This window comes from Fringilla coelebs, assembly GCF_963513975.1.
Source record: "Fringilla coelebs genome assembly, chromosome: 6".
In the NCBI taxonomy this organism is placed as follows: Eukaryota; Metazoa; Chordata; class Aves; order Passeriformes; family Fringillidae; genus Fringilla; species Fringilla coelebs.
Genome location: NC_140034.1, coordinates 26,499,429 through 26,787,786, shown reverse-complemented (window position 1 = coordinate 26,787,786; position 288,358 = coordinate 26,499,429). Strand labels below are relative to the sequence as shown.

General features: G+C 36.4%; 1 protein-coding gene across 4 annotated transcripts; it reads left to right on the top strand.

Annotated features, from left to right (window-relative positions):
- Window positions 1–48,088: 48,088 nt before the first annotated feature.
- On the top strand, window positions 48,089–262,252 carry AKAP6 (A-kinase anchoring protein 6). 4 transcript variants are annotated; one of them, XM_084208619.1, is made up of 15 exons: window positions 48,089–48,390; window positions 50,514–50,871; window positions 82,251–82,502; window positions 86,133–87,914; window positions 108,640–108,762; window positions 124,276–124,372; window positions 125,638–125,801; window positions 179,166–179,314; window positions 185,170–185,290; window positions 213,911–214,057; window positions 217,500–217,724; window positions 234,443–234,658; window positions 252,812–255,869; window positions 255,984–256,278; window positions 261,368–262,252. In XM_084208619.1, exons 2-14 carry the CDS (start codon window positions 50,557–50,559, stop codon window positions 256,235–256,237), a joined length of 6,903 nt encoding a protein of 2,300 aa, XP_084064745.1. In that variant the 5' UTR covers window positions 48,089–48,390; window positions 50,514–50,556; the 3' UTR covers window positions 256,238–256,278; window positions 261,368–262,252. The 4 variants fall into 4 exon arrangements, with proteins under 4 accessions (XP_084064745.1, XP_084064744.1, XP_084064743.1 ...); XM_084208618.1 differs by having other exon boundaries at window positions 125,635–125,801; XM_084208617.1 differs by having other exon boundaries at window positions 252,812–256,278.
- The last annotated feature ends 26,106 nt before the right edge of the window (window positions 262,253–288,358 follow it).

Sequence of the window (288,358 nt, the reverse complement as noted above, 5' to 3'; positions counted from 1 at the left end):
TCATTTCCTTTGGTCCTTCACCATAACTCTCCTTTTTCTCTTGCCTGTTTGGGTAGGATAGCTGGCAAGTAGCAAGCAATTGCTTTCCTTCATTTCAAGGGGGAAACAACACAGAATAAAACACCTGGATTATGCAGAGAAAAGTTCTGCAATAACATTTTACTTTTTTTCCTGTGTTCCTGAGTTTACTCCTGACTCATTTTTTTGAATACAATTAAATGGAAAGTAAATCATGTCAAGGTCAGTCTCTGGCTTATTATTGGTCTTATTGAGGGGACATAAAACTTCTAAAAATTAAGGCCGTGCATACTTGAATGACCATGACTTGTTTACTGAAAACCTTGTGGATTGTGGAGATGTTAGCTGTGCATGTAAACTGACCAAGAGGGAAAGCAATGGCAGATGAAACACTTCCTTTTCAGTTCTTTCAAAACAACTGTTGGGGTTGCAATATGAAGAAAAGGAAAGACACAACATGTGTTGGAGAGCCAGAGTGTAATTAAAATAAAAATTTAAAACTCGTGATTTATGCCTATCATTAATCTGAGTTGCTATGATTGAAATTAGGATAAGTATTACTATTTTGATAGGAAAAAGTTATAGTCATAACCCTGCACTTTTGTCTTGGAATGACTTCAAAATGATCAGTGTATTTGTGAGGTAATAGGGTAGATTGGGCTCTCTCTCTGCACCTCTTCTTCCACTGATTTGTAAGGAATAGAAAGCAACTTTAAAGCTTAAATCTAGAAGATATGTCAGTCCTGGGTTGGGTGAGTAAAAAAAGCTTCATTTTTTTTCTTTCCTTATTTAAAAAAAAAAAAAAAAAAGGAACCAAAGCAGCTAGGTCCAGCTATCTTCCTCTAGACCTGCAGATTTGATTAGGAGGTTGCAAAGTTTGTGGGTGCTACCTTTTGTAGTCATAAGGCAGAAATTCCTTTTAGCTCCATGTACAGCCACTACAGTAACATTAGACCTGTGCAACAAACACTTTACACTCAGCCTGGGACATTCCTGTTGTAGCTGTCTTGCACCCAATCTGACATGTGCCTTGGCTCATGAGAAATAATTTTTGGGAAAAATTAACAACAGGCTGATATTTAAAAAATAGCAAAGTCAGGAAAAACATCATAATTTCGTCTTCATTTACATATAATTTGCATATGCGAATAAACAAACACATGCAGCCCATAGTTTACAATAAGTAGGCAGGAGTCTTTGTAAAAAATGGACTGATATTTTCCCTGTTCTTTCCTGACCTCCCTCCCTCTCCACTCTCCTCTGTGTCCATGTTAGCTGTGCTGCTGCTTCCCTCCTGCCAGAGAAAGTCCCACGCAGCCAGACGCCCTCTGCAGAGTCTGGAGCAGGAGCCTGGAAAAGGGTGTCTGGTGGGCACTGCCACCCCAGCGTGCTGGGGCTGGCCCTGGGTGTGCCTCCCGGATGTCCCCACCCCACCATTGACACTTCCAGTGTTTGGGAACAAAGGACAAGCAGCTGGGCATGAGGCAGAGCTCCGGTATCAACTAGATTATGACTCCTGGCTTGCCATAATGATGGGTCTGAATCTCCTCCTTTTCCTAAGAAAAAGCTTTCTGCCTCTTTTAAACTCCATTTCCATAGCAATAAAGGTAGTGGAAATCATATCAAATAGTAATTAACAAAATAGAAATAGTTCCTTTAAGGAAAACTTCAGGTACTCATGTTATTTGACCAGAATGGCACGCAGCACACCATAAACTTTGCTAACTTAAATGACATACCCTAGTTTTCATGTCAGTCTAACACAAATGAGGTTTCAATTGTGTTGTCCCCTTCTAAATTGTGAATTACATTCTCAGACACCTAAGGAAGTTTCAAACATTCAAAATTCTAGAGCTATGGCTGTTTTGTGAGTAACTCTTTATTATAGATCACTAGACTGGATTTGATACTGAGTCATTTGAGAGCTTTACTGTATTGTTTAGAGTGACATAGGATTAATATTAGAAGAGAGAAACTGTCAAAAATAAATGAGACCATACAAAGTCAAGCCAGCACTAATTAGGAAGTCTATGACATTTCTCAGATTTATGGAGAGACTTTATTTAATTCATTAATGTAGGCACACAGTTTGTGGTAATTGGGAGTGGGGCTGGGCCAGCCTGATCCCCAGTGGGCACAGCTGTGAGCAGCAGGTGAGCAGCACTGACAGCAATGAGCCAGGGAGTGCCCAGGGGCACTGACCAACCCCAAAGGGAGCAGAGGGCACACAGGTGCCATGCATCAACAGCAGGGTATAAAAGGCTGGGCTGAAGAACAAGAAGGGTGGATGCCTGCAGCCTTCTGGAGTGGTCTGGTGTTACTCTGTACGGGTTGAAGCTGTCTGAAATGTGTGATGCTGCTCTGTGTATTGTGGCTGTCCCAACTGTGATGTGTGCTGTGACGCATTAACCACAAGGTATCAAAGTCTCTTCTTTCTTTCAAAGGTGGGTGGTAGCTAAAAGATATTACTATTATTGTTATTATTTCCTGTGGTTTCTTTTGAAATCAATAATTAAAATTTTTACTCAGAGGCTGAAGTTTATTGGACTGAAGGGTTTCAGACAGTAGCACACACATTGGATGTTATTGGACATCTTCAGGGCATTGGGGTTTCTTTCTTCTAGTTGAGCTTGTTTTACTCTGGGCTTCAACATATCAAGTGTATAGGGTCCAGCCTTTTGTGTACTTTCTTTCCTACCGTGTAGAAAGGGATTTTCATGGCTAGGGCAAGCAGTTTTTGCCAGAAACTTTTCTCATCCAAATAGAACTGGCAAGTGGCCAAAAATGTGCTGGTGGTTCTTTAGTTGTGAATTTTAATTTCCAGGCAGTTCCTTTTAGTACTTGTTCACGTAACCTTTGCTTCTCTCACTGCTGCTCTGACCAGAGGATGTGAGCAGGTTCCTGGTGCAGAAGGTGATGGCTACAGGCTCAGCCTCCAGCCCCAGCCTTCACAAGGGTTTTGGGGAGGGGCTCTCTGCTCTGCCAGCCTTCCTGCTCTACCTGGAGGCTGGCAGCAGAGTGGCCCACTGGGCACAGCAACAGCTTGCCCACAGCTTTCAAAATCTTCACTCCTCTCTCTGTCTGATGGGCAGATGAAAACCAAGCTACTCAGCATGCAGAGGGCAGTGCAGTTTGTCCCACACTTGAAAAATGATAAGGAGATTTTTACTTGGTAGGCTAGAAACTTCTTACCCTCTCCTGAATAAAAGCCACCCCCCTGGCTTTTTTTTTTAAACTCATTGTCATTCATTCAACGGTGTTAAATCTGCTCATTTTGAAGTATCAAGTGTTTTTCCCTAGCAACAAGATTTTTCTGTTAGTGACAGATTGGATGTAGGAGCAGGGTGGGGCAGAGTGAAAATATATATTTCTTAAAATACTGTTCAGTAACTACTGCCTTTAGAGCCTTAGTGTTAAAATCATGCCACTGACTGTTTGTTTTAAGTAAGGTTCCCTTATGTGATAACCAAATTTGACTTATAAAATTTGTTCTTAAATTGCCACACACGATATTAGGTTTTAAATATAGAAATAATTTATAGCTCATACATCTCAATTCTGTATCATCATGTAGGAATAATTTAAAATATTCCTTAACAACAGGCATGTACTAACATGGGCTCTGAAATCTGTGGCACCATACTTTAAAAGCCTGTTTGCATTTTGTCTGTTTCTTTAAAGGGCTTCCGTATTGTCTCGGACTCCCCTGGAAATGCAGTAAGGATTCGTATCACATCTCGGTTGCCATAGCAACAGCAGTCTTTCCCATAATGAGCTGCATCATCTGAACTGATGTCACAGCATCATGCAGCAGGTCACACAAGGCACCTCCTAGTTTTGCATCTTACAGATGTGCCGTAAACATCAAAAGAGGATGATTTGAACAGGACGTGGTAAGTTGCAAAATATTGCGCCGCTCTTAATTGCAGGGTTATTTTTTCCTGTTTTATAAGGTTTTCCTAATGTAAGTGCGTGGGGTTTGCCTTGTAAAATCATTTTGAAGAAAGATGCTGCATGCCTAAGTGTTATTTTCAGGCAGACAGGCTAAGACAAAGGCCTACAGAAAATGCATTCAGTCTGAATGTTTAGACTTGCCTTTGCATTTGTGATAATAGCCTAAATATTTGAAGAGAGTATATTTAAATTTCACAATCCAATTAAAGTGGCTACTGTCTGATTTGCTTAAATGGAAAGAATATCTGTTTTCAATTCTAATCCCATAAACATAGCTTGTTCCTTTCCCCATCTCTTCATTTAAGCGTTCTTATTATATTTAGCTCCTCTTTGAACCTATTTTATCTCGGTAGCATGAATATCACCTATTTACTTTCATTGGCCTTCCACAGCATGATAGCACAGAAAATACTGTGCAAACCAGTGCTGAACGAGCAACTGGAACAGTATTGATTTTAGACGTGGTTCAGTACTGTCCTATTTCTACTGGTATTCTTAAAAAAAGCAAAACATAGATTTAATTGTCAAAAAACCCCCATGTATTTTGAAAGGACAGTAGCTTTTAGCTCTTCTACTGTTTTACTTTTTTTGACTCTGGTTTTTAAAATTATAATATGAATTTAGTGAATTTTTAGATCCATCCTTTTACTGGAAAGAAAACAACCTTTTTTTTTTCTGGTGCAACTGCAGTAAAAGGTGTAGCCAAAGATTCAAACGTTCTGAGGGGGTTTTCTATGAATAAAATAATAGGAGTAATTAAGAAGGTTTCCACCTCTATCTTGGGAAGAAAACACATGTATTTTATATTTAGAAAGCTGGTTAAAATAATGTCTACAGTATTTAGTAATTCTTTACAATGTCCAGTATTTGTTTATGTTGTTTTAAGGCTTTGCTTCTGGAGGCTAGGTTTATTTTGCTTAACTTCAAGTTAATCTTGCTGGATGGTATATAACAACATTATTGTTTGATTTTGCATGTTTGAAATATTGTCTTTCAGCTGCTTGCTATTAGAAGGAAAGAAAAGACCAGACACATGTCATTTTAATTGATCAATATGTCCACTAGGAATTAGGGAGTGGTCTCTGGCTCTGTTTCTCCCGGTGTAGTTTATATTTCAAAAGTGCAGCAAGAAAAAAAACAACCGCTAATTTTGTAGTGATATCAATACTTATTGTGGGGTTTGGTCCCTTCTAATTGATAAAATAATAAATGTGATGAGATCTGACTGCTCTTCATAGGGGTGTGTGTGATGGTCTTGTCTGGCACAGGCTGAAATAGAGCCCTTGTATCCCAATTAGTCTGTACAGAATCACAAATGCTTTTTCCAGCGTGGTCTGGGTACCTCTGTTGGGTTTTTTCCCTGCTGCAAAGCACTAAGCAAATGACTGTAAATTAATTATTAGAGTTATGTTTTATTTATTTGTGATACATTTTACAGTATGGAAGGGGTGGTCTCCTGCACTTGCTGTGTTCCCATCAGGCAAACTCGGAAGGGATGAGTTAGCAGGAGGGTGGGGGCAGGGCAGGACAGCTGATGTCTGCCTAGTGGCAGAATCAGGGGTGAGGAGAGCTGGTGAGCAATGCCTTCCATGTGCAACTTCAGGGATCATACAGGAACAGTCAATAAGACATGGATGTAAGAGATTTCTGGTTTAAATATTATGCTTTTAGTGTCATCAACAATAATAAATGCATTTTTGTAGATTTTTAAAGCGACTTAATTACAACTAGAATTTCTCAGATCAATGTAAAAGCTTAGGGGAAACATACTGGGTGAAAAAGAACAACTTTTGATGGTATTAATGGAGGCATGGCCTACTATGAAGTCCTCAGTGAAGAGTTTTTTCCCCCTAATAACAAGAATATAAACTATGTCATTTTTTAAACACTTTTTAAAAGTTCCTGTTACTCTCTATTCCTCACACTTATAGCATTGTTTGCCCTGGGAAACACCTGCTAATAATGGAGCTGTGATGGCACTACTTGATTCTTGCTAATTTTGGCTAATTCTGACTCCTGCTGAGTACTTCAGTTATAGAGTGCTTCCTGTTAATTTTTGTGTGGGCCCTGTGTTGCACTGAGATCTGTGTGTGAGGATATGGAAAAGGATGGAGTGATGAAGAGAGCCTCACTATGAAGGGCAAGCCTGATTGCCTGAAAGCATGACCCAATGTAAAAGCACTAAAGATATCACACAATTTTGCTTGTTGCTGAGGCAGATTCATAACTGGTACAAGTGAGACAGCATTTGACAGTATGAAAATTGTGCTGCTTTCAGCTTTGTTTCACAGCTGCCCTTATAGCACTGCTGAAGGCAGTATGTTTTGTAAATACATGTATTCTTCCCTGAAGTGGCTGCGTTTGGGCACTCACTCTGCAGGCCAGAGTTCTTCTGTATCTGCAGAATCATACTGACATGGGGCTGGAGATGGGTGTGTGCTAGTGAGCTGAAAGGATGTCACTGTTTAATCTTCACTTTGCTCTGAAGGGTTTTATTATATCACCAATTAAGTAGTTCTTACATAGCTTAGCGCTCAGTGCAGAGAGAAACAGAAGCTTGGTTCTTCCCAAAGCAGCTGGAGGAGCTGATGACAAAACCTGACCACAGCAATGGAAGTTGGTACAATTTTAACACTTTGTAGGGTGGGTTTTTTTTCACCATACAACAATGCAAAGCCTACCTGGAGGGGATCAGAGCATGTCCTCAATGGAAGGAAATTTTCTTTCTCCTCTAAAGAGGAGTGGAGGGAACCCTGTGCTCTGAGCTCTGTCTTTTGTAGGTCACGTTACAGTAGCACAGTGGGTGGGTGTCCTGTGCCTCCCTCCTCTGACAGCTCTGGAATGAAGCTGTGTTTAGAAACTCATCCCTTGGAAGTCCAGTCAAAGGAGATCTCTGGCAGAAGTACTCATGTGTTGATTAGACTTGATGGCATTTCCAAAATCCTGGTGAAATATTTACTATTTCCTTCAAAATAATTGAGGAATTAGAAATAATTAAAATATTCCCATGCCATCTCCTAGTCTACTTGCACCCTTCTGTAAAAGTAACTGCTGTGTCGTGAAAGAAATACTGACAAAAGTCTGGGCTTGATTTTTTTCCTGGTTTCTGCTGAGCACTCCTAGTGCAGGGAGGGGCAGAATGTCTGAAGTTCCAGAGTTACTTTCAAAAGAAAAAAAATCATGTGTATTAAAAGATACCATATTTCTCTCTTGAAATATTATATATATATTTTGTATTGTAAGTATGGCCCATGTTCTATAATGAAGTTTCTTTACATTTTGTAATGAGATATTATACTGGTGTTACTGGGACAAAATTAATAATAGATGAATGAAAAGATGACATCAAGAAATGATCTTGCAACTAATTTATGTCTGAATCCTAACATTTCTGTGGGCTGGACAGGGTAAAGGTGGCTTTTGCTTTTCTTTTCTATAAAAACAGACACTCATTAAAGCATATTCTAGCTGCAGAAAATGAAAGTTGTAAATGTTGCCCCTAAAATGAGTCACCCAGACTGGGCCAAGCCTTTCCTGCCACAGAAAAGGAAGGAATCAATGCAAAAGCTGAGCTGGATGGAGAGCCAAAAGGAGACCAGAGTAGTGAGGGATCAGGACAGAAGTGGGTGGAAGCAGCAATGGATGGGCATCATATCTGACATCACAGTCATGATCCCGAGTTCTCCTGCAAAGGCAGCTCTCATCCTGGGCTTCTCAGCCTGGGGAGACTTTGGCAGAGGGCAAGGCAGACCTCAGCTGTGCTTCTAGCCCTAACAAGCTGTTACTGTAGTCATTTTCTGTTTGGTCAGTGCTTAAAGGCTACCTGCACCTTGCTTGCTGCACAGGCATGTATGCTGTTTGATCCATGCTCCCGGACAAAGACCTGTGGAGTGTTGTCTTTCTCATATCCAGTCTTGTATTTTATATTTTTTGTAGGTTTAAAAGTACCTATCGCCACTTCATATCCATTTAAAAAAACCTGCCAAAAGTGTGTAATATAAATCCTTCAACTAGTTTGGTATCTTCATGTATGTGTGTATATATAATGTCAGAAGGGTCATCACAAGAATAGCTCTTTGAGTATTAAAATGGGCTTTCCAGAAGCAAAATTTCTCTTATTTTTACCAAGCCTTCAGAAATCTTTGGTTCTGAGGAAAAGAGGGGAATAAATTAAAAAAAAAAAATCCATCTAGCTCTTCCCTTCCTGTTTGGTGCATGAAAGACAGGTTTCAAATATCTGGACTCCTGAGTGCTATGAATCCCAGCAAGGCTGACTCAGCTTTTCATCCCTCCAAGGTCAAAAAAATTCAGCTCTGTGTACTTTACAGTGTCTGGCATTTTCAGACAGGATGTTTCAAGCCAGGAATACTCTCTGCTCTGCGTGAACTCTCAGTTCTCATGGCATGTGTCAGATGCAGGCTTGCCCTGGCAGACTTGGCCAAAATGCTCTTGCCTCCTGCTTGTCCAGAGTTCAGGCCCTGTGGCAGGCAAGGAGAGATTTTCCCTCAGCTGTGTCAACAATGTCTTCTAAGGTGCCTGAAAGTGGAGGTATCTTGTAAATATATGGCTTGTCCTGCAGCCTGGGGAATAGTCTTTGTGTCCTGTGGCGAGTATCAGCCTCAGAGTAAAGGGTGGAGAATGAGCACTGTGAATTGCATGGACACTTCCTTACCTTTGCCAGCCCAGTGGCTCCTGGAGCTGCTAAGAGCACTCAGGGCAAGCAGTTGGCTCTGGAAAACCGACTGCTCTGTAGGGTGAGGCAGCAGAAAGGCTCTGAGAAGGGGAAGCACCTGGCCCTGGGGCAGCAGGCGCAGGAATTACTGAGCCCCAGTGCTGCTGCTGCTCCACATCCAGCTGCTTTCTCAGAGACCCAAAGTATGCTAAGTATTGAGCTGGACTGTGCCTTCTCTCTTTGGCAAAGAGGTTTTTCAAGTGGTGGTGATTTCAATGAGGAAACAGCTCTATAAAGTACTTTTCTCAGCCTCCATGGTACCGTGTCTTATGGGAGCTGACACACTTAGACAGCCTTTGTTAGCGTGAGGTTGTACTAAAAGAACCCCTAGCATCTGACTGAGGAAGCACCCAGCTGCAGTCATTAGTTCTGCTTTCAGTCTCACTGTATTTCTATTACTTTTCTCTGTTTTCTGTCTTTCAAGAGCTGCCCTGTACTGATTGCCTTGTAAGTTCAGGGTTGTCACAGTTTCAGAATCAGGATGCAGACATGAAGTTGCTTCATGTGCTGTCAGAAATCAATATCAATATTTTGCTAGCTTGGTGTGTAGATAAAATGAAGAATGCTAGTATCTGAATCCAAGTTTGTTTGTTCTCTGTGTGATTTTTGCAGCATTTTTTCAGCTTATAGCTGAATCTCTACTTCAGTCTTAAAATGCCTCCTGTGTAACCTCCAGAAGTCCTCCTTGCAGGTTATCTTAGACTTGTATTTGTTTTCAGCTCCTCTCAATTCTGTCTTTGACTTCCTTTGTCTTATTTTCTCCTTCCAGCTTGCTGTTCCTGAATTGTATGACTGTAATTGCTCTCTTCTACAAAGTTGTCATTCTTTTCTTATTTAAACACCTTGGAAAAATGTTGCATTTCTTCTGGACAGTTTCTAAAAAGTGATTCATGAAAGTTTAGATGCAGAAAACTTGCGGGACTTCAGGCTTATTAATATGTTTTAAAATAACAAAATTCAGATCTCTCTACTGAAGCCTGGATAGAACCCTTACAGTGCCAGGGACTGTAATGATTTGCCTGAGAAACAGGCAAATCTTCTGACTTCTGTGCCTTGATTTTCAGCTTAACTTGAAGTAAATAAAACTTTTCCTTGCTTTTTTAAGTATTTCCTGATAAGGGATAAGTAATGTGCCCAGGTTTCTTGGAAAACCTCTGGCAGATGTGGGAGAAAAAGCTATTTTTCCTGTTGCTTGTATAGAACTTAAAAAAAATTATCTGTTATTGGCCTGTCTTTGTATTTTCCTGTTTGTTCTTCTAGTTTTTTTATGAGGCTGGTAATGGTTTTATTTTAGTGGAGATCCATCATGAACTTTCAAAGGATTTAAGGCAAAAGAAGTTTACCTGCTATAAACTAGGCTGCAAATTAACACAAGAAGTGTGGAACATTCTAGTTTTCAAAGGAGGAGTATCTGCTTATCACAGTGTTTTAGAGAAACTGACTGTATTGATTAAAATTAAACAAAAAGCTGCACCTTTATGCAACATAATATGCAACGAAATGAAAAAAAGTTCTATGCACTTCTTGGTTTAAAAAAGACCTCACAGCACAACAAAACTCCATATTTGTTTTGAGATTTTTAAACAAACATTTCCTTTATTGGCTAGATAAGTGTTCCCCCTTTGTTTAACAGACTGCTGTGACAGAATATTCTCTGCCAAGACAGTCAATACAACAAAACATATCAGCATAATAGGAAAAAAAAAAAGAATGTACCTACCAACTGAAATATTATGCTCATTAGGTAGAAAATTGGGAAGTAAGGACAGATGCCTTTTTTGCATTACATAGTACAACACTAGATGTTGGTAACCAAGCCCACCAGGACATGCTGTTGATTGTATTAATTTTTTTCCCTTACAATTTTATATATATTTTTTGACAGGTATTTATTTGAGAGGCTGATAGAACATGTACAATGAACAAAAAGCAAATAGAAAGGAGCCTGGTATTGTCAAGTATGAGGGCTGTATAAAATTGTTGTTCAGCTGATATTGCAAAATGAGCCTTAAACTCAGACAAAATACTAGTTAATGATGAAAAAAACTAATGAAGAATTTTTCTTGATGCTTAGTTTTTGTCCTGCAAAGCTGTACTTCAGAGCTGAGTGCTATTGATGGAATAACTGTAGTCTATTGAGAATGTTTTCAAATAAGGACATCTTTCAAAGCAGTTGCATGAAGCTACTCCAGGCTGCTTACAGTTTTCAAGTGTGTTAGATCATGTTTAGCTTTTCCTGCTGAAGAGGCTAATTCCCTGGCCAAGGCTGTACCAGCTAGTATGTGTCCTTCCTGTACTTTAAGCATCACTGCTAGTCTCCTAAAACATACCATTTCTTCAGAATAATAAATCAGATTCAGATTGCTGAAAAACCCTCCCCTTAAAGCCCACAGCTTCAGCTAGAAAAGGCTGCTATCTGCCACATCTCAGCATGTCTAGTCTGTTGCTAAGGCAATGACACAGCAGATATGTAAGTTGCCATTTTAAGGGTCAGCTATTAAACATGCAGAGTCTATTCTATAGATCCTTAATGTGCCATCTAGTCTTACTAGGATGAAATTTTGAGAAGGAATATCTTGCTAGGCCATTAACAGCAGCCAGCAGTTTTTTGATGTTAATATGCACAGATAACCTTTGAAAATAATTAGGGGATTTTGGGTTTTCTTGTATCTGGAGAAGGTGGAATCTAAATATTCTCTGTGCAGGATGGATAAACAGTGTGTCAGCAATAATGGTGCTAGCTCTTTCAGACGAAAAGAATTTTAACCCCTGAAGTGCTTTGCACCTGTATGCAATGCAATAGCTTTTTAAAATAAACTTTTAAATAAATGGAGAGGCTTGATTTTGTATTTCTGTGAATTACACTGAAAACTTCTTAATTATTCCTTCTGCTCTGCTTTGTTAGGTCATTTTGAATTGGATTGGAAGTTTGGTTTATTTTGCTGGTCCCACCTATGTGATCCCTTTTCTTTGCTGCAACTTGTAAAGTCACTTTAATGAAGAGAGAGAAATCTCCCTCAGATGTCTCTTGTTTCTGTTTAGCAATATAGGGAATTGTTTGTCAGCACCCTGAGGGCTTGAATAGTGAGTTCTATAGAGCACTGGTACTTGGTGTTTGTTTGAGTAAAGATCTACCTCCTGTGCTTGTCATGAAAATGTGCTGAAACTAGTATAAGGAATTCCTGGGTTTAAATGCTAGTGCAACAGGGTAGAGAATAAAAGCTGGTCAGAGAAGTGATAAGCTACAAGAAAGGCACTGAGTGGCCTGTGATACTTGAATCAAGGGGACTGGAAACTGCTTCTGGCTCTGACACTGGATGTGCCTCTGTACCTGTGCTCCTTGCTCATGCCCTGTGGAATGGACATAATGGCACTGGTTCCCTTTGCAGAGCACTGTGCAGGTGACACCCCTGCCAGTTTAACTTGACAGACAGACATACACATACAGGCAAGCAGCACACCAGAGAGAATGGTGCAAGGGAACATGGCTCAGTGGAAGAGATGTGGGTGATGGAAAATGCCATGTTAAACCTAAAGCAAGGAAACTAGATCTGGGGGTTTTTGGTCTTAGGTAAAAGATTGCACAGTAGAACATTCACGAAATATATTGAAAGCTCAGTGGTTTTGGCAGCACAAAATTGTGTTTATAAGTAGTGTATGCTCAGCTGTGTTGAGTCTGCTGAATTGAAAATATCAGCTGAATTCTACAATTAAGTTTCAAATGACCAGGCAAATATCTCTACTGTCTGAGTCAAAGTCATTTCCATATTCACAGAGAGGCAGCACTGCCTGGTCCGTAAAGCTGGATGCAATATGTGCGTGCCATTCTACTTCAAAAGAAATTACTGGTTTTTGTGAAAGGGGGACCTGCCTGCTTTTGCATGATCTCCAAGGGCTCCTTTCCAACATTAGAGATTGATAAGAATTGTTCTACAGGATGCTGTCTTTTCAGTCATTGCAGACTCATCAGGACACCAGTTGTTGACCTTCATGAAACTTTATTGCCTAGGTTTTGTTCAGAGAGCACACAACCCAAACCAGCTATTGACAGATGGATATGCATTAAAATGACATGTAAGATACATGGGACCAACATCTGCTCTGTATTAGGCAGTCCCCTGGGCTGTGGAGATATTGCTCTTTCCAGTCTAATTAATATTTATTTTTGAAACCAGAATAGCTGTGTCAAGTAAGCTAAGGGTGTATCATTCCAATTAATGTGCCAATAGCTCAGGGAAGAGGAACATGGCAAGAAAGGCACTTTGAGTGATAAAGAGCAAAAGTAGACCTCAAATTAACCTCTATTGTTTTCTGACTCCCAATATAATTTAGAATTCACTTCAGTTTTGTCTTAGTACTGTATACTGGAATGTAACTCTGATTCCTATTCCATCTTTTGAATTGTTAAAAATTAACTCTAGGGATGTGTTTAGTATGTAAATTAAATGAGCTAGTCCACTAAACCCAGCACCTAAAGCTACTGCTAGACATGTGAACTCCAACAGTGTATTTTATTGAACTTTATTGAATGGTTTAGAAATAGAATTGTGCATTTCCCTGTGTTCTTGCTGACTGTTAATTGTTGATGGATCCTTTTAATCTGAGTAATACCACATGGTTTTAACAAACAATAAATTCAGACTATGGACAGCCATTACTTAAGCAAAAGTATGAAGATAAAATAACTTTTTTTTTTATTTGTCAGGTGTTTTCATTGGTATGGGAGAACCACAGGGAAGGCAGAGGTTATAGAGAACCTCAATAAACCTTCAGCCTGTGAAATGATATTTCCCCCAGCTATATCCAGCCTGAAAATTATACGGTCTGAAAGTGAAATTTGATACTACTTGGAGCTAGGAAAAATGCCAGCTTGGCAAGGCTCATAGTTTTTTTTTTTTTAGCAATATTTTCCTAGACTGGAGGCGGCCTCAGGGATTATAATTAGCCTGTCTTGGACTGATTAGTGTTGGGTACTTGAAGATCCTTGATCAGCAGAATAACATGTCCTGACAGCCCAGTGGAAGAAAGTCCAGCATTTCACTTCTCCCTGAAGGCAGCTGAGAAAAGAATCTTTGCGTAGAATAAATCCCTTTATGAGAAAAATGGTGGATGTACTGAATACTCAGATGTGGTTATCTCCTGGGCCAGTGGTGTATTCCATCCTTTCAAGTCATTTTACTGAAAGTGAGGAAAATAAGATCTGTGCCATAAGACTCATTTAAGTGCTCATTTTCTGATTGATGGTTCATAACTGCCAGCTGGGCCACAAGCAGAAGGGTAGCTTTCTTCCTTCTTCTGAGATCTTCTAAGACATGACAGAATCAAAGCTAGATTCAAATGGAATGAAAAAAGTGATGTGATAAACCCCGAAATTCTGTGCTTTTGGAAACCTTTTGGAAAGCTGTTAAAGATTAAATATAGGGCAGGTCACCAGCCATTTGATTAAAAAAGTTATGGATCAATTAGCAACTCCATCATCTTGAGAGTCTGAAGAGTCCAATAACGTTATCAGAGTATTACACCTTTTGGGTGGTAATGCAATACCAATTGTACCCTTTTTCCATGTGAGGAAAAACATTGTTCTTTAAAGAGATTATAGGAATAGATGTACCAGGTAGGAAAGGAGAGTGGTATCTAATCGTTCACTTGACACTGATGTGTGCTCACCAGGGACGTTGAGTCCAAGTAACAAATCTAGAACATATTGACACACAGCATGGAAAACTTGATTAACTCTCTCCCCACCCCCACTAAAATCCAAGCTTCTGAGAGTGTTCTTTTTAATTTTAAAAGAGGAGCGAGGGAGCTAACAAGGCATAATGGTACTTTAATGGCTCCCAGTGAGATAATTCCTGCAGTGGTGATGAGGAGGAAGGCTGTCAGAGCTCCCTTGGGAGCTGTGCAGAGCATGGGAGGAGCAGGGTTTGCAGCACAGCAGCAGTGAGTGGGATTCCTTACCAATGATGATATTGCAGGCTGATAAATTATATTTTGGAGCTGCTCCAAAATATCAGCATTAGGTTATTCTGAAGCTACCTTAGCAACTCCTCTCACAGTTATTTCTCTGCTGCACCTCTTACAGGCATGCCAATCTTGCCTCAGGTGCTGCTCAGTTCTTGGTACAGATCTAACTCAACTCCTGCTGACTTCTCGTGTTTCACTTCTAATGGAAATATAAATCCATCCATCTTATTCAAGGCTTACTACCCTAGTATTAGGGTCATTATTAATTACCCTAATATCTTCCCCTGTTGTGTGTTTTTGGTTTTTTTTTGGTTTTCTTTTTTTCCCTGATTCTGTGATTTCCCCAAGGAAAGTGTCATGAAGTTGAACAAAGCCAAGCTGAGTTCTTGGAAGAAGTAAAAACATTAGAAATGTATGTGCCTCATTTGAGATTGAAAGGTTTGATAAAGGGTTGTGGGACTGCAAAGATCTGGGAATAATCTTGCTCCTCAATTTCTTGCCAAAAAATGAAAATATTATTGGTTTTGTCTGTGAAGTTCTTGTTGCTAATATAGTGCTGTGAAGCACTAAAGTGTTTTTTGTGTACTGGAAAGCTGATTATGATCTGAGTACCAGTAATACTATGCAGGTAGATTTTAACTAATTTTTCAAGAAGCTAACATAAGTATTCTGCCTCCTTGAGAGAAGATTGTTTAATCTTATCAAATTTTATCCTGGCTTCAATTTCTGAAATATAGCTTTAAAAAGGGTAAAGTAGCCAAAATCTTCAGGAATGCATCAAAAGCATTAAAGAAGTGTCTTTATTTTCTAAAAGGCCAATTAAGGGATCCATGGCTTGAAAGTAAGATTGAAAAAATTGCTAATTTTTATGTGGAGTGGGCTATAATGGTTGATAATGTCTTAGCATTTTCTTGATTTTTGTTTTGTTCTTATTTTAAATATAAAAAAATCCTAGTACTGAATCTGAAAATAAAAGGTCCTTGATGTATAGGAAACAAAGTTTAGCACGGTGTATTCTTGGGACTAAAGCGTGGTGGTAAACTTAAAATGTGAATTTATGGGAATTATTTATGGTAGCCCTAGGGAATGAAGTCCTATTTAATGACAAAGCAGGGATAACAGTGATGAAGTACGCAGGCAGTAAGAACATTAGGGTCAAAAATCACAGCTCCATCTGCTGATGTAATTCAACCTGATTTTGGAGAGGTCAGCAGTAGTTATGATAAATGCCAGGGTTTTTTTGTAGCTCCTAGAAACAAATAAGCCAAACACAGCAGTGTGATCCATTTTGGTTTTAGTTTTATACTTCTATGCCTGTTGTTATCATCAACACTGCCAGACAGAGTTGTGAAGTCATGTACAGGTGCACAAAAAAGTCCCAGGTATCTCCTCCCCAGCCCAAATCTCTGCTAGCACAGAGTCTGAGAGCAGGCCTGCAGAGTTACCCACCAGGAAGGTGGCAGGTATGTGAGAGGGTGTCCAAGATTTGTGCCACGACCCCCCTACATGACTTATGACAAGCTTTGCTTTTTGGGAAGTGATCCTTGCTGCTAGAAGATGTGGGGAGTGCTAAACAAGAGAGTCAACATCCTTTTTAGTATGCTTGGGCAGACAGGGAAAGGAAGAAAAGAATTGTGCCCAGGGTGTGTTTGTGGAATTAGGGCTTCCTGCTCCATGGGAAGGTGCAGAAAGGCAGCTGGGAACAGTCCTGGCTGCTGGGAGTCAGAGCCCGCACAAAGCCTCGCAGGAGGGGCACAGAGCAGGAAAAAAGACTTTGGCCAGAGCTACCCCGGGTAGAAGAGGGGGAAAAACTGGATTGCTGGCTACAAGAAGCTGAGGGAGAATAAGGTAACAGCTGAAATAAACAGGGCAGAACTGCTGTTTGATGACCCCACAGGCCTCGGCTCCTATTCAGCTCCTGTCAGAGTAACATGAACATTGCAAGCTCCTCTGTGGCCATTTAATGGGTATGATGCACTATTTCTAATCATATTTGGAATAAGGTTACAGAGTTAAAAAGTACAATATGCAAAAAATATATCTACTGGATTTATTCTGTATGGTTACAGCATGCAGAAAATGAATCAGCAGCAATTTAAGACCACAGTAATAATAAATTTAACTTCAGCTAAGCAAGCTCATTTTTTAAATCCTTGGGGACTCTGCAAGAGGTTTTAATGGGTCCTTTGTGATGTGGATATGTCCTCAGTTTAAAAACTGGACTAAATGGTTCCTTTTGCATAACTTAGGAAGAAGCTTTCATACGGTAATGATTTTAGGTCACTGCTAAACTAGACCAGATGTGGATGAACGGCTTCGCAGTGAAATGCTGCATATCCCATTACAAAGCTTTTTAGGTCTAGATCCTTACCCTCTTGGTAATAAGCCTGCAGTTATTGAGTAAGTCCTTAGTACACAGTAATATGTCAAAAGAGGCAATCATAGTTCCACCATAGTTTTTGATGATGTTGAAGAAGCTAGTCACTGACAAAATAAATTGACAGGGTGTTCTGTAATTAGGAAAAACTTTATTTTGCATATCATTGCTGCCCAGAAAGATACTGTCTCCCTCTGTGTTTTAGGGGTTAGAAGAGAAACATTGAAAACCATAAGCTAAACTTATTTTCTGGTGAAAAGAAGAAAACAGTGTAATGTAATGAGATGCTAGATAAGGAATGAACTTTCTGAAATACCAGCTGTAGTCTTTTAAACATGAGCAGTTTTTGTCTAAAAATAAGACACTATTGATTTGCAGAGGTTAAAAAAAATATCTTTCTCTTGTCTGAAATATCAAGAATAACAAAAGATAATTGATCAACCTTTCTACTTGTTGATATTTAATAATGTAGAATAAAATAGTTCAGTTGTCAAGAACCTGCAATGATCACCTTGTCCAATTGTCTGACTGCCAACCAGCCAGACAATGGACCAACCAGCCAACCAGCATGTTGTCCAAATGCCTCTTAAACTCTGACAGGCTTGTGGCATCAAACACCAACAGCTAAGAGGGCTGTTCCAGTGTTTGACCATCCTCTCAGTAAATAAATGCTCCTTCATGCCAAGTCTGGATCACCCTGGCACATCTTTGAACCATCAAAGAACCATTCATTTGTACCACCTGTCCTGCCACAGCATACCAGGGAGAAGAGCTCAGCACCTCCTGCCCCACCTTTCCCCTTCAGGAAGCTGTAGAGATCAACGAGGGGCTGCCTCTAAGCCTCCTTTTCTCCAGCTAGACAAGCCCCAAGTCCTCAGCTGCTCCTCCTAAGAAATACCTCCTGCTCCTTTCCCAGCTTTGGTGCTCCCTCTGCTTGCATTCCAGGACCTTCACTTCCCCCACTGTGGGACACAGACCTGCCCAGCACTCGAGGTGAGGCTCAGCCCTGAGTGCAGAGGGGCAGTGTCCCCTTCTGGCTGGCTGGAGGTGGGCTGGGGGCACCCCAGGATGGGGTTTGCCCCCCGGCACACGCGGCTGGCTCACCCCGAGCCGCTGCCAACCAGCATCCCTTCTGCAGGGCTGCTCTCCATCCCCTCCTCCCCTCATTTATACTTGTGCCCAGTGTGATCCAGATTTATGTTATATTTTAACATAATTAAAAATATTAAATTGATCAGGCTCACAAGCTCAGAGTGTTGAAATCTTGGTTGTGTTTGGTGCCAGTCCTATATTTGTAATACACTCTCAGTTGCCCTTTTATTTGTTTAGACAGGTATTTTGGGGTCATAAATGTTACATGAACCCTTTGCAAATGAAGAATCATCCACTAAATGTTATGGAGGTGTTCAGCCAATTAACTAATGAAGCCTTAGAGCATCTGTTTTCTTCTCCATTAATTTTGCCTGTGTGTCAATGCTTTATCATAGATGAGTAAAACATAATTTAAGGAAATAGAGAAGAATTTAATTAAAATCCATGTTCCTTTAGAACATCTGTCACAAGCAATAGATCTCTCCTATATATACTTTAGAATCAGTACCCATAAAAAAATCTTATGTGCTGTGATTTAAAAAAAAACTGTGTTTGCAAACCAAGTATTTTTACAGACTTAACATTTAATAGTTCAGATACTTCAAAGAATAGGCTGCTTGCCTCTGCAAAAGAACAGACAATACCAATAGATGTTCTACTTTCTGAAAATAATAGCTAGATCCTTCTAGCATGTACCTCAATTTAATTACTGCTGACTTGGACTTTTTTTTTCTCCCATGACTTAGATTACAATACTGAATTATGATCTCCTTAATAAATCCAAGCATAGTAAAACACCATCTTTAAAATAGCACTGAAGGACTTAAATTAAAATTCTCGTATAAGTTCTATTTTCCTCTTTGTGAAACTAAATGAGAGACACAATTTCATATTTTTTTACAGCTGGAGCACATATGTTAGGAATTCATTTTTAACCAGTTTGGTAGACAAGCTTAATAGTCAAATGGTTTTCTTTTCCCTGGGAAATTAAGCATTTTCTTCAGGAGATTGAAGATTGCTCAGGATTTTAAAAGTATTCAAAAGGACCTAGTACCATAGCTGGCAAGCAGAACTATCTATCCATAGACTGGAGGGACACCCAGGAAATTTTTTCAATACAATGACATGGGCCAGAATTTAAAATTTTTCATGGCTTCCCAGGCCAAAATAAAAAAAAAAATCCTGGAACAAGACTGAAAAAGCCACTTTGCTTCCCATAATTTACATTTTTAATTAATTTATGGTAGAGCTTTTCCTATTTTCAAAATTTAAAAATCTTTTAGAAACTAAAAGTTTTTAAAAAGTTTTAGAAACTTTTTAACGTTTTAAAATGTGAACTACTTTATTCTGAGAAATGTAGGTGCAAAGCTAATATAGCACTTTGATTGATTTTTAAGTCTTGTTTCCCAGTCAGGTGATTTTAGTTGAGGATTTACAAATAAACTCTAAAGAATAAGGAAAGAGAATTTGCAATTAAAGACACAGTTTTTGATGTTAATGAAAGAAATTTCTTATCAGTGCTGAAATGATTAAAAAATTATGACAAGTTTGAAATTAATGGATTAAGGGATATTAACATCAAAAAAGCAGCAAAAGCTCTAACACTGGCCATGCATTTAAAACCTCTTTCAAGTTTTTTAATATTTCAGAAAAAAATCTCCCTAATCACATTAATTCAGAATTCTATGTAGTTCTAGAATTGTGAAGTTTTCAGAATAAAAATTTTCAGATATAAAAATAAGTGAAATTTTAAGAATAAGGTTAATATTAAATCTGACAGCCATTCCAGTCTCTTTTGTTGACAGTTTCCTAAAGAAAAATGTATTATATGTAACAACACAGTTAGAAGCTAAGAAAGAAATTGAATTGCAGCTAAAAATAGGTAGGTTTGAAGACTGCAGCTTTAATGTGTAGGAAAAGATATTGGTCTTTTGGAGTTATTTGGTCTTGTCAAGCTCTTCAGGCTTTTCAGAAGGCAAAATAAACATTCCTGTGGCTAATATGTGGCTTAGCCTGAGTGCTTGCTTGGGCTTCAAAACAATTTGCGATGTGAATTTTTGGGACGTTTTGTCCTACTTTGCTCTGCAGTTTGAAATTGTGAAGTACTCTGGGAATGCATTCTTGTGGCTGTTCTGACATGACCCAAATGAAAAATTAAGTACTAGAAAACACTGTTATGCTTCTGGTGTCTGCTATCTACTGCCTGTAACACCACAACTTCCTTAAATCAGTGAAGCTCGTTACCTTAGGAAACATTGTGCTGGTTACCAAGCCTAAGAATGTGTTTCTGAATTTGTGAGCTCTCAAAGCTTTGATCAGACACTGAACTTCCATTCTCCTTAAATCAAAGTAGCAGACATAATTTCTGAATGATCAGAAGTTAACTTAGAGCTAAACATCTTTATTTTCATTTTCACAACTCTTACCTTTCATTGCTCTTTTTTAAATTCCCTAAATTAAGAAGTGATAGATACTGTCGAATGAATGAAGACAGGAACGACATAAACTGTTGTCTAGAATGAAAAGCAGTGGATAATTGAGTTAGCAGTCTAAATCTGGGAGTCATCTAGCACTTGATAACTTGTGTTACCATTAGGGGGACTAATACAAATTTAGGTGCAGTGCTTTTTATGAAAGTTTTATGAAGGGTGAAGCTCTTCAGAGATTTTGGAGAAAAGGATCAGCAGGAAGGGACTTTTAATAATTTGCTCCTAAATTGTACAAACACAGAGTTGGATTCCTTCAAAGCTGATATGATGGCAAACCTGAAAAGGTCTATACTCAACTATTCACTGGTTGTTGCTTGATAGATCTATACTGAAATAAAAATCTGCTCTGTGTTTCAGCTATTTTTAAAAGATGGACGTGAGTGACTACAAGCATATGAGGAATAATGCTTAAATCTCTTTTATCCTGGGGCAAGTCTGCTGCTGGCAATTTCATAATGAAGTGCACTGAGCAAGAGATATTTTTGTTTGACGACAATTTATTGTTGTCTCAGGATATAGAAATCCTGAGACAACAATAAATGAACTTGCTAGCTTTGCAGCATATAGCACGTTGATGCAGAGAACTCCAGCCACTGAAACAGAAAGGCTGCATTAGTGGATTGCTCCACTAAATAATCAATAAATATATTTATATAAAACCAAACAAATATAATAAATATATTTATCGACTTGAATTACTATTAGTGGAATCTGGTGACTTTTGGAGCTATCAAATTTACAAGCTTGAGAAGGCCCTCACTGCATCCTGCTGTGGGGTAGGAATGGCCAACAGTGTCTACCTCAGAATTATCCACGTGCAGTGTCTACAAGCAACTAAAATAATGATGAAATGGATCTCGAAGACTGACTAATAACTAAATAATTCAGCTGAATATTTGCTATGGATGAATTTGTATTATCATAGCATTGCTCATAAATTTATATGAAACCCTAATGTACTCATGCTAATGTATACCTGTACTTATTAATGAGTTCTGGTACACTAGAAAGCTTTCCTTTATTTCAACATCTTTGCATGATGAATCTGTCCATCTTAGTTTCAGGAGGTCTACTTCCATCTTCTCGTAGATGGGTGCTGATGCTGCATTTCACTGCCTCTAGTTTGGTCACTAGCAGATGGGAAATGGGTCAAACCCTCTCAGAAGCCATATGTTTGCTCCCAGTGGGGAGCTGAAGGAAGAAAGGATTGATTTAATCCTTATTACTGCAAGAGCAGCCGTGTGTAAGGTGGATTTCTCTTAGGACCTTAAAATATTAATTCTAATTAAGGCAGGAAGTGAATTGGAAGCAGAATACAATACAGTATAACTCCACATGCATTTCTCTTTCATTGTGATGGGTGCTTTCTGCTGCTGCCTGTTTGCTGTCCAGCAGCTGCTTCAGCATTTCCCTGGCTTGCAGTTTGCTTAGCTGTTAGCAGCACTGCCTTTCCCCCTCTCCCCATGGAAATAATGGGCAGTGCAGCCTCCTGCAGCACCTGCTCAGCTGCAGACAAGCTCTGGCTGCTGGGCTGGTCTAGGAGCTGGTTGGACTTGTTGGCAGGTCTCTCTGTAGCTCCTGCAGCAGCTTGCCTCCAACCACTTCTCTTTTCTTCAGGGTTTTTCGTTCCTTTTGCTGACACACTCACTCCTGTGGACAAACCTTGTTTTGACTGGAGGAGAGTTTGGTGAAAAGCAGTGTAACAGTATTTTATTATTCTGTCTGAAGGGGGAAAGAAATTTTTCCCTTTGGTGTTACTGAGCCCCAGAGTAGAGGAAATGCTGGTTCTTTATTTACTTGATGTATAGGCTTAGATTCTCTGCTCAGAAACTGCTCCAACTAGTTTAACCACAGGACAGGGTAAGAAGTGATAAACAGAAATTATGAACAATTAATCCAGAAGCAGGGCAGGGACCTTGCAGTAGCTATAAGGATCCTACCAATAAATGAGACATAAATTGCACTAGAATGTGGCCAAGGTGTCATATTCTTCAAGATCCAGGCTGAAAGAGGCTTTTCAGGCCTTTCATTTGAATTGTTCTGTATTTTCTGATGACTTATACACATTTTAAGTTCTAAGAAGTCTCATGAATAACAAGAGCATAAAATAAGTGCGGGTGAATCTTTCTGTCATGTCCTGTCAACATTTCGTGTGTTTTCAGACCTGCAATACCAGAAGATTTGAAAATGTTTTGATTTGAATAGTGGCATAGAAGATAGAGGCCTTAATACACTGACTTTTTCTTAAAATTACTCAGTACTGGTCTTGATGTCAGCAATTGCACATAGTGAAATCATATCTAGACAAGTGTGCCTTTATTTGTACATTCTGCTTAGCTTGTATTAATTTCTGCACTTGGTTCTGCCAAAAAGAATCTTCTGCTGTTTCTATACTTTTGCTCCCTGTCTCTCCTGAATATCTGGGATGTAAGAGTGGAAAACCCTAGCTCTTCAAGATTTAATGTCAACAGCAAAATGAGATTATAACACCTGTTTTTTCCCTTGCTATAGTAATTGATTTTTCTATCTGCCACTGTTTTCTTAAAAGACTCTGAGCCATGGATCTGTCAGCAGAGTGGGTGTGGGCACCAACCCCACATCTTTGCCTTCACTTGTTCTTGGAGCTGCTATTTCTCCACTACCTCTACTTTCTCATCTTAATGTAGCCAGTGAGAAAGGGAAAGGGTCAAGCTCCTCTTAGTGAGTCCTTATTGTATTCCTTTAACTTTACAAGCTATAGCTTTTCCATGTGCATTCCAAAAAAACTTTTTTTTTTTATTGTGCTCAAAGAGGCATCCTCTGATAACCATCTGCTGTTGCTTAAAATTTTTGTGTGGAACTTCTGCATATCCTAATGCCACTCCAAAGTCAAGAGCCCTGCTGTTAGTAATTTTGTGAAGTTGTCCAGAATCTTCATCTATTTTTTTTACTTTCTGCTGGTGGGCAGTATGTCAGAAGGAGGGCTTGCCAGGTCAGGCCTCTCAGTTGAAATGCCCTGTATGTAGAAATATGAGTAGAGTAGGATGTAAAAATCAAGCCAAGGCATTTCTAATAAAGAAGCACAGAAAGAGGAAACAGGAGAATGTAGCTGAGCTGGAGGGAAGCCTCAGAGAATGCACTGGAGGGCTGTCAGCTCCTGAATCCTTAACTTGTACTGAAGTAGACTGAGGCCAAATCTCTCTGTCAGACTTACCTAGGGCTTGGATCTGAGTGTTTTTATTGGCCAGCAGGTCAGTTAGGGAGAAGACTTGTGAAAACCATAATTAACTTGGAGTGAAGTTTTATTTTAAGGGCACCAGACATGTTCTTTATTTCAGTCTTTATTTATTTCACTCTTACTGTTTGCCTTGCTTTCATAGGAACATTGGTATAGAACAGCCACTAGCACTTGAATCAGAGATATGTACAACTTGCTCAAGTTGTACATATCTAGAAACCAAAGTGGTGAAAATGCTGACAGCATATCTATAGTTCTAATGATGTTTGATAGCTACATGTACCACGATGACAATCTAGGATGCTTTTTCTGTGCTTAAAACATGCTGTAATTTCATAATGTTCAAACTGCAGGCTGGATACCACCCAATGACCTCTGACTCATCCAAAGAGCCAAGTGCTGAGAAACCCCTGAAGGTGACTGTGCAGGATTAGATCTGAGCCAGAGCTGTGAGACAGAACTGAGATATGTGAATATAGTGTTGGGATTGGAAGGATTAAGAGAGCACCACGACTGAGACATTTGATCAGGGTGATTCACCACTGTACTGGGAGAAGTATCCAGAAGCATTCTAGGGACAGGACTGTGAGGCATGTTCTTCACTGTATATTCAGCTAGGAACAAGGTACAGCTGGAAGCAAGGCTCAGCTAGGAACAAGGTACAATCTGTCTCTCTTGCATCTCTGAACACACAGACTTGAACCACTTTTGCAACTGGAGCAAATCAGTGAAACTCCATTAACCTAATTGGGCCTGATGCTCAGCCTCAAGGGGCTCGTGTGCTTTGTTTTGAGATCCTTCCTTTTCCTCTGTATTTCTTCCCTTTCCCCCCTCCCCCCATTTACCTGGCAGGTTTGCAAAATTTAATATAATGGCTATTTAACTTTCCTTCATCCAGTGGCTATTTTCTGACTGTGAAGAATAGGAATAAGTAGGTCACAGCAAAATACTTAGGATGTGGAAACTACTGGAGCTTTGTAAACTGTGCTCATTCAGGGAAAAATATGATCTATCTAGTAGATAAGATACTGTGCTGAATGAGACCAGTTTCTTTGTGTCTGGAAGGTCACATAAAGAAACAAATGCATTTAAATTTATATGCAGGTGATTTTTTTCCCCTATATATCTGTGTAAAGTGGTGTGTAAAACCTTGATGAAAGAGTAACTTTTGACATGAAGTTTTCCAGATGGGTAAATACCTCAAACTGAGTTTTCTTTTGGGAGGGGGAGACAGCATTTTTGCAAAATATAAGACAAATATAGATTTGCTAGTGATACTAAAAAAAAAAAAAAAAAACAAAACAAAGCATGGGAATTTCTTTAAGGTGCTTTAATATCTCCCAAATAAGACTTTAAAAGCATACTGTAAGAGATGAACTTAATACTGGCAGGAGGTTTTGTGTCTTGCACGATTTTTTTGGTTCAACAGCCAGTCAGGAGAAAAATTCTTGTGGGTGAAATTTACAGTTGGTTGCAGTTTACCATGCATTGCTTTTGAAATTTCCAAGGGTAAATTTTGTATTCACCATGGAACATAGTTTTCCTCTGGTTTATTTTGATGATTTCTTTTCAGTTTTACAAGCACTGAAGAGATAAAGGGGATATACAAAAGGTTCACACAAAGTGCAACATTTCCCATGTCCCAAAACAGTGCTTTAGCTTCAGATTGCATGCATCATGACAGAACATTCAATTATCAAAAAATTTCTATTTATTTTTCAACCACTAAACAGGTTAAAAATTATTTGGAAATCATAGATTAAAACCCCTTATATTACAAGATTGCTTTATTTCCCTAAAAGCACCTTAAACAGAAAGTACAGCCCAAATTAGTTTTACATGCTGTATTTTATTGTCTACGTCCAACAAATTTTCAAAAATCATATCTGTTAAATATTAGTTAAGAATACATCTGGTGTTTTTTTAAGCACTGCTGTGTAGCCTGAGCTCTTTAGTTTCCTTGCCCTTGATCCTGTCCAAAACTAATGGTAGTTCATTTGGTTAATCATACTTACAGAATTGCTCCCATTTTTCAAATTATGCTGCGCCTAAGAAAAGCCATGGGGATCTGTTCCCTTCTTTGTACTATTGAAATGAATCAGAGAACTGCTTTGCCTACCAACTGTTATGTACCTAATTAACATTACAATGTAGTGTTGTAGTTCCAGTATTTATTACAGAAATCTTTCTCCCAAGACCCCAGATCAGTTCATTAGTCAGTTGTGATTGTTTGGTTTCTGCTTTTTATGATGCTCATAAAAAGAGCCATCCTCATTATTGCTGTAAGTGTAAGTTGTATGCATTCAGTCTTTGGTTTCTGTTGACTCTGGTTGCTGGAAGCTACTTGAACATAAATTATAAAGATAAGATGCAATTGCATCCAAGCATGCCTTATACATGCCTGAGTGAAGCGAAACATTGTTTGTTTGGGGGATTGTTTTTTCTTTCTTTGGCGTGTTCACCACGGGCTATTTGTGGCATGTCATCCTCTCTCATCTGAAAGGAGTGCAGTTCAAAGGAAGACAGCTGGGACTCCTAAGAGATCACGTGTTTTTGAGAGCATGGTGTGCCCAAAAATTACCAGCTATGCAAAGTCTTGTATGTTTTCTCCTAAAGATTTACTGCAAACATAGACCAGTGTTGCTGGTTTTCTCTGCATTCCAATGCACTTATCAAAAGTTCTGTCAAAACTATGTTAGTCAGTCTGCTGCTAATCTAAACAAACAGATTTATGTGTTTACTTGGAACAAACAAATCTGACGTATTTTAATGTGTTTTATATGAACAAGCATTAAGCTAATGCATGCAAAATATTTGCATAGATGGTTCCCTTCTATTTTCCTTCAGTTGCAATATATGCCATTGCTCTTATCACTTGTGTAAATCTGTTACACAGCAGCACTGTGTAACACTGCAGAGGGTGCTCCATCCTGATGCTCAGCCTGTATTTGTTTCTTCCATTAATTTAGCAAAAAAAGGATATGGAGATATAATTTGTATATTTGTAAGAGAACACCCCTAAATGAGGAAATGTGAGGAACACCAAGGCTCTTAACTGCTCTTCACAGCTGGGTCATAAGTTTAAGGACCAGCACCACATGTTATTACTTCAGAGATTTGCACTTGCAGGAAACAACTTCTAGCCATTTCCTCCCTGCAGCCCCTGCCTGCAGGCAGCCTGTCCCTGAGTGAGTGAGGGTCATGGAAAAGCAGTTAAACTATTCTCTGTGTGATTGGGATCTTTGTTCCTTCTCCCTGTGAAATCGTGGTCTCTCCCAAACAGCAGCTCCTATAATTCTCTATCTGAGAATTGACAGCTGGGTTTTATCCTTACAATAAAGGAGTTTGCTGCCCAATTCCCTGTTTCCAGGGTGCCTGCTATTACTGTTTCCTTTACAGATTTTCTGCCATAAACATCACCTATGCTTCCGTTATGCTATAGCCCATAGGAGAATGTTGACTGTACTTACTGTCACAGGGCAGCAATTTACCTTACATCACGTGTTACCTGCTGCAGGTTATAGGTGAAGCTGCAGAGCAATCTAGAGATGTAGACAAGGTATCAGCAGACAGTCTGTACTGGTGGATATTCCTCTTGTGAACAAGGAGTCAGTGATTTTAAAACAAGCCATTCCCCAGTCAGAAGCACGGTACTTATGCAGGATTAACAAGCAGTTAAGCAAGAAATGTCAGCTGAGCAAAGGTTATGAACAGACCCTTGCACTGTGTCAGAGAACAGCTCAAAGAGGGCAGTGCTTCACTTCAGGAAGGCTGCTGTGACTTGAACAGGCCACCTGTTTGGGTTACATTTTCTGGGCACTGAAGATGTCTTCCAGAAAAAAGGACTTGGAAAAATTCAAAGATAGTCTAAAGGTGCTTTTTAATTTTTGGTCCTCCTGAGATGAGTTCCTTTGTTTGTCTTGAGGACAGGCAGCTGATCACCATACAGCTCTACAAAGGAAGAAAGAAAATGGTTCTGGTAGTTTTTAGTTGTTCAGATGTACCTAAAGTGCTATCTTTGGAGCACTAGCTTATCTCACATTGTGCTTCTATTGATTTTCAATCTTTTCTTTTAAAAAAAGCAACCACCCTTCACCCCGCGCTTGCATAAATCCTGCACGTGTCATTTCTGTAGATGTAGGTGTATAAAATATGAAGAGCAGAAGTAAAAGATCACAAACTCCAAACAGCTTCTCATCAGACCATATCTCTGTCATGGTATGGATTTTGTTTCTGTGAGCAACCTGGGAAAAAATATAGGCCTGACTGCTTGAAAACAACCTGACAAGTGTCAGTGGAATCTTTTAAAGGAGCAAGAGATTGTTGGGAAGGCACATAGATGGAGAGATAGGCTACGGCTGCAGCTTTTGGAAAGGTATTGTGTCAGGATTTTTATGTTTTTCTTGCTGTGGACCAATAAATATTCTTTCCTTAAGATCTTATGAAATGTGCAATTCTTGCCTCAGCAGCATGCTCCTAATTAGGCTTGTCATCTGATCATATGAAATTTCTCAGTCGCATTCACACTTGTCATGAGTTATTAAAAGATGCTTCTGACTTGTGTCCTTGTCCGCCTGTGTTTAAAAAGTATTCTTTCATTTTATCTGTTTCACAGAAAACCCTGAGTTTTTTTTTTTCTCTGCATGCAAAGCATGCTAAGTGGTATAAATAGAGAAATTACTGGTTTAGTCCACACTTATAACCTGGAAGCATAAAGGAAAGCTTCTTAGTATCAGATTCTAGCTTTGGAGAACTTGATTAAATAAAAATGGCTAGCTCTGGCCTTAAAAATATGTTTTAAATATATGTTTTTCATCCTCCAACTTTCCCATTTGGTGCAAGGCTTGGAAATACTTATTCACAAATCATGCAGAGTTGTGGCAGGTACAAGCACAGTTGAGTATAACATGGAGGAGGTTTTGAAGAAGAAAAAAATCATATCTGCTTTTTTGCAAAAGTTAATAGCAAAACCATCCAGCATGTACCATCAAGAACCAGAAAAGGAGAAGGGTGGTATTGTTTGAATTCAACACATACCTTCTAAGGACTTTCTACACTGTAGAATTAATAACATCAAATTAAACTCCAACTACCTGGAGAAATAACATGGATTTGATGTAGCTCAACAAGGACCTTTTTAAAAACCCCCCAAATCTCCAAAACAAAACCAGCATGACATAAAGCTATGATTTGAACACGACCTCACATTCCTCCCCCTAGCTCAAATGCCTCTCTCCTCAGACACTTGTGGCTTTGCATTTCGCCAATTATTTTTTCTGCCTTGGAGTTAGAGATTATGACTTGACACCATGTACAGATAGTCTTAGTGGAGAAATAATTGGAGTCATCTTGCAGGAAAATGTATTAAGCATGAGGTGGACTCAAAATTTTCATGCTGCAATCTAGTCCTTTTTGTTTAAGATAGTTTTACCTTGGGAATGAGATCCATATCTTCATTCTCCTATATGAGTTGTTCAGACCTTTAGCTGGGGAGCAGTTCTTGTGCATTCTATGGTTTAGTGGGTATTTAATTATTGCAGCCAGGTGAAACAGCTTAAAAGATGAGTTCAGACCGCAAGCCCAGTAACTTAGAGGATAAACAATCTCTTGGGAAATTAAGAGATTTGCCTTCAAATCCCTTCTCCACTCTGGGAATTTATATTTGTCTCACTTTCCAAGAAAGCAACTTTGATCACGTTCTCCAAACTCAAGCTTTGATTAAAAGACCCCTCTGTTCAGTCTGTGAAAGTGACATATTTTGATCACATCCACTGGAGCAGTTTCCTATGGAGGACATTGGGGAATTGATGCATCCTGTTGGGGTCTTGGTATGAGATGACCAGTAAGTATTGAACAGATTTATGTGGCTGAATATATGCTCCAGAATGGGACTGGGCTCCTCAGAGATGTTGCTAGGTGCCAGGGATTGCACGCTTGTCTGAGTTAGTTTTGATGATGAAAATTGGCAGCTAGATGTTAGAACTGGATGCCTGAACAAACATCCAACTCTAAACTCATGCGAGCAAAGTACTTTGCTCCGAATCTCATGAACTTCCTAGGGATTTGAAATAGTCTTGGATGATGTTAATGACTGTGTGGCTTTCCTATAATTTTGCAGTCTCAGGCAATCCACAAGCTACTCATCAAAATGCTATTGCAGCCAGAAGCAAGTATGTTAGTCTCACATTGGTCTACTGATGTCCACTTTCTTGTCTATTTAGGTGATAGCTAAACACTGCTTATTTCTGCCTGGGGATGAAAGCTCTTGTAAGGACACAGTATTCACAATGTGCTATTGGTATTAAAGTAAGATTTGCTGATATTTCATCTAGTACTACAGCATGGCATCTTAGAATGTATTAACTTCCCTAAACTTACTGATGACTCTGTGTTTCGGTTTTGCCTCTGCACTTTGCATCCAATGTATTCATGAGTGACCATTTAAATATGTAGTGGCACATTGATCCTGAGCATTTCAATGTAGAGCTAGGTAGCCTGATAATTGACAGTTTCCTTTCAACTTTCAAAACAGCAGTTAAAATAAAAATAAGAAAAAGACAATACTTTATAAATATTTAGATCTGATTTTGCCACAATAGAAGTTCCTGAAATAAATGCATAAGCAGTGTTTTGCAGGTAAGAACACAAACCTTAGTCTGTCTTTAAAAAATATATTAAAAAATACCAACTGTCCTCCCCACCCCATCCCTTTGCTCTGAGTTTTCTTTATATTGCAACATAAGTTTTAAATCTTCAAGTTGACATGGGTGCTGAGATAAGCCACAAGAACAATGTATGAGTGATGGAATTGGCAGCTGACACAATTCACTTGGGAATATATGAGTTTAAACTGGCCACTCCTTTCCTGATGTAACATGTAATATTAGTTGTAAAGTAACTGCTAAAGAATTTTTCCCCCATTCTTGTTTATGGGGCAGAATGTCAGTGAACTTTTGAATGAAAGTTAAATTATTTCTTAATGCTACCCTTGTTTGGTTTACTCAGACTGTAGTATTTCTACATATATTTTTTGAAACAAAACAACATGGGGGAGGGAAAGCAATGATTTACATGTTTGAGGCCTTGAGGGCAGTTTTTAGTTCAACAGAATAAAAGTGGTTGTATTGTGCTAAAGAGGTATAATACATCATGAACTTTAAAATGGGCAAAGGAGGTGACAAAGAACTTGTGTTAATGGCCCATAACACAATGATCTAATAAAAGTGATAACTGAACACCTGACACCTGTAGTTATAAAGGCCCTCTGAAGAGAATGGTACTAATGCTGTAAAAAACTGGGCAAATCTGTTATGCCTCTTCAAAGTAGTGTGGTAAGAGGACAGATTTAGGGTTTTGTTGGCAGAATCTGCAGCAGCCATGCAGTCTCAACTGCCAGGGCTTGCACAGCTGGAAGTGTGATGGAGTTAGAGAAGCAGGGTGGCACTAGGGTCACATAGCCCATAACTTTGTAGCTTGGGGTTGCACTTTATGCATGATAAGACCAAACCACCCACAGTGCTCTTGTCAGGTCATGTTTGTGTGGCATATCACATACACAAATTATCATTATTTCCTAATTTGGACTAGGGGAGAGTATTGTGAAGTGTAGTGTAACAATCGATTGGTCTGTCTAGAAGAGAGGAAAAGTTCTCCTCTTTACTGTTTCTCTGTCCTGAAGGAAATGCTGGAGCAGGGTTTCCAGCTGTGGTCAGCTGTCCCCTGGCCCCACCAGCTGCCCTCTGTCTCCTTCCCTCTTGAAAGGACCTTAGACATGGGGGCACGGATTTTGTCACTTACACAGGCAACTGTCAGCATGGTCCTCAAGAGTCCATCAGGCATAGAGATCAGCTCTCAAGATTGTGAGGAATGTGTGTGCAGCCATCTGTGGCACTAGCAGAAGTTCAATGGCATGGTAGCACTCAGGTCTGCCCACCCAGCTATGTGGCAGGGGTGCCTGGGGCAGGCTGAGGCTCACTTCCCCCGGCAGGGTGAGCAGCTCATCTGTGAACTGACAATACGAGATGCAAAACTTAGGAGCTTGGAATGCAGAACCCGACAGGACTATTTATACCTCCTGTGAACAGTTAGCCACTGACAGCTCCATATCTCATACCATACAAACAAAAGCTGTGGTAATGGCAGCTGATGCAGATTCTGACTGTTTAGTCATGCCAGCCTTCCCTTGCGTGGCGTCAGCTCAGATCCTGTAGAGATTGCGTGTACTCTTCCCCCAAGAGGAAGGCATGGGTTTTTTCAAGGCTGTGAGTCATGCTCTGCTATTCTTTTATTCTGAAGCTTAACAGAGAAGATCTGATGTGCAGTTTGTGGAGTGTATAAGTGAGGTTATAAATCCCTCATTCTGGAAAGGGTTAGACTGGCTCTATAATGTATGTGACGGTTGTGGTTTGACAACAATCCCATGGCGTGTCACAGCAGTTTTACAGGCATTGCAGACAGACTTGCTGTTTAGAACCATATTTACATAAACAATTCTGCAGCTCTTCAAAGATGGAGCAGTTCTGTGAGTCAGTGAATTTCCAATTGCTTACGTGTCAAATGAAAAAAATATCTATTGGAATGAAACCATGAGTAATAGAGACTGAAGCAATGTAGAAGATTGCAGTAATTACAGAACGTATTGCAGCATTTTTGAAATGGTTGTGAATGTTAGTACAGAACATTCAGATTCTGCCTTGGTATTTTACAAATGAAACAGAATCCTTCCATGAAATAGGTGAAAAGTAATGAAAGAAGAGGTCTATATTCATCCTTCTGTCAGGCTGTGTTTTCAAGGGTTGCAGCAGACTGACTATTCCTGACTCTCTGACTATGTACTTTTGGAAACAGATCTATTCTTTGGCACTTACAGTAAACACCTCTTTTTGAAACTTATTTTCAGTGTCAGAAACTTCTATTACTAGTAGACTGAATTAAACCAGCATGATGCACTGAGTAATAAAATCTAAAGGAAGGCACCCAGAATAGGCTTGCTGCTTTTCCAGTCATGTTACTTCAGCTCTCCTTCAGGAAACATTTATTTAAAGACTGTCCTGAAGATTATGCTGATTGTCTATTTTCTGAAAAATATGGAAAAAAGTTAGTGGCCGAAAGTTTATTGGAATAATTTATTTAATGGATTGAAGAAAAATCCTTAATCCATTATTTTTGTAAAAATTGGACAGACTGAATTTTCTATAGAAATAAATTTTCTGTAGAAATATGGAAAGATACAGACTAAGAAAAAGCATCTCCAGAAATGTTGAAGTGTTCTTAATATAAAACTTCTTAAACTTGTCTCTTTTTTCCTTCAAAAGTGCTTTGAAATAAAATTTTCTTTTTGCCATACCAGAAAATTTATTAGAAATTCTAACAGATGGTAAAAGTCATTATTGGCAAAACAGTATGTTTTTACTAATACATCTCTTCATTCTGTGGCAGAAGAGAGGTTATAAGTAAAATAGATATTAGATAGTCCCAACAGTAATGACAACAAAACAAGAATTCTTTACAGCATGATCAGAAGAGTCAGATCCTTGTTTTTCTGGTCATTCAGCATTCTTTACTGTAGTGTTGTGAAATGTAATATGGCCCAAGGGTCCCAATTCTGACTGCAGAAATCCTCATTTATGTTCCAGCAACCTTTCTGACATTTTATTTTCCTGAACAGTCTCTAGCTTTTAAAATTGTTGATTTTTTGTATATGTTTGGGCCAAGTAACTTTCATTTGGCTGTTATCTTTCTTTCTTAGCAACAGGCAGAGAATCCACTCTTTTTTTTTCTCTGTAATTTGATTATCGTGATTAATTGCCCTTACTGCTGGAGACTTTTTCATAATTTGAACTTGTCTGGCTTCAGCTTTCATACTTGAATATCTTTTTAAACCTCTCTCTTTTTACTTCAATGACTTCTGTCATGCACATTCCAGTTTTTCAACATTTTTTTATAATGTGTATCCCACACCTCCATACAACATTCCATTCTCACAATTGCTTACAAGCAGAGGCAGTGCTATTTTTTTTCCTACTGTTCCCAGGATTCTCCCATATGTTGGATATTGATTGCATTCCTTGATCATTGCTGTCCAACCCTACATTTGTTTAGATTAAAATGCATTTTGTTTATTGTTCTAGTTTTCAGAAAGCATGACCTTAGCCACCAGTGTGACTCATCTGAAAAGCAGGGGGTCTTCTTGCTGTAGCCAGACTGATCATTCTTTAGCTTTCCACCAGTCTGTCTATCTGCAAGAATTATGAGCAGTGTTTTAATATTTGCCTCCAGATCACTGGTGTAAATGTCAAATAGCGTTGTGCCTCGCTAATCCCTGTGGGATCTCACTCAAAACAGCTTTGTCTGATTCCCCACTAATGCCGCTGGCTGGGCTACGGGGTGTACCCAGGAGCTGCATTAAAGCCGGATAGCTCAGCTCTGAGGGGGGCTTATCAGCCCAAGCTCTGGCAGTGCACCCAGCCTATGCCTTAGCTAGCCTTTAGTGATATACAGCTCAGTGATTATCAGCTCATGAGTGATTTCAGCTCTTTAGGCTAGCTAGGCTTGGCTGGGGCACCCAGCAGGCACTCGCAAGACCGGGAAAGAGAGGAGAGCGCTGTATGAGGTTCCAAGACGATGTCTTTATTGGTCTTCTTCGTAGCTCTTCCACGGAGTGTCTCGAAGGGTCTCAGGGACAGCGGCTCCAACGAGCCGGGCAGAAACAGGGGTTTATATAGGGTTAGGGAGGATTGAGAATTGTCCAATAGTAAGGGTTAAAGGAAAGTGACCTATAGCTTTACAGAGAGATAAGCCAGGGTCCGAGAGCGGGAGAGAGGGGCTCCTTTTGTTCAGTCATCCTGACTCAGCATCCTGTTTCTGAACGCCAAGGCAGGTCCACAGGGCCTGTGCCTACTACACCCCACCAAACACTTCTTCCCACGATCCCTTAGCTAGCAAGCCACATCTTTGTTCCTTTTGGTGTGTGCTTCATTTCTACTGAAAAAACACTCCATGGTTTATTGGTGTGTACCCCTCCTCACTGTAAGCATGACTTTGGGGTTAACACTCTTGCCACAGGAAACCTTGCCTATGGGTCTGAATAGAAGCAATCAGATCAGAAAGTGTTATGGGAAAACTTGCAGTATTTTACCTTGTTTCTCCTTTCCTTGCTGGAGAAGTGCATCTCCTGCCTCCAGGCCCATTTCAGTTGTGTCTGTTAAAGATGAGTACATTTTTTCAACCAGAAAGAGATTCAGGGAGCAGAGGGATGGCAAAGACTGTCACAGAATACTACTGTAGAGTTACTCTTTCAATTACCTTTTTAAGTTAATGTTCCATACTGCCCTCTTCTCTGTTCTCCGGCAGGCAAGGAGCTGGTTCCAATTCTGAGTAAAAGTGGGAACAAGATAAAACAGGGTCATTAGGGTTACAGAAGAGAATGCCAATTACCAGCATGCTGTGTTAATCCAAAAGGATTCTTTCAAAAACCAAAGATATTTGAAACAAAACATGCATTTGAACTTCCACAAAGAGCAACAGCAAATGTTGCCACTTTTGTGTCGTCCTCATTGCGAATATCTATTTATATTAAAAAAATTAAATTAAGGTGAAGTTCATGATGTAGTTACTGTTCATGCAGATACTTTTACACAATAAAACCATTTTACTAGTTCATGATATATTTCTATTTCATCTGTTTCTGTTATATAGTGGTGCATAAGCTAGCCAGGTAAATTTTACCAGATTTCAGAATATTCAGAGAGAATATTCACTCAAAAAGAATAGCATGTCTTGGCATTTAGGACTACCTTTTTGATGTATGGGATGACAGTTTCCTACTGATGAAGCAGTAGGTTGTGGGGTAACTGTTCAGCTGCATTCAGTAAATGTTGTTTCATGAATGAACAGGCAGAACACTTCTGGTGAGTCATGCAAGGCTTGATGCTGGCATACGCACCATTCATACTCGGTGGGAGAAGGGAAAGGTATTCCTAACACAGGTTTTAAAGGTCTGGTGGAGGGGGACTGTCACCAAGAGTAGGTTTGCACCATCCCAGAGTATTCTGCCTGGCCTATGTCTTGAAGATCAGTTTTCCTGTAGCTCCTATGTCACAGCGGAGATATTGAGTAGGCATGGCCTGGGCAATGGGGTTTGGACAAATGAGTGGAGCTCTCCCATTTCCAGTGGGTAGATACTGGTCAGGAAAATGGCTGCTAGTTAAGAATTACTGGGTATGAGGTTGTTTTGCAGATGAGTTTAAAAAGAACCTAACCTAATTTTAAGAATGAGATGTTAATTCAATTAGAAAGGAGTATGACAAGAGAAGGGGTAGAAAGCTGTTTAGTCATAGATGTTTAATGAGACTGCAGTCTAATCAAATTGTGGATGTCTCTGTTACCCAAACTTGCGTGAAATCACATTGAGAATTTTCAAAATAATTACAAACAAACAAAGTTTAACTATGTATGTGGCTATGAAAAATCTATCAAACAAAAACCTCTTTCTGAAGTGAATATTAGGGCTGCTTCTGAAATCCACTCATGTTTTTACTTTTTTTTTTCCGTGCAGCCATGACTGAACTTTTTTCCCAGTTATTTGTCTTACTCTTACAGACCTTCCCTTTACTTGGTAAGCAACTGCTTAGAATTATTTTGCATTGCAAAGTTACTGAATAGCAGATTATAATGATTTTTTAATTATGTACATTTTTATGGCCTGTATAAAGGGATGTTAAACAAGCAAGCATGTGATATCAGTATTTACCTGCATTACAGTATCAAGTGTGATCTCCTCTCAAGGAGGAGATCATAATGCCCTTACATGTGCTCCTAACAGAACAAAGGAAGATAAACATGCAGGATCATGGAATGGCTAAAAATGACAGGGCAGTGGACATGAGTGAATTACAGTATCAAGCAAATCTAGAAATTATTTTGCAGTTCTGGTACTTTCTTGGGACTACAGAAAAGGAAACACCTAAATTTACTTGCAAGAGACTTGAAAAAGGCCCCTGTGCTGTGTAAGGTTTGTATATCCACAGTGTATTTTATTTTGCTTTTCCCTTCATTCCAAGTTACTGTTTACAGCCTTTAATGCCTGAATTCCAAGATATCAATGTGGCTGCACTTTGTTGCCTCTGGTGAAAAGAGTTATTGGCCTGAGGAATTTGCTCATGCTGATGGAAACAGAGGTATAGGGAGGTGATTCACTTATTCAAGAAATGCAGAATGAGCAGTAGAGAGAAGGTGTCTGACATGGTTTGTTCTTCATCTACATGACAGAGAGCGTGAATGACAGCACTAGAGCAGGAAAATACTTCCCATGTAACTGTCTTCCTATAATATGTTCCACCTCATAATATGATTTTGTTCCTCTTAAAAGTGTTTATCAGTGAATGGAAGAGCAAGCTTGGGAAGGACAATTATCTTATTACATTATCCTATATAAATAATTGTTCAAAGCTCAGAGGAGTTTTTAAGCTATCATAGTTTGCATTCCAGAAAGAAGTATTTGTAATCCTTGCAAAATCAATTCTTCTGAACATAAAAGACCAACAGATCCACTCATCCATGGCTCTGTTTCCCTTTTGCTTTGCAAAACAACTTTAAGACAGAAGCATCTGTTTCTGTTTAAAACATTCAAGGGGTGTAGTTACCAATTAGAAGAGTGATGCAGAAAATATCCATGTCATCTTAACTGTGTTGGCAACTGCAGAGGAAATTATCTTCCCAGCAAACTGTTCACCCCTCCCTCCCTCTTAGCTTTTCACAGATTTCAAGATTTTTCTAGAAGAACATGTTATCATTTGTAGCTGGCTCTGTAAATTGCATTTAATTCCACAGCTGCTGGGAACACAGACATTTCTAGCATTTTCCACTGTTTCTCCTGACACTTTCTGAGAGCTGGAATATCCCAGTCCATCAATTCAGTCTAGGCTCTAGAATAACTGAAGCTCATCACCATCTTTTCTGAGTTTATGAGCTAGACCACTGTTGTTGTTTTTTTTTTTTTAGACTTATTTTTGAAGTCTGTTTCCTTACTACTTGTTTGCTTAAGCACTAACCAATGTTTGATGTGTTGGTTTTTTCTGCTTGAACATAGTCCTAAATGTGAAATTACCAACTTGAAGCCATTTTTATCAAAACAGACTTAAAACCAATCATAGAATCATAGAATAGCCTGAGTTAGAAGGGACAGCTATTGGTCATCTAGTTCCTGCCCTTGGACAGGGACACCTTCTACTAGACCAGGCTGCTCAGAGCCCCACCCAGCCTGGCCTTGAACACTTCCAGGGATGGGGCATCCACAGCTTCTCTGGGTGACCTGGCCAGTGCCTCACCCCCCTCACAGCAAAGAATTTCTTCCTAATATCTAGTTTAACCTGTTCTCTTTCACTTTGAAGCTATTCCCTTCTGTATCCCTACACAGCCTTGTAAAAAGTCCCTCTCCATTTCGTAGCTCCCCTCGGGCACTGGAGGGTTGCAGTTAGGTCACGCTGATGCCTTCTCTTCTGAAAATTCTCAAATTCTCTCAGCCTTTCATTGCAGGGGACATGCTCCATCCTTCTGATCATCTTGAGGCCTCCTCTGGAGCCACTCCAGCAGCTCCATGTCCTTCCTGGGCTGGGACCCCAGAGGTGGATGCAGCTCTGCAGTGGGGTCTTCCCAGAGCAGAGGAACAGAATAGACACCAATGTTGTTCACAGATTCTCTTTCCTTGTTAAACCTGTCAGGCTACTTTTGTACAACGTAGGAGACATGTTTTAGGGCAAAAAATACGTTCCAATCAGTGTTAAATGTTAGGTGTATTCAAATCAATAATTTTGACCATTACATTTTCATATTACAATGTCAATACATCAATATACGTATTTTATAATTTATGTTTCAGTGGGATCTTGCACTAACTTGTTGAAATGTAGTTATGGGGTATTTTTGAGTCATATTACTATTTCTCTGAATTCTTGTCACTATTTCTCAGAAGTGTAAATATCCAGGAGAAAAGAAAGATAAGAAAGTAAGTTAAAAAAGAAAGATCCAAAGAAATGCCACTCTCTGTGGAGTGGTTAAATTATGGGATGACTGAAATGTGCAAATCCAATGGTGTTTAGTAACATAATTTTCTCTATTGCTTTGGTTTTGTCTAGGTCTGTTTCTACAGACTTTTACACTACCTGTAATGCACTGTAATGAAAGAGGTATAGAAATAGGTACTGGTGTAATAATTTACAAACTATGTCTTTGAATAAGTGAAAGTGCACCTCTGTGCTGTTAGTTGTGAAGAAAGTGGATATTTCAGCAGAAGAAAAGATAAGGCTATTAATTCTGAGACCTTTTGCCATTTCATATGCTCTATGGCTGGTCAGAACTTCAAGCTAGTAATCACATGTGTGTATATCATAAAAGTAGAAAAATGCATGTAAATTGGAATTTAACAGGTAGTTAAACAGAGCAGAGATTGTGTCACTAAAATTTTTTGACAAAACACAATTTTTCCTGAATTAAATTTGGACATATATTGCGTTTTCTACCTGTTAAATCAGGTTCCTGAAGACCTATCCCTAACTGGGCTTTACAAAGCTGAAAGGAGAGAAATGGGTCTTTTATCTTATCCTAATAAGAACAGTCACACATGCTGTGCAATTCAGAATTCTGTGAAGGTTTTCCTCCAGTTCCATATGAAGAACAAGCAAGCAGAATAATGTTTCTCCTCTGTTTTCTGCGCAACTGAACAGTTTACTGAATACTTGACTACTTGCCACACAAAAATAAATCACATTTACTAAACATGAAGTGTCATGCCTGGATAAAACCACTTTGTATTTGGAAAGAAAAAGTGGTGGTGTAGTTCCTCCTCCATTCACAAATGGCTGCAGGTATTTTAAAGCAAGAGGTCGAATTCCTGCTACTTCTGGGAACTGGCATCCACTCTGAAAAAAAGCACCTTAAACAGAGCTTTATGAAGTGTTTCCAGTGAAGCTTGCGCAGTTGTTCCAGTCTAATTCTACTTTTTTAAACTTCTTTTAAAGTAGTTGTTGGAATTGAGGTCTGAGCATTCCCAAGTGATGATCCTGAAATTTCAAGTATCTGTAGGTTCAATAAAATCCCCTTTGTTTTTCTATCTGCCTGAACAAAAACTTGAGTTTTCAGGCAAAAATTCAGTATTTTTACTTATGCTGAAAACCTGTGTTCATTGTGTTACTGCAGTCACCCCAGCTGCAGGGTTTAGTGCGCCACAGGTTGGCAACAGCAAGTAACTAAATTGAAACTCTCCAAGAACTATTTCAGAATAGCCTTGAGAAAACAGTTTAATGTGTTTTGACCTTTTTAGTGGGTTCTTAAGCCTTTTAGTCACCTCCAAATTTGTTGTTTTAGTTCAGAAACAAGTAAGTGTCATGGAAAAAATGCTATTTTGTGAACATTTCAAAGCTAAAAAGCAGTGATATCTGGTGGGAGGAAGTCTCATGGAATTTCAATCTCAATTTCCAGACTAAAAGCCACCTAGAGCATAAAGAGTGCATAGAATTTTCAATACAGAATTTGCTATTTAAGGTTGGAAAGCACATAGAGAATGGCATGAATTTTTATAATTTCAATCATTTCATGCTTAAAAAATTATTATTGAAATTGCATCTGAGATTGCAACCATTACCATACATCTGCATGTACCACACATACAGTTCTAAAATGACTGTGCATTATTTTTCTACCTTTTAGTATTTTTCCATAATAACTTTTTTTCTGGAAGAATAAAATGTCCTTCATGCATGCACTTCACAGCTGCATGTTTAGACAGGTGTCTGAACAAATTTTGCCTATTTAACTTGCTTTTCCTGGGCAAAAATTATAACTAAAAAATACCCCATAAATTGAAGACTTGTAACAGCATGTTCAAAAAAATGACATGTATTTTTTGAACTAGGTGTTATTCTATCATAATGGACAATTTTTTAATGTACAAAATTTGAAGGTCAAACAGAACAAGAAAACAGAAGATAAAACTGTAAATAATAACATGGGCAACAATTGCTAGTACTTCTGGATAAGTGACTATTTCTCCGTTCAGCCCATTTTTAGTCTGCCTTTTTCATGCCCTTTGCACACAATTGGTAGTAGGATGGAAAAGTTGCAGAACTGGAAATAGCAGTAATTATATATATATACACACACACTGACTTGAAATGTAACCAAACAAAAACACCAGTTCATACAATTATTTCAGTTTTTCAGTAAGTGTTTGGATCCTATTGGTTTTTTAGGTGCTTGATCTAAAACGTAATTTGCATAGCAAATTAAGGGACCTCCTGTGGACTGTTTTATGGCATCTCTGTTAATTGGTTAATATTATTAACTTTTTCAGTACAATTCTGAAAATAATAAGAAAATCATGTGAGTTGTACAGATTGACTAAAAGTGTACACCATATATATATACATGGAGAAGGGGGAGTTTGCAGCTCTTTTATCCATAAAATGTGCTGGTGCAAATATCACCTGCTGGTGGCAGCAGATGGGGTAAGATCTGTCATTCTTGAGCTACTCTTATGAAGAAAGTGGTATCTTAAGATCCTATTTACAGAGTAAAATTATTTCTGATCCTGGAAAATTTAATATAAATCCCCTTTTACATTCCCAGGAGAATCTTCTGTGCTTGAAAGCATTCAGAGAAGTCTCAGAATATGATGATACATGTATTTTTATATCAGGAGAAAAAAACCAATAAACCAAAATGAACAACCATAGCTGTCTGCACATTCTCATCGTGCAGAAGGACATTGTGTAGCCCAGTCATGATGAGGCAGAAAATAAAGGCAATGTTTTCCAGGGAGTCAAGGATCTGAATATCCAAACCTGCTTATTCTCACATACAAGTAGCTTTTGTAGCTGTAGCCTGACATCTTTCTCTTCCATGCCAGCCCACAAATGACTGAAAATCAAGCTGCAGCCCACTGTGCAGGTGATCAGGTTCTGTGATATCTGTTCTCATGCTGCAGTTTGGTCAGGAGCCATTGTGCAAGGTCATCTTTGAAATGGTTTTTAGTACTCTAAGGTGATCTCTTCACCATCTATCTGTTGGGTCTTACAAAGAGGTTTCTGTATTTGGGTGTCTCTTTGTGCTGTTGTCATAGAATGAGAGTCAAAATCATTGAGGAAGGCAGGAAGAAAGAAAAAAGTTACCTGGAGTAGGTAGAATTCCTACTCAGAGTCTTTGTTCCCTGTAGTGACAGACTGAGCTTTAAATCCATATCCTTCCCCCTCATTCTAGCCATATTTTCTAGACTGTTTGTGTAATTTCTTAAGTACAGTTCTAATATCATCTAGTCCACCATGTAAAGCCTTAGAATGGAGACAGGTGCTTCCCATGATAACGAGACACTGTGTGCAAACAATGGAAACAACCTTATAAATTTATAGATTATGCTGAATAGTACTGACTTTTCCATCCTGTGCTTGCCTTTAGGAAGTAGAGATTTCTATCCTTAAAAATTTGTAATTGCAGGTATAGTTGATCTTTAAACCAGAAGTTTTACTCACAGCAGTTGGCAGTTTGGGGATTGTAAACTAATGTTAACATCTTTTAACTAGTTAAGCTTTTGAAGAAATAATTTTGCACCATGAATTTTCAGAACCATCAAAATTTTTACTCCTCTTCTAATTCAACCTAATTTTGGTGTACCTGATCAAGTTTATGGCAAAAGAAAGCAGTGTAATATATGAGAACTACTTAAAAGGGTAAAAATATTTGTGCCTTATTTTTGTGTGTTGTTGTCAATCAATTGATTACACAACAGGACTAGATATCTATTTTTAGCTGACTAGTAAATCAACATGAGGTGGCAGGATTTTATCCACATCATGGTTGAGGAGGATAGAATAGTTACTGAAGCCATGGGTCATCCTTGTAGTACAAGTATTTTAATGTATATTAAAAATTAATCCCCCAAATAAAGAAACCATTTTACACTGCACTATTACTGTGATAGCTGAATGTCTGAAACAATGGCATGCACACATTTGATAGTGTGTTGCTGACATGAGACACTACCATGGACCAAAACAATACACCAGAACCTTTCATGAGCATGACTCAGTACAAAAAAACCAGCTTCTGGTCCAAAGAACTTAGTCCATTTCTGTGAATCTCCAAATTGTGAAAAAAGGCAATTGCCTTGGTGCTCTTCTAAAGACCTGAGAGAATATTATACTGAACAGCTAAATTATTTATAGTTAAACTGTATATGATAGTGAGAATTTACAGGAGCAGTTAGTCACAGAGTATTGTCTCATATTACACAGAATACTGATTTTCATAAGGGCTCTCTGGTCTCAACAGCTGCCTTGTGCATCATTCTAGAAAGCAGCAATTTCTTCAAAATTCTACTTTTATTATGATAAAATTTTTAAAATTTAATTTGGTTTCAGAAATGATGGCATGCCTTGTGGCTATTTTGATCTATTTAATCATTAGGATTGGGGCAGGGGTAATTTAAATGCCTCAAGTTGCACTGCTGGGTCTGACATACTAATGTTGTGCCCTGAAGAATTCTGCAGGTAGATTGTTGTTGGTTTGGGTTTTTTTTTAATAACCTTTGTACTGATTGACAGAACATCCACTATTGCAGCACCTGTAAGATATTTAAAGAAGAAGCTGAAATTATGGTCTTCCTGCTAGAGAAAGATGTAAGACTTGCAAGGCAGCGAGACATTGGCCATGACTGACATACTTTGTACAATACATGTGAGAAAGTTCTTATCTGATCTGTTATGAGGTCATATTGCTCCTTGATACATGTAATTAATTTCTTATAATCAGCTTCCATAATTAAAATGATAAGCTCATTTAGCCCCTGGAAAATTTTCTCAGAAAAAAAGTTAAGATTTCTCTGAAGTGATTAGCATTTATTTGCAATGAAACTAGAGTGTGAAATTGAAGTGAAACATTATTTTTATTGCCCTAACTTTGAGCTGAGAGTTGCACCAATTTTTCATTTTGCTGTGACAGGAGAAACAGCTCAGAGTGTTCTCACTTATATCTCACTGCCTCTGTCTATATTGAACGACCATTTTAAATCCAGATTAATATTTGGCTAAGCCTAATCTTGATTTTGATATCTTCCAATTTAGAAGATGTTTCACACTATCTCTTTGGAGAAAAATTTTGGAACAAGACACCATCTTCTTGCTAGAGTAGTTATGCATCCTTCACCATCTGACTTTTGTAGCTGAAGGGGAAAATAATTTCATATTTGCAAGTATTTGCTCACTCTTAGCCACTAGAATGACAAGAATGGCTTTATCCAGGAAAGCTAAAACAACCTGCCCAAATGTGCAAATCAAAAAAAAAACAACAAAAAGCCACCCAAATGTGTGCTGAAAAATCAGTGTATCAAAGTTGCTTCTATGCACTGCTGGCTTTTTGGAGTGAGAATTAGGACAACAAAAGCCCAAGATGGTGTAGAGCAGTTAGCTAGTAAACGATGTTGAAGTAATGATGAGTTAAAATGAAGCAGCTAATTTGTCTTTGTCCATTTTAATGCTAATCTCTTTGTACCACATCATCTCCCAGAAAATGTTACTCACTGCAGGGCAAACCTGTACTGAGTTAGAAAGGACCAGGAAACACAACTGCTCATCATAATATGTTTGACTCTCTGAATACATTTCTCTGTCTGTATGAATCTGGCACTAATTGTTTTCAATGTCTGTATATGTTGTAGTGCAGAATTTTCTTCTGTTTTCTTGTGGAAACATTTCCAGCTAGCCTCCCAGCTTTTTTATAAGCGAGAACATAAAATTAGATGAGCTATGAGCAGATAAATTTAATGTACCGTTTCAGGCAAGACTTCACCTTTTTTGTGGTTGGATTGGTTTTTCTTTTTCATATACATAACTTAGTATTTGTCCATGTAAGTTTAGTCTTCTATGTTATTGCTCAATTTTTTTGCCTTGTGACAACTTTCATTTACTCAGAGTTTATATTTGTCCCAATACCTCCTACAAACCTTTTCCACTTGATTTTTCACCCATTTTTGAGGTCATTAATCTGTTTATTGAGAAGCATAGCGCTTAGCAGAGGTTTCTGTGAAACCCTGTTTGTGATTGCATTTGCTCTTCATTCCACTGTTTACTGTTTTCATTATTTGTCCACTCAAGCACCTTCCTTCTTATACCATGGCTATTTAGACTCATTTAGCCTTTGGCACTGGATTTTGTCAAAAGCATTTTGCTGGAAAACACCAGTACTATGCTTTTCAGGAACAGTAGGGGAGAGTCTTCCTCTAAAAAAATGGTGTTGCCTCATTCTGCTACAGTTTCTACAAGTGTTCATGACATAAACATCATGTGAAAGGATCTGCAGAACCTTTCTTTACAGTCTGATATCCTCAGAACCAAAGAAGTTCCAAATGGAAGGCCATGCCCACCACAACCAGCAATTTGCCTGTTTTACCCATGGCTTCTTGGAGATTGCCTGGGTATGAAATGTTGGTTTGTTTCATAGTCTCTCCTGCTAGGCCATCACTTTCACACTGATCCTTTGCTAAATCCTCCAGTAGAATTCCCACTTTCCCTGATTTGCCACAATAATTTCCAGTTTTTGGCTGAACACTTGCTTTTGAGTTCCACACTTTCCTTCACCTCGTATTAGACAAAGAAACCGTAAATAACAAAGATTATGTTGGGTCATTGCAGTGTCTTAAATTCTGATTTATTCACATGATCAGGAACTTGAATGTCCATGGTTGAATTTCCCCAGTTAAAAATTGATGGTCTGCCTTTGCTGCCATTAAAGCCTTGGGGGCAGACTTTTTAATGGACTTTAAATCAGTCACATTAAAAACTGTAATTGTGATTCATGTTAGTGTTCATGTTTAATATTGGAATTACTGTGCAAGCTTCTTTGGTCTGTATCCTGAAGGAATTGAGGCATCATCCTGTTCCCTGTCAGATATACTTTCTAAGACTGTCATATATGAAATAGGAGGCCAAGCAGTCCTAAATGAAAAACTGTCCAATTTGTTCAGAATTTTAAGTGTAATAGGATAATTGCAAAGGAGGTATTTCTGAAACACATTCACAAGGAATGATATGAAGAGAAAAACCTAAACTGAAGAATTAGAATTGTCCATTAGAATTCAGTTCTTTCAAAGCTTTTTGAAATAGTTTTATTTCTTAAATCATATAGGAAATCAGCAACAAGATCAGTGTAGCATGTGATATTAAACTCAATTTGCTCTATGTGTAATTGACATGATATATTTCAGGTTTTTTGTGCACTGTCATAATTTATCTTTGTAGTTGATACAGTTAATTATATTTTCAAGGAAAAGTATAATGAGCCTTATAACTTGGCAGAGAATTCCCGTGACTACTGAAATGGAAAAGACATTATAATATAACTTGTCTGTGTGAGACGATTGTTTTCGCTGTATCTATTCAAGAAAATTCAGCATGAATGAGCTCGTTAAATCTGATGTTAAAATTTACATCATTAGATTTCAAAGTCAGCAAGCAGACAAAATTATTTACTGATGGAGTTTTGGAGGCATTTTTTGAGATTGAAATAAATTATTTACGTGACAGTCAGGTGGCTGTATAGTGATTGCAGCAGATTTTAACAATATGTGACAGTAAGGGAAATTAGAGCTCATTAACATTCATTCGACCCAGTGTCTGCACCACTGATCAATGACTGGACTACTCCATGGCTTAAAATGCTTAATGATGCTCTGTTTGACCGGAGCTAACTGCTGTTGGAGGAAAAGGTGGATGATCCGATGCTGGCAGAGTGAATGTGGCCTGCAATTTATAAACAAGGGAGATGTGAACAACTGGGGAGCAGAATGAATGTGAGAAGCCTTCCAAGGCTCGTGGTGATTGATAAACTGTACTGTGGTTGACACAGACATGGTGTGTTTTGTGTAAGAGTGGTAGCATCTGACTGAGCAGAAAAGCAGGGGAAAGTGAGATTGTCTGTGTGATTAGTGGAAGGTAATCAGCCATCTGCTCGGCGTAATGCACTTACTGGAGATGAAGAAAGAAAGCATATGTGTGCATGTGCTTACACAGGATCTCTCACCTTTTATACAAGGATCCATGACAATGTAAAACTGTATATGAAGAATTAACACAAGGCAAAAAAATATGCTCATTTCATCTATTTTTTTTTTCTCCCACCAGAAGGAATGCAAGCTGGTAGCTGTGTTATATAGCTCTTAAATGTGCCCCTCAGCAGACTGAAACAGTAGCTTTGGAAGTGGCAGAAATAAATAATTGGAGAAGTATTTTTCAAAATAATGGTATCATAACTCTCAGTCTGATTGTGATGTTGAAAATAAGGTTATGCCCTGCACAGGTTGAAAGATTGAACCTTTTTATTGATCAGGACATGTGACATTGCATTTTCATCTGTTCACTTGCAAATTTAAAATCAGCTGGTTTGTATAACTCTTCTGGATACAGAAGAGGTTTGGCTTAGAAACAAGCTGGAATGTGATTTAGTATTGCCTACCTAGAACTGCCATTGATGCTACCAGGGTTTTGTGATGCAGAAAATGAGATTGAGCATAGCTTTTGAGTTCTATACAAAAATTTGGAGTTATAAGGTCCTGCTTAGAAGGAAAAAAAAATCCCTTCTTTACCTCATTTCCAAAAATATTTTTGCAAGGTATAAAGATCACCTCTAAAAAGATCTGTTCAATTTTGATGTGTTCTAACACTTATTGTAGCGGTTCACAATTCACTATTTGTACATTTTGTCACAAAATCCGGAAAAACAAAATACTCCAGAAATAGAACCAAACGTAAGGCCAGCATTTAAATCAGTTAATATATCAATACAGGATAGCAAATATGTTTATTTTTTCTAGCAGAACCTACTTCTGATCCCAGAGCCTTTCGGCAGTTTTATAACCCATGAACTGCATAAAATGGATATGTCTATAAGGTTGGCTGTTGCTGCTGGGCCTCGCTGTTTGCTATTTCGTCCCGCAGCACTAGAGTTTTGTAAAAGCCCCTCTGCGCGGGAGATGCTCCTGTTTTCGGGGGTGCCCCGGGCGGAGCTGCGCGCCGAGGGGCGGCGGGGCCGGGAAGCGTTCGCTCCCTCCGCCCGCTGCGGCAGCCCCAGCGCGGCCGCGCCCCTTCCGCCCTTGCGGGGCTCCTGAGAGCCCTGCGCACAGCTGGATGGTGATGCCTTTTCATTCTGCCGAGAATCAACGTAAAGAAATGTGTGTCCTAGTGTTTGGATTCAGTCATTTATAGCTGCGAGTTTCTCCTTTCAAGCATTTGTGAGCTTTTTAAAGCTTTCACAGACCTTGCTGATCAGTGTCCACAGTGTTTTATTACTTTCGTAGTTTGTTTTTATTTTTTTCAAGAAGACGAAAAGAGTTATTTATTTTAACATTTCTCCACATATTCTCAATTGAAGTGTCGCAACCTGTGGTCTGGCAGAAAGGAAAGAATGCAAAGGACTTGACTGTAAGGGCTGCTAGGATTAAGGAGGCATTAGCTGTAATGCTGGAGAGCCACTCTCAGAGAGTCAAGCGCACCGTAACAAAAACCAGGTCAGCAGGTTCCTAATGGTTGCTAATTGCCCACTCAGTGCATGAAAGCGAGAAGTGCGCTCTGCATGCAGCATGGAGCAGCTTTTGTTTGCTTCTGCAGGAGCATGTTTTCATTTCTGTTTGCTAATTGCTTTAATGTCCTTACTAGAGCTGAGTCATACTGAAAAACTCTGCAAGAGTGCCAGGATTGCTTTGTGGGTTTTTTTTCTTTCTTTTTTGTGAAAAAAAAAAAAAAAAACAAACAACAAAAAACTCGGAAGCAAGCACTGCTCTTCCTGTGCTTTGGTATCATTTAGTGATTCACAGCTGTTTCTCTGCTAGGCATTTTTAACAGTAAACTTGCAGAAATAAGGACCACACGTGTTTCAGCAAAATTTCACTTTCAGGAGGAAATGATGTGAAGAATATGTTTAAAATATTGAGATAGGTTCAGCTGTTAGGCGAATTCTATACTTTAGAGCTGGGGCTGTGATCAGCAATGTCTCAGACAAAAATGTTATTACACAGATTTTTTTTCTAACAATTTTTGTTCAGTACTTGTGGCAACAGAGTTTAAGCTGAAAAATAGGTAATGTAAAGAGATGAACTTAGAAAATACTCAGCGTCCTGAAATGTTGCTTTCACCTGCTGCAGAACTTTTTATCAAAATTTGCGTTAAAAGAGTTGGAAATTGTACAGCAGGCACTGAGAATATTTGGATTCTTTTTTCATTTCCTTTATTTGATTGCATTGATGGAAAATTTTTTTCTTAAGTGCCAAATTTATATTTAGTGTTAATATTTAGTATAACATTTTGTTTTGTGAGTGTGATAGATGTGTAAACACTGATTTACTAAGTAGTGGTGGGGTAGAAAATAAAATCAAGTTAACACAAAATATAATGGTTTTGTCCTTCCTGGCTATGACAAGTGAAATTGTGAGTGGATACTTCTTTGGTACTCTGGTTGCCTGCAGGAGTAGTCTCTGAATGCTGAGACTCTTCATGAAATATTTAGTAATATAACTCAGTAGTCACAGTGTTGATTTAACATTGAAAAGTCTGTTTTTCCACAGTCTTCTAGATTTTATGTTAAGTAAGTAAAGTTGTTTGGGGTTATTTTTTGGCTTGTTTGTTTTTGTGGGTTTTGGGGTTTTTTCTTTTTTTTTTATGCATAGGGTTTAGGGCAGCCTTCTTCATGTGTAGTACACAAGTAACTAGAACATACAGAGGCAGAGGTACAAAGCAAAATGTTTTATTTACTTTTTCAGTAGAATGTTTTATTTACTTTTTCAGTAGAATGTTTTATTTACTTTTTCAGTGAAATGTTTTATTTACTTTTTCAGTAAAATGTTTTATTTACTTTGATTTACTTTTTTTTAGTGGATCTCATGAGTGTATATTGATGACACAGCATTTGGCCTTTCATAAAGCCACTTTGTAAAATGGTCTTTTAACTTTAGGTACATATTTTGACCTTGGGAATTATTATATATATGTTTTGTTAGAGTTGTTGCTTATTGCAATAGTTCTTAATCTAACAAAACTACTATAATTTAAAGTTCAAAAGGAAAATCAATAAATCAACCAAGTGTCCTCAATAATTGCTTCAAGTTTGTGTGCAAATTTTTTGTTGTACATAATCAATAGTAGAGTGGACAGTAGGGAAATGTAATTAAATCTTGAAATACTCTGTGTTTAGTCTTAAATTTCAGGCCAGGGAATATGTTTCAATATGTACTAGTTTATGAATACCAGTATTAACTTGTGGAGTTAATGAAGTTCTGCTGACTTTGTCGATGTTCATTTATTGATGTTACGGTTGTAAAAATTCAGAACATATTTTTCATTAATGAAAACCCTAATTTCCAAGGCGATTGGAAATTAGATGAAAAGTTATAATTGGAAATTACAATGAGAGGAATGCAATATTCGTTACTTTTCTCATACAAAGATTTTTTCAAAATAACTTCGTTGATTTGAACATGATCTATTTGGTCTTGAACTTCAGTATAGATTTTTAGCGTGAAGAATTTATTTAGATGCGCAGTAAATCTCAGACATTATCATTTACTCCTCGTCTCTGAGCATTTTGTTGCTAAATTTGCTCTCAAAACAGCGTTGTGTTTTCTTTTTACCTTTGCAGCTGGCTTTGAAAGAAGTATGGTTTGGGCTTTGACGCGTTAGCCATGGATGTAGCACTTTCTCCCATGAGGACGCAGGAACTGGATCCCGTGCCGTCTGACGCCTCTCCCATGCTCATAAATATGACTCCTACCGTGGAACAAGAAGGGCAGGGGGATGTCATGAAGGACCTCGACTCTGGCCAGCAGTATGAGAAGCCCCCTCCCCTGCACACCGGGGCCGACTGGAAGATCGTCCTGCACTTGCCAGAGATTGAGACCTGGCTGCGGATGACGTCGGAGCGGGTCCGGGACCTGACCTACTCCGTGCAGCAGGACTCGGACAGCAAGCACGTGGATGTGCACCTGGTGCAGCTGAAGGTACGATGGGTTTTGTATCTCAGCCTTCTCAGGGAAGGTGTCTCGTCAAATCAACAAAAGGGTTTTTTCCTGACTGCCAAAGCACATCTGACAGCCTGTGTTAAAAAGTGAATAAATCCTTTTAAGGGAGATAATAGAAACCACTCAATTATCAGATTTTTTTCCATGTTATTTGCTCATCACTTAATTCAACAGTCATAACCGTATTCATGAACATGTTCACACCACAAAAGTAAGCAATAAAACGTTACCAGTAACCTGACTGGACATCTCACAAGTGCCCAGGAGTATTCCCACTGGTTTTAACGGGCTTCTGTACCTAAAGCTACCAAATAAAATTCCAACAAAATTCCTAACATTGCAGCAAATGGGGCCACTCCTTTGAAATTCAAGGCAAAATTCAAATAATTAGTGCCTGGGACTGTAAGTGTATATTCATTTGCATGGCCTGGTTTGCTGCAGTAGATGAAGCATGCTTTTGAGGGTAGCAGGCTCCAAAAATAGCACAAATGTTATCTCTTCAGAGTGAGCTGTCTTCAGAGTTGCATTCTGAAGCCTGTTTATGTGAACACAGTCTCCCTTCACACTCAGTGCATTGGTATTTTATTTGTGTTTATTTTAGGACTGTAGCTGTAAGCTGTCTTAAAATACAACACTGTATACTGACACCAACCGGAGTGATTGTACTGTAATCAGTCCTAACCAAGTAAAGAGCTGATCTTGATTTATTAAAGGTCCCAACATTTTTCTAAAAAAATTAGGATAGGCACTGCCAGCTTTTGACAAGAAGAAAGGACTAAATCCACAATCTACAGTAAGTTTTTAGCAGATACTGTGAAAAGATTTCTGCAGGCAGGCATGAGGAGTCTTGCTGGGCTTGGTGCTGGTTCTGATCTGGAATTGCTTGTGGCTGTATTAACGCAGCACTGAGCTGAAACTGGAGCTCTGTGGAGCTGGTGGGTGGTGTTTGCACGCAGCTTTGGGCTGGTTCAGAGCACAGGCAGAACTGATTTGTGCCTGCTTATGAAATGAGAATGTTCTGTACATACAGCTCACCCTAATACATTTTATTTATAAATGGAAGTCAGTGAATGAATAGCATTCTTCATGGTTTTTCTTCTTTGTAGAGTTTATTTGTGAAGTCACAGGAGTCAATGGGAGTTCATAAAATACTCTCCTAAGGGTTTTAGCTATGTAAACAAATGAAGGAAAGTTTTAACAAGCACATTAGGAATACAAAACTTCTGCCACTTGCTGACCTGTAGCACTGTATACAGACAAAAAGAAATATGACTGTAAAAACAGGTGTTGTGAAATTATCTTATATGGTATAATATAACACGGACTTTAGATTTGAGTAGTTTATCTACTATATAACAAAAACCAAGCAAAAGAGAAAACAAAACAAAAAAATCCAAACCAGACAAAAAAATCCAACTACAACTTGATATAGATATTGTTTTTCTTCTGTCCCCTGATAATATTCCTGAGGGGCTAATTCCCAGTGATGTGTGTCCTTCTGGAACTGTTGTGCCCTGGCTTGACATGGGCTCAGTGTGAAGCTTGACCATTGCTGAGTAGACTGGAAAAAGTGTTTCACATATCTCTCAGACAATACATACCATTTAATATTTTCTTGCTTTCCAAAACAGCAGGAGATTGTTGATTCAAGTTAAGCTTGTAGTTCACTGCAATTCCCGATCTCCTTTCCCACAATGTGCTGTTTTCTCCTCTCTCTTATCCAGGAAATTTTACATGTAGTATTTTACTTTTGTCTATTATTAAACTTTTTTTTCTTTTATCTCATTCCACAAGTATCTCCTCCAAGCACACTCATTGTTTTCATCTGCAAATTTAAGAAATCATCTTTCTTCCCCTTTGTCCAAATCATAATGAGAAAAATTAATTGTATAGACACTGGATAAAAGTCTGTAACATGATGGTTTTTGAATATAATTTTCAAAATGCAAATGTAGCTGTAAGACAAACAATTTCTCATTTTCTCATAGTTTGTTTTTGTCAGCCAGGAGATGTCTGATTCCATTTTCATGAATCTTTCTATTTGTTTTGGATGCTTAGAGTTGATATCTTTCCTCTGGCTGTCAGTTGGTTTGTGGTGATAAAGACTGGTTTGGGGATCCAGACCACAGCAGACTCTTTGCATCATTCCTTGGAAAAATTGCTCAGCACACAGATCATCTCTTTCTCTTGTGAAAACTTTCTCAATATCTGAGTTGCAGATCTGTCTGTGCTTCTGCTCTTTCTGTAATCAAGAGCATTGTTTCTTTATTGTGGCTTGTTCCCTGGGGATTTTGGTGTTTGCTGCTGGTCTCTTTTTGTGCTACATGACTTAGGGCTTTGCTAGCCACCACTGATCCTTTGAAAAGACTTGTTGGTCTCACTTTTGCAATGCCCTTTCTCAGAACTAGCCACATAGCATGAGTGGGAGGTTTTTCTTATATTGTCCCTTGAGAAATTTCCTGGAAAGCTCAGCTTCACACGAGTGCTTCAGGAAGATAGTTGGATGAACTGTAACTCCTCAGATTCCAGAATGCCCTATTTTAGTCATTCATCTGGCATCACACTTAACTCAAGTTGTTCTGTGATACTTTTACATTGCTCTAACACATTCACTGTAGCTGTTAGCAGTTGCAAATATTGTAAAAGAGATTTTTAAAAATTATGGTTTTGTTACAAGCAGATATAGAAGTGCTCTCTGTGTCCTTGTATTGTCTTAAAATGCTGAGATGCTTTCATGATCAATTCAGTTTTTATATTTTTAATAAAATAGATTTTGCTGTAAAAGCAAATATTTCTTGGAATCCTTCTGAGGTGTAACTTGGATTCAGCTCCTGTTCTGCTTTACTTTATATCCCTTAACTCTCACCAGGCAGGGTCTGCTGTTTCAAACTATTGATAGCTGCTTTGTATCTTTTGGAGAAAAAAAAAAGGCAATTTGGGATGATCTAGTGTAATATTCTGTATCTGAGAAGTCTGTAAATTTATAACCTATTTTAGAGTAAAGCACTCCCACCCCTGCTTGTAGTTTTAATATCTGAACCATATATCATATGTTGACATAGAAACAAACACAGTTTATGCTATGATAGTGTCTTTTTTGCAGACACTGCTATTGTCTCTTCCAAGTGGAGAGACTTCAGTCATCTTTTTCCAGGATGCCTGGGTCAGTCGCAAACATTTTTTGACTGAATCTCTCACCTTTTCCTCTTGACTCCTACCAGAAAATTTTCATGAACTTTGGATAGAGATCAAACATCCTGTAACCATTTCACTGTCTCTGTTTCTACTTTTTTGAGGGACAAAGACTTTTTAGTAGCTCTTTTTCCTTGAATTTAGATCCTGGCTGAGAGGACAGTGTGAGAAATTATCAAAACAAGTTCTTAAAGATATTAAAGCATATTAGAGTGTAATATATCTTTATTATTCCTTTCTCCATTACACTATGAGCATTTTGAAAAAATGTAAAAAATGGAAAACCCAGGGTACAGTACATATCTTTCTCATCCCCTCCTCTTTAATTAGCTTTTTAAAATTTTCTGAGTAGTTTAGTTTTAGTTTTAAAATTTTCAGTTTTCCCCTGTGGCCTGAGCATACTCCTTGATTTGGAAAAAAGTCAAGGAATAGCAGAAATAGATCAGTGTTTCTCAAATGTTATCTGGTCAAACAATCAGATTGCTTAGAAACCTTCCAACTTGTCTGGCAATTCTAAGGTCTTGCTCAGACTGAAATTTTTATGAAAAAAGATGTGACTTGTTTACCACATCTTAATGTGCTCTATTACAGTAACAGCACACCTGTAAAAGTCATCTTGGTTTTGTAGCTCTTAGGCTAACTTCTCTTCTGCCTAAGAGAGGAAAAACCACTTTCCCCACATCCCTCAAAAACTGTCCAAATCCCTTGCTATGTTTTATCAAGCATAAACAAAAGCTAATTCAGTGCAGAGGGCAATCCTGGGCTGTTCACTCGCCTACCAGGTCAGTGCCTCCAAGGATGAAAGTGATTATCAAGCCAATTTTCTAGGTACTAATTAAGTTTGCAAATTAGGTGCAAAGTTACTTGTCAGGATTTATGGCAGTCTGAGCTCAGAAAGGCAAAATTTTAGGCAGTGGAATACTTACACTGAAATGAGCACCAGAGGTGTTTTTGTGGTATTTAGACATCCATAAGCTAAATGACAGCTGAGCAGGATGTGCAGGACTGTGCTTTGTATGAACACAGGAAGAGCAGATGTATTTTACTGGAGACTCAGTTGCCTTCTAAAGAAAGCTGGATCAAATTAAGATAGAAAGCTGCTGGTTAGAATAAAATAAGAGGCTCAAAGAATTGGGAGCTAATGAAAAGTAGAAAAAATTGAGAAACAATAAGAGGTTACAATCTGTTTCTGAGTAGAGAAGTGAGTGCTGTTTGGTTAGTCTGCTGTTATCTATGCATCAAGGGAATAAAAATAGCTAAAAGCTGGAGAAGCCTTAACTGGTAGCCCCAGAGATAATGGAAGATCTGGCTTGCATAATTTATCAGGAGAAATGAATAATTAAAAAATGTTGCAGACAGCATTCTGGGCCCTTTTAAGCTTGGACTTTCTTTCTGAAGAGGCAGGAAAGGTGGCCAATAAAAATTGTTGGAATTAGTGTTCTTGTGACGAAGGGATTTGAATATTCTTTGGAGGGGTAGAACATCAGCACTGGATATTCCATCCAGACTTGGGCAAAAGAGATTAAAAAAAAAAAAAGAGGAAAGAAAATGCATAAGTTACTTGATACACTCACTTGAGGTGATAGACATGGCCTTTGGAAAGGAATTTTGAACAATGTGTGGAGTATCTAAGCCCTTCCCTTAAAGCAAGGGACAGTATGAATAGTTCCTTTAATCAGCAAAGCAAACCCCTAATGACACACTGAGCAAAAATTCTGCAATCTGTGATATTTTTTCCAAGGGTAGAGATGCATTCATTAGTTCTCAGTGACATATTTGGACAGTGAAGGGTGATGTGTAATTCAGGGAGTTTGTAGATATGAGTACAGCAGCATCTGCAGTGCTGTGGAGGTGTTGAGGTTGTCCTAAAATAGACATTTAGATTGTTCAGCAGTCAGGAGACTTGGAAGAGAAAGGTGAACATTTGCCTGTGATGAGGAAAAAAGTGGGTCTTCTTCCACTCGCAATTTCTTCTAGTTCTAAAATAAAAACTCTGTAAAATCTCATTTTCATTTAGATGTTTACACTTTTGAAACATACTCCAAAATTTCTGTTGTAGATTTCATCAAGACATGAATGCATCCAAGTGCACTTTGAACCAATACAATTATTATTTCTTCCTCTCCTCTCTTCATATTGCTCCTACATTAAAATATGTTAATACAGGCTGTAGAAAATGAGCTAATATGCTTTACCAATGGTCTCTGGAGAAATATTAAAGTGACTATCATATTCCAGCACAGATGTTACCTATTACAGTCTCCTCTAGCAATATCTTAGTCTGATTAAAGTATAAATATTTACTGGATGCAATGCTGTAATGATATAAATTTCATTATGATGAAAAAATTTTGTATGTCGAGCCATTGGGCAAATTCATTAACAAAAACATTTGCTGAGAGAATGTACTGTGTTGTTTAGTATTTGTGTATGTGTGATGGTTATAACACATACTGATGTTCAGATTTCCTGGAAAACCATAAATTAATACTATTTCAATGGTGTGAGTAAGATTTAGTACTATCAAATTTTAAAATGAGAGGTCATTGACAGTATATAATTATCTTTATTCAAAAGTAAGTGATTTGTTATGTAAAGTAAGGAATTTGTTATGATAGCTGTGACAGTTGCAAGAATTTTTAATGGATATCTATGCAAATATAGATGTGTGTGTAAGCAAAGGCAGAAAAGCAATGCCACATAAATCCTAGTGGGGATTTTTTTCTTGATGATTTGTGTGAATCTCTATGTCACAAGGTAGAATAATATTATGTATTATGACAGTCACCTATTTCTGATCTGCATTGTGAATGATGTTCACAGGTGTTTTCTTGTTTTGTGTTTTTCCCTAGTCTTTGTGGATGTATTTCTTATTGGCCATTATAGGGGCTGGGTTTGTTACTTTTTCAATTTATTATGATGTGTCACTTATAATAAATATCCAAAAACTCTAATATGGCATGGGGGAACAGTCACAGTCAGGCACAGAAAATTGCACAAAACGTAAGAAATTTTTTATTTTTTAGTTTTTTACATTATGTTTAAAATTTCCTTATGTGCTTTTATTATGGAGAGTTGACAGAAGAAATTTCAGGTTATGGGATGATTGCTGTCTGAATGCCAAAAATGCAACATGAATATCTCAATTACATAACAAACTTGCGTTTCAGTAAGAACAGGTTCTGAAAGTTAGTGATTTTTAAACATCCTTGGATATTTGCCTCTTGCATTATGTGAATTACTCCTCAGAATGAAATCCCTTTTTTAGTAGCTAAGTATTAGAAACCCTTCTGTGGATTGATGTGATTGCTTCGTAAGTCAGCAAAACAAGCAGGTTCTGTGTATTTTTTTGTGGAGAAGGCAAAAGGAGAACTAATACCTGCCAGTTTCTCCCTGTAAATTATTCCCTGGAGAAAGACAGCAGTTTTCATGTAGTCAGTTATGATTCTCACCCTTGCATTTCAAAAGATGGAATGCTTCTTTTTTTTTTTTTTGGACATGTTTCCATTTGTTTTTGGAAAACACGTGTAATTCAAAAGGCACAACGCAGGACTGCATTACAGTGCTACTACTACAGCAATCATAGCCCTCCAGAGTTCTGACAGAGCATTTGTAAGCTTTCACAAAATATAAATTCTACTAGTAGTACATTGCAATTTTCCTTTCCCACTGAGAAGTGTACTTCCTTTTCCTAATCTGTGTTAGCTGAGAAGAGGCATCACAGAAATGTCTGAGCCATCTTCTTTTATTCTCCTCAGCTGGCTCTGGAGCCATACATGCCCTTCACTGTGGTTCCATACTTCAAAAGGGCCTTGAAGCAAGCTTCAGGATACAGTCTTCTCTTTTGGTGTGGCTTTCATCTCTTTGTGTAGAGATGAATACATTTGCTTCTGATAAAAAACAATGCAGATATTCTACAGGCAAGAAAGCAAGTTTCTTCGTAATAGGTTCTGTAGATTTAATCATAGTTTGTCTGCTAATGTACAGGGAAAAGATGATTTTATACATGCATTTCCAGTGTGATTGTGATCTGAAATTATAAAATATATTATTTTTATAACTAACATACATATATGAGCATATATATGTGTATTTGTGCATATATGTTTGTAGTACCATAACAGAAATACAGTGCCACTACTACCTCAGTGTTTGCATATGCATTTATTCCTCATGCATTTCTGTTTTTTCTCAAAAATTCTTCTGAATCACCTATAATACTATAATACTAGAGAAACAATACTGCAGTTCACATTAGTGCACCATTAATGTGTGTAAGACCTCTGTGTTTGCAGTTCACCTTGGGCTTCATAGATATTGAGGGGTTACTCTGTGTCTGTATGTGTATTTATATATATACACTGACAGAATAAAATCTTCTGATGTGATGGAATATGGTTAGTACCCTTTGGGAAAAAGAAATTACAGTTGAGGAGAAATGTTTTATTTTAAATGGTCCCAAGTATCTGTACTTTTGGGTGCAGTAAACTATCCAAAAGACCCCACAAAATAAAGAAATAGAATTGTATTTTAAGACCATTAAGCTGTGTGGGATGAGCCAAGTGGCTGATACACCACACAGTCAGCTTGTATGGAAGGCATGGCTGGCATCTCTTTCTCCATCTCAGCACGGTCCAGCAGCCAAGCAGAGAAAATCATCAAACAGCAGTCTGCAAAATCATTAGCCAACTTGATTGGCTAACATTATAGAGCTAAGATTCTAAACTGAACATTCTTGCTCTTCCACGGGTATTTTGAGGAAGAAAGCAAGGCTAAAATCCTTTTAATTAAATCTAGGATTTTTAGGCCCTAAATGAATTTCCTAATCTGGACATTTAAGAATACTATCAGATACTGTAAGACTCACGATAAAACAAAGGGAAAGAAGACTATTTCCAAGGGCAATACAGTAGGAGTTGTACAGACATGGTGCCTCTGTAGCTAGCCTGTGCTTTCTTTGCTAAGGTCATTTGCACTTCTTCCATACAGTATTTATGGGGACTTCCCAATAGTTCAGATGCTTGGTATAACTGTTTAACTGAACACAAAACAGTTTAATACACAATTGTTTATCTGTTATCAGATACAGGATCCCTTTTTCACACTGGACTAGAATCTTAACTTGAAATAGGTAATTTTGTTACATTGGATTAAAATATCAAATTTTACACAGTAAAACGGGTAACCTCACATGTATTATTACATATACAACCTTTTCTTCAAAGTGTATTTTAAGTATCCACTTTGTTTAGGAACCTAGACCAGCAGTTCAGTATAAGGAATTAAAACAGAGGTAATACATGGGAATGGAGCCCACTCTCTTTTTTCCAAAGGAGCATTGCATTTCTGGTTACAAATAGGATTGTTTGCTTTCAAAGACCTCTCAAAATCCTGAATGCTGTATTATTTTCAAACTTCAGGTAGAATAAGAAGTGAAGACTTTTTTTTTAAAGCCACATTACAATTTAAGTGATATGCTTTTGATTTTCAGCTGAAATCTGCAAGAATAACTTCCCTGTCCCAAATCTGTTAAAGATTCAGTTTTGATCCTAAGTATGAATGAAATAGTTATAGTATCTCTCAATGTTGGTTTTATCTTTTTTAAGCTAATGAATAGCTAAATCACCAAACTGACCATTTGAGCTGCAAAGACTTCATGGTGACCTCCACTGCAACTTAAATTACTGTGCTCAGGCTTCTAGTTTACAGTATTTGGGTGTGATTTGTGAATTTTGATCAATTCTCAATTATTGGATGGATTTTCTTTTCTGTTGTTATCTGATACAGGAGACAGCAAATCAGAATCAAAGAGCCACACCTGTAAGTTATTAAAGAGGTTGCTTGAAAATGGCCAAGAAAAAACCCATGTTATATGGGTATCTTACAAAACATCTGAAAAAAGCATTTTCCTTTATTCACAAGACGTGTCAGATTCAGGTGCAGATTGGCTTGGGACTCTTGTTAGGTTGCAAATCGTGTTCTAGCTGTTGGTTGCTAGCTTTATTTTCCAGCCTCTCTTTCCTGTTTTATTTTCCTTTCAGCTGTTTCCAGTTTCTCTCTCAAAGTTTTTGTTTCCCAAAACTCCCATCTGATTCCTGTCCTTTTTAATTTTCTTCTTCCTGTTTGTCCTTGGCTGAAGCACAATGCTGAGTCATCTGCTGCTATGCTGAATGGCTGCCTCAAAAATCCCTGCTTCCTTCCTTAACCTGGACCAGCACCAGTTCTGGGGAAAGAGCAGGAGTCTGACAGAGCACATATTTAAGAATATTTGCTGCATTAGAAATGAAGGAGGGAAGTAGATGGCAGTACTACACATAGGTCTTACTTCTGTGTAGAGCATTTTTGTTTTAAAATCTGGTCTTGTGTAGTGTCTGTGATGAGAAAGGAGTGAAAAAAAATCAGTTTAAAGTGTTTTATATGTTTTCTAGTATGCTCAAATCAATGAATGCATAGGTTATTGGGGTGCAGGACTTGCTTTTACTTCAAAGAGTTTTGAGTATGGCCGTGGTATGTTCCTGCACCATCCTGGCTTTGTGTTGACTCTGTCCTGCATTACTAGAATCTGACCTTGCCAATTTTATTAGAGGATTTATGCTTAGTTTTGTTTCCCTATGGAAGATGACAATTCTGTTGTTATAATTGACTAATGATTTTGTTGCCTTGATGATTGAATAATTTGTCCTTGAATAGGAAGTACAGCTTTTATAGCGTTTATGGAAGGGAGGTGATTTGGTTTTGGTAGTGAAACACTGTGCATGAGAAGGAATTATAAATTAAAGAGCTACAAGAATTCCTGAGAATTCCTCATTAAACAGCAATTACTAGATGCTTCAAGTTGTCTTTGAAGGCCTCACTTGATCAAACTGTTCCCAGCAGATGGACTTTGCTCTCTTGCAGAACCAGTTGCAGTTGGCAAATTACCCAAGTGTGTGGAAGTCTACTTAGCAGGGCCAACTGAACAGAAATAATAATAACAACAACAGCAATAATAACAGCAACAATAAAAAACTTACAACAGTAATTGTAATAAATTAAAAAGAAATACACAAAGTCAACGTATTTGCATTTAGTAATATAAAGAAAGCCAGGAAACAAATAGGCATTTAAATATAGTTTTGCAAATGCACACATAGGACACTTTATACTCCTGGGAAGCTGTTGAACTGTATGGAAGTACAGAAATGTGGAGTTTAGTAACACGTTTGAATTACTTTTTAACGTGTAAATAACATATTTTTAATGTTGTGCTTTTTATTAGTTACTTCTGTGACTAATTTTTCATTGTATTTCTAGTAGAAAAATTTTCACAAGGTACAAGTTTTGTGTCATAGTATTGTAGGAATGTCTTTGCTATTTGTCTTCTTGGTTCACTGTCTAGATAGAGTTGTAAGTGATGACCTTAAAAAATTACTTTGTGTGTAATTAATTGCATTTATTATGTATATCAATTTTCTCCTCGTTCCTTATTTCTGTTCTTACAGCATGGGCAAGAAAATTACACAAAGCATAGGGTCCTAGAAAGCTAGAACTTATGTTAAAACAAAGGAAAAAACCCAGCAAAACACCGTGAAAACCTGGAGGCCCTGGGCAATGCTATTTATTTACACGTTTAGTAACTTCAGTATCAAAAAGATCAGTAAGACATTTCAGGTCCAGCAGACGTCAGAGGCAGCAGGTTCTGCTGCAGCTGTGCTGCAGCACCATCTAGTGCTGCAGGAGCTGCCTAGTGCTGCCGAGGAGGGAAAAAAGAAATAAGGAGGGATGGGAAAAGTTTGCTATCACATGCACAGAACTTTGGAGCATTACCAATAGTGGTTGGCAAGTTTTAAAAAATATCTTTCTGAAAAAAAAGTCTTTACTAATGTCTTTTTTAGCACTCTTGTGAAATCAAGTGTTTGATCTTGTAGTGGTAAAGATGACATAGAACCCTCAGAGAAATATGTGTACATTTCTGTACTTTTTTTTTTTTTGCTACATCGAACCATTCAATATCTATGTTGAATTTCTGCTATTTTTCTATGTCAGAAAAATACCAGCCTGGAAATACCACTAGCAGGAGACAGTGTTTAAATTAAGGGTGTCCCTGAAGATGGAGATAGCTATAACCCCAGCCCTTCCTGCTTGGATACAAAATTAAAGCTTCTTCAGGTTTACAGGGATCACTGGATAACTTAATATTTTAGTAGGTTTTCCTACTGTTTTGAAGTTGTTTATATGGCACCCTCACTGTATACTGGATGTAGTGCAGACCATACAGACAGTGGGGCTTGTAGGATGTCCAAAATAAACTGGCAGTGAAATCAGTGGTAAGAGCAAGTTAGGGCATTTCAACCCATCGGGAGACTACTGCTGTTACCACCCCTCACCCTCCCAGGCAGCCCCTAAGGCAAGCTCTCTCTCAGCAGATGGTTCTCTTACTGTTTTGCTTACAGTTCCAAATTTATTTAAATCAAAATGAGCGCTTAATGACCATTTTGTGGTAAGGGTTGTTACAAAATCAGTTTTCTGGAAGAGGTGTAGACATCAATTTAGCAACATCCTAGAAACGTAATGGACCCAGCATGATAAAATTTTAGCATGAGAAATGTCCTTATGTATTAAGGAGAATAATGAATTTTGTTTAACTTCCTTTGATAAGTTTAGGACCATCTAAATATCTATTATCTAAATATGTTTCTAAATGATCAACTCCTTTTATCCAAATGTACTCATCATTCTCTGAAAAAACCAAAACAATCCAAACAAAACCAGTGAAAAAGATGAAAGGCTAAATTTGAGGTAGCTGATTATGGGAGCTGGCATGGATCTTCAAAAGTTACCCGTGCTCTGTCTTAAAAATCCCTGTGTGAGTTTTCCGCTCCTTCCTTTCTGTCTGTGAAGTTCTGTAAGAATTATCCACACATAGCACATACAGCTGTGCACATCAAATGCTAATAAGAAGCAATGTGAAATATGCAAGAAAATACTGTGCTGATTTTGTGTGTGGGTTGAATAAGGGGCTTCCAGTCCACTGAAGCATTGATAAGACCAAGATTTTTGTAGGTTTTGTTTTCTTTCTGTTGCTTTGGAACAATACGGGCATTCATTTAACTCTGGAATTAAACGACTTGGTCTTCTGCACAGTTTCATTTCACTGCAACTCACATGGACTGAAAGAACAGCTGAATAACTTGATATGGAAAACTTACAGGTCATGAATATTGGATGTAACAGCTGTTTTCTTTAAAAAAAATTTGAATGATGTAATCCCACTGCTTAGAAATGTCTAGAATTTGACAATCAATTGCTTGGAATAGGAGAAGGAAAACCAGTTTTACCAGCCTTTCATTTCCTAGGAAATACCATGTTTAGAGTTTCTCATCATTAAATCCTTCAGAGCAAAATCGAAAACTGTTTTTGTGTTATGAACTCAATATTTTTTATATAAAAGACTAAAAGTGCAGTCCTTGTTCAACCTATTTATTCTATTTGTTCTCTGTGAAATTTTAGAAATGCAATTTAGAGAAAGTGTTCCTCTGCAGTAACCTTACTTATCTTTTGGTTTGTCAGGAGGATGATGAAATGTTATAACAGAAGTCTGACTCCACTTAGGGTCTTTGAATTGCAGTATATGTCTTCAAATATGTCAGCTCATACTTTGTAATGGTAATGCATTGAGGATTTTTTAATAGGATTCTAAGCTTGAATTGTGTGAGTGAAATCTGCTGCTCCAACTGTTTTCAAGTTCAGCTGTTTGCTGGAATAACAAGGGAGTCAATGTGTACACTCCGGGCAGGTCCATTTAATTCCTTGTTTCCTGAAAGAAAGAATTTGAAAGTGTAGGGAGGAAGAGATTAAACCTTCAGTCTGGCTGGGTACTAATGGAAGATGGGCTGCAGCCAAGGGGTACCCAAAAGGTATGCAGTGAAAAAAGTGATTCTCAACGATACTCCATTTAAATTACAGTAATGAAGGCGCCAAAGGTGGTATCACTGCTTCCTTTATCAAAAGGAGATGTTAGTGTCTGCTGCCTCTCTTTGTCTCACATAGGTGCTTTCTTCCTGTAGTTATTCCAAAGATATTAAATAAATGCAAATACAGACAATTGGACAAGCACTTAGGAGAGATTTGTTGTTGAACTTTAATTTTTATAATTTTGGAGGTAGATGGCAAAACCAGTGTTGTTAAAATTCATCTGCTTTGCTTTCAATCTATTTGTTGTTTGTAACTGAAATGTTTTCTTTCCATTTCTGCTTATAATGACTTGGTGGGGTGCTTAGGGAAAATTTTAGGTGGAATAATAAAACTATCTGTTAATTGAATCTTCATTAAGTTTGAACATTCCCACATCTGTATTTAGACTTGGTTATATTACCTGCAAGAGAATAAAACCATCCTATTCTGCTATTTTAAAATCCACAAATTGAATTTTATCTTAAATTTTTTATCTTTAATTTTATCTTAAAACTCTTAGAAGAAGAAAAGATCGTGCATCCAACACTTGTCTTGATACCCACCTTGAATTATTGTGTGCAGGTCTTTGATGTACTCCAAGGATAGCTGCACTTGTGTGAATCAGTAAATACCAAGTAGAAAAGAGATCTGAATTTTGGTCTCTTCTATTGCCATTGAGAATCACAGAAATGTAATAGAATGTTGTAAAACAATTTTTTAAAATCATACACATTTGAGTCACCTATACAAAGTGGATATCATGGAGAGAAAGCCTATTCTGCTTTTGAGAAGCTTTTCCAGTCGAAATTTCTTAGCAAAATTTTGATTTAAATCAATACTTTTTTTTTTTTCCTGGTGAAGATTTCTTTAACTGGAAAGTTTGAAACTAGCTTAACTCTTCTTATCCAGGTCAGTTGGCTATACTTATAAAAGATCAAGTTAGTTGCAAACAAGGACTGCATTTTTAGTCTTTTATATAAAAAAAAAGTTGAGTTCATGAAAGAAATTTTGTAGGCTGTCTGATTTATAAAGGTTAGTTCAAGGGGAAAAGCATAGGAATTAAACCTCAAGCAAAAGTATGTAATTGAAAAGAGTTCCAGTGATGTTACAAGTTTGAAATTAGAAGCCTTTGAGATGAGTTCAGAAATTGTTTTCCTCTAAAATAACCCCTCATTTTTAGCAAATGAATATATAAATCAATAATAATAATACACACATGCCCTCAGTAATTTCATTTAGACTGTATAAGTCAACACAAGTGATGAAATCGATTGTGGGTGTCGCTTCATTGAGCATTTTACCTAACCCTTCCCAAAGTGTGTTTGTATTTCAGGGAAAACACATGACTCATTCATTAATGCTAACCTCAGATGTTTTCCTTCTGGCCTTCTCTCTTTTCCATCTCCAGAATAACTCACTAAAAATGTGTCCCATTTTGCAGTTAGCAATCAAGATCTTTCAAAACACTTATGATGAAACCTTGCAGCTTTGCTGAATTGTCTTCCTACTATGCAGTGTTTCATTATTAACATAATGTATGTTATTCTGCTTGTATTTCTCTCACCACGGTATGATTTTATGATTTTTGTAGTTTTCCTTATTAAGATGGTCATCTATTTCCAACCCATCAGTAGTCTATGAGCCTTTCTCACCCAGCTTGACTCATCTACTGCTCCCTCTTGAAACAGGGATTGCAATCAACAAATAAAAACTACCTAGTAATGTAAATAACATTCTGAGATGTGTTTCTTGGAGTTACCTGGCATTCAAAAAAAATTGATTTCCTGCTATTAGGCAGGTATGAATCATGTTTCAAAGAGAGAACTGAGCAATTCGCCCTCAGTTATTCTTTCTCACTATTTTAAAATTTAAGCCCCAAACCAGAGGAAACCCTGGTAGAATCATAACATCTCAATGTGTCATGCTGTTGTTTTCCATAAATAAAATTACAGTTTTAACTAACTTAGAAAATCTGTTTCACATTGCTAAAAGGATACAATGTACTGTAGCCTATGTAGCTACCTGTTTAAATACTAGCAGCTGATGAAAGCTGAGGTTTTTCTGAGGAAAGATACAATATTTCTAAAGCCAGATTATTTAAACTGAAACTGAAGAAATTATTACCTGAATGATTTTAAATAATTTTGAGCAAAGATTTTTTTTTAAAATTTAGCCAGAAATTGTTCTAAACTTCCTTATAGTATTTACTGGCTGAGGCTATGCTTCAGTAGCAAGCCAAAGCTTTCATGATGTCTTCAAGTTATGTTATGGTATTTAATAAGAAACATTCTCTCCTAAAGTTACTCTTCTGAGGGAAGGCAGTCATGTAATAATGACAGTAATGTTTCTGTCTTTATGTTCAGATTTCAGCACTGTGTATGTGTTCAGGTGTTGTATACTATCTGGGGTGACTACAGTATCCTTCTGAGAGCTGACCATCTCAAAAGTATATGAATGGTCAGTTCATTCAAAAATTCCAGCTCTTCATCTTGTGATATATTTGAAGACTTTGCTGCCTATATTTTATTTTGAATTTTGCTATTTGGGATATCTCTTAATGGCTAGCTAGTTGCTAATTGTTTTGAGTGCCATCTCAAGTTTGTACGTATTGTTCGATATTTTAAAAGGACAGCAGGAGTTTGTTGTTTTCACCCTTGTTTTCTCATTGCTCTTAGTATTCTTAAAAGTGCATTTTGCCTATTTTGCCTCCAGTGAATTTTGCTACACCATCAAAGGAGCAGTTTCATTGTGATAAGTGATGTGTAGAGTTATGAAATAGTTTGCAGAAGCAGTAACCTTTCTTGGATTTTGTTTGGCTGGTTGGTTTTGTGGTTTGTTTTTTCTTCCCTTCATTTCATCTCCTTTAAATGAAACTCTCATTTAATAGCATTTCTGATTGTAGTGCCTTCAGAAAAGCTTCTCTTGGGGGTGTGTGCACACAGATGAACTGGCTGAGCAGTACAGCTCTGACCTACACCGTCAGATGAGCTGCTTGTCGTGGTTCCCTGTGTGAGGCTAGGTCTGCCACTACTGGAAGTATGAGGATGGGTGGGAACAGGAAAGCTGATCCATGAATTAGAAAAAAAGAAAGGAGGGGGGAAAGGGGAAGGAATGCGAATGAACAGTAAATGAGGGTGTGGAGGTATGACTGAGCCTTCAAACATGACTTAGAAATAGTTAGACAGCCAGAGAATTCCAAAGGAATCCAGGGTTACCGAAGGCCTGTACAGAAGAGGGAGCCCTTTTCAAAATAACCAAGGGGAAACTGAAAGGTATTGTGGTAGAGTCCAGCTGTAATAAGTTCAGCAACTCAAACTTATTTTCTTCTCACATTTAGAATGTAATAGTTAATAATTACAAATATGAACGTTGCAAAAGTAACAGTCTCTGTTTTGTAAGTAATGAATCTCTCCATTAGGGAAGTAATAACTTCCTATTAATACATTTGTTCCAAGCATATGATCTACCAGGTCCTAAAATAAGTTCTAAGCTTCCTAATATGAACCAAGTAGATATTTCCACTCTTTTCAAAGCTTAAAAACAAAAGCTGAAGTAAATGTGGGGTCAGTTATTCAGTTTTATGCTGTGAATTAGAGGGTCTCGTCTCCAAGATCAGCTTTACAGGGTTACCAAGTGACTGATATGACACTGGATTCCTTCCTGTCATAATGCCATAAACATTCTGCTGGAACTTAGGTCAGTGCCTAAAATAACCTTGCTAATTGCAAGTCTCCAAGTGTCGGCTGAAATTGCAGTGAGCTGCCACACAGCAGATCTGGATGTTGAGAAATCACTACTGTAGCTCAGAACGTGCAGGGGAAGAGCAGACAGGCCTAAACTTGATCTGCACAATAACACAGGTAGAGGCAGCAGACAATTCCCTACATTTAATGTACAACAAAAGCTGCTGACTCTGTGCTGAAGATGGACTGGGTTACAGATCATCTATGGCTTACTTGTCTGTCTTTTAAACAGACATCTGTTTTTTGAATTGCTGGTTGCATGTAACTCCTTTAGCTGAGGAAAGGAAATGGGACATTCCTTTTTTTTGCAAAGCTGATAACTGAAAACTCTCCTTCCAGTATAAATGAGGTAAGACACCGTTAAGCTGAAATATTTTACAAAATGTTAAAGAAGTGTGAAGCAATAAATTTTCTGATTGAATTTTTTTTATAAATCAGTTGGTTTTCAAATTCTACAGGGGTACTGCATGACCTAAGTGTGTTTGGTTTGAAAGAGTACTTTGTGTTTCCTGTGTACTGTGAATCTAACTTGCAAAATTGACAGATTTTTTTCTCTGCAGTTGTAGCTTTCTGAATTCTTCAGTCTATTTCACTCACTGTTCTACGCACTGTAAAGTTTCTGCAGTCACTATCTTAGGCTTGAACAATTAAAACCTTTCACTTCTGAAGGTAAAAAAATGTTTGTCATGTGTAAAGTTCTTGGTCTCCTGTTTCCATGTGGAGATTTTAGCTTTTTACTGGGTTGAGGTGAAACCTAATGCTCAGTCTTCTCTAGTCTCTTAGACATTACTCAGCTAACTTTTTATAGGTCACAGTATAATTAGAAATAGACACTTTAAGATTCTAATTGCATTACTTTGGCTACAATTTTGACCTATATTGTAGAAAGAAGTGTTTAGTAAAGGTTTAGGAAACCATCAGACTGAAAATAATGTAAGTAATAGGAAACAAGGAGCTTCATAATTATATGCAGATTTTACAAATTCTTTTAGAACCTTAATAAATTCTGTAGCTTTTCATAAGGAGACCAAATGTACTGAAAAATCTGTTGCTTATCACAATTGCACTTGTTTAGCAGACCATTTAAAAAGTATTCTGAGCATTGTATGCTTTCCAAATGCCCTTTGTTTTAGTTTTGTTCTCAGCTAACAAACTTCTGTGTGTGCCATATCCTGAGGAATATGCTCAGACTGCTCAAAAGCATCTGTTCTCTCTGCAAAATTATTCATTCTTTTGAAATTGTGTCTACAGGAAAAGTTCAAGAATTTTTTGTTTAGCCAAGGCTGTTTTCTTTAAAGGTTTGCATTGGCTTAAGATGATAAAGGTTTTTGACTTCTCTGAAGCAGAAGTTGGCACTGGATAGAGAATTGTTGACGTGTAGATTCTGCAAGGTGCCAGACGAATGGGAAATCAGCCCATAGATTATGGCAGCAGTTGCATCTGTTATTTGGATAGGAATTTTTCGTTGACTTTTAAAAGGTTTTTATTTTTGCTCTTCAGCTGCCCATGCATCAGTGGCCAATTGCTCTTGTTTAGACTCTGCTGGCTAAACAAGTTCGTACTTTTCATCTCTGTAATGGCAGTTGCCATATTCTTCTCCAAAGTGCTATTTGTGAAAGTTTCATTTAAAGCTCAGAAAGGAGTGGAAAATTCTGCTACAGCTTTATGTGCTTAAGACTAGGCTAAGAGTAGTAGGTGCCTATTATCACTCCATTTCATATCCTTTTCTCATTGCTGCTTCATCTGTTGAGATGTGTCAGTAAAGTAGGAGTCTGAATTAATTCTATTCCATATAAGTAAAACTAGAGAGGTGTTTTTGCTCTTCTGTAGGCATGTCCATATTACCATTTTATTTTGGATTGGGAGTGTGATTTTGAAGTGGATCTGCTGTTCATCCCTATTCAGCACTCCTGGGTTCATGCTGGAGAGCAGTCCCTCCATGTGCAAACTGCTTGCTATTGCTCACAGTCCTTGCCATGTAGAGGTTTCTCTTTAAAATTTGCTTACTCAATTCCCTTGTGTCTGCTTATGTTTCATGTATTGTCACATCTGTGGTGATATTTTATTTTGCCTTTCTTCTGACTTGATAACTTTTTGTGCAGTCAGATTTTGCATTTAATGTTGATGTGATTGCCTTGAATGAGATACATAGCTGGTATGGTAATTGCCTCTTCCATATCTGTTGTCTCTACTGAAAAGTGAAGAAACTTTTTCAGGAATGAATGCTTCTCCTGGTTTACTTTGTTTTTGCAGTATGCTTACCTCAGACACAGAGTAAGAAAGTGCAGAGTCAAGTTAAATTCTGATCATTACCTGAATTTCATTTTAAGTATACAAAACAATTTTCATATATTATAAACTTCTTCACCTGAAATTTATGAATTATTTTGATGATCCTGATTCCATCTGTCATTGTAAAAGACATAATTAAATATAAACAGTATTGGTAAATTATAGAAATTCTTCATACTTTGAAATTCAAAGGATGGTAGGATTAATGTTTTGGCAAAGGGTCATTACAATGAGCATCTGTAATGTTCTGCCATCCTTCATGCTTCAGTCTTGGAGTTTGATGCACCTCTGTTAAGAACTGTGGCCTCCCCTGACCCCTTATTAAAAGAGCTAAACAGTTGCTTTGGGTTTTAGTACCTCTTCTTGCTGGAAGTTAATTTATAGTAATGGCTGAGAGGAATCACAATGTTCTACATAACATATTAATATTTGATTAATGTAGGACATTTTTGATTAATATTGGGCAGGATACTGAATTACAGTCAGTGGTAGAATTTTAAGAGAATGGATGTAGAGAGGATATATAAATGTATTAGGTTTGACAGACTTATTGTTATCCCTATTATTTCAAGAATTTCTTAGCTTCCCATTAGCTCAGAGTGACTCAGTGTCTCACAAAATTCTTGATGAAGTGGTGAAAATGTGTCTGTGAAAAGGCCTCAATATTTAAGAGCTTTAAGAGGAATAGAAAAGATTGTTTCAGAATACCAATGCTCCTTTCATTTTACTCAAACTTGCCAATATTGGCTGATCTGACTGTGGCTTGTCAAGAAAAGGAAAATATTTTTTGTTTTTCTATAGCTTTATGGATTTCATGTTTTGGTGGAAGATGGCCTGCACAGAAATATGTTGTATTTTTGAAATGTGTTGAAAAGTCAAAATGTTCAAGATTGTTGTACAGTAAAACCGAGAAGATTGCTGTACAGTAAAACCTACCAGAATTAGACAGTCCCTCGGTGTCTGTGGGTGTTTTCCATGACCTGTGTGGAGGGGGAGGCAGTGCAGCTGGGCAGGGAGAGCAGGCTCTGGCAGGGCTGTTGGCTGGAGCAGTACTGAGCAGGGGTTACTGTATTTCCAGGCTCACGTCCAGCCCAGCCCAGCACGGCCCCTCCAGCTCAGAGCAAAGCTTGTGACCCAGCTCGGGCTCTGCAGAGCCAGCCCAGTCGTTACAAGAGGAATATGGAAATATGAGTACTTGCAATTTATGTGCCACTTAGCTTTTCTGTTCCCTGTCTATACTTCAGAATACCACAATTCAGGGATGCAGTGCCATTTATTGTGCATCTTGTTATCAGAGGAAGAGATGAGATTTGCCTTTGTCTAAATTTAGCATTCAGTTCAAGGCTAAATTGATGATGGCTATTTTTGTAGGAAATATAAATTTTTACACATGACTTAAAGGCACAAACACACATTAGAAGCTTGTAGCCACTTAGGTTCATTAACTTCTGCACAGACAAGTTTGACTATTGAATTTCAAAGGGTTGCTTTACAAGCCCAGGCATGGAAACAACCATTCTCTTTCTCATTGAGCCTGCACAGTGGCAAGAGTTACACTCATCACTGAAAGCTGCAGTCTAGACAAAGATAATTTATAACATATCTCTGTAGCTTGAAGAGAAAATGGCATATAAAGAAGCCTGTTCAGGGATAAAACTGTTTACTGTCAGCATAAGAAACAGTTTATCTCACAGACCATGCTGTCTTGCTTTCCCAAAGATGTAAATGACACTGACTATGAAGTGCTTTATAAATCAAGGATCCTATTCCAGTTAGCAACCTGCAATAAATATATTTTCCTATATATATACACACACATGTATACATAAAAATGAATAAATATTTAGATAAACACTGCTCATTTCCTCCTTCTTTCAAAGCACTCCAGTCCTACTGTGTAGTGCACAAGTACTTTCTCAAGCAGCAGCATCTTAAAAGCCATTAAGTTTGTTAGTGCTTTACACCAGAAAATTCCCTTGTAAAGCCCAAAATCAGCACCATTAGAATTATCCTAACAGAGCCCAAGCTGTATTCTCAGGACTGTCACACTGGAATATGCCTTGTAGGAATTTGTTTTTGGAATGTGTTCTACAGTGTTGTAACATGCTTCTAAATTACAAGTACAGTGTATTTTAATAGTTCAAACTAAAATATTATATCTAATTTAAATATTGAGACCCAATTCTACTATTAAAATGGTAATGTCTATCATGCTTATATTTATAAGCAGCCAGAACAAGCAACTATTATTGACAGAGAATTTTAGTTTCGTAAGAGACAATTTTTTTGTATCTGCTTTATGTTGCATATCTGCTTTATGTTGCAGATACGGCAATTTTACTAGCTTATCTTAGGAGTATTTCTGACCAATTTTCTGCAAATATGGTGCAAAAACTGAGGTTTTGATCATTTGCTACTTATACAGCACACTTTCCTTCATCTAAATCAAAAATTCAAGGGTACTATGGACATAATTTTTTTAAAAGATACTATACACAAAATTTTAAATATACATCTCTATTAACATTATAGCCATGCAGGAGGACAGTGAGATTTGGAAATAATCAGAGAGGATGAAATACTAGTTAATATTAGTTAGTTGCTTTTGTATGTAAAGTCCCATGTAAGCATGTGGTTTGAATGGTTCAGATAGCTTTGAATGTCATGCCAGTCCCATAAATACAGATTTCCAGTTTAATCTCCTTTATATTCCTTCTAAAAAAGCCTGCAAAACCCCCTACCCTATGCCTACCCTAGTTTTCCTTTTGTGAGTGTAAATTTGGGGGGTGGGATGGGGGGTGTAGTTTTGTCTTTATGGCATTTTAAAATGACAGGAATATTTTCTGTGACATATGTCACACATATCGGAGACTAATGAAGAACAATTTTTAATATATCATCTAATCAGGAATCATAAAAATCATAATCATCAGCAACTGGAGTGACAAGACAAGGGGAAATGGCTTCAAATTGGAAGAGAATGGGTTTAGGTTAGATCTTAGGAAGAGATATGATTGGGGAGGTGGTGGGGCTCTGGCACAGGTCACCCAGAGAAGCTGTGGCTGCCCCATCCCTGGAAGTGTTCAAGGCCAGGTTGGATGGGGCTCTGAGCAGCCTGGTCCAGTGGGAGGTGTCCCTGCCTGTGGCAGCAGAGTGGAATAAGGTGATCTTTACGGTCCCTTTCAACCCAAACCATTCTCTGATTCTGTGATGAGGGACTTGATTAGTCTGCCCAAAGAGTTCTTTCCATAATTAAATAATAAACTTCATATGCAATTACAGAATTGAAATTTGAAAAGAAGTCTTGTACATTTTAGATGTCTTTAAGACGTATTTTTTTCCTAAAATTAATTTCTTTATTTCTTCATTCACTTAAGACATTAAGTAGGTAAAATAGCTTTCTTCCAGTCATTTGAATATTTTTTCCTCAAAATAGCTAATTTAGTTTTTTTTTTTTTTTTGTTTGCTTGATTGCTTGGTTTGGGTTTTTTTTTTTTTTGGTGTGTGTTTTTTAATGTGGTATCTGGAGATTATTCCATTTATTTATTTATTTATTCTAGCACAGCTTTATACATTCTGACCCTGACTCTTACAATATAATAAGTGATATCCAGAATGGAAGCATCCTCCTGGTATGCTGGGTAGGTGGTAGCTGTTTCAGAGTACAGGAAGTGCCTCCAGATGCTCTAAGTGCTTTGTAATTGTCACTAACTCATTGGGAGATCTTCAGTGGCTTTCCAACTGACTTCAATATTTGTCATTCAGGAGAGAGGGCAGGAAGGTCACAAAAATCAAGCAGCATGCAAAATAGACTCCAAGGCTTCTTTTCCATGTTTCTAAACCGAGCAAAAAAATCCTCAGTAATTCCCATAAGATTGCATTAATTAAATACTAGCTTTTGGTCTTTTCCAATCAAAATGATTCTGTGATTCATTGAACAACATAAAAGTGGACCACAGTGCCAATAAAGTGAAGTCTGGTAATAAAGACCAAGAGAGATTCTGTCCCTCTTGCTGTCCTAAATAATGACTGGTGGAAAATAACTTCAAAGACATGTCACAGAAGCTCTTGGAGGCTTAGCTGCAGTGATATAAACAGCCACTTATCTTGAAAACTTCCTATCATGCTATCAATTTTCATTATAGAAGACCTGGCACAGATGGTAGTTCTTCACTTCTGACTCTTCATATCTCATTTGTGATGAGAGTAGAGTCTCACCATCCTTTATTAAATTCTGTTATAGTCACTAAGCGTCAGTCAAAGAGAGTGAATGGGGTTAGTATTCTTTGGCTTAAGCAAGTAAAAATATTTTGATAAAAATTTTTCTGTTGTATTCTGCATGCCTCTGTAGAAGGCCTGAGTTTTTCTGATGTGTGAACTTGAAGTTCCTTTCATTCAGCAGTTCAGTGTTGTGCAAAATACTTTCTGCTATTTGTGTAAGGATACATTTTGTTTGTAATTTAAAACTTCATTATTTCAAGAACAAGAATTTTTTCCAATAATTTTTTTTTTTACCTAGTCTTCTCTTGAGAGTAGCTGTTCTCAAAGACCCTAATTAAATCTAATGAATTTAATAAAAACCTGAGTCTTTCTAAAGAAATCTATAAACTGAAAAAATAAGATAGATGCACCTATTTTGATTGTCTGACCAGACAATAGAACAGACAATAAAGAACCTATGGCCCTGCAGAAAGCTTAAACAATTATTGAAACTTAGTTTATGGCAATTAATTCCAAATCTTTAAACTGAAAATTATGAGAGAACAAGAGTGGGACACACTCAAAGCTGAACTGTCAGGGTTAATAGTTTGCTAGCATAGATGTTTGAAGCTCACTGTTTAAAAAGGATAACCAGTTTTGCTGGAAAATTATTGAACTATTTGTGCAATAGCATTGAATTCTGCTAGCTACTTCATATTGTAGATAAAATTATAGAAGTTATGATCAAATAATAGTAGTGGTCTTCTTTCTGATTCTTCATATAGCTGACATGATTTTTTATAGCATTAAGTTTTTGTCTGTATTGCCTGGAATGGTAGTCGGGGTTTCCTCACAGCCAGGGAAATGTTCTCTCCATTTGGAGTTTGAAATCTGCCTTGTCCTGGCCAGGCTACCAGGAACTGGTTGGCTTAGCTACTGCAGAGTTTAAATTTTCACTTTGAGGAAAATGTACTTTCATTTGCATCCTCAATTTTTATTTCCGTGTGTTATTAAAAAGTTAGAAATGCTTTAAATTACACTTAGTATATATGGTATACAGAAAGCAAGAAAGTGCTGAGTAAAGAGAGTAAAAAAAGTAACAATCAAAGGTAGCTATCAAGAGAGTTGGAAAATATATCCTACATCTTTCTATTATAGTAGAAAAAGTAGAGTTATGTGAAGAGGATTACAAGGTATTTGAAGGATATTTTAATAAATCTCTCTTCCGTTTAATAAATATGAATAGATATTCCATTTAGAAATATGAATATATAACACATGATAAATGTGCTTAGTATAAAGCTAACTCAAAATTTTTCTTATTTCTTTGTAATCTTAAATAATCAGTGTAATTTAGAAATATGTATATATAATTACTATTATCCAATGAACAGGCATTTGAAGAATGCATTTTTTTCCCCACCTTGTCTCTACTACCAACCACTTGGTTTACTAGGTTTTCATAAGAGTTTGTATTTTTCCTTTTTCGTCAGAAGTAGCTGGAGACAAAACCTGCTACTCTATTGCACAGTTGAGCACCATTTATCTTCTCGTGTGAAGAACTGTTCTAGAGTACCTCTGCAATGATTCCTTCCAGGGTGTAGTACAAAACCAGACTTCATTCAGCATAAATATGGCATTTGATATCAAGTTTTAATTATTTTAAAAATTTCAAAGTTAGGCCTTGGTAAAAATCAGTTTGCTTTATCGCGACTAAGATAAATGAAAATTTGTACAGTTATGCATAGAAGGACTGTTGTACAGTGATAACTTTAATAGGAAAATTCTCCAAACACTGTGGGCACATTGCACAGTAGAACCAGTGGAAGTTCAGGAACGTGAAAACAATATTTAGTTGCAGAGGTTGCATCTTGTTCCCACAACAACTTTTTTGCTACATTCACCTTGGATTTGCAGTTTCTCTCACAAGTGTAATTCATGTGTCAGTGTTAACATTGTCAGGAATGTCTCAGAAGTGGCTAGCCGAGACCTGGCTGCACAATTCTCTTTCCATACAGTTCTGATGTGCCTCATTTTATTGCCATAACTACTCCTGTGACTCTCCAGTTCCACTGCTGGCCTTTAGAGTGATTTTGTGCCTCAGCTATTTGAAGATTCCTGGGTGATCCAAATGCTTCCTTGTAATTAAGAATCTGGCCTGTGGTGGAGGCTGTCTTCAGAAAGTCTTTTTCCATTAAATTACTGATTAAATTTAGTAGGGGAAATAAACATTTGATAGCAGCCTCTCTTCCCTGCAGCCATTCCCTCCTGCAGAAAAAGTACAGGCTGGCCTAGGTTTGTAAGGCAGTGCAGCTGGTCCTGGCAAATGATCTGGAATAACTTCCAGCAGCAACTGCCCTGTTTCTGGACAAAAGGATCCTTTTGCATGTTCCCAGTATGTTTGATCCTTTGGCCCTAGCAATGGTCCATATGGCAAAACAAATGCAAATTGCTGGAATCCCAGCACAGGAGTTTCACCATTAACATTTCAGGCATTTTTCCTCAGCCTGGAGTGCTTGGTGTGTGATATCTTATCTTAAACTTCATTCTTCTTGCTCCTCTTCCTTGCAGAAAGATAGTCAACCAATATACTTCCACAACAAAAAAACTAATAAACATATAAACAACTAATAAATTATCACAGAGACACTATGTTTGTTACAATTACATAGAAAGCATTACTATTTTAGCAGCTCTGTCAAAGAACTGATGATTTAACATCTTTTTCACATTATTTCTAAGTACAGGGATATAAGAATGTAACTCACCAATTCCTGAGATAACAAAACACAGTTGAAACATGCCTACTTAAAGTTCACAAACCAAATATTTACCTTCAAAACTTTTTTGAGAATTTTTCAATAGCAATATTTGTACAATAGAAAGTGGATCATCTTAGATCCACTTGCTGGAATTTGGCAATAATTAAAATGTTCCTCACTTAAAATAATAAGAATAAATTAATCAAAATAAAAGCCAAGCTGAAAAACAGAATAATGTGCAGCAAATGATGGTGGGCCAGGAAAAGAAACTATGGCATCATGTGGAAAGAGCAGAGAGGCTTTGGGGACCAAGGTACTTCCAAGCTGTCAGTGTCAGCAGAAGGCAAGGGTCAGTGATCTCAGAGCCCTCCTGGTAGCTGCTTTCCTTTGTGTTCTGCACTCAGTATAATGCATTCATTTCCCTTGGTCACTGAATGCCACAGCCCTACAAGGTGCACTTCAGGACTTTAGTGCCTTTTTGACAGGCTGGTAACTCGCAGTCAGTCCAGGCCTTTCCCTGGCAGTTCATTCTGCTTAGTCAAAGTCTGGATTTTTCATGTATGGTTACTTTGTTTGACTTGTTTACTTAAAAATAGCTAAAAAAAAAAAAAAAAAAAAAAAAAAAAAATTGTGTGGCATTTGCTCTTAAGGTTTTACCAATATAGAAGAGAACAATTTTATCTTTATTGTAACTCAATGTACAGCAGGTGGGGATGAGAAAAAATGGGAAACTATTCTTTGCGAAGTCAGAGTGCATTTTAAAGGAAAACTACCATTCTAAAAGATGTTCAGAAATAAAAATCTTTCTCTTTTCCTTTCTTTTATATGCATAAGCATAAAAGGGCAGTGCAGAGAGACAATTTATAATTTTCAAGTCAAATTAAAGTAACACATCTAAAAATTCTGTGGCATATATTCAAAAATTTTTTTCTGCCAAGAAGAATTTGTACATTCTGATTGGAATATTTGTCTTCTGAAGAATTAAAAGGCACTTAAAAGAAAGACCAAATAGATAGATGTTTTCTTAAGTCATGGATTATATTTACATGTGCAGCAGTTGTGAGATGCAGTACCAATGTCTTTTTCCTGCTGAGGTTTTACTGCAAGATGAAAGAAAAAAAATCTCCAATATAGCTTCTCTGTCACTGATACTAACTCTAAAGCAACATATTCCAACCTTTCATCTTTCAGTAGTTTCATATACGTCTTAATACAATTTCTTAGGGACCAGAGAGAAAGAGAAAATACTTTTAAAAGTCAACATCAAAGTGGTTTTCATTGACTCTTTTGACTCTTGTTTATGCTCTTTTTCTTCATCTACTGCAGTGTTTGCAATTCAGTCTATTTTAGTTGACATGGAAGGCTATGAGCAGGCTGAAGGATTCAGCAGCTGCAAATTACAGGATCAGCTGTCTGGAAGACTGAGTGAAGTGGGCAGTTGGCAGCCAAATGGGGTACAACCCCTGTAGCTTTAGAAATTCCACAGTCAGTCCTACAGGAAAGCCCATGAGAGGATGATAAAATCTTTACCTTAATATCGCTATAAAACAGTGTAAAAATAAAAAAGCCTAGCTGACATGTGAGATTAATGATTATAAAAATTGTTCAGGCAATGGTGCTTTCTAAAAATCTAATTATATTATCTAAAAATTATATTATTATGATATGAAATTATATACTATTAAAATAGGGAAGATTTTGTCCATATATGTATAGGCTTTCTAGTGTTACTGTTGACATAGAACTATGCTTTTTTACAAACAGATGCCAATAGATTATTACTTAAAAGTGCATGATTTATATTATCTATCTGTCACTTCTGGGAAGAGCAACTGGCACTCATGGCAGCATTTAGGTACTATTTCGTGACACTGCTGTTCTTTATTTATAAATACAAAGGGCAGAAAGGCACAAAACAGCGTTCTGCTGGTTTTGCTCTATCTGATGCTGTCACCTACAAGGAGTTAGGAAGAATGAGTGGAATGAAACCATGTTGCACCAGGTCTTGATACCGAGCCTCAATAATATCATGAACTTACATAACTTTTACGTGACTTTTGCACTGTTTGGACTGTGTGAATTATTACAGAAAATTATTAAATTCAAAGCTGTGCTATTTGTAATTATTTAATTTTACTGAATTATATGTAAATCTAGGTATCAGGTACAGTAAAAAGTGTAACTAGAAAATGTCTGGTTTTGACATTGCATTGTTTCCTCTCGATATGCTTGATTTGTGCCAGTCAAGTGTAGAGAAAAGATGCAAATAAATAGGATGCATATTTATTAATGCTGTTCTGCTGAACACTAATCAGCATTAACTTACATGGCAAAAGTTAGCATTTCTTTGTAATTATTTTCTCCTGAAGGCTAGCATTAACTTTTACACAGTTATTCTGTCATTGGCACATCCTTCACCTTCACACCATCATATAACTGTTCAAACCAAGGAAAGGGGGTATCAGGAGGGCCCAAACTTCTTTTTTTGCACGCTTTATGTAAGCCACCCATACTGTCTATAACCTAAATCCTTTAAGAGCTTTTCTTTTACTGACATGGTAGTATTATGTGATAAGATCAGAGAATGTGATTTTGGATGTGACCAAATTCGGGCTTCGGTCCTCTCCATGTTACTGAAGCTGCAAGGACCTGTTAATTCCTAGTTAGTACATAAAGCACTTGGCTGTTGCTGTGTGCCACAGTAATCTGTAAGAAAGTAGACTTTGCTTTTTGAGGAAAAATGAGCAACTTCTAGCGAGCCATGCAAAAATTAACAGCATATGTTGAATATCTGCTTCTTTCAAACCTCAAGTGGTGCTGGGATTTGCATTTCAGTACAAAGTTGGTTTGTCATGAAAAATTTGTCTACTTCAGAAGCCTGAGATGCTTTTGTAGCTAGCATAATAGGACATCAAGAGAAAATTTGTTTGAAGTGTGGGTCTGAATTCTTGATTTAGAGTATTATCTAGATGCATTAGCCAGTATTTTTAGTACATTATCAAACAATTGTCAGAAGACAGTTGTTCATTGTTAGTTCTTCTTATGGCTTTCTGTTTTCAACCACTTTGAGAGTTCATGTGGTAGCTGAATTCAGCATGTAACTGTATGTGTGAAGCTTGAAAATATTAAAAACTTGTTTTGGAGTCTAGCACATCCTTAAGCTCATTCACATAAATAGTCTAAATGGAGGTGTATTAAGCACTTTTCTCTAGATTGTGTCTAATTTACAAAACTAAAGTTACTGGACACAATCTATTTTTTAATCATTGAAATGAAAATGAAACTGCGTTATAGCCAAGAGGAAAAAACCATTAACAATCTTGAAGAAGTAAATGCAAATTGAGTTAAACTAATTAATTAGAAATATTCTTTAAATATTTGAAGCAACATCCAATTACAGCTGTGCTTTTCGGTCGTGTATCAGTTGTAGTTGGCTAAATGGATAACATGATCTTTTTCCAAATCTCAGAGAGTTTTAGTTCTGTCTGCATGTTTGTAGCATAGATGAGCACACTAATCTGGTAACTAGAGTGTCCATTTGCTCACCTGGAAGTGTGTGGGTATTGGAAGCCCTGAGCACTTGTAGCACTGCGTGTTGGCAGGTGAGGCTGTGTTGTACTTGCGAACAGAGATGCTGACTGTTACGGCAAGGGACCGAGGGCACAGGGGAAGAGATGCTGCCTTTCTCTCAATACACCTACAGTGATCTGCTCATTGAAACCCCAAGGTTTTGTGCTCATCTGGCATTTCTGAGAACTACTGCAGAGGACTTGATGAAACTGTCAGTGTTTTATTAAAATGAGCCCCTACCAATGGCACCTGATAACAGCTAATATTGTACTATCTGTTGTACAAAATTATTAAATATTATCTACAGAATTGATTTTGGTTTAATTTTTTGCATACATGCAATTGCATATTAAATACTTTGTCTTCGCTTTCACATCTGCCAAATCTGAACCTAAAGAAAGTACTGTACTATATTATTAATTTACAAATAATCAGGCTTTCTGATTTTCCTGTTATGCTACTGCCATACAAAACCCCAGTCATCAAAGACATAAGATTGCATTGTAATTGTCTGATAGAGTAGTTTCAATAGCAAATTTGAATTGCAAAATTATTATTTTCACTTCTATTTATATATATATAAAGGAGATTTCAGAATGTTTGAATTAAATGAATATTTTTTAAATAAGTAGCTCTTGGATTAAAATATGTTATTAAGTCACCTTAATCTTAGTCACCTTAAGTCACTGCCAGAGACATTGGAAAAATACTTCTAGAGTCCAGTGCCATTTTTTTTCAGTGTTTTAGTCACATTTCCTTGTATATAACATGCTTTTTACTCATAGTTTTCAAACAGAAGTGTTATTTAGAGTGTTTGCTAGATAGCATATGCCTAAATGTTCTTTAACATTGTGATTTGTCCTTTCACAAAGAGAATGAAGAATAGATTGGAATTATTTTACACTGTATGCAACACAGCCTCAATAATCTGTAACATTCATTTTAAATTTGGATAGGACACCATCCTATAAAAAGTTTAGCTTTATAACCTGGTAACCCATATTTTCTTTTTTCTTTCTCAGCACAGCTGTTCCCAGCTTCCCTGTTTTCCCTCTTTCTCCTTTTCCACCCATCTTCTGTTCAGTTTGGTGCCTAGAGCAAAAATCAGTGCCCTGTCACCACCACAGACAGCAGTGGGTAGCAGAAATAGCTTATTCCCATTGAGTCTCTCCCAGACTTTTGTCCTTCTTGGTTATAGAGGTTAGATTTAAATTTTGTCCAAATGAATTTTTTTTAATGATAGCACAGACCAGGTTCTTTGCATTTTAACTGGTGGGTATGTGTGTGTGTAGCAGAGAAGGAGATAGCTCCTGGCAATCTCATTACTTTCATTGCTATTGCTGTCTTCTAGGATGTCACTTTATGGTGTTAGTTTTCTGCTTGTGATTCATGTGATCTTGTTGTGCCATCCTTCTTTATTGTGTGCTATCTCTGCACTTACTGAGCAGTACTGCCAAATAGGACAGCTGCTGGTTCACTTGCTGTAGCATTGCCATGAATTAAAAAAAAAAAAAAAAAAGAAAAAAGTCTGGATGTATTAATTACAGTATATTTCCTCTATGAAAAAAATCTATTCTGCAGTTAATTAAAAGTACATGAAAAGTAAATCTGATCCATGAAAGGACCATGCCCATAGCTAAATATTTACTTTATTTTTCCATTACAGGATATTTGTGAAGATATATCAGATCATGTTGAACAAATTCATGCTCTACTAGAGACTGAGTTTTCCCTGAAGCTTCTGTCTTACTCTGTCAATGTGATAGTCGATATCCATACAGTGCAACTGCTCTGGCACCAGCTACGTGTTTCTGTCCTGGTTCTGAGAGAACGTATTCTCCAGGGACTACAGGATGCCAATGGAAACTACACCAGGCAGACTGATATTCTGCAAGCATTTTCTGAAGAGACTAAGGAGGTACAGTAACTAAATCCAATTTGAAGGGTTTTATCTGTGTTCCAAGCACCACATCCCTCTTGCACATTTAAAATTGCTAGGATGACAGCTTTAAGGATGACTTACTTCTAGATATTTTGCTAAATTGGTTTTAATAAGTAAAAAAAAATTTAGCTGATATCTGTTCTATTGAACCAAATTAGTGCAAATTAAGTGCAAATTAGTGCAAATAACTTTCAGAAATATCATACTAGTGGCAATGTTTTCTAGCAATGTTTCCTCTTGATTGAAATATTTTTCAGAAAGGATTTGAAAGACTTACAGAGGCACTCTGCTCCAAAGCTGTTCATCTGGTCACTTGGATATTTAAGGTTTACACCCAATTCAAAAGTTAATTTCAGTCTGCTGTGATTTCTTCAGTGAAAGTTTAGACATTTCCTTTCTGCATACACAAATGTGAAGCTTACAAAATGTTTCCAAAACTTTCCAGCTTAGGTCAACATTCCCCTATAGCAAGATGTTGGTCTTTATTTGAGTGGCAATTCTGCATTATGTCTTGAAACAGTCATACATTTTTTCTGAGAAACACTGATGCAAGAATTGTACACTGTTTACTCTGACTGTGTGCCAAATTTACATACCTGTAAATGGTTTGTGGAGTTGGGTTCATTTAACTAAAATGCCTTTTCCTTTGAGTTTATCATTACTAAATTAACTTAGTCAGAAGGGCACTACTGGCCTACTTTTTTAAACTTAAAGAAGATGGACATTTTTGATAGTTAATGGTTAATAGATAAGATGCTGAAGATTTTTCTTTTCAGTCCTAAATTTAAGATAAAATGCTTTCATAATGGTTAGGTGCATTTAGAGAAAGAGACCTCTAGATCAGTGACATCAATTCTGTGACCTGTGTTACAGAGGAGTCAGAAGTCCCGTAGACACGTCCTGAGTTTCATATCACTCAAGTTCAAAGAGAATGTGAATAATTCTCTGCTCCATGTTGGGTTTTATATTTTTCTTTGGCACAATGAAGGGGGTGGTCAGAAATCAATGCTCAGAGATGCCCTGGCCTACCCTCCATGCCCCCTCTTCCTGATGTGTACATACCTGGCTCTTTCAGATTCAGTTTCTGCTTTGCCCTTGCTGGTAAAACGCTGGCAGGGCTGAAGGAAATCTACTCCTGTCTATACCCAGGTTTGTGAGTCAGTGGGGAGTCATTATTTTATGACAAGGACATGGTAATTTCAAGACATAGAGAAGCTGCATATTCAGATACTAAGAAACAGGAAATGTTCCATCTGGATCTGATTACAACTGCTGTAAAAAACATCCCTGCTATAGAGAGAAGGACTGACTGAGGAAGAAAAGATTATTTCTCAGTAGGGAAAACACATGTTGCCAGATAGGCTTACATGGTACTATGACATGAAATATACTGACATTATTGTTTTTATCCACCCCAATTAAAACATAAATAATATTTGATCAATTTAATGGCTAGCAATAGCAGGGACACAAAATTGATATCAAATTTCTGCCCTATTGCTTGAATAGGTCCACAGAAATTGCTCTGCAATTTCTAACCTTCAGGTACTCGAGCTTTTTATGAGGTATAATGATACTGGCTTTAGTTGATAAACATATACATTAATAAAATATAATGTAGGGACAATTGTACCTACTCTTAACAATCTTTTATTTAGCGTTTGGATCTTTAAAGGAAGCATGACTACATGAAAAGGAAAAAAACCCCAAACTACGGCATTCCTATTGATGGCCATACAAATAATTAAATTTAATATTTTTCTGAGATAAAAACAATAAAAGCATGATAATACTGGCATTAAATAAAACTCATATGAAGCAGACATTTCAGAGGCTGCTTGGAAAATGATCAAGTAAGATGGTTTAATGCATATGATTGTAAATTGTATTAATGTAAATAAACACATTTTTAAGAGACACAGGAATGGAGCTCATTATTCAGAAAAAATAAAGGCCTTTAGGGCCTTGGAAATGTTTTGATTTATATGTGGTTTTACAGTTTCTAATAATTTCCTGAGATTTGAAGGACAATGCAGCTTGTTTAGTCACTATTTTCCTTAGTAAATGCAGCTCCAATATATAAATTTGACAGATATATAGAAAATTCCCCTTTTAGTTCTGAGCTGTTGACAATGCCAAATTTGTGGCATGGGATCTACATCTGGATAGAATCAGTATCCAAGACTGTGGCTGATAACTACCCTTCTAGTAATTTTTTTTCAATAAATGTTTTTATCTTGAGGATTTTATTCAATTTTTACTTTAAGTAAAGGGGGGGAGTGTATGGAGTACAGGGCTCAGATATTGTATGTTTTTATTTTTATGGGTGTTGGCAAACACTAGCCTTCTTTATCAATATAATTCCTGTTCAGATCAAATCCATGTAGTTTACTGTGAGATGGAGAGATTACATGGTTACTGCACCTTCTTCAAGCATGATGCTAAGGGTCTTTAAGCTATGGATTTGGGCAGTGTAGTGTGACGAGTTATTCCAGAGAATAATTCAGACATACAAAACTATTGCAGATACTCAGGAGTTTGCTTCAAAAAACTGTTATGAGAACAAACCAGGAAAGAAAGGCCAGTATACTGATTAGACATGTAAAACTAGAATCCTAGAACATGAATTTCTCCCCTTTGTGATATTTTTTTAAAGTAGTCTCTATAAGCAAAAGTCCTGTATGTTAGATCTACTGAAAATATGCTTTACGCTGTATACTAAATATAATTTTGCTGTGAATGTTTTTTATCATGCAGTTTTGGATCTTAATCTCATCACATTTTTTTACTGTCCTTCAAAAAAGACCAAAATATTTATAAGCATTAGTTTGACTTTGATCTTAAAATCTCATTTACCACCAGAAATGGTCTCCTCTGGCTATGTCCATGTTTCTGAGACTGAAGGACTTCCACTGAGAAAATATTGATAAAGGAGCATGTCAGGCTGGAGGCTTAACATTATAGTTTCTTTTCCGTGTGCCATTCTTCCTTTGTGTTCTAAATATCTGGCAAATAAATTTTCAGGTGATAATGCTACCAAAAAAAAAAGTGAAATGTAATTAGCTGTCTCTATCTTATAATTATGGGAACAAATGCCCATCATTGTTTTTTCCAAGCATCGTGCAGCATTCTGTCAATCAACTGAAAGATGGTAGAACAGCATGGATTTTTGAGAAAACAATATTAGCAAGGAGACTGGTACACTCAGCAGCCCCCAAGGTACCCTCCCTCCTGTTTGATGTAGTCAACACAGGAAATACTTCAAGTCTGCTGTATAGAATTTCTGAATCCCCACCCACACAGTAAGTAAAACTGAAAGCAGAATTAAATCAGGAAAATACCAATAAAAAAGTGAGTTGCTGTTTTAGGTCGCTTGCTGTACTGGACTGAAATGAAGCATTTTTCAACTTACTGCCATTTTTAATTCCCAAATACTTCAGAATGGTTAGCTTATTACAGGGTACTGCAAAAATAGATAGGTCAATGATGAACCCTTCTCCAGATGTTAGGCAGTGAAACACAGGAATTGTTTTTTGTTTCATTACTTTGTGTGTTCTGTGTATGAAAATTAATATTAAAAAAATACCATTTCTTTGTGTATTTCAGGATCGTCTTGACTCTTTAACTGAAGTTGATGATTCTGGACAGTTAACCATCAAATGTTCTCAAAATTACTTGTCCCTGGATTGTGGTATTACTGCATTTGAACTATCTGACTACAGTCCTAGTGAAGATTTGCTTGGTGCTCTGGATGACATGACCTCCAGTCAAGGGAAAGCAAAATCATTTGAATCCTGGAACTACAGTGAGATGGATAAGGAGTTTCCAGGACTTATCAGAAGTGTGGGTTTACTTGCAGTAGCAACAGATTCCATTGCTTCCCAGTGTAACGAAGCTTTGAAGGAGAAAGAAAATCATGTACCTCTTTCAGCAGAAGATGGAGAAGAAACCAAAGACAAGAAAACATCACATGATCTCTCACTAGCATCTCCTTCTGGAAATTCCTCTCTTTCTAAAGGACCTTTCTCTGAAAATGGTGTTTTACCTACTGACAGCAAAGCAGTTTCCATATCAAAGAATCCAGAGTGCAATCCTCCACAGCACACTGGTGAAAATATCAAACACTCTCACTGTGAAAATTCAACACCTAAGAGGTCCATAAGAGACTGCTTTAACTATAATGAAGACTCTCCTACCCAGCCTACATTGCCAAAAAGGGGTCTGTTTCTGAAAGATGATGTGTTCAAAGAGTACATGGAAGCCAACGATTTAAAAAGGCAAATCTCACAAATAGTTAAAAATGAGATGAGTAGAAGTACACCATCATTGTTAGATCCACCAGACAGGTCCAAGCTTTGCCTAGCTTTACAGCCACCCTATACTAACAGTCCATCTGCAGTTAGTCAGTCATACGATTGCTTAAATACAATAAGTGATAAGAATCTTGAGTACACAATAAATAATCACTTCAAAGACAGTCCTATCATTCTAGGAAAGTGTACTTTCTACAACAGTAAAGAAAAATCAAAGCACAAGAAGTCTCATGATTCTCCAGAGAAACTGAAAACTGACAGAACGCCTGGAAGTATGTGTAAAACAGCTCCATCGACCCAGGTCAAAAAAAGAGGGTGTTCTCTGCAGAATGGAATTACTTCTCATAGCTCTAAGTCTCTGGAGGAGACAGAAACAGATTCTTCTGCATCGTCAGATTGTTGTAACCAGAGAGATCCAAATGGGCAATCGCAAGGTAAAACTGAGCCCTTCGGCTCACCAACGCGTAGCCAAAACAGTGCTTCTTCAGCTGGTTCTGAGCTTTCCAGCTCATCCCCTCTTCTGCTGAGAAGAAAGAAAAATAAAAGCTTATCTTCAACACCACACTATACTCAAAAAACCACTAAGGACAATGAGGTGTGGTATGGATCTGATGAATATTTAGCACTTCCTTCACATCTCAAACAGACTGAAGTATTAGCTTTAAAACTTGAAAATTTGACAAAGTTGCTGCCCCAAAAGCCTAGAAGAGAAACCATTCAAAACATTGATGACTGGGAGCTGTCAGAAATGAACTCAGATTCAGAAATGTATCCAACATACCAGACAAAAAAGCACAAAAAAAGGGGTAGAATTTCACCAAGTTCTTCAAGTGATATAGTATCCTCCTTAGGTGACAGTATTGAATCTGGTCCTCTCAGTGATATTCCCTCTGATGAAGATCTTTGTATGCCTGTATCTTGCATTAAAAAATATATTGAAGAAAAGTCAGAAAGGACTGCTGCCACTCAGCCCACAGGGAATGAGACATCTTCAAATAAATCAGCTTTAATTCATCAACTGATGCAAGATATACAACATCAAGAGAATTATGAAACCATATGGGAAAAAATTGAGGTAAGGCAATAATCCTATGTTCTTTACTATGTTCTTGAGAAGCCTGTATGTGGAGATGGAGCTGCTGGCAGGGAAAAGGTTGCTTCTTTGTTTTCTTCTAATGCTGAAAATCATTTTATCTGGTGACTGCTGGGAGTAGAGAAGAGCAGCAATTATTGTAATTATAATGGACTGAACTTAACTTTAACTAACTAAACAGGATTTGCCTATATTATTTTACTTACATCAATGCCTTTAAACTTGGTAAAACATTATTTTACCAACAGCACTTCTCTTTGCCAGGATTTGGTACATGATAAGTTATTTTTTGTAGGAAAAAGTAAAATAAAATTAGAGAATCAGGGATCTTTGCTGTATTTGAATGAAATTATACTTTATATCGTCTGCATATTATGTTCATTAAAATTATTTGCTTTAGTCTAAGAATAGGAATCTTGATTCCTGTCAAATTAGGTATAATAGCAACATTTCTTTTTAATTAGTTCTCTTCCCTTGCAGTGATTATTTTCCCTCCTGTGTTGGTGAAGCTAAGCATCGCCTCATTTTTACTAACTTTCATAATCCTTCTTAAATAATAGCAGTGTATTAGTGCAATATGCTAGAGCAATAATTGTATACTATTCCATTGAACTTCAGATGAGATGGGACTTCACTCAGAAGTCTTTCTTGAGAATAAAGATAAACTTTGGAAAGGGAGGTGAATTTGAATGAATAACTAAAGAAAGGTCTAGCCATCTCACCAATATAATTCTTAGATTACATTCACAGTAAATGTTTCTTTCAGTTTTCTGATTTGTCTTCCTGGCCATTGCAGAGAACTCTTCACCTCAGAACGTTTCGTGTCCATCCTCAATGGCATTTAAGTTTACAGAAAAGAAAGCTCCATCTCTATTGGTTTTCAAAATGCTTTAAAATTTGTAACACGTGTATTAAAGGGTGATGTTGACATCTAAATGCTAAATCTGATATCGGCAATATCTTCTGTGTTATCAGGTTGTGTATGAGCTGAGAAAAAAGGACTAGTTTTATATGGCCAGAAAGTCCTTCTTACCAAGCACAGTTCCTGTAACTTTTGAAGGCATGGGAAGTATTATGATTAGTAGGGAAATAGTTGAGCTAGAGATATTTGAATATAAAGTAGGGGTAGGAAATACAGAAAGAGAAATTTCTTCTAAAACAAATGAGGGTGCAGCAGCTGTCAGCTGTGAAGGGCAGTGTGTAATGATGCAAACTTCTCCCTCTGTCTTCATGGGTGGGGCTCATCTTCCAGACTTTGATGAAAGAACTGTCTTAGTAAGTGCAAATTGTTTCTGGCCTTGACTCTGTGTAGTGTTGAAAATTAGTCCAGCTGAAGCTGACATATATATATATGAGCCCTTCATTCTGTGAAAGCAACAAAGCCCATCAAAACTGCTTGTGAATACATAAGATGCTGTTTTTCAAATGACACTGCAAGGGCCTGTTTAAGAATGGGATTGTTGAGTGTCTAGGGACCAGTACCTTCCACTAGATGCTGACTTCCTTTTGGCACAAAACAGGTGGCAGAGAAACTTCTTGTATCATACTCTCAAATCACCATATTTATTTTTATCTAACTTTTTGAAAAGGTAATTCTCTTTTGAGGGGCTGTCTGTCTTTGTGTGAGTCCTTGCAGCTGCAATTCAACCCCACCAGAATGGTAGAGTAAGAACCTGCTGTAACAACTGGCTGCAGCTGTAAACACCCTCTTCCCCTCCATCCTTTCCTGAACATCTCCTCTGGAGAGTGGATTGAGCTTGTGACAGGAATTAAAAGTAGTTAGCTGTTTCTATGGCCAGGGTAAACCCCTCTAGCTAGTGACTCCAGCTGCTGCTTGTGTCCTTGAGGAACTTGACTGCTGCTGACACTGCACTTTCTACAATTTCTCAGTGTTTCTGGTTGTGATAAATGTTTGGAAAATGTTAACGTGGAATTTGAAAATAATCTTATGAAGTGGGTTTGGCTCATAGTAAAAGAAGGGCTTTAAACAGAAAGAAGAGCAGATGCAAAGAGGACTGCTAGGAAGAGAGAGCTCAGTATTCCATCAGCTTAAAAACAGCGCATAAGTAAGTTTCATATTTCACTAAATGTACTTCCTGAATAGTGAATAAAAATAACCAGGTGAAAATATTTGAAATACTTGAGGAAAATGATACTATTTTAAAGAATACCCAAGCTGCTTATTTACCCAAGTTTTTCTATTACTGCTAGTTATTAAATCTTCTTCTTGTAAGACTAGTTAAAAACTGATTTTTCACTTTTTCAAAAGCTCTGACCAAGGTAAATCCTGTCTTAGTGACAATATGATGCCTTGCTGAGATACTTTAGTTTGACATAAGTAATAAGAAAATAGAGAATTCCTCCTTTATGTGATGCTATGAAATATTGTGAACAAAGAGGAATCTAAGGAAAACTCCCACACCTGTATCACAATTAAGGTCTTTCTTTTACTATATCTCCTGCTTCACAATTCCCTAAGGCAAGAATAAAAAATGTGTCATTGCTTTTTTTCAATTATTGTAAATTTGCTCTTGTGTTAATTCTGTTATCTAAGAACATGTATCCCACTCAAAAAGGAGTTTCCCAATTTCACAAATATATGTCTTAGCAATAATTCAATACTGCTTTCGTTAGCAGCAGTTTTGTGCTGAAGAAGTCAGATCTGAAAGGTGAACTTCGTTTTGAGGACAGAAGAAGCGTGCTTATTCCTATTAGTAATCCAATCCAGTTGCACTGCTACAAATGTCTAGCATGATGTATTTTATTTATTAAGATTGTAAACAAAACTAAAATAACTTAGTCTTTCATTTAGAGGTTATGACAACTTAGAAACAACTGGAAGCCTCAAAATCATTGAAAGTAGTATTTAGCTAGGTAATAGGAAAAAAAAAAGTAAATTTTGGTATTTTATTATGATTACTATGGGAATATTTTGGAATTAGTATAAATCTGGTAATATCTTCACAGAAGGTAATTTGTTGAAAATATGCTTAAGCATTTAAAAAAATTAATAATTTCTTAATTATAGAAATGATAGTCATGGGCAGAAACTGATAAATTGTTATTTTTCATACTTCAAAATTAGGTTGATGTCCTTGCATAGGCATTATCATACCATTAATATTCCTGTCTGTCTACACATAGGACTCTGCTCAACAGCCCCATTTGCTGTTACATAGGGCCACTTTCTTGCTTTGCAATAAATATTGCATAATCTTGTCATATTTTGTCTTCCACTGCAGGTAGCCCTCTGGCCTATGTTTTTTGTACCCTTAGTAATGGGCGCCTTTATTCTGGGGCGCAAAACAATTTATGTGGCTGTTACTTTTATGTTTCAGAAATTACTCTTTGGAGTTAAATGTGAAAATAAGTGATAGCAAATTCTGAATGTTCCTCTCATTGTTTTAGTTCAGCTTTTAGGAGCTGCCCCAAATGAATTTTAGAATGCAGATTAAGCTCTATAGTTTCTGTTACAGTAGCTAAAAGGGGAACAGATATAACACCAGCATTCTCACAGATAACAATAGAGTTCTTTGCTATAAGAATTTGGCTCTTTGCCACTTCTCATATGTGACAGTAGGACTTCAGAGTATCAGTTTGAGAATGCTTCAAGGTTTGCTTTCTGTGAGAAAGCTGTTTTCCTTAAGATCATATTAATAATTAGGTTTTCCCCCCATTTTTATGTGCAAACTGAAAAATTGGGAGCAAAAACTTATTTTGGACTGATCTAATGGCAATATATTTTCAATCATTTTATGTGAATAAAATAGAATAACAATAAAGTAACCTTGTTCTGGCAGTTTTATCTCTTTTTCTGGAAATTGATACTAGATTGACTATACTGATATCCTTGTGCTGTAATATGTCATCACTGGTAATTCCATCTACTTGTTTTTGGAGGGCACTATTAAAAAGGTTAGCAATGTAACCATTTGCAAGACCCTTCATTTAAGGGAAGATGTGTTTGCTTTGTAGGCCTCAGGGTTAATTGTATGGAGCAAATAGCTGTTTTATTTTGTTTTTGTTATTGTGTTGTTGTTGCTGTATAGATTTATGGCTTGTTTTATCACAGGCTCCGTTTTTGAAAGAGGCAGCTGAATTTCCTCTGCAAGAAGCAATTTGATATCAATTGATCCCATATTTTCAGTACATCCCATTTCATAAACTTGTCCTGAGCTCCATTGGCTCCATATTTTGTCTGTGTAGCCCAGTCAGTCTTAGCATCCCACCTTCTGGATGTAATAAGGAGATAAAATAATGCTGCTCTTTGAGTTTTTCAGCTGTCAGTTACAGCATACCCCACAGTTCCTACAGCAAAGAGGTGGATAAGAATTTTACTGCCTTCCAGGACCAGGCAGGGAGCCCCTCACCCTTCTGTAACCATTTACCCCTCCTGAACCCAGGATACCCCAGGAGAGCAGAGGTCTAAGATCCCTGTTTTAAATTGTAGTAATGGGAATAACTTTCCTGTTAAGGAGAATCTTAGGATCAGTGTAGCCTGCAGAGGAGGGTGCAATATCATTATCTAAACTTGCTACTGTGACAGATAGCTGGTCAGTTGGGGTGGGAAAGATTTCCATTTTTAGAGAATAGCCAAAAAAAGTAACTAAATGGTAGACTTCTGCAAGTGCTTAATGGACTTGGTAGAGCAAGTTTGTGTTGGAGATGTGGCTGAAGTCCATTTGAGTAGTGGAGAGCCGGTTTGTTTCAAAATGGTTGGAGAGCTGACACAGAGGGGAAATAATTTGTTTAGATTGAAAGAGGACAGAGTTGCTTCTGGACAGAGAGTGGACTGAAAACACATCAGTATAGCTAAGGTAGAAGCTGGATTGCTTTAGGGGAAGTTTACTCGTGTTTGGAGGTGATTAGAGGGAAAAGCTTGCAGAGAGGTCAGATGCAGTTTGAGCTGTCGGGCTAAGGTACTGAAAAACTGATAGGAACTGATAACTCTGATGAAGCTTGGTAACAAAGAGAAACGTGGAACTGAAATCAGTAATGTCAGAATGGGAGGAAAAAACCCAAACATAATCAATATGGCACAGACCTGGCATTTTTTGAATTACCAGATAAAGGATTTTTAAAGTGTTGTAGTGCTCCCCTTATATCTCTTGCTTTCAATAACTTAGTGCTTCAATATTTGCTCCTTTAAAATAAATGGCTTTTCATAGTTTTCCTAACAGTATGCTTGCCAAAATCTGTTCATTTCTGAATCTTACTGCTTCATACAATTTAGATTGAAATACTGCTTTTGGTCGCTGACCAGTTTATAAAAAACAGTAAGTGAAAGAGGTATCAGATCCAGAAATTCCTTGGCAGCTCTGCAGTTTTCTCAGCAGTCTTGCTGCTTGGTGCAGCATAATTGAAAATGTCACTTCACATTTTGTACTGAGAGACAAGTTTGTGCTTTGCTGTTTTGAGTCTGATGATGCTCCCCTGCTTCAAAAGCCTTCAAGCTGGTTAAACCATTGTTAAGCAATAATGTTGTATACATATGGAACTCTCAGATTTAGGCAGACAAATAGAGCTTTGCTAGAAGATATTGAAATACAGTGAGCTCTCTGTTCCCCACTTAGTTCCTAACAGTTTGCTTGAATTTTAAGCAGCTCCTCCAAGTACATTCACTTTTCTTTGGCATTTGCCTTACCAGAAATAGTTTGAGCATGTTCGAAACCAGAGATTTCCAAAAAATGGCAGCTTCTTTCTAAGCTGTGAGAATTCTGCATTTTTAACTCTGCAACTGACTGCAGGAATTATGCTTCCTTAATGAAACATTTCTATTGTGAAGCATATGCTTGTTTGGAATGGTTTGAATTTCCACTGTAAAGACCTCAGAATGATTTGGCAGTGAGTAGTTTTAGATCAGGGTTTTTTTACATTCAGGATTTGGCAAGTCATTCCAAATAATTTATGGTGGGGGGAAGGGAAGGGAGGAGGGGAGAGAAAGAAATAGAAAGAAATCTGCTCCCAGATAATTTTAGTGGCATTGCTTTGAGGGTATGTCTTCACTAGCATTTAGAACTGGTGGTAGTGGATATGCCTATGTCCAATGTTTGGCTCACATTTGATATGAGACTTTTAACTGCAAAAAGCCTTATAATTCTGTGCTTTTTTGTACATATTTAGATACCACAGGGATGGCTATGAACAGTTTAGATGAACCAAGAAGCAGCTGCTTTTGCGTAAATGTGAGCCCTCCATTTCCATTCTTACACAGGTCAGCTTTATGTGACCACAGGCTTTATGACCTAGAGTCATATCTTAATCATCTATACCACAGCATAGCCACAGGCTACAATCAGAGCATCCACATTCTTTATTTGTGAACTGGGAAATTTCTTGATATTGGTTGAGGATCTGTGGATCTCTGCTATTAGGCTTAAGGGTGTAAAAGGGTTGAAGGGGGAAGAGATGGAAGAGTAAGACTGCAAGAGCCGAACTTCTTGCTCTCACTGTAGCCAAGGACAGGCAGGAAGGTGAGCAGAGGGTAGCAGGTGACTTACCTGGATAGCCAACAGAGGCTCCAGATTCAACAGGGACACAGCTGTAATTTGGACAATGAATCATTGGTGACTTCAAGGTGATCTTATGATATACTTGTTTCTATCAGTGCAGAGAAGCTCTGTTTGTGATTGTTTGGTGCATTCAGTTTTCTCATGAAGGCAGAGAAAGACACACAGAAATCACTGAAGTAGGTTTGGAAGCTTTCAAAACAGAGTCAAATTGCATTGGGAATTTACTTCAGTGTGAGTGTGGTGGTTTAAAAAGGATCTTCTGTTTTTTAGGATTGAATCATCTGTAACTGCTGTCTTATAGGTGCTGGTGCTGTGGAGGAGGTTGGTTCATTGTGAAGAGTATGAGATAACTTCAGATCTGTCCTGTTACTTACTTACTGTATTGATTTTATGGCTCCTTGAAGTGCCTCCATTATTAAACAGAAAACTATTACATTTGAAATTACAGTTACTAATATTCCCTTAAAAATGGTAAATACAAAGGAGTGAGAGAAAATGCTCACTGCCTTTTACATTCATACTGCCTTTCACAATGTTTTAAGGTCTAGCTTACAATATTATGTTACATAATATACTTAGTCTCTATGGTACTCATGTTTTATGTATCTTCTGTGAGGAAGTACAGGATATTCCAGAAACGTACAGTATACCAAAATTGCTATGCTCTATTCTAAATATTTAATTTTTTAAATAATACATTGCTGCTAATTTTCACCTAAATAAAATTCCAGTCTATCTGCTGTTAACACATCATTGCCTTAAAATGTGTACATGCTAGACATGAGTCAGAGCAAGACAAATGAGCAAGGGTCTTGAGAGGATTAACCTGAAAGGAAAGATCAAATCCACTTACATAAGATTATTGCGTAACTTCTCAAAATCTCTTCATATCTTTTTCTTCTTGTGTGTCTTTATATATTTTGACAGCAACTAGTTTTCTTTCCTTCATCCTTTCCAGTACCTTATGATCAGGAATGAACCATTAAATCATGCTGACTGTCAAATCATAGTTGTCATCATTAGGCATCAGAGTGAATATAATTTGTGGTAAATATGGTCAGGAAACTGTCTCTCAGAGGCTTGTTTCTGACTGTCTGTCTGCTTATGCAGTTTTTCTTTATTTATGTTGACAGTAACCAAAAGGGCAAAAAAATTTTTGTCTTTGCTTCAGGTTTTGAAGCAGAGATAAACCTCACAAACAGCTGAGGTATTCTTCCTGTATCAAACTGGGGTTGTATCTGAATTTTCCTAAATTCTTAATAAAGACTTATTTTGATCCCTGACTTACATTCAGGTCAAGTAAGGTTACCCAAGCGAGAGCTAGATTTGCTTCTGGTTTCCTTTGCCAGTGTTTGGAGTCTCTCCAGACTAACACTGGGAGAACCGCTAAGCAGACAGATTTTTGGTAGTAGACAGTGTAGATGTTCAAGTCACAGTAACTTAATATTACTAAGCACTTTTTCTCTGCTGATGCCAGCATGTGACTACATGAATGTTTCCTCATGGAGCTATATGTGACTAAAGACACCCAGGGTAATTTAAAATCATCTGTTGTACCATTAGCTGCAAGACAATTACAGCAGCTAACCTAAAAATGTCTCAGGTAAGTCCAAACTAGGGTCATGTATTGCAGTTCAAATCTCTTGCAGCTTTGTTGAGGTAGAGAAAGCCAGGGGATAAAAAGCAAATGTGTAAAACACCAGAAAATCTTCTGCAATTAAAAATAAAGAAGACAAAAGGAAACAAGTACAGAGATTTTTTAAAATTTTTGTTCCATAAGTATGTTCAAATCTGTGGATAAAAAATGTTCAGAATTAGGGTCTAAAGAGGGTGTAGAAGAAGGCCCTGGAGATCACTAAAAAAAGAAGCTTTCTAAAATGGAAAGTTGATGAATTAGGAAGCAAATGAAAAGAAGTTAATGGAGGAACTAATAGTGACAGGATTTCTTTGGAGACTGCAGGTGAACAGGAACCGGGTGCATAACAGGAGGCTAAATGAGGAAACCAGAGGAATAATAATGGAGTAAAGAGAAGAGGTGGTGAATCTTAATCTCTCCTTACTGTTGCCATATTTAGCAAAGAGTGGCAATCACGATTTCCCTTTTTAAAAATTCAGGAATCTTAACTGCAAAACAAGTTCATGGGTCAAAGAATTACAATATCTCTTGTGAGGTGACAGACTTAACCTCTTCTAACCAATTAGCCTTGAAAAATAAGAAATGCTGAATTAAACGTACTGATTTTGAAAAGGAATGGTGGTCATTATATCTTAAGTCATGTCAGTGATACAGCAGAGGTCAATATATTTAGCACTTGCCCACAAGCAAACGCTTGTTCTGTTCTATTTTAGTAAAAAGTGATTTTTTCCTTCTTTTTCGAAAACTTTTCAGAGGTGGGGATATATTGCCCTCTTGAGGCAAAAATAACTTACTGCACTTATTTTACAGCTTTTTAATTTCCTTCTCAAATGAATGAGCCCCGCACGGCTTTACAAACGTGGTTGATAGAAACTCGGAGAGTAAATAAATCATAAACTAGAACATTTCCCCCTTGTTAATATAATTTTTTCTCTAGTGTAGTCTCCAAGAGACTTTTTGCTATGTATTTTATCCCAACAAATGTAATGTTGAAATAGAGAACTAGAGTAATATTATCTAAATAAACAGTGTTTGCCCCGGCTTTACGACCATCAGGTCAAGAATATAGTGGCTTTCTTTCTTTATCTGTCACTTACTGGCTTACTTACTAAAAACTTTTTGTAAAAATAATCAACATAACTTGTATTCCAAAGGCACTGAAAATCCCATGGAATTAATTTTGTGCTGTGGTGTAAGGGTATAAAATCTGGCTATTTTGATTCTTCTAATGTGATTTATTCTTTGTTTGTGAAAATGTAGCATTTTTGGAACTTCACAAAGCATTGTTTAATTGACATAATTCCACTCAGACTTCAGGCTACAGGTGCAACATAGTGTGTGTATACCATGTGTACCTTTCAAGGAATTAAATGCTTGGGGAACGAGGTTAATTTCTAGCAACTGTGAGATCAAAAAGGAAAGAAATGTTGGGATCCCCCAGTTGGGGGGTGCCACCATGGCTCAAGTTGAGTGTCCTCCAGTGCCCAACATGCACGTGCAAGGTAGCAGCTGACCATCAGATGGAAATAGCAGCTGCACAAGGGCATTCCACCCCCAGTCCTCTCTCTGAAGCCCAAACACTCAGGGTATGTAAACCAAGGAATGATGGCCATCCATAACTGCCTATTTTTCAGAGCAGAGTAAAGCTTTGTACTAATCTATTACATAAAGGATGTAATATGGATAAAGTTGTAAATGGAGATTAGTTTGTCTTTTGGATGCAGTTCATCTCATAATCAATACATACATTAGCTGTAAAAAAATCTGAAAATAAATTATGTTGTCAACACAACATTTAAAATAATTACATGAAGAGGAAATGCAGTACTTCCAAGTACCCTTACATCACTGTAAGTTGCTTCAACATCCATAGTTATATTAGCAGCACTTTTACACAAAGCATCAGGCTAAGTCCTAAATTTGCTGAAAATTAAGATCTTATTTAGAGACTTCCATTATCATTAGAGTCTGGATCTAGATTGCTGAGTAACAAACATTTCAAATTGAAAGAAAGGAAACAGTGCTTATCAGGAGACTTAATTTTAGGTTTACCTGTAGAATAAATAATAAATATGTATTTTCAAACAAGAGGTCCTGAACTAACTTCTATATTTTCTATTCTAGTTTAAAGTGCACAAAAAAAAAAAAAAGGGAATTTGGGACTGTGAAGTGGATGTGAATTTACTACAGCTTTGTGCTACTACCCTTTATACAGTACATAATAGCTCATTTTGGTGTCCGGCATTTTTATCAAAGACAGGCCTCTCTCCTGTGCTGTGCTCATGGTCCCTTCAGAATCCAGACACTCCTTCCAGCTGCTGCAGCTGCAGAGCTGAAGTCGCCCTTTCTGGGAATTACTGGCATTTTTGTGCCTCAGGCAGATTTATTTGCTGTTATCACCCTTTTCTTGATACATCCTTGGCTACAAATTTCTGGAGACATTTTTTCTACCTAGTTTACTGAGTGAAACAAGAATATGTGACCTAAAAACATTGACATGTCTTAGCTGATCTCTAGATATGGCCATCGACTTAGGATCACATAAAAAGTATCAGCTAAAAAGGCTTTAGTTTAGTATATTGGATGCTGTGATACATAAGACAAAACTTATCCTGTATTAGATGCTTTGGGCATCTTTCTTAGTTTCCTAGATGCTGCTTAGACCTCCTGAATTTTATGTAGAAAAGAAATTACTCAGAAAAAAATTTGTTTCAAGAGCAGGGAGACTTTCTATGAGACATGACCAATAAAAGACATTTCTCTTTGTAAATAAACATATTTTCAGAAACTGTATGTCAATCCTAGTAGTATGATGAACTTTGAAGACCAGACTTGTATGATCCTTCAGAAGTTTCTACATGACTCAGACCACTCAATATCATGACTTCTGACTGTTCCACTTTTAACTCTCAGAGATTCTGCCTGCCTGTTTTATTGCCAAAGACTTTCTTTTTTTAAAACTAACTATAAATAGCTATTTTTTCTTTTCCTTGTATTTCCTCCTCCTCCAATTTTCTCCCTGCATATGCCCTATTTCCTTACAGTCTGTTCATTCTGTTTCTGTCTCATTTTCAGGGCTTTTGGCATCCTTCAACTCGTGGGTTTCTCCTTTCTGCTGCTTATACTATTCACTCCATAGTTTCAGTCTTGTTTCCTAAGGAACCTTTTTCCAGTGTACCCCAGCGATTTCACCCAGACTCAGAATGCTGAACGAGTTGGATGCTAGAAACATTTTAATATAGATCCACACTGTAGAGGGTTTCTGACAGAAGCTAGTGCTGATTAGAACAGTGGAAAGCATTTGCTTCTTCAGCCGACACCTGTGTGCCTGCATAAGCCAGTGGAGATGAAGCTTGTCTGTGTACAGGGATGTGTTTTGGTCAGGGTCCCTCCCCCTTTTCCCGGTGGCTCAGCAGCGCTGGCAGGCGGCATGTGCTGCCTCCACCAGAGGGCTCATGCCCACTGCCCCACTTTGAAAATAACTGGAATTCAAAGTAGTGGGCATGATAACGTAGGATGCAGATAAGCAAAATTATTGTCTGTCATCCAGAATGTGAATGCAGATGTAGGATTTCTCCGTACCACAAAGGATGTGCTCATTTATTTACTCAGTCCACAGCAGTGCTTTGAACCTCACACTGCTTTTGAGGTAGAGCTTCCATATTTTCTCAGCGTGACCTCAGTTCTCACCTCAATGAATGCAGGAACTTTGTCTGGCTCTGTTCCTGTTAATGTTACATCTCAGGTGGGACACATGGCCACGTCAGCATGAGGAGAGGCCAGCAGCCATTGCCATCAGAGCAGATGGCATCTCTGGAGGTTTACAACCAGCCCATACTGCTGTTCAGTTCATACCAGAGGATTCTTTAAATGATGGAAGAATCAGGTGTTCCTGTCTTTCTGCTTCCTTCTCTCTGCCAGTCACCCTGCTCTTCAATGCAAAGCCACAATGACACTGGCTTTTCCTACGCTGCTGTATTGCATTCCTTTGCACAGCTCCCTTGGCCTCATGGCTACATGCTTCTCCCCAGCACTGTCCTTCCAGCCCATGGATTTTATTTCTGTGGTTCTGGGTGTTCACTGATCCTTCAAAAGGCTGGGGAAGATGTTACCAGTGGCGTTGGAATCTTCTCTGTTAATCTAAGAATTAGAACAGGGTTCTCTGGAAGCGTTGGCTTATTTTTCCCATATCTATCTTTGCTCCACTGTGAATCTGCTGGTACTGAGATTTGCTTTTTTAGATCTTGCAAGTTTCCAACAGCAGTGAAGGCCTTGTGATAGTACTTTTAAAGAGAAAGTAGATCTTGACCTTGAGCCAAAGGTAAGACAATGCATAGGGTAAAGAAAGAATTATGTTTGTAGCATCATAGAAAAGTTTAAGTATCTACAGAGATACATTAAAGAGTGATTTTTAATATTCAGATAACCATAGACTGCTTTTTTGTCTAAAAGCAGAAACAAAGTCAACAGTCCCATTGGGGCATTTCTATTGCACAACTGGATGCACTGTTGTCAAATATAGCTGTTTATAATGGATTAAAAAGTAACACTTCACATGTTTCTCTTCACTTTTCATGCCTTTAAAGCAAATCTTTCCTTTATAATTGTGCTTCTTTTACCGGGAAGGCTTTAGGAAACTGAGAAATTAAACATCTTTTTTGCTATTCCTGCTGTAGTTAGAATACAGTATGGAAAAATAGCTTGGACTCTAAACCCAGGAAAAATAATGAGCCATTGACTATCCTGTGGTTATGGAACAGAAAGTTCCATAACCATATAATTCATGGCCTACTCAATAGATGTCCATTAGAGAAAATGCATTTAATAATAATTTCTCTGTGTTGTAGGTGGGTAAAAAGCCTAGAGGTGGCACTCAGGAAAGATTTGTGAAATTAAACAGTCTTTGAAATGCTTAACTAGACAATATATAGAAGTTATGTCTTTACATGTCCACTAAGAAAAGTATTTGATCTTTAACCAGTTTGGAGGGAGCATTTAAGGCCCACATTCTGATAAACTGTGGTTATTGAGTAAATGTGGTGCTTCTTTGGGAGAAAGCCTCCAAGTTCTATTTCTGAATTGTTTGTGAATATATCCTGAAACTCATGTTAAGTATTTCCATCCTACGAATGTGTTTGGTCAGTTTTATGTTTCTGTGAGGTCACTGCCTGTCACAGCATCTTGACAATATCACACAAAGAATATTTTCCATTGTGGCATCTTGGTTCCTTTGGGATCCCTAACATCTGTATTGCTAATGGTTTTATTGTTGCCTCTGGCTCTACCTCCAATTAAATTGACCGTGGCAGTTTGTTGCAGCCTCATCCTCTTGAGTACCTGGATTTCTCTGACTTACCTTTGCCTATGAAGAAAGCACACTTTTATCCTTTTGAAAATAAAGTCCATGGGCAGGAATGTGTTCCTCCTGAGACTAATATGCAAGTCCTTTTGTGGTTAGACAAAGGGTTTTCTTAATGTATTCTGTGATAGAAGTGCCCTAAGAGCCAGCCCATCCTTGTACACAGACACCTCTGTGAGCTCAGTCTTTTTGTAAATTGGGAACAAACTTTACAACACTGCTGGCTTGCAACAAAATTGGGCATTCATTTTTAAGCACACAGCCTCATAACCAATTCTTTTAAGAAGAGAACTCCCTTTGTGTAATAAAAGGGAAGGTAGAAAGAAAAAAGGTCTGGGGTAGTGATTTAACAAGCACTGTTGTCTGGTGCTTCCACGCTGAGGCTTGTGGAACAGAGTAGACCTTCCACCATCAGACTTAGCTATCATGGCAGATAATTTTAGTATGTTTGCATTTAATGGTTTGGAGTGTTGTTTTTATTCTGATTTTAATCTTATTTTAGGTCATTAGAAGGGCTTTGTACTTTTAGAAATGCAATGAGCAAAAGCGTCTTAAGTACAAGCCAGCATACACGTAAAATGAAATTGTAAGAGTAATAAATTGAGTGGTGTTAAATTGCATAGCTTGAAATCACAGGCCAAAAAATATTGAAATAAATTTGCTGCTCATGGCATGTACGCACAATAAATCTTGGAATTTTTTTCCTCAAAATGGAAACCCAAAATTGGATCTAGTATCAGTACTGTAAAGCTTTTCATAATGATGCTATTTGGGTGCAGTTGCTTCCTCTGTTTTATGGCATAATTTTGGCAGTATTAATTTTGGTATGTGCACTTTCTTAAGTGTGTATATCCAAATTCCCCATCTAAAGGAATCCCATATAAAAAAAATCTACTAAAGCCATATAAAATACTGCTACTTTCAGTGTAACAACAATAAAAAAAGGTTGCATGTTTCCACATTCTATTTTTTTTTAACCCTAAATGTGCTTTTGGACTAAAGCTCTAAACTACAGAACTGGGCTTTGGTTTACTTCCATTCTAAATGTGGTCCAATAAAAGCTGGAGTTGTAAAGTGATGGCTGCAGCTGAGATAGAAACTACCTCTTTTCCTATTCCATTCAATTAATGAAAGCTGAACTTCAAAGTCTAAATGCGATCATTTGAAGTGCTAAAATTATTGAACACCAGAACTATTTACTTTCCTATCTGACCACAAAAAAAAGGAGAGCTTGTAAAGTAAAATTAAACCACTGGCATGAAGTTAGGAAACTTTAAAAGTTCTAGTGCAAGAAGTGGTGTTAACCTAGCTGAGAGATATGTGTGCATAGTTTTAAGTGACTTAATAGCCAACTCAGTTTTTTCATGACTGTGATAGTAAAGCTTTTCTGGGAGGTCTTAGTTGTGTGCTGCTCAGAAAATTGCAACCCAATGAAAAGATGTCTGAGCAACACCCCTGACAAGCCTGAGAACATGCAAAGATATCATCAGGAGCTGGAGCCTTTCTGTAATCTCATAAGCGCTTCAATAGTTATCACTACCTTTCTACTTGTTATCAGAAGTTTTTTAGTTAGGTCAGCTCCTTGTTACTTTGCTGGCAGCCCATAATATTTCTCCCGGGCTCTATTTTGTCCTTTCAAACCATGAGCATTGGCTGTCCCACCAACTCCAGAAGCATAGCTACGACCAGCAGATACCAAAACTTATTTGATTGACTCACTTGGTGGCATTAACATCATTGCCAGGTCTGTTACTGCAGACCTGGAAGTGGAAAGTTAATGGAGATGTATTTCTAAAAGAGGATGGATGGTCTTTGGCCAGAGATGGGGCGAGCTTCTGAAATTCAATGGGAAGGCATAGGAGGGGACTGTGGAAGTTGGAGAAACTTTCCTCACTCACAGGGAGTGAGGAAATCCTGGTCCATGCCAAGAGGCAGTAGTGGGGTGCAGGTAGTGAGCAGTGAAGTGTGCTGAACAGTCATCCTGATTAAGGAGAAATATCTAAATAGAATCCATCAAACAGGAGGAAGGGATGGAGTCAGGCACAAACTGCTTGGTTGCCAAAGGCTACCTACTTCTGTGTCCATAAAAATATTCCATTCTTATGCTGCACATTTGGGATAGAACGCACACAGAGTCCTATTAAATGTAACAAATTGCACCTCTGGAGGCCTTGCCCCCATGCTCCAGGGTTTCCTCCACTGGCGGCACGGCACCGCAGCTCCTCCCTCAGCCCAATATCCGTGCATGCCTTTGCATGACTCAGCAAATGAATTCTCATTCTTGTGATTCCAAAAATTTGAGTGTTCTGGTCATTAATAAGAAAGTGTCAAGATATTTTGTCGAATCCCATCAAATTTATATTTAATACTTCAGTTAATTAATTAATTCCTTAATTGTGCAGAACAATTGAATTAGGTATATTTTCATTTTATAAGATAATTAAGCAGACACACTGAGTTAAGCTTCCTCCCCCCTGCAATACTTAGAATTGTCTGTCTTTTTCATTCTTACCCATCCAGAGAAAATAGAATTAGACCACAAAAACCCCCATCTTTCTATGTGCTAAGTTTCAAATGAAGCCATTTTTGCTCTAGCTTTTTTTCAGGGGTGTGTGATCAGGACTTTCTTCTTCCCCCTTGGAGAATCTGTAAAATTGTCATGAAACAAAATGGAAAGCTGAAGGTTTTAAAGGTCAATGTTTAAAAATTTCCCATGTGAGGTATGGCTTTATCATTATCTTCAAACTTTACTACAGAAGCAGCTACAAATCATCCAATAAAAACCAGAAACATTTGTTTCTCTACTAAGCAGTGTAGACTAAGAATAATTTTATGCTGTAGGAGCTCAAGTTTTTATGTCTAGGTTGCTAGCACAGTGTGAAACTATTATATTTGCAAAACTGAACCACCTGCTCTAAAGGCAGAGACTGGATTATATTGGTGTGTCTTTTTTTCTGTTGTGTTCCCTTCTATTCTTTCTGAGGAATTGTACAGTAATTTTTAGATTCAGTGTAGCCAGCTATGAGTTTTCAACTTCCAGTAAATTTTGATGGAAAATACAATGTAGCTGTTAATTTCTACCAAAGTACAGGCTGGGTAGGTTTGACAGTTTTTTCATTCTTGTTTGATGCTGTGTAGATCAGACCCTTACACAGGAAAAATCAGCAAACCTTTACTGAAGTTTTTACCTGTTGAAACGTCTTCATTTTTCCCATTTTAAAAATTATGAAGAAAAATATCTAGAGAAAGAAAAACATAATCTCAATTTAAAAAGGCAGAAAGTAAGCGTCTAGAAAGGGATGTAAAGTGTCTTCATGAGTATCTTACTAAATGAAGAGAAAAAACCCCAACTTTTCTATTGGTTAAAGTTTGTCATCCTGTGATTTTATTTATCTCACTGAATATTCCTGCACTGGGATTTAGGATTAGCTATTTAGGATTGCCTATCCTTTGTTTTAACATTATTTATCTTGTAATCTGTTTTTAAGAATATCTCTGTGAGAGAGTCACAATAGATTTTCTGTGTTGTAAGACAATGTTTTGCACATTATTTTTTAGAACTGGTTTTGTCTTCACCTTTTATTTAAAATGTATCCTGGGAAACATTTGAGATGGTAAGGAGAGGAACTGTTCTAATGCTGTTTGTGTCCCTGACGACAGGTACATCACTAATTGAACTCTAGTTAACTAGGCCACCTTGATTACACAGAACTGGCTCCGTGGTGGTCAGTCTGCAGAGGGGCAGTGGCCCTTCAGTCAGGGATAAGTTATGTTTTCGGCTTCCACTCTGTTATGAGCCTTAAAGGGATTAAAGCTCCGGATCTATAGTTGTGACAGGGCTCCATGGAGCACCGATACCGGTCCTTTTCTAAGCGTGGGAGAGCGGGCGGCGTTTGTTCGTGCCTTTGGCTGCCCAGCCCAGCCGGGCCCCCCGGGCAGGGTCGTTCGTGCCAGGGCTCGGCTACTTTTGGCGGCGAGCACTGGCCTCAGCCTTAGAGCCTGTGGGAACGAGCAAAGGCCGCTCAGGGTCCGGCCGGGTCCGCCCCTCCCGAGCTGCTTCCTCGGGGATCCTTGCACGGAGTCCAGCGTCCGAGCCGGGGTTGCTCCCTCCCGGGCAGGGGGAGCTGCGGGGCGGGCGGCTGGCTGCTCAGGGCGGCTCCTTCCTTCCCCCCTGGCATCAGGCGGTTCAAATAAGTAGGATGGAATCCTGCGCACCGCAGTGAAAAAGAGAACCCGGGGGCATTGTTTTGATCACTAATTCAGAGCGAATGAAGTGGGACCTACATTTCTGAGATTTAATCTCACGTACAATTTGCGATACGAATAATTTTCTATTTCTCACGCTCTCTAGCAGCTGAAACCGGACCGTCTGTAATTTGTGCCCCGGTGTGCTCAGAGGGGTGTCCCTTCGGTGGTATACCCTCGCCGCTGTCCCCGCCGCGCTGTCCGGCCGCCGGGAGGTGGCGCTGTGGGCCCAGGCACGGGGCGCGGGCGGGCGCGCGGCGCTCCCTCAGCCGGCGGCCCGCGCCGCCCGTCCCGCCCTGCCCTTCCCGCGGCCCGCGCTCCGCCGCGCTCGGCTGCTACAGATGTGCGCTTGTGAATGGTTTCAATAAAATTTTATAGCCGTCATTTGAAAAATGGTAGGATTATTGTGATTTGTGCAGCCTGGCAGAAGACAGCCCGCCGGGGCTGGCCGCGGCCGCTGCTCCCCCTGCCGCGGTCTCCCCTCGGGCACAGTGTCCCCCGCCGCGGTCCCGACGTGCCAGGTGGCACTGGCGCTTCCAGCTTCTTTTTCTTTTTCTTTTTCTTTTTCTTTTTCTTTTTCTTTTTCTTTTTCTTTTTCTTTTTCTTTTTCTTTTTCTTTTTCTTTTTCTTTTTCTTTTTCTTTTTCTTTTTCTTTTTCTTTTTCTTTTTCTTTTTCACGTGCCTCATGGTGGTTCTGTAGGAGACTGTCTCTGTTTTTTTTGTCCAGGCCTCTGGATGAGGCCCCCGGCATTCCCCGCTCCGCACTGGGGCCCGCAGCCCGCCTGGCCTGGGCGGTGAGGGGACACGCGAGGCTGCTGGAGCTGGGTGCTTGCAAGTGTCTGAGCACCAGCAGGAAGTAGCAGACAATGCAACGCAGGCAGGTTTTGTGAGAGGACAGAAGTAACTCCGTGGCTAATAGTTGCTTTTTATACTGCTGCAAGCCTTCAGTGTTTCCGAGCACCCTTTTGAAGGGATACAGACGTTGAGTACTGCCGGCAGATGTTATACGTGTCTGTCTCTGTAAAATACATGACGCATGTACAAGAGAGAGCTTTTTTTTTTTTTGCTTACCATATCACCTTGTCTCTCAAGGACAGCACATTGCTAAAATGCAGGCAGAGATTTATTGGAGGGACAAGAAGGACTTTACTCCCCCTGCTCTTCTCCTCCTCAGCTCACGTCTCCCAGTCCTCTGCCAGTCTGGCATCTCATGCTCTACTGTGAGCTGGAAGAAAGTAAGCAATGGAGCAAGGAGAACATCTTGCCCCTGCCCCTGTCTGTAGATTGACGTGGGGGAACATGGCTCCTGTGGTATGATAGCCTGCTGTTGGGAGACAGCAGATATAGTTGCCTTCATCACTTGCCCCGGAATAAAGGCACATTGTCACTGGATTGCTTTCCCAGTCTTTCTTCCCTTTTTCTGGAATGTCCTGGAAAATAGCCTGCAATGAAACCTGCACAATACCAGTTTTCTTCCTTATAGTGGTTTGATATACAGTGGATTCTATAAATAGAGACAGCAATAGTCTCCTTATCCTGAGGTCTTGTGGGGAGTCACATAAAAAAGTTACAGTCCTCAGAGTGCTGAAGTGGGTGCTGTCGTGCCTGCAGTATGCAGTACAGCTTCCTTCCAGACTCCAGCTTTGGTTTAGAAGTACTGCTGCTTCACCTGGGAGCCAAGAGTTGATTGCTGGACCCTGATTCTTGGCAGTGCTGGCCAAAATGGCTCTTCTGCCTTGAATTTTGAAGGAAGTGTGGTTCTGCTTGGTCTCGGTTATTACCATTGCGCCTTTAAATAACGTAGCTGTGCACCTACTGCTCAGACTCCTTTTTCTGCCTTGTTTAGAATTCTAGTTTCATGTGCAACTTTGGAGAAGAGGATTTGGGCTCCTGAGACGCTTAGGAATGTTTAAAAGTTCTATGCTTAGTTTGCTTTTAGCCATCTGAATGGACTAAGCAGAAATCATTTAAAAGAGTGGGGAGACTGAGGTACGGAGTGTATATACTGAGTTGTTACCCAACTGGAAATTAAAATTCCCACTATGCTGGAAATTCATAGCTAATGACTAATAATATAACCAGTATTAGACCTAACTTAATCTAGTCTTACAACACTTGTAATAGATACACATTCCTCTTCAGAGTTAATTTTCAGGGTGCTTATAAACATCACGGTCAGTTTATTCCATTTACTCTCTTGCTTTGTGGTGGATAAGACTTCAGTAAAATTATCTGTACTCAGTATGTGCTGATAGAATCATCCAATCATGTAAATTCAGGGGCACTATTTTTAATCAGACAATATAATTGGTACTAATCTTGAAATAAATGGTGCTCCTGAGAAGCAGGAGCTCCTGTCTTCTCCGGAGCACCATCTGTGTGGCTCAAATGCAATCAGCAATATTTATATTAAATGCTATATATTCTGCCTCATCTACTGTTTGATTTCCTCTCTCTGAGTCTCATGCTATGAACCAAAACAGGAATCACAACACCCAAGTTCTGACAAGTAATTTCTTCCCTCGGTCTGCTGTGTATACCTTGTTAATATAGCTTTGTTCAGTCCTTTTGTCAACATTCAGTGCTCAAAGTACACTCAGTCTGCTCAGTGCAAGGTCTTAAGCTCAATTTTCATTATAATTTCTATGAAGCTTTTTATATATCTCCCTCATATTCTCTAAAACTTTGCTGTTTTCTTTATTTCATCACAGTCATATGGATCCTGCATTGTCTTGTCCCAAAATATCACATTGGATTATTCCCAGAAACACTGTTCTGCTACTCAGTTACCAGAAGACCACTCTCTAATTGTTTTGTTTGTTTGTTTTAGGTTTTAAGAGGTAAAATTTTACTCTTTTGGCTAAAAAAATGTAATAAAATTGGGCATACATTTTTCACATTGCCATTTTACTAACCAATGCTTTACTTGTTCTTTCTTTTTTCTTACATGGTAAGGGGTTTGTAAGCAAGCTGGATGAATTCATTCACTGGTTAAATGAAGCCATGGAAACAACAGAGAACTGGACTCCTCCTAAAGCAGAGACAGACAGCCTGAAACTGTACCTGGAGACACACTTGGTAGGACAAGATTATACTATGATTGCTATCTGTAATTGCAGTGTTCTGCTGTGCTTTTTATTTGATTGTTACTTTTTAATTACTAGTGTTCATCTATATTTTAATGTGAGATTTGCAGCATTGCAGTTTATTTTAATGAAAATGCTAACAAATTATTTTAATGAAGATACCAACAAATTTTTTACTGTACTTGAAATATGTACTGATAACTTTATAAAAATTAAACTACTCTAGCTGGTAAAAAGAAAAAAATTACAGAAAATTAAACTAAGAAATTTCCTCCCTTTCTGCCAAAATCTTAGGTTCTTACCAGTATGAAATGGAAGAAAATGTGGTGATAGCACTACTCTGAGCCAATGACCTAGACACCCCAGTTATATGAAACAGTACATTAGCTGAGCCCACCTCAGATCATAATCCCCCAAAGCTCAGCCTCATTTCCAGTCCCTGATAATATTATGGTAGAAAATTATTTGACAGTCCCAGGAAGTCACGTGATGTGTTACAGGAAAAAATGTCATCTTAATCCCTACCGTAATACTGGAGTCACCATTATTAAATTAATTGAGTATACATCAACTACATATACTGTTAAAACCAAACTGAAAACTGTCTTTGGGGTTTCAGCTATGCAGAAAGCTCTCGTGTCTGTTGCTCTCAAACATTTCTATGGTAGCAGTGCCTATGGACAGTCACTGGATTAAGTACTCATCCTGGTAGTCTATCAAGTGCTGTATGAAGACACTTTATTTTTCCTTATGTTGCAGATTTTTTTTTTTGTGGCAGAGTTCAGATTTTTGGCTTGTCTTCTGCACACACTCAGCCCCATGATTCCCATTGTGTTTACAGGTGCTCTGAAGGCGCAGAGCACATTGTGAAATAAGACCTCAGTAAAGGCATTGGTCACTTAAATTTGTTTTCTTTGTACTCTGCAACATGAAACTTCTGATGAGAAGCTTTTATGAGTAGAATCACAATTTCCACTCTTGCCTTGGATAAAAAGGAGCATATTCCAGGTAACAGGGCAATCACCAGGCTGAGTAACTCTCACAGTCCGTTTCTTTTCCCCTTTCTTCCATGGGGAGGAGCACAGTAGCTCATTTGCAGACAAATTACTTCCAACTTTGCCACGTGGCTCTTGGGGAGGTGAGCCAAACCCATCTGTATCAGAACTGGAATGTGGAATAGTAGCTCAGAGGCAACTCCATCATTGCTAGGGGTTGTCCAAAAAAATGAGTATATGGGCACTTGTACTTTGCCCAGTCAGTAGTTAGGCTCCCAGCTGCCCTCTGTGTATCTGGGCTAAGAAAATCTTCATATGCTTTCAGCATCATTATGTTATGAAGCAAAGTGGGAATTTTTTTACTTCATTGCAGAAGTAAAATATCTAAAGAATGGTTCAGTTTCTATTTTATATTTGAAAATATTATAATTATTTTATGGCATTTGTATCGAGTGAAAAACTCACTGCATAACCTGAAAAAACATAACTGAGTTTTGTTTCTTGGATTTCAGAAAATGTATGCTATCATACTGGTTTTCTACACAGCAGAAAATACAGAGCATTTTGTAGCGTGGAAGATAGTTATTTATATTAACTAGATTGTCAGCTTTTCAGTGGCTTTTATCTGTCAGACATCCTAATCTGTGTTTAAACAGAAGTATATGAACTTCAATTCGTGTTAAGCTCACTGTTGAAATTTCCCTTAGCTGAGCATTGTACAGCCATGGTGATTGTGGCTTGTGTGAGGGACTTCTACTTCTCATTTTCTTCTTTTGCCAGTCAGGTTATGCACATCAGACTCACCTAAGATATGCTGAAGTAAAGGATTTGGAACTTTACATGATTAGGTTCCAGACTTATGCGTTTATAATACAGACACTGGTAGTAAACTAGATGGGAAAACAAAGAAAATGTCTTAGTTGTTTCCTATGTAGTGCATCTACACCAGCATATCTCATAACTGTTTCCTCACTGGTGCAGGTTTTCTCATCACAGAATGGGTGAAAACTTGATGTAGTTGATTTTATTGGCAGGGACATATCCTTAGCCTTTGGCACAAGTTATCAGTTCCATGAAATGTGATACTGTTTTCTTTGAAATACATTTGTTGTGATGACAAAATTAGTGTCATAAAGGGGGAATGTTTTGCATTTATGAATGAAATATCTTCTGTCAAAATTTAAGAAGAAAAAAAAACAGGAGCAAGAAAACACAAAAATTGTGCTTGTTCCCTTTGTCATTTGTTGGGAAAAGTTCTGCAGAGGTGACAAGGAGAAGGTTGTGAACATCTTCCAAATTTTCCAGTATGTAAAATTGTAGGCTGTCACTTTAGGGTTTTAATGTAAGCTGTTGAAAAAGGTTTGAATTTTAAAATATCTCCCCACTCAGCCTTGCTTTTCTTCATCTTTGACATTTCAAGAAATGGTGTGGCACAGACACATGAATAGAGTGTGTTTAAAAAAAAAAGCATCACAAGAAACCTACAGCATGAACTTATGAAAATCTTCGCTTTAAGTAATGGTCATGTGAGGAGTCAAATCTCTTGAACAGGATGGCAATTCAAGTGTCATAGAATGACATCAGCTTAAATTGGTACAATTCCCCAAACAATTGTTCTTGTTAATTCTTATACCTGGCCTGACAATACTGTTCACAAGGATGTTAATCAACACTTTGAAGCACATGAATAGTGTTTGTCTGTTGCTCTTGGCTCAGCAAGAGCTGTGTGCAGGGGCATCTCTGTGAGTGTCTGAAGGTCCTGCCTGCACAGCTCCTGAAACAGTGAAGCACACTGTGATGAGGGTGGAAGGCAGCCTCTCCTCAATTTGGTCTGTATTTTCAAATTATCTCATCTGTACAGAGACTAGCTGGGGAGTTCCTGGGCCACGCTGGGGAGTCCCTGGACCAAGGGAGTTCACAGCTAAATGCACCATGTGTGCATGCACGCACAGGCCTGATACCCAAATACACCACAATTATAACTAGTAACCGTAAGACCTATTGGAATTTCATTCTTAAAATCACAGTTACAACTTACACTCCATAGATTTTGCCACGATGAGAAATCATACATTTTGCTAAAGAGTATGATTTTTTTCTACAGACTGAAAGGTATTCTGCATCTTGAATGTATGCTGTAATAGACAATTTTCAGCTTAGAGAACAATTTTCTTGCAAATTTTAAAACCTAGCTCCCTGATGTTGTGCAGAACAAAAGTTGCTATATGCTTCATTTTAGATAACACCAAAGCACAAATCTATAAATTTAAATGCTCTCAGAGATCCCTGAAATAGTGACTGAAATTATTCTTTCAATTTTACAGGTCTTCACAACTCAGTAATGTTAGTTAAACTGATTTGGGAGCTGTGTGCTTCCCATTCATATGGAAGAGCTGACATGGAGCAGCCACCCCTTGAACATCTGGCACTCTGCAGGCAGCCACCCAAGCCAGCAGATGTTGAAAACACTAATATGTTTTCATAAAACAGGCATGTTTTTCAGTAGAAATCTACTTTTTCACAAAGGTCTCAGTCAGTCCTGCTAGAGAGAAAATGAAGCAGGTTTTAAATTTTTTGAACTATTAGGTTAAAATCAGTTCCTAATGAAAAGATAGCTTCATTTGCCTTACCAAAAAAGAACTTCTGAAAATGGTTCCTGATTCACTTCATCTTTTGTATCTCTCCTTTTCTGTTATGCTGATTCTTGCCCATTGGCGCCCTGATCAGAATCAGCTGCTAGCACACTCTGTGCTTAGACTTGGTGGTATGCAAATCAGTTTTCATTAAAAACAGTATCCTGAAGGCAGCTTATGAGCTAAAAGCATCTGTCTAGGTGGTACTGCTGTGCTTGTGAAACCAAGCAGACTTTCTAACCAGCTTTACAAATAAGAGTACACCATGTATCTCTTGACCATTTTAGTTGGCTGAAAAAGACGTTTAACTTTATCCATGGCCTGATAAGATACATTGTTTTAGCGCAGTAAAGAAGTAAGCTAGCTGCTGCGAAGAACCACTGAGGAAAAGGTTTAGACAAAAGGTACTATATATATATTTGCTGAGGCCTCGAACTTTTATAGTTTTAACTTTTTCCTTTGCTGTTAACGCAGGACTTTGTGTTTTTGTTGCTGCACAACTCTTAGTTTTGCACTGTAGTGTGGTGTGCTCTTAGGTCATTGTACTAAGCCATTTCTGTGTCTAGCATCATGCCTAGACTTAGGGCTAGGGAACAAAAGACATTTAAAAGGGATCCTGCAAATGACAAATATAATATCTTACACTTATTTAGATGCCACTTTTTAAATACTTCTTGCATTATTAGTAGATGTTGGCAAACAATATTTTTTTTGGTAGAGATAAAACTGATTAAGGTAAAGTCTTCTTAGAAATTTGGAATTAGTAGTCAAGCATTTTTCTCCATTTTTCTCCAGTAATACTGTTCTTGCTTCTTGGATTTTTTTAGGCAAAAATATATGTTTTGTTTAGTTGAAACTAGAATAGCAAATATTGTTCTGTGAAAACCACAGGTGGTGAGGATTGCATGAAGTTATTGCAGTACAAAGTGTGGTTTTGGTATACTAACTGATAATATCCATGAATAGCAATTTCTTAGTTTTCTTTTCAGATTCCTGTCAGTAATATTTACTCAGTTTTAGTCCCAAGCTTTGTGCCACATTAAAATCCTTTTTAGCCCAGAATCAGTTCATTATATTAACATTCTTAGTCACCATATTTACTTTACTTGTTAGAGTCTTAAAAATATCATAGTGCAAGCATCATTAGTACTTCAAAGCAAATTAGACAAGTTGATTCACACTAGCATTTCCTTTCCTTCTATACATAGAGTTAAAATATCACCTCCATTCAGAACCAAATTCTTCTTAAGATACAGGGCGCTTGAGTTTTATTATCCAAAGAGAAATGAAAAAAGAATTTTTCTGTCTCTGTTATAAATGTTTCTGGCCACATCATAGCTCAGCAATTTCTGACCTGAAAATAGCAAATGCCTTCATACAGAAAATAGATTGTATTTTCACATTTAAGAAATTGTGTTGGTGAAGTAATGATGCCTCAGTGATATTTCATGATACCTGATTGTCTGTTTGTAACAAGACTGCTATGTCTGAAAAAAAAGATCATTCTCATCTTCCTGGAAAATCTCATTTTCTGAAAAATGTCGGTTTAGAGAAGTATTAAATATCTATTCTTATTGAAAATAAGGTTAAATACACATGCCTTGGGCTAATCTACCAACTGTCTTTGTAGTAGCAGTGGTAATGGTAATTTTATTAAAGGTATTAAAGCTTCTGAAATAGCTAAGTTATGTATTGTACTTTTGCTATATGGTAATTTCCAATGTGCATGGCAGCTAATTTAGTTAATTTCCTCAAAATATAGAATACTTTCTTCAGGATGATGGCACTAAAGAGTGAGCACCAAGAGTGGCCTAATTTGTTTCTCTAAGGATTTGGATTTGAATTTGTTTAGCCTATTGTTATTTTGAATTTTTAAATTTTATGGTGTTTTTTGTCATGAAAGGCATTTTGAGTGTGCACTGGCTTCCTGAATGTCTGTCTTTTTCCATTGGTAGCAGTCTGCAGAACATACTAATAAGAGATGCAGACTAAACTCAGCAGATTTCATAGGCTAATAAAATGATTTAATAGGAAGTAAGACAGCAAACTTAAACAAAAAGAATACAAGTATATTATCAGTTTTGACTATTATTCAGCTTTCAAAATCTGTAAACCAAATAACCTCTTATGTAAACTTTTTGGTTTCTTGAGTGTAGGAAATGTTGCTGCCATTTCAATACATTTGGCTCTACCTGTATTATAGTCTGAACCCAGAGAATGTAAGTTGCAGACTGTGGGAAAAATAGAGGTTTCAGAACCGTTTGGACTGTTCTTCAAATCTAGAGAACATTTTCCGTGACTAAGGAAGAGTAAAAGCAAGCATATAAAAAAGAAAATCCAGGTATATTGCCCTTCTAATAACAGCACTGCTGTCCTGACCAATACAAAAATACTGCACTTGATCTAAAGATGATTCCCAGAAGGTCATGCCATGAAGAAAAGCTGACACAGATCTTTTTTTGAGTAAAGATCATTTTTTTGTAAAGGAGAAAGAATGGGCCATGGTTATGGTCCTAGGAGCACAGTAGATCTATTATGATTTGGCTCAGTTATTACTATATGTGTTTTTAATGAAGGAAGAGAATGTCCATTTACTGTCTTCCTGTACACATACTCCCACTTCAGAGGTTTGTTTTGTGCAAGCTTGTAGTATAAGAAATAGTTTCTTTCTAATTTTCCTAGAGACTTTATATGCTTAAGAGTACTACTTTTTTCCTATCCTGTCTTTCAAATTTTAGATACTTACCCTTGTGTAGGTATTTTGTACAGCTGCAAATTAAAATAATATTGCATTTACTTTGGTTTTGGATTGGTTTGAACCTTCCCAGGACAGTCTTTGCTACTCCCCCAGATTTGCGCAGTTTTGCATAGGAAGGGGATAGGGCCCAATAATAAAATGTAGGTCTGCTGGGCCTGCCTGTAACATATTGATTGTTAACTATCTTCACGGAGAGCTGTGAAGATTGTTAACTATCTCACAGCTTTTCTAGTTGTGAGAGCTGCAGTCATCACTGGACAGAGGAGGCTTTAAACCACAGGCAGAGCATATTAGGGAGAGCACAGATCATACACTATACTTTCTACATGTATGAAAGTGTAGTGTATGATCTGTGCCTCAAAACAAATGAATTGCTCTCTTGTTTTGTTTTTTTAATGCATGCTGTTTGAGATTTAAAAAGTTAGAATTCAGACTTTGGGAAACTTCTAAATTCATTTGTACTTGTTGGTAAATCTGAACGAGGCAGGATAACTTGATTGGCAGTGTTGCAAATGTTCACTCCTTCTCAGTTCTTACTAACCAAAACTGTAAAACTTTTTGGTCCTGAGATATCCCAAAAAGGAGATACTGTAAGTCTGAGTGGTGAAAGGGATTCCACTGGGTCTGTTGTGTGTTTGGCCTGCAGAAGACATTATTTGCATATAGGGGATTTAGAGACTATAATAATACAATGAAATCAAATCATCATTATAAAATACTAGGCACTAACCTAATAAGAAAATTTTAGTGAAAAGTATTTCACATAAGTTGTGACTTAGAAGCTTTGGAGCTTTGTGTATGACAACCTGGTCATTCTCTTTACACAAATTTATCATAGTAACTTTTGAAACACCTTTAAAAATTATTTGAAATTAATGTTTATTTTACTAATAAACTGCATCATGCTTATGTGGGAACTCTTGTTAATTGTAATTTTTTTGTCTATTAAAATGCATGCTGTTGCCTGAAATTTTAGTATTGTTAGGCTTGTATTATCAATATAGATGTAGTCAGTAATTTGTTTTTGGAAATGAAATTAAATTTATTTTGATAAAATTTAGAGATTGTAAATCATTAAAAAATTTAATGCTAGCATCTCAGAGGACAAACAAGCACACTTTCAGCAACATTTAAATAGCTGCCAAGAGCTATTGACCACTCCTATGGTTCTGTGCTATGTTACTCAGAGGCATAATATCGCTCACATTTTGAATACTCAAAGTAGCACAATTATTGTCTGTGTTTTGGTGTTTGCAATGCCAAAGCATTCAGGAGATATACAGAAAATCCAGGAAATGAATGGAGGTTTTGATTGGTAAATATTTTTATTTGCATCTCTTATGATACTTTTTTCTCTTTCTTAATCCTACAAATTAATTTGGTTAATAATTTGGGATCTTAATTTATTAGCTATATTTTGCTAAGATGGAATTTTAGTTCACCTTCAAATTGCATGAAAACTTTTGTCTGTAATATATAAAACAAATTACATCTCCTTCATATTTCCCTGAAACTAAAATCCTTTCAAAAACTGTTTTAAAACTACATAGCATTATTTAATTCCAGAGAGTACATTTTGGCCTGATAGTAAGTAAATTTAAGTAAGATTTAAATACTATACAAGTGTAAGTTATTTTCCCCTTGGTAACTCAATATTTGCCAAGGCTGCTATGCCTCATGAACTCATCTTTGGTTTCAAAAGCTGTTATCTCTTGGTTGGCTTTTTTTTTTGCATGTGGTTGGGCACAATACCACTTGGACATATTTTGATTAAATAGTTTTTGTGCATGGTGTGTCTCTGGGTGGAAGAGATGTACCTAGAAATGTGTAAGAGAAGACAGAACAAGTCAGAAAACTGTGGTTTCCGCATATTATTTTCTGAGTATCTCAAGAAGGCAAGAAGTGATTAAGGGCAGTTGTATACAGTGGGCTGCGTGTGCAATTCGCCATAATTATGGCAACTTAGCAATTGTTTCACTGTATAGCAATTTTACCCATGCCAGTTCCTGCCTGTGTTCTTCCCTCGTTGTCTCTTGATAATAGACAAACAGAGATTCAATTTAGGAAGCCTCATGTGAACTTTTTTTTGACAATGAAATATGTTTGGATAGACACAATCAAAGAGAAATTTACATAGTGAAGCACAGAAAAAATAAATTAGAGCTGGCAGCAGAAGAATTTAAGTGAATCGAAACAAAAAATATCTGTAAAAATAGCCTCTATGTCTTCTAAATCTGCAAAATAGGCATCCTGGAGAGTAGGGCTATCATTTTTCTCAATGTCTAAAATTATGCATTCAAAACTTGGCTAAATTACCTAAAAGGTGGCAAACACAATGAGGAGTGAGAAACAGAATTTGAGAGACCTATAGCATTTAATGTGAGGAAGATTAGGTTATTCATATTTTAGATGTAACTAAGGAAAAAACCCCATTGATTGTTTTATACCAGTATGGCAGAAGCTGTGACAGAGAAGAAAGGGGTGAGGTGGTTTTACAGAAGTATGAATTACTATGGGACTGCAGGAGTCGAGCCTGCCTCTTTGTATTTAGTTTTGCCCACCCAAAACAGATTCTGTGGCCATGTGACAGAGCTAGATTACTGATCTGTCCGTGCATTTGCAGCCCTTACTCCCACATTTTTATCCAGTCTAGATTTAATGGTCTCAAGGGATCTGGGCTTTCACTGTTTCCCTTAGGAGGTTATTTTACAATGTAATAGATCTGACTTGCATGGGAAATTTCCTATTTGCCTTAAATTTTCTCCTTCTTAATTTAACTCCATTAGTCCCATCTATACCTTATGATACTGTATTAACTCTTTTTTCTGCTTGGTGTTCAGATTCATGAAATAAAAAACAGACAAAAGTAGACAGGGCCTTTCTTTTAATCAACACTTAGTCTTGTTTATTTCTTATTTGTTCCACATTTCCACTTTTAAAGAAATTTTGCTTGTTGTTCACTAAACACGCAACAGTTTGTCTCCTTGTAAATGCGGTTGATTCCTCCCAGACAAAAAGTACATTCAGATCAAGTGAAAGATGGAGAAGGCATATGAATCATCAAAAGGTAAAATCATTCACAGGGCTGCTATAGTTAGCTCTTTACTAAGCATTTTGATCCCAGAATTTTCAGTTAATATTATGTTTAGATGAATGATAAACTTACAGAGAGAAATTATCTGAGCAGTCAAACCATCTTACATCTGATCTACATCTACAGTAGCACAATGCCTGTATCACATGATGATTATGGGATTTCAGTAGCGAGGTTCTCAGTTTTATGTCAATTTTAAAGGCATTTTAGATTACAATCTGGTATTGTGAGCCAACATAAAAAGTGAGATATTTTGCTCATTTTTATCTGCCTACAGAGGCCAGTGGAAGGAATTGCCCCCAGAGAAACTCAAAAAATTTTATCTTTTAAAGTCTTCTCATTGTAGCAGAGGCTAGAAGACCAAATCTGCCTTCCACTAACTATTCACTCTTAAAAAATATCTAAGTTTCCACTGGTTAGAGAAGAAAATGTGTTGTTCATCTAAGGTAAATGATGGTCATGTTGTGTTAGGCATTAAAGGTTTGTTTAGCATTTGGTGATGATTGGTCATCATTGCTATAGGGAAGGCATGTTCTTAGTTTCAGAAAGAGAAGAAAAAACACATAGTGGGTGCTGCTGCTTCAGAGGAGGGTTCATCACGCTCTCCTTAAAAAGCAAAGGTAGAATCCCTGCTATTGTAAGACTCAACCTGGCCTATGGAGCTGCAAAAAGCATTTCCATAGTGCTTGTGTTTCTTATAGCAGGTGAAGTGTCAGTCAGATGAAAATACAGCTTAAGAGAAAAGAAGAAAATTAAAATTTCTTTGTAGACACCTAGGTTTTATGGAAAGCATGAACAAAGGAGACATTGACTGAAACAATTTCACAAGTAATATTTAGTTCCCAAGAAAACATATCCTAGTGGTGCTTATTTAATACTAAGTAAGCTTAATTTAAAAGGTGAGGCTTTAGTAGAAGCTAAATGTATAACCATTTCCATGTTAATATAAGGACAACTTACACAGTTGTTCTTTTTTGATTTACTGGATGTCATTGGAAGTTAGTAGTCAGGAATCTGAAAATATCACTAGGTTATTACATGGCTTATTAGGTTATTAACTCAAATTATTAACATAAATTATTAACTCAAATTCTTAAATAATAGGCAATGTCCAAACAGAGACTTTCTGTGTCATCAAAAATGCTGAAGGAAAAAAAAAGAAAAAGAAGAAGAAGAAAATAGACAGCTGCCATTCCATGACCAAAAATTGATTTCAGAACTTGGTATCTTGGTATTTTGTCATAGCAAATTATTGGAAGGAAACTGTGCCAGGAGCAATACAGCTACTTGCAAAAGTATCTGTATATTAAGCATGTAAAAATAATTTTTCAGGAATTGTTTCAAGTCATATTCCTTTTAAGACAAATGAAGTGGGCATCCCGTATCTTTTCTACCAGCAACTGTTCCCATTACTTTAAATTTCACAATTGAATTATATCTGTCACAGTGGGTGTTATATTAAAATTGCTACATTCTTAGCCAAATTATATATGCAACTATACCTAAATATAGAAGTACATATTTCAGTAGTGTAGATTTCTCAAAAACACTATTAGGAAATTTTAAATTAATCTTCCTTTTTCAAATTCTGAAACCATAGAATCCCGGACAGTTAGATCATTTTTGTCTGTACTATTGCTCTAAGAAATAAACACTCTGGAAACGGTAATATTATTCATAAAGGTATTTAAAAATATAAAAAATTAACCTCAAGAAAATTCTCTTTCAGGGGTACCCCACTGCACCACACATTCCTATAGTATACTGAACTGAGAAAAATTAAGATATTTCTTTTAATACATTGTCTTAATCTGACAATAGGTGTAAACTGCTGTGTCATCCAAACTAACCTATATTTATGTATGCATTTTAGGTTCACATGATATCTAGTTGCTGATTTGTGTTTCAGAGACAGTACATTAAAAACAATCAACTGATACATTATGACTTGAAAAAAATAATGCTTATAGTAAGTCTCGGTGCCTCTGGAAACAAACAAACAAAAAAATTCTAGTTATCTGTTCTTACTGCAGATATAAATAGGTAAAGACCCAGGTGTTTTACCAAATTATAAAGATTTTCTAAGAACAGAGGGGGAAATGTTGCATATCAGAGCTCAGTATGTGTACACAGTGTAGGATACCTACACAATAGAAGCATTCTAACTTTAAGTAGCTACAACCATCAAATAAATCCTATGAGGAACTTAAAATACTTTTTTTCCCCCACAATTTCTTTTTCCCCCACTTGTACAGAAAAGTAAGATATGAGGGAGAGATTATTATATTCTGGGAAAGGGCTCTTTTATTTTTGGTGTTTTCAGAGTCCAGCATAGATCAGGAGGTTCTGCTTTTTTAACCCACGGATGTTCTGCACTATTGTAATCTTCTGGATCAATACATTTCCTGAAAGTCAGGGGAGGCCTTCATTTTGTGAAGTCTGGGCTACTTTGCCCCATGCCATCAGCAGAAGGTAGCACTCCTGGCACCTTCTATTTACCCCGTTGGTGTTTTCATTTCATCTATTATAGTCATGCAGCTTTGCTAAAACTGCATGGTTCCTACCTCACTTTTCCTTTCTTGATAAATAAAGGCAGTTGATAGTTATATATAGGTACATGATGATCACAAAAAAGTGAAGAGAACTTTGTAAGGAAATTTTGCTTGTTGCAGCTTGTAAACTACATTTTATACACTGTAGTTCTAGGGATGACATTAATGTGTTGTTTAAAAAGCTGCTGTCAGGCCAATGCACATGCATTTTCCATAATGTATACGTGCTCATGTGTGATATTTAGACTGCTCTATAGCTGCAAATGTGCCTGGAAAAATGGCTTTGATTAATTGACTTCCCTCCTCTTCTTTCCTCTCTTCACATGCAAAGGCTCCATTCATTATCAGCGAAGATCAGAGGAGGAGGGGAGCAGAGTACCTGGGTCACACGCTGTTAGAGTTACAATTTTCCAAATGCCATAAGTAAACAGTAGGGAACAGGAAATATCCAGGATGGGAGGGGACCTCTGTGTTTGAAGGTCTTCCTTCATTCCAAATATTTGGTCTGATTTTATCTTTAGCTGTGCAAATTTGCATTTCTCCATTGCATATACATGTAATACTTGTTACATCTTCAACCCTTGTCTTTTTCATGTGTCACATTTTCAGCCCCTCTGATATGAGAAACCTTGAGCATTGATTGAGGGCTATTCCTTCCACTGTTCCTTGTCCAGTTCTTTTTCCTTAGGAAATAACTAGGAATTATATATACATATATAATTCTAAATTCAAACCTCATACTGAACTACATCAACAACATTCACTTCTGTTTATTTATACTGATATGAATGGTTCTCTCCTTTTAATGTGTGCTGATTTTGGATTGGATAGAGTTAATTTTCTTCATAGTAGGTAGTATGGGGCCATGTTCTAGATTTGTATTGGTAATACAGGGATGTTTCAGTTATTGCTGAGCAGTGCTTGCACAGAGCCAAGGCTTTTTCTGCTCCTTGTACCACATCACTAGCAAGTAGGCTGGGGGTGCACAAGGAGCTGGAAACAGATGCAGCTGTGACAGCTGACCCTGAGTGACCAAAGAGGTATTCCATACCATGTGACATTATGCTCAGTACCTAAATTTGGGGGAAGAAGAAGGAAGGAGGGGATGTTTGGAATTACAGCATTTGTCTTCCTAAGTCACCGTTATGTGTGATGAAGCCCTGCTTTCCTGGAGGTGGCTGAACCATGGAAAGTGAGAATGAATTTCTCATTTTGCTTTGCGTGTGTGTACAGCTTTTGCTTTTCCTATAAAACTGTCTTTATCTTAACCCACAAATTTTCTTGCTTTTACCCATCTGATTCTTTTCCTCATCCCTGAGTGGGGAGTAAGTGAGAGTCTGTGTGTCATACTTAATTTCTGGCTAGGGTTAAACCATGACATTCTGCCTCACTGCTGGGAAAAGTTTATTTCTGCTAAATTTCATGCATGTTCATGACATTTGTGCCACTAATAATTTATCCATAAAATAAGAATTTTGCACAAGGAGAATATTGCTAGTCAGAAACCAAAAGTTTGGCCCCATCTTTATTCAGCTTATTTTGCTTCTTCAGTTTAACGTTATTACTGGTTAATAGGTGCACCTGAAAATCAAGCTGTATTGTGGTATCTGGTGCGTTATGTTAAATGAATCTTTTCTAGGACAGCAAGTCTCTTTTTTTTTCCTAATGAAAGAGAATACCTCATCTTTTCCAATTTTCCTATCAAACACATCCACATCATCTTGAGACACTGCCACATCCAGCTGCATCTATACTCAACTTCAATTACATGAAATTACACAACCTACTCTCAGGTCCTTTAGGTTCTCTTTGCTGTGTGAGGCACACGCATAGTGCATTTCCTGTGAAGTGCATGATTACAAACTATTCAGTACAAGCCTGTTTTAAGTAAACAGTAAATTAAATATTGTCAGTGCTTGTTCAGACACGGTCTTATGAAAGAAAAAGAACTTGTAGATTTGGGTTTATAAAACTCTAGATTTAAGAAAGGGACAGACATAAACTAGGCATCTTTTTTCCTTTTTAACTTCTCTTGACTGGCCCAGTTGTTCAGAGCTGGTACAAAACAGTGTATTCAGATACAAGGAGAATTGGGCTAGTAAAAATGCTAAAGGTAGCAAAATTTCTGTTTATTGCTCTTTATTTGAATGGAAAATTCTAAAAAACATTCTGTCACTGTCAGGTATAATGCTGCCTGAAAAACTGTTAAGACTCTGAGCAACATGCCTTTTTCAAGTATGAAAAATTACAGTAGAAGTACTTCATTTTAATACTGTTCTGGCAATATTTTTTCTTTTTTTTTGCTATGCCAATCAACCTGACTGCAAGGGCTAGGAAGAAAAAAAATGGTTGCTTCCTTAAGAATTAAGGGCTCTTGAGTATTCTGTGCTACCTATCGCTCCATTTCTAGCATGGTCACTACCATTTGAAGTATAAAGTTTTATAAAAACCAGAAGCTATGAATCTGCACTTGCAAAGTCTCCTTTCATCTCTGCCAGTTAACTTATTCCCAAGAGAAGGAAAAGCTCTCTTTTTCCAAGTGGTCAAATATTGTTTCCATTTATTCCATAGATATTTCAAAGAGAAAATATGTTGCCTGTATGCGTTTTAGGTCTGCACACAATTTATGACTAAATACAGCAAGTATCCTGTTCTCTATTGTATTTTGTTTCTCTTTCTTACAGGCAAGTAAGAAAGTGAGACGGTCTGGAAAATGATTTAAAAATTTATCTGAGTCATCATTGGTGTATTAAATAGCATAACATATAGTAGATCATTTTTCCAGTTCCCTTATTACTAGATCTTAATACAATTTGTAAAAATAAAATAATAATTTAAAAAGAAATAAAATACTTTATTGACTGTTAAAACAGAGATCCTTTGCAGACTACTAAAAATATTTGGAAAAAAAAGGTTGAAAAATAGTTGCTTTAAAAAGTAAGAAGGCAGAGATCTAAAGCAGACTGATTTTTTCTTTGAAAATGGATATGAATGTTAACTCAGGAACACAATATTAATAGATTTGTATAAGTGCACATAAGGCCAATATATTCAATGTTGTAATTTTTTTATGGTTTCATAAATAGTGCTATCACCAACATTTCAAAGAACTCTGAAAAAAACAGAGCTCATATGTGGTGGCATAAATTTAGTGTATTTTATAGAACACTGTTACTCCAGATATAGCCTACGGGTTGTGACTTTTCATAAAACCTAATGAATGTCTAGATTTGTCAGCTGTTTCAACACAGATGCACTTTGCTGATCTAATGGAAACATTTTGAGCCCAGATCCAAAATATCAATAGCTTTTAGTATCACAAATTAGTTTGGCTATTGGGTGAATTGGGATGTGGTTCTTGATAAAAACCAGCAAGTAATTCTGTATGTATGTTTTATGATAACTGCCTCTCCAATGTCTGATGCTGAGGTTTTTTTTCCCTCCCTTTTTTTTTTTTTCTTTTATTTCTGCAGAGTTTTAAGTTGAATGTAGATAGCCACTGCGCTTTGAAAGAAGCAGTGGTAGAGGAAGGACGCCAACTTCTTGAGCTTATTGTATCTCACAAATCAGGTAAATCCTTCTGAAATATTGCAAGTCTTTATGTCTCCAGACTATTAAAGAATGAAGAAGCATTGCTGTAAATTACTGCATATATTCACTTCCTTATGTATTATTAATATTTACATTATCAGATTGACCTTCAAGATTTATAAATGTTTCATATACTGCATACAATGCAGTGATACTTATAAAATGAAATACTGCCTGCAAATAGTCTGTTCATTTTATTTTGGTCTTGCTGTTCGACTGAGTTTCAATTGAAATCACATCACTGAAAACTTCACACTGACATATTCTTTGATGTAGGTGCCATGGAAATAACATTAAGATAATGAACTAGGATTTCAAATATATATATGTATTTACATACTCTGCATGAGTAATTGCATTGGTAAAGCTTTATTTTACCACTTAAACTAATTCTTACATTGATTTAAATATATTTATGAGGACTAGATTAAAATTAAAAATACCTTTTTTCTTTGGTTAGGCTTGTCTTTTTCTTCAGAGGCCTTAAATTGAGAGGAGGGAGAGAGATATTCTGATTTCCCTTTATCCCTACCACCTCCTATATTTTTAGATGTTTGCGTGACTTGTCTGCTTAATAGGGTTTTAATCAGCATATACTGCTATGGAATGCCATCTTAATTTTGGCCTACTTAACATGCTTTTCATCCAGGTTGAAGTTATTCTTTGCTATACTGTTTTCTCATCATGTTATATGTGTGCCTCTGTTGTTTCACAGCATCAGACATACCTGTGTAACATGAAAGCTATAGGAAATTACTGACTTCTATGTATAGTTCCAAAAAGATAGAGAAGCCATAGCTAAAGAGGGTAGTGCATGTAATCACGGATGTAGGAAAAGGTAATGTGTAAATTACAGGAAATATTTAAAGGAGTTGGAGGTAAGGAAAATGTCTTTGGAGGATTTCAAAATGTTTCAAGACAAAGACTGGATATTAGAGGGAAAGATTTCTCTGCAGTATTCCCTTCTGCAGAGAAATGACAGTTTATGTGGAATTTTTCTCTTGAAATTGTCAGCTGAAACTCAATCAAAATTTAACATGATGGCTAAAAGAAGTGTTTGTCTCTATAGCATTGTTTTGCCAGATGAAAAATAGTAAAGCTTGGGTTTATTGATGAGAAAACACATTAAAACTCCTGTTGCATTTATTATTATAAATATCCTTCTAATTATTTGAATAAAGGGCAATATTTAAAGACGCTGTTGAGTTTACAGCTTTTATTTTTCCCCCTTCATTTTGGAGAAGGACTGAAGGACATGCTGCAGATGATTGCAAGTCAATGGAAGGAACTACAGAGGCAAATCAAACGGCAACACAGCTGGATTCTTAGGGCTCTGGATATCATCAAAGCAGAGATACTGGCTACTGATGTGTCTGCAGAGAATGAGGAAGGGACTGGGAGCCCTAAGGTAAGTGGCTTGAAGTTTGCCTTATTTCCTCTTATTTCCGTCTTCTTTTGAACTAGGCACCACTGAAGTTTTCTTTCCACCCTAAGGCTTTTCATTTCTACTGGGTAAACTTTTTTTTTATAAACAAAATGAAATGCCTTACTCTGAAACAATATAAAAAAATCTTAGAACTTTCAAGTTTTCCAGCAAGACCTGTCTTATTGTGTGTAGAGGGGCATGAGGGGGAACATAAAACATTTAGTAAACAAAACATAAAGCATCTTTAACATGAATAATCAGAATGCTTTTAAATTGTTTTGTTGCAACTATAAATCACTATAATCAGTGCAATCACTCAGCTCTGACATCCATTAGCCGCTTGGTTACAGCAAATTAACGAAGAAGAGAGAAAGTGATTCATTATCTCATTCCTGTTAATGACTATCAGATGCATTGCTTAATTAGGGGATGGCCATTGTAGTAGGAAGAAGGTCATATGCCTTTCCACAAATCTTTTTGCTCCAAGTTTAAGTCGTCCATAATAGTACTTGTGTTGAATACAAGTACTTTAAGAGTAAGTTATTGATGCCTGTCATAATTTTGTGGATATTAATTATTAAAGGGGGCTATAGTAGTTACCAGTTGTCAAACCTAGTATTTGTAAGAGCATTTGAAATACAGACCATCCTTATTCAAATTGATGCAAGCAGTGTAGGAATACTGCACACAACAGAAACTTCTGGTTAGGGTCCATGACCTTTCATCACCATCAATTGTAAGCAAAGCTGTTTCTTAAGCGAAGAACATGCAGGAGAACAATCCAGTAACTCAGTATCTTGGCACACATCTGGCTGAAATGTTTGGAAAAATTCATGGCTTTCTGGAAATTCTCTTTCTGGAAACAACAAAGATGGTTGTGCTGAGTGGATTTTCTGGTTCTGATGCTAGGCAATTCTTAGCATTGGTATTCAATGTTTCCAAGAGAGTAGTTTGTTGAGCGACTCTTGGCTATGATTATATGAAAAGTTCTGGTGATTTCCTACTATTATTCTACATAGCAAGAATGGTCTTAAAGATGGAGGAAGAATCAAGGAGAAAAATGAAACAAAAATACAGGAAAACACATATATGCAGGAGACAGAATTTGAACTGATATCCCTCATCACTTGCATGATGGAAAGTGCTCCTAGGCCATACAGCTCCTCCTTTATGAAGTAGGTTGTTGAAGTAACACTTGTTTTCCTAATGAGATCTGTGAAACGAAACAACTAGCCCAAAGCTGTTTTTACCCTGCTGGTAATATGATCCCATATCTCTGAACATTTTGACTCATCTAAATCAACGTGGCCAAACCTTTAACAGCTTAATCAAAATTATCATGTAACAAGTATTCTAAAATCCAGCTGGATTTTGTGATGAAAATTTTGGCATCCCTAGCTTGGAATGGTTATATTCAAATATTTGCTTGAAAAGGTAGAAAGGGAGGCAGGGTTTATATTGCAGTAAATTTCTTACATAGATAGGGGATAGTTCCTTGCCCTGTCCTTTTTATCATAGAGATAGGAAACTGAAGAACTGCTTTTTTTTTTTTTTTTGGTTTGGTTTGGGGGGGTTTTTTTGTTTGCTTGTTTTTGTTTGTGCCAACAAATAAATTTTAAATAAAGTAGACCAAAAAAAGAAATCAAACTAAAAATATGCGCAGGTTATTTCAGTGGTGTAAGTATGTGCAGTAGAGCGGTTGAATACCATCTACTTCTTCACACTAAAAGACTAACTAAAACTAAAATGCAGCTAATAATATAACTGCACATTTCAGTTTGTATTTGTTTCAAAAACCAAAAAGAGCCCGAGAAGTGTAATAGAAAATTGAAAGATTATACCTAGAGGGTATTTTTATTTTTGCCTTTTTTGATAAACTACAGGAACAGTGTTGGTGTTAGAAATCTGTAAAGAAATAGGAAAAGGAGGAATTTCAAAGACCATAGGAAACTTTCCCCTTAGGACTTTTTAAAACATGTTTTCGTAGCACTGTGGCATCTTTAATAAGAAAAGTGAAGAGTGGGAGGTGGAAAGGGATGTTCTGAACTCTAGAAATATATTGTCAACATTTGTCGTAAAGAATTCAGATTTTGCTTAGGAAATTTTTATCTTTTTTTTCAAATGTATATTTCCTAGTGGCTTAGAGTGATTGCTATAGAAGATTTAGAATTGATTTTAAACATTTCTGATACCTAATCTCTTCTAATATATTGCATCCTTTGTAAAATCTTAGGAAAACAGTGAGTTCTTTAGGTATTTACTACCACTATTTTTCAGTCATTTTTATAAATGAAGAATTGCTGACTGTATTCACTTTAAATTGAAAGATATAAAGTTTTGCCTTCTTACTCCATTGAGAAGTGCTTTTAAAAACTGCACTATCCAACAAGTACTGATCTAACAATATGAGTAGTACATGAGACGTAAAATACACTTGACTGTCCTTCTGAATCTGGAGATACTTTGCTGCAATGTACGTTTCTTTTGATGGAAATCAAAATAATATTCTAAAATATGTGGAAAATAGGAAGAATGGTTTCATATATGTGTGTATTTTTCATTTTTTTCACCTTCTGAAGATGTCTGAGATCACTTGTTTTGTAAGTGATCTCTTAAATTGGGTCACTTCTCCATCACAAAAGCAATACTGAAACAGTATTGCTTTAAATAAACAGTTAAGAGTGGTATTGAAAAACAACACAATTTACTTTCATATCTAGTTGCTGTGAGTGTAAGTACCTGAATGCTACCCTGATCTATTTAATTCATAGTTTGTTGGAAAAGTTCATTGCTTTCTGAAGAACCTGCAAATTTGTCTTGTAACTGATGTCCTTTAAGAGCATACAAATCTTAATAGCATTTGCCCATTGTACACATTCTCCTTCACTGAGCATTGTATGGAATAATATTCTTAGTGTCAATTGCAAGTTCTGCTCCCAGCATGCATTTGTACAGTTAGTTCATTACTATGATTTTTGAGATCTGGATATCTTTGTTCTGCAAGTAAATGTTTGAATTAGGTTTTATGGGTTGTTTTGGTAACAGTTCAGAATATAACATCGGAACTTAAAGGCTGGTAGGTCGAAAGAATAATGGTATACTCTGCAAATATATGTGCGCACACACACACACACACACACACACACACACATATATGTGTGTGTGTATATATATACATACACACACACAGAGAGTTTGTATTTCTGGACATGTTTATTTCCAGAATAATTGCTTTATTACGTGGAAAACACTTCTTGTTTCTCATTCCAGCTTCAGAAAACTAAGCATGTAACTGGTTAAGACATTGGACTTAATACACAGAACACTGAAATCTGACTTAGTTGTTCTAGGTAAAAAACAGTCTTGGGAAGAATGTGTTCACTGTAAAATGGACTTGTCAATGGGTTTATGATAAAAGCAGTCAGGAATTGAAGAGTATCCTTTTTGGAGAAGGAGGTAAAAAACCACATGTAACAAAATAAATCGAAAGTCAAAAAAATAGTAGGTGGCTCAGGAACCAAATTTGTAGTGGTTAAACAAACCTTTGTATAAAGGGAAAAAGAAAACCCTTGTAATTTTCTCTTGATATGTAATTAAACATCACACGCTTCCAGGATCATTTCCCACTTAGTTGCATGTAATTTTACAGCTTTTACAATCATTCTAAAAAAAAACAGTCTTCAGTACAGAGAAAAGTTATTTTCATTTAAAAATTGAAAGCTTGGTGAAGCTGTTTTGTATTGATCACTGTTTGAGATTCTGGGAATGCTGCTTCACAGACAGGTTTATAATGACACTGGTCTCAGACCTAGTGGGCGGACTAAACCCACAGCTCAGAACAATTATATTCGGCTCAGTCTCTTCAGACAAAGATGAATTTGTGAACTGGACAGCAAGGCAGAGCAAAGTTCCGAGAACGGTAATAGTCTTTTCTTGTTTACTTCAGACTTGCAACTTGTCCTGGCCATCTAATCAGGCTGCTATGACTGCCACATGTAGATTAATACTTTGATGTAAGAGGAATACACAAATGAAGTGTTTTGGCATCTTTGTGATTAGTGCAGAGAAATATCTGTATTTGAGTGTGGTGCATGGGCTGTATTATTAAAAGCAACATACCAGTATTTTTTTCTGACGTCTTTCATTGTTTTAAAACAGGGGAAGTTAATTACTGAGACGGATTTAAATATTATCAACAGATAACAGAGACTATGATTTCAGAATCTAATATTTTTACTTACATAGCCACTTTGAAAACTGGTGACCAATATATGCAATTGGGGTATTGCATATATTATTGTAGTGGATAGTGCTTTGAAGTTGTCAAATAGCGAATGTAACTGGACTTCATTCTCTTCCCCTTCACTTGTTTCTAATGGAAGGGCAGGAATAACATATGCTGGAAAGATCATTTTACTTAGCTTGCTGGAGTTACTTAGATTGCAGCAGAATTTTAAAACTTTACATCTCAAACTGAATTTGTTTATTTAACTTACAGCCTCTCTTTCTCTATTTTTCTACATGCAAAAACTCAGGATCAGGCTTGGGGATTAAATCCTATATCTCATGTTCATAATGCTGAGGAATAAAATGTCAAATAAATAGCCATTACTTATTCAGTAACAATTTGAAAAAATAATGAAATGGAAATAAGACTTTCATCTCTGATGTACAGACACATGGAAAGGGTTTTCATCTGGTGATACACATGCCATTCTGGTCTATCGTCTCATGGCTTAATCAAGTCTTTTTTTTGGAAAAGAAATGTACAAGAAAAGTTGGTGTTTGTGCTTTAGAAGAAGTAATTTTTTCCCGTAATGTGTCCATAATGTGCCACATTCCCATCTAAATATGAGAGAGTTTTATCTCATGAGTGCAACACCTCATAGATGAGACATTAAACTGAAGTTCTAACCACCTTTACCCAGGCTTACTTCCAGTGTTGGTAATTACCATCTGCCACCTTAATTCTTTGCAGTTTCAGCTGAATGTGTTAGTCTCTTCTGTTCAGAGCAACTGGATAGTCTTAGGCACAGTTAAGTAGTTGTTACCTTTCACTGGTAAAAACAATGCTTTATAATATCCTGCAACGTATTTCTGTGCTGAAGAATATTACAGTGAATGGTACAGTACTTCACCATTCACTACTTCAAAGACGGTAATAGGGAAGTGCTTTCTGCTAATTAGAACTGAGGTCTCTGATATGTTACCATTGACGCATAGTCTCATATTGTTGAATATTTAAAATGCTATCTGTACATAAATACTATTATTGTGCCTAACAGCTGAACAATTTAAAAGCAAAATGTGACATTTCAATTCTGAATCCTTAGAAACTGTGGAAGTCTAGACTAAAGATACTGTCATCCCAGCCATAAGTACAAATGATGCTGTTAATTCTACTGCTGTTAATTCTACTGTGATAGAAAAAATTAATTGCAGTTACAATTTTGCTTGGCTTTAGGTATTTAATTATATGACATTACAGTGGTCTTGATCTGTCAGCTTCTTTGGTGGGGATTTGAACCATGTATGAGTTGGCCAACAAGATTAAAAGGGTAGTGGTATTTACAAAATCCTTCTGTAAATCAACAGACATTATTTTGGTTTTGCGAGGAATAAGCCTGTCTTTTAGTGCTTTTACTGGAGTATGTGAAACATGACTGAGTTCTTTTGATATTAATTGTTATCCAAATACAGGATTGAAAACATTCATTAAGAATTTCCAAGCTAATCAAAACAAGCTATGTTGATGTAACAATGAAAAGAACATAAAAAGAAAGCAAGAGGAAGTAAAGTTTGTGTCTTTTAGCACAGTTAGACATTTCAACCTCCTCTGTTTTCTAGGTTTTAATACCTTGCTTTATAAGTTATGTAATTATAATGTTACAGACATTATCTAGACTGTGCACAGACCTAGCTATCATTGTAACAAAAAGTATCTTCAAAAAGGATTTGAGAGATGACACCATAATTCTACACACCATTTTAGAGTGGAAGAATAGAAAAGAAAGATGGTTTAAAATAAGTTTGGAAGGAGAAACTAGCATTGTTAAAAGGAGAGTCTGAATATGGGATGTTGAATGGGACTGACTTATAGTGGGTCTTTGTTGAAGAAACAAGAAGAAAAGGTCTACTGAAGGATATAAAGGATGTGACTGTGGCAAATGAGTAGAAAAGCTTTGTTGACTGTAGAAGTGTGTCACACTCAGAAATAGCTGAAATATTTTGTGTGATAATTTAAGTACAGATAAAAAGAAAACAGTTTTAGTACTTTTTAGTACCTTTGTGGTACAGGACTTTTTTATGGGCAAAACCAGTGCCTTGACAGGAATATGTGACTCATCATGTTCTGAAGCAAAATTTTCTTCAACTGAGCAGAATCTTTCAAAAACCCAGGCAAAGCTATAGTGATCAGGTAATCTCTCATGTACAGTATGTTTCCATTAAGCTTCTTAAATGTATATAATCTTAAGTTGATGTTTCATACAGAATAATAGTCATAAAACTGCCGTGATTCTTCTGTCTTGTATTTTATATCCTTGAGTAAAGGAATTATGTAGCTGAACAAGTTCTTGCTTTGTTACAATACTTTAACTGAGCCAGTAATTTTTGGTTGATTTTTACATTTCCAAGCTGATAAAATTTAAATTTTTGTGTCATTAGACCATGGTCTTTTTACCAAACATAGGCATAAGCAAACCGAACCTTGGAACCTTAGTCAGCTCTTTTACAAGGGCTTACTCCTCAGCACACCCTGAGAGAAGCAGGGTCAGAACTATTGTTCATTTTCCAGAGGGTGAATGTTGCATTTCATATGGCTGTTCATAAGGATTTACGCAGCTGAGATCTTTCAGGAAAGACTGTAAATCAAATTATGTCATTGGTAGCCTCCTCTTTTGTCTCTGTGAGCCCATTGTGGATTGTGGTGCTGGTTGGCTGCTTCATAGGGAAAGAGGATGCAAGTTCTCCCCAAGTGCCTTCCTCTTGATTGGCTGGAAGTCACAGTCTGTATTACTGAGGCCACCTGGGATCAATCTAACTCAATGTTTTGAGGGTGAAATGTTGCAATAATAACTAAACTTTTGTTGTGTGATAACGCCTGGCTAAGGTGCAGGACTACGCAGGTGGGCTTGTAAATGTAACACTAGACCACTGCTTTTGGAAGTAATTTTCAGTTGATAGATTTTAAGTGTTATATATCTATAAGAGCTCATTTTGAAAATGTTTCTTTTGTTCAAATAGTCATAGTTTTGTCCAGAATGGTTGAAGCAAAAGCATCAAATGTGCACAAAAAAAACCAACCCAAAAACCCAACAGGCTGTGAGATGTGTTGTCAGGTTCCACATGGGAGATTCACTGTTTTTTATGGGAAGCTGTTTCTCTTGATTTCCTAATTGTATGCTTTTTTAGTGGGCAGGAGGAATGATTTTTGTTTAATTTAGAACCTCCCTTCACTGAAAAATGAATGAATCTAAGCAGTCACTCTTTGGACTGCAATAAGACAAGACAAATGAGTAATAGCTCCATCCTAAACCTCATCTTTCAGGTTACATGAGCCCTGGTAAAACTTCTCTATATCACTATTTAACTATATATTTTTCTAGTTTTTCAGGTAAAAACTAGAAAAGACTAGTCTTGGTCAAGCAAATCTGGGTCCCATTTTAGCTCAGAGAGATACTTTTCTCATATATCCATCAATCTCCTGCATATTCTATATGACAGTATTGTTTTCACAGCATGTAAAATAATTTTAATAATTTTTAGCAAGCCAAATTTCTAAAAATTAGTGAAGGTCCCCATTTTTTTTTTCATTGAATCTGACAGTAATCTTATCTGTGGTTTATTTAGCTCACTACCAGGTTTAAAATTGAGAGAGCCACACTTTAAAAATCATATTTTTTTGCAGCTAAATTGTATCTACTATTAAGCACAATATTCAATCCTGTTATGAAACATAGTTGCTTTTTAAACCAGCATATTATAAAATTTACTGCAAAAATATCAAAATTCATCTTTGAAGATGTGAACAAGTACTCTGAGTTGTCTGTGATACTTACAATATTCTTCTACAATTTTTACACTTTGGTGATTCTAAATATTTTATATTGATGACTTTTAGCAGCTATTGCCTTGTTAACATCCATCTCTGTTAGTAGAAGCAGTTATGCTTACATAGTTAGCAAAGAAATTATGACTTTTTACTTCTGGAATGAGAAGGGCTACTTTCTATTAAAACATAGATCAAGTTCAGTTTGAAAGATATTTTAAATCTAAATCTCTCCTCTGAGAACAAGTGCAGAATAAGAACTTGATGAGAACAGATATTTAAACCAACATACGCCCAAGGGGCTTATTTTATCATAATGCTATTTGAATTTGAACATTATTACCTGGAATTCTGGAAGTGTGTTAGGCTGTTGTTATGTCCCCTGTATAAGTGGGCCAACTCTGACAAGTTTTATTTAGGCAAAAATCCCATTTGGGTTTGGCCTGTATTTGAAAATATAAAAACAGAAGGGTATTGAGTATGTGTTCATATGAACACATTTTTCTTAAGTGACATAAATGAAGTATTAACCACTCAAGGGCCTTGATTTCCTATTTTGCTAGTATCTGTTCATTCTGCTCTCTCTACACAATCATATTGTTGCATTTTTGTTCTTTTATTTTTTATAGAACATTTTTTCAGAATTGAATATTGGTGGAAGCTTTAATGTATTCCTATCTGCCCCATTGTTTCATGTGTTTATCAGATTTCTAGTAAAATACACATTTAATAACTTTTAGTAACATGCACACACAAATACAAATTTATTTTACTGAAAAGTCAATGTCTCCCAGTCTAAAGCGGAAATTTCTGGGATATCCTGTCAGAGCTATTACTTTTCTACTTCTCCATAAGGGTTCAGAATCCCATGAGCTCATTCAAGATTTTAGAGCACAGCAGAAAGAGAGCTTTTAAAAAAATTATATTTGAGTTTGAGTTCAGAAGTTGATGGAACACACAATAAACTAATAAATTAATAAATAACTAAGTGAAAATAAGAAATCCTAGCTGACTAAAAATGCCTTGGTAAAGCAAGTTTGGGGTTGAATTTAAAGACCGTGATTACTTAAAGCAAATTAGTTGAAATTCAGATCTTTTCAGTTCAGTTTCTCATATCTTATTCCTGCTTCCCCTCCCTCCATGCCATCTGTTGCTCCTCAAAACAGTTCAGGATTTCAGCAGGATCACAAGTGAAATATAGGACAGGAGTGTGTGGGGAGGCTCTCTCCCAGAGCTCACTGCTGGCAGTGCATGGGTTCGGAGTGTCTGGTGCTCTGCCGGTGACTTGTGACAAACGCGGTGCTGGCCAGATCGAATGGGAAAACTTCAATGTGTCTTCTACCCATGTGTTGTTTACCAGCCATCACAATGATAAATATTTTGACTTGATCAGATGATGTGGTATAAGATCTAGGTGTTGGTCGTACAAGGTTTTCTTCTATCTCCACTAGTGTATTTCTTTTCTAGCTCTGCTAATAGCAGTGCAATATCAACTCATGCCTCTCATCCTAATTACCTCTGGTAATGCAGGATTTAGTGGCATAAACTAAGATTGCCTTCTGTACTAAGATATTTTTTTCTTTTCTTTTTGTGCCAGACTATTCCACCATGTTTTGCTTTTGAAAAAAAATCATGTTTGAAAATCTAATTTTTCCCTTTTGATATAGTCTCACAGAAATCTTGTCCTTTAAATAGGACAGCTCAATAGGGATGCTGTTGTCAATTGTCATCTCAAAAGATTGTTGCTTCTGTTAATAGCATTGTAACTTTTCCATTTTATTAAATTTATATTACTGGTCTGAAAACAAAAATTACTGCTTTATTCCATTAAAGAGTGACTGGCATGGCACGCCTCTGATCTTTCAAAAGAAATTTTACTTTCATTGTATTTGTGCATTAAATTAATGCTCCTATCTACAGAATAAACTAACTTCTTATAAATATTACTGTGCTTAATTATCAGTTAGGTATTTGAATTTTTGCTGTTATGGTTGATGTCCAAGAGTGATTAAATGTGTAATAGAGAACAAAAGAAACATTGATGTGAACAAAGATATTATGAGATAAAGGTAAATTTTATCTTCTTCATGCTTTAATTCTTTTAAAATTATTTTAATTACTTCTATACTCAGCATGATTTGGTGGCATTTCCCTTTGTTTTTTTTTCAATTCGCTTCTTATTTTAGTCTTTCAGAACATCTAGCAATGATTTAACTTGTAGTATCTTTTAGTTCTAGCCTCAGCTGTGTACTTTAAACATCTATTCTTCACTAGGGAGGTCACAAAAGAGAAATCAGTTAAAACAATGTTTGAAGGAAAAATCTATTTGGACATCCTGCACTTTTAAACTGACTTATTCTTAGATGTCTTGTGGCATAGTATACTTGACTACACTTAAACTTTAAATGCAAAGTGATGTTACAGATTTTGCTAGTTTTTTATGCCAATTTATTAGAAGGCAACAGAATATGGTGCTAAGAATATATGTGTGACCTGATTTCTTTATGTGTATTTACATTGTGGAAAAAAAATAATTCAGTAGAGCATTTGGTAAAATATAGACTAACATTAAAAAGCCTGCAAGATGCTTATGTTAAAAGCATATGTACATTTGTATATCAGGTCTAGTAACTTCTGGGTTATACCTTCTTGCTTTGTTGTGGTTTTTTTTTTTGTTTGTTTGTTTGTTTTTGTTTTGTTTGTTTGGTTTTTTTGGTGAGGTTTTTTTTTTTTTTGTAGTATTTTGCCTGGATTTTTAATTTAGCCTTTTCTTTAAGTATCTCAGATGCTTTAAGATGCTCATTTATTGATAATTATACTTACTCAAAGTAATGTAACTAATGTGGGAGATACAATGGGGACTGCATCACATTTAGCAATTTAAACTTGTTCCTTAAACACCTGGAAGTAGCTGCAACAAGAATATGTGTGGTAGTAGTGTACTTTGCCATATCTCATGGGCAGCTGTAAATGTTAATTACAGTTAACCTAGGATGGCTTTAAATGCAAAATGGGTTTTCTGACCAGAAGACAGGTGGTATGGCGTATTCTTTTATAATCGCCCCATAGCATGCTTTATGAACCATCATCACGCCAGAGAGAAAGAATAGCTCATCTGGGCATGTACACTTTAGAAGTGTTGTAGAAAGGAGACAGGCATTTAGCACAGAATGCCTTAATCCTTGAGTTTATGAGCCCTAAGAAAATCAGAAATATGGCTGATGCTGACAGTCTACATCATCCCCTATAAAATGAAGAAAAATCTTGAGAAAAGAGAAAGAAAATTACAAAGGAAAAAGTTCAGATCTGATTAAGGGCTCAGCACCATGTGTTCTGAAATACTTTGACTTAAAGCTATGATACACAACAGAAGTTTAGAATGGTGCATTTATGACTGCTTACATTCAAGGATTATCATTTCAGTTTGGAGGAAGGAGAAGAGGAAGCGACTGAGGTCAGGTCAGCTTGTCTTTTCTGTCCTTGCTGTTGATTTGGCAAATTTTCCTGGAGACAAGGTTATTGAGTACCTCGTATTACTTTGTACAGGCTGCCCTTCCTATCTTAGATTTGAGGGGCAAGCAGTTAGAGCATTGCATAACAACCAAGTACTACTAGAACTGCAAAATTTAAAGATAGATGCAAAAAGCAGGGTAAATTTATCTTTTAAAAATTCTGTGTGTAGTAAGATGAAACAGCCCTGAAACAAGGAACAGATGTATGTGCTCAATTTTTTAAAATATGGCAATTAATGGGTTAGTTTGCAAATCTATGCTTTTTTTGGTATTAATTCATCAAGAAAAATGAGGTTTAAAAGTTCATACTTTTCTAACATCATAAAATGCTTTTAGACAATGGATAGGAAATGTATTAACTAAATAAGCAGAATAAATTTAAGTTCATCTTTTTGCTAGATCATTTATTTGGGCATTGATTCTTACTCTTCAGTATGGGTACTGTATGAAGCATCCATATTTATCTCAGTAGACTTATTCCTGATATGTATAGCTACAAAGTCTTTTGTTTGTAGAGTATAGCTAATTAAAATAAATCTATAATTAAACATGAAAAATGCTGATTTCCAATTTAGTGAATCCTAGCAATATTAAAATAAGTTTGGTTTTAATACCCGAAAAACATATTAAAATTAACTTTTCTCCCATTTATGTAATGCATATAACTAAACTTCCTTCCTACTGTGAGACAGTTTCATTTATTGTTATTTGTAAACAGCTTAGTAAAGATGCATAGTGGATTGGTCTAGAAACTCCTTGAACAGTTTCTTTTGAAATAACACTACATACGTTAAGCTCAATTACACATCCAAACAGCCACAACACACTTTTGGTAATTTATTCATTGATTTAACATAGTACCCAGAAGAGTCATGCCTGCTGTCAATTTTGTAATATATTATGTTTTAAATATACTCATGCTCACCCATGCACGCCATTAAGGTGTGCATAAACCTGTGTTTTTCTCTCTTGACAGCTATAAATGTTTGTTATTATTACACAAAACATATGTTCATGTTGTTTTTGTCTAAATTATTCTATCTGGGGCTATAAAGTTTTAATGTTATTAGTTGCCCTTAGAATTTTAATGTTTCACTGCTGTAACCTTCTTAGGATTTCTCTGCAATTAAATAGAAACTATTTCACTACAGCCTGAAAGAACAATATATTTTATACAAATAAAAAAATCCTTCTTGCTCCATTTTCTTCCATTGTAGTAAAATGTCTAGCTGACAAGGCTCTATACACTGCAGTCCTATCTGTAGTATTTTCCAGAACCGAACAGAATATTATACCTTCCTGTGGTATTGTCATTAATAAAAATCCTATCATAAGTTGTTTAAGATAGAAGGCAAGTCATAAGCAGTTTGCTTTGAAAGCCCTCTCCCTGTTGTTCAGTTGTCCCCTTATTCAGAAAATACAGAGGAACCTCAATCAATTTAACACTTATACTATGAAAAGAGCTGAGGCTTTAGGAGATGGAATCTTAATGTGAAAAAATAATTTGGAGAAATTTCTCTTCTGTTTTCTTTTAAATAGCAGAAGTGTTGGCAATAGGAAAATGGTTCCCCCACCTTTCAGTTTTAGAGGCCTTTTTTCTAAGGACAGAGAGCAGATAGGAATTCATCTAGGACATTAAAGGATATTTATTGTTTTTAAATGAGCAAAGGCCTCAGGCTATTCTTTTCTGCATACTGTTAAGGCATTATATGGACTTACCTTTTTTCTAGTGTTTTGGACCAAATGAGGAAGTAATGTACAATTGTGCCATGCAATTGTACAATTGTGCCATGCAACCAGCTGACATGTTCTATCTTATCTCTAAATATAGCACACTATTTCTGCTAGATTCTTCAGGTTTTATTCCACAATCTGACCACAGCACTATTCATGTGAAGAGGTGCAAGAGTGGTCAGAATATTCAAAATAAACCGATTAGAAGATGCTCACCCTGTTAAATTGGTTAGGCAAGATTTGTTTTAGGAAAAAGAAATAAGATATTTCTAAGTGAATTTGTGCAAAATGCTTGAGATATTTCAGCCTGAGAATTTGAATTGGAAGGTGTTTCATGAATCTTATATTAAAAACTGAGGAAGAAGACATGCTTAATGGCATTAGTAACTATCAATGCTTAGTATTTTTGAAGCACAGCATATGTAAACATCATGATGCCTTTTGAAAAAAGGTAATTTTCACAGAGAAAGGAGCCTTCCCCACAGCTACACTGTGAGTTGTTAGGCCAGCTGGAATTAGAATTCAGCAGTTTTGTCTTCCAGGCTTGTGTTGAGCTCATTGAACCAGTAATTCACACTTCTACAGTAACATCCTTTAACATTTAATGCTCCCAGGACTCTGCCAAAAAGACTTCTTTCTTTATGGAATTTAATTCTGTGCCCCCAAATTTAATTTGTCTTGCCTGTTTTCTTTGCTCTTTATTTGTTCTTCCATTCACTTTTTTCCTTTGGCTTCCATTATGCTCCCAAATATTTCTGTCTTATTATAATTAATTCTTCCTTTTCCTTCTTTTTCCACAAGCCATTAAAGAATTGTGTCTTTTCATCCCCAACAATATTTCTTGATTGTGTTCCTCATTATCCCTCGGCATCTCAAACCTGCCGTCAGAACTGCTCTGCTTTACAGGGCCACAGTTGCAGCTCACAAACATTATTTCATAGCACCCTAATTTTCAAGATTTTAATTATATCTGAAGCTTTGCCAATTATATTGTGAACTTCTGCATTGGAAAGAATAAGACCACAGGCTTCTATACTCAGAACTGAAAAGCCTACAATAGAAAAAAATGTACCATTTGTTGAAGAATAGAGATAACGGGGGGAAAGCAGTGTGTCAAGGTACTTGGTTAAACAATAATCTCTTACAGAGCACTCATTACTGCTAAATAATTGCCTGTGTTGGGAGAAAGGTTTCTATGTGAAGAGAGGTTCAAGAAGGTCAGTTATCTAGTGGTAATGACCGTAGCGGTCATTAAAGGGTATTAATGTTATTAAGAACAGAACTTTAACTTTTTATTGAAGTTTTTATTTAAATTATATTAACTTTGATTCAACTTTTAATTGAGGTGCAACCATCCAAATTCTATAGTCAGGAACCAAGAAGTAATGAACATAAAATTACATGTTCTTCTGATAGGCTGATGAGTCTTTAATATATTATAATTTCAGGAGTCTCTACAGAGCAGTTATTAGTATAAAACTATTCAGAGGTATTCTATTAGAATTAGGGCTGGGTGACTGATTCAGGAAAAGATCCCATCTTGACCCATAGCAAATGTAGGCAGTATATTTTCTGAATCTAAAAGAACTTCTTTTCATAAAAGTAGTTGCATACAATCTCAAAACACTTGCTAAGTTAAAGCAGTCCTCTGGTGCCTAAGATTATCTGGTTTATAAACCTGATGAATAGTGGCAGCAGCACTGATTTCCTTCTGAAATTTATAGTTCCATTCTAAATTCAGTGCTTGTTGTACAGAGAATCTCATACTGAAAGTATATAAGGACAGTACTATTCTTGTCCTTCCAGACACTACAAGAACCAGAGTCAGGGTTTGGCAGGGGCTCCCAGGAACCTGAAACACCAGCTACTACATGGAAGGGGTGAACTAGTACTCAGTATTCCTCCTGGTCCAACTTCTTTTGTTGTATTTTTCTCCAGGACATTTCAGGAATAGGCTACTGAGTTAAGTCTAAAGGGCTGAAGCACTAGAGAAGAGATGTGATACTGGAAGATTACCTCTTAGGGATCCAGAGGAGTATCACTTGTCATATCACCTTCTACTCTAGCAACAGAATTTTTTGCCCTTGCCTTTCAAACCTGTGGATACAGTAACACGCTGAAAAATAAGAAATCAGATGCATCATGCTACCAGAACAAAATACTAAACAGTGCTTCATTCACATGGAGGAATGATAGGCAAAAACATGGCTGATGTATGTTAGGAGTTAATCACATTGCCAAGTGCATGTCTGGGCAGGTGCTAAGAGACTTGGGTAAGAAAGGAGCAGCATAGCCTGCTGAGGATTGCAAGCTGAACAGAATCCTCAATGCTGTCATGGCAACTTTTCAAGGTACTGTTCAGAGCCAAAAGCTATATTGTATTTATGAAAACCTATGACATTGAGAGATCTAGCAGTCTTACAAAGTTGCAAGGAGGAAAGAATTTCAGGTTAAGGCATTTGTAACAAAGGAGAACATGCTATCCAAAATATTTTTTGCTGCTTTTATGTTAACACATTAGATAAAGCAAATGATGTCAAACAGTAGTTATTTATTGCATTCTTACCTGAAAGGTTTTGATATGCAATGAGGAAAAGTGCCAGTTGACCTTACTAGAGGAAAAAGAAGGTCTGGGTTTTGGAAATGTTCTGTATGTTTCCAAAACTTCCACGAAAATGTTAAACTTTCAGTTCCATTGTTGATTATATATTTCTGTAGTTTCAACATAAGGAGTTATGTACCATTCTATGAAAGCATCTTCTACTTCTAAAATCCTTTGAACTTGTTTTGTAATAATTACAGACTTGGGGAATACTTTGTATTAAATTCTTCTACTGCCGTTTTCTTGGAGAGAAATTTACCATAAGAACTGAGTATGGCTGTTTTCCTCTTTAAAAAAAAAAGTAAGGGGCTTTAAATTTTTGGTGGGAAGCCAGGTTTGTGTCATTTAGACATGTCACATGATTATGAAAACATCATTCATCATAACACAATATAACAATGAGATCTACTGAGCTGCTGACTCCTCTTGAAAAATTGGAAAGTGGCGTGTGCATATTTCCATGCAAAGAACTACTTCAGTATTATAGAGCATTTTCCTGGGGCTACCTTGGTGGAGCAATCTAATGTATTACCCTTGTAACTGGCAGAAGATAGGTTCTAAAAAGTGATGTGCAAGTCTCTGTGGTTCTAATTCATAGGTACATGACATTTACAAAAAAATCATAGAAGGAAGTATTAATAGAATCTGTTAGGTCATTTAGTTCTCTTCCCTGCCCAATGCACAGAAAGTTAAAAAGCCTCTGAACTGTTTCTGCTGTTTGTCTGTTTTCTTACAATCAGCCAGTGGTGGGTATTCCATGACATCCAAAACAATTCCTTCCAGTGCTTAGCAAACTTGAAAGCTTTGTCCTACTCTCTTGATTAAATTTACCCTACAGCAGTTTATACACAGTTGTTCTTGTCCTATCCCCAGAAGACAGAGAGAATTGTTACTTTATCCTGTGTGGCAAGCTCTGATGTATTTGAAGATCACCATCAATTTGCTATTATATTTCACATTGTATGGGCTTGTTCTGTCAAACTATAATCAGAGTATAAAACTAATAATAAATGAAGGTCAAGATAACTTCCATGGTAAACACGCAAGAAAAGAAGTGTTATCCTCTAAGGTTTAGGGTGTTTTAATACTTTTCTGTTCAAAACTCCTATTTTCTTTAGTAGAAAAAACTCTCTGGACAACCTCTTTATTAGGACAAAGTTTCTTTTCCTTTGCTGAATGTGTGGAAATATTCCTTGATTGTGCAAGGAATGAACCCCTGCATTTAACTTGCTAGTAAACAAATGTTTACTCAAGGAGCTGTACACTTTCTCTCCTATTCCTTTTGTTGCTTTAAATTCTCCTCATTGTGTAATGTACCTTCTTCTGGACCTTACATCCCATAGTAATATGTATGTTAAAAAAGGTATTTCTACCAGGTTCTTGGGTTAAAACAGTAGTTTTTAGTTTTTACTATGTCTTGAGTAACTTTAATGTCAGTAACAGTTAATGTCTTTGGGATGTTTCATCCACAGGGTTCTCCTTTGAAGGAGACCTTAATTGAATACAAATAGATGAGTAGGTACGGAAGGAGGTGGAGCACTGGCCGGATAAAAGCAAAAATACTTTATAGCATTAATCACTGAAGTGTTAGCACATGCATTATCTATATTATGATCTTATTAAAGATAAACATAAGTAGAGCTAAGAAAGTTCTTAAAGGCTGCCAGAATTGTGGTGTCTGTAGGAACACACCGTGATTAAGGATAAAAAAATTGTTGGTAGTAGGAGTTTGGAGAAATGGGGGAAAACAACAATAGAAGGTGTACACACTCCATGTGTGCATTGTGGTAGCTAAAAATTAGGGGTCAAACTCATGTTCGTTTGAATATTTACAGTCTTTCTCATTTGCCTGTTGGATTAGTAGTCTAGAGTAAAGAATTTGTGGAGAAGGAAGATGTCTGAAGCAGGCTGAATGTGATTAAAAATTGAAAAAGTAATGATAAAAATGTAAGGAATAGAAGCAATATAAAGCAAAATGATGGGTCAAAAAATAAGGTTGCTATCTTTTCTTGTTTAATGACCAGCCTATCAAAGCAAGAAAGAGGGCTCTAAGCTTGGTGGAATCAGAGCTGCTCTGCATTACCTGTCATGAATGGGTACTGTTTCTCAGAGGTGGTAAAACAATGGGGAACATGCCTGACACCACCAAATGATGCTGTTATGAATGAAACTGAAGATGTATCTGGAGAAGTTACAGTTATGAAAACACTGCATGGGTGAACAGGCTAGGCAGACCTAAAACTTATTTCCCTGGTGCAAACTGATGCTGCGATCAGAGCTTTCCTGGAAAAGCTCAGCTCCTCTCAGAAACTCTTCCCAGAGGAGGTAGAGATAGGGGCTGTATGAGCAGGCTGGAATAAGTAATAATGCCCATCCTGTGGTAGTACCACGGCATATGGTGCATTTCATGTTTTCCGGGTTTAAAGTATGCTAGGAAAATAAAATAAAGCAAATTTTCATACTGTCTAGTTTATTTTGAGAATTTTGTGAAAGATCAGCTTGAGTAGAGTTCCTTCCTTATAAGAGCACTAATATTATCCCCAAAAGACTGGGAGAAAACCACCTTTAAAATGCATTGACTATATGAATAAATGAGTCATCTTTTGACAACTCTCATATGAATTGCGCTGTTAGATTCACGTGTGCTATGTGAGCAATATTGTCAGAAAAGTCAAATGACCACAAGTATTGATTCTTTACTGTAACTGAAATAGCTTAGTGTCACATGGTATCTGGTTCCAATTTGTGACTTTGATTTGTAGGGATTGTGAACTAATCTTGCCATCACATGTTACATTTGTAAACCAAAGTTTTAAATTGTGCTGATATGTAGAAAATCACAGCTGCACTGCAGACTTGCACCTGCAATTTCATCTTTTCTAGTCCCTATTCAGAGCACACATGTAAGCTATGAGAAAATTTATGGTGTGGGAAACCTGTATTTGTAGTACGTGTACTAGAAACAAGTGAATAGGAAGTGAGATGTAGTTCTGTTTTATAGTTAGGGAATCAGAGGCAAAGAGATGGCAGCATGATTAAGAAGTTTTCATAGCAGGTCAGAAACAAAGCAAAATCAGATACATATGTCCTGACTGACTATTGTTCTCTATGACTCTGCAAGTCCAGTCTGCTTCAATTTCTAGCCCACTGGTAGCTACCTAAATGTGGTAGAACATAGTGCAATTTATCTTCAATTAGCAAAGAGTGCTGGAAGAGCTCCCACAGGGAGTGGTCAGCAGTGATACTGTTTCTTTTGCATTTAAAATCTTGTTTACACTGTGAGCACGTAGGAAATCTTACTAAATTTATGAAGTTATTGTGCAAAAGTTAAAGAGCATTAAATTCCCATATGGATGTTGTGAAGTCACCATGGCTTGCTCTATCTCCTTTGAGAAGGATTAAGCTACAGGAAATTTAGTCCTGAATGAGTGTCCACGAGTGTTAATGTACTTTAACTCAAACACATTAGTTTTGAAGCATTAGTTAATTAATCTTCCAAGTCTTTTCCCCTATTCTAGTAAGGGCACAGAGAGCTTCCAGAGATGTTGATTCCCAAAGCAACAGTGAGTTAATTTTTTTTTTCTGCATCTCCCCTTGTATGACATTTTCTGAAGGCGCATATTCTTTAATATTTCAAGTTCTGTATTTAAACACATAATTCCTAAATGTGTGGTTTTATTATTTTGCTTGTTTAAACTTCAAAAGCTCCATCTCTAATAGATTATGTATGTTGACATCATAATTGTGTCAGAGTAGAACTCAGTACAATTTAGTAAGGGGCAATCATTTTTAAAGGGGGAAATGTCACAGAAAAATACACAGAGTTAGATATACATTCTCCACAAAATACTATGATTTCTCATAAGTATAAAGAGACTTTTCAATACATCCTACACCAGGCATACCTGTATTTAGGGCAGAAAACTGATGTTGAAAATAAAGAATGAATTCTGGTGGGTAGAATTGTTATTACCCATAATAAAAATAATTCCTTTAAAGGTGTTTGGAAGCTGGATGTTGAAAAGTAGCCAAATGGACATTAATTTAAATGGAGGCACTGTAAGAATGAAAAAATGACAAATTGTTCTGAGTTCATTTATCTGTGATTATTTTCTTGAATGTTCGTCTTGAGTGCAGCTGTTTGAATAGGAAGCTGTCTAGCTATAAAAAGGGAACTTTGAAAATGCTGTTTTTTTTTTCTGTTGCCTAACCTAATGCTGTGTAATTGATAAAAGTAACCCTGAGATAAAACTGCCTGAAAAAATATGCTTGTTTTCTCCCACCCAGACCAAGATAGATCCAGAACATTACTTTACAAAGCAGTTTATGTTGTTAAGCAGATATTAATTTTTCCCCTTGTATCCTTTGTTGCTCAGATTGTGGACCATACAGAAAAAAACCCCAAAAATGAACAGAACAAAGCCCTAAAACAAAACCAAGATAAAGTCTGAAAGGGGAAAAGATAACGCTTTATTCATCATGCATGCAGAGTTGTCTGTTCATTAAAGTATACCTATAATTAAAAACTTAAGTTAATTAAGTTTTTGGTTTTTTATATTCTCATTATCATAAAAGACAAGAAAAGTCTGAAGGGATCTTAATGTCTCACAACTGTTGCTAGTTGGAAAACATCCCCCCTTTTTTCTCACTGAAAAAAATAGAGCATGGTTTTTCAGGATAAAAACTGAAATGTTGTGGGTCACAATTTTACTAAAAAATGGTTATAAAACATTTTTGTAAAGTGCTTTTTACAAAACAACAAAATATATTGTTAAACAATACAAGCAACTGTCTGGAAAATGAATACACAGTGTGACTTCTTGCTTTGTAGGTTGGTTCTCCATATCCTTTTGTGTCCTAACTGATTTTTTCCAGTCCTAACATTGTTTTGTGCAAAGGAATAAATCAATTACTGCTGGTGACCATAGTTTGACATATGGAAAAATTTAATCTTTTCACCTCTAGGATTTAATCTCAATGATGAATGTAATATATTTGAGACTCTGTATGTTTTCCAAAATACATTGTTTAACACGTTGAAAAAATGGAAGTGCTGGGAAATTATCTATATGTTTTACTCAGCATTCATTGCATTCAATTAATTTTAAGAAGAAGGTGTGAATGGGTTAGGGAATTACTGCTATTGACAGATTTGTACTTAACACTAGTAGCAGATTTTGCTGCCTTTTGCACCTGAAGTTTAATTAAAAAAATCTTTCTAATGAATTTACAAACTCAGAGAATTTGGAGAAGGGAGTCAAGCTGGTTTCTACAGATCCTTTGGGAATGACAGTATTGAAAGGAGGTCTTAGTTTTGCAAGCTGCCATTTATATACTTAATATCATTATTCAGCTTGTGATAAATTGGGAAAGGCAGCTATGTTTAAATTCTTCTTCACTTCGAATTGTTTAACAAGTAATCTTTACTTTTTTCCTGTGTGTTAGGTGTTCTGGTTTCCAAAAATATAAAAGAAAAAAAATCTATTACATGTTGCAGAGTTTAAGTGCTCTCAAATTATTTAAAGCAAAAATAGGGGTGAATGAAGAAATTTGTTCAGTTTTGAACTAATTTGTTTGTCTTCCCCTAAGTATAATAAAGCTTTACTGAGTGCAGGCCATTCACCACGTGCACACACACAGGTGGACACACAGACACATCTATGGACACACATGCACATGGAGACACACAAGCAGAGATACATTCCCATGAGGAATCAGATCCCTCAATATGAACAGTCCTATTCCAAGTGGCAATGGACAAAAGTTCTGGAATGGTGGCTTCAGCAGGTTCATATGAGGCTCCTCAATGTGCTGCTGAATTTTTATAATTAGCTGGCCCATGGTCCTGTGTGTGAAGGGGCCATTGCCACCAATTATTAGCAATTAGGTATAAAACATCTATTTATTGTCTTAATTATGTACAAAGGAATGTCTTTCTGTATAAGCATTTCTTCATCTGCAGAGACAGTTTCTACTGACTATTTACAAGTGTATTATTTGTGTCCAATTTGGTCAGTTCTGCATCAGGAACTGCTGGGCAGCCTCTGGTCCTGCCAGGTTATCCACTCAGGATGCAAATCAGCACTTTGAAGTGTACAAGTAGTATCTGTCAGTTGGTCTAGGCACAGCAGGAGCTGCCTGCAGGAATTTCCAAGACTGAGAGTCCCACCTGGAGAGCTCATGAAACAATTAGCGTAGCACTTTTTTGTGAAGGTGGCAAGGCAGTCAGGCAGTTGCCTCTTTAAGTTGGTCTGTTGTCTGCAATTAACCCATTATCTCTGTTCAGAGACTGGGCAAGTTGTTCCTGGGCCATCCAGGAATTAATGACTAAGTGCCAGACCCGTGATGTCCTTGATTTCCAGCTGTACCACAATTGCAGCTTTAGCACAAAGCTGAATTTTGTCCTTATATTACAACTGTATCTTAAATTCCATAGCCCTTGCCACAAACCTCTGCTGGGAAAGACTAATTTAATGTAGGAAGAAATTAAATATTTCTTGCAAAGGTATGAAACCATGAAGAAAAAAGAATTACAGAGGTGTTAGTATGTAAGAAACAAAATTCTTTGTTTTGTCATATTAAAATATGAGCATGAAAGAAAGAGGATTTGTATTTGTGTATGTCATTGTCTTTTTCTATTTATGTATCTGTCACTCCAAAAATCTGGACTGAGCACACAATAGAGATTAATTAAAATCAGAGTTACTTCAGAAAGCACTTCCTATAATAGAGCTGTATTAGTAAATTAGTTGTGACTAATAGTCTTTTGTAGATGGATTAGAGGAATGAATTAAAATGTAATCTGAAATAGCATTGATAGAAATTATGTCTGATAAATCCAAGGTAACTTCTATCCTTGGCTGGAAATAGAATGCCATTATGCCACTGTGTGCTCCTACAGCAACATAGACTACAAAAAGTAACTGTGGTCTAGGCTGTTCATTTACAAAAAGTTCATTAACAAGAATAATCAGAAGCCCAAACAATGCCCACTTATTGATTATCTGAGCCTATCTTTGGATTCTACACACCTAATGCCCTCTGCTTGTGTATTTATACCAAGGCACAAATTAAGGTAATATGTATATGTATGTGTGTACATATTTTCTACTTATAATACAGTGTTTATAATCAGTGTCTAAGGGGTTTATATAGTTTAATTTATTACTATGACTATTTATTACTACTTATCTGGTCTGAAAATTCCAAGTAGTTTTTTAAAAAGTGTTCTATTTTGTCAAGGCAGATGAAGTGTTCCTCTTAAAATTTACTACTGTAGGTTATTACCTACAGGATATTTTCCAGATTAGTTTCCATGTGAGAATAATGCATGATATAATAAATTTATAAGCACTTTTTTGGAATATAATAAATCTGAGATAACATAATATAAACCTCCATCCATTAATTCTAGAAATACTTCTAAATTAAGAAACAACATTTCTGTACATACAAAGATGACTAATAAAAGTATTCAGATTGCACATATCAAGTTTCCAAAAGACCTTTCATAAACTAAAGCTGTTTGGACATCTCAAATTAATTTGCATGTTTTCAAGGTCTGTTTTGAAAGACCATCATGAAACTAGTAAGCTAAAAGCATCTTGTATCATTAATTCACTGTTTGAACACCAACACCAAAGTTTACTTTGGGACACATACAAAGTTTAGCAACACTTCATTGTTTCCATGGAAGGCTGTTTCAGACTGAGCACTTTTCAAGTCCCAAAAGCATTATGTATTTAGACATTGGAAGCAAGGGCGATTTTTTGAAAGAGGTAGGTTTAAAGGGAGATTTGTATGAGGATTCAACTGCTGCTTGACACATAGGATTTGGGAGGCTGATGAAAGCGTTAAGAAGTAGTACGAAGAAAGTTTAAAGCTGGGAGTGGGACTTGATAGAAGATGAAATTCACTGCTATGGGAAAGGCCAGCACAAAATCTATACATCACTTAGATCTTAGTTAATCCCTCAACGTTGGGGTTTATATAGCTATGAACTGTTTGAAGAAATTATGATGGAGCTTAAGGGGGACTCATGCAGAGCACTGATCTTGTGCCAACTCACTGCAAAATGAGCACTTACCATATGGAGGAGGATTGTGGTGAGTATTAGGAGTCCTATGGAATATATATATATACACATTATATATATATTGAAATGAGAGTACAGGTGTAGAAGAGGTCATGATGAAGACTTTAAAGGTATAACAGAATGAAAGGAAAATATATTAGGAAGTATAAAGAAAATAATATTTCAAGCTGTACCTTCTTTAAGTAAATGACAAGTTATGAGTCTCCTCTGACTAACATAAAAATGAAATTAAAATTAAAAAAATACGATCTCTAACACCTATCTTGTTTATACTAATCAGGGTTAGCTTTATCCTAATCAACAATCTTAGATTCAATCTGAATAATATTTCATTAGCTTTTCAGATCTACCTTTCCTGTCTAGGTCTAATTATATCTAATGGAATGTAGCTCAACTCACTATATTAAATCATTAAAAAAACCCTCATCATTTTAAATGATTATGGGGCCTTGGGAAAGAATAGTCCCTCCTTCTCCAAAGACCTTAAGGGCTTGCCCCAGATACTTGTCATCATTTTTCTCCAGCCTGTTGTATGTCTGGAAAGAAACTTAATATATCCATTTTCATTTGTAACCATCTATAAACAGCTACATGTGTAAAAACATAAACATCTGTTCTAATCAATCCTTAGAGAAGGTTACTTATTCATAGAATTCTGCATTCTCTGAAATGGAGAGATTTGTACAATTATAATACTTTTATAATATACTTTTTTTGTCTGTTTAGTGTCTTGCATATTTTATTATTTACAAAATTTATAAAAATTTATAAAAAATTGTTTATAAAAATATTTTATTATTTATAAAAATAAAGCAGGCCTTGACCTGTATTCAAATAGGCTATGTATGAAATTGCCAAAATAGTCGGTACTGTTCACCCATGCTGTAAATATTAGAAATAGAGGCATATATCACTTAAGGGATGTTTGCCAGAGCAAGATATAATATAAAATGATAAGCTAAAAGAAAAAGTAAAAAATATTTTATAAATAATTATTCCCAGGCAGATTAGAAGTCTATACAGTGACAAGGAGTCCTTACTGAAGAATCCACAGAAAAATGTAGCATACTGGTTGATCCCAGGATATATTCTAGATGGTTAGGAGAGCAGTAAAGCAGAAGTTGGAGAATAGTGGAGGATGCTTGAACATTATCAGACAGGCTCAAGAAAATGGTGTATCTGTATTTCATCTCTTCATGTTTGAGTAGCAGCTAGCTGTGTCACGTTTTAAGGGCTAAAAATACACTTCAGGAATTCCCAAGAATTTAAGGAATTCAGGGGAAAAAAAAGAGATATTTCAGGTTTTATCACTGCTTGTTTATCTTGCTGGCAACTATAATTCTGTATGTGTGACTGTTGTATTGTGAACCTGAAAGAATAAAACAGTAAAACATAGTAATTCTGTATTTTTAAGTGTTAAAAATTGGAGACCAGGCGCGCATGTCTTAAGATGGAAGGAAGACACCCAACTGTGTCATTGTAAGGAATCTTGTCATGAGTTTAGAAATTGTATCTGTTTATGTGAAGAGGCACAGAAGTCATGTTAAGATATTTATGCTGAAAAATGTGTTTCTAGCTCTTTGACCATTGAAGAATTTGGCTCTATCATTAAGAAAAGAATTGGTTAAGAGTAGATTTCTGTAAATGTACTATCATTTGTAGAGAAGAACAGGAGATCATTAATAGAGTCTTTTTGTTTGAGGGAAGCTATTCCACAGCATAAAATGCTGTTCAGCTAGTTAGCTAGGTATCAGTATTACTTTACTTAGGATTTTATTCATGTTTGAAACTAACTTTACTGTTATTTTGTTCTTGTTATATTTAGATATATATTGATGATAAGAAAACAAAATTAAGATGAAAGATTACAAAGCAGCGGTTTGGTTTGTATTTTGTAACTTTACCATTGCCCTTTTGGAGTCTTACCCTTATTCTGCACTTGCATTCAGTAATAGGCTTGCAGTCAGAAACATTGTATTTGCACAGTTTTGCCAAAACTGTCGTTGGTAGAAGAATTCTGTTTAAAACTTTAATGTAACTACTTGCCTCCCTCTTTCAGTCAAAAGGTGGTTTTTTTTTTCACTGATACTTCCTGTCTATAGCTGTCTATTTTTCTCATAGATTTTAATTGTAAATTTAAATCAAATAAAGTGCAAAAAGGAAATCCTTGAAATTAGATATCTACCTGTTAAATGGATGGTACCAATAGCAGAAAATTGGACCAATGCCCCTGCCCCTGTGGAAGTTACTTTTATGTTATACTATGTGGAAAGCTGTGTCCTGACTACATGGAAAAGTGAATTGTTAAAAAATTGTTGAATAAGTCCCAATAAATTTATAATGAAGCCATTAAAGTACTAATAGTACTGTGAATACACTTCTCAGGGTAAATGCATGATGATAGTAGTATACATTGGAAAATGGTCAGCTCAACAGAAAACTCAGATTATTTTTTTAGTCTTAATTCTTTCATTGTTTTTTGTTAAAACAACCACAGCTGACATAAATTAGTGTTCATACAAAACTGCTAATACGTTTAAAAAATACATGTATAATAGATGTAATATATATAATATCCATAACAATACATAAAGAAAGGAAGGAGAAATTATAGAGAAAATGCTCTTTCACTCTTGAAAAGAAGATATTTTAAAATTTCGTTTCTGTTTGAAACATACCTTTCTTCAGAAATTCTTTGCTGAAAAATTACTATTGGTCTTTAGGTTAGGGCCAGGAAGACAGGCTCTCCTTTGCTTTTTTTTCTTTACTCAGAAGATTGTCCTTCTAAGTGGATGATAGGTGGGCAACTCTCTTCTGCTCTGGCACAATGAATCCTACATTTCTGATTCTCACAGCCCAGCTTCAGCAGGAAGAGTGGACAATACCTCTCATACAGTCTATCTGAGCAGTTACCATAAGAATTCAAATCTCTATTTTCAAGAGAAATGCTGTAATTAACAAGCTATCAAGAAGCAGATTAATTGTAGCAGCTCCAATCCCAGATTTTTTTTTCCAAAGAAAACACTGGTTTACATTTTCTGTAGAGCAGCCTAGAAGGATATCTTATATACATTTTGTATGTTCAGGAGGCATTTTACAGTCTGAATTCCAGACCTCTGTGACCTCTATCTGAGGCTTATGGGTGACAGCAGGAAATTTGGCCTTTCTTCATCATTTCCTATTGATTCCGTTTTTAATGTTATGCTCAGTACACTGAATGTCAGAAATCCCATTTTTGCTACCCAGCTATGTCCATGCTTTACAAGGAGGAGTTGGCCACCTTGCCTGTACTTTGAACTCTGTTTCTATATTCTCTCCCATGTGTGTTTCTTGATCTGGGTCTGATATGTCTCTCTAATTTTACACAGCTTTTAGGTATATGCTATTCAACATGTGTATAAGTCATGGCAAATTCAGGATTTTAGTTACAACTTTGGGCTGAAAAAAAAATTAAACAGCAGGGAGCCTAATATTAAAGTGCTGAATTGAGTAGGTGTAAGTCAACAGAGAGTTATGCATAAAATTTTTCCTGACCTTGGAAAGGTCACTTAAGTAAAAATATTCAAACCTAAGTGTTTAAGACTGCATACTTAAATCAACACTTCACTGCCTGAGTATCTCGGGCTTTTTTGGCAAGAGCTAGGGCTGAGAGGGACTTGTTCTGACAAGCAGGCTACTTATTGTAACATCCAGGTAATATTTTAGCTATATAATTGTATGTCTGAATGTTTTTATCTTATGATCTGTATCAGGTTGTCTCCTGGAGAAAAGGTTTTCCCTCTGAGGTCCTCTAGATCTCTTTACTGTTTGTTGGGATGAAGTTTAATTTCACTGCATTCAAGAGGAAAAGAAATTAAAGAATATGAATCATAAGTATTCAAACAAGATACAGGGACAGCTATATATCAGCTATGTATGTGCCTATTGTTTGTAATCTTCTTAACTATTATTAGCAGTGGCTTTTCCTGTCAGCCACTTTATGAATAACTCATGGTTATTCAAAGTAACACACCATCAAAGTTTATCCCTTTTCCTGTAGATAGTCCGGGGGGTTACCATAGGAAAATACGCCTGAACCTAGTCTTCCATATCCTAATTTATAGTTTATAATTTTAAATTTGCTCTTGTTGCCTCTCCAAGTAGAAATATTCGCTACATATAAATCACACTGTCTGCTTCCAAGATAATGGTCATTTCATAACCATACCTTTTTCTGATAGTGAGTAGGAATTACTTTCTGTTTTCATCTACACAGAATCTGTCCATTTAGAAAAAGAGAATATCCTCCCTACAGTGATCTGGTCCTTAGGAGATCAGTAGTTCAATTTTATATTCTCTTTTCCTGTAGGAATATTCAAATGTGTACTAAGCAAGATGCTGATCTTCACTACTTTTTAAATATACTTTACACATCCTCCTCAGAATTCCATTTTCCCTGATTTACTTAATTTTACTTTCACTCCTCTCTTTCTCGTAATCTTATGATGACATTTTCTTTGACAAGGGGCTGGATACTCCTTCACTTGGAGACCAGCTGAGAATGTCTAATGACATGAAAGGTTTTCTGGGAGTTCTCATAGGGCTGCCAGCACCGAAGATATAGTTAGCATAAGCACCACTGTATTCAGCTGAAGAAGTCACAAAACAGTCAGCTCTGTTAAAGATTTATTTTGCGTGGCAAATACTGAAGCTAAATCCTTTATTATTATCTTGATCATAAAATGTTCGCAAGCACATTACTTATGTTTACACAGTTCCCCTATAAAAGAAGAATATCTGCTTTCTCAAAAGACTGTCCTTTCTAAAGGTCAGTAGAAGTCACCGCCATTTTGACACTCTGCACCAAAAAAATAGAGCAGAAAAAGCTGTTATTAATTCCTATGCAAAAATCTGTGCACATTTTAAAAAGCAGTAGTGGCTAAAGCTTATTTTTAGCAGGTGCCATGTCATGCTAATGCTGAAAAGTACCTTTCATTAAAAGGACTAGAATAATCAAGAATATTGTTTATTTCTCCCTTTGCAACAGTGCAAATGCCAAACTGCCAGGCTGAATCCAGACAGTCCTACATGCTGCAATAGTTTCTTTTTTACAGTTATATCTTGCCGCATTTCTATAAAAGGCTACAAGAGATCTCAGTAGCCAACTATCACTATTTTTTCTCTTGTGTTTATATATATATATTTTAATTATATTTGTTTCTAGTTACTATCTCATGATCCCCAAACTATGCTGCAATGCCGTAATCCTGTGCATTTAATATTACTTTTTGGGAAAATTAATTGTAATGAAACAATGAGATATAATGAAACAAAAAAAAATGTGGCAGTTTCCTTAAAAGAAGAGTTTACAGGTATATATTGTGGTTGATAGCAAGCCTAAAAGAGGAATTCAGATAGTCAAAGAACACATACTTTTCAGGCTTCAAAAAATACTATGGTGCTGTGGTCACTGAAAGAGACAGTTGCTGAGGTGCTTTGGTGCCCAAACATCCCAAGGGTCTACTAACCTGTAGGTGCTTTTTAAAGAAATATCTGTACAAACTGGGCATTGATGACACCCAGAAAATGATAGGAATTTGGAAACATGCATACATAGCTGTGAGCTTCTCAATGTTAAAATCTTCATCTTGCAACTACTTATTCCTGAGCGGATGCCTATGTGATTGCAGTGGAGCTTTCTACACTGGGGTCCAAATGGGTTGGTCAGTCAATTTGCAGCAGACTGCAGGAATTGAAGATAAAATTTAGAGACATTCAGTCTCTGGGAAGTTCTCACAAAGGAAATTAAATTGAGGTGGTAAAAATTTGGGCTGATTTAGATCAATCATTTTAAAGGTATAAGTCAATATGGAAGAATAATAAATAAGAATTGGTGATAATTATGCTTTTTCTTGGTGTATAAAAGTTAATGTGGGCATAAATAGCTCTTAAATGATTGAAAATGCATTATCAGTAGAAAGAAAATGTTTCAGTGTCAAGAGCACATCAATAAAGACATGGAAGCAGCCAGAGAAACTTGACTGAGCAAAAGAGATTTTATTCAACCCCTCAAATGAATAGGTAACTTTAACTGACACATTTTCCCTTACCTCTTGCATAAATGCTCAGAAAGAGACTGTGGCATGAATTCAGTGAAATGCTTAAACATGCACTAAACCTTAAAGCATATATGTTGCTGCATTGACCTTGCTGAAGCTGCTCATGAGCCTAAAGTTCCTCACTCCACTGGGGCCAACAAACACTGCAGTTGAAGGACTGATTAAAGACAAAGGTTTTAGTGCAGCGTTCAGTTCTGGGTATAGTGAAGATAGTTATATTTACCAGTGGTAGTTAAGCTCCTGGGTGTTCCAGTTTCTCCAGGCTTCTTTTTTTTCAGAATAAGGAATTTTCAAGTCCCAGTAGTACAGCCAGAAGATTTTTCCAGTATTTCAAAATCCATTTTCTCTTTAAAATCTTGGCTTGGATTATTTAAGAATAAAAAAATTCGTAAAGCAGCACCAAAATTTTAAATAGAATAAATTATGATATATAACTGTTGTAAGCATTAAATCCTCTTTGATATTGAGCTCACATCTGTGTCTGATCATGAAACTGTTAAAATTAAACAGAATTATCTGTAAGACAGGTTGGATACTTTATAAAATTTAACCTACTAGTACATGCATTTTGAATTGTATATCTCTACATCTCCATTATGGAATGTCTAAATTCCTTGTGAGTGTGTGTTCAGCAAAACAGTGAAGTGTTGTGGTGCTCTTGTTTATAGAAAAACCCTCAACAAAAATACAGGTACCACTTTTTCCAGTGTTCCTTTAGATGGTCAAGTAAATGGTAAAGTTTTATGTTAGCATCCTGTTCCATTAACAGCCATAAAATACATTTTCCCACTATTAAAATGAAAAGGTCTTAAAATCTTCTAGTATGCAATCCCTGAATACAGGTAGCCTAAAGGTCTCTCCTGAAGAGTGGGCTTTTATGCACTGGGCCCTGAGAGGAACAAAAGGCAGCCTATGCTGCCCTGATAATAAACTGCTCAGTGTTGAATTGCTACATATCTGCTGTGGAAGATGGCTCAGATACTGTTTGGGTAAGACGCTGCCACCTTTCTTGCAGCTACTGTGCTATTCCAGTACATTTAAAAAAATAGGGTAGAATCCTCTTTTGGTTTTGAAAGAAAGTTACTCCTTTTTTGAAGGAGCTGTAAGTGTAAATTTTAGCTTTCACCTAATCCTAACTGCTTTCAAAATGCTTATGCATTGCAATCCAGAGTCTCAGCGAACATATATGGTAAGCAATACCTAAAAAACCCAGTCTTTTAACATCTTTTAAATTAGTTGCCTTTTATTTCTGAAAAGCTAATATCCAAAATAGCAACCAAAATAGTAAAGATGTCCAGGTTTCGATGAAATATATTTCATAAATTAGCTTATCATTGCACTGATTTAGCATGCCTAGCAGGTGAAAGACAAAAACATGTGTTATCTTCCCTAGGGAACCTTCAATGAATGTCATTCTAGCTTCATATGTCTTTCTTCTCTCCCCTTCTTGAACTGATATAAAATTCTAATGTGTGCCCTCTGGTTCCATCTTCATTGAAATCTAGCAAAACCGCTGAAGGTAAGATAGTGGCAATGGTGCATGAAAAAAGGGAAAAGGAATACAGTGATTCATAGCATACTTGAAGAAAGTTGCAGTTGTTAACAGCACTACTTTTGTGTGTAGACAGGTTAAAATGTGTCATATATCAGTGTTAAAAATAAAGTTATTCATCTTAGCTATTTTTTCAAAGTTTTGGAAAAAAAAGCCATAAAACCTGTGCCATGTGCATCTTTAAAAATTATTTCACATATCTCTGAAAACAAACAAATTCACTTGCTCCCAAAGGTAAAAATAGTAAAGGCAGCATTTTTACATGGATTTGCTTGTGTAATTTCTGTAGTTTTGAATAGTGATTGCTCTTTACCGAACATATTCATGTTTTCCATCCTTTTTTGTCCATAGACATGAGTTACTAGTATTAAGTGGCATATTTTTTTATTTGAATTTTTCTTGGAAATCATCATTGAAAGTAGACATGGAAAGCAATCAATAGATCATCATCAGAATTTTAATTTATAGGCACCACATGGTCAAAAATTCTTGCGTAACAATAAATTTGCACAATAAAGTAGAAAATTTAACCAAATAAGGCAAAATATCCTGTTTATATTGAGAAAATCAATAGAAGTTTAATGAAAATAACACCATTTCCTTGAAAACAGAGAAAATACCTTCCAGAGAAAATACTCTGTTTCCTTGCATTCACAGTAATGAAAATGAAGCAAGCAATAAAAGAGTAATTCAGAAATGAAGTGCTATGACAAAGTTCTTTCTTCCTTCTGTGAAAGAAGACAGGAATGTGTCTTGGCACTTGGTATGTCAAAGAAATGGAATCTCAATCAAAAGATTTGACAGGCCTTGCTGCCTTCACTGGGACAGACAGAGTCTGTGGAAGTTGGCTGGTCCAACTTTACCATTCCACTTCACAGCTAGAGCAAAAAGTAGTAACAGCTTCATCTGGCAAACCTATACCTGTGGAAACCAGTGATCACTGGAGTAGCTGCCATGGATTTGGAAATAGGGCTATAGGAATTTTCTCCATTAGTCCATTTGTGGAGTCTGACTTGGTGTGCTGCCTACTGAACTTGCACTGATGTCACAGAAAACCGCACATGTTAAACTGTATGCAGTGATTTGAAAATATAACTGTGAGCACATCAGGGGAGTAAGACACCCAGTGACTTCTGACAGGCATTATCATGCTATTCATCTTCAGCTCCTCAGTTGAAGTCTTCTGCAGCTCACAAATGCACAAGCTGGTTTGGGGGTTTCGTCACTCGCTTTTTGCTGTTATTTGCTAAAAGCCAAGGATGGCTTTTGGACAGTAAATAATTGAAAAGATCTCTAGCCATCCCATTCTTAAATGACTAATTACCCTACAAAAGCCACTGTCCCCTAACTGTATTTCAGGCTTTCATGATATTTTAGAATTACTGTAAAGAAATGGAGGTCTGGAGACAAATATTTTGAATAAAGATATTTTAATTGATTCATTGGACTTACAATCAGGCTATGAAATTTTTCTTCATTAAACACTTGAGGAAAGAGGGGAAAAATATAAACTGTACTGACTATGCAAAATAGATCATTAATTAATGTGGTTTTGACAAGACTAAGAGTCCAGTGTCATACCTGTAGAGGAGAGCTTTCCTCCTTTTCAGACTTGAAATAAAATCACCTACTGCAATTAGTCTTTCCATAACGATGAATTTTTCTTAGATTTTAGACATATATTTAAGGAGGATTCAATTCACAAAAAGAAAAATAAGTAGATATGGAGGCCTTGAGTCACCAAAACTTTTAAGCAAGTCCATGACTTGAAGTGGTAACTATGGAAATAATACTATTACCCTTCAATGGGACAGATGTATGCTTGAAGGTAAGCGTTTTACAGAATTAGGGTTTTAGCTATTTCATTTGTGTTTTTGTTAGGAAAGTACTGTCACTTTTCACAGGCAGTATTTTAGATCATATACTTTATAGCTAGCAAGTGGTAACAAACTATGCATTATAAGAGCCCATTATAAGACCACATTAATACCATATCCTTATGTGGTATGAAATTATACAAACCAGTTGGATTTTAATCAATTTCTCACTAAAAGAAAAAAAGTAGGTTCTTCAGTGGAATGTGGTCCACGTAGAAACCAGAACTTACATCAGTAAGACTATTGGATAGGGAAACAGTGAAATACTCACACATGGTAGATAATTTAAAAAAAAAAAATTAGAATTTCTAATATTTTTTTGCTAATTATAAATTGAACTGAATCCTTTTTTTCCAGTAATGCATACAGAAAATAAATCATTTGCAAAAGGGTTCCAGCTCATACTAAAAGTATTTATGGACACACTGCAGAGGGTTTGGTTAATATTAGCAACAATACATCCAAAATACTTGGAGGGACTCCCTCCATCTTTGTTAGATTAGGGTTTCTAAATGGCTGGTAATGGATTCAAGTGTACAGCCAAATGAAGCTGCATTACTCATAAGCATATGTATCCTCATATTCAAATGTAGTAAATCCAGTTAAGCTTCAGCCCTTCTTAGTTCTTCATTCATGAGATGATACCTTTACAGCAAAAGCAAATAAGTAAAAAGTTTCTTTTACCCCAAATTAAAAAAAAGCACAACATTTTTTAAATATAAGTTTGAAGTTAGTCTTCCACAGATAGCCAATTAAATTATGCTAAAAATGACATTTTTAATTAAACACCAAGGTAAGCATAAATGGATTTCAAAATAATTAATCAAACATCAAAAAATTGAAACCTTTTTCTGCTTGAGCAGCAGAAATGAAAGAACCAGTCTTCAGGTCTCATAGAGATTCAATCTAATTTAATTCTCTGTCTTCTCTAAATAAACATTCCTAAAACCTTTTTTTCATCTGGGGGAATAAGGATGAGAGGGGTAATCAATATTTCTAGCATTTTAATTAAAACCGTTAGTGGAATAAATCCATTTAATTATCAGTTAATGAAATACAAGGTCATTTACCTGACAGGAACTTTGAAGGTGGATTACTAGCTGGAATAAAGTAGAAGAACCCAATGTCACAGCCATTTAGCTTCTGTCAAATTTAAGGTTAAAATCCTTTTAGACTATTTAACCTATTCTCTACCATTTTCTATTATGTATGTCAATTGACAAGAAGAAATAAATGATCAAAATTGGCCTATCTTTAATTTTTCTCCAGTTTCTGCTAAATTTCTAGACATCCTATTCCTTTTTTTAAATTTTTTTTTTTAATCTAGAGAGATGCAAAATGCCAGTGAATCCTGGGGTATTTTGACTTATCACAGGTCTTGCCCTTGAATTAAATTTGCATGCTATGCCTAAAGATTATCAGGAAATTATTACCAATTAACAAAATAAACACAGATGTAGTGTTTGTATTTATTGTCAAGAAATATTGTGCTTCTCTATTTTTTTTACCTTATGTAGTAAAGAAAAATAGGTAAGTTTTTTAAGGAGGCTTCTTACTGCTGATGTTCTCATTAGATGGGTAAGAAGGAAAAGGGAAACAGAAAGTGTTCTTTTTCAGTACAGCAGCAAACTTCCCATGCTCCTGATAATGTTTCAATAGGACAGCAAATCAAGTGGGGAACAAAAGTTCTGCCAGAGGCACAAACAGTGAATGCCAGCATTGGCTAGCAGCAAGACCAGCACAGAAAGAAATACTCTTCCCAGGATGCTGGGACAGCCATGCAAACACAAGGGGGAAAAAAATCAGCATGTAAGTGGATTGCTTCTACTTTGTGGTATGATTTTTAAGTTCAGGGTTGAGTTTATCTATTAAAAAGGGTTATGTGCAACTCAGGCATGAATTGGAATTAGATCACACTTCTCTGCTATCTTTAAAAAGTGTCTATCAGTATGACTGTTTTTGATGTTCCAGTGTCTATACTATGGCATTTTAAACATAGAAAAATAAAATGTAGATTTAAAAATTGATTTAGTAAGCTAACTTCCAAGGTGAATTCCCTTATTCACTGTTACTTTTTAAAGTGTAAGTCACATTCGCCAAATTAGCTATAAACCTTCAAGAAGCAAAAACAATAGTTATCATTCCACTTTATAGAAGATGTTAGCAATGTATTTGCATAGTCTAAGAAAAGTAGTGCTTCTTAACAAAAAGGCATTGGGTGCTATATAGCACACACTTTTAATTTTTAGTCACTACAGAAGTGTTGCAGGTGTGTTTAAAGTTGTGCTTCAGAACATGACAAACCCTATAGAGTACAAGATTGCTCTAATTTTAATGTGTAAGGAGAAGTATGAACTGTAGATAAGGGAGGAAAATTTTAGTCTCTTTTATCAGACCACCTGTTAAGAGTCAGAAAAAGACAAGAAATCTTCAGGGATGGCTCTCAGCTCAGCCCAAGGTAGGTGGTTGGTTGTGACATGATCCTGCTGTTTGCACCTCTCTGTGTCATGGTTCACCTATAGCTACAAACGACTAATTTGTGTTGGAAGGAGTGGCAGCTAGTACTGGAGGAAACAAAATAGATTTTGTATCCCCAGCCCTTCCTTCCTTCAGTATTGGAGAAGCAAGGCTGATATTTCAAGTTCCAGCCCAAGTCAGTAACTGAACATGATATTTTCCCGTTTATCTCATGATAAATGTGGCCTACATTATTCTTAGAGAAGTGAAATTCGCTGACTTTTCTGAATTTGCTTTCAAACTTTGTTTTGCTTGCAACCTCATATAACTAACTCCATTAGTTATACAATGATATGAATTTCCTATCTTAAAAATGCGTAGGATATTGGTGTCCAGAATCCTTTGAAATTATGAATTTAGATATATATTCATTTTTTCACATGATTTGTAGGAGCATGTTCTGAGCTTGCTTGAAACAATAATAATAAGAAAAAATAATAATAAAAATTCCATTGAATTTGACAGAATGCAACCCATTCTTAATTTTCTAGGTTTACCCAATTTTGTTAGGGGTGTTAGAAGATTTTGATGCTTAGCACTTTAATGACCTAACTGGGGGGACAAAGAAAAAAGGAGAAACATTTCAAGATGTCATGAATGCAATGCATTTAATTCCCTTTGTATTTATACTTGTTACTGAAAACTTCTTTGAGACAACTGTTTTTACAGAGATCACTGTGGTGAAGAAGGACATCCTACCTATAATGCTGACCAATCTGAGACATTAATTTCTATACTTTAAAGATGATAGCTTTAGCAAATTTTGAAGTAGCTTATTTATAATATTGTATGACCAGTGCATGTTTTTACTATGTTAGGACTGTTTTAACGAGTTCAGTTTTTAAAAAGGGTCTGAACAAATTTGCATAAGGAAACTCAGAAATGGTGGAGCAGATTAATAAAAAATTTGATATTTATATGATAGAATTTCTGGGTCAGTTGATCCAAATTTTTATTTTTATATTTAAAGGGGAAGTATGCCTATTTTAACTTTGTGGTAATAGAATAAAGAGTATAGTGTTTGTAAAATCCATCATCCAAATTTCATGCTCATGGAAGTAGCAGCATGCTGTAAAAGCAAAAAGAAACTCTCTTTCACCCAAACTCAACACCACTTGCAGATTACTGCAATCAAGATTGAAGTTTTTCATTATATATTTCTTTTGTCCCCACTGCCGAAAAATAGGGAGGATTCCTCTGAAACAGTAGAACCAACTATTTCATTAGGTTGTAATGATGACCTGATAATGATTTTCTAATGGGGCTGTAGTGGACCTGGCCTGTTGCCGAGTTGAATTGTTCTACAGAGGAACAGGAGCTTCTGCAGCTCCTTGATCATTGTGTGGTCACCACACTGTGGGTTCTCTACTTCAAGATAAGTCTACCTTGATTCTTATTGTGTTGCTTAGAATTTTTTAAGGTTGGTTTGACATATTTTATTCTTGTTTCTCTTTTACTTACCACGGGAAAAATATATAGTCAAATTCAATCAAGTAAATAAAAAATTATGTATGGATTCATTCAGCATTACGTGTAAATCTGAGTAGGCACAGACCTGGAAGAGCTCTGTATTGTGGAAATCACTGTTTTCAATATGTCATCACATTGCTTTATATGAAATAATTTTTTTCTCATCACTGTGAGTTACTCAGATATAAGTCAGGACAGATTTTTCCTTATTTATGTTGGGTTTGGTTTAGCTGTGGTTTTGCAGGTTGTAAATTATAGTGAATTCAATAGGATGCCATGAAAAAGACTCAGCAAAGTATTCTTTTAGCTGTAATACTCTTTTACTTTCAGGGAGAATTGTCAAAATTCCACAATATATCCTGCAGACTCCCACAATTTGCACCAAACAGACCTAGCTTTTTTTAGCTGGAAGCATTTTACCTTCAGTGTCTGGAAAGCCTGACATTTGAGATGTGTATGCGTGTGTGCTACAAATATGAAACATAATGTAGGATTTCCTCCCATGGAGAAAAAGTACTTAAAATTGATAAAGTGAATCTTTTCCGTTTTAAATATTTTTAAAAAATCTTTGTGTTTCTTTCATTAAAGTTCTTTCCAATGTAACAAAAAGAAACAGAGCCCTGATGTGACATTGATGTGGAACTTGTAAGAAGCTTCAGAAAGGACATACTCTTTTCTCTGCACATGTGCATACTGTCTTTGAGATCTTCAGATATTTGGATGCAATATATCTAGAGTATATAGTTCTTTAACATCAACCATTCCTTTCACTGCCAATTGCAATGGATGTTCATAATGTGCAGAAATTGCAGAAACAGATCTAGGTTAAAACTGACTATTATTTGAACTGACACATCTAGCATTCTGAGAATTATATAAAAATAATTAATACACATACCACCTGCACATATTAAGAAAGAAAACACAGGAAATAAAGTGAGTGGACTGGATCAGAAATCTTCTTTGTGATAATAATGAGTTTGTAGAAATGGAGCTTACTATATTTAAAGCAAAGCTGTCAGGATCAAATGGATAAATACATAGCAGAAGGAAAGGATAAGGAAGTTGAAGGTATCTTTGCTTATTTGGAAATGTATTTTGAAAGATACTGATGTTAAATTTTGTTTGAAGAATTTTAAGCTGGAACTCTGCAACATTTAATTTCATGAACTTGGATGGAATTCCTTATGTTGTATATGTCTGAAAACATACTATGGTTCTAAATAATTTTTAATTTTAACCCAGACTCAAAAGGAGATTGTCTGTATCAAATGAAAATTCCTGCTTTTGGTCTGAAAGCATGAATGTAACTGCACTTGTTCCCTTCCTTGTGAAACTCCCTTGAATACAGAGCTTGTACAGCTGTAAATGGGAGCTGCTGTGCAGAAAGGCTGATCTTGAACCAGCTCAGTGGTATCACTTCAGCTGTCCAGTAATTTGATGTCCCAGAGGTGATGGCACTCCACAATGGGCTTTATGACACAGTTTGAAGCAACAGGCTAGTTCTTGAAGAAGTTATTTAGGCTGTGTGCAAGTTAAGTTCATATTCATGCACATTTGCAGTCATAGCATGATAAAACGAGCATGATCAGAAACAAAGCTGGTGCTGCTGAAAGGACATTTGTTTTCAAAATGCCAGTTCTGGAAAATGCTGTCTTGGATTCCATCATGGAGTTAGTAGTAACCAGTGAATCTGATTACAACTGAATTATTTTAATTTATAAAGTAACTTGATACACACACGTATGTAATATTTATAAATTTCAGGCAAAAGTTTTGAAGTATTATGTGAGCTTCCTTCATATTTTAGATATTCTTAAGAAATATTTTCCACCATTTAAAATGTTCTGTTAAAACACAGATGTACATTTTGTATGTCTATTTTTATTTTTAAAATATTTTGATGTATTTAAAGCAAAAAAAGAATTTATATGTTGTATGATTTACAGTCTTGGAAAAAATAACATAGTCATAACTCTGCAGTTTTTGTGATGCATGAAGATCAGATTTTTTAATGTTGGTTAATGCTTTACTAATTAAAGTGTGCATGTTAATTAAAGCAGAGGCTAATGTTAATTACCTATATTAATGGAATCTCATGTAGCACCTGCCTGAAGCAATGGGTTCAATTTTCAAAATATCTCAATTAAGACTGAAACTTTTGATTTGCATCTAGTAGGGTTTCAATTAACTGCATTGCAAACTTAAATAACACACTTAAAGGGATAATATCACCAATCACATACAGCACAGTGGAATTGGTCGGTTCAATTATCGACTACGGCTATGAGAGCTTTCACAGTCAGTAGGTAAGTACTGTGGTATTGGCAAGTGATTATTGTCTAGGGCTGTCATCACTTCTGTGGCTGTTGTAAGAGAGATGTTAAATTGCTGTACTTGGGCCGCACTGCAATTCCATTGTTGAGGGAGACAGAAATAGAATGATGTTTTCTCACATCCAGCATTTAATGGTGAAGATTCAGCTTGTTCCTTTGAAATAAATGACCACTGTTCCATGACATGGTAAGGCATTTTATCAAATGGGAAAACAGCATTTGTGATAAAGTGCACATGTTGCAGGGTACTTCTCAGCCAAGCCATGAGATGTGATTGTATTCCCAATCTCTGTTTCAGCCACCACAGCATTACGTGTTGACATAGGAGCTTTTAATGAGCAGCTTCAGGAAGCGATTAACAAAGCACTAGAAATAGATGCAATCATGCTGATTGGAAATTCTACCTAAGCTCCATAAATAAGACCATAATGTCCTGCTACCATACAACTTTCTAGGATAATTATTTCTGATAGCTCCAAGACTTGAACTTTTAATCTGAGCCTACTCTATTGAAATATTGATGGTTCAGTTACAAAAAAATCAAGATCCCCAAAAAAGCATGCTAACTTTTTCTGGTTTGGACACGCAATTGAAGAATAAGTGTAGGGTTTTGTGGTCAGATCCAAATTTTGTGTGGACCTGTAAAGCAAAAGTACCTCTAAGCATAATTCCTATGTGGCATCTATAGAAACAGATTACTACAAAGTCAGTATTCAACCATGCTCAGCAAAGAGGATCTGGAGCACAAGGTTACTTGTGTAGCTGTAATCTCTCACCAGTGCCTATCTATTTCCTGCTAAAAATGCCCTTAGGCTTTCGACCATTCCACTACATGGGTCCTGACTTCTCTGTATAATAGATTGCCTGTGCCTATTATTAAAATCTCTAATATAACCTTCCATTGTAACACTCAGGCTTAATGCCTCCATTTTAATTAATGCTATGACAAGAGCAAAAAAATTTTCACAGTATCAGTTGATCTGTTTTAGAAATTTGTGAGATTATAATAAAACGCTTTTACCCAACTGAATTTAAAATATTTATTTTAAAATATGTTAATAACCCTTGATTTATCAGTTTGTGACCTCTCTTAGGTCTAGATTAATCAGTGTGTAATGATTCTTGTTGATATTTTCACTTCTATAGAGCCTGTGTCCCACACCATTTTGTAAGGTCATTAGATGGTTTAGAACTCATGCTTGTTTTTGTCTCTGAAAACAGATTACAGTCTATTGTAACCTGAGTCCCCAGAATTCCCATGTAGTGATATTCAACTTTAACAGTTTAATGTAAAAATGTAATTTACTGCCTTGTTTGTGGTTACTGGAAATGTGCATCTTTTCATTAAAGCTTTCCCTTGACATATTTTTTGTAGTAATTGAACTTCAGATTTCTTGAGTCATTATTCATCTTTTAACAGCAAAAAAGTCGCATTTTCATGGGTCAGGTGTTAAACTAAAAAGATGCAGCAGATATGATTATTATACTGTGCTGTGTTATTGTCATCTCAGTTATACTTCCAAATGTTTGAAGGAAAAAAAATCTGTAAATGTGTAGTCACATGAACATTTGTTACACACATCTTTGGACATTATAACTTGAGAAGGGTGATTTTGCTATTTTTCAACCTATTTCCTTTTGATTTTGAAATGAAAATGTTTGTTCATAGCCATTTAAACAGCTGTCTAAACTTGAATAAAATAGCTAAATATCTCCTTTTTCTTGGACTTTCAGTAACACAGAACTCTGTCATAATAAATCTTATAATAAATAATATGGCAGTATTAACTACATTCTAAATGAGAAATAATACAGCACCAAACAGGCAGAATCTCATGTAATGGTCATGTCTTTGATGAAAATCTGTTGAAATCATTGTATTTACAAGATTACTGAGATTAGGTCTCTCTGGGTATTAGCTGGCCCAAAGGCACTTAGCCAATTAAGGCTATTGAAAAAAAATGAAAGCAATCCAACCTGAAGCTTTCTAAAAGGAATCTTTAACACCATTTATGTCTCCTGTATAGGGACTATAATACAGCACTTCCAATATCTTGAGCATGCTTCATTTGGTTTTACGTAGCTGGAGTGTTTTTGTAAGTATGAGACAAAGTTTAATTTGCTGTTTAAATTACAAAATAAAATTACTTAGAAAGCCAGCAGTAATACTGAACAAGCAATGCTAGGGTATCATCATATTAGAGAACAAGGAAGAATGTGGCTATGCAAATTTGGATGGATTTTTATTAATAGTGATTTGAAAACCAGACCTGTGAAACTCTTATTCTTACATTTTGGCCAGACCTGTAAAACTCTTATTCTTACATTTTGGCATTTATACTCCTTCTGGAATGTTTTCTTTTTAAGTTAAGAGCTTGGGTGCTTTAGCCAAATCAGCTGTGCAGGTTTGGCCTCTGGAGTCATGACAAGTTTGTAACAGAGGCCTTGACAAAGAATAAAGCCGCAAGTAAACAGAATGCAGTCTGTTATACTGCAGTATTTTCAACAAAAATGGAAATAGAATTGGTGAAGTCATGTTAGACATGGGCTAGATAGAACAAGTGGTTTATTTTTTGAATAGATAGGGTTCACATATAGTCTTTGCTCTGCAAAAATTCCCTTATACACTGTGGAAAGCTTGCCTAAATAAAGCAGCTAAGGTATTTGAGTACTGGATATTGGCTTTACTTTTAAAGTTATTTTTGGAACTTTGTTAAATATAACATAGATGTAAATAAAAATCCACCTTAAACTGCTGAGAGAAAAGTTTTCCACTGTATTTTGTCTTGTTAAAGCTATAAAGTGTTATCACACTGGAATTGTCAAATTAAGGTGACATGTTTCTGAAAAGGCAACATTCACCAAAAAACGGCATCTTTTATTGTTAGAAAAGGATGGCTCTTTTTGTACAATTTTGGGCTTTAATTATTCTACTACTTTGTTTTAGCCTTGAACAGTCTCTCTACTTGAGTGAATCTTATCTTAGTATTTTATATATCTATATAAACACACTATTAAAAAAAAATTTATCACATCTGGTTTTACTGCATGTTGCTGCATGTCTCTAGAGGCATACAGAATTTTTATTTTCAAGCAAATTTATATTAGTTACAGTCTCCAGCTGTTTTAGATATAGAATCATTTCCTGTTGGTACTGTTTCCAGGACAATTCCCTTTTTTTCTTCTCAAAAGAATGAGAAATTTAATTTAACAAAGACATCCTATAATTGCCTTTATATCTACCAAGGTATCTAGCAATCTAAATATTTTATTTTATTTAAAACATCTGTCTACATAATATCATATGACTATACAAACCTATATCAGCCTTCTGAAAGACAGCTGCTGCCACTTTTATTTCATTTATAAGAGACCAACAAAATTGCTCAAGATAAAGCCCGTCAGCCACTGAGTCATATATAAAAAAACTTTGCAAGATGAAAAATTGCTTGCATTTACAGTTCTTGTAAAACTAATCTAGGTCTTTTACAAATTTAGAAGCATCGTTTTTCCTTTTCCCTGTTCTCTTACCCCCACCCCAGTCACTATGGAAACATAGGAGCTTTACATATACTTTTTTTATAAACTCTTTTTTTGAGATTGGAGGCCCATTTCTTTGAAGGATGCAATGCAAACTACAGTCATATCTTAATTGCCCACTTGTGGGATCTATTTATTTCCTGCTATCTTCATTTTCACAAACATTTGGTGTGCATTATATTGGTTAGAATTTTCATGCAGTTTTTTAGAAAATATATAGGGGAAGTGATAATGTCAATATAGATCTTTATCTGTTTTGTGCTACTAAGCTTTACTTGCAGTGATTGTAAACTGCTCCTTTGTATGAAGCAACTCATACTGAAAAGAAAATATTTCATGGATAGTTTCAATATAGGCACAGCAGCTATCCTAGGAAAATAGACATAGGCATTTTAAAGTATGTCTAAATAAGACAAGTTTACCTTTTTCCAGGGAAGTAATCAAAATATTCCTTTTTGGAGAACTAAGAGTATGAAAGGAAAATGTTTATGGTTCCCTACTAGCACACAGTTATGATTGACAGGAAAAACCAACATGAATGCCACATGAGACATCTTGTTCAGGAACTTTCAGGAGGGTAGTAAATTGGTGTTGGCACAAACACAAAAAAAATAAAATGACTTGATTCAGCAGTTTTCAATTCTAAATCCCCAGGCTCGAAAGAAAGAAGTAAATATTCATCAAATGATCAAAATTTATATTGATTTTTATTCTGCATTAGCAGCTCAAAGTCAAGATTCTTGACAGGGTGGATGTCGGTTTGAATGATTCTCTTTGAAATAAGGATACAGGCACTGGGCTGAGTGCTACTGTGCATTCCTGAACCATAGGAAAAGACTATTAGAACCCTAGGAAGCTAAATTTTTTAAAGAATAGTATAAAAGCATGCTTGTTCTGTACTGTTTTGATAACTAAATTGTTGTTATTAGTATGTAAAGTGATTCTTGTTGTTCCTGCTTTACTCCATCCTTTCCATTATCATCTAAGGACAACTTTTTTTACGATACTTCAAAGGAAACTGTACTTGTATTATAGTAACTGAGTTAATACCACTGCTTCCCCAAAGAAGTGTGTTAGAGTGCTAGTCTGGCAGAGAAAAGGAAGCAAAGATTGTAGCTGCACATTGTACATATGTAATTTTGCAGTTTCTGCTAGGGAGTAAATAAAGATCTGGGGGAGGGGATGAGGGAAGGAGGGTGGAAATCCAGGGAAGGAGAATGTGAGTGTGGATGCAGCACTGAAACACAAATGTGATGACTGTGATTACCAAGCTGTGAGATTTAATGAGAAAGCCTGTATTTGAGTGAAGTAGAAAATCATACCCATCACCTCTAGACTATAGGAGTATAATTGGATCTCAGCCCCAGCAAAAGTAAATAAGTAAGTTAGTGACATTTTTAACAAACTTAAGTATATTGAGAATAAGAGAGGAAGTCATCTTGATTACTGTACTGTTGCAGTATACTTTTTTTTAAGTTTCTCAGCTTGCACTAAAAAGAGATTCATTGTCATAAAATGAAAGAAAATAATGTGGTTTTGTGAGGGGATTAAATAAGAAGCAAAGTAAGACAGAAATACTATAACTATCACAGTATTAACAAATTTCCCAAATGTCCTAGGTGCTTACAATTCAGTAAACATCTTTAACAGCATAGCTTTAAAATTAAATTTTACAAACATTATGGGTAATGCTTTAATAGTATGCAAATTGCAATGAAGTCAGCAGTGGCAAAGCTGACCTCTTAGCAATACAGATATTTTATGTTTAAAACAGTTATCTTTTTACAGTTTCCTCTACCTCAGTAAGTGTCAGGTGCGTCAAGAGGCTCCTCATCAGAGGAGCATAAAAAAACTCAAAGGAACAGCAGCCTGTGCCTGCTTTTTATACACAGCAAGGCAGTTGTATAAATCAACATTTTAAGCTATATGTTTTGTTGTTGCTAGAACAATTACTAATATTTTCACTAAAAATCATCTATACATATGGATAGGGTAAGTTATATAAAGAGGAAAATGCTTAGCCTGCATTTCCCTGCTATTTTTAAATAAATTAATTGACATTAGTTGACATATCCTCCTTCAGAGTCTGACTATTCTTGCTTAATTGTGCAGTGGAGACAGAGTAGTGTTAATATTGCACAATTTTATGTTATTAATAGTTCAATATCTAAAAAGCTGATAAAAATTCCCAGTAATTTCTTCCTGTAGGAGGAAAAAATTGTGTAATAAGAAAACATTCACATCTCTGGGGGTAACATAGCATCAAATAGACTATCAAGGCATGGAAAGAATCTCCTTCAATTTCAGAACATGTTAAATAAGCGTTCAATGAGTGTCTTTGAGGAACACAGTGTAGGAGTTTTGACTTCAAAATGTTTGACACTATTGAACCTTTCAAAATATTTGACTCAAAACATTGAACCAAAAGAAGAATTTAGGTCAAAATTTCTGTGTTTTTGTGAGTTGACATGTCTAGGAAATTTTGGAACTAGTTATTAAGCACACACATATTTTTAATGATTAGGTTAATAAATATGTAGCATTTCTCAAGCATATAGAAGTTTAAAATGGACCTACTAGGGGGAAAATTAAGCTGCATTTGTGCTACTAGTACAGCATGATAAAATTGCCCAGGAAAAGTCTGTAACATTTTTATGTTTGCTCTGCCATGCCTTCCTGGGCTGTTTTGCATAGTTTTCCATAGGAAGCATTGGTTTTGAGAAACTTACCTTTCCTTGCTATTTTGAAGTAGACATGTATGTGTCAATCTGCTGTGGGAATGGTGGGGCAGAACGTGCACCAGCACTCTGGAATTTCTCTTGCACAAGTTGTGCTGTCCTAAATCCTGAACCTGGGTAGCTTTAGCCTTAAGAGCAGGGCCATTCTGAATGCCAACCCTACAAACTGAGCTAGGTGCATTGCTGTTCTGTGTGATTTGGTACAGAAGCCCTATAGAAAAATGTGACTTTTAGATGTAGCTGTGCATTGGATGATAGACAGACTCTTTAACCATCTATTTTTTAGGGCACTGCATTGCTCTAGAAGTAGAAACACAGAAAATGGTAGGAACAATAAGAACAGTGCAAATAATGGAGGTTTTAATTAGGTAAGATTAAGTTTATAATTTTAGCACTTCTATGCATGACTAGTCTTTCCTCTTCTTGACTGAGGGTCCTGAGGCTGACCCAGAAAGGTCTTGAATCTTCTTTATGTACAACATATTTTTGTTCTGCCCTTCTATAACATTTTTTTTCTCTTCCTGGCAGTGAAAAACCCAAGGTTGTGTTGATTAATTGCTAATTTAATAGGACGATTTCTGGGTTTGTCAGAATTGGGCTGTGTGGGTTTACAGTTGTTGTGGCATATGAAGAGGTGTCACTGAAGGAGATGGAAGGCATGTGGCAGCTACAAAGAAATGCACTCTATTATGTTGATGGGTTTGGCTGGATCTGCATCCTTGTTGATTTGTGTCTTCCACATGTCTTTAGCAAACACTGTTCTGTCATCCCAGCCTTTTCCACTGTCAGAGCAAGGCTGTTCCCCACCTGACCCCCAATTATTAGACTCTCTGTCGCTCTCTTTCTGCAGGCTGGAGATGCAGACCTGCAAGACAAGCAAAGTAGAAAAGGGTCCCAGCCTTTGTTCGATTTCCATTTTTACTAGAACTTTTTTTCACCTGGAAATTTTGGGATGTTGTTATCAGAAACTATTCTGTCTTAATTAACATCTGGAGAGGTTAATTCTTTCATAATTTTCTTCAATGCTTTTTGATATTTATGATGTAGGGAACTTCTCCGGGTTTATAACTGAGATCTGTATAATGCACAGGGCATGCTATGCTCTTATGTTGTGTTTAGTGTTACCCTGAATAGAATGAGAGGCAGGTGAATAGTCAGAAATAAAGACACAAGAGGTGCAGATTTTAAATTAGCAGCATGATCATGGCATCTTCATGGATTTGGTCAGACAATGCTGCTGAGGTGACCCTACTGATTGCATTTGCACTCCCCGGTCCTGAAGTCACAGGTCATGGATTTCTGAAAGCCAAGGGAAACCTGCAAAAAGGTATTACTATTATTTTATAGGCTTCCTCCCACCCTCCCCCCACAATTTCTGATGGCTCTGAGAATTGCCTGAAGTTCTTCTTGCTATAACACAGCCCTGACTATCTAAAATTCCATTTTATAGTGTGAAGATAGACCTAAAATTCCCTGTGCTGTTACTTAAACTCTATATGGAGTTTAAGTACCTTGATATGTATGAATGTTGTTGTCTTGTAATTTTGTGCATTGTCTGTGGTGGTTTCACATTGTTGTGATGGTTTTAGCACACTGAAAAACAAAGCAATACATTATTCTTAATATAAAAACATTTCTGAGATTTGTGACAATAGGAGCACTTAGCTAAGATTTTAACTGGTAACAAGCATGCCCTGATTAACAGAATTAATTTCCTGCATGATCAAAACACAGGGTATCCTTTTAAATAGGACTCTCAAATATTCAGCTCAAAGTAAACATATTTTGTGATACAGGACTTTTTCTTAAAAATTTGATTCCGTTCTGAAGAGAGTGTGCAAGATGACAAGTCAAGGAAGCCAAAAGCAGGACGGGTAACAGATTAAGAAAGTATTCAATAGCAGCAAGGTCTCTGTTTTTATTATGCAGAGTAAGGGGGGGAAAACAAATACCTAAACTTAGGGTAGCAGCAGACGCTTGAAGTCCAAGAAGCCTAATGCTGCCAAATGATGGCCCAGTGATCTTAAAGGTATTTCCAACCTAAATGATCCTATAATTCTGTTATACAATGCCTTTTAAAAAGCTGGTGCAACTTGAAAGAATTCATTCCACCTTAGGTGTTTTCTTCAATAGAAGACCTGTTGGCTGGGTGTAGGGATGGCAGGATGGATGATTAAGTCTGTCTGTATAGAGTTTTTGAAAAAACTCTTGCTTGCCAAAGAATGCTTTCTGTAATCTACATCTTCATGAAAGATACTCTGAGCCATAAAATTCTCAACATAATTTTATTCAGTAACTGTACTGGGACAGAGCCAGGATCTTTTTTGTGTTCCGTAATAAAGCCTTCAAATAAATACTTGGGCAAGTATGCAGAATATTGTGACAGAAGAAAATGCTTGAGTATTTAAGCATATAAAAGCTACTTTTATCAACTTAATTCTGGAAAGAAATTATTCTCAATTTTAAATCTCAAGAAATTTCACCAATTACAGATATACAGAGTGACAAGCTGGAATGTGCATCCTTTTAGAAAGGGACATCTGAGTTTGCAGTTCTTTAAAATATACATATGGGTGAGTATTCTAAGTCTACATGCTGCTTGGGGCCATCTGACCATCTCCTTGTTGGCACAAACTGGATCGAGTGTTTTAATTTCAGAGGCTGTTTTTGTTCAGCTTAAGTTTTAAGAATGGCAGAGGAACGAAATGTCTGTATTTCTTATATAATTCTCACTAAGTACAGTGTACTGTGGCAGAAGTAAAGTTTCCCTACAGAACTGTAAAGAAAGGGTAATGCAAGATAGGATGTTTTCATAATTTAAATTTAGAAGAATGTATTATATATAATTTGTATATATAAAACACAGAAGTATTTGCCTACACTAACATGGTTCCTAACAAATCACTTTTGCTCCCTGGGAGACACTTTTGAAAATACTTTTCTTTTAACACCAAATCAATGATATTTATTCCAGTAAATTCCAAAATAAATAAAAAAAACTGTAGCAGAAAATCACTAGCTCTGAGTTCATATCTCCAATTTACACTGGTGTAAATTTTGAGTCTCTTGTTTGACACATTATACAATATAACCTTTCAGTCTCCTTCCTTCTACAGCAAGAGTCATTATCCCATGTCTTTCTCCACTTCAGAATAAGGTCATTCCAACATGTAAGTCTAATAAGAAATACAATGTATTTTCATTGATTTGTATTGTCACTGATTACTCCTTCATGTTATGTAGTGATCTGTATAGTAAAGGACATTTTACGTTGTCATGCAAAGCCAATCTTAAGGAACAGATTTGTACCCCAGGCTCTTCCGATTTATTTATAAGTTCTTAGTTTTTAGAAAATGAGCTTTAGAAAATAGCCTTGAAATTATTTACCATTATTAATCAATCACTAGAACTGAGTATTAGGCACTAGTCTAGATTTTTTTTCACTTTTTTTTCCCCAGACTACAGTTTTTTCATAGTCTTTTTCAGAGACTGGTTCCCTCAGGCTCAGGAAAATGAGAGAATTTTGTCATTTGATTATTGGAAATATTTCAGTTTATTTTACACAGAATATTTTAAACTCATTCCATCCTAGTAGGTAGAGAATCCCTACAAATGTGTAACAATACCATCATCAGCATCTTCATTGTCTTTTTATTGCAAAAATGGTCACTTAGAAGAGGAGCATAAAGTGGAAAACTACTGCTGTGTATAATTCCTTGCCATTTTTTTCCTCTGTTTTCAATTTTTCACATATTCAGATTTACTACATCCTAAAAAAAATTAAGGAACTGAATTTCAATTCTAAGATGGGGCACTAGGAGTAAGTGAATGATTACCTCCCACCCAATTTCTAATAGCAATGTTTGCGACTATGCATACCCAGTAGACTTTTTGAGGGTTTGCTAGATATCTGTGTCCATAAAGGTGTGCTTGTTATACAGATTGTTCTTGAAGTTTGTGTTATGTAATGAAAATTATGTAGGGCTATCTGAAAATACACACAATGTAGGTTTAAATGTAAATCAAGTAGCTTTTCTATATTTGATTAGGAATTTATAAAGTTGTTACTTTATTTTCCCAGAATATTGCAAAACTGGTCCTTCATTACCACTAAAGATTTTAAGTTGAAAATAAACTGCAGTAGGTTTATTGCATACCTGTGCTCTGTACTTTTTTCTATATTATGCCTTGTACCTCCTAGCTCAGATTGTGTAAAATGTAGTTTTTTGAGACTTAAACTGATCAATACCTACTCAAGGTCTTCAAAGCCTCTTTGGATTTGCAGTTGATATCAGTATAACAGAGACAAAAAAAAAAGCTTAAGTACAACAGTGAGATAGATGAATACATAGAGAAAAGAAATCAGAGAGATCCATCTGAAACTCTGTGCTGTCTGAGTTTGAGTTGCTGTAATTGTTCACGAACGTTGAAGATAGAAATTGGGTTTAAAACCAAAAATAGTTGATTTATAGAGAGATCATATTTCTGAAGTGAAGGAACTGGGTTGTATTCAAGCTTCATAGGGTATGATGTTGATGGAGTTCATAATCCTTAGTGAAAGAGGGCCTTATAGCTGCAAGGAAGAAAGAGTGGATTCTTATTTATCCCTCTTCATATATTTACCTGCCCTTTACATCCTGCTTTTCCTTTCCCCCACTATTCTATTTAATAATTCTTTTTCTTCTCCCATTTCCCATATTTGTTATTGATTTCCCTACAAATACTTTTGCAAGTGAATAGAGCATGACCAAATTGTGAAAAGCTGCTGCCTTTATTTTTAACATTTTTTTATTTTAAAATATTGAGGAAATTGTAGGATGGGGAAATAGAAAATATGAGGGAAAAAAACCTATCTAAATTTTTGTGATAGTTTTGCTATTTAAGAAATAGCCTGTGTTCATACAATTCAGGGCTCAGTTTTAATTATGATGTGTGATGTTCCAGAGCTTAGGTTACTCCCTCTTTTTAGAGTCTTGGGATGGGAGAGGATGAGGAACGTTGTGTACACAATTTCAACAACAGCCAAGAAAAGCCCAAAAACCTCTACCTAAACTCCAGCCAGGAGTTAGGAATTACTTATCTTGATTTACAAACCTGTCTTGAAAAGAAGGGATTTTTTATTTCAAGTTTTCCACAAGATTTCCTCTCTAGGCTTAAAACACTCACAGATTTTAACTGATAGATCTAATTGTTTTAGAAAATTACTGGTCACTGACAACAGGGCTTTAGACTGAATGTGTCATGTCAACATATATATAAGAAATTAAAATTATAACAGTGGATTACTGCTTTGTGGTAAAAATAAATTAAATTAACACATTCATAGCCTTATGTGCACAATGCAAAATACTCTGCTGAAAGACTATCCTTACTGGTGAAGAATCCTTCCAAAAAAAGAAATTTGTTCAGGAACGTCTGTATACTGTGGAAGTGGACTGTTTATCAGTTCAGAGGAAAATGCACTTGGGGGTGGACGGGGAACAGGAAGGTGACGCAGGTTATTTGCTGCTGTGGTTGTTTCTGAGTTATATAAATGGCAATTTTAGTTATAGTTTCTGAGAAAGCAGAATAGTTTTAGCATTTTACTCTAATTGGGCAGTCCCAGCTCATTTAGATAATGTTTCTTCACTGTTTTTTCTGTGATTTAATTTTCCACTATTTTAAAATAGGTATGAAAGCCTTGAATTATATTTAAATACAAAGTGAATGACCTGCATGGACTAGTCAGAATTTTTATCTTCTATCTCCTTGGAAAATTGCTAGCATTTTCTGTATTTTCTGGGGTTTTTTTTTTGCATGTTGGTTTGTTTTTAAATTTCTCAAAAACATATTGGGATTTACTGAAAAACATAACTAATTTCACTGTAAGAAGCAGCTGAGAGAGAAAGCTATAAATGTTTGAATAAGAAATTTTAAAAGGAAATGGAATTTCCAAATCACTTACATTATTTTTCAGCAAAAAATTACACCAAGGCAAGGCCTAAGCAAATAGAGAAACTGTTATTGCCACTAGCTTATAAAGACATTCCAGTCTTCTTTCAGACTTTCCCTGCTGACATTCTTCAGTGCCTGTTTCCCTTCACTTGCTCGCATTTTTCTTACATTTTACAGATTGCCCTTCTCTCTAGCCCTTTCACTACCTTCTCTTTATGACTTCTGTTGTTCCACAGATTGGTAACTCAGCTGTGCTGTCAGCAAACAAATAAACTCTTTACTTCCCCGCCTCCCACAGCAGAAAATACGAGTCCTTACACAAAATTTGCTCCGTGCCATTTGCATTTACTTGCCAAAGCACCAAATAGTTAAGCAGGCATTCCACTCCTAATGGAAATAGCAGTATGTAGTTACACAGAAGTAGTGATTTTTGAAGCATTATCAGAATTTGTAATGCGTTTTTCTTTCAATGAAGTATATTAAAAGAAAACAATGGCATATCAGCCCCAAAGTGCTTTTGAGCTTACTCTACGCTCTGTTCTTTCTGCTGTTCCTAGGGGCAAGTGTGGCCAACAGCAGATTTTATCCTTGTGTCATCTGGTTCTCTGAGCCTCAGAAGAATACTGATCACCACAGCTGCAATAAATAAAGTGTCTATTCAATAAGTTTTGATGCCAAATATTATTCCACATTCTTCTGGACAGGCACAGTCTGATGAAAAACAGCACATCTCACTTATTGCCTTTTTCCTTGCAATTAAAGTTGTGGAGTAATCAGTCTGTTCCAGATACAGGAAAGGAGAATGTGAATAATGCCAATCTGCTTGGGTTTGTTTACAATTACTGTTTAAAGGAAAAATACCTATAGCAATATGGATTTCATTAATTATGAAGCACAGACAGTGTGTTAACAACATAAATCTTGAAGCCTGTAAGAAATATAACTTTATGCATCTACCTGTTCTATCACGGTGCTTGGTTTCTAATATATTTTTTATTCATGTCCAGACATTTTTATGCAGCATTTGATTGGATATACGTCTCATGGAATATATAACACATTCTCTGATAGAAACTTCAATAGTTCATTTCTAGCATTTGGGATTATGCAGTAGTTCTTTGAATTAATGGTTCAGCCTTTTTCACTATCACATACAAGGAGAAAACCAATGGTGTGAATAATTTGGTTAAAACTGTTGCAGTCCAAAAATATTTGTTTTAAATGTCTTCTTTCTGAATTATTTTTTTAATGTTCTGTTTTGTTTTTTCCCCTCTTTGTTTTCTTTTTCTAGGCTGAGGTTCAGCTATGCTATCTGGAAGCACAAAGAGATGCTGTTGAACAGATGTCCTTAAAACTGTACAGTGAGCAGTACAACAGTAGTAGCAAGCGAAAGGAAGAGTTTGCTGATATGTCAAAAGTTCACACAGTGGGAAGTAATGGGTAGGGAACTATTCTTTTTGTTGTTTTATTCTCACTGATCTGTTTTGTTTTTTTTTTTACACGATATACTTTTTCTTACTACTAATTAACCAGGATTTTTCTTCCTAGGCCAAGAGGCAGGGAAAAACTGTTTCTATTGCTCTCTCTTTTTTTTATATATATGGATGCAAAAATAATGGGTTCTGGATAATTTATCCAAATGATGCTTTGTTCATAGGAACACCTAATACTATCTAATAGTAAAGTGTTACCTGGATTTAAAAAAAATTATTGTCTGCTTTTTCTTTAGGCTTTTGTTCTCCAGCAGCTTCATATTATTTGATTTCTTAACATCTTCCAAGGAAGAATCTTGATAGTGTAATTGTATCTCTGCAAGACCTCTATATTCATTGTTCTCCTGGTGACTAAGAAATATGAATATGAAGCCGTTCAATTGTAGTTCAAATATTCAGGTTTTTGTACTTCAAGAAAGCATTTATTTTAACTGTTTTGCCTTTTTTTTAGACTGTTTTTCCTCTGCTTGTTTTTTCTTTTAATTAATGTTAGCACACATAGACATGCGTATATCATATATAAAAGTGTGCATTCAACAGCATTCTTTCTTAATATTTTGAACAAATTAATCACTGGAATATGCTAGAATGACTTCTTGCTTTCCTCTCTTTTTCACAATCAAGGAAACTTTTAGTTCTGGAAGACTTTTTCTTTAAGGTCTTCTGAAAACCATATCTTCCAAGTACTAGTGCCCCAAAATGAACATAGAAAAACCTACCTGTGGGATCATAATGGTATAGGCAGGTCAAAAGACCCAACTAGTGCTCATTGTCTGGGGATGCCCTCATGCTGATGGAAGTTTCCTTGTAACTGGAAGTAGAGTAGAACTTTTGCCTGCAGTTTCCTGTGCAAGAAAAGTCATTGACAAAGGTGTTCATGAGTTCTTTATCTCCAGAAATCCCTTTTCCAATTGTTAACTCGATGTTCAAGTCTTGGAAACACAGTTTTATTAAATTACCAACTGTAAAGATAAATGTGCCTTGTAAACATCCCCTCTTATTATACAGAAAGGTGTCTGTTTTAGAAAAGTTGATGTGGGCTAATTATGTAGGATTACTGAGATCTTGATTACATATGCAGAAATCTGTCAGATTCTCAAACACGCCAGCACAGCTAGTGCCAACCATAAAAATAATTTGTTCAGAATTGGTGTGTATATGTATATAAATGTACACTGAGGGCTACATGTTCAAAACCAGCTTCTAATTTTGCAGCCATCACTGAATGTGAGCAAGGCATAAGGTTGGAATATCAAGGAGGATGTAAGACACATCAACAGACACTTGATTTTCCTGAGGGCAGGGGATGTAACATGCTTCACAGAGAAATCCAGTTTGTAACTCTACATACCATATGTGATAATCAAATAGTTTCTTAAATGCACTTGTTTTCACTTGTAATTATATGCTTTGAACTGGAAATGATCATCTGCTAGTATTTCAAACCTTTTTAGTGCTGTGGCTACCTTTCTGGGCCCATAAGGCCATCTCAGACCTTAGAGCCTCAACAGTGTCTTCAGGGGCCAAAGGGCTGAAATCAGACCAGTACAATACCACTTATTCAGCCATTGTAGAAACTAGTGGGGACTAAATTCAGCTGGAAAACTTTTAGTTGAACCCATCTGAGGTGCCGTGTTAAAAAAAATGGAAATTCCTTTCAGCTCTTTAAAAATATAATTGATGCAGCGTTTCCTTACTGCACAAAAACCATGGACAGAAACTCCACAGTAGCATGACCTAACTAGGGTCCGAGATCTCTACAGAGAAGGGGACATTTGCTATAGTGGAAGTTTGATCTAGGAAAAAAACAGAATGTCCACAGGGAGAACAAGAGCTATTTTAAGCTTAAGAATTTTTTATATGATGTGTGCATGTGAGTATATATGTGTATGTAGGAGATTTGGGAGATGACTTTGTGCAGGAAATAACTAAACTGAGATAGGTAGGGCAGTATTTGCAGAAAAGTGTGATTTTTGTGGGTGTGTAAGGAACTAGCGATTTCCTGCAAAACCGTAATCTTGTTAAAACGGCAATAGAGAAGGTTTTCATGTATTAGCATGAAAATGGCCAAAGTGACAAAGAAAGAGAAAAGAATGAGTATCCACTGCAGGAGAACACCAGCTAGCCAGGAGGTAAGTGGTACCCGAGAGTAGTTTAGGGCAGGTGCAAAATGTTATTGCAAATTTGGCTGGAAATATTGTATCCCCTCAAAACTGGAGATGAGTGCATTCAGGTCCTCTTGGGAGATATTGACAGCACCATTGCACAGCATGAAAGCTAGATCCTAAGATCCTGTCATCCGTGGGTATTGGGCCTTCGTGCATGAGATTTTGAGAGAAATGCATTAGAGGGGGCTTTAAGTATGTGCTGAACATAGGAAAGTTTTAAAACTGTTAAGACGATAACTCGGAATTCTCCTATATCTCCCTAATAAAAACATGTGAAAAAGAGTTCCATGAAATTATGACCCGGAAACTTGAAGGGACATTTTGTCTGGCTGAATTTTTTGGTGGATGTACCAGTGTGTTTACAGTACTTCTAAATGCCATGTGAGTTCTGCCATCAAAGAAATACTACAAACTGGAAGTGCGTGTTAAACATGGGGGAAAAGGCTGATGGAAATAGCTTCACATTCCTTTTTATTTATTAATGCCACAGACGAACTGGTTTTCTCATGAGAAAGGTGCTCATGAATTTTCATTCAAAATAATAAATTGGTGTCCACATTTTAAGAAATATGTTTAGGGTTCAAGGGATTAGACATGCAACTCTGCATATCTGATTCCTGGTTTACCAAGACAAAATATACTTCTTAATGTAATTTTAGTTATTACATAGCTAACGGTTTTAGCTTATTAACCAACAAACTTCATCAAGGAAGCAGTTTTTTCCTCCCCTTTAACTAATATTATAGCATTTTTGTCGACAATGTTTGGGTACTTTTAATAGAGGATTTTTTCTTTTTCATTAGGTGAACTAATTTATTCATTTTTAGTGTTTGGTGAATTCATATAATCAACCAAAATTGGATCTTTTCTATGATAATTGTATGTTTGACACACATCAGTATTTCAGAAGTCATGCTTTCCCTGGTTCTGCCTGTGGCAATATAAAAGAAAGATCTGCTAAGCTCAGGAAAAGTAGATTCTGAATAAAAAAGAAATATTAAATATACCCCAGAAGTACTGACAGATATGTTTCAATCTTAACTTCTCTTTAGTCCTACAATTTCTTGATTTTTCTGAATATCTTTTTAGCAGCTTAGTAACTTGCATCTTCTTCCAAACAGTAATTTAATAGCGATCACTAAATTAATTCATTTAGATGCAAGATAATAATTTTTAAAAATCTGTTTTTAAAAATATGTATCAGAGATATTCTAAAACCATTGAAAGTATTGCAAACGTATTAAAAAATATTGATGATGCTCTGTAGGCTAACTTTGTGATCTTCAGGGTCAGGCAAATTTCTGCTGTAGACAGTTGCTTAAAAACACTCCTAGATAACTTGACTTTATTTCAGAAAACAAGAAAAAACAATAAAAACCAAAACAAACAGACAAAGAAAAAACCCCAACCCCCCTCCCCAAAATGAAACCAAAAAACTCCAACCAAGCAACCAAAAAAAAAAAACAAACCAAACACTAAAACAAAAAAAGAAAGAAAGAAAAGTACATTATGTAAACTATTAGGAAGAAAGCCAAATCTCTTTTGTCTTGTATCCCTTCCTGGGCTTTTTCCAATGAATTCTCTCACTCTTGGTTTTGGGTTGAGTTTCTGTTTAGGACATTACTTTGAAATCAAATTATTCAGCTGTTTTCTAATGCCTATCTATGTTTTATAAAGGTCAAAGAAAAGTGTGTTTCTGTTTCTTTAAAGGATTTGTTCATTTCCATACACAAATAAATGGACCAATTTGGACTGTAGGTAAGATGTGGATCTTTAGACACAAAGCAGATGTTTGGATCCAGCAGGTCTCTTGCGTACTACAGAAAAATCCAAGTCCACCTCTCAGTGCATTTTCCAAAGGCATCCCATGCCATTCTGTATGTAGGCTTTGTTTCACATCATCTTCATATATTAATTTAGGATTTTCACTGCTACAAACCATCCAAGTCCAACTGAAAATGTACCAATTTACAGGTTATGAAATCTAACATCTTCTGTTATAGAAGATATGTTTTAATAACTGCCTGCCAGGTTTACATCTTTGAATAATATTTGGATAAGATAGAAGAGAAAAAAAGGAGCAGTAGGCACCGAAGAGCAGAATGGTAATACTGCTTTCTGAGGAAGGAATGAAGATTCAGTAACACTGCCAAATATACAATTCAAAATGGAGTTTAGTTTTATTTTAGTTTCCAAATGATATCTGAGTCAAACACCTCCTGAAACAGGAAAAAAGCCCTGAACTCTTAAGTGAGACTTATATTTCAATAATAGTAACCTGACCTTTTTTGCTTGCTCTTCTTTCTTTATGGTAACACTGCTTACCTTCTCAGGGCAGCAAGCAGTTTTAAGTAAGTGCACCTCATAAATTATTGAGTAAAAGTATACTTAGTACAGTGGATTAAACTAGAGGGTTACTTCAGAAGCAGGAATCAGCGCTCGTGCATTAAACAATACTTTCTTTGTTGTCAATTCATTGAAAATAATACCACAGAAAGCAAATGCTTTCTTCTCTGTTGCCTGCTTTCTTGAGCAGAGACAGTTCTACTTGTCACAACTTTATCTATATAAGCTTTCAAAATTACCACGCACGTGGTACTCTAGTTAATAACTAAAACTGCAATAATGACATTAAAAGCGTGTTTAGCTTATTGTTTCTCTGTTGAACCACTCCTCATTTTGTTAATGGAGTTGCTAAAAAAGTTCTTAATAAATGGAGAAATTAGCTTTAGTGGGACAGGCGCTATTCTTTGATCAGTATGGGAGTTTTTTGATACTGGCAAGGCATTTGTTGGTTCCAATTTTGCAAATTTGAAGATCCCTTTTCAAGAGGTATCTATTTGACGAATGTGCAGTTTTTCAGCATGTACTTTCTGTCTTGTATCACAGTGTTTTAGAAGAATCTATGCTTTACTTATTCACTAGGCTTTCAATAGAGAATCACATTAATCCTTTTAAGCTCCTTATTCTAATGATTTATTTTGTTGAAAACCGTAGTGATCCTCCTTTGAATTTTAATGATTGCTGGCTATTCAAGGATTCATTGTTTTGACTTCCTGTCCTTACCTTTGTTTCTTACATGTCTGTAGGGAACACCTGTCTAATACTGTATCTGGCCTTAGTTCTCACTGGCTTACCATATTCACTCAAGCCTATCTTAAGGCGTTAAGTTGAAATGCTAGCTACTCATCCATGAAAATAAATGTAGGATATTTACAAAGATAGGCAGATAGACAGCAGAGGGATGGCTGAATGGATTGAGTAATTTTTTGATGTAAATATAATTTTCATATGAATTATATCAAGGTGAATGTTGCAAAATTTGCTCAATATAAAGCTAGCACTGTAAAAATAATTAAACAACACCTATAGGGGATTTATGTTTCAAAATTTTTGAAAAAAATGCAGTATGCCAACAGTTGTCGGGATTTGGCATCAGCTGCTGAATTTAGGTCATGGCACTGGCTTAAATTGGATTTCAGTTTTCATTTTCATCCACACTGTATAAATACAGAATGTCTCTTTAGAAATATAACTTGGAACATCATGAGTTTTCAAGAATATATTATTCTAATACAAGATTTTAACAACTACACAGTATTTATGCATAATACATTTTGTTCCTTATCTACAGCCTTTTGGACTTTGATTCAGAATACCAGGAGCTCTGGGATTGGCTGATTGACATGGAATCCATTGTGATGGACAGCCATGACCTGATGATGTCAGAGGAGCAGCAGCAGCATCTTTACAAGGTTAGCACTACCGTTACTGCCTTTACCTAGCTATAGAAGATCTGATTAGCTTGACAAGTCTTTCTCTCACAGGATATCGCTGCGTTCATTGTATGTATCATGGTGTCTATTAGAATTCCCTTCCCTGTCCCCAACCTCATTTCCATCCCCTGTGCACTGACAGGCTGCACCGACATCATAATTGCAAGAAAGTTCCCTTTATCACATTCTATTTGGAGTAATTCTATAGAAGGACAAAGATTTGTCTTCAAGATGAATAGAAATAAATGAAACTGCATTAATAAATAGACTGAAACAAAATGAAGGAAAAAAATGAAATGGGAACTTTTAACAAAATGTGTTTTGATTGGAGCTTTCAGCTGGATTTTTATCCACCTTTCAGACCTCATCTGGAAAGAAAGACATTTGCCTTGATTTTGGTTTTCTGCTGCCAGGATTCAGGACTCTTCCAATTTAATTTTTATTAGTTACATATAAAGTAGATATTGTCATGTTAAGTCTTCACACTTGGCTGTGATTTGAGCAACATGATTTTGAACTTGTAGGGTGAAGCTATAGGATCTAATTCTAGCATATATATATATGTACATATATGTGTGTGTGTGTATATATGTATATGTGTATATGTACGTACATGCATACAGACACACATGGTGTCTTTTATTTGCCATAGCAGCCTTAACCCAGATTTATCATTTCTTTTAGATAGATAATACTTGTAAGAACTTCCTCAAATTGTGTGACTTGCTCCTAAAATTGATTCAGGCTTCACTGTGTGTCTGAGGAGCTATGGGTCTGAAGGGTGGGGGGGCAAGGAGGGGCTTTCGACAGAAATATCAGGCTGCAGTAAATCTTCCTCATTTAGGCAATTTTTATTGGAGTAATTCTGACAGTTGTCATCCTTGAATTGCTTTGAGCATATGGCATATTTCAAAGAGCAGATTGTGAATCATAAAAAATAAAATTAATAACTAACCACAGAATCAGCAACACTATAATGACAAGAAACAACTACCCTCTAGCTTTTTTTTATTTCTTATCAAATAAATGGTACATTCAAGGTCAAATAGAAGTTGTTCTCTTTCTTCTATGATTGCATGATTTGATAATTTCTTAAATACAATGATTTTTTTCTTGCTTTGGCATCCTATTTTCTTGATAGTCTCTTTGAATTTTATTCTTTCTTATTTTAGTTATTCTATTTAAAATACCCAGTAAGAAGGGGTTGTCATGTGAGTAAAAATATGTTTATAAATGCAAATATAGTTTGGATCCAAACGATTTTAGTCTTTGAGTTTCATTCACTGTCCTCCATTTCTTGCTTTGACAATTATTTTTTATTTTTGCTATTGTCTTTTTCCTAAGTGCTTAATCAGACTTATTCCCACATTAACAGACCTGGCCTTGGTCAGGCTCAGAAATAAACAATGTCAGAAATGAGTTAAGATTTTCTTGTGAGTCTAAAATAAGGCGTTTTGGTAGTTAGCACCTGTCTGTATAAGGCCAGATTGTAGCATGACTAATTTAACTGCTAGTTTTAGTCCTATACTAAAAAAAATAATAGATAAACATAAATTTTAACTTAACAATCCATCAATATGAGAAGCAGCAAAGATTAAGCAGCCAGTTCAAGTGTTTTAGATACTATTTAATATACTTCCTTTCTTATTTCCAAATGTAACCCCTAAGAATAATTATAGATGGTAAGGCTGAGATAATAGTGCATGATGAGAAGAGTAAAAAAGGGCAACAATTTAATAATATGTGCAGTATAATATGGTGGAAAAATGGCTAATATTATATATGCAAAATGGGAAGAGTTTCTTAATATTATGAAATTCTGAACCATGATAGGCATGACACTTCTAAAAGCAGAAAGTTTGTATGACAGGCTAGCTGAGTCTGCAGCCTGTGCAGCAGAGACAAACCAGCAGTGATTCCAAAGAACAGGCAGCTTATTTTTCCTGCAATTTCTGCCAGGAGATCACAGGCTATTGTACCAGATTTGAGCCCCTATCTCAAAACTGCTTATCTGGTACTTGGTCACTACAAAACCACTTGAAGAAGGGTAGGAATAGACTCCTTGCCCTCCTGCAGTGAATATTCACTGCATTTACCTTGCTAGTAAGAGCAGCAAGGAAATTTTTAAGGACCAAATAAAAGCCTTAACTAGACATGTGGAGTTTGCTTAAGAGTTGACTGAGAAGCATTCACAAAGCAAGAGGAATATTTGCAGGTAATGTAAAAATCTTAAGTGCATTGCATTTAGAACGATCATTCTTTCAAAAAAAAACCAAAAAAAACCAAAAAAAACAAAAACCCCAAAACCAACCAACCAACCAAACAAAAAAAAACCCACAAAAAAACCAACAGAAACCTCCAACACGACAATAAGCAACCTCTCAAAGTGTTGAAAGCCCGATAATTTCAAACATTTAAAAGCAGACAAAGGATAACATTAGCTAATGGAATTGAGGGAACAATTCTGTACTAGCAAAGGAAAGACCTGATAAATCACTATCTCTTTACCATCCCTAATTTTGGAGATTTGTGTGACAATGAATCATGTCCTCAAAAAGAGTATTAATAGTTTTATAAAACTAGCCTAGTAAACCTCTCTTCTAATCAGCGGTGACACCCATTTTATTCAGAGGCTTTTTGAGAGTCGTGAATGGTCGAGTGCTCCTGAGCACTGCCTGCACTTCCCAGAGAGCGCAGCCGCTCTGGTCTGCAGGGACAGAAACCCAGGCAGCTATTATTACCAGAGCTCCTCAATGATGTGGGGTGTTATGAAAACACAGGTCTTGCTCGGGTTTCTCTTTATCAATTACAGCTTCAAATGTGAACCTGCTAATTGCACTCTCTGCATTTTCATGGATTCTCCTAAAACCACAGATCTCTCTTCTCAGTAGCTGAGCTGACAAGTAATTGCAGCTCAGAGCCAGCTCAGCAAGCAGCCCCTGCCAGGGAACCTGCTGTGGTATCACTATTACCAACAGTAATCATTGCCCCTAAGGAGTCTATGAATGGGAAGGAGCAATGATGAAACAGGTAATTCAGAAGGGGCAAGCATACATTAAAGCAGCATAACACAATATGTAAATGCTAATATTGTATATAGGAAAATGAAATATATTTTCATGGTTAGAGTATTTCCACAGTATCTATTTTCAGAGGCAATGTGTACTTAAGTCGACTCTCAATTTTTTTTTCCAATATTCCAGGAACTCCATAGTTTTTTACTAGATCTCTATTATCTCTCTTAACTAGGTTTTATTTTGCCCTTATGATAGGAAGAACATAGCCATATTTTTTTGTAGTACTGAATATGAATATACTACTTTCTCCAGACTTCCTAGATTTCAGTTCATAGATTTTAAAAATAGAGAACATAGACCTAAATGATTTCTACTTTATAGCCCTAAAGTAGCTAATGATTTTGAAAATCAGCTAGTCTTTGATAAAATGGCAGTAAAAGAATGAATTGATGACAGTTTATTTTTCCTCTAATGCTTTATCTAATTATTAAGCAAAAACTAAAAGGAACACTTCCATGTTTTGGCTTCTTACTTCTTTGTACTTCTATAGCAGCTCAGTTTGAAGCCAAATGTATCATGTTTATTTCATTTTAATCTACTGAATGTGAGCCTGATCTTATAAGCTCTAAGTACACAGAACTTGCATTGACTTCAGCTGTATTCATATGCCATTACCGAAGGATCAAACCCAAAGAATTTAAACTCTGCTAATTAGCCCTTTAGTAGGAACTTGAGTGATTCTGTACCTTGAATGTTCAAAAATGAAGCAAATCAGTATTTACAAGAACTGTTGAGATTAGAAGTGAGTATACTGGCAGAAAAGTTAATGATAATTCTTTCCATTTTCCTCTGAAGATTAATTACAAAACTTAATTGTGTTAGATTAAAACCCTATTTAAATAAGTACAGTATGATTGTTAAAATTGTTAGTATGTTCAGAACAAAATTAACCAAGCATCTGAAAATATAAAATAAATTAAATATTTTTTTTTCTGATTACAAGCAGTGTATGGTGGATTTACTGCAACCTGCATAAGCCATAAGTCTTTTACTATTAATTCTTCAGCAACGATTATGATAGATGGAAAAAGATCCATATGTAGTAGTGCAAAGATTTTGAAAGCATTTAGTTGGTACAGCTTTTGAACAGGTTAACTGCTGAGCTCTTTCATCAAGGGGAAGTGGTCCACTGTATTAAATAACACAAAAATGCACATCAAAAACTAAGGATATATTTCAAAAAAAGTTGAGGGGGAAAAAAATCTCCCAGCAGTTTTTGTTTCCCTGCTGGAAGCTCTATCCCTGCTTGGAAGGTGCAGTTAATTTCCTCCTCTGGGTGTGCTGCTGCTCCATTGTGCCTTTCTCGCTGGCTCAGTGTGCTGCGGCCCGGAGTGGATCAAACAAACCGTGGTGAAAGTTTCCCTCATTTGCATCACTTCTAGACAGCCCTGTCGTACTCTTTGCTGACAGGAAATCACTGTCTTTGTCACCTTTTTTCAGTGATCTCCTTTTGGCAGAGATTGGCCATGTGACCAGGATTAATCACAACAACAGTTCTGGCTCAGAACTCAATGACATGTTTTCCTCAGCACTTCAATAATGGTGTAGAGGAGTCAGTAGGAAATGACTACATTAATTTCAGAGTGAAAAGATAATTAACACTTAAGGACTAGTGCTATAACCTATGGAGCTATTATTCAAATTAAAACTAATTTATTGCAAACTTGTGAAAAAAAAAAAAACCCACAAAAAACTGTTTTTTAATGCAACTGTTAAAATAATCTTGCAAGAGTCCCTGAGTTTAAAAAGAAGCAGAAACTATATTTAACGTGGTAATATAAATACATAAAGATTTCAACATTTGAAACTGGAGGCTAAAGTATGTAAAGTGCTTACTTAGATGATATGAATAGGATACTGGCAAACAAAAGCAGCAGTGTGCTCCTAGAATGCTGTGCTTCAAGGAGTTTCCTTGGCAACAGAAATGCAGTTCCAAAAGTAGACAGAACTTTCCTCAGAAAACATACTATTAATAACAACCTTCCGGAACAACTTGGAACAATTTGACTACTTGGCAATAAAATGCCAAGTGTTCTGCAAATTAATCTAACACATAAGAGTTATATGTTTCTCTTGCCCATAATTCTCCTGAACTGGGGGCCTGAGTTCTCTGCTGTTAGAGGATACAAATGTGCAAAGCGGTTCCAAATGCTGCACAAACAGAGAGACGGCTCAAATAGCAGCAGCCTATAAGGATCAATTAATGTTCTTCGTATCATTTTAACTTGTAAACCAGATTAGTTTAATTGGATTACTTTGTTCCATTTAAAGCAAGTTCCGTGTACCTACTGAAGCTGCATTGCAGTTCAGTCTTTATTTCAAGTAGATTTTCCATATAAAGAAAACTTATTAAAAGATTAACAGCCTGCAGAGTGATATATTTGGACAATATGCTTAGGGGATTGGTTATAAACTATAAAATGTGAAGATATTTGCTCCTAAGCTGCATATTCTGCACAGTCCAGGATGCTTTCTGTCTGTCTGGTAACCCCTCAGTGCCTGCATGGAATTGCTAAAACAGTCGGTTTTAGTCAGGAAGAAAATGATGGTTGTCAGTTTAGAGGAAGCTCTCAGCACACGTCAGGATTGAGCCCCTTGTAGGGAGTAACTACAAATCTGCTATGCATGCAGTATTTTTAGGCATGTCATCATTTCTGCATGAGCCAAAAGAATAAACTAATTTCAGTTCTGCCTTGCCAATAGGAATCATTAGAATTCCACTAAAGGCCATAAGTTTATTAGACAGGAAAGGTAGGCTGTGCTGGTGCCTCGACTTTTCCTGAATTCTGAGCTCTAAAGGTTAAAAGTAATCAATATCTCATTGTGCAGCCTGATAATAAGTAATAACCATGATGTTAAAATCTAAATGACTGCAGATAGCACTTAGGTGTGTTGACCCATTTGGAAGGGCTTTTTAATTGCAATCAGAATAGTCATTATAGTTTGCTAATCAACTTTTAGGCTACCTTGCAAAAAATCACCGCCTTTATGAAAAATTACTTTCATCCTATTAGCAAATTATGTCCCAAAGTGAAAGCTTTTATTTTATCTGACAAAGTTTTATCTGACAATGTATGTGCTAAATAATGTCCATAGAGATACTCATTAACAATAACATGTCTTAGATAATAGTATGTCTGTACTGATGTCTACATACATGGATTGATACATGCCTCAGTGGAAGTTAATCTTTGCTTCTTACGCTGTAGTATGTTTTTAACTGTCACATATTTTAAAATGACTTTGCACAAAACAGGCTTCAGTTACTGTTCTTCACAAAGTTCAGTAATTTTCATGTGGTAGGCTGGGTTTTTTTCCCCAGCAGATTAAGAACCTCAATGACTTTCTCCTCTACGTAGGAAAATGATGTTTTGTATGAGAAGTCTCAAAAATGCATGATATACTAAATAGCAGTAAAAGTCTGACTGCTATTACAGCGTTAACTAAATGAGTTCAGGACCTGACACAGCAAAGTTTCCCTCTCTCTTATTACGAGGGGTGATGAAATTGGTTACATTTTTCTGCACAAGTATTTTCACTTCAGTTGCACTGGGGAACAGAGTAAAAATTCCTTTGTGACCCATTCTATAACAACTAGTTCATTTTTCAGTGGTTCATATGTTCCTGTAATAGGATTAAATTTCTTGTTAATTCTGGCAAATTTTGTATTTTTCAAAGCAGAAAATATAAATATTATTGGGAAAATTCTTACTTACAGCAGAGAAATGTTAAGTTTTAATGTCTTATATAATTACAATAGGGAAATACCGATTCCTACATCTACAGAATTAAAACATCTAGAAATTGAATACAAAAAGAATGTGAAAAATAATTTTACTTTTTCTTGGTTGCTTTCACAATATATTTCAAATGTAAACATGCATTTTTGAAGACAGTGTTGTAATTTCTATTGAGCAGACTCCCTGTATTTCTGCATGAAGTGGCTTCATGCATTTCCCAAGAATAAGTGGGTTTCTCCCACTTTTTCCCAGCATGATGTTGACGATGAACTTCACATTGTAGCAATGCAGTATTTACTGAGCTTGTAGCAAAAACCAGGACAGCTTTTTGGAGATTAAAGCAGTGTGTCTAGAATGAAAGAGGCATTTGACTTCAAACAAAAGTAAATGTGTACCACATAGCTGTCATCACCATTCCTTACTACAGCTGCAAAACATGGACAATTTACAGTCATCACGTCAAGCATCTTAGTCAACTCCACATGCTCTCTGTTTGTGCCCTTGCTGCTATAAAGCAGCAAGATAAGGTCCTAAGAAGTGAGACTTTAAAGCTGCCTTCCACTGGTCTCTCCAGTTAATATATTGAAATAAGATAAAATGAGGAATGTTAATTACACAATGACAACATGATTTTTGAAGCTCTGCATGGACATGATACTGATTTTTTTTTAGCAGCTTGGCGTATCCATCTGTTTTAAAGCAGTGAAGATAAAAATATCATGAGCAAAAACTATAGGTGACAATAGTATTATTACTGTATTCCTCAAGTTAGTTGCCAATTTTTAATGCACTTCCCTATTTTTCCCCATCATAGTCCAGGAGAAAATATACATTTTTTTAACTCATAGGAGCTACGTGGTTTGTCTGTGATGTTTTTCTTCATAAACATAATACAGGAACTACTATTTTCTTTCCAAATTAGTCCTCATCAGTATACCTCAAAAATAATCAATATTGTAATATTTCTTTCATAAAAATAAGCCAAAAACAAATGACCACAGAATAGCTTTTTGGCAGGTTTTCTATATGAAATCCAAATTCACTAAATCTCCATAAACTTTCAGTGGCAATATATACAATGAATTTATGTCTAAATGATAAAAAATAAGTTGCAGTGAAGTGTACCGGTTTATAATCTCCTGAATTTTTATTTGTATATGAATTGTATTTTTATTTTTATAAATATATATGATAGACTGTATTTATATATTGAAAATATGTAAAATATCAATATAAAATATTTATGTGTATATATTTGAAACCTTTTTACATACTTAAGGTTGGGTGATATTTTTACTTGGTGTGTATACACTTTTGATATATTGTACTAAAAATAGCTACAGCATTTTGTCCAAATTTCTCCTTCTAACAAGGTAAAATAAGCAATCACTGTACTTTAATTCATAATTTTTGCAGTTGTCGCTGCATCAGGTCCAGTGGAGGCTTAGGGCAGGCTGCAGCCAATTCCTGTGGCGAGTGTGAAATAATTGTGGTTCTTAACTTCTTGTGGGTGCTGTTGTATTGCAGAAATCGTGGTTGATATAGTATCCCAGTGATCATGAAACTGTAAATATTAAAGTTGGCTCTATGAAGAGATGCTTCTGGGGGGAGAGAGCTGTAGAGCCCTTCACATCCTGTTCTGGAACAACAGTGCTATTACAGATGTGAAGGACATGTGCTAGCTATGTCACAAGCTGCAGGGAAAACTATGCAGAGGTTGTCATTTCCCCAGTAATACGCTGGGACAAGGAGTCATGTGTGAAGACTACTTTAACTACTGTGGGAGCAAAGTAGTTGCTCCCATAGTAGATAGGAGCAAAAACTCCTGCTATCATGAGGAGTTTTCTCTAAGGGGTAATTCAGAGCAGAAGCTTGTTAAGTACTCTGAAATATTTTCAGGAAAACACTTTCTCTCTTACCTCTTTCTCCACGGTTTGGATGAAGAGGCTATGAAGATCAGACTCTCTAAATTTACAACTTACTCATTCTGATATCACAAAAAGAGGGTACTTTTTGTACCACTGTATAGTGTTTATGCAGTACTCCAGTTTGAAACTCATTTGTGATGCACACAGACAGACATTTTGACAGACATTGCACTGGAGTTTATCTCTGCTTTACCCATTGCTTTTTCTCAGAAATAAGCTACTATAGATATATAATTTTTCTGGTGGTAACTTTTAAAAGCTGAACATGTATTGATGCTAACATGCTTATTTTTTGATTGCCTTCTTCCAGACACATTCTACTGTGTCTACTATGTAGGTGGAAGAATTCCTAAGAACTCTAAGCTTGTTATCATGTGTTGAAAGACCAATTAAACACCATCAGAGGTCAGAAGTGGACAGTCATATGATCCCATTTTGTTGCCTAAAAAATTTCATTGCTATTATTTTGGTTTTTCAGCAAGAGTATATAAGTCTTCTTAGAGGCTTCTTCTTAGCCTCTAAGAAGAACTGGTCAGAGGGATACACATTATGAAAAGCAAATTAAAAGCTATAAAAAGTTTTCTTAACCAAAAACAGAAACAAACAAAAAAAAAAGGATATGGTAAGGTGCCAGGAACTAGAGCAACCATGTGTAGCTATAGACATGAAACATCTCTTAATTGTATCTCTTTGCCAGGATCACTTGTGAAATACACAGTTCCCATTCAGAGGGAAGACACTGAGGTAAAACCAATCTAATATATGTCTCCAAGCAGTGGGAGAACTATCCGGAGAAGTGCCAGAACAGAAAGAGCAGAGCACACATATAGATGTACGTTGAAAGAACCCATGAAGCAGGGCAGATGCAGACTGGCTGAAAATGTTGGCATTTCAGTGCAACAGATGTAGTGTAACAGGCAACAGAAAAAGTAGAAATAGAAACATTCTTGACAAAAAAGAGGCATGCAGCCAGATTGAATATCACAGTTACCTTTGAAATTAAAATATAGTGTCTGAAACCATTGACAATTTAAGGTTTTAATGAAGAAGTAGATATCGGTAATGTGGCTTAAGCAAATCTAAAGATTCTCAGTGTTCTAGCAATGCAGAAGGCTGCCAGGCATTCAATTGCTATATTTGCAACTATGCTATTAGATCAATGACTAATTTGATACCAGCTGGATTATAGAGTCAGCTGCAGAGCAACACTGATAAGGAGCAAAATTAGACTGGAAAGATGCAACCAAGCACTGCAGATGGGCAATGAAATCATGATGAAACCAGTGAATAAGTGCAGTCAATCAACAAACAACCCCTGAAATAAGAGATGCCATATCTTAAAGTTTACTACAGTTGTTTTAGAAGAATTCTACTCACCCAAGCTCTGGTTTCAATTGAAAGACAATAATCAAAGCAGTACCTGAAAGAAACAGGAAAGTCACTGTGATTGCTCCCTGGCATTCTAGCTGAATATAACATATCCGAAGAAGATGAGCACTTACATGTAAAATTGAAAATCCCCCAAATCACCCTGGAGAGAAGCAAAAGGGAATTCCGTTAACCTAGTAAAATTGCTGGAAAATGCAATGTGGCAAAGCAAAGACCCTGACCCCACAGAATGCAATGGACAAAACATTTACTATTGGTCAGAAAATCCTGGTATAAACTGATTCCAAAATACTTGCACGAAATGCCAAAAACATGGGATATTTTACAATTTTTTTTTCAGGGCAACAGTGCTCACCATGGTGTCAAAAACATGTTTTGGAACAGTGGTCTGAAAGAACAGCAGATCATTCTGTTGTGTATTTTGTCAGGTATCTGTAGGCTTTTGTGCTCATCATTCTGAGGTTCTAGGGGTATTCCAGTGTAACATGGACCTGACACTCTTCCTGTAGTGAGTAGCTAATGTAAGTCTAAGCATAGGAAAGAGAAATGTCAAAGAGAAGGCAATCCATAAACAACCCTTAAATGGAAACCTGGACAGGGCTATTAATCTAAATGCAGAAAACATGAAAGAGTGTGAGTCATTTGTGGGGGCCATATGTTGATTTTTGAAGGACTTTGCTGCTGGCCAGGAGAAATTAGGAGTACCCCAGGAAAACAGGCAGAACAGTTGGCAGATTATTCTGTCTTTAACAGACACAAACAAACACTTTTACAAATTTTTTGCACACTTGGCAAAAGCCTATGGATTTTTGCCTTGGTCAATACGAAGTGATGAATAAAACAGGTTAATGGCCAAGAGAAAATAAAAAAGAGAAGGCGGGGAGAGGAGAAGAGGGGTGGGCAATGAAGCAAGATACCAGTCATTTAATAGTACAATTATTTGAAGGAACTGGGCATTAGGAGAATCTCCTGATAATACTGATCTCCTGTAGCAGTTCCTCTATGATTTTTCCTGGCACCATAGCAGAAGTAGTGAATGACTGTGGGATAAGTTGGAGTTACAATGGATTCCTTCCAACTGAGACCCTCAGAGAGCTTTGGCTTCTAAAATCAGTGAAACTAGCAATTTCTGTCTTGCCTGGAAGCAACAGCACAACTCTTCCCTTCTCATGCACGTTGCACTTGTCTTCCAGGAGAAGTAATTCCCCAAGAGTTACCTGGCGGGCAATAGCTCACCTTTAAGACACCACCAGCTGCCTTCAGCTGCAGACAGACCCATATCCTACCTGTTTGTCTTTTTTCTCAATTCAAGTGCTGAATTTATCTCTACACATCAACAATCAATACTCAGCCCTCCATAAAATCAGATCAACATATTCAAGAATTTAGCATAGATGCAAAGAGAGGAGAATATAGCTATTTAAAGAAGCGTGTTTTCATTTAGCTCAGTTGTGCATATATATATATATATATATATATGTATATATATGTATATATATATGTTTTGTCTAACAGCACAAATGCTAAATAAGTGAGCTTTGCTCTTCTCGGCACATTTCAAAGTTACTCAGCGTATTAAATATTGAGCAATAAAATATACATTTCACGGAAACATTTCTGTTTGGTTCATATTAATTTAATTCAACTCTTCCTGTTTGAAGCCAGATTAAAAGAGACGTTGAATATTGCTGTCCAATTGCAGCAAGCAACAGCAAGCGTTGCCTGTTTTGTAAGGTATATGGGAAGAGTTTTTTGCATCTCTTCTAAAAGCTATGCCTGCCACAAGCTGTATCTTGACTGAAGAACAGGGTATTCTCTCTGCGAACCAACCATTTTCATAGACAATGCTTTTTACTGCCATGGTAGGAAATCTTGCCTTTAGTGCTGAGGTATGCTCTAATGGTAGCTAAAATATTCTGATTTGCCCCTGTATGTTTAAATAGTGAGGAAAAATATTTCCTGTATTTTACCCAAGTGAATTCATGCCAGAAAATTAATCTTCTACCATTTTCCTGTTTCCTTCCCTTCAAGTCAGTCACTAGAAATATACTACTATAATAACTTGCACACCATGCAAAAACTGTTATTTTTATTGGTGCCCATATGTGTCATGAACAACTCTCCACTGTCCAAACAGGGAGACCCAGAGTGATGGGAGATCTGATGCTTCAAGTTTTTGGTTTCATTAAAATCAGCATAGACCATTTGGATCATAAATATGATATTTTTGTGAATTTCATGTAGAAGTCTTGTGAGGAAAGGCTTTTCTATTAATGTTAATAGTTTTATAAGGCTAAAAATAGCATAGAACACACACCTTTTCCAGTCACATGCATTCTGCATTGCACTCTTGTGCTCTCTAAATTCTTCCATTCAGGAGCATAAGGTCAGTTTTACAGGTTCTTCAGAAGCTGCTGCATCTTTAAATTTTTTTTGTAGCTATGTCATTTAACTTGCTAACTTAACCTGCCATGGCCAGAATTTGCTGTCCTATTGCTGCAGATTTTAACTCCAGCAGATTCTGATTGAGTAAATCTCAAAACTGGGCACTTTCCCGTGTTTTGATCTCTAGTTGTTGGCTCATCCAGAAATTGAGGGTCTTGCTGAAATTCTGAAAAGAATTCATCTGTTCAGGCATTTCTGCAACTTATATTTCACAAGCCCTTCTTTTGTGAGTCTGAATGCACAGTGTGGTCAGTACATTGACTGTTGTCCTTGCTTTGTTTGGTTATATTTGGATCCAGACCCATGGGCACAGTAGGCTTAGTTCCTACACCCTTCTAAGGAATGATGCCGGCCAACGTATTTTTGTTTAGCCTGTGTTCCCAGGGAAGCTGCTTGCAAAGCATTTAGGATTTTCATATCCAGAGTCTCCTCTAGTCATTCCTGAGGAGCTGGCTGATATAGTGTGGCAGATGACCTGCCATGGAACCTTACTGTATAAAGTGGTGTGTGAAAGCCTAAGAACATAGCTACTTTGTGTTTTTAACACAAGAGAGCATTACTTCATCAATTGGTATCCAGACTCTAGTGGTGACCACTTTTGGAAAACCTAGAATAAGACGGAGAATCACTCCCTTTTATATGTACATTTACATTAGTTCCATTAGTCTTTAGTTGGTGGGGTTTTTGCACTGGTATGTTTATCTCTTCTTTTTATGATCCTCTAATTATTAGATTAAAATTGCTAATTGGCTGATTTGACCAGCAGGTGGCTTACTACACTGTGCTGTCAGCATGTGCACTCACGTCCTGAGAAGGGTCTGCAGTAATGTTTATTAGGATTTCTGATGTTCAGTGGTGTTATTCCATGAGAGCAAGTGTGACATTTGTACTCTGAACGTGGTCTTTTTTGTGGTACCAATCAAGTGTAAATGTATTCATACTAGTGGGACTTTTTCAGGCCTATGAAATGTTGGAAAATTAAAAACAAATATAACGTCCCTAAAGACTTTTGCATGGTTTAAATATTTGAACTTTTTTCTTTAGAGCTTAAGAGTTTTACCAAAGGACAGTTAAATCCTGCTTCTTTCATTTCTTTCACACTTTATTCAAGAAGCATAGAATAAAATCAATACAATGGCAATTCTTCAAACATCAGCCCCAAATGCCAATCACCAATGAGCTGTAAAAATTAACTTTAATAGGGTTAATGTAGTGCTAGTGTAGTAATTTAGTGTACAAAAGCTCTATGGCCTGTTCTAAAATATGTTTTCATTACTTCAGTTTCTTTGGACTTCAGTTCTGTAGCAACATATTATACCTCTGGTAAAATAGCAAACAAAATGGCCTAAAATAGTTGATATAGACATAGATTTGAAAAAAGGGAATGTAGTAGTGTTAAGAATGTGGAGTATTCAGCAAGGCGTACTTTTTTATTTTTAGAATTGTTAGTAATTATAAAATGATTGTTAAGATAGGAAATACAGCCACTTAAAGCTAGAAGTGTGACCACTTTACTCATGTCACTGAAGTGCAGATATCATTGACCAAGGTTCTGTCACCATAAAAATCAGTCACAGGTTTTGCTGATATTCTCAATAGAACATATTCTTTAAAATTTTTGAAAAACACAGAATAGGCAATGGACTCTTGTTCTTTATCCATCATCCTTTCTGATTTGTTTTCTTACATTTTGCCATCTTTGTTTGGGACCACTAAATTCCCTACAAATATTCCCATAACGAACATCTATTAAACAGACAGCAGTTAAAGTTGAAGACATCAATACACATGACTGTAAGCATATATCTTATTTTTACTGGCCACAGATCTTTTCTAATTTGTATTTGAACAGCCAGGCAGCTATTGTGGCATGCATGGTAACCAGAACAGGCTTTCCACAAAGCAGGACCAGAATCTCTTGAGAGAATGCCAGAAAGACAAAAGTTCATGTCTTCCCTAGTATTCACTATAGCTGATGTACATTCAAAATATCCTAAATTTGCTTTGTATTATATTACTTCTCTACTGGTTTTGTGTCCTGGTATTTCCTGCTGCTGCAGTCCTTTGAAGCATTTTTTTTTCCCCTCTCAGATATATGCATATCTTTTCCCATTTTCAAGACATGTCCTGTTTCATCTTCTAGAATTCAGACATTAAAATAGCAATAACTTACAAGTCTCTATATCCACTGACATTGCAAGTGTTACATAGATTTGAATATCGATGCTATAGTTTGTTTAGAGCACAGAGTTTAGCATTTCAATGAGACAACATAAGTCATCATGAACTTGTGATTTTTTTTGCTGAAATCAATTTCTACAATTGTGTTGCTGTATCTTTACAGAACTATTTTTTCTTTTAATTGCCTTAAGACAGATTCTATTACTATGCAGGTGTTGTGCTGTTCATTACAAAGTGCTAAATACAAAGGGGCAGATTCCTTGGTCTGTCAAGATCACTTGGCATTCAACTTGACAATTTCCAGAGTGAATCTAGAGCAGTTGATAGTGCACAGTAGAAAATACTCATGTTGTGGATGAAACTCTCATTGATTATTAGGATTTCTAATGTTCAGTGGTGTTATTCCATAGGAGCAAGTATGGCATTCATACTCTGAACGTGGTCTTTTTAGTCACCAACTTCACCTGCTGCTATGTTCTTTTTCTTCTGCTCCCTATTTGCCTTTCCAGCATGAATAGCATCCATCTTTAAGTGAACCAGGAGAATGCAACAAACATAAGGCAAAATGGAAGCACAAGGCAATGCTGTCCATAAACACAGATTAAATCCAAATCCATAGCTTTTCATTTATATTAGGGCCAAGTTATCAAAAATTTGCTTCCTAGGAAAAACCAAGCACCTTAAGAATCTCCAAAATGTGTGTATTTGAGTTTACTAACCTCTGCAAAAATAGTTCATCTTCTCTATGTTATGGCTCTATAAATTGTAATTTCAGAAACACCAACCAGAGATAACTCAAGATCCATGCAAGTCATCTGTTTTCATGTTTGATTCTTGTAGTAACTTCATGCTTTCACAGACATTCAAGCTATTGGCAACTGTATAAGAAGATAAAACATCTGGAAGTTAAAAGTAAACAAATAAAACCCAGGAAGAAGTCAAACATTTTCTAACAATGAAATAAGTTAGTTTATAATTTTACGAAGTATTCTGTGAATTTACTATTATTTGTGTCTTTAAATCAGGGACAGATGCAATAGCAAAAGATTTTCTCCAAGCCAGAAATCCAACAGCTTAATATGATGATAAGAGATAGAGATGATAAGATTAGGGTGCATTTTATACAAGTGGGGAGGCTAGATTATGACAAGTTTGGAACTTCAGGTCTGTGAATCAACCCAAGTTTTGTCAGAGGATATTTTGGCAGAATGCCATTAGAGATGAGAAGAAGCTTTCAGCTTTCATCATGCCAACAAATAGCAGAGTTCACGTATAACAGCACCATAAATCCTTGAGAACAGACACCTGAAATGAGGGAAATAGAAAGAAACAGAGGGAAAGTTTCTTTTATTTCTGTCTCAATAGTTGTTCAGTCACAAAATGAGTTCAGTGTCACTGCATTCTCATACTCTTTTAAAGGTAACTATTAGTGTTAGCTCCTAAATATCATTGAGAATGTAAGAATGTGTAGAGCTATTTTCTGCAGTGAATAAAATATACTGTGAGTGCTATAGCTATTTTTTTTTTCTTTTTAGCCTAGTGTGAAACAGAGTGTTAAGTAGTTCTGAGCTCAGAAAACATACTGTCTTGGACAGAATAGTGGAGTGACTATTGGAAGACCTGTGCTCCCACATCAGAGACCTTCCCTCCCTGGGGCTGTACATGATGTCCATCTGTACCTCAGTTTCCCATTTTAAATCAAAAATATTATTTCTCTATCTCACATGACTCGTGCAAGTCTGCAATTCATTGAAACATAGCTAGCTTGAGCCTGTAAAAGGCTGCATTAGGTATATCCTTGCTGGTGGCCCTTTGAAAGAGGCAAAGTGTCTGCATCTCCTGCAGCTCTGTATCTCCTGCAGCTGCTGGAGATACAGAGAGATGCTTTCAGCATGTCCTGCATTTAGTTTCCAACATTCCTGCACAGACTTGAAGTCCATAGTCACATCTCATTCCATCACATCACAGTATAACAGCAGCAAATTTCTGCTTGGGGTAGTGTACAAGCATGCTTCACAGGCTTCTTGGAGGGGTCTAAGAGAGCAGGCCCAATGCCTCATGCAGGTAGCCAGAGGTAGAATTTTTATGTCTTTTTCACTTTTCCCATTATATGTGTGATAGTTCCTCTCATATTTATGTCTTCAGTTTTGTCTGTCTTGAATTATTTAAAATATTAAAATATTATTACATTCAGAAACTCCATTTTTACAAATGAATTCAGAGTCTAATTTTCTAAGACTCTGGAGGTTAAAAAAAATCATACAATTTATCATTTATACTAGCTTTTAGAAACAGTGGCCGCTGTGATATAGGCCTTTAAATATTATTCAGCTAGTGTAGTGGTGTTTTAAATGTTCTAGAATTGAAATATATCTTAGAAAAAGTTCTATCATCTTCAGGATTGTCTGGTTTTTGCTGAAGAAACATAGTATTGTCCTGTTTTGATCACCAGTGAGGAAGATGGAAAGCATCTGTGTTAAATACTCACAGGTCTGTCACGGTGTTATCAGTCTCAGGTATTCTGAAGAAGTCTAGTCCTTAGTTCTTGCTGCTCAGTCATCTTTATATGCTTAGTTTGTTTCAGGGACTATTGAACTTCCTATTGATAAGGCCAAAAATGATCACTGCTATAGCATTTGCTATCAAAGCTGTTAATAACATAAAAAATGAAATATTTTATTTTAATTTAAAATACTCCAGTGACATTTGTGAGGTGTACAACTTCTTGCCAACTCTTCTAATTTAAAACATTATCTGTTTGAGGAAAACATATGTTAGAAATTTTTAATTCAGTGATAGGAAAGACACTAATGAAATATGCATGTATGAATTTTGTATTGCATAAGTTTCCTCTTTCTTGAAATATGATTAAAAGCCAAACATCTGGATTATGTTTTAAAAGCTTGAATTTCCAGTTTTCAGAGAGATTCAATCTATATTGACACTGTACACTTAGCCTTAACATTTTCAGCATGCTGTTAACATTACTTGATATTGTAAAAAAAAAAGTTCAGGTTTAAACAAAGTTGGACTTCGCCTATTGCTAAAAATGTTTTCTGAAATAGCTTTTTCTGCAGCATTCACACAGCTATACTTTAGGCTGTGTCAGCAGTTCTGTTATATATTTGCTCTTGAGAGCAGTTTGTATTTGATCATAAAAATAACATTCCAAATTGAGAATATTTTTTCTTTTGTATAAAAGTACTATGTTTTCTCCTAGAATAATATTAGAAATGAAATACTGAGTTCTTAACAAATAAAATTCTTCTAAAGTGAGATTATTTCATTGTAAACATCGATAAGGTTGGGGGGGGCAGGGTGCCAAATTTCTCCTTTTGTTTAAGTAACATTAATCTGTACTGGAAAAGAGAATCACTATTATTTGCTGTGTCTCTTGGAAGGTTCAGAGTATGGCTCTCTGCAGATGATCATAAGCAGTTAACAATAAGACTTAGTTTTTAATGTGTTTTGCAATAGTTTGGATATCGCTGTAATGGTATTGATGTAACAGGAACTGCAGCATGTGCCAGTGTTTTAGATAGTGGAGATCTTTTAGCACTTCCCATGGACCTGGTGCATGTCCCAGCTTTGACATAGCACAGGGACATTATAAAGAAAAATTCAAATAGCACATTGTAAAAGCTAGAGCTTTCACTGCATTTAATACAGTACAGTTATTTTACAGTACAGCTAATACAGTTATTTTAAAATAAAAATAACATTTTCATTACAACTGTAGGGCAAACTGAGAAATCTGCTGTCAGAACGCTTTCCAATCAGCAGTTGGACGGGCAGTCAAACAGGTGTAAGTTCTGTAGGAAAAAGTTCAATTACTCTAAAAATCACGTTGTTACTCTAGATACTACAGGTAGTGGGAACTGAGATCCACATGTTCTGAGGTGGGAGACTGAGCAAGCTAGATGCAGAGTTTCTCTGACCTTGACTTGAGGTCGATCATCAGCCTGTGAAGACTGTAGGGCTGTTGTCACAGGCCAGGGATGACTTTCTTTTCTCACAGTTGACAAGGTCTAGTTATTTGCATTACTAAAGCCGCTGTGCCTGAAGCAGTGTGTGTACTGATCTTTGTGGAATTACCTGTGCCTTGGTGGAGACTGAGCTCTGCCGCTGTTGATCTGAGGAGCTTCAATTTCCATTTGGATGTTTTTCCAGCGGGGATCCTCTTCTCCCATGAAAAAATATAGCAAATAGGTAAGAAGATGAGGATCCAGAGATATTCTACCCCAAACACATCCCAGTAGTGTTGCTGGAAGAGCGAATAATTTATTTGTAGATTTTCAGTCAAGCTTGTCTCATGGAAGGATATTACTGATCCCCATTAGCAATCTAGTGGGGTAACAATGGAATAAGGACTTCAGAAGAGCCAGTCTGTGCAAGATTAATGCACAAGAACATCCATTTCAAAACAGAATGATGCCCGTAATGTGCAGCCTGACAATAGTAGGTGCATTTGGAATTAAATCTTTGTGTAGAGGAGTTCCAATTTTATGTTTCATGCATACTGCAACAGCAAGCACAGCTTAGCAGAAGAGAGGATAACAGGTTATAAATGATTTTCTTTGAATATCTCAAAAAAATCTCCATAATCTTACAATGTTGTATTTTAGTTGGTAAAAATGTAAAAGTAAAAATGCATCAGTATGAGATTTCAAGAATATCCAGCCAAGGATGGAGCTGCAACTACACCTTTTTTGTTTCCAGGCCAAACTTTTTCTCCAACTTCAATTGCATTTTCTGGTCAATAATGGACTAATTGTAGTAATACACCAGTATTTTGGAATCTTCCTTACTCTGTGGAGATTTTTTTCCCCTCAAAAAACTATACCTGAGCATTAACCCAACAGTATAGTAGCTATTAATTTCTAAAGAACGCCATTTAAAAAAATTTAATAACAATTCTCCAGGCAACTACATACATGTAAATTTAGCTGTAAATTTACCCTAATATGTTAAGCATGTCTGTTGGTTGCATCTGTATTTGTCTGTACTGGAAGTCCCACCTCTGGTGCAAGGTACGAAAACAAACTTAAAACCAACAGCATTGTTGACATCAGTGCAAGACCAGTCTCAGAAATTCCTTCATAAAGCAGCCAAAGATGCCAGTAAAACACATGGTTCACAAGACTGATGGGTTGTTAAACATGAAATGTACCAACTCTGTGGCCTTACCTGCACTATAACCTGTGCAGTGGCACCATGTTCTAGCATACCTGCCAGGGTTGGCCTTGAACTGTAGGTGGGTGGCCAGCTCGGATCTAGTGGGCTCTTATGCACCTGGTGCTGGATTACCCTCGCCATATGAATTGAGGCAACTGTATTTTGGCTATGTGTTCTCAGAATTTAATTATGTTTAAAAACTGGTTAATAGTATAGTAAATAACTGGTATTGCTGCAAAATTGCATTCTGAAGGTAATGGGATTGAATGTCAATGCAAGTTGACGCTCAATTACAATTTCCATATATCTAGTGAATAAACCAGTTCTTGGCTGCTATATTAGGGTGGATGTCTTCCTGCTTAACTGAACAGTGTGCAAGACAGGCCAAATGCATAATAAAGCCAAATCAAGGCTTAATATACCCATTCAAATTTTCATTGTTTGTATAAAGTAGTAAGCTTGCAGAACAAACCCAGGGATGTGGTTTCAGAAAAATTAAATAATCAATATTTGAGCAAAATTCTGCTATATTTAGAGTAGCAAAGCTTTAAAAAAAAGAAAAAAAAAAAAAAACCAAAACAACCAAGCCTTTTAAACTTCTTACTGAATTACTGCCATCAACCAGTAGATCCATGGGGCTTGTTCGGCTAAAAGCCACAACAGACTTTGTAATGCAATGATGTAATCTTGGCTTTGTGTCATTTATATTCAACCTAAAAAAACAATTTTCCTGAATAGACAAGCTGACAACAATATTGTTCGGTGTTGGTTTTTATTTGGATTGTTTCCAAATGATTCACATGCCTCCACAGCAACACCCCATGCCTGCTTGAGTTTTTACTCTGAATTCCGAAGTTTCCCCTTTTTCCTCGCGTTTTATTTTGCTTTTAACGTCCCAGTTATGTTTGTGAAACTAACCAGCTCGGCCACAAAATTAGGATGTATCTTGCAGAGTGCATTCATTTTACTTTTTGCATATTTTTCCCGAGGTCATGTCAAGGTTAGTTTGAATTCCATCCTACATTAAGACTTCTTTCACAGCTATTTAGCTCTGCAGCCTGCGCCCCGCTGGGGTCTGCCCCTTGGGCACGTCAAAGCTTCAGACCTGACAAATCACACACAGATGAAGCTGTACAGTTTTTTAAACAGTTTCATCACTAACGTGGGGTTTTTTTGGGGTTGGGTTTTTTTTCCTTTACACTACAATTCTCCCATCCCCCGCCCAACCCCCCCACTGGAGTTTATTCTTTGAATTGCAATATCCTGAAGACTGATTTCCATATGGAAAATTCCCTTGCTCAGGCGAGTTGTAAAATAGAAATGGCGTTGTATAGTATGTGCCGCTCACAGATCCCCAGAAACTGAAAGCACTGCAGATCCTCTTTAATAACAAACTATAACTCCTTGTCTAATATCTCTAATCATATTGTTAATGCCTATTTGCACAGAGGAGCCTAACACTATAAAGGCTGATAAATACTCGAAAATTGTCATCCTGTGAACCTGTTAGTTATCCAGGAGAGCTGTTAGTAGTTCACAGGAATAAACTTCTGTCATGCTTGGGATTACTCAGATGAGTAAATGTTCATCGGTGTCAAGAAATGACGTTGTGCTTCAGCAGCAATCCTTAGGGGACTTAGGAAATTTCAAGTGGGTGTATGTGTGTGTATATTTATAATTAGCTTCACAAGTATCTGCAGGGCTTTCACCACCTACGTTCATGCTCAGACAGACCCACACACTCCCCATGTATATGTCCCTGCATAAAAATGGTTTGAAATGTATAATGCAGTTTGCAGGTTAAAATAGAATTTCTAAAATTCTTAACTGTAGACTGCTATCTGTTTTTTAGCATTTTGTGAAACTAATGGTGCAACGCCATTTCCTGTTTAATTGATGAAGTTAAAATGCCTGGCTGCTAATGAGTGTATTAGCAAACAATATACCCTTAACAAGCTTAAGCAGCTCAGGATTTTAAAAAGCAGCTTACTGTCCTCCTCATTTTTATAAGACAAAATGTACTGCCTTCCACAAATTGCTTGATCGACTGATGAAGTACTATAATTATAGTTGTATTGCAGTTTTGACAAAGCCACAATAACAGATTGTAGTTTAGTCCCCACTCTAGGCACACAACTCTTTGCATTACAAAACCCAGTTTTACTGGTCTAATTCTTTGAGAGAACAAAAGGCACCTGGAGATGTTAACTATATACTAAAAGAAAACTTGGAATCTGGGAAATAATAATATTGAAGCATGACTTTTCTTCTCGCAGTTAGTTCATTGGGAATGGTATCTAATGAAGACTTGTCTAAAGGCTTGCTTGTTTGGAACTAATTAAAGACAGATATCCTAAATAGAAAAAGGATCATGGGAATTACATTAGGTGTCTGGAGACTTGTTATTCTTTTGATACTCTGAGTAGATTGTGGAAGTTGTTAGGGATTCAAGAAATAAGGCAAGCTAATAAAAAGTTCTATTTTTCTGGTTATTGGCCAACTATTGTATTTTTGTTTGCAATAAGATTTGTGCCAACAGGCTAGGGGCTTGAATAAAACATTTAAACATTTGTGCATTAACACATTATGGTGAAAAGAGAGTCTTGTGCTTTCACTCGGTGCATTTCAGCCTTCAATTAATGTGAAAGCACTACAATGCCTATGCAACTTCTCTTGCCTAGTGGTGCACCATTTATCATTGCAGTTTTACATTGACCTTGACACCCACTTCATTAGAATAAAGATTGTCTACCATTTAGGTTACATTGTTCCTCTGCACAGAGACCCCATGCAAATTTCTGTTCCGATAGAAGAGCTGTGAGCCTGTCAGAGGTCATCTGCATTAAATGATTGCAGCTATTTTCCAACTGCTTCTTTTCATTCTACTCAATTCAGGCTAGGAGGATCAATCAAGCCCTCTGCCTGAAACAGTGGGACTGCTGGGAATATAACTGTTTTTGGTAGTAGTGGATATGCCCTAAACAGTATTAAATATTTAATATAAATTCATTAAAGGGCACACAAAGTCTTCAAAAAGATATTACATATATAGTAAAATTTAAAGTGTTGGGATCACTTTTCTTAAAAAAAAAAAAGTCAGAACAATGAATACCAGCTGCATAATTTTTTAATGTAGGCAAAATTCAGTTCATGAAGTTGCTTAATATTTCTTTCTATGTGTTTATTTCTCAAGCTGCCACAGGAGGAAATGCATAGCAGACGTGTAATCTGCATAGTTTCTGAAACAGAAAAACCTCAGGTGTCTGTAGGGGTTTAAGACGAAAGTGCTAAGATTTGTCTTAGAGGCGTGCACCCATATGCACATGCACTCTCACACAAATACATATTGTGCTGTTGTGCTTATTTGCAGGGGAAAAAGGCAAATGGAAATAAGTTAGCACTCTCCTTCTTGAGTTTTCCAAGTGATATAATTGGAATTAAATTATTAATGGGAGATACTTAAAAAAGATTGTTTTATGATCTTCTATTACAGAATTTGCAATTCATTTTAATATTTGTAGTTTGATTTATATCAAAGATAATGCAATCTATGTCCAATTAACAATACATAGGCAATGTAATATGATTTCCAGATCATGCAAATGGAATAAACTAGAAGAGGAAAAACTGATTCTTAACCTCAGATGTAATTTGCTCTATGAGTTCTGGCAATTTTAAATGACATTGCACTTTTTAATTTTTCCAAAGCCTCAGCAGCAAATTTATCCCAATCAAGAAAGCCTATTATTAATTTACAAGGACAATTGTAGGAGTCTTTATAATTTCTCTGTGCAATTATTTGCCATAAATTGCTAATGCAGAAATACATGAAGTTTGAAAGAAACAGAAACTGCTTTTCATCTAGACAGATCACACTGCCCAGATCTTGAATGTTGTCCAGAGGTTCTAGTGCTATTGACAACATAAGAAATATAAGTAAGCTTCTGGACAGTGTCTAAAATGTTTCACACTGACAGTACCAAAAAGGTAGAAGCATTAAGAGCTATTGTGAAGTGTAGGCTGGCCTCTAGCAGATTCCTTCACTTTGCTTGTATACAGCTGAGCTTTGGACCCTGGACTTTAGAATAAAAAGACTCTTTGTTCACCACTGAATGGCATTAGGCATGGGCTTCCTAAGGGGCCACCATGAAGCCTAGCATGAAGAGTGCAAACATTATCCAGAAAGCAAAGTGAGAATGTGTGTGAAGAGATGATGGACAAATATTGCTATGTATGCATATATATATATGTGGTGTGTGTGTGCATGTGTGTGTGTATGTCTCTCTCTCTCTCTCTCTCTATATATATATATATATTTATGTTATGTATTTGGTGAATTTGCTTGCAGAATATTATTTACTCAATTTTATGCATGCAGCATGTTTTGCAAATGTGAGCCATTGCTGACTGTGCACCCACATGCAGACCGAGGGTATATGTCTGTATTTATTGCTGTCTGCCACAGACAAAACATCCCAAAAGGCAAATCTTTAAAATTTAGACTTTCAATGCAGGTAAAACTAAGGTTGCAGGGCACTCAGTTCCGATCTCAGTTGTATATCCTACCGTGCCATGTGACTGAAGATACTTTGTTAGCATGTCAATGATGGAATGCAGAACATCTACAAATAGCACACCCTTATTCCAGTAATGGAGAAAGTTCATTGGCTTAATTCTTCTGTACTTCGTAGCCATAGCTCCACTGTGTGTTCAGTATGTCTGGTCTCTTTTCACTATAACCAACAGAAGCACCATACAAAAGTCTTACAATGGATGTCTTAATCTCTCTGTGTGCTTTTAGAGCATTATTTTGAATTCCATCATGCAGGCTTTTTTTTTTTTTTTTCTTTTCTCTTCTGAAGTTTTATTACAACAACAGAATTCCCAGGGAGCTTTAGGGGCAAGGTTCGCATAATATTGCCCTAAAGTTTTGCTCAAGGGGTGGAATCTGCTGATCTCCTGATCATCTTTTTGTGGTGTTTCTCTTTCTGAAAGATGCTGTGCACAGTCTTACAGAGTTGTTAACTGTGTACAGATTTTTTTATTGTTTACCAGACAGTGCACATCTACGAACCTTTCATGATGATTTCTTTCTCTGACCTCTCAGTGACTAGGCATCTTGTTCCTTAACACCGAGGGAGGCTGAAAAATGCTTGAGTTGCTCAATGTGTGCCTTCTATACCAGTTTCAAAATGGCTTATTCTTCTGGTTTCCATGGTGACAATTAACACTGTTACAAGGCATTGTTCCAGTCTCCATTTGGACAGAATTTTCGGGTGTGATTTTTCACACAAAAAATGTTTTATATAATTTTTTAAAGAAAATTTAAAAAGAGAAAAAAAAGACAGAGTTTAGCATAAAGTGTCGAAAAATGTGTCTCAATCAGCCTGCCTGGATTTCGTAGAATGTTTTTATCAGGGGAAACAAGATTTTAACTTGCTTTGTTTTGGAATTCAACTTCTTTTGGCTTAAATATTTTTGCCAAACTTCTTCATGGATAAATGGTACTGCATTTATTTTAACTCCTTTCTTTGTGCTTCGAGAAGTATTGATTGTATTGAGAGGAATAAAAGGCCAAATTCTTTGACTTACGTAACAATGTCTTGGATTTATTTAGAGTGTCCTCGGGAGCACAAAACCAAGCACGCATGCACGCAGCAAATCATGCTGTAAATATTTTGCAGCTTTTACAGTGCATTTTTGTCTGGGTTTTTTCCCCCAGTTTATATGACAGGTGTTGTGGGAAATTAAATATTACCCATTTATTTATTATTGTGATTATTGCAAGAAAACCGTGACCTTAACTTGCTCAATCTCATTTTTGACTATTAAACAATAATCTATATCATAACATCCACAGACTGTCACAATAGAGCAGTCTTTGCTCACTTAAAGCTGAGGAAAGAATGAATCTGAAGATTAAATTATCTTCTCACCACAGGATTAAGTAGTCCTACCAGACTAGGGTTGTGCAGCACTGATAGAGCCAGTAGCTAATTTTTCCATGCAACTGCTCAGAGTGTAGGTGTTTAATGGATTAAAAAATAGCATTTGCAATAGCATCTCATGCTATCAGTTCTCAAACCATACCTCCTGTACATTAAGCTCTTCTCTTAACTTAAAATATGCACTGCATATTAAATATCCAGGAGTGAAACAATACTGACTCTCAGTCATATACCAATACATCTGATAATCAACTGAAATCTCTCATCTTTTACTGTTACTGTATAATGCATTTTCTGTCAATCAGCAATTTTGTCATGCTTGTTTATACAGTAGGTTACACGGTGACAAAGACAGCACATACATAAAACCTAGCTTATTTAGTTTTTAATGTAATAACCTTTTATAACATCTGTCACAGTGTTTGGATTATGCAGCGCTGAATTATTTTATCTAGTCCAAAATTAAATGAAATGTCTTCTGTTTCTAAGTTAACAAGAGCATTGTAGTTATGAAACATGCAGTGTGTTTTATTTCGTCATCAGTCCTGCACTGCCCAGGAACATCTGCAGCCCAGGCAGCAGCCAGTGCCAGCCTGGAGCAGGTGATGAGCAATAACTGGCTGTGCCTGCACCAGTGACACACAGCTAGAGGACTCCCTCAGTCTATTAATTCACTTGACAAAAGAAAGGGAGTCGCGCGTACTGGGTTTCAGTGCCTAGCAAATTGGACTCTGGATTCCCTTTGATATTACATGTACTTATGGAAATAATTATGCAAATCCTTTTCGGCTATATCATCTTTAAATAGAAATCAGATTACATAAAGAAGATTGTAATCTCCTCCAGCAGCCATTCTAGCCGAGAAGGCAATAAAACAGGACCAGGAATCATACTTGTTGAACACATCAGTCGAATAAAATGGTGCTGCCTCTTGGGGTCCAGCCCTAGTGCCCAGCCTGGTGTAGGCACTGCCTGCAGTTGTACACATCTCAAACCTCAGCCACAGCACAGTGAGTGTCAAAAGGCAAGTTGTTCATAAACAATTCCTTGGGTTTTACCATGCATATTCATGCAATTTTGGATACGCAGACACCTGATCAGTGTTCATTAATAATGAGAAATGGTTTAAATCACCTCATTTAAAACATTTGCTCTATGATCCACAAATGACTAATATTTGCTGAAGTTTACATAATACAAATGATGTGCATGTGTTGTGTAAATGAGAGATTAAAATATGAAACTAACAATATGCAAACATATGCATGGAAATGCTGAGAACCTGTTAGCTGAAACAGTGATTTCACACCTTTATTATTTTCTTTAAGCTGTCTGCAATTGTATTTTTGCTTTGTTTTCTTACAGAGCATGCTCTTGGATCTGGCAAAGGCACCCATGTTTTAAACATTCCTAATTTTGGTTTAATTTTTTATATTTAGCCCAGTTATTAACATTTTCAGTATGAGCTGCAATAGCAGTTCTCTTGACTGAATTTGAAGCAAAGAAAGCTTAATGTTTGGGAAGCAATTTTCTCTAATAGCTTTGCATGATTTATGTAAGTCTTGTAAACACCTTTGCAAGTATATGTATCGAACCCTCCTCTTTAAGTAAAAGGCACATTTTTGGCCATATCAGAAGTTTCATTTCAATGAGTCTTTTCACACTTAATTAGCTTAACAATATGGAGGGTATGTATATGTGGATGGTGGATGCCTGTGTATTAATTTTTTTTTTTTAATTTACTGTACCAATTATGAAAACGTAATTAACCACTATAGGAACCATTACACGTAATAGTTAATTCAGGTTTTCAGAGAATACAGTTTTAAGAAAAATATTTCTGTTCTAGTTCGTCTGTATATTAGAGTACATTTTTATAGACTATGTAAATAATATAGACCTAAATATTTAGAAAGTCTTATGAAAGAATTTCTGAAAGAAGCTTCTAGTTTTATACCTGTTTTCTCTGGAGTTTTTTTGTTTGTTTGTTTTTGTTGTTGGTTTTTTTTTGGTTTTTTTTAACACTAAATAACTGTGCACATATAGAAGGTATTTTCAACTTGAAGAAACCATTGGACTGTATTAACATTGTGGCTGTTCTCATTTCTGTGCCAGTTCACTGTTCCTGTTGGTTGATGCAACAAAAATCAAGTAACTGCTATTGTGTTTTAGGGGAACTATTTCTAATTGTTTTTCGAAGGTCAAACTCTCACATTTTCAGGCCCATGTGTGACACAGAAACCACAATGGGAGAGAGAATAAATAAACTCTAGAGGAAACATAAGTATGAAATTATTTCCTTGGGGTTTTTTGTTTCATTTTGGTTTGTTTTCCATGAAGAACCTCAGTGTTACTTGCTGAAGTAGCATGTTTTAAAAATAGGATACCACTAACCTGGATGAGACAAAGGCAGATAAAGATTCAGGTGGGAGAGTGTTAGTAGATATTATTGTACAATGAATATTGTGATAGAATGAATATTATTATGTGTAATCAATTGCTACCCGCCTGCATAGATGTGCCACCCAGAACTCTACTTTCTTGGTACCCAAATCTCTTATGATATGTTATGAGAAGGTTGTGTGCTTAAAAAAAAAAAAAAAAGAGAAAATGTCAGATGGAGCATGATCATAACCAGGCACAAATAATTAAAGTGTTTTTTTTATGGAAAAAACTCTCTACAGCAGCTAATACTATACATTTCTTTTCATTTTAGAGATACAATGTAGAAATGTCAATCAGGCACCCAAAGAAGATGGAACTGCTTAGTAAGGTTGAAGCTCTGAAGAAAAGTGGTGTTTTACTACCAAACGATCTCCTTGAAAAAGTGGATTCAATTAATGAAAAATGGGAACTGCTTGGGGTATTTGCATTTTTATTACTGTTTGTGGGTTATGTGTACATTTTTGTGTGTTGAAGTACACTGTCTGTCTGATTTCTAATTTGGAGCACAAATATCTCTCTCTTTCAATCCACCACATATATTTCAAACAAGCTACTCATTCTATTTTAAAAACTCCATAGCCTTTTCCTCTTACGTTAATTTTTTTTATTCCATGCTTGTCTCCTGTCTGACTTTAATAATTTTAGTTCTTTAATACATAAAAAATGTAAGTAAAATATGCCATGTATTATGGGTATGCACCAAGTCAACTATAATGCAGTATATCTGATATACACTGACTGTCATGCTTGAGTGAATGTTAATAGAATTTATTCTGAAGGTACATGTTAGAGACATCTACTGTTTAACTATTTACTATACCTTTAAGATGAAAAGTGGGGTTGTCACTGCATATTTCAGGTCACACTGATGGCTCAAAAACAAATACACAGATTCAGTACAAATCTGCATACCTGAAGCTGAGAATACAGCCAGGATATGTATCATGCTGCTGTATTCATCTCACTTTTGACAAAAGCCAAAAAAGTTTCATGTAATTCATTTCACGCTATGATGGGCTGGGTCTCAGCCAAAGAGTGAGATACAAGAATCTGGCAAAAAAGCAATATAGGGATTCTGTTACCCAGAGACCGGTGATGGCACTGTGCAGGAGACACTATTGTCCTATTGTTGTAAAACAGCTGAGAGAGAGAGGTCAAACTATATATTTTTCCATCCACTTCTCTCCTTAATTGCCTTCACTTCAAATCAAGGGTAAGATAAATTTATAAATTACTTTAAATGATTAATTATAGATGTGTGATATTAGCAATACAGTTACATTGCATAATTTTGCATGCTATTATCCTAGTTTAAAAAATATTTCCAATATATTTTGAGTAAGATATACATGCAGCCTGCCAACAGCATTTTAAATACTGACTTAAGTCACTTTAGGTGATGTGGTAATGCAATAGCCATTTCAGAGGGTGGGGCTTTTTTAATTAGGGAGAGTTGCTTCTAATCACTTGATTCTTGAAATATGCAAATTGTCAAAAAATGTTAAATTTGCCTTATGAGCGGTGAGCTTATGACTTTTATTTTAATTTGCAGCATCACCATAAGCATTTTGAACTTGTTTGGTTGTTAATAAATTTACTGATTTAGAAAGGACTAACTCACCCAATCTTTTGCATCTCATCATGACAACTTTTTTTTTAATAATTTCAGATGTAAGCCTTATATTTATGAAATTCAGTGTATTTAATCAGCTTAATTCAGTGGCACTGATTAAAGCTGGTGGGATATAAAACTATGAAATAAGATCATAATTCTTGAAATCCAGGAAAACTGTCTTAAAAAATTTTGAAGCCCTTTGCTTCTCAGTATGTTAAAATCAAAATATACCTCCATAATAAGTTTTGCCATTAATTTCAGCATTTACAGAAAAATAAAATGCAACTACTACAGTGTTTCTGGTAAATGCAGTTTCATGAATAATAAGCAGAGTTTGATAGAGTTTTGTTTAATTTAATAAAAACCTCTGCAGAAACTAACAGCACTAGACATACTGTTTTAATTGGCATGATTACATTTTAATTGGCATGAAAAAAATTAAAGACAAGGATTTTAACTTCTAACAATGGCAAAATAGAGGGATATGGTTTTTAATATTACTTTCATCTAAGGTGAACACTGTGGAATGGAAATACATTAGAATGAAATGTCAGTGGTGCGTACAGTTTAATCTGTGAAATTTTGTCCCCTGTGCTGAATATTACTCTGTCTCAATTGCATATTAAACAACCCTATCAAGGCAGGCATTGGCATCTGCTGTGCTGACACAAATTGTGAATTAAATGAAATTGATGTCCTCTGTCGTATATTTATGAAGACGGACCATTCTCTGAAGTATTCTGTTTATGAAGAATTTATGATTGCAAACTGTTCCAGAACAAAAAAGTGGCAATAAATTCTTTTTTGTGACCCTACCCTCCAAGGGCATTGATTTCACCTCCTGCTGCTACTTTTGTTGCAGCATAAAAACAATAGCTAGTGCTGGATTCCACTGAGGGTCTTCAAATTATCAATATTTGCACCATGAAAATAGAAGGGTGTTGCCAAGAAAGCATGTTTTCAGTTATGATCTCCTAAAAACGTGATTTACAGAATGCCACATAGCAGATTAATATCTGTTGCTCTAATTTTATTTGTGTTTTAAAGCTTATTTTTGGAAGCTAATTTCATTGTTATAAATTATATTCCAGTAACTTTTATAGCATGCACTTCCAACAGACAGACATACTGGGTCACCTAAAACTGTATCTTCATGTTACAACAATTAACCACCACTAATTATCAGTTTAAAAGGTTATTGGATGTGAGTGTCAGTGTATATTCAATATTCTACAATCAGTAACACAGATCTAGTGCTTATAATAAGTGTCAACCTGACAGCCTCTTATAGGTCAGATAAAATACTGCTTGGCATAGGGGAAGCAGGCAACAGCACATCTCTCTTCTGATGTTAAAGGATTGCCTTTCAAAATACTAAAAAGGAAGATAACTTTCTATCCCTGGCCTCTTCAGAATATTCATTAAGCACCCAGTGTCCACTATCAAAATGTTATTCAGTGATTCTTTTATTAGAAATACTACTTGGAAAAGCTGGAGTAAATTAGTTTCATTAGCAATAGCAGACAAACGTTTAGTCTGGTCCATTATCTCAAAGTGGCTGCTTAAGACGGAGAACTGAAATTCAAATTTAGTTGCCTAAAAAGTTGGCCTTATGTTCAGGAACAGTGAGGATTTTTGGTGTCTGAATGAGTTCAACCACTTAAAAACAAGCCAGCTTTTGTGACCTAACTGTTCTTCTATACAGCCTCAGGGCTACATGAATGAAAATTATAACCTAACTGTTCAGACCTCAAAAATTATCTCAGAGTTTTTCCAAAAATTTAAATGCTACCTTGGATAGGAGTCTGGTGAACTCAGTGATTGTCATATTTTCTGTTGCTGCCTAGAAACCAGTAACTCTTATACTGGTTTTATACTGGTATATACTGGTCTTATACTCTTAGCCGTAAGTGTCTGAAGTCCCCGACAAATTCTGTAAACTAACTAGTTTACAAAGTTATGAAGAATTTTGCTTCCTCTGTCCTTAATTATTCTTAGTAAACACTAATTTATAATCCTTCTAGCAAAGTCAGTGACCCAGAGAGAACAGCATAAGTGAGAAACAAGGGTAGGAAAATTGAAATGTATTGAAACAAGGAAACAAAGAATGAAATTGATTGATATTAGTCATAATTATTAAAAACCCACATCTCTAGTTATTTAACAGATCCTTCTTGTTGCACATTAACCTATATATGTTTTGGTACATAAGACTAATCTATGTTTTTTTTATCTGATGCATTAGAAAACCCTAGGAGAGAAGATCCAAGACACAATGGTAGGGCACAGTGGGTTAGGTCCACGTGACCTGCTCTCGCCTGAAAGCGGCAGCCTGGTAAGGCAGCTGGAGGTCAGGATCAAAGAGCTGAAAGGGTGGCTGAGAGATACAGAGCTTTTCATCTTCAATTCCTGTCTGAGACAAGAAAATGAAGGAACAATGAATGCTGAGAAACAACTGCAATATTTTAAGGTAATAAAAAAACTATCATAGCTTTGGTAGAGAAACTCTTCTTTATGGTGGGATAAAATATTTGTCTTTTACATAACATAATGCAATGCATGTATATATTTAATTATACATTTTCATCTTCATTTATGTGTTCAGTCATGTTTGTTTTATTGAATCTTTACAATAATATTTATAAATATTTTTTGCAAAAGAGGTCTTTAGAGGGCTAATTGCACCACGATTGTAAAAGCAATAGTACTCTTTCCTTCTACCTCAGTATAAAACATAGAATCATAGAATGGTTTGGGCTGGAGGAGACCCTAAAGATGATCTATTTCCAACCCCCCTGAAATGGGGAGGGGCAAAAAAAAAAAGCAGCTGAATTTTGTCTCAGAAAGCTTCACTCTGAATTTCACTCTCAGCTTAAGGTAATTAAGGTCTTGTGTGATCATCAGTTTAATAACCTATATCTCTGCACATATGAGTCAAGAACAGCCTATCTGAAGTAACAATTACAGTGGGCTAAATTTAGCATACATGAGAAAACATTCAAGGTTGTGGTGACTAGATACGTGGAAAAGACATATACACTATGAGATTTGCATTAATCTAGGCCACATCCTAAGCCTAAGCCTGAAGATTTATAGAAAAGAGGGAAAAGATTGTAGTCACAATGCTTTATTCAGATGATAAGTTCTTTCAACCAAAGGCCAGCGTTCAGCTTTGCAACTGACTTAGTGGAGGTTGCATGTTTTGTTCCATTCCCTGTAAGTAGTGGTAGCATTCAGGAAAGAGGGCTAATTTAGCAAACACACCTGGTAGAACTGTGCAATTTTCTTCTCTTCATAGTTTCTAAATAAACTCTCACCCAAGTCATCATTACAGGTCACTTTACTCTGCAAGTGATCTTTGACCAAAGAATAAGAAAGGAATCACAAGTCATTGTTGGTCTTTAGAGGTAAAGAGGTTTTTTTCTCTTCCACTAGTATGCCAGGGTGTCTAGGGCAACAGCAGTCTCAAGGGGATGGACAATTTCTTAAATATGCACCTCAAAGAGTATGTTGCAAACGCTTCTAAACTTACTTTGTTTTGTACAAGCATTGAAGAAAACAACAGCAGAAATATTATTTTATTCCTATGTAGTCATTTCCTTAAGCCTTCATTTTTCAATAATGATGATTAGTGAGAAGGGTGTGTCAATGTAGACAAAGTCAGTGATTTTCAGGTTCCTGAACTTGTCCATTTGAAAGCAATTTCAAGTTTTCTTATGACATGAATACTATTTTTTAGTATTTATTTATATTTGCAGTCTTCTGCTTATGAGGCAAAAAAAGTCATGGTGATTCTGTTTGATCTATCAGCAAACTTCAAAGCAAGTGATTAGGAAGGACTGTTGATAGACCTGCAGAACTTCACAGCAATAGATGCATATTTTCCATAGGAAATGCTGGACATTTTTATGTAGAAAATTATGGCATTTATTTAAGTGCAAAAATATGGCATTTATTTAGGTGCAGAACTATGTATTTAAAAATCTAATTTCAGGCAAGCTTTTTTAAAATCTCTTTTTTAAAATAATCACACACACACACACACACACACACACACACACACACATAGAGTAGAACCATACTGATCTTACATATTTTTTGCATAAATCTCTCAAATTAAATCCTTTAATACATATATGATATGATATCATGCCAAAAGCTCTAGAGATGTTGAACAGCATAGTGTTATCCACCATGATGTAGCCAGAGTATTTCCTTACTTGGTTGATTATCTATTAATTACACAAATAATACATTAATTATTTTCCAAATGGTAGCCATCAGAGTATAAAAAATAATTACCTATCAAAAATGGCGAGAGCACATCATTTTGTCATATATATTGAACCATCTTTGTCTCATTAAATCTGAAATTCACTATAAGTAAGTTTTCCATTCTTCACTGATCTCCTGGGGAAGTGTATAAAAGAGAAAATGGATATAATTAACAATACTGCAATGTATAATACATATATTTGAGAGAGAACATTTAGAACATTTTCAAAAACATTAGCTATGCCACTAGTAGAAAACCTGCTGGGGTTTACTTTGACTTGCTTTCCACTTAAGAGTTTAACCTTATTACTGCTTTCACTGTGGTAAGTGAATCATTGTTTCTTAATGGAAATTTACTGTGATGCACCATCCCAATACACACAGCCACTGTATACAGGGAAGCATTTTTAATAAAATAAACTCGACAATGCCATTGATTTTCATTCCATAATGTTATGCTTTAAATTACAGTTATGCCTTAGGAAAAACCATTATTCCATTTTTGAGGTGTTTTCCTTCCATTTTGCAATTGGAGGATGAATCGAATGTGTAGCTCACATGCGGCTGGGACCCAAGAGAAGAGTGGTGTGGTGGGAGGAGTAGTTGTTAAATTCACTAGTAGGAAACTATTTCAACTTCTTTGTCCTTTTTCTAAAAAATAATGCCATATAAATTTGAGTGTTCTTTTTATTAAAGAGTTCGCTACTGTGTTATTTTCTTTTGGAATTCTCCTGTGTAATAATAATGCCTAGAATTTCTATAGTACTGTCCAGTCAAGGAGCTCTACATGCTGCACAGACATTACTGAACTAAGCCCCACTAAACAGTTAAGGTAGATATTATTATCATCCCCTTTTTAGAAATGAGGGAAATAAAATACATGGAGATTAAATCACTTTTCAAGGTTTTCGCAGAAATTCAAGTGTAGCCTAACCACAGCTGCTGTTTGAGAAGGGAGAAAGAATGAACACAAGTTGCTGAGCTGTAAAGGGGGAAGCCAGGATGTCTGACTGCAGTTATTTCTTCTGTTGCAACACAAAATGTAGACTAAAAAAATTTTTTAAAAAATTACAAAAAATTACTTCAAATTCTTGAGCTCATCCTATCTACAAATATATGTTTATTTTATTTATTCATGCTTTTTATTCCTCTTTAAGTCCTTTGAGTTCATATTTTCTAGTTTTCCACAGAAAACGATGTGGGCAAGGACCAGAATCTTTTTAAATGAAATCCAAAATTCTCAAGTAAACACATAGTTCTAGCCCCTGAAATACCAGATATAATGAGACTAATAATTGGCACAACTGATTTTCTAAGCTAACAATATGCAGCTATTTTGTGGCTTAGGAGAGATTTGGAACTGTAAAGAATGAGAAGCAATAATAAAAAGAGTTTGCATTCTTTCATGAAAGTTTTACCAAGTTTCATTTGAGTAAGGTCTAGCCAGAAATTTGTGTGCCTATTAGCTTGTCAGTAGAAGTGGTCTGCCACATTTCTTTTATGTGTCTGTGACTTCAAAAAGCATGCTTTTTTCTCTGCAAAATTCCCTCAAAAAGCAGCAAGAGAGCCTAAATAATTGGTCATATATTTTTGTCACTTGCAATAAAACTTAAGACATTAAGTGTTTTATAGGGAGAAATGGTCAGCTCTCAAAAGTTGTTTTGGGTTTGGCTCACAGACCAGCTACTTGAGAACAAGCTTAGACTTGTGAGTACCTGTCTGTCTCAGAATTCCTTCTCAATCATGTACAAATGGGAAAGCCTCTAGCGTTTCCAGTAGCAAGATTTATAAAGGAACTTGTTCTCTTTCTCCTCCAAACTGGGATGGGGAACAAGATTTTCCTCTTCAGAACAGGATTTTATCAGACATTTTTATCAGACATTTTCTGCTAAATTGTGTTTGGCAAAAATAATGTTACATTTTTTACATGTCATTTCCTGATGTGGTTTTATTTGAAGCAATAAGCAACATGCTATATAGAGTCATACCTGTCTCTTAAATCTTTATTCATGTCTTTAAAAAAATAGTCTCGGTTTTCAGTAGTACTGAAAACTTGTGGTTTTCATTCACTTTAGTCAATATATCCATTAAAGAAATCAGACTACTTATTCATACAAAACGTGTTGAAAATTTTTTCTCATTTGAAATTTCTAAAAGTCAACAGTTTATTGAATTCCACAGCTAGTATTATTTGTTGCCATTTCTGCTTACCTTGTAAGCAGTGTAAATTATGTGCTGGTTGTAACTATTTCTAAAGACTAGACCCACTCAGAACTGTAAGTTTTCATCTTCCACTACATTTATGATGATGCAGCATACAGTGATGCATTTAAAAAAATAAAGTATTTCTCAGCAGCATCTCTTCTTTCTCCAATGCCTAAGGCAACTGAACTTTCTGATTAAATAATACAGGTTGCATTCGTAATTAGTCAATATGTCTTATGATGCTTTTTGTATTTACTGAAAAGTTTGTAGAAGAGTCAGCACTGTACATCATACAGAAAAAAAACAGTTAATCATACTTCAGTCAAATAAAACACAAGTGAGTTTGGAAGCATTTAAGATTATGGCCAAAATGAAGTAAGACTCTTAATGTTGAATAAAGGTTTGGAGACTCAGAAATTAAAGAAAAATGCTGGCTGTTCCTACTGGTGGCAAGAATTGCTTTCACCATTGCATTCTGGATCCTTTACAGTTTTTGGAATGATGTTTCTGGCAGAACTGCAATCAAAGAATTACAGAATTTCAATATGCATGTAACAAAAGTATGCAAAACAGTCTGCCGCAGAAAGTCCAAAAGTAGTCAAGCTGGGTTTAATCCTTTTCACACCTCTGTGATGAAAAAAAAAAAGTTTTAATAAATTTCTCAAAAGGAGTGTGACTTCAGAGACCTAAAACTTTTCACAGATGAAGAATTGTTTACCCAGATTTTGTATGTATTCAATTTTAGCAAACAGAAAGGCATACAGTACTAAATTGTACGGAATCAGGTAGGATTCTGAAGTTGAATGTAGCCTAATGCCTCTTACAAAGGTTTGAAGCAAATTTAGACTGAATTTCCATGACCCACCATCCCAAAGTAGCACTTCTATGGACCACTGAAATGGGAAGCTGCATCTTTATAGTAAAGCAGCTGTACATACATATTTTTCAGCCCTAATGCAATACATGGTTATATCTCTAAGTTGATTTAATTTACTAAAATATCAATGCACAATACCCTGTATATATGCAAATACACATGGACACAGAACATTTAGATATTTAATGTACCTCAGATTTTTATTTAATATACTTATTACTGAGAAAAGTTCACTTTGTGTTTCAATAAGCTCTCCTTATTTAAGGTAACACTGATATGACATCGAATTCCCATTTAAGAATAAATGCTTTGCTGAGATAGCAGCTGTCATTCCATCATCTCATTTTGGCTTGAATCCTGAACTGTAAATTCTGGGTTTTTTTTTACAATGTTACTTACTTTCTGATTAATCAAAACATCAAAATTAATCTTAAAGAATAGCTAGTTGTCTAAACCCTTTTCCCCCTCTCAATTACTCCCTTTGCTGGGACAAATGAAGAGACAGAAGAGCCTCTGGACTAAGACTGGGGGTGGGATGGAGGTTTCTCTAGTAATAGGAAGAGCTGAGCTCAGCAGAGCTCAGATACAGCAATATCCTGAATGCTTTGGTGAACAGAGAATGACCTAGTGGCTGTTTTTAGGGTACAAAATTATATTTTACTTACTTCTTAGGTCTATTTTATGTACTGATCCCTTATTTCTGATACACCAAGATGTTTGTCCCACAAACAGTAGAGTTAGAGGTATGTTAAAACAGACTAGCTACAGGGCAGAGGTCCTCTCTGAGTTTCTTTTCTAGTAATTGGAAGGGAGAAAAGTACTTTTGGGATGCAATTAATCCATTCTGGTTTAGGCATCAAAAAACCAAAAACTTGAAAATTTAGGCTATGGACGTACTGTACCTCACAATACCTGGTTCAGGCTCACATTTTCCATTAGTTCAGATGAATCCCACTCAAGAAATTATCAGGAGTATCATTAGGACAGAGGGACTTGGGGATGAGAAAATTGCAATTCCAACTTATGTCTGTGAGGTTCTTCTACACTAATTACAGGTTTATTTATTTTCCAGAAAGGTTAAGCCCAAATTTATCTTTCAGTCCTCCTAGATGTGCAATAGGGTGCTCATTTGAACCATCTTATTAATGGGAACTGTTGAGGAGGCAGTTGAGCCCTTGTCCTTGTCTTTCTTACTGTACTGAGAGAATCTATTTTTAATTCTTTTGTCATGGGTAAGCTTGAGAGACTTGAGGTCTCACTCAATTTGAACAATACAGAAGACACTGGCCTACAGAGGAAGCTGTTCCAAACTGGCCATTACAAAGCAAAGCTTGCAATTTCATAGTTACAAATGGCTTACAGTTCCTTTCCCAAGACTTTCATATCAATGACACCTACAGACTTGGAGCTATATTTCCCCTCTAAGTCATGGCCTCTTGAAGACTCATATGTGTAGAAGTAAAAGAATGGCTTCTTTTGAGAGAACATTCTCAGTTCTATCACTTATTATTTTCATTATAATTGAAGATATAATTGGCTTTTTTTCTTTTGATCCATCCAAATGACTCCTTGAAAATAAGAGTGCTTATTGTTCTGCTGTTGCCTTGAAGACTTATTTACTGCAAAACCAGAATCATTCTCTTCTGTTACTATCAACCTGGAAAAGGAAAATGAGAAAATGAGAAGAAAGCAGAAGATGAGAAAAGAAAATGAGAAAGAAATATTTCCCCTAAAAATAAGCCAGGACTGAGTTGCTCTAATTTACAGAGACGGTTGGTACTTTGGTTGGCCTCAAAGCTTTACCTTTGTTACTGATAACATGCAGAAAAACAAGTATAGCATGGCCTGGAAATATAAGACAGTTAAGAAAAATTCACTGCACTATCTCCATCAAAGTTCACTTTGTACTACTGCAAGTGATTAGATGATTTATTTGATTGTCTATAACTGCCTCTTTGGAGTCATAGCATTGCATTTTCACGTGCAAATCTATCCAATATTAGTGGATTATTGATTGAATAGTGTCTCTGGAGCCATTAAATTCTACTAATGAGGTTTTTCTTTAATTGGTGGATCATACTGGACACTTTTCCCAAGTTTTGTCTTTGTATGTAAATTAAAAGATCATAGTCCCAATAGGGAGTATTTTTGTGGACTGTATGTACCTGTATTAAAGTAAGTGCCTTTACTTGAAAATAATTTCATACTGCCAGGAAGTCTATTGATTTTAGTAGAATTTGCAAAGTAAAGTGTAATTTATTATGAGTAAGAATATGAGTGTAAGAGAACAGGTCCTCAGTATAAATTCCTTTGTGTTTATTGCAGTCCTTATCAGGTAAATTATGTATCACAAATATGAGATGTCAGTCAGGAATGGGATTTGTAGACTGGTACCATATTTCTAGGGACAGGAGAGTAGCTTAGGTAATACTTGCTGCATAAAGTCAGTGGGGGAAAAATATAGTGTGTAGATTTCTGTCCTTTGAAGGATGTCTCCTTTGTTGTTCTCTTAGGGAAGAAGTGCCTTTCCTTGTGTCAGAATAAAACTGAAGGCCTGGCCCCTAATCTGATGGATTTTCTCTACATTTTGTCAGTGGCTGATGGTGCAATGTCATTCTTATGGAACCATCTTTCCTTTGTCACATTGATGCTTATTTTCATATTTTGGTTACAATAAAAGGAACCTCATTATGCTCTAAGCATTAGTGAAGGAAGAAGTGAAGGTCTCTTTCACGGCCCCTTTGCTTTCATCCTGGCTAGTCTTCTCACCCCAATCTTATCATCCAGGCAATGGAAAAATGGCACTTGAAGTCACAATACAATGAGTACCACTGAGTCTCTAAGACCATCACAGCAAGCAGTCACCATAGCCAGACATTTGGTTTTTGATGACCCTTAGCTTTTTGACTGCCATTCACAGTTCATCTTGACCAAATCAGTGTTTCTGTCCTTCCTTCTAATTCAAGCCTTCTCATAGCCCTGGGACTAAACTCTGTGTGTCAGTCATGTCCGTCTAACTGGTACAAGGGGCAAGCTAGTATTAATTTAAAACTTAGCATATTTATAGAATCACAGAATCATAAATTTTAGAAGATACCTCCAAGACCATTAAGTTCAATCTTTGGCTGCATACCACCATGTCAGCTAAACCGTGGCACTAAGTTCCTTTCACCTTGTCGTAGAAAATGATACTCTGAGCCTCCTTTCCTCCGGGCTGTACAATTCCAGCTCCTTCAACCACTCCTCATATGATTTGCCTTCCAGACCTTTCACCAGCTCTTTGGGCATGCTCCAGCAGCCCAATGTCTTTCTTGGAGTGAGGGGACCAGAACTGGACACAGGACTTGAGATGCAGCCTCCACAGTGACAAGTAGAGAGGGACAACTACTTCCCTAGTCAATGTGATCACTTGTCTTAATCTTATTTACCAAGTTAGGTACTGAGGGAGCTACCCTACATCTGAGAGGGGTGAGCTTACCTCACCACAGTGCTGCCTGGGTCTGGTTGATTCTGCTCTAAGTAGCTTCTCTTGTTGGGGACTTTTAGTTTTGCCTTGAACTGAACCCAAAAACTGTGGGCCTGACTGTGTATTTATGCTTAAGGTAAGGCAAAAGAATGTATATCCATTCTGAGGATGTACTGCTTTTGGAAATGAGATGAACACAATTTCTGGAAAAGCATGTTTGTTGCCCCTGTGCATATACCGATAGACATGAAAACATCACAATGTATTTTCCTCAGTTTACCCTGGCACAGCTCAACCTGTGTGTTTTTGTATCCAGGCAAAGTTTACTTCATTGACATAAGAAAAAAGCCAGAGGAAATATCTTTTTCCTTACTCATTACATGTGTTTATTTTCCCTTTCCTGTTCTGAAGTCTCCAAAAGAATAGTCTAATCTATTTAATGTTTGCTGCTTTCCCATAAAAAAGGTAATACCTATACACTGCAGGACATATTTTTCCATAATTCAGAATAGGGTCTAAGCTCTCAGTATATTTTGGATTATACCAGGCCCATTGCACAAGGACAGCAAAAATACATGTCTACGACCTATGAGGTAACTAGATTAAGGAAGGGAGTGAGTACGCTGAACATTATTAACAGCTGAACCTCAGCTTGAGATTTACAGGTATTGATGTGCACCCATGCAAGGAAGTTTTCCCTTTAAAGCCCAATATAGCTCCAAGATAGAATATGAAGCTTTGACAGTTTTAAATCTTCACTAAAAATGCCTGAAATTCATACCTACAGTTTTTAGCCAATTGGAGGTGGTTTCTTGGCATCTAATATGTGATCTATGTGGAGAAACATCTTGATTTCTTTTAAAATGTAATTCTAAGTGAATTTCAAAGAGTGGAAGTCAGTTGAACCTAAATGATTTTTAAGAAAAGTTTCTACCTGTGCCTTAATTTGTTTACTGTTTTGAATTTATGAACATTTCATTTGAAACTATACTCACTGGGGTGATCTAATAAAAATTTCAAATTTAAAATGTCCAGTATGGGCAAACATATTTTTGATCAGTGTAGTTCAGGATTCACTACAAAAGCAAAACACAACACTGATGTTTATCTTACCTGTCTGATGATTAGCCTGCTTTTATCTTAGCATTTTCTGAGGGCAAAAAAAAAAAAACCCTGGGAAATTGTGGCCCTTCCTGCAATGTTTCTCCTTTGGATCTTTTTCACTGGAAAGATAATTTCTCAAATTAAATGAGAAGAGGACACAAACCAAAGGCATTTAAAAACACAATTCTAGACTACAAATATGAATCCTCCTGCCAGCCCTCTGGCTCCTCTATCTAAGTGACTTGGCTTATTCCCTGGAACCGACTTAACCCCAACTTCAAAGTGGGCAGTATATAACTCTAAAATACATCCTTTTGAAAATGAATTAAATTCCCTGCATGAAACACAAGAAAAATAAATCTTGGAAAAGATTTGTTTTATTTCAGTAGGGAAGATTCATTTTCATCCAATACCATTTTACTTTTATTTTTAAAAGTTATCTTTCTGTAATTGCACACTAGTTTAGAGTTAAGATAGGAGCATCTTAACAATAATGGGCACTTTTTTTAACAGATTATTGCCAAAAGTGCATTCTTTATTCCAGGGAGACACTGTAATAGATACCAGCGCTTTCGTAATGATACAAGCAATCTGTAAGCTATTATAGTTTCTTTTATAGTAACTTAATCTTCATATTGTTTTATATGTCTGGAATTTTAATAGTGTTTTTAATTTATGAAGAGGAGTATATTACATATTACTAGTTACATGGGAGTATGAGCTAAATAACAGACCATTGAATGGTATTCTTACAAACAAATATTTTGAAGTACTTAAACAGGCATAAGGAATAGAACAAAGAAGTTAAAGAATGCCATGCACGTATAATAGTAGCTTTTATGGAATGGGTCCAGAACCATCTAATCTGAATTGCAACTGTTTTTAATGCATATATTTTACTTCTACAGAAAAATGGGAATGGTATTTAAAAGTAAATATTTTACTCAGTATAAATATATTTACCTATTTAATGAGTTTAATTATTAAAATAATAATAAAATACCATATTAATAATGTATTGTGTTAATAATACATATAATAATAAATAATTCAATTATTTATTCAAATAAGAACAGATACCCATGTAACTTTTTCAAGCTAATGAAAAGAATTAATTAAATACTTGCTTATATGTAGAATGAAAACCCCTATGTACATTCTTAAAGCTAGTGCAAAAAATGAAGTCTTTTTTTCCTTCTAGTTCATTGTCATTTTTAATATGTCTAGAAAGAGACACCGTTCTCTTGTAAGAGAAATATCATAACACTTTGCAGTGGGTTACAGAGATATGATCAGTGTAGCAATTTAGTGGTTGTAATACTATTAAAAGTAGGGCATTTAAATGAAGAGAACCAGTTCACTATTTTGAAAGAAGTGATATTCTACTTTAAACTGTCATTCTGTATTTCTGACTTGCAATTAGATGATATTTCTAAAATGCCATTCCCAGATTCTGTTGTGACTGTCATCATAATAAAATGTGACAGGAAAGATATTATATCAATACTTTTTCCATAATTAGCATTACATTTCTCTCAAGGGTTAAGTACAAAGGTTTTTCGCTGAATGGTCTGCAAGATTTGTGCCTTTAAAATCTTTTAATATAGCCAAGACTGTTGACAACTGGGAGACAGATCTATGAACAAACCCGTTTGGAGAGAATACTTTTGTGGTGTGTGATATATGTTACGCAAATGAGCTTATTAGGGCTCTCATCTATTTTATTATTGGTGCCCAATTTAATAGAGGCATTTAAAAAACAATATTTCTGCCTGCGTCCTTGAAATGAAGAAGATACATTGATATAATTGAGAGCAAATGATTGCATGTTGTGCCATTTAATCATGTCATTTTTCAATTGCTGTTTTTTGCACTTCACTGCATACTTATAGAATATTTAGCTTCAATATAGATTAAGTCACACAGTATGCAACTGAGTAGATTTTCCACATTAGGTGACATATTCTTTTAACCTTGAAATCAGCAAAAGCACACAGGTTTGGCAGTATTTTTCTAAACAATGACAAGTAATCATTCATTTTCTATCTTTGTCATTTAGCTTTTTTATTTTAAGAAATTACTCCCCTAATAATATTTTTTGAGAAATTGTTGACTTTCTTTTTCATTCAAACCAAAAATTCTTCTTTTCACCATCTGCCCTGCAAGAATGCATTACCCTGAGAAATTCCAACAGGCATTGGCATTTCACAGACAACACTGAAAACTACATTTTATCCAAACTTTTCAAGCATTTCCTCTTTTATTTTTCCTGTTTTCCTGTTTCTTGTTTCTCTTTATTGATTTATTATTTCTGTTAGTTGTGATACTTAAAAGTTTTACATTATCACTTTTAAAACCTGAAATGCTGCTCTAGCCAAAAATCAGGCATAAAAGTGCAAATAAATTCTAAGAGGTGTAGTTTGATTGGTGTACACGGAAGAGTGACTTCCATTCTCAGATCGTGCCTTAATTTCTGCATGTGATTGTTGTATTAAATAACAGCAGATCCATTTCTATCAAAGAACAACTGCTGCAATCAGAAGTGTATCATTCCCTCTCTCACATGCCCACATTATGCAACAAGGAGGGAGAGTAAGCCCTTAACGGACCAAGGTTAGACCCACACTTCCTCTTAGATCTGGTCATTTATCTGCAGCTGAACTTTTGTGTTCCTAAAAACAGCCTGTGTTGCCCCTGCATACACAGAAGCCCAGAAATAGCCCTTATCTCAGTATACCTTGGCATTTCTTCTGGACCTGAAAGCACAAAGAAAATCCATCTGTTTAAATTACTGTTTGTCATAGTCCAACTATTTGCAAAACTCTGGCCATGTCTACATGAAAATTTAGTCCAGTTGTAGAGTGAAAACAAGAAGCTTCAGAGCCCATAAAAATGAATTCTCCAAACAATATGTTACAAATGAGGCTATGAAAACATCTCAATAAACCATGTGGTGAATGTGTGGATTATGTGGATTTAAGGCAACTCAAGTAATTTTACAATGACTTTTAAACTGCTTTTAAGTATAATTAGTCCCACTGAATTAATCAAAAGTCTTAAGTAGTTAATATAAACACTTGGTCAAGATTCTTGATATAACATGTTTCAGTGGCCTATTCATCTTACATTTTGTGTGGGAAAGCTGGCTTCCCATACAGGTCTTTCAGTCATGCAGAGCAGGTGGTGCAGCACAGCTCAGGTGCTGATATGCTGCAGGAAGGCTGAGGGCTGGAAATTCACTGGGGCTTGAGGAGCAGCAAAATTCCTCATCTTCCCACCTTTCTATGCCTCTCATGTGCTGTGGTGCTGCCTAAAGCCGCACACATGTTTCTGGTCATATGCCACTCACTTAGGAGTCACACCACTAAGGCAAGCACCTTCTGTTCAGATCATGGCCACTTCCATCCCCATAGATAGTGCCATTAGCCCTTGGCTTGGAAGGAGTGTTTGATGTCATTTGACTCAGCAGGGGCTTTTCCAGATGATTTAAGTCATGGTTTTAACAAGCTGTGAAAGTAGTTTCAGGTAGTCCTTTTTAGCTATGCGGGTGATAACTTCAAAGCACTGAAAATAGGAGTAGGCAGGGGGAAGTAAAGCCTTCCAAGATTCTAGCAGCATGGACAGGAATCCTTCCTCAGTATGGGAAGCCATGACCATAAAAACATTCTAATGACTAACATCTCAATGATATCAGGGTATCTGTTGTGAAACAAATGACTCAGACACGAAGTCAACTTTATACACAGCAGTTGCAGTTACTGTGTATACTCTGAGCCTGCAGCAAAAAAGTCAAATACATTTATTTAAGTCTCACTGCAAATGGCCTAAGTGAATATATTTCTCCCACATTTACAAAGATTTGGATCGTGTTTACATTTACCACAGCTCAATGGACACATGATAGAATGAGGGGACAAAATTGTAAGCGTTCGATCTCTTAATCTACGCCTCAGCAAATCTTCTGCACACACAGAAGACTAAGTGAGGCTAAATGCTGCACCTCAGTGTACAGTTAGATTACATCCTAATTTTCTGAACCTTCAAGTGCCCAGTAGCTTACAATAGCAGCTGTAAACCATAAGCCCTAGGCTCAAGAGAGGTACTCATCATATTTCCTTACTCATCAAATTTTTAAATAAATTTACTTTATCAAACATGAATTATAGCTTCTACATTCACAATGTGCATTGCAAATAATTAATTAAAGTAACTGTCATCCTGGAAGCATATTTTGCATGTACAATTACTGTATTGACAGGTTTTTATACAAGGATGCCATTTTAACAATAGCAAAACCTGGATGGATATGCAACACCACAGTGTATATATTATGTCATGGGCTATAGGCAATTATTGTGTCCCTTTAGGACACTGAACACGAGACCCTACTACTGCTTAAAGTCATTATTGCTAGTGCTATTATGTAGGGCTTAAAGATGTCTTTACATGATTAAGTTCTCTGGGTTTTAAGGTATTGTTTCTATTGCCAACTATTTCAATACACTGTTAGATACAAGCACTTCATTCTTCTCCTGTTTAATATTAACCATAATATCATGTAATAAAATTGAAACAAAAGTGCCATAGGCCTAATTGTACTGTCACAGCCATGTAAATCAGAAATAGCTTTAGTAAAGCTACTGTTATTATGCTGGTGTAAAATTGATATAAATTAGAAATGACTTGGACGCTGTAGCTCTGCTTTCAGATAACACAATGTAAAGGCCTCACTTAAAGTCCCCTATAATGGCTTATGAATGCAATTCTCCTTACCTCATCATGTTAAAAGGCATTGTATCAGAAAAGACCGATATTTATAAGGGATGACTTAATCAGATAGATCAAGGTAAGTTAATGTTATGGGGCCTGATTCTGAGCTATATTGACTTCTATGAAGTTAATGCAGACCTACATAAATTTGTCTGTGATCGGTGTATAACTCACCATCACTTCCAAAAAACCTGAATTGCCTAGCTGTTATGAAATGTAAAATAAGAACACTGACTTTAGATAGATTTTTAGCCTGGTTTGGTTGGCTGGTATTTTCCTGATCTGACATAAAGCTAATGAACAGCATCAGAGAGGAAATGTGCCAGACGCGGTGGTTACAACGAGGACCACAAAGGAAACTAGTAATGAAGTCTTGGAAAATAAATAAGGGCAAGTTCAGGAAACGCAAGTGAAAATGCAGCTCTGGTATAAATTGAATAATAAAATTCCTGGTCATATTTTGCCATAAATAGTGGTTTGGGAATTTGTCATTCACCTTATTTAAAATTCAGAAATATTAAAGGTACAGGGTTCTCTCATTACAGAAGTAATAGAATTCTAGCTATTATAGAGTTAGGGTAATTTAAATAGCTATAGAATGCATTATATCAATAAGTGGAACATCTGTATGAAATGTCCACCTGCTACTATACTACTCAGTGTACTTTACAGTGAAATGTACTTAATCATTTTAAGATGTCTTCTAATGAAGGCTTATCGGGAATAACATTTTGAACACAAATACTTTTAGGCACTAAAACTTCTGCTTTAAATGAGATTGCATTGCCTTGTTTACCCTTGTTGATTAATAAGCAATCTGTTAGGATGGCCCAATTGTGCTAGTGAAAGTAGATTAGTAATTCAGCTATGTTTGTGAGTTTAATCATCCTTTCTCTTGAAGGCTTTAAAAGAAATCCCTCTCTTTTGCACACCATCCCTATGCAAAGAAAAGATACATGTTTTTAGATGTATATACCAGCCTTTTGGTTCACACTTTCAGCTTGATATTATTGATCAAGAGCAGCAGCAAAATACTCCTTTGAGTTATGACATCTCTAATTATAAATTTCAATCTTTAAAGAAACAGTGACACAAAAACTGGAACTAGAATTCACTTTTTTATAGAATGTTTTTGTTTTGCTAATAAAATTAAGAAAAGTGATCCTGTTTTTTTATCAGTTAAAGCTTCTGAACGGTTTTGAGAGATGTTGTGGCTTTTTTTTATTTGCTTCTTAACATTAACTGGAAGTTTAAAGGCAAACACCCTGTCTTCAAAAAAGATTACAGTTCAAATTTTCTCATGGGGTCATGAACTTTCATCTGTGGTGTCCCACAGAGGGAAACAGATGTTGGCAAGTCACAATTTAAATTGTCTGTAAAGCTCCCATGTGTAGAGCACAGTCCTGTTAAATTCTGAGTAGCACATCCCTATGATAATTATTGAATACTTGACTATGCAATGTTATAAAAGTAAAGGATCTCTGAACCTGAGCTGAAGCAGTCATCCTCATGTGCATTTCTGTCTTCTGTACTCCAGCTTCATAGATGTTATTATTAAAATTTGTTATGAGTTTAAAAGGTCCTGGTTTGATGTTCAGTGACAGTAGAGTACAATCATGGATAAAACCATGCTTGGAAGCACCCCATGCCATTAACTGCTACCAGGTGGTAGACCTCGCTCTAGCTCTGCCATGTAGGATGCAGTATTTTTTCTGCTGTTTAACAAGATTCTCAGTACAGTTTCTTAGGGTTTTGGTGGAGAACCAACATATCCTGGCTCCCATCAAGTTTCGCTATTAGGGCTTAGCAATTGTCTCCCATTGTCCAGTTTACGTCAGACTGCATTCTCAGTAGCGCTGGAATCAGTATGTGAAGTAAATGCAGTGAATTACACCTTTTCAGGGATGATACAATTGTCACAGTTTTCCTACATTTACTTGAATATGGAACTACCCTGAAAATATTTTATGATAAAAAAAAATCTGTAAACAATTTTATACTGAATTTTCTCTTTCTGTAATGTTTCTCCGGTGACAGGGCACATATGACCCATAATTTCTATTTTTTTTTCTAAAAAGATACATATTCTCATTGCATGACTACAATTTTTCTCTCTTATTTTTCTATAGAATTTCTGAAGCTGATTACTGTCAGGGTAACTCATTTCAGATGTGACCCAGTTGAATGAAAAAGAAAGGAAGAATAAACGAGTCTACACCATAAAACTTTCAGCATTATAGAGACAGTTAGCTATGTATGGCATTTGTTTGAAGAAGACTGAACGTAGTGTTAGTCTGTCTGTGCTATTAAGGTTAAGACTGTGTTTATCTGAAAATAAAACACTAAACTTTGGCAGAAGTATGGGAATTTATGAAAGACCAGAAAAAAAATTGCAAGACAGAGATTGGGCACCGCTAAATATCAGATAATAATTAATATTTCAGTTTGCAAAGTATTCCTTGCTGACATCTGCTGTTTGTCTGTCCTTCAGTCTCTATGCTCTGAGATCAAGCAGAGGCGCCGTGGGGTAGCCTCTGTGCTGCGATTATGCCAGCACCTCCTGGATGATCAGGAGACCTGCAACCTAAATGCAGATCACCAGTCCATGCAGCTGATAATCGTAAACCTTGAGAGAAGGTGGGAAGCCATTGTCATGCAAGCTGTCCACTGGCAAACCAGGCTACAGAAACGGTCGGAAAAAGACTCGGTGAGTGATGCTTGCTTTAAAAAGGTCTTGTGGGATTTCATTCTTCACAAGAAACACGTTTTCAGCACAAGAAAAACATACCCATCTCTGAGTGTTTTCTTCTGACAGAGATGCCATTCTTAGTCTTTATGGTGAACAAGTGAATCTTCAGTTTTTCACACAGTATTGTATGGACAACATTGTTTAATATTATGAACTCACATATACGTATTGTATTTCCTGGATATTTAATCTCATCATATCTGATTCCACCCAGTAAAAAAACCCAATCCTCTCCTGGTGTTAAGTTGCTCAGTACCTAATAGAACTGGGCCCAGAGACATATTTCACTGATTGTAAGTATAGTTTAGAAAAAGAATTTAGTCCTGTGTGACTAAAACTGGTTTTAATTAGCATCCCAGCAATAGATGTGTATTTCACATAGAATGCCATGGGTATGTGATTAATATACAATCCTCTGTTATTTGAATATAAGTAAAATGTAGTAATTTGCTTTTATCTTAGGGAAATGATTCCTAAGAGGCAAAATAGCACTCTGCTTAAACCATCCATTAAGTGGCATGAATTAGATTGGTTTTCTACAGCATAAAACTATATTACAAAGCAGGGGGAATAAAATAATCCCTACTGTAACACCATTGACTGTAACGGATGAATTGGCTCAGCATGTCTTGTGCAACTGTGACACTGCTGAAATCTGTATACTGCAGCTGCAATGACAGCAATGTATATCGTTCCTATGTAGTTCATATACTGAAGTGTTTTGGTGAGATTTGGGTATAAGTGATATATTTTTTTTTGGTTTTTATTAAGCAAAGCAAAGGAAAAAAAGCTAGACACATCCTTCTTAGCAATTATCTGACTAACAGTGAAATACTACTTTTGACTTTTTTTTAAAGTTCCTTTACAAAAATAACAGAAGCTATAATTCTCTGGTTCAGTTAGGATCCTACAGTATGAAGATACATAAGGCATTGTTCAGAAACTCTAGCAGTTCCTGAGTGAAAATCCTATCAGTCTAAACAGCCCAAGAAAAAGTGAGTTAGTGAGAGGGATGCTGTGGACAAGTGAACTGGTGAAGGTAATAATAATGTTGCTTGCCTGCCTTTTTCAAAAGTTATAATATAGGAATGCTCCTCTGCTAGTTTGTTTTACTGGCTCTTTTGCTTTAGGTATTGATATAGAAATGGGACTTGATGAAGAAAGAGGTTTGAACAGTCTGTTAGGACAAGTCAAAAGGGACTTTGTATGAGGCAGCATGGAAAGAGCTCATCTGTGAAAAGCAGATGTAATGTTAGTGTTGGTTTTATAAGCATGGGATTAGTCAACTGGCAACGTAAAAAGTGAAGATAATTGAGATTGTGAGAAAATGTTACAAACATTTCAGTGGAATTAAAGAAAAAAAACAGAATTAGTGAGGATCCAGGAAGAAGTTTTATGGAAATTGTAGGTATGAGTTTGAAACAATACATTACATTTAATTGAGAGGAAAGTCAAGAAATAAAAGACTAATGCCATCTCAACAGTTGCAGAGAGTTTTGATGGTAATGAGTCTGGGAGAGCAAGAAATGAGAACAGAAGTAAAAGAATTCATCAATAAAATAGGCTGGGCAAGTGAATGGGTTAGAAGATAAATATGAGGCTGAGGAATAGAAAAGTTTGATAAAGAAAGAAAATACAGTAGCAGAGATTTTTAATCTCTTGAGAAATGCTGGTTATGTTTTTGTGATAGTTCCATCTTAGGAATATTTTTAGTCATATTACTAATGTGTTTCAGCAATAGCTCTAATAAATTTGGTTAGTGCTACACAAAATGTTTAATGATCTGACCAGCAGTAGAAGAACTGTTGAACTTTGGAGCTTCAGAAATAAGTATGTGGAGTATTTAGGCAACAACCAAACAAAAAAACAGGTCTCAGAATCCTGATTTTTTTTGTTAGAGGCTGAGTATTGTTGGGTCTGTAACAGCCCAAGAGGGAGTGAACCACATTCTAGCAGTGTTATCTTAAAGGTAAAGTACCACAAATCAGCAGGTTTGGGGGTTTTTTTGGTAAATGTGTATCTCCTATTTGACTTGGAACAGAAAGAAGTTGCATTTGTGAGATATGTTAGAGAGTGCTGACAGAGGTCTGAGTTACTGTAATGAACACATATTATCCTCTTTTGCATGTGCGCAATTGCTGTATGGAAGCAGTTGCTCTGAATAAACTGTTAGGAGGTAATTAGAGCTTGGTGCTGCTCTTGCAGCAGGAGTGAAGTCTTGTGTTTCTGTTTGGGTTTGCAATCAATCAGGAGTTGAGGCATAGTGAGGATATGAGTACAGAATCTTACTTGATATCTGGAGGCTTGGAACTTCACAAGGTACCCGCTGCTTTGTTCCTACTTTGCCTGAGGTGGTCTGGAGTTATTTGCTGGGCTGAACTGACTTTCACTGGCTGAGGGGTGTGTCATTCTTTCTGCTGAGAGATAGTAGCCATTTACATAGCTGCTCATGATGCTCATCTAATTTTCACTGTTTTGTTTTGGAACTCTCATCTTAGGCGGCTTCATAATAATACTTCTTTTACGTATGTCAGTATCTACAAGTTTCTCTTGCTGATAAAACTATCCATATTCTCAACATTTAAATATGCTCCAGCCACGGCAGGATTTCTTTGACTTTCCTTGCCTGAGTTGGCATGTTCTAACCTTCCTTTTCACTCAGTTCCTGTGCAGTCATTTCTTGGGTAGGTACCAGAACCATTTCTTCTGCTACCGTATCTCTCTGTATTTGATGGTGTGCCAGTCTTGGCACACAAACTATTTCCCTTGGTAACAAGTCTGTCTTTGTGGTTGCCCACAAAATACTGTAATTTATGAAAACAAATGAGATGTTTTTATAGCCTGATGGCATCTGACTCATTCATGGCATCTGACTTGCTGACAGTAAATAAGATACCCCAGATAATTGTATAGCCTCAGTTCAAGAGTCACTTTCATCTTCTGCCGTTTTCTAATTGTGTACTGTTTTCTAATTGTGTACTGGGATCTTCCTTTGTCCTCTTTCTGTCCCTTTTTACATTTAGTCACTTATCTGGCCCACTTCAAATGTTACAAAGGCACGCTGGTATTAACCACAGAAAACTTTTATGTTTCTTTTGAATTGTCTTCTCTCGAAAGGCGCAGAGGTCTGCGACCCCGAGATGTGTAAAAAGTCTATGCTTCGGCCCGCGCAATCGAAGGATGAGTCGGAGTTCTTCAGTTTTTGGTCTCAGAAGTGTTTATTATTTCTTATCTATAAGAATTTTCCTCCTGCCCAGCCGAGATCCATCCAGCAAGAAAGTTCCAGGCACTCTGCCTGCCCCCAGGGCGGTGTTCTCTCTTTATACTAAAAACTACATATAACATGTTTACAATTACTTTCCCATAGCTATCACTATACTAGACAGTGAGCTTCTACTCTAAACCAATCTAAAAGTGCCAACATCACGGCAGAAGATGGAGGCAGAGAAGAAAAAAGGCTAGACATGCCCAAATCCCTCCATCTTGCCTCCAAAATCCCTATTCTAAAAATCCCAAAATCTACTTTTTCACCCAGTGGTAATTTTATTATTGCATTACTTAAACTGCTGTGGCTTGCGGGTCTTCATACAAAGCTGCTGGCAATTTGCTCCACGGGTCATAATCGAACCCACAGGTGTTCTGGGCTCCATGCCAGGGTCTCTGAGCCCCCTGGCAGGGGTCCCAGCAACTCTGGACACCCAGAGGCATGTCCTGAGTTCCATCAGTCTTCATTTATGGTCTTCAGTCATTTTAGTTTTGCTCACCTTTTACAATAGTGGGCACCATAAGTTTACAAATAACAAGTTACTAACATGTACTTCGTGCTCCTATAGTCAGGTAAAAGCTCATAAACAAAAATTCCTATGTAGAATGTAAAATTACCAATAAGAATGGCTCCAGAAAGATGATTCGATTCAGTAGGTTAATCTAGCTATATAGAATGAGGTATTCATAAAGTGAAAAAAACTCAGAAGACTGGAAGCAGTCCTAATTTGTTTCAGCAAAAGAGGTTTTTATCTCCCCCATCTGTTTGTTTTGGTGTTGGGTTTTTTGTTGGCTTGGTTGGGTTTTTTTTGTTTGTTTGTTTTGGTTGGGTTTTTTCCTAGTAAATTCTTTTAATTCAGATTTATCATTCCATATTTTGCTAATACAATGTTATATATCACCTCAGTTTTTACTTCAGGATTACACAGATGCCTTATAGCTCATCTAACAAGACCCTGCTAGCAATCATCTTAAAGGAAAAAGAATACTGCCTGGCAATTGCAATAGCAATAGCAACAATCTTCATTTAACTAAACTCAAAATTGCCATCTAAAATGCCTGCTCAACAGCTGGAGAAACTTAAACTCACTGAGCTCTTTCCTTTAGAAGCTACAGTCTACTTGGAAGACTGTAAAGTTAAAAAATGGTTTTGGGACAGATTCAGTCATAGTTGTGCCCGTAAATTAAGTCAAAGTGCAAACATGTAAATTGTTTTCTGCAATTTTTTTAAACTTCTTTGCTCAGCCAGTGGTATACCCAATGCAAATTATGTGTTTAACCTCCATGGATTATTCCAGCTGCTGCAGAGGATTCAAATTTGTGTATGTCTTGCCCAGATCAGGTATGTCTCTGTATAGAAAGCTGCAATGAGGTGACCGTGGAAATTCTCTTTTTTGGGACAGGGAGAAAGAGAAAAAAACTGTGGTTTCTAGTGGATTATACTTTAGCTGCCATTCAATATTCCTGCCTTTTTGGTGAGTGGAGAAGCTGCTTTTTATCCAGAATGCTCATTCATTGAATGAGAAACATACCTGTTTTACGGAGCAGACAATTTCTTTTCTTATTCAACAGAGAGGGCTAATTATTGAAGGGACAGTATTACTCATGCCTTTAAAATGGAGATTTTGAGCTAAGGCGATTTGGGTTAAGGTGCCCTAATTCTCACATTGTCCTGAAAATGTCTGAAATATTAATTTGTCTGATCATCAAGTTCACTACTATACCTCATGAAAAAAAAATTTCTCTTCTTCTGAGTCATCTTATGTGTACATTACACTGAAAGTCCAGTGGAACCTTCATCTGTATTGGCTTGAAAGTATGCTGTACATCCAGCCACATAATTGAAAATAATAAGGCCACAATAAATGGGATGGCCTTGGGGTATAACACCCAAGGGATTCAATTGGTGTCGCTTTGTATCAATGTCCATGCATCATGGTAATTGAGGTAACATAACCAATTACCACATTTTAATTAGAGTTGCAAGGACTTGGGAAAATCTGCAATGGTGAGACAGCTCACTTGGAAAAAAAAGTAAAAGAATAAAAAAGAAAGGCACTTCTTTCCACAAGCTTGTTCCTTAGGAGGTAAAGAGCCTGCTTAAATGGCTGTTCAGGATTTTTACCCGTCAACCTCCTGGTTTTCTTCTTTATAATGTATTTGGAAAAACAAATTGTTAAAGTATACTATATTGCTTCTGATTTGGTATCTTTATTCTTTTACTCTCTTTAAAATCTGTTTCTGCGATGCTTTCTGGGAAAGAAAACAGTTTTTCATAATGTTAGGCATGGTGTCTTCACTCCTCTGTATTTACTTCATTGGTGCAATATTTTTTTCAACCCATAGAATAACACTTGTTCTAAGCTTTAAAAACACACACAAACCCCCTTGTTTCAGGGGTAAAAAATGAATGTCATTGTTCAGTTATTTGCTAGATAGCTTCACTAAAAAAACTTGGTTTCTAAAAGTTTCTTATTTCATCACAAGCCATCATTTTGTGAGTCCTAGATAAAAATCTTACATAAAATTTAGAAGTTCATCAGGAGTGTCTAGCACAGTGAAGTACTGAGAGATGATTAACTTAATTGGATGAGAAGGGCACACTACATATTGCAAAGTGCTGAACACCCATTACATGATGTAGCTACTACAAATTATTTAATGACTTATGTTTTTATTTTGGTATTGGACATCTTCCATATAGTCTATGACAGTACTGTCTTGATGGCTTGCTTTTGCTCGCTTTGGTGCCTCCTTAAAATATTCAATTTTCAAGTGAATGGATATTTGATTTTAGAGTTTGTAATATGATGCACCATCCTCATACTTGAGGTGTGTATGCTTTTGAGCTTCTGGGTTGCATTGCATATCTGATTTGTGACATGAAACAAGTACCAGTAGGATCTAAAATATAGTTATGCAGATGCTGAACCAAGGTCTATATTTTTCTTGAACTTAATTGAAGACAGGTAATACATCCCACAGTCCTGCAAGAAATTCTGTGTTTCTCATCATTTTCTTGAGCACCAGCCATAGTTATGAGGGCAGTCATCATGGCAGTGTACTGAGTCTGGATGATCTGGTAAAACAAAGCTGGGAAAACCCTTCTTGTTGAGCAGATCTTAGTAAAAAATTGCAGACCCAGTCAACTTTAGTCAAAATTCAGATAAATGTTATGTTATATTCTTGAGAGAGTCTCCTGAGTGGTCACCTGCAATGGTAGGTTTTTAGAGTGAATAGAAAGAAAAAAAGAAATACATTTAAGTCTTTCAAAAGAGGGCTCCATCCTCAGATTCTGTAAATCTTTCTGTCACAACTGAAAGTATAAGGTAAAAATCCAAGGGTGAAATACTCCCTGCATTTCACCAATCTGCTATATTATTCCACCATTTCCCTCACTCTGGCAGATGTCATGTTTTGCCATGGCTTTTTAAAATGATGAGAAGTTAAAACTCATAACCCCAGCCAAACCAGACAAATTCTCAGGAATAATCAGTTTTAGTGGGAAAATAAGTGATATTCAGAAATTGGAAATATGATTCCAAAGCATGCCAATGCAGAAAGAGCTGTCAAATACCATTTAAACAGCAAAAATACCTCATTAAAAAAATAAAAGCTAAAATGATTAGGTTTTAATTTTCAAGGACAGTGGTCTTCAAAAGAACTCACTTCCTATTTAGGCACTTAAGTAAGGGGTCAGATATTTAATAGTGTTCAGCAGACACTGACTCTCATTGCAATGCATTGTGTTCAAATTACAGTATGAAGTCAGTGTTTTTTTTAGATGCCTAACATCTACTAATCATAAGTACATGACTCAGGCTAGGATTGTTTAAAAAATTACAGTTAAGGGAAATATGAAAGTTACAAACTTGTGATTTTTTAGTTAATTTAATGACTTGTTGCTCTGCATATCTAGTCAATCCAGGTCTGCAAGGAACAGTATATGAGTGTAATTGAGGCTAATCTTCGGAACTTTTTTTTTCAAGAATTCTCAAAAAAAATAGTTTTTAGAAAAAGAGGAAGAAACCTAATTTTCTGATAGGTTGAACTTCAGTTTTTTCCATCTTACAAGGGCCTTCCATATTGGATGATAGGGCCATAATACTTATGCTACTATGGAAAGATATTTGCAGGATCTTCAGGAAGTTTATGCATAGTCAGTATCTCATTGTTCACTATTGTAGGATAGTCTAGAAGCTGCATCAGCTCTAAGCAGACAGGAATACAATTAAAAACTATTGCAAAAATAAATGAAAATAACTAAGGTACGATTATTTACTCTTTTTTCTTAAGACACAAAAGGAAAGGTACCCAATAGAATTATCAGGCAGGAGATTTAAAACAATCAAAAGGGAATACTATTTTCATGGAGTGCATAATAAGAATGAAATTTGTTCCTACAGGACGTGGAGGATAGCAAAAATAAAAATGACTTCAGTAAGTAATGAGACAAATTAATGGAGGAGACATCAATTAATGCTTATTAAATAAGTCCCCACAGGCTGACTTCTCAAATTTGGGAGGGCAGCTTCTATATCCTTCTATGTGTTTGAGGGTTTTCTAACTTTTCCATAAACATTCACTACCAACCACCTCAGGAGATGGGCTCAGCTGAATGGACGGGTGATCTCACCTAAAATGACTCTTGCTGTTTGAAAGCACAGGAACTTGTAGAACATATGCTATAAGTACTGTAAAGAAGTTTTGCAACATGCCTAGAGAGTTTTCATTGTATTTGGAGGGCTTTTTGCTATTTCCAAAAGCTGTGACACGGCCATTTAGGTAGTGTGCTTTCACCAGAAGAAAACTTTCAAAAATGTATCCACTTAACAGTTTACCAAGACATTTCTAGCATAGTTTTTCTGTAAAACATATAGAAATGATAATAAATACATCTACTTAATATTTAAATATGCATATATATTTAAATCAGAGGTACTATAGTAATACTATAATACACATTAAATAATAAAATTTAAATCATGAGCAAGCATTATCTAAGTTTCACTTCTCCTTATATATGTTCGTGTCATTGTTGTAGCTCTAATCCATATCCAAGTCTTCATGGTTAGTGTGTGCAGTAATATGTAAATTACCTAGCCAGCTGCATTAAGCAGTGTTTGTTTATTCTATTTCTTTTGGCATAGCATACAACTGAATTTCTGCCAAAAATGTGGCTGCTTCAGGGAACACTGTTCAAGTCGAAGGAAGTTTTGAAAGGAAAGATATATCATGAGTCTTTTCTCTGTGAAACAGTATAATCAAGAGAAACTCTGTTCATAAAAAAGACCTGTATTAACGTAAAATAATGAGTTTGTAAAATACAATGAGCAAACAAAATCTTTTTAGAACACTCTGTTTACATCGACTTTAAACAAGAATACAAACAAGAATACAATACTAAGAGGCAGTGACTTTTTTCATGCGTGGGAAGGATGACTAAAAGTGGTGAAATGTGAAAATGGAAAGTTTAAGAAAAATTATTTTTAAATGGCATGTTAATATCCCCTAACACATAGAGTTAAGTGCATTTAAATTTAGAAACCAGTGATGTTTAAATGTTAAAAAATTGCATTAATGATGCGAGAGCTATCTACTTACACTTGCAGTCCTTTCAGTCTTGTCTGACACTTCCTTTTTTATCCAGCCAGCTAATTTCCCCTCCTTTGTGAGGAGTAACTGTTTTCACACTAGTGCTTACCCAGCAAGCCTCCTCATTGTTTCATGGTTAATTATCTTCTTGAGCTTCACCTTCTCAAGTGAAGGGAGAAGGACTGGGCCTCCCCGCAGCTCTAATGAAAGCTAAGTTTGAGAGATTCACTTTGTGAATAAATGCAGTGTCTGATCTACAAACATAATAAATGAGTTCCTAAACTTTATGGAGTCACAGCTCATTCAGCAGGTTTACTGGTTTACTGAACAATCCAGAAAGACACTTTATTCTAAAAATCCATTTTGATTTTTAGAAGGGAATATTGTTTCAGTGTGAACAAAATATCATAAACTGTTACAAAATTTCTAAGCACTACACAAAAAGTACATGTCAAACATACAGTTTCAGTAAAAACCTGAGCAGCTGCATGAAAAACTTAGAGCTCTATACTGCATATTAACAACACTTCTACTGATAACATTAATACTAATAGCCCTGTGCCCCTCAGTTATTACTTTGTAAACTCTTAGTATTCATTGGACTTTTTGTGCCTTACCAGCGCTGAAAAAAGTCATTGTGGAGAGATTGATATCTTCAAGATTGATATCTTATGTTTTGATTTGAGCCCAAGTTTACACTGCATAACATTTACAAAAAAACTCACCTGTAAGTGAAGAAAGTTGAAAAATGGCAATATAGTGATTTTGTAACAGTAAGTTACTCCCCATTGTAATCTTTTACTCTGTGTGACTAAGACAGGCATGTATAAACCCCTCAGAACAGCAAGATATATTTGTCTACTACTTTGGCTTCTTCCAAGTGAACTTCTACAAAGTTTGCTTATATGAAATCATTTTGCAAGTGACCAAACCAAACTGTGCACTTGAGACGCTGCACAGGACTTACTCAATGTACTAGCTTAGATTGGAAATTCCAATCCTTTTTTTCCAGCCAGCTCCAGAGCTGTGTTGACATCTATTATGTATAGAGAGAAGTATAAACATCATCACTTACCAGAGAAGGTGAAAAGAAAATAATCTGGAAGTTCAAAGATGAGATGATCTTGGTGAAAGAGCTCTGCCTACCTAAGGACTGCTTATATTTGGAGATTAGGCCAGTGTTTCTATATTTCAACATTTGAAGAGCAGCTTTTCTTAGATATAGGCTGTGTAATGGCAAGGAGCAATTGTGCTGTTGTAGCCTCAAAGTGCTTACCATTGTAATTTTGATTCATTGCCAGAACTCCCTGCCACTTACTGACAACTGTGGTGTTTAACTTAGCACTTGGAAATCCATAGGTGGGCAGACTGTACAAGTACTTGTAATATACAGTATTCTTCTAGCCTTTGATTTAACAATACTTGCTTATTGTCTCCCGTCTAGTTGATGTCTTAAATTTACAAATGGTGAATCAATCGCTTCAGGAAATGCCAGAACTGAAATTGCAGAGAAATTGCATTGAAAATTTAAATCAGGGGGACAGGGAGTCCATTCTCATTGATAATGTGAATTTGGTGGTCTTTCAACTGATTCAAAAGAAGAAACTGATGATAGGGATGGGTATTTTTCATGCAGTCCTGTTATTCATAAATAATAGATAAAGTCTCCCTTTCCAGTATACCCGAAGAATTTTTTATTTAGAAATTCAAGTCTCTCTATTCCAGCTCTTCATGAGAAAACTTTCTTTCCAGGTCTCTCCTAAGGTCAAGCTCCCAAGGGCTTATGTCCTGCTCTTGTGTATCTTATATCTGTCTATGTTTCTATGGTGATTCTCACTCTTCAGAGTTTTTCACAAACCCTCATTTCTGCTGAAACAAAGCTCTTTAATAAGCTGTGATTTTGGTGTCCTGATGTGCCTGCTGTAGATTGGAGATGGCTATTGCATCTACTGAGTCCATTCATATCATCCACTGAGTTGTTCTGGTTTAACTGAGTTTAACTGGTTTAACTGGTTTAACTGACTGTTAAAGGAGTACCAGTTCCAATGTAAATAATACTAAATTGAAAGCATTATTAACAATATGCAGACCTCTTAACTAGTACAAAGAGAAAGCAACAGTGATTTTATTGTGCCACTTTGCTTTGTTGGTACAAATTTGTTTATGAGCATCTAAATGTGGAATGCAATTGATTTGGCATTAATATGATATTCCGCAGGTTCCCTGGTTTTTCTGGATATTTTATGGTCTTAACTATAAAGAAGCCATTTGGGTCAAATTCTGAGACTGTGCATGGATAAACTCCCACCAACTTGCATGGGCATGTATGTGAGGTGTAGTGCCAGGGTTTGCTCTGTTCTGAACTATGTGTGCATGGACACATTTTGGTTTTAGATAAAGCCAGGAATGTTTTTCTAAGAGTTTCATAAAGGGCTTGTGATGGATTCTTGAACAAAGAAAAACATATATTTCTCTGAAGTAAAGGTGAGATATGAAATGACATTCAAGGGCAAAGAATCCTGTCATGTAACCTCTTGACAGATGAAAAGAAAGCTACAAAGCAGTAAAAACAACAGTTGGTAAAATATGTCATGTAGCCAGCTTTTCTCATCACAAAAAAAAAGCCCAAATACACAACTTGGGATATAGGTCTGGGATTGTAAACCTATTTGGATGACAATATTACTCAATATAAAAATGTTATGGATATTCTTCTTTCTAGTAACATCTAAAGAGACTCTTTAGCAAATAAGAAACATAGATGTTAGAAAGGATATGGTGGCAAAAAAAAAAAAGAGGCAAATCCTTCTGTAGAGGATGGAAAACAGATAATGGGTAGGTCATTAACAATGATCCCTTGGACACAGAGCAGGGACTGAACTCCTTGAGTCCCTGCTTTTGCCTTGATCTGTGATCAAAGTTAGTTCTTGCAGGCCTTCTGCTGACATGGCTCACCTTCTGTTTCAGCCTGGCTTGTACACTCCAGTGTGATGTGTGAGTGGAGTGTGATGGAGAGGCTGGAGCCGGTCACTCTTTTGTCCATCTGACACTGCAGGCAGCTTACCAGGGGAGTTAGAATACCCTCATAGGACTCCTATGCAGGCACAACTGACCCCAGAATTTTATCTAGCATGAAGTGACATAGAAATAGCAGAAGAATGCTTAGAGAATGGACATTTTTCCTGACTTATAAAACACTTCTCCTACTAGTAGGAGTTAATGGTTTTCAGCTGGGCATCCTCTTAAAATACCACTGCAGTTATTTTACCTGTTGCTTAGAGGATGTGCCCACAAAACTGCTGCCATGATAAAGAAATTTACCTGTTTTAAAACCTAGGTATGAAAACAGTAGTCCTTTAGACTGTTATTTCTGAGCATTATCAGAGAACTTCAAACATCATCATAAAGACCTGAGCAAAGGTGGAGTCTTTGTTGTTCCCAGCTCATACTGAGACCCTTGCAGGTGGCATCTGTGACTGCAGAGGGCAGAGGCAAAGTCAGTGTCCTTCCTGTGGTACAGGAATCTGTGCATAGAACCACCCATGTAGGAGCCTGGCACTACCTGTAAGCATACATGACCCCTAAAAGAGCAGGAGGAGCTCTGCATGTGCAGGATTGAGCATGTAATGTCATCGAGAGAGGCAGTAATAACTGTAAAATGCAGTGAGAGATTACCACAGGTTTAAATCTTATTTTCTCAGGAAATAAATGTGTACTTACTTTTAATTGCAATTGTAACAAATATACAAGTTCATGTATGTCTCTTTCATGCTCTGTGATAAAGCCTACTGCTTCGCTATATTCTGAGAATATATTGTAATGTGTAGGCCACTTTGGTGTCAAGCACAGGGAATATTTTGCATATGCATATTCTTCTGCATATTAAAAATTGGTGTTGGGAAATGGGGATAGTTTTTTTGATGACTGTGATACAGGGAACACCATATAGAAAATGAGTTTAAGTGAGGCAGAGGTGAAGTGGCACTGTACACGACTATTTCCCTCAGCAGAAGTACTTGGCATGCTTGCATTTTTCAAAAGACAAAATCATGTTTGTCTTCCTTGAATGTGAACACATTCCTGGAGGTGGGGGATGGTTTTCTGTCCTTTTTCTTTTTTCCCTGGCCCTTAAATGCAGTTGAGTTTGGATAATTTGGCCACAGCAACTGAAGGATATGTTGCAGGGAGGGAGGAAGAACAGAGTTTGTATTTATTATTGTAAAAGCTCTTTTTTTCATGTTAATTCTTTTAAAAAAATATAATAGTACGTAGGGGTTACATTACAGGCCTGTTTCACCAACACAAAGTATCTGTACTGGAGTAGCACATGCAAATGAAGCCAAAACAGAGAATCATTGTTTAATATATTTTGCTTCAGAAAAAAGCTAAGCTATTCTTGTTTTAGTAAAAAAAAAAAAAAAAAAATTAAGAATTTCATTTTGACACTTTTCCTTAAAGAGCATTGGGGCAGAGGAAATGTCTTTATTTGCCTTAATAACCTTATTTCTTCCCATTAACATTTTCTGCAGAGTAACTGGTTAGCTATTAAACACCAACTCTAGAAGGATTTAAGCACACACCTAATTGTGCTCACAAGAGTTATCCCACTGAAATGGGAATGCTTTCCTGAGCAAAATAGTTCTGGATTCAAAGTAGGAATAGCTAAAATCCTTAAAGCAGCACTTTCAAATACATTAGAATTAATTTAACCTTTCACTCTTCTGAGTCTATGATTTGATTGATTCTTCACTTAATCATACCTAAAACTTTTCATGCGACAGTATATGCTTCCTAAGTGTTGTTTATCTAGTGGTAATATGCAAAAAAATAGGAATATGCATAATATTGTGCATATTTTGATTCTTATTACACTGAGTTTTTTTACTTTCTTGGTCAAAACTATTTGCTGTTTCTTACTGATCTTAGATATCTTCTCTAAATGTAGTGGTATTTAGTGACTTTATAATGTTAGAGACCACTCAGACCTACTTTAAAACTAGCCATTTTTAGAAAAATTAAATACACATTTTTCCTCACACATTCCTTCATGTATAAAAAAAAGTTTCTGAATTCCAGGAAATTTAGTGCCATCAGTTAGACAAACCTGTATGCAAAAAGTTTTTGCCAGACAGGACCAAAAAAAATCAAAAAAGTTTTTGCCAGACAGGACAGGTACCTTTGCAATATTTTGCCACAGACTTAACAAAGCCTGTGCTTAAGAGTCAGCCTACGGGGCTCACTCCATTGAAATGTGATGTTCTGTAGCACACTCCAGGACTTTCTTTAAATATAGTCTGTCTTACATGTGGAGATCAGCATGTCTGTCTGTATTTGCAATACCCAGAATTCCTTTTTGGGTATTTGCATTTCAAGAAGGGATCATAGAGTCAGAGAATCATACAGTCAGAGAATGGTTTGGTTTAGAGGGAACCTCAAGGGTCATCTAGTTCCAATCCCCCTGCCATACACAGACTCTTTTCACTGGACCAAGTCACTCAGATACCTTGATCCAGGCTCGGTAGAACTTCCTTTGGAGTCTTCCTAGAGAGTCAAACTCTCTAGGAAAGACATATTCTTAGTTAACTAAAACAAATAAAAAACATGCTGCAGCTTTACACAAGTAAAGCTTTCCCAATTGGAAATGGCAGTAGAAGATTCATCTACTTTGTGTAAAAGATTAATTGTACAATATTATACAGTTCACTCAAATGAAAAACATAGAGGAAGAAGCAACACCATTTTTCCCAGTAAAGTGAGCAAACAGAATTTATCTTTGGCACTATTTGACATTTATCGTTTGTACCCTCCTCTGTATAACACCAAGGATAAGGTGGGCGAATTTTAAACATTCTGTTGGCAAGACCTAACAATCTATTACTGCTATGATAACTCTAATCATCCAGCATCCTACCTCTGCACTGAGCAGCCTGAAAAAGAGATATCTAATATGATTAAAATGGTTCCTAAAAATTCCTGGGTTTTTACCTCACTACTACTGTCAGTGCAAATGTAGGCTGGAGTGACACCACCTTCTATTCTTCACTCCAGAGATTTATTCCAGAGGCTATGGTGTGGCATTTCCAAAAACTACCTCAATCTCTGCCTTGTTTGAACAGTTCACTAAATTTTGTAAACAAATATAGGGAAAATATATACCTGTACTAAAAATGCCAAATACAAAATGTGTGTGACTTAATCTGAGTGGTTTGTTTCAAAGTTAAAACTTTTTCCTGCACTTTGGAATGGCTGCCAGTGTAGCTGATAACCACTAAAGTTGTACTTCAAGGGATATGATGTTTATAACTACAGTAGTAATTTACTAATATCAATTTAGTCAGTTCCTTGGAGAGAGCAAGCTATATTAGTAAAATGACCATATCTACGTAAGAGTCTTTGCAAGTATAAACAACAATCAGAAGGAAAATAAAATGAAATGAAATGAAATAAAATAAAATAAAATAAAAATTTTAAAATCCCCTGCCATCAAGTTAAGCCTGCAAAACTTCTGAGTATATGCCAGGCCTCAGAAAAGCATGTGCATTTTAAGAATAAAAAAATAGGCTTTGAAGTGGGGAGCACTCAGGGAAGATGAATGGGCTGAGGTCACAACTCTACATGTTTTATTGTTTTAGTCCATCTGACTTGCTGAACAAACAAGCAGCCAAGTGCTGATTTACAGAGGGAAGGTTATCTTCCTGACCAATGAGGACCAAATGTTTTGTTTTGAAACAGAATCAGATTCTATGGAACATAAAATTCTTGGAACCTGCTGCTGATTTCCTGCCTTCAGTAATTTCTTCTTGCAGCTGGCAGAAGCTTAAAACAGTAAAATCAAGCAGTTTAGGAAACTTCCCACAGCAATGTCTTCCTAATGCTGAGTATGACAGGGTCATAAAACATGACACAGAGAAAATGAGCCATTGATTCTGATTTCTTTTCTAATCTAACAGGTTTTCAAATAATGATATTTTCTTGCATTTTACTTAAATGTTAGTTAAGGGTCAGCTACAGCTGGGAAGCTGAGTCCAACTAAGTACAAACCAGGAGCTCTTATTAAAACCCGGCAAACTGGCAAATCCAAATACAGATTTCTGGACTCCACAATGTACAGAACTGCTCTGATAGCCATCACTGTCTAGCAAATGGGTGTTTTCACAGGAATTTTTCTTTAGCCAATATCTCATGGGGGAAAAAAAAAGAACTCTAGAAAAGGTACTCTATAAAAACTTTGGGGTAGGTAGATCCACAAAGAAACTCAAACCTTCAACATTAGTTGTGACAGATTTGCGAAATAATGAAGACCTCCTCACCTGCCAAGAATGAAAAAATTCTTTCACACTTGCAGTTCTGCCCATGATTATGTGTGATATCTTAACACAGCTGCAGGACTCAGGGACCTACATTACAGCTAAGCCAAATGAAGCATAAGCACACAGTTTTATCTTAGATGGAGAGAGTGTTGATTTATCAAATATGTTAATAATCACATCACCCCGTTGAATGGTGGATAACTGCCCAGTTTGGGGGAAATAATTCTGCCTGATTTCCGTTGATTGTTTTAGCCTTTTGTTTACTGGACATACTGGGATGATATAGCCTTGTTTCTTGCACAGAAACAATGCCACCTATATCCATAATTAAATAGGCACTGGAGCAGAGATTTGGCACTATCTGTCTCTGTGTCTCTTGCTGGTTAAACATGCCAAACACAGCACTGCAGGACAAAATTCTCCTCATCTATCTATGACCAAATTAATATTTTTTTTATGCAAAATGACACAGAGCAAGAAAGCTTCTTTTAAGAAGAGCGTGTAGGTAGGGCTTCTCCTGAGAGAACAGCTTTGTTCATATCTCTTATGCCCAGTCTGGCAGAGTGTCCCAGCCCAAAATCTGTGTCCTAACTATGGAGCTCACAAAAGGGCTGTGAAGCTTTAGTTCCTACTTCAAAGAGAGTTTCCAGCTGAGAATTGAAGTCAGAAGTACGTGCCTTTCCCTGCACAATTAACCTTGGCCGGGTCTTGATGAATCTAAGTCAGTAACTAAGTTGTGCAGAGCTGCACTTTGTTGGACCACTACTATATTATCTGCTTTATATTTGCTCTTGCTGTTTGGCATCATGTCAGTGCTGTATTTTAAAAACATCACTCGCTCAAAGAAAATTGGAGAAAGCAGAAGATCAGAGTTGAAAGGTTTCTTGGAAGAAGTGTTTGTGTTTCTGGATACAGTGATCACTGTTCAGCTGTTCAGATGATTTAAACTAAACAATTCTACATTAGTCAACAGTTCTATTACAAGACTCCTTGCAAAAGCAAAGCCTTCTCTAATATGGAGGCCTCTCAGGAAATAGAAAAATGAAGTGAAATAATTTGTGCTCAGCCCCCAAATCAGGGACAATTTCAGTCTTATTTTCAAGGGCTTAAAGTGGTTTGGTACTGTTGGCCACTTGACAAATCACATCTGAGTGAGAAAAGTTGTCAAGGTGTTCTTCGTCTTCCATGCATGTTTCTAGAAGGATCAATTCTTGTTATCATATGTTCTGAGTCATAATAACAAAGATTACTGGAAAATTACAAATATTTTAAAAATAAAATTAAGTTTCTCCCACTTATTTATCTGTCCTTTTTCAGAAAAATGTACCAGAACAGACATTATTTGAAACTCATGTAGTACTTGATCTTTCAGCTGATCAACATTCATTAGTCTTACTGGTCATTTGTACTGCCTTCATTATCAAGTAAGGAATAAATACAAATTCTAGCAAAAATTCATCAAGGCTTGTGATCTGTTGTTTTAAGGCTGACTACACAGAAGTTTGTTATAAACAATTAAAAAATCCCCTCATAAATTCTTTACATTTTAACTATTTTAAACTTAAGCAGGCTAAGAAAGTTTTTCATATATCCAACATAATTGCTTGTTTTTCACTAATGCACTCCTGTTGTGATTCCAAGTTAAAACTTATTATATATAAAGTGACTGACCACAATTAATATATATTAAAGTAAAATTTCTGTATAATATTTTAACAGCAAACAAAAAGAAACAAAGGAGTCTAAGAAATCTTTGAAAATGTAATTGGTTTAATTTTAATTGATCATTTTAATAGCACACAAGGCGTTACAAAATTAAAAGACTATTAGTGATCATTGTTCCAAAAATGCACTTTACTTCCATTAACTTACATTATTTTAGTGGGAGCACATTTAAAGTACAGCTGTAAATATTTTTAATCTTTGACTTTTTCTTTTACAGGAGCCTCTAAATGTTATTGATCCCAGTTTGATGGATCTAAATGGTCCAAGTGAAGATGCACTAGAATGGGATGAAACTGACATAAGTAATAAGCTCATCAGTATTCATGAAGACTTAAGTGATCCTGATCAGGAGCTCAACAAGGATGATCTAAACCAGAAACCTGCTTCAGAAGAATGTGGTGATAATGATGTGAATGAGGATGAAAGTATCAGTAATCATGGAATTCCTCTTTATTGTCCCAACATTACTTCCCCTCCAAATCCTCACATCTATCAGGTCTATAGTCTTCATAATATTGAATTATCAGAAAAAAAACATATGCCTTTTTTGAAAAAAACATCCAGACTCTCCAATGTAATGCAGTCTAACATTTTAAACAAAAGTCTCAGTAAAGATTCATCATTTTCATCTACCAAATCTCTGCCAGATCTGATAGGAGGTACCACATTGGCAAAACCATATAACTGCATGTATCAGAGTGGGAACATAAGCAGGCATTCTGAGAGTGAGAGTGGGATAGTGAGTGAATGTGATACAGAAACTACAAATAATTCAGAAATTTTTTTGCTAAATGATATTGAAAGCAGTCAGAGTAATCCTGAAATTGGGCATGTGGAAATCCAAGTGGATAATGTAATAAAACCAAAACTAAAGCAAGGTGAAGAAGATCATACTAGTCTTTCAGATGATTTCCAATTGGCTCCTTCTGCATGCTGCGGAAGTGAAAATGATGAGGACTTGGACAGCATTACTATGTCTAACCCTGGTTGTCCAGAAGAATTGCAAGGCAAACATGATGTGTTTACATTTTATGATTACTCATATCTTCAAGGCTCCAAATTCAAATTACCAGTGATAATGAAGCAATCGCAGATTGAAAAAACACATACAGAGGGTAGTTTGTTTCATGACTTTTGTTTTGACAAAATACCTGGTAAATCCGAACATAAGTCTGGAGAGTCACAACCAGATGGGTTTATTCATGATCATACTCTGGCAAGTATCTGTGGAGAATCAGATCCCAATTCTGGTAAATCTGCAGAAACTGTAAAAAAATTACCTGTTACAGAGAATACAAGACAGGTTTCCACTTTATCTCATAGTTCCTCTTTAGAATCTCTGTCGGTAGTAGGTGATTTGTTCAGCTCAGGTATTTTTAAAAGTGGAGATGGTCTTCAGCGAAGTGCCTCTTTGGAGAGCTGGCTTACTTCCTACAAAAGCAACGAAGATCTTTTCAGTCATCATGGCTCTGGAGACATAAGTGCCAGCAGTGATTCTGTTGGAGAGCTCAGTAAAAGGACATTAGATCTTCTGAATCGCTTAGAGAATATCCAGAGTCCTTCAGATCAAAAAATAAAGCGCAGCATCTCTGATATGACACTCCAAAGTAGCTCTCAAAAGATGTCTTTTACTGGACAGCTGTCTGTAGATATTGCATCTTCAATCAATGAAGATTCAGCAGCTTCTCTCACTGAACTCAGCAGCAGTGAGGATCTTTCTCTCTGCTCTGAAGACATTGTACTACACAGAAATAAAATACCAGATTCAAATGCATCATTTAGAAAACATCTTAATAGATCTGTAGCTGATGAGAGTGATGTCAATGTCAGCATGATTGTTAATGTCTCCTGCACTTCTGCTTGTACTGATGATGAAGATGACAGTGATTTGCTTTCAAGTTCCACCCTTACCTTAACTGAGGAAGAGCTAGGTATCAAAGATGAAGATGATGACTCTAGTATAGCAACTGATGAGGATATTTATGAAGAATGCAATTTAATTTCAGGACTTGATTATATAAAAAACGAGCTCCAAACCTGGATTAGACCAAAATTTTCCTTGACAAGGGAGAAAAGAAAAAGTAACCTCAGTGATGAATTTCAGCGTAGTAAAGAAGTTAGTAACGAGACATCAAAGGCCACAGATACATTAAGCATTGAAACACTATTGAACGGCTCAGTGCAGAAAATATCAGAGAATAATGGCAACAGTAAGAATATACCACGTGATCGTGAGAAAGGGACAAAGAGTCACCCAATGAAAGACATCTCTCAGGTTGTGAAGGATCAGCTTGTGGATGATATGGAGAATGGTAATGTCGAAAATACTCTTGGCAGTCAAAAGGAAGGTCTTGTTAGTGTCGCAGCAACTCCCAAAACTCATGCATCACTTGATGTCAGAGAAGCTGAAAATGAGTGTGGTGTCTGTGAAGCATTTACAGACAGTTCAGATGATTCACATATGGATGGCAAGGAGACTGTTCTTTCCTCAGCTGGATCCAGGAACCCTCCAAGAGAGTGTCAAAGTCATCTTCAGGCTGATCATCACTCTGTTGCTTCCTCTCCTGCAAAAAAGCCTTGCCTTGAATCTTCCTCAGAAATTAATTCTGTAGGCATACAAGATACAGCTTTACAGCCATCCTTACCTAGTGGTCAACAATACAGAATAAACGCTACTGAAAAATTTCCTGATTGCTGTGCAGCCTTGAAATCCAGTGAAGCAGAATGCAACTCATCAGCCAATGGTTTTGATTTGTGCTGTAACTGTGAATCTGCTGATTTTGATAAAAAAACCATGGAAGATGGCTCAGTACATAATTTTGTGAGGGAGATAATAGACATGGCATCAACAGCTTTGAAAAGTAAGTCACAACCTGAATGTGAGTCATCTGCTCCAGCTTCATTAGCACAGATCAAGGAAAAAGTGTTAGAACACTCTCACAGACCCATCCAGCTAAGGAAAGGGGACTTCTATTCTTATCTTTCACTTTCTTCTCATGATAGTGACTGTGGAGAGGTAATCAAATACATAGAGGAAAAGAGCAGCACTCCTGTGCCACTGGACTTCACAGATGAGAGAGAAGATATTGAATGCTTCTTTGAAGCCTGTCCTGAGGAAGAACGGGTTGAGCAGCAGCAACAGTCTATTTCTAATGGCTCTTCTGAAGCACAAGTTGAGCAGCAGCAACCTATTTCTAACCCTATTTCTGAAACATCTGCAGAGTCACTAGGTGAAGTGACTCCAGAGTCATTAGAATTAAAAACTTCTTCTGAAGGTAGGGATTTATCTTTCTTATGTGGGGATGACAATGATATAAATATTCCAAATACTAACAAAAAATGTACATCAAGTAATTCAAAAAATGCTGATGATGATTTGCTGTTTTCAGATGGACGAAATGAAAGTTTGGAAAAGAATTCTTCAGAGGTTAGCACTAAAAAGAGTAGTGCAGGAAAATCACCTAGAACAGAAGATAAAAAAGGATGTGTTGCTGCTTCTGAAGAGGCTTCAGCTATAGAGTTTCAGATAAAGCCTGGCCATTCACAGAAAAAGGATGGTTTGCATCAGAACAGAAAAACTCTTACTTGTGAAGAAAATCTCCTGAAACTTCATAAGGAAAGACATATAAATATGCACAGATAGAATGTAACCCTCTCCAGGCACATAGATTATTCTAAAAACAGGTATGTACTCTACAAGTTGCACTTTTTTTTTTAAATTTTTTTTAAACTTTTTTTTTTAAACTTTTTTTTGTACAATGAAAGGAGAAGAATCACTAGCCAGGGCTTCTGTTTCATGATAATGCTATGTAATTTGTTTTGATTACACTATAATCCCAGTTTACATGCCGCTAGTCAACAAATGCAGTGAATGCGAATTGCTTTTTGCCCTTTGGCTTTGCACTGACTGGAGCTGCTCCCCTCTGGAACAAGTCTGTTATCTTGCAGAACCTGGGAATTCTTCCAACATAATATATCAGCTTCCATTCCCTCCTCAGCTGAGGGAACCAGAAACCATCCCTGCTCGTTGATGCCTTTCTCTGCAGGCATCTGGTCTTAGGAGAGGTTCAAAAGCACTTGATAAAGCTGAACTTCCAGTTCTACAATAACTAGTTTGTTTGACTGCTGGGTTGGAGTTCTACAGTATTTCTAGTCAAACCATGAAGAATGGCTAAGCAGACTGGAGAATAGGGAGATAATAAGTAATCTCCTGATGCCAGTTTACCATTATTTTAATTCAGTAAGCCATTATTAAGAACAGAATTATTAAAACATAGCATTAAGCCAAAAGCTGAGGTTTCCAAACCAGCAAATCTTTACAACCTCATGAAAGTATATAATGTGAGGGTAATGGGGATGGAAACCGATGACTGTCCAGTACCCAGCAGTACTGCAACCTTTGGTTCTATTTTGTGGTAAGCATTTTGAAACATGAATAAGATGATGGAACCTAAGGCAAAAAGGTGGTCCTGATCTCTACCAGTGTTTGAAAGTGGTTCAGATCTGGAATTTCTGACCTCACATAAATGTTGAACAATAGCTGCACATTTAATTACAGAAGAGGATCTACAAAGCAACTTTTGGATCAGTTCATAGCATTCAGCACTGCTGTTTTGAGTCTCACTAGTTTGGTGACCCAAAAGCCAGCACAGCTCTATCAAATGCCATTAGTCTTTGGAAACATTCCTCCAGCAGACCACAGCCAGAACAGCAACTCCAAATGCCAATCCAATTCTAAATGCTGCTGCTTGCCAGAAGCTGTAGCAAGGGAATTTACAATAAAACACAAGGCTAAGCATGGGACAGATTTCCTTGAGGAGTTCTTGAATCTCCACCTGTGGAGATTTTCAAAATTCAAGTGGACGTGAATAATCTTTTCTACCTTTGAAAACAGGACTTCCTTTTAACAGGAGGTTGGACCAGTTGATGTTCAAGTTTCCTTCCAACCTAATTTATGCTATGATTCCAAGATGTTGGCAGGAGAAAAGGCTGTTATTCATCACTGCCCTTGGAAAACATTAGTACTCTCCTATGGCAACCTATGTAGCTGTAGCAGAGGATCACATCTGATTTATACAAAATAGATTTCTTTGCTGGATTTATAAAAAATAGATTTCTTTGCTGTTCTTAGAGATCTAACTTCCTCATTTTTGATTTTGTTATGTTATATTTCTAAGCTTTGGGCTTTCCATTTATTGGTGGTTTACCCAGCATTCCCACATTCACATATATATTTCTAGCAAAGCCTTTAGATTATGACAGCAATAGTCTACAGCTTGCTGCTATCTCAACACACCTCTGTTTGACTAATGCTTTATCTTGGAACCATCATAGCAAAGAGGATATGTCTGGAATGGCTTTGAAATGGGCTATCATGACCTGCTGATTGCCAATTAGGTTAATACTTGGACACATCCAAACAATTGGAGAAGCGATAAAAATCAACTATGAATTACAAAACTCATAGGTAATTCTATGCATTCTAGAATTAAATTAAATTGATTATGCTTCTATAGAAGTCTCTATTTGGAAACTGAGACAATGACAGAAGTCTGAGATTATTAACTGAAACTGATATAAACATAAACTTTCCAAGTTATTGCTTTACTAGTTTTCTCATTTTTTCACTCATTTTTATAATATTATTTTGAGGAAGAATACTTGCTGTAGTGAGTTTGATTTTATCCTTGTTCTCATTCTTTCACTGATAATGACATGTCTTTTCAGTTTGTTAGTATTTTTGCTCTGAGGATCTCAAAATACTTCATAAACTTACCTCACTCTTCAGAACTTTATAGTTATTTGCATGGTAGCCAGATGGGTTTTTTCTATAAAACTGGAAATGAAAATATTCAGTTTGTGTGAGGTCTAAGATTGGACATAGAGGATAGGTTTAATAATAAATGCCCCACAATGCAATAAAATATAATGCAAAATCTGGATACAACAACTTGATAGGGTTGTGTTATAGCTTCCACTTTTGCCCAGGGGCTGACAAATTATTTGAAGAGAACAAAGCTCTTCACACTACATTCCCACTTTTTATATGTAGGAAGATACACTGGTTCTTAACTTGTACATATAGCATAACTTCCATGGAAACTATGGACTGTATTATTCCCAGTAGTAAAGTTATAGAATACATATAGTTTATCTCTGACACACCAACAATGAAAATATGAGCTGCTAGGTTTGGTTTCACTAAAGTCTGAGCTCCCTTCCCCCATCCACAAGCTTGATGCTTTAACTTCATCTCTCATGCTATGGGGAATGAATTACAGAAGCAATCTATCCTAATTTGTTAACTTATTCAAATAACAGTTATTATACTTAACTATGCTAAAGATTATCTTTTTGGTGGCAGATTGTTTATTTTTTGATGAGGCTAATTACTGATTTTCCAAAGGTAATTTACATTTATTACTAATACATCTTTTAAAATGTGACAGATAAATGTTGTTCCCATAAGTGTATTATGAAAAAAGTTACTATTTAAAAACACATTATTTAATTTGAAAGATAAATGGCAAACACCATTATTTTTTCCTGAAGCACCTGTGCTGTAGGCTCATTTAAATGTGTAATTCCATGTGTAGCTGCAATACTTAGAAAAAAATCTATACTATATGTGTACCTTAAAAGCATACTGAGAATTCAAAGCTGAAAAAGACATGGTTTCAAATGTAGGTTGGTTTTGTGCTATTTTAGTATTTACCCTGGCTTTACAGGAGAATAAAACTAATAGTGAATAAGTAGTTTTGTCAAATGTTGCAATCCTGAATCCTGTTGTTAAACAGTGTGCTACCAAAAAAACCCAACCAACCAACCAAAGAAACAAACAAAAAAAAACCTATTGTGGAAAAATTATAATAATTCTATGGGCAGACTCAAAAATATCTCTGACAGCCCTGACTACTTCTTCACATGAGCTGACACAGAGTTCTTCAACAGAGGTGCTCATAAAGCTGCACTGATTTTATTTCTCAGTTAGGGGTCACCTTGAATGATCTATCTGTACATGAGATCATGTGATCTTCTGCTGCCACTGTGACCCATGACTCACCAATGGGATGGGAACTTTTAGTTACAAATTCAATATGCATAGAGATCAATACGTTCAGGACATTTATGTGTTCTACCCAAAGTCTTTTCTAGAGGATGCCTTAGAATCCTGTGTGTAATCTGTTAAATCTTACAAGTAAATCCAAAAGCTATTTCCTTACTTCTTTATTTTAAATTTAAGGTTTAACTTAATTTAGGGGAAAAATAATTTACTTGCACTTAAGAAAACTAAATTGATTTTATCTGACAGTGCTGCAATATTAGATAGAATAGTCCGTCACTTACTATCACCAGGAGAAACCCAGCACTGGTGCTCAAAGCTCCTGACTGTTATTTCCTGCTCAGCAATAGATATTTTGTATGACTTTTTCCTTCCTTGTCTCATTTTTTTTAGCAACAAAATAATGAGCAGTGAGACCTATGAAGAATAGCTTATTTATGTAAAAGTATTTTGAGATCCACAGATAAAAGATGATACATAAATGCAAAGGACTGTTAGTTATTTATTTCCTACAGGAGAAAAAACCCCAAGTTTACATAATAGTTAATATATAATAATTTACTTTTAGAGACTGTAACTACAATAATAATCTAAAACTTTGCTTAATTTTTTTTTCCTAGAGATTTTTATAGGGAAGTAAATAATATGAAGTTTCTTTATAGAGTTTAAAGCAGTCTGACTTTTTAGCTCCTTACAGTACCTGACTTTAAAAAAGCCAAATAAACAGAGAATCTTATATTGAAATCAATGAATTACGTCATTTTTGAAAAATCCATCAGCAAGACTTTTCTTACTCATGCCAGAATTGTAGAAACCTTTTGATACAATCTGCCACTTTATTCAGATCAGTTCTTCATTAATATCTAAACAGACGGTTGAGCTTTTCAATATTTTCAAGTAAGAATATTTCTTGTACAAATGGGGAAGGATGTGGTCAGTTACAACAAAGAAGATCAAAGGACATGGTAACTGGATAGATCCAGATATTCCTGCTTAACTTGGAAGGCACATAATGCATGTCTGGAGTGCCTCCTAGGAAATGCCTATGAGATATACTTTGCACTAATCTTTGAGCTGTATTCTGACAGTTATTTCTTTATAATTCTCATCATAAGCCCGTGCTCTTTGCTGAATAGTTTAACCATAAACTCTGAGCTGGATAATTCTATAGTAGGCAAATTTAACTCATTGCTGGTACTAGAAGTGTCTAAATAGTTATTTACAATTTAAAAATGCAGTGATGATACTGACAATTCTATTGCCACTTCTGTGACAATCTTTTCCTCTTCTTCATTGAAGTCTCACTATATATGTTTGCACAAATATTAAAATAATTGTTGGATAGATCTTTTTGTTGCTTGACTTTTGAAAATTTCCATGTTTTCATTGGTTGGTGCACTTCTGTGTGCTGGAGGTAAGTTCACAGGTAAAGATGAGGACAAGATCCAGGGAAAAGGTCCAGTGTGATGAACACCCTTGTTTCTTTAGAAGCAAAGAAAATCAGTGACTTTTCTATATCAATTAATTTTTTCACATTAACTTGTACCTCAGGCTGTTAAAATTAATTTTTTTGCCTACTGTATGCTTCTGCATTAAAGACTCTGGCATGTGACCATTTAATGGCTATCTATTATTGTTCTGAAAGACCTATGTTTTGCAAATAAAACTTCATTTTCTGTAACCTACTATTACTTTTCTGTTTCCTTTTAGAAACTTGGCTGCAATTCAGGTGCAGGTTCATCCTGTAAACCCTGGGATGACCTCCAATTCCATTGTATCACTGCCCTTCATTAAACTGACTCCCAAGATAATTTATTTTTTTTTTTCCAAATGTGGTTTGTCCATGTTGGCTTTGTGGTCAGGCTGCATATGCTAGTCCTATTTCAGTGATCACTTTATTTTGTAGCAAGGCCATTTGCCTTCACATGGATTCCTCTCCCAAGCTACCTCTAATGACCTCCCCTTCCTAAATTGGATGCTCCTGTACTACTTACCACTGGTTCTGTTCTTTAAAGTACTATAGAATTCACAGTCAGTCTGGTTCATCTTTTCAGAATTGTACCTGTCAGTACTATTCTATTTTATGTATCAAATTTAATATTTATCTGTATAATGCATAAGTTTATTGAAACTATTTTGCTTTTAAAGTGACTATTTTGTTGGATTGCAGCAAAAAGAAGTCATTGGTCCTCCTGATTCAATACATCTAAAAATTAAGCAATTTAAATAAATGGCATTTTATTTATTTAATTTAAAAATTTAATCTATGCAACACTTCAAGAAACAACTACATAGTGTTGTATATTAGAAACTGTTGACATTCTACAGAATTAAGTATAACATTTTGGGTTTTTATGCTTCTTGAGGTGGTAATGAGAAAAAAGTTTTTAAAAAATGTGTGCCTTGCTGTATTTCTTATACCATTTATTAAAAAGCTGCTTTCACAGTAAAATTATGTTGATTTGAAAGGAGGAAATAGCAAGGTTAAGATGTGTGAATAATTTCTGTATATATGTATAACCAACTGCAAACATTGATGTATAATGACAGTATAAAATGCTTTCATGTTTGTGATGTCCAGTGATGTGGAAATTATAAGCCTTAAAACCATTAGATTGCATGGTAATTAGAATTGGCACAATAAACATAGTTTATTGGGGAAAAAAAGCAGAATTGGTGATCTGTTTTACCTGCGTTCCAAGCACAGAATGCTTTATCAAAATTCCAAAGAATATGGTTTTCTTTACAAATATTCCTTAGAGATATGCGACTCTTAACTGGTGAAGATCTATATTATCTAACTCACAGGTAAAGAACTTTGTCATTAAAGATTCTGTAGGTCTTTTGGGCCAAACAAGGAGACACAAATATTTAGCATCTCATACAGTATTTTACAGCAGATCTTTTCATTGCTTATCAGCAACAGTTTGTTGTCCAATTCTTAAAATTTGATTAATTTAATATTTATATTGAATAAGCTCTATCTAGACACTCTAGCAGTTAGCTGTTTTGATGACTTAGATTGTACATTTCATGTGCTTTTATCTTTTGCTAAAATGATATTATTGAATGGCCAAAAAAAGCCAACCAGCCAGCTTTATAAGTTAACTCTGCAAACATGGCATTCATCTCCTAAAAGTACTATTGGGAAAGAATGTCAGGAAATTTAAGACAGGCAGTGCCCTCTGATGCCACCTTTAATCATTATATTTCCAACTACATAAATGTTTTTACAAAAAGCTTCAGCATTCCTTTTTTAAAACATGGACATCAGTTTGACAAGCTCAGGTATAAGCAGAGAGAAGCTACATTGGCTAGAAGATATATTCATGCAACACTGAATGAACAGATACTTAAGAACAATCTCATGTTTTCCAAAGTATTAACAGCTTCCTATTACTGCAAAAGGGAAATTATTTGTCTCTCAATTTAAATTTCCACAGTGTTGCCTTAGGCAAGCTATGAGGTTTGTAGGGCAACAGTAACAATGCTTATCTTTAAGTATAAATAAAAAGTATTTATTATGTGAACCTTTTGAATCTGCAGAGATTTAGCACATGCATATCTTTTATCAGGTATCAGTCTAACAAGTTAATCAATAATTGCCTAAAATGTATAATTATATAGCTGTAGACCACTTTATTATATTTTAAATATTTTATATATATATATATATATATATATATATATATATATATATATAAAGTCATTCAAAATATGACTCCTAATTTTATTCACAGTGACAATTATGTTTATTGATGAGTTATCTCAACCATGATCTTTTAAATGGTCTGGAAAGAGGAATTGAGTTAATAATTATTCTTCTTTTCTCCCTAGTATTTTCTGGCTTATGCTATCTTTTTTTTTAAACTTACTTTGACTATGGTCATACCTTGCACTGTGACAACAGGCAAACTAATAATTCAGAGGCTTTTCAGATCTGTCATCTCACCCAACAGACTGTGCATAACTCCATCAATTACTTGTACCATTCTATTAGGCCATTTGCCACAAATTCACTTTTTTCCTGGGGGAAAACAGTATTACTTGTCAAATCAATAAACCACATATTCATCATGCAATATCTGGAATACTATATGGTCACAACTCAAATTTCTGTGGTTCCTCTCTGAGAGATTGGAACATTTTAATTTGACTAGAAATCCCAGATCTATATTATTTGGTCTCATGAGATAAAGTTACCATTTTTAGGCTTTTTTGGCTAGAAAATTTACCCTTTTACAATTTTTATTCTCAGAATTGACTTTGTTGTCAATTAAAATTGATTTCTAAGTAAAACACTGATATATATATTCCACAGGACTGTTTCCTCTCTTAGTGTAAGTCGGGCTTATGGCCATATTGGGCTGAAACTTCATGCAATTTCCTAAAGGAAAATATTGGTGTGGTATAAAACTAATGTTGATATACCATGAGTACCTTAAGATCAGCCCATGCAAAGAATCCTGTATAGAACTCATTCCTGCTGGTGAAATTCTTTTTTGGCAGAGAGGAATGCTGCAAGCTTTCTGCAGAATTTATTCCCTACTAAAGTTCCACAGGCTGCTTTTTATTCCACACAGTCCCTGGCTCGTGCTTGAACAACATCTGCAATGTGTGAGGAGGCCATTTGACAGCAATGGCCCTGACACATGGATCTCCTTTTCCTGCCTACTTCACATTTCTCCCACAGCGAGCCAGAGCTCTCCAGCTCTAAGCAAAGGGAGTGCACACTAACACTACTGCTAAAATACATGGGACTACAGTTTAAAATGTTTTTTTCACTCACATTAGTTTTAAATATGGATAGCCTTCTAAGCCATGTCCCCAGTCTTTCTCACTTAGTGGTTTGCATTTTTCCCAAGGTAAGTAAAAGATTTTTAGTGATACAGTGCATCTGTACCACTGTACTGGTAAGAAAGTCAGGTGGTGTCTCCATGTTCTTACGGTTGTTTGTGCTGCTCATTGTATACATGTGCATGCATGCAAACACATGAAAACATTCTCAAATCGTTCCTGTTTGGTTTGCAATAAACTCAAATAAAGGGTTGCTGTCATTTAGACAACATCTTGACCTTCCTCCTTGGTAACAGGAAGCACAGAGGACATAGCCTTCCACACCACATACTTTAGCATTCATTGCAATTCCCCTGTGTTGATGAAAACAACATATTTTGAATAACATGTATCTGCTAAGATGTCTGCTTTTGTTTTTTTGGTCCTTTTTTTATTTGGCCAGAAGACATTGGGAACAATGTTGTAAATTTTTCTGTGCTATTGTGCACAGAAAAGGGGTTATTAATGTTTAGGCCAGACTGTACTTGGCTCAAGAGGATTAACGGGGATGTCAGGATAACAGTTCTCAGCCAAGTCAATCTCCTCCACTGACAAGTTATAACAAACATATTCCTAATAATAGCATCACTTTGAGAGGGGTTTTGGCCAACAAATGACATCTGAGCTATTGCCTTCAGCGCTGTGTGATTTTTCAGAGTTGCCCTGTGTTTTAAGCATTTTCTATCAACCTGAAATGCTTACATTTTTCATATGACCACTGTTTGCTCAGTAAATGCATGTTCATCTCTGATATTAGAAATATGTTAAGGACTCTGCCATAAGTGAACTTGGCATCACTTTAGCCTGTGTACTAGAGGTATTCTAAGTGCTTCAGTGCTTTAAAAATGGGATTTCCTTTGCACTGAAAAGCAGTATTACTCTATTTCTGGTGAGTGGAGAAATAAGCTAAGTTAAAACTGAAGTTAGAATTGTATAAAACAGTAATTTTAGATTACAAATATTACTGTGATATCATAGTTATTGTCAAACTAGTTATTAAAATTTACAAGAATTACAGAGTTATACAATGATTAAAATTAAATTAAATATTGTATGAAAAGAACAGTTAGATAAGTAAATATTTTTACCTGTGCCTTGTGTTGAGCCCATGTCTCTGGGCATTCTGGAAGTGGAAGGGAAAATAATTTTTAAAACATATTTTAAACATTTTAAATATTTTAAACATTTTTCTTTCTTTTAATTAGTGTAAGGATGTTTTGAATGCAGCAAAGATCTAGTTATAGCATTATTATAGTTATAGTTATATAGTTATAACATTATGAGAGTGACAGTGAAAGACATATTTGACTTTCAATTTGACTTTCAATTTGACTTGATTTCAATAGTGAAAAAGACAAACCATTCTTGGTGCACTTCATTTACAGAATGAAAAAAAATGAGACTTTGGAAGAACTTCTAGTGAACATCAACCATATATTCAAAATATTTTCCTTTTTTTAATGTGGAGATAAGTAGTATTGAAAATCCCTGCCCTTAGGCAAGGTGGTATGTCAATTTCTCATACAGGCTATGGTGCATATATACCTGTATTTCTGCTCTGTAGCTCTTGAATAAAAAACCTGATCATAGAATTCACTTTGGAAGCCATGGGTTTTATTGTTTCTTCATAAGGAGGGTGGACCAAATTTGGGCTGAGGAACATCTGCCTCTTACAAACCTCAAAAAGAAATGTTAGCATGCAAATATTGAGTAATACACAATGGCAGACAAAAAATTATAAAAGGGAAAGAAAACAAAAAAGCAATCATTCTATAAATCCTAGTAGTCCCTGCCAGTAGTTTAATCAAGAATATTCCAAGTTGAGTAGCATTATTATACTTCTAATAACTGATCATTATTTATCCTGACACACTGATGTTAGACAAATCTCTACAGTTTTTCTCTCCTTACCTCAAAGTAGGGCTTTTCAAAGTGCTGAAAAGGTTATGGAAATGCCATTTCAATGGTTGAAATGGTTGCATGAATCAAAAAGCCCTGACATCATAGTTCTGTTGGGTTGCTGTCTGTGCCAGCTGAGCTGATCAGTGCTGCTTTTGGCCATATTTTGTGGAGGCAAAGCCTTTAAAAAGCTTTTCATGCACATAGACCTCAATTTTCCACTATTAATATGACTACTACTAAGAAAGCTTCCTCTGTAAGGAGTTTGCCTTTAATGACAACAATAATGTTTCTCATACCTGCTGCTGCTCATTGTATATATTCCTGCATCTTATCCCCTGCTCCTTCAAGCTGAACATTTCTCCACTCCTACCTTTTCTTTTTGCACAGCTCAGAAAGTAAATGAAGGGTTTGCAACTTAAGTTTGTAATAGACAATTTAAAGGTAATGCTTTAAAAGGTGGGCAAGTAGCAACAGAGCCATAGTGGCTTGGAGTGAAGAGAAAGTGGCTGGCAGGAGGAATTCTAAGTGCTTCAGTGCTTTAAAAATGGAATTTCCTTTGCAATAGCAAGCAGTATTATTTTATTTCTGGAGAGTGGAGGAATAAGCTAAATTAAAACATGAAGTTAGAATTGTATAACTCCGTAATTTTAGAGTACAAATATTACTGGAGATGCATGATGCTGAAGCTGTGCCAGGGAGACCAGAGGGAGGATTCAGATCGGCAAATGTCATGCTGGCTGATGAAAGAAAAAAGAAGAAAGAAGCAGAGGAGGAGGTGGAGCTTCAAGGATGGCTGATGGGAACTAGCTTTAGTTAAAGTATTTGTAGAATAATAGGAGCATACACTGTTTTGAAAGAGATTTATCTCTATTGCTAGACTTGTTATTGAAAGTGTAACGTGATACTATTCATGAATACTCATTTTTCTGAATCTGCTGTTCAGTTATGCCAAGCATATCAATCAGGTGTGCCATTGTCAGTTAATTAACATTTGATTGCATTAAACACGGGGTGTTGAAGAGGAGGTTTCTTCTCAGAGGGGAGGGATATCTGTGTGATTTCTTTGGAGGGGGAGGGATGGGTTCTTAGTAATTATTGTCAGCTGTGAGAAAAGTCAAATTTTAACTTGTTAGTACATATTTTTGTGCCACTTACCACTCTTTGTGACTGCAGTAAGATTGGAAGACAAAGGCAGCAAGTGTATCAGCAGTTTAGTCCTCAGCCAAATAATATACTGCATTTGGAAATGTAAATGTTGCCTGTGTAGAAGTAAAATATGTGAGGAAAGGAAAGGAAAGGAAAGGAAAGGAAAGGAAAGGAAAGGAAAGGAAAGGAAAGGAAAGGAAAGGAAAGGAAAGGAAAGGAAAGGAAAGGAAAGGAAAGGAAAGGAAAGGAAAGGAAAGGAAAGGAAAGGAAAGGAAAGGAAAGGAAAAAGGATGGAAGGAGAGTGAGAAGGAAAGTTGAATTATGCCTGTTGTATATTACTATTTAGTAGCATTTTGTAGCATAATAGACTTGATAGCATTCAAAATAATGAATGATTTGGTCAAGAAAAATCTGTCTTTCTTCTTCTCCTAGCCACATAATAACAAGTCACTCATGGAAATGGACTGATATTGAATTCAGACATGATGGAAGGAGATACTATACTCTTTCACATGATATAGAATTAATCTATGGAATTTCATTTTGTCATTAAATTATTGAGTCAAATAGCTTAGTGAGATTGTAAATGAGTGTAAATAGTCCAAATGAATGTCAGTGGTGAGCAAACGTAATTCTCCATTATGAAATCTGTTGTCTGCTGAAAGGACAGGGGAAATTTCCCAAATTCAATGCAAAGCAAGATGGAAAATTTCTGTCTTTCTCTGAAGTAATCAAAAATTAGCCAATGACACACTCAAGGCACATACAAAATGCATAGAAAATATCTGGGTATCTTTTCCTTACCCATCATTCCACTGTTGAAAATGAAGATGTGGTGTCAGAACCAAATTATTTTAATTCCTTGATAAACCATTGTGTTGCAGCATAAAAACTTATCACAAATATGATTTTGTGGATAATTATAACCAGTTTTTCATATGTTGCATTTAACATACACGTTTAGTTAGATGGAGTTGACTGTGATAAATTATATTTCAATAAAGGAAACACGCGTATTTCAGGCCAGTTGGGTAACAATATTTCAAAAGAATAGCTCTTCTTTAATCACATACTTTGATGGAGGAATGCTCATGAGCATGTCAGTACAACTCAATTCTTTCCACAGGGACTGACATCTTAAACTGCTCTACACAATGAATCACCTTGTCAAATACAGTGCAAAATGGAAAACTGTTTTCAAACTCATCTGATATAATGATATTTACAACAAAATGTTTGAGGTGATACACCAATAATAATAATTATTATATTTGTTATATAATTAGACATTCATGGTGCTTTGAAGGTTTTATGCAATAATAGGATTTTTTTTCATTGAAGACAATTCTGAACCAGGGCTTTTACTTCATGAGTCTTTAAATGAGCCCAGAGAGAAACTATGTTTTGCATGCAACTGGAATTCCTAATTAAAAAAATTTCTTAGAAAAAAACCTATATAGTTTCAACAGCAAGCCAACTTATATATCCTCACACAAAGATTTGAGTGGTTCTTTTAGAGTACGGTATACACTAAAATTATTTTTTAATGTTTTTTCAATCATGATCAACGGTATTTATCTTTACTGATTCTTACTGTGACAGTAAACACACTAAAGAAATATATCTCAAAGTATGTCTTAAGCTTCATAAAATTAAAATGGTGATATGATGAAAGTTTATGTCAATTTTAGAAATCTCCATTTTAATAATTATTTTTTACTGTATACTCATGAGGTTTATGCAAAGACAAAAAATTTCAGGAACCTACTTCCTGTCACTCTTGCACTGCCAGAACAATGTTCTTGGTTTGCCCTGTCTCACCTTCTGCAAGTGACACCTGTGAACAGAGGCTGAGATTTCATCAAAACAGATCTGCAGCTGAACCCTGGCTTCTGTGAACAGGAGCTGAGATTTCATCTAGCTCTTCTAAAAAGAAGTTTGACATGACAGTTTTAGAGGTATTAGAACTGCAGTTATTTAGTGTCTGCAACAAACACATAGATCTGGTGCTGTGGAAAAATGGGCCTCTGGGGAAAATCTTGACTTTCAGCACTGAATATGTGTGTTGAGTTGGAAAACAAAGGCTTACAAATGTGAGAGAAACTTCCCAGACACCCTGGTGAATGGCAGCTGACAGTCTTTAATAGGAAAGAATGAAATCACAGATCAGTTCTTTGAAAAGTAAAATTTTATAAATGATGTATGTAAGCCAGCACATGGAGTAGAGTGATTTGGTGTGGCTTCTGCACAACGAAGGAAAACATTTCTCAAGGTAGGTGTAGGCTACTAAAAGAACTATTGCAATGTCTACAATTACATACTTTAATCTAAAAACTACCCAGTAAATATACCATCTTTACAACATTATTTGCTGAAACATCAGTTTGGATAAAAATGTCCTTATGCTTCATTACCAATGAAACAACATGCCAAAACATTCAAATGAACATCTTATTTGAGTAATTTTTCCCAGTCCTTCTCTTGTGACTATATTGTTATTTTTGCCTTGCACCTGAGGTTAGAATACAATAGTTTTTGGGAGAATATCTGTTTGCCATTAAAAGGTAAAAACAAACAACCCCCAAAACTTCCTCTGTACTCCTTCTCTCAAATAAACAAATTGTTTCTCATCAGCCAAATTTTAAAAAGAAGCAAACCTTCATAGTATAAAGTTCTTCCATTTATGCCCATCCACTTAAAGATAGGTCTGAAGTCCGTAAGTGTAATTTGATTGTGGCAATCTTAGTGAACAGAAGCCAAGCTGTTCCCACACAAGAACCCCTAAATAATGGTTGTGAAAAAGGAGCTCTTGCTGCTTCATCTACTAGCAATGCCTACACCATAAAGCAGGCTACAAACTCTCGTGATTTGTTTTGCATACTAGGAAATTCTGTTCTCAACACAGAGAACATGGTTAGAGTGAAAGGGGGAAAAGATAAGTCATCAATTATATAATCATTAACTAGCTATATATTTTAATTTGCATTGCAATTTGTGATCATTTTTGCCAGCACTAGATTTTGCAGAATTTAGATCCTTTTCACAATTCAAGCTGCTAAATGCACAGTGTAATAACACATGACAAATTGCCCTTTAGTACCGGCTTATGACAGAGACCAAGTTTATTTGTAGCACATCATGTGTATTAGAATATAAACATGAAAAAAAGGACACAATTACAGGAAAAGATCTTTAAGTGTATCTTTCCAATAATTCTCCTAGATTAGATTATAGGCTAGTGCCTTGATTTCAATTCCTGGCCACTTTTACAAGGCTAAGCTTTTATTATTTTTTAAGACAAAAATGGAATAGTTGTTGCACTATTAACTTGTTTTAAAACCTAAGAGTTAAGAGTATTTATATAAGACATTTCTGAAAGACTTAGTTTTTATTAGTGCAAAACCAGAAGCTTTAATGGTTTTTTTTTTATATTTAATACTCTGTGTATTTCTAGTGCTTGTGTATAAACTCTGGGCAGCTGAAAAATTTAGTAATTCCAAAAAGTGGACTTACTTTTCCTGTCCCAGTCATTACTTGCCTCTTTGCTCTCACCATGGCTAGACAAGCCCATATTTTTGCAGAGAACAAAAAACTCTTATTCCCCTCCCTTTTGAAAGGCACAGAAAGCTGACCATAAATACATGGAAGAAAGTGTAAAGAAAAGTGTGTCTCAGTGTGGGGCTCCACAGCAACAGTCTTTGCTTACACTGCAGCAACCTTGAATTTCCTTAAAATCAGTCCAATAAGGCCAATATCCATGTTCTAAGGCTGCCCAGAGGAAAAGGTTTGCCAGACTATAATCTTTGTGGAAAAGTTCTTCCTTGACCTTTTTTGCCACTGTATGTCTACGACAGCACAGGGAGGTCAAAAGTGCACTAGTTGTTAGAACCAAAGATGAAGCTTAACCAGACACTGAGAGCAATGATTGTCAAACGGCTCCATTTGCAAGACAAGAAGTGTATCCTTAGCAGAGCAAGAGGGATGAAAGAGATTATTTTCTAGGGGTCACATTTGTTCTTCTTTTTTGACCTCTCTCAAGTTTGCAAAAGAGGCAGTGAGAGTTTTCTATAGCAAAGAGGTGCAACAAAGAGAACAGGACTGCACTTTCCTCATCTCCTCTCTGCTAGTCTTCCAGTCTCAGTTATGCCTCTCTTTCATAAGAGCCAGTGAAAACATAATAACTGAATACAGAAATTAAAAGGACAATTTCAAGTGCCTATAATTTTACATTTTGAGGCCCTTCTTAGAACCTGGATCTGAATTTGGAGTAGGGTTTGGAGTCCTTGTTTTCGTCTTTTACTAGCTTCCCTGTTTCTCTTTAGTACCAGTATGGCCATCGCACCTAGGAGCCTTACCCCTGGGTGTGTGAGATTCTAGAAAGGACCAAGCTGTTTCTGGTTTTCATGTTGAGCTGCCCTCTGTTTTTTATTGACTATCACTTGAAATGAACTAACTCGATTTAATTTCTGTTTCTCGTAAACAACTTCATTCTGGGTGCTGGAACATTGCAGGGGACCGACAGGTTGCAAAGCCATACATATTCCTGCCCTGGCTGGAATTCAAATGCAGGGTACAAATACAAAATGTTGCATGAAGACAGACCCTTAATAGGTACTCAGAGTTCTGAAGACACTGCTGTGGTAGTAAAGCAATTTTTAGAAGTATGTTAGCTGAGTTTTAACTGCTTTGATTCCTTTTAGAACCAGGCAGAACATATCCAAAAATTATTTTAATTCTAGAATGTTAATGTCTTGAATTTGAAATAATAAATAACATTTTGACTTAATGCTGAAGACTTCAGGTTATCATATATTGATAAGATGAATTCTTTTTCAATCAAAATGATGTGCCTTTTTTAATAATTAGTGAGTATGCAATTCATTGCTTCTCATCTCTTTGATAAAACATCAAGATGGTGGATAAATGAAGCAGTTATTATAAGGCACAGTATGAAGTAGTTACTGATTTTTGTACTTCTCCACTGTGACCTGAAATTCAAGTTTGACCTCATTTTTAAAGATCAAGGAGAGGGGAAAGAGAAGTTCTAAGCAGAGGTGACTAAGAAATATGTTTCAAAGCAATTGTCTGGAAATACAGGATAAAACTCCCAAAGTTACCACAAAAAACAACTATTAATTACATTTTCAAATACTCCCATCTTGACAGAGTGGTTAATATTCAAGATGTCACTAGATAAACTTCCTCATAGTGGAAATCAGGCTATGGCCAAGCACTTCATAGCTATGCAAAAATAGTTTTTAAAAATGTGGCAAGTTAAATAATATCTAAGGCTAAGAAAAGAGAAGAAATCCTGACAGTAATGGGCTACATTGTTTACATTCAGATGGGATTTCATGTACCTTTGGAAAGCTCTCTATCATAGGAATAGATTCTGTGATTATTTTTCTTATGACTTTTACTTATGTTTTACTGTCAGTCATCAATGTTTGTTTAACACGTGGAAAAGTTCTGTTTAAACATTCCCTCAAACTTCTTGGCTAAACTTGCTATCCATTGGGTGCCTCAGAGGATAAATTATTGAAATCTAAGCAGACAAATACCTTGTGCTTATTCCCATGGCTAACACAGAATTTCGCAGTTAGAACAAGCTTTAAGCCAAAATTTTATTCAATGGAAAACTTTGCCTGCCTTATAAAGTAAACAGGTTCAAGTTGCCTCTCAAGTTTGGGAGGAGCCCTTAAGAATCCCTAAATGTGGGAAGGATAGGCTGGTTGTCCCTGTGGGCCCACTGAGCAGCTTTTCAAAGGTGCTTTTCATAACTAAAACTCAAGCAGGCAACTTCCAGGCTGCAAGGATAACCTAGGAATTGAGAAGATCTTTAGAGGTATTGCATTTTGTTCTTGAATTTATTCACATCAGATAATGTTCTTCTGAAGAGAGTAAAGCATTATCTGTAATGGGAAAAAACTGTCGCTACTTTATTCCATTTCTGGTCTTGCTCAAAACATTCTGATTCATTTTCTATGAGCAAGAATCTCTATCAACAAGTTACTAATGAGGTCCTCAATCTTTTAATTGCCACATTTCCTTGATTCTATTATTCCTTGCCTTGTCTAAAAATTATGCCTTACTTCTTTCTGTCAACAGCAACTATTCAGCTCACTGTTTACAATTCCTGTTAAAACCTCTGAAGATATAGCATTTGTTATCAAGGGTGACAAAAGAGCCTTTTTTCCCCTCTTCTTAGATTGGTATCTTCTAAGAAGTTTTAGAACTTCATAGTACACTTCTAGTGTCATAAAGCACCTTAAAAAATATCCTCCTGTTTCACTTCAAGGGAACAGGGGGAAAAAACAACAGAAACTAATCCATTCTTACAAAAATAAGATCTGAATAGAGAAATGCCCACGAAGTGCTGCTGTAGACACTGTTGGCTCCCTCCACATTCTCTGCAGCTCTAAAAGAAAGAACATAATTATCTAGTGCAAAGTAACTGAATGTGGGTCTCAAAACTGGGGATCTTAATCCATATTTGAGTCTTGAAACATGAGAGTTGTTTTTCAGAAATTCTGATTGCCCCTCTTTAAATGACAGATTTCAAATTAGGTCATGTAGGTTGAATTTAGACTCCCAAACTTGAAACACCTAATTTAGGTGCCCCAAAGTCATTAAATCTGATGATCTGAATGCTTTTCAGAGCTCTCTGAAAACTTTTAATTATCAAGGCCTATATTAAATATAACTTTTACAGATAATATGGCTTGTGGCTCTACCTCCTCAGTTATATAGCTCAATACTACTGTAATACAAACTGGCTGTGATATGGACCATTCTTCCAGCAATGAGTACAAAATCCTATACTTAGTCCACTTTTTTTCATCTCTTAAATCTTCAGCAAAGCACATTTTAAAGAGCAGGCATGACCTAGCTCATTGTGCTTATCACGTTTTACAAACTCAGCAGAGATGTGGAGAGCACATACAAAACCCATGCATCTGCCTTGACATAAATCAGAAATAATCAAGACTTTCACAGAGTCTGACCTCTGAAATAGCGTTATAGATGTATATCATGGACCAAGCCAGGATATGTTGTAGTTTAATTCTTCAGAAATATCTGAATGACACATAGCAATGATTCATTTAATAGCAAAAAAGTTATGCAAAACGTATCAAACCTAATGAAGATCCTGCAATTATTTCCTTGTGCTTGCTAAATCTTTCAAGATCCAGATGCTCTTCCAATAATTAATTGCATAACTTACCACGCTTCTCTGATTTAACTTTTAATTATTTCCTTTGGAGAAAGGAAATACTCAAGTTGGTTTGGATTTTTTGGTGCAACAGTAGTTTTTTAAACACAGAGGTTACATCTTACATTAGCTTTCTAATTATACATTACTCTCTAAAAAGTAATTCATTTCACAAAATTCAATATAATTGGTTACTCTGCTCCCAGAAGGAATTGGTGTTGTTGGAATGGATGTCTTGCTGTGGGATAAAAGTAAATATGTTGCCCAAGAAATATAGACTTCATGCAAAGAATCAGTGATATGTTTGGTATTTATTATAACACACTCCAATAAAAGTAAAAGCATAATATGATATGAAGAGAGCAACTATAAGGCCAGCTTGTTCTGAGCTATAATAATGGTATATGATACCATAGATAATACCATGAGTGCATATAAACAAAGTCATTGATGCTAACAATTGGTCTATATTTACAGGAAGGACTCAGAAAACAGAAAGAATGTGTCCTCACAGGCGCCCATTGCCATTCAAATTTCTAAGTCAGCACTTGATCCTGGGTGATGTTGATGCTGTAGCTAGAATATGCTTGGAGTTAACTTGAATGTTCAAGGTGGTTTTGTTTCAAATTCTCTAGGAGCTGAAAGTTCAGCTTTAAAATCCAGGGGGAAATACCTGCTTTTATTGAACTCTTAATAAAAAAAACTGAGGGTTTAAACCCAGGTCCTTTGTACTACATCCACTCCAACAAGTGTCTTAACTGGTGCAGAGCTATGTTCACAGTCTTTGTCCTTGTGAATATTTCATAATTCAATAGACAGGACTAACAAGGATTTCCTTTCCAAAATCCTTGTAGTCTTGTGGTTGCCACACGAGCCAAACAGTTGAAAATTAAGATTCAAGTCTCCTGAGGCAGAGTAATTTAAACTTTTTCCCATATTTGAGGAGCGATCTTATCACAAACATATTGTAGATAGGATGGTACTTTCTTTTGAAGGAAGACCAGTCATCCCAACAGTTCTCAACTCTTTAGGGGGATAAAATGATTTCCTAACATATCATAAATCTTCTTCAATATAGAAGGAGGGTGTATACAACTCTCCCTTATTTTGAAAGACTTTATTCAAAAGGTATTTGTACAGTTATATACCAGGCTATTAGCTGAAAATATTGCCATATTTTCTTCAATATTACAAATGTGTTAGGTTTCATGGTTTTTCTTTCTATTTCTTCAAAAAGTTGCAAACTTTATCCACATGAGATAAATTATTTTTGGTGGATAGGTAAAACAAGGTACAGTTTCTTTTTTACTCCCCACTGTGGTGGGGAGTTTCATTTTGATTTGTCTGTTTTGGTATGTTGCTTGTTTATTTTAATTAATCACTTGTTCTGACAATGCCAAGAGAATAGAATCTATCTGGAATGTTCAAGAAGATTTTGTAAAAGATTTTAAAATTGCTTTGAAGTTCTTAATCAGAGCACAAGTTCATGTGCAATGGTACACTGTCACAGTGTCCAAAAAAGCCACTGCAAATGGAACGTTCTTGCAGCTTAATGAAACAGGCAGAGCTTATAATCTTATTAAGCTGATGGCCTGCCTATATATAAAAGCTTCTCATGGAATTTGTATATAAATTCGATATTCCCAGTACCAGAAGAATATTTACTTTGCTGCAGTTAGGCCTCTTTAACAGAAAGAGAAATAAAGCAGAAAAATTGGCGTTGGGGAATGAATTCATGAGCAGTTGTACTGAATCTATATGAGGTGAGCAACCGACAGAACAGCTATAAACAACACTCAGTAATAAGAAGAGAGTTTTACGTTAATGTTTCTTGGCCTGCTTTTGAGGAAGGCTATGTCAACAATCTTAATGGCAGATTTAGTCTCTGCCCCTGTAAATCACTCTGACTGTAAATAAGAATCTGTCTATGTGGATGTCTTCGCTGAATTTGGGACCACTAAGTGTTGTATTTTTGCTGGAAAGATTAGGAGTCAGTTCAAACTGTAAATCTGAATAAATTTGGATACTAATGAGGCAGTTCTAACACCAGCAAAACTCTCACTGACTTGAAGGGAGTTTTGTACATGTAGAGGACAGGATTAGCCCCTCACATGGTTATTTTCTCAGAGAAAATATTAGTGGAATGATACACAATGCATTTTTTTCTGGATTTAACATTATTTCTTCAAAATAGTTTTCTCCTTTTTGGCATTTGCACATGCGTATAAACTCTTTGTGTTATTCAATATATCTGAAGTCCACTGACTTAAGGATCTTTTTTCTCCCTTTAGATCTATGTCATAGAGCTCAAAAATGGCTTCTGATCTCTCTTGATATTATTTCCCAGATATTTTTATCATGCTATTAATTTATCATTAATGAGAATAACCCACAACAGAATAGCTGTGACACAGCTACTTCTGAGAACTGCATGCTGATGGTACCTTAAATTCACTTAGTGAGAATCTACACAGAATCTGTAGATCTAGTGTATCTATAAATGACAGATATAGCTCCACTTCCTGGCTGGTGCCTTACCAAAGTCAATGAAACAAATGAAAAGAACTGGCATCTTCCTTGTCAATCTAAATCAACAAAGCCCTTTTCTAGACAGAAAATTAAAGCTATGACGGAAAATATCTTCTAATGCAGGTTAACAGCTGCTATATAGAGAGACTCATGTAGGTAGAGACTTAGCTAACTGAACTAATACCACAGGAAAGAAGAGATTTGAACTCCAGCAATAATATTTATTTCATAAATACATGAGAATCATGTATTTTATTCAAGTGTAGGAAGAAGAGAGTAACCATTGCAGAGGTCTCCAATCTGAATGACAGTTTTTCTCTGAAAACAGTCAATCCAGTCAGTGAATTGGACAAGTAGTAATGGGCAAAATTGGACAATTATTACTAATTCTGCTATGTAGCTCAATAGAAGATTTCAACCTCTAAAGTACCTTTCAAAAGTACTACTTTACCTTGAAAACAGAGGATTTGATTCATAGCATGCTTTGAGAAGGGTAGGTAATTGGAAAGCTGTAAAAGTTAGTAAAAGGTTTTTAATGTTTTAAGTGTGCTCTGGCTCCCTTACACCTTGCCATATATCTATAGACATGCTCAAAGCATGACTATCACATGAAAAACTAGCAGAAAACTTCAATCAGTGCACCAAACACCAATGCTTATATTGCTATATTAAAGATATAATAAGAGGGGAAAAAAGAAAATAATTTAAAGCATTGCTTTATGTGTACACACTTAAGAAAATCTTCCCTGTAATTCCCTCCTCCAATAAGACACTTCTTACATCTACCAAAAGTGCCTACAATAAATGTCTGTTTCCTTTCAAAGCTTCCTGAAAATTTTAGTTTGAGTATCTCTGATTTCAAAGGAGTAAAATTATTACTTTGCACTCTGAGGGGAGGCCCAAAAAAGAATACCTGAACTTTGCATCATCTTGCTGCAACACATGCAATCAATGCCTATCATTGGCCCATAAGCTTTATTCAGTTTCATCATGTTGTCTGCTCACTCTGTAATACCATTAATTCTGCAGAGCATTTTTTTTCTTTCATGTGGAAAAATAATTATATCATGCAAATATTGTTCTTCGGGTGCTAGGCACTTTATGTTTCTGTTGGAATTTCAAGAGAAGGAGTGTAAACATGAGCAACAATTATTGAATGTATTTCCTTGCTTTAACATTACTTAAATTAATCCATTTCAAATGCTTTGAACAAGAAGTCAGACTAACTCATGTCAGATCCCTCTTTTTGCATAGCCTAGAAAATGCTATTTGCTTAAGGGTTTTGTGAGGAAACTGAAGCTAAAAAAGCCAACCCTGAGTCTGGTTTCAAATATGTTTATTGATCCCTTTTTGGTTGTGGCAAGGATATTGCACTCTTGATGGCAATGGATTAATAGCATCTGCACAGCATATTCCTTCCTGCAATTAATTCTTATAGATGGGTATTATGGCAATAATACCCATCTATAAGAATTACTGGACCAGTGCTCTGTGTAGACGTATAGCTTTGTGTTAGCCTTTCTGCTACTTCCCATCCTTCTGAAATCTGAGCCAACATGTCATGAGGAATGTCTTGTCTACACAGGGTGGCAAGGCAATTCTGAAAAAAATAGTGTAAAGGAAGTTCTTTCTTTACCTGTTTCTCTTGTATCTCAGAGAAAAATCTTGTGTCATTCACATGTAGCAGAGCCTTTCACATAAATGAGAAAGTGATGGAAGAAAGAGACAGGAGGAAAAGGTGTGAAGGAGAGACACAAAGGTTACAAGTGGTCAGAATTAATGTCCATGTGAGGATTTACATTTTATATATCACTTGGACTCATTTCCTTTCAGTCTCAGAATCACCCTCTGAACTCAGATCTAAAGGCATTTTATTATAGACATCAGTACTACTTCCGCATGAAAACATCAAAATTTAATGCAATACTCTTGATAGCAATTTAGAAATTGAGACATACCATTCTATGTCTTAAACAGGTTTCTAATTAATTACAGTGCTAGACTATTTGGAATTTCATCCTACTATAGAGTAGAATCTAAATGGAATCTCAATTGAACCAATTTTACACCAAATCCATCAACTTCCACATTTCAAATAATAGGAGAAATATATGACAAAGAAAAAAAGTGACCGAAAAGAATGCTAACATAAGGAACGTAAAACGTGAGGTTGCAATTGCATAAATAATTTTCTATCATCACTGCCCTATGACAGGCTCTTGGTATACACCAAACCTGCAGTTAGTTGTGTTTATATTACAATGAGAGATTATTTCAGGGATGTGATATCACGGTTGCATCACTGAAGGAGTTGTTTCTCTTTATGGATATGAATGTGGGATTTGTACCACAGATTCCTATGCTGCCACTTACCCACTTCCTGGTCAAAATTTAACTGCCATATCTCTCCCAATTGCTGATCATTTTCTTGCAGAAGTTCACCTACAACTTTCATAGCCTTAATTTCCTGCAGAGCATTCATATTTGAGATGATTTATACTTATACTACCATTTTCATTTGGATTTAAAACATGTTTTTGATGTAGATCCCAATGATTTCCACTTTCCAGGCTTTGCTTCACGTTGCAGGTGATGTGAAAGCACACAGCCTGAACGGCTCTCAGGTAAAACATTTTTAAATTTATGGCCCAATGCCCTAATGTATAGGAGCTCTATCACACGGCTCTGATGTACAGCAGCAGACTAAAGAAAGTTTGAAAGAATCATTTTCCAATCCTTTAGGTGGATATACATTCCAAAATTCATGGTATGGGTGCTGGATCTTCAGCGTCAGATGTTTCCTTCTAGAGATCTGACTTAGGCTGTGTTTATATGATGAAGTGGTGCAGCCAAGAGAAGCAGATTTGTAGAGGAAAACAATTCAAAACAGAGCACAGAAACTTCCAATTTATATGATATTTTGGTGTTTCATTTGACTTTTACTGAAGTAATGCCAGTCTCCCTGCTGATTTGAGAGCTGATTCTCTGTGTCTAATGAGCTGTAATTAAAAATAGCAAACACTTTCCTCTCCCTCCTACAAAATATGCCTGTTGCTCATCTGAAAGCTTTCTCTTCTCAATTTGGTAATTATCCCTACTGTATTTCATGATTACTTTTTTCCTCCAAGGAGCAGTGCCAAAAATTAGGAGGGTGTATCAGTCTCAGTAACAAAGTATTCACAGGATGCTAAATCTGCTTTGTAATTTCTAAAGGACAGTTGTCTTTACCTGCCTGGCAGCCACACATAAGACACATGAGGTGAGCTTAGAGTTGGAGCTCAGCCCAGAGGAATGAGAACTCAAGATCAGAGTCCTGCTATTCCATATAGTGTGAACATGAAAAAAAAAATATGCTGGGACTTGTGTCCTGAGCAAGAGCATCTGCTGATGGTGGGGGAGTCAGCCAAACTGACTGTCAGAAAAACAGTTATTTTTTCTCACAGTCTGATAGTTAAATTACTTGTAAAGAGAACTCTACTCACTTCTAGAGGAACCTAGACTGTTTTTTTTGTCTAGCAGACAAGGGATTTTACCCTGTGTGCTCATCAGGAGTATTTTCAGATATGTTACAGCTCCTTTCCTGAGCTGTCTTCACATGGAAACCAAGTTGCATGGTGGGGCAGATCCAGGCTTGATCTCACTGTGGCACAGAGGTGAGCTACATATACATTGAAAAATGTCAGCTTGGGGCTGTTCCTGAGCTTTCTGGAGGCACCATTTGCACTCTTGTTTACTTTAGAAGGAGCAAGGTTGAGCTAAGTGCCTGTCATGATTGATAACAGAAATTAAAATGATGCCTTAAAACTGCAGAAGGTACAGTAAAAACAATTTTAAGGTAATTTCTTCAAAGGAAGTAGAGGAAAAGGACATAAAAATTAAGGCAGACAGGCACAGTTAAAATTATATTGTGAAAGACTGAAAAACAAGAAAAAGAGAATATTTGGAATATGTGAGCACTTCTGAGCTGCTTGTTTAAGATGACTGGCACTCTAGCAGTACCAAAAGAGTTAAGCTGTGAAATTTTTATATTTCCATATTTATATATTTTAATTCCTAATAAAGTAAAACATACAGGGAAGGGACTGTGGGAAGGGAAGGGAAGGGAAGGGAAGGGAAGGGAAGGGAAGGGAAGGGAAGGGAAGGGAAGGGAAGGGAAGGGAAGGGAAGGGAAGGGAAGGGAAGGGAAGGGAAGGGAAGGGAAGGGAAGGGAAGGGAAGGGAAGGGAAGGGAAGGGAAGGGAAGGGATTTCAGCTTTCAAAAGTGATCAGAACTTGAAGAGTGACTACTTTGTATGCCATAGAGAGGAGGAACAGGGCCACTAAACATTCAGGTGACTAAATAGTCATACAAAATACTCACTGTGAGTGTAAAACTAGTAAAATTTAATGGTTGAACATGATTTTTTTTCTGACAGAGTAACTGATGCCCTTATTTGATAAGGTAAGGAAGTCTGTAAGAAACTGTCTGGAGGAACATGAAGTGAAGTTTATAGTGCTGGCTGTACTGCATTTGGAGTCTGATAAAACATTAAGCTCTATTTACTACTAGGTTTTATAAAATTCAGATTACTTTGATTTGGAAGTATGATCTTGATCTTGATATGACAACCTGGATGACTGTATACACAAGGTATTGATATAAAGCATCACAGTCAATGGCAGAGAGAAACCTACATTACCACAGAAATCTGTATTACACAAGGCCTTGTTTTGCTTCATTCACAACCCCAGAAACTCAATAAATACAGCAAAGAATTTTCATAAACTATGTTTATTGGGGGGAGCAAAAATTTCTTGTTAGCAACAGAGAAATAATAGCAGAGGAAATCTAGAAAAATTAGATTTGTGAATAGAAGGTAATCAAGTCATATTTCATTTCAAAAAAGAAATGAAAGCACAGTTAATACAATATTCCTAAACGACCTAAATCGAAGAAAAAGACCTGAAATGGTTCTTTCAGTAGGACAGTGAGTTATGGTGAGAGCAAGCTAGATACGAAGATACTGTTCGATAGGGTACAAAAGAAGGAGCAGGGCAAATATGGCCTCTTTGTGCATGTCTATCGTATCAGGAAGCCAGGAGGCAACATCCTTATAAAATATCCAATTCAAAGCTCACTGAAGCAAATGGAAGGGCTCCAGCCTCGTCAATAGACTTGGATCAGGCCCTAGGCATGTCTGTGTGAAGTCACTTGGAACATTTCATTCCCTTTTTAGGCACAACCATTACCACAAAGACGCTGAGAGACTAAAGGAAGGCCAGAAAACTCCACTACCACAGGCACAGAGACTGGAAAGACTGAATTCAGGGTGGAATGATTTAAATGAGCACACAGGAAGCTTGGATTTGTCCCATTGAATATTGTCTTGTTCTGCATTTGTACTTTATTTTCCTTAAGGAAAAGTTTATTCTTCCCAGTAAATGAGCAGTAAAACATCTTGATAAATAATGTTTTTAGATCCCATAAATTTTAAATTTTTTTACTGTTTCATTTACAACAATCAAGTATATTTTTATAAACGTGGTTTTAATTTATATCCAATTTTACTATAGACAGAAAGAAGTGATTCTTTCTAGTTAATATGTCCAAGATTTTATAAATAATCCAATTCATTTCCCCTAGCTATTATTTGTAGACTAGAAGAAGAAAAAAAAGTTTTCCTGCTTTTTAAAAATTTCAATCAGTTTTACAGTTTTGAAAGAAGTAGATAATGAACTGAACCTGTTATAAAAACAGAAATGAAGGAAATATTTTCTCTGAATCCAGATGCAGGGTTGCCACCAGAAGGTGGTTTAGCTTTTCAACAAACTCTGGCTTTAGGTACACAGCTACTGGCTTTCAGCAAGTTCAAAAGGCTTTCTGTCTGTCTTTTGAACTTCCACAGTAGAGAAATACTGTGTGTTTAAAATTATAAACTACCTTCAATTTAAAAAAGTTGAGGTTTTAAGAGGCTTTCCTCAGAGAGAATCAAAGAACATGATGAGTTGAAAGGAGCGCACAAGGATCACCGAATCCTACTCCTGACCCTGCCCAGGACACCCCAGGAGTCACACCCTGTGCCTGAGAGCATTGTCCAAACACTTCTTGAGCTCTGTCAGGCTGGTGCTGTGACCCCTTCCCTGGGGAGTCTGTTCCAGTGCCCAGCCACCCTCTGGGTGAAGAACCTTTTCCTCATATCCCACCTAAACCTTCCCTGACTCAGCTCTGTGCACTTTCCTTGAGGGTCACAAGGATGGTGAAGGGCATTGAGGGGAAGCATTGTGAAGAATGGTTAAGGTCACTCGGTCTGCTCAGCCTCAAAAGGAGGGGATTGAAGGGACACCTCATCTTGGTCATGGGGGGAAGCAGAGGGGCAGGTCCTGATCTCTTCACTCTTGTGACCAGGGACAAGACTTGAGGAAACTGCATGAAGCTGAGCTAGGGCAGGTTGAGGTTGGATACCAGGAAAAGGTTCTTCACCAGACCGTAACTGAGCGCTGGAACAGGTTAGACAAGGAAGCTGTCACAGCACTAAGCCTGTCTCTATTCAAGCAGAGTTTGGACAATGCTCACATGCACATGATGTAATTCTTGGAGTGTCCTGTGCAAAGCTAGGAGTTGAACTTGATGATCTGGATGATTGCCTTCCAACACAGCATATTCAATGATTCTATGGTTCTGTGGTGAAGGAGAGCACTGAAGAATTAATGTAAGGATAGACCACCTTACAGCTACTGCTGCTCTGCACCTGTTCTCAAGAAGTCATGCCAGAAGGCTTTTCAAAGTGAGCCTCTGCACCATTTAAAAATATACTCTCACCCCAGGAAAAATTTTTTCAGCATGGTCTGCATAAGGAGCTACTTACAACCATAACAACCTTGCTGGCATTTCATTTGACAGTAATGACAAACTTCTGATCTAGCCACAGCACTTTTTTTTAGACATTGTTCTAGCTTTTCAAGCTGAAGATGCTAAGTGTACCTTTTATATCCCTAATTAGCTTTTCATGAGAGAGTGAAATTTACTCAAGAGCTAAGGACCTGGGCCAGCCTCAGTGAACCAGTTTACTGTCTGATGAACTCCAAAAGAGAGATTAAAAGCTCTTGCTTTTAATGGCCACTGACCTGCTGTCTTTAGCAGTACTGGGTGAAATTATATTTCATTAAGTCTTGAGCATTCCTTTATTGTGAAGAGAAACATTGTGCAAGGTGACAGAGAATAAAGAGATGGTCTTGGGATTTAATGTTTAAATTGCTCCTATTGAAAATATTAAATTTAAGTGTCAGTTGTTATATAAGCAGCATTTTATCTCATGTTGGACTTTTGAGAAGCTGGTTTCATCTTGGTCTCCAGGATGTCTTGTCAGAAGGGCATGTAGCCACATAGGCTGTAGTCTTTCCCAAAATTACTCAACATTTGGGTCTTTGTGTTTCAGAGTATTAACGAGATTACAGGTCATAATCTGTAAAAGCTCCCCTGCCACTGCTCTGCTTGACTCCATTCCAGATGAAATCTCTTCAAATAAATCCCGGATCACAATGATACTGCTTTGTATGTCTACAGCCAAAAAGATGAGAGCAGAAAGAAGGGGAGAAGGGAAAAAATTGTATGTATATATAAAAAGGCATTTTGTTCAAGGGTAAAGACCTAAATTAATGAAGTTCTTCATTTATCATCTCCCTAATTTTAAAGTATCCATTCTTGTATGAGAGGCCGATTACAATATTTTCAGTAAAATAATTAATCTAGTGATCTCTCTTCCATTTGAATCTTCTTAATTCCTTATGTCCTTTTCTGTGGATTCATAATGTGAGCATACCTAGGCAGGCATCCGTTAGTTATGGCAATTTAGAGCAATTACTTAATTAACTATGATATATGGTTTTGTTGTACGTTGGAGGTATTAGACCTGTTTTCTTCTAAATAAGAAAAGAAAGGATAGGTGCAGACAATACACATGAAAGGAATTAATTTAATTTGTTGCACTGCATTAGGCCATTTACTGTTTACTATTCAAGACAGTTAGGGATCCAGCTACCTGTTCTAAATCCTTCATGAAATGAATTCTTGATCCACTTCTTCCCTTCGTGGCAAAGATGTTACAAGTGCACAAGACAGAGAAGGCGACACTGGCAGTCAGGAATGTAATTAAAGTAAAATGTGTGTGCAGCCTCTCCTGTAGTATGACTCCCCACACTATATGACTGCTCCATCCTGGATTCATTGCAGTGAGAAGGTAAAATTTAACATCACTGGTCCCGTTATAAGAAGGACAAATTTCTACAGTGAAGAAGGATGGAATAAACAGCTTTTCCAGGATTACTCAAGGGTTCTGTGGAACAAAGATTATCTGAGAACTCTTCATCTTAAGTACTACCTTACTGTATCTAAAATCTAGACATTACCATTCAAAAAAATGGAAGGAAAAAATAAATCAGCTGGGAGTTTTATCTGGACTCCTATAGGTAAAAGCAAGGGTTTAACATTAAATCCATTGCAATATTTGTAAATAATAGAGGTGTTGGTCTCACTCTCAGAAATGATATTTCAATCTCACTGGTTTTTCTTCAGTGGCTTTTTTAAGCTGAAACAATTTTGGAAAACAGGACTCAAGAGCCTAAGTCCCCAGTGACCTTGAAAAAAATGTGCTCTATACAAGATGAAGAAAGACTGAGTTGCAACTAAAAAATCTTTTGGTTACTTGTTAAAGGAAAAATAGTGGCTTTGCTTAGATGTCATGCTCACATAAAAAAAAGTCCAAATTCATTATTTAATCCAACAATACCTCCTCTGAGATGGAGTTCCTGATCGAATGTTACTCCAGGAAGAACTCAACAGTAAGTCCAATAGTACACCAAGTATTTTATAGCAGATCTGGGTTTGGTTTCTCTCCTACATCCAGGGTATTCCAGACGTTAGAAAGGAAAGTTAAGGTTTTTTAGGTTTGTTGATTTTGGGTGGGTTTTGTTTATTTAGGGGTTGGGGAGGTGGAGTGGGTTTCCCCTAGGTTTTTTTGGGGGGGGGGAAAAGATCCATAAGAACCATCATGCAGGGCAAGGAACAGCCATTTTCAAACTGTATCTTAACTCTAGGTTTTCAGATTTGGCAGATATTTTATTTATTCCTTTCATGGTCCAATAACAGTTCATTATAAAAATTATTAGTTCTAGCTACTGACTACATAGTTATGCTCTATTAAAACCAAAATTACTTATATGAAGAATGGGGATCTTCAGCACCACTCAGGAGCCAAGTCCTGAGTGCCAGGATAACCAGCTTTGGTAAGACATCAGAATTTAGAGAAAAATATTGACTGCTGGGATTGTATACCAGGAAAAGTACTACTCTATGTGATGCTTTTGATACTGTTTCCTCAGGATCCATTTTTGACTACCCAACTGAATGGTACCCAACTGATTCAGAACAGCAAGCCTTACTCTTAAATGATAAAGGTGGTAGTACTAGCAGTAGTACTACCAGAAGTATTACCCCAGACTGCTCACTCTTTTGGAGAAAAATGCATATTGATGCTTTTTAAACTAAAGTCAGTTTTTACACTATGTTGTTGACTGTTTTTCAGACTTTGAGCACCAAGAAAGTCTTGTATGTGAGATGCCATTACTGAGACTGCTAGTAGGCTGATGTTTCTCCTATTGTCCTGTAAGGAGCACTGCAGAGTTAACATAACTCCTATTAGTCTGAAAGTCTCCCAAGAAAGTAATTGTAGTTTACATAAAGGAGGGTACCTAAAATGTCATTGACATTCAAACATGAATTCACTTTGAATGTGTCTAGCTGGAGGAAAGAAAAGGAAAAAAAAAGATATTTGTCTGTGGTGGAAATGAGAATGACAATGACCATTGTTTCTAATAAAAAATCACCCAAGGAAACTCAAAAGAAAAAGCACAACAAATTAGATAACCTGAAATCCAGAGGCTTGAGAAGAATATTCAATTTCTCAGAGATGGCAGGAGCCATGGAGGGCCACCCACACGGGTTCGGCTGCTTACCTTGTTAAACATTGCCTGGTTTCACCTGACATGATCTGTAAGCCTGTAAAGCAGTCACACTTCAAGTGCCTTTCATGTGCACTTCAAATCCTTTTTCTTTTGAGATATTCTTCACTAACAGGATTTCCCACTTTGGAAGGCAGGACTCTTTCAAAAGGTTTCAAAATGTCTCAGAAACACAACAAAAATGAACAAAATAAATACAGGTAAAAACAAAACCAGTTTGGCACAGCCCTAGAAGGCAATGTTAAGTACAAAGAACTTTACTTCCAGCTTTATTGAACAGTTTTATTACATTACATGATTTTTCACTTTAGTATTGCTTAAAAGATTGTTTTTCCTGTAACATATACTTTCACAACAAATTACATGACAGAGAAAATGTGTTTGAAAGTGTCCTTGCATCCTTTGCATTTGCATTTTCAGCTGCCCATGTGGGTCATACACATATCACAAGGCTTGTTGCCAAGGCATTCAGCTACAATGCAAAATGTTTTCAAGTTCAAAGCTTGTATCACTTTTCACCTCATTCTTATGTTTTTACTCTCACTTCTTTTATATCTCTAGATGTTTCCCTGGCATTAATAAAATCCTGAATACTTGCTCACTTTTAAAATGTGCAAGCCATAAATGAAAAAAAAGAAAAAGGCTGATACATAAAGATAAAGGATGCAAGTTTTGTACAGCTGATATATTCAGCTGTTTTTAAACACTCAGTGTATTAGTCAATGTATCAATGCATCCAGAAAGTTCAATTAACCCATCCAGAGAGATATTATTGCTCAGTAACTTTGTCTCCCACTCCAGAGCACATCTGCAGATCCTGGTGCCAGGAGGGTTCCACACAGGCCTGGAGCTTCAATGAGAAATCTCCAGTTGCAGCACCAGAGCCTTTGTACTGGCAGTCAATGGCAGAAAATATATATATTTTTAAAAATACAGGTCAAGTTACCTGAGTATGCTCTACTTGCATATAGTATCAGCGGTCATCTTTCTTTTGTATGTTTCCTGGTATTAAATTATTCCCTTTCTTAGTAAAGGTTTTTAAAAATAAATAAATATATAAATAAAACATGATAGAGCTGC

What these genes read in the sequence shown, in the direction of transcription:
- AKAP6 (XM_084208616.1), top strand. Translation starts at nt 50,557, where the DNA reads ATGGATGTAGCACTTTCTCCCATGAGGACGCAGGAACTGGATCCCGTG. An exon ending in CACACAGTGGGAAGTAATGG is followed by an intron (nt 179,315 to 185,169) that starts GTAGGGAACTAT and finishes CCTTATCTACAG; the next exon opens with CCTTTTGGACTTTGATTCAG. An exon ending in AGCAGCAGCATCTTTACAAG is followed by an intron (nt 185,291 to 213,910) that starts GTTAGCACTACC and finishes TTTTCATTTTAG; the next exon opens with AGATACAATGTAGAAATGTC.